The sequence below is a fragment of the Leptosomus discolor genome, chromosome 7 (assembly GCF_034619465.1).
Source record: "Leptosomus discolor isolate bLepDis1 chromosome 7, bLepDis1.hap2, whole genome shotgun sequence".
NCBI classification, from domain to species: Eukaryota; Metazoa; Chordata; class Aves; order Leptosomiformes; family Leptosomidae; genus Leptosomus; species Leptosomus discolor.
The window spans coordinates 36,482,547-36,733,500 of NC_141397.1; the positions used below are offsets into that span (position 1 = coordinate 36,482,547).

The following is a 250,954-nucleotide window of genomic DNA, read 5'->3' on the forward strand; positions in this document are numbered from 1 at the left end:
CTGTGGCCTGCGCTGCTGTAGGCTCCAGCAGTGCCACAGTCGTGCTTGAAAAGGCAACGGTGAGCACCAGCCACGCACACAGTGCAGAGGAGCACAGTCATGATGAGGGCAGCACAGGGAGAAAGCAGGACACCGGGACCCACTGGAGGGGGGCTCTGGAGCTGGTCGTTGTGCCACATCGGGCCCAGGTTACACGTAGGGTGTGAGGCCAGACCGAGCTGAGGGATGGATGGGGCTATCTGTACTGTCACCGCAGCTCTGGGACAGCCAGCCCAGAGTCAGCCCTGCACTGGGGGGCTGCAGCCAGCCCCCAGGACCGAACTGGTGGAGACCACAGCAATGAAGGGAGAGCAGAAGGGTTCTCCCTTCAGGCCTAGCTCGGTGCCACCATGTTAGCATGTGACAGCAGCCAGCAGGGCCCTGCCTGCCCTAGCCACCTGTAGCACCCCCAAGAGAGGGTCCCTGTGCAGCTCACACCAACCAGAGGCTCCCAGATACCTGCCAGCACCCAGCCGAGAGCTGGGGGCCAGGAAGGGACCACAGCCTCCAGTCTGGTGCTTCGAGCTCATTAAACAGAGAGACCCCAAGTCAGATTCCCCCAACAGCACCCTGCAGTCAGCTTTTTAAGTACAACCAAACCTCTGGTTCAGCATCCAGACTTTGCAGCAGCCAGAAATTCTCTACAGCAAAACCCAGAGAAGCTCTAACTCCAGAAGTCTTTAAAATTACCTGAGAAATCACCACATCCCAGATCCTCCAGCTTTGCAGCACAGCGGCCAGCCCAGGCACTACAGCTGCACAAGCCCACCTGGGATATTTCCCATGGCACAGAAATCCTCCCTCGCCCATCAGAAACAGCTCCTTGGCTAGTGGAGGGGCTGACCCAGGTTCCCCAGTGCCAGGACACCAGCTCCTTGCTGCATATTTAAGGGAACAGACTAGAGGGAGGCAGAGAGGGGCCTAGGGCTGACGTGCACTGTCCCACAACCCACTGCCCAGCCGTAGGCTTGCCCCAGGCCCTCTTGCTCTGTTGTGACTTTTTAGGACTCCAGACCCTAGGCACAGGCTGTGCCATTTTCAGGCACCAAATGGCATCCAGTGTTATTTCCTCTGACCCAGCCCTGCACGCCTCTGTTTCAGTGGTCTCAAGTGTTGTACAGGGCTAGGCCTGGGGCCCACAAGCACCAGCTGGAGCCCCCCCAGCCCCCACCAGGCTGCCTCAGCAAACTGAGGGGGAACTTCTCGTTGTCTCGTTTTTCCGTGTGATGAAATATAGCTGAGCAAGCCAGCGCCAAAGCAACACGTGTGTGTTGTCTTCCTCCCCCACACCGACTGCTCACCTCCTGTCCCCTCCAGTGCAACTGGTGGGGTCAACTGGCCCAGATGCAGGGGGGTGGAGGTGGGGCTCAACATGAAGATGGGGTGAAGCCAGGGAAGTACCAGGGTGGTTTACACCAGCTGAACAACCCTTCCCAAGGAAAGCTGTGCAAGGTGATGCCTAACACCATTACTGCGACCCAGGCCAGACCAAAAGAGCTGATGCCAGCTCAAAGCCACTCACTACCACCCGTCCCCTCCTGTGAGGGTGACACTGGCCGCTGTGGTCAAGCCTCCAGGTCTGTGTGGGCCCACGAGAGCTGCATGCTAAGAGCAAAAAGCACATTGGGGTGAAGCTTTGCTGCCCAGTGCAGAGGCTGGAGTGCCCTTTGCCACCATCTGCAGCAGCATTTCTCGCCAGGCGGCCCGAGGTAGCCGGGGAGCAGGAGCAGCTGAGGGCAGGAGATGGACTGGGTGTTTTACAGAAAAATCTTTTATTGAGTTCAAGAGGCCGAGAACTTTCTCAGTGTGATGACGACCAAGGCCACAAGCACAGACGTACCCAGGAGGGAGGCGATGACAATGGCACCGATAGCTCCGGGCCCCAGTGAGCCTGCAGGGACAGAGAACAAGGTGGGGTGAGGTCAGCAGAGCCAGTGGGTCCCAGATAGACACGGCTACAGGGATCACACCCAGCACGTCCCCAGCCATCGGGCCACACTCCTGCCCCGGGGCTCTCTGCACTGGCCACAGTAACCCCATTCCCACATCACCACTCAGCCGAGGTGTAGTTCAAGCCCTTGGGCAAGGGGCTGGAGCCAGCCACTGCCTCCTTTGCCAGCTCCCAGTGACAAGGACAGCTGCCACAAAGCAGGCAACACAGGTGCTCTTTCCCTCCCCGCCAGCAGTGTCTGGGACAGGCCACCTCTGGTAGCTCAAATACCTCCTGGGAGGTGACAGGTCCATCAAGAGCAAATCCACAGCAAGGATGTCCCGAGCTGCTGCATGAGCAACCCATGGGCAGTCCATTGCGCAGACACATACCGTCCCCAGCGTCCAGCCGGTGCAGGTGGGTGGTGTCCTCAGGCTCCAGCTCAGAGGTGTATGGGGGGAAGGTGGTGGCGTCCGAGAGCCGGGCTGTGGTGGTGGCGGTGTCAAAGGGGCCAGCTCCGGAAGGCAGTTCAGGTGGCTCATTCCAGAGGGTGGGGACCGGGCCCTGTGGGTACTCTGCTGGGAGACAAGCACCCATGGTCACTGATGGGCATGGGTTGCCCCGTCGAGGCTGCTGGTGACAGCAGCAGCTCAGGACTGCTGGAGCCCAGCAGGTCCCTGGGCTCAGCTGCCTGCCAAGAGCCCCGGGGTGGATGGAGGGTGACCTGAGGGCTGAGAAAGCTGGTAGGGCAGAGCCCTCCTCCAGGAGGGCACCACCTCTCCAGCACACTGACGCCCAGCACAGCTGAAGGCAATGCCCATGCCCTGAGGTGAAACCATGCTGCCACAGGCTTTGGTGGCAACCGGGTGTACATGCAGCATGCGTGGGACAACAGGGAGCTCCCCACAACTGTGCAACCTCTGCTCATGCACAAACAAGCCTGCATGAACATCCACAGCCAGTTTGCTCATGGATGCCACAGGACTGGGCTGGGAGGGGCTGTCTCATTCCTGCAGCAGGCAGACACCACCGGGCCATATCCACAGCATCTCAGGGCCTTTCTGTCCCGCACCACCAGCCCATGCAGTGTAGGATGCCAGAGGCACTGGCACTGTGCAGGACTGCTCCCCCAGGTAGGAGCCCCAGAGTCTCGACTTCCCTCTGCCCCACCTCCACGTTGGGCCAGGGAGATGAAAGCTGGGCCAGGCTTTGTTTGATGTTACCATTCACCTCCTGTTATTTCTTCCCCTGTGGGGTCAGGGACCAAACCAGAGAGCCCTCTTTGTCTGTGTGTGGCTGAGCCAAGCGCTCCCTGTCAATGCCCGGCTTGTTCAGGTGGGCCCCAGCAGGAGACATTCCACAGCTCCCTGCTGAAACCACTGGGAATGTTGCACTGGGATGGGGAAGGAGAGCAGGGGGAGGAAAACTAACAGCATCCAGTGCCAGTGCCCACCTCAACTGACACAATGGTAATCAGGGCTGGGAACAGGGGCATCAGAGGAGCTGTCACAAGCAGCCTGGGCTCCCTGAGGCAAGGCACAGAGGTACCCCCAGGCACTGCAGCTCTGGCACAGTGTCTCTCAGAGCACCAGGGGCACTCCCAAGACTCATCCCAGGCTCTCCCTGGCCCAGCAAGAGGGGTGGCAGCAGCAGCACATGTTAGCAGTGCCAGCCCCAGCTTTAAGTGCCTGGAGCCCTCCTTGCCTCCTGTGGGCAGCCGGCACTTTGTGGGAGGAGAACGAGCTGAAGAATCGGCGCTGATGGGCTCCAGCACTTTGTTCTCCCACAGGCACCCAGCATCAAAAGGAAGAGGAGGACCAACAGCAAAACACTCACCTTCGCTGCCTGTACAAACCCACTGACAGGGCTCACATCACAGAGAAGCTGCCACAGTCCCCAGAGCTATTTGAGGCTGCCTGCAGACTCAGGAACACAAGGTTCTAGACTAGTTTTGGAAATTCCTGTCTACAGACATAAAAGCTATGCAGGATTTTCAGCAAGACAGCTGCCAGGCTTAACCCTGGCTCAACGGGCAATGACAGAGACAAACAAGCCCCTAGTTTGAGGCCTGTGCCAGCTAAGCCAGGAAGCAACACTAGCTGGCCAACCCACCCTGGGGAGAGGCTGGGAGCAGCAGTGAATGCCACGTCCTCACACATCTGTGGCTGCTGCATCAGAGGTGGCACCTCAGGTCACCAGTATGAGAACACAAGAGGTTTGTGCTCCACAAGGGCTCTCAAACACCCGAGCCCTTTGCAGGGCCCTTCCCAACCTGTCCTGCAAAAGCAACCAGCAGAGCTGGAGACTCACATCCCATCCAGAGGCTCCTCCAGAAAGTGCCATTTCCAGTGGACCTCTCTTCTGTAAAACTAAAAGCTACCAGAGGACAGATCAGGAGGAAACAAGAGTTTAGCAGGTAACTGTAGTTAAAACAACAGGGGAAGGAGCTGAGCCGAGCTGAGGCTATTTGGCTAGCAATGGTGGCATCAGGAAGCTGTTGGTTTAGGCACAGACCAAACATACGTAATGCTTTTGAAGCCCTGGTTCCAGGCTGCTTTCACAAGTGGAGAAACTCCACACAGAAGAGCTACACTCCAGCTACAACCTTCCTGACTGTATCAACACCGCCAGGGCCAGCACCAACCCTGCAGCCATTCCCAGCTGGCAAGAGAACACCACGGTGCGAGGACACTGCTGTTGCATTTCCCAAGAATGTTTTCCTCTCCAAAGCCAAAGGAGCTGGGTGTACCCCTCACATCTGACCGGGGGAAAGGCATTAGCTCAGATGACCTCTAACAGACAGAGGCACTGTCCAGGGAGGCTGTAGGGCTGGGACAGAGTCTTCTCAACTCCCCGTTCTCAAAGGGACAAGGAGGGAGCACTACCCTTTCCAACCCCAGCACAAAGGCTCTTTTTCTAACCAGACCCACAGGTCCTGGAAAGTCTCTCCTGTACCCAGTGCATCAAATTCCTGAAAAATTTATTGCAGCTCTCCTTAAGCAGGGCACAGAGCTTATTTTTGATAGGCAAGTAAAGAAGAAACAGTCTAATTTGTTTACAATCTCAGTGATTTTTAAGACCTGGATAGAGTCCTGGATGGCTTCTGGACGTGCATTTTGCTAATCCTCCTCATCTCATTAAAACAAGCTTTCGGTTCACCCCCACAGAAAGGGCAGAGTGTGCTAAACATGCACTTTCTGTCCTGAATTCTTGTGGTTTTACCTTAACGGCACTTCAACCAAGGGAAACACAACTCTTTTCAATTGGGTCTAGCGCCTCACAAATGCTTGTCAGCCCAGAAGCAACAGCAGCCGTGCACACGCATAAAGTGAAATACCCGCATCCGAACATCATCAGGAGCCAGGGCTTACCACTGGGTCTCCTCTTCGGTTCCTGCACCTCAGTGCTGCTAGAGCAGATGCCGATAGCCCTGCGGCTGGCACACGGGGCAGGGGAACACAAAACAAAACAGAAGCACTGTCCCCAGGGAGAGCTGCCAGCAGGCAGGTCTCTCCAGAGCAGACCTTTTCTTTCCAAGACTCACCATTGATTTTTCCCTCCTAAACTAAGAGCTCATGTCCTCACATGCCAACATTCCTGCCCACTTGAGAAGCCCAACCACCCATCCAACTACCCCCCAAACATCCAGTCACTTTCTTTAACAATCAGAGAAGTCACCTGCTCCCCTCCGCAGTGCCCTAATGGTCCCAGTGAGCATCAGCCATGCTGCTGCTGACTGAGAGCAGCAGATCTCTAATAGAGCAACATTAAGTGCCACACTCTGGTAAAAGCAAGAAAGGCAAGGGGGAAGAATAGAGCTCGTGTTAGGTGCCAAAGCCCAACACACACAATTAATAAGGTGTAGTCTCAAGTGAGGGAGTACAATCGAGGGCTGGAAACCAACTATCAAAGGCAAGATAGCACATGATTCTCCTGTTCACCCAAAAACTTCATAGAAATAAAGAACCACCAAGAAACACCATCGAAACACATCATCCATTGCAAGACCAGATGTTTACAATCTGGCTGACAGACACACCTTAGCTGTGCTGGCATCAATCTGAGGACAGTCCTGCCTCTAGGAAAACAGACCTGGTGCATCTAGTTTGTAGGCCCCAGAGCCCCTCAGCAGGGGCAGCAGGTGGGCATGCAGAGGGGCTACCGGGCTGCTGGGGCACATGGGTAACCCCAGCACTGCCGAGGCTTCACGCCTCAGTGCTGGTTTCTCTGAAGGCAGAGAAACCCGGACCCCATGCCACAAACAAGCTCTCCCCCAGCATGAACCCTGTCTCAGCACTAGAAGGCAAACTAAGGGCAACTGTGGCTGCACAGACTACCAGCAAAATCCACTTGGTAAAAACAAAGCTTGGGAGCACTGAAGAGAAAGACACAGAATAATCTTATTGGGGTTTTACAGCACAAAGATGGAACCTGGAAAAAATGGACTAAAAGTATTTGTTTCGCAACAGGCCAGGTGGAGGATGGCACCTCTTCCTTCCCATGTGGTGGCACTACAAGTTGCCTTCTTTCAGCGAAATGGTTACACTGCAATGCGTGTTCTCCCTCTCTCCAGCACAGGTTTGTTATGACTGAGGCAAGGAAAAGGGAAGAAAGTATCAGAGTTGCTACACTATAAAGAAATACACCATGAGTTTTCTGAATGGTGCAGGACTTGAGCAAGATCTAGAAGGGAGGACACCAAAGGCAACTTTACGAAACCACTGTTTCCATGCTCAGTGAGGAGGTGGGACGAGCTGCCAGCACAGTGATGTGGTAGCCCATACCCCAGACACTCTGTGTCTGAGACTGGAAAGGTCTCCACAGGAAGCTAATCAAATCTGAAGGATCCTTCAAGATGCCCCCAAATAACCAGAACCACAGGCAGACTCTGCAAGACCTCAAAGCAGGCAGATGTAGATACCTAACACCTTCATCCCTGGAGATCAGCCACCAGTGACCAATACCCTTCCTCGCACAAGCTGGTTTCTGCATCTAATCAGCTTCACAGCCTGTCAATAGGAGATGACTACAAGACTTACCTCCTCCATTAGGTGACAAGTTAATGCTTACAGTGACAGAAATCAGCACCTTGATAGGACACAGATACTCAGTGATCCTGGGAAAGAGGTAAGGGCACCTGCTGTAACCTGAGCATTGCACACAGCTTCTTCAGACACAACAGTTCACAGGTCAACTTCATGGCATCCAACTCAACCGCTCACATCCTTTTCAGAACCTGGAGGCTTTTATTCCACATGTTTTTGTGCCTTCACATTCCATCCCTTACAAGGAGGGGGAAGAGGTTAAGGTTACCTGCTGCTTTCTGGAGCACACTCTCCACCTCCAACGCAGTAACCTTAGCTGGGAGCTGACACAAGCATCAGTCATTTATAAGGAGTATTGGTGTAGCGCAAGGCTGAGTAATGGTCTACAAGGACTTGCTCCAAGTCTGGACAGATCTGTTGGAACAACCGCATTTTTAAGAAATTTGCCTGACAAAACCTATTTACTACTTCATGCATTCTAGTACTTGAACTTTAAAAACTTCCTAATAATCTTCCATTCTCCCGTTATTGGGAATGAAGACACGAGTTGCTACAGAAAGATGTCCTTGTGCAAGGTCTTCTCCTGTATGTTTTCCTTTAGCACATCTCCTGCTCTGCTGCTTCATTCACCCCCCATATGCATTCTGATGTGCCACTGCAGTGTAACATATTTCCACATTAGCTCAAAACAAGGAAATTCATGATCCCACATCAGAGTTTAGATGCCAAATATACACGATTCAGAAGCCAAGGCCTTGGAAAAGCTTTTTACTAACTTCCACTTCACTTGGAGCTCTGAATCCATTATATAAATTGAAACTGGTGTTGCTGATAGAAAAAAAAATAAACCCCAACTCTTCACAATCCTCCTGTGCTTTAGGCCTACGTGCCACTTGGGTCTGGAGAAAGCAGAAGCAGACAAGACTGGGTGTGCAGGAAGTCCCTGAACTGGCTCTGTTTCCTGTTGCACCTAGATGACGTGGACAAAGAGGGTTAAATTCTCGGTCGGTTGTTTCCCCATCTTTGACAAATGGAATATTAGAAAGAGCTCAGTAACTTGGAGGGGAAATTCACGCTTTCTCCAGTCGCAGAGCCCTGACCTCGCCATCCAGGAAACCAGACTGGCTGGGCAAGAAGCCAGATCAAGGTACACCACCCATCAGTGCCCCAAAAGTGCTCTGACTGCTACACTCAGATGGGAACCTCAGCTGCCAGCAAGATCCTTCACGTCTTGCTGAACTCCTGAGCACTTACCTCAGGCTTTTGGTGCTAGGGAGCTCCGAGTCCCCACTGTGATAAAATTAAATCCAACAAGGAAGGGAAGACTTGTTCTGGACCCTGGGTCTGTGGGGCCAGCATCAGCTGCAGGCCTCTCCAAGGCAGACTCCGTTTCTGCCCACCGTGGAGGGCTTTGCTATGGGAAGTACGAGGTGTCAGGACGGGAGGGCAGGGGCTGGGTGAACTCTTGAGGCCAGCAATGGGCTGGACAGCCCCAGGTAGCCCCTGTGGGCACAGGGCCAGGGCAGGGATGAAAAGAGGCCTTCACAGGGAGCACAAAGGGCAGCCTGTGATGTGCAAGTGCCAGGAGCTCCAGCGTGGAGCGCTGCGGTTCTGCTGAATGTTAAGTAAACTTGTTTACTGAAAGGCAGGGCTACATGTGTACGCACAGAGACCAGAGGGCTGTGTGTGCCCTTCCCTTCTTTGTCCGCACAAGGCAGGAAATTTCCTTTTCTAATGGGGTGAAAAGCAGAAAAAAATTCCACTGTGCACTAAAAGCCCCTGTACTGGGGGTAGGTAACTTTCCGCTCCTAATGCAGCAGAACATCATTCTGCACCTGGGATGGCTTACCATACAGGCTGGTTCCCTCATGTCCTGCTTTCAGGTAGCAGAGAACAACAAACTTTGTGGAGGCATCCAGCCTCTGAAATGCCACAGGGAAAGCACCAACTCTTTCCTGCATCCCAGGATCCACATGTTGCATTCGCTAGTACAAAGCTCTTCAAAAGCTACTGGCCTCACTGCATGAGTGCGACTCACTCAGTAAAGGAATCAAGTGACCGTGGAGTATTTCACAGGAGCAAAGTCACACAGGAAGGCAGTGACAGGTACAGACTATAGCAACAATGCCAAGCTGAGAGCAAGTACACAGGAAAGCTGGCAAAGCAGGGGGCAGAGCAAACAGGCACCAAATATTGGAAACTAACAATAGTGTAAAAGAAATCCTAGCTCAGAGAGGAAGCAGATCTAATTTTTACTGGAAATTAATCCCTTTCTGCAGAGTGAAATACTGAAAAGACCTTACCTGTCTGGGGAAGGGCACTGCTACTGCTTCTGGAAGCACAAGCAAGCTACAAACTCAAACTGTGCTTAAGAAGTTAATGTGCCACTACACAAAAATCAAAGCTCGGGGTTTGAGAAGGAAAACATCCACTTCTTATTGCTCATTTCTTAGTTACTTTAAAGGTTTCCCAGCAAGAAAGTGTCCTACAAGGGGAGGATCTGTGGGGGAAATACCAGCTACAGTAATTCTGTTCTTGCACCCACAGATGTTCCAGCTAGGTACAGTGGTAAATTCCCCTACCTGCATGAAAGTTCCTTTAAAAAGAAATAATTCAATCTGCCAGATGGCTGGCCATGATCTCCCTGCTAGACAAGATGCTCAGAAGAAACTGGGAGGGACCGCGATCCAGCCTCGCTCCACGTCTTGGAAGGCAGGACAGGAATTCAGGAAAACAAGTGCTGTGCTCTTGCCTGTTATCTTGGCCTGAGCCATCCCTTCAGCCTCATCTCCGCTTAAGGAAGAGGCTTTGGGGGAAGCAGCTCCCCATAGCAGTTTCCACCCGTGTGCTCAGAGCCCGCCTATTGAGTTGGTTTGGAAGCTGTTTTCTGCCCTCGTTTGTAAGGCCCCCCTCAGGCCAGCCAGCCTTTGAAGCTGACTGCCCTCGGTTCCCCTCGGCCAGCATTGCTGTGCTGAAGGCAGGAGCAGGTAAGGCTGAAATTACTGACCATCTCCTTAAAAAACAACGCCTCACACAATAGGCATCTCCCCTGTTCCTATTCCCACCACCACCTCACTGAATTTGAGTCAGAACCTTCCCAGCACTGCCGCCTGCCTCTGTACACCCAGCTCTACACACTCAGTTGAGATGCGCACCTCAGCCTTTGGCAGACCCGGACATTTTCACACACAGTTTCAGATTTCTACTCACAGCAGCTGTTGTGCTCTGCTGTAGCACAAAACATATAGAAGTAATCGGAAATTGGCACACATGCTTTAGCCAAAGAAAAAAAATTATTTCTTTTCACAACTGTTTACTTCTTCCTGCCATTAAAAGCTGACAGATAGCCCAACAGTCCCATCAGCTGCTGAGAGCCCTCCATCTACTGTTAGCTGATCTGTCTACTGATCCGCTGCCACTAATGCTCATGTAGGTGCTACTGCTTTCTGCTTAGGAAACAGTACAAAGGATTTTCTCAATTTTCCCCAACAGAAACTTGGTCTCGGGATGGAGAATCTATTCTTACCACCAGCCACCAATTCCCAAGCTAGTTTCCATTAATCCATTATAACTCAATAAAACTTTGGGGTTTTCAAAAAACCCCTCAAAGGGAAGGGAGAAGAGGCATGCAAGGAAAGAACAGAGAGGCAGGTTAGTAAAAGATCTCCCGGGGCTTTTGGGGCTTAAATGCAAACAAAGCTCCTTACCTGCCAGCACAGCAGGGACCAGGATGCCACACAGCATTAGCAGGACGAGGCGAAAGACTCTGTGGTAAGGCATGGCTTCTCTCCGGAAAAGCATCAGCAGGAATTCTTAAAACTCTTCAAAGTACAAAAAACCTTGGAAATTTCACTGGTATAACATAAATTTTGTCCAGTCAGGTAAAAAAAAAATTCCTTCACAACAGCAAGTGGATAGAGAGAGTGCAAAGCCCAGTAGGGACTCCCTCTCTCTGAATTCTAGAGCACACCTCCTCCTGAAGGCAGCTCCACCCTCTAAAATTTGTGCCTAAAATCCCATAGGCAGTGAGCCGTTAGGCGTCCGTCACCCTGCCAGGCCAGCGCAGCTGTTGGCAAGCCCTTCCTAGAGGACTCCGGGCTGCTCCTGGAATCCTTCCCTCCGGCCGGCCATCCTGCAGCACAGATAACACAGGAGCCATTGGGGCAGCTAACCCCAAAAACCAAGCAGGCTGCTCAAGGGCTTTGCTCTCTCCTCAGTGCATAGGGCAGTGGTTGTCATTCTAGGGTGGGCACAGCAAAGAACAAGGGCCTCAATCTTTTGAGGCTAAAATGCTCTGAAACAGCCAGAGCAGCTGCGTGGCACCCTTGTGTTCTGGGTGCAATACTTACAGAGGTGGGCCAGAAGCTGCGTGTGGTCTCCGCTGGCAGAAGGGCCCATTAAAATCTGGTAAGTCTTCCAGAAGAGTCACCTTTGTCAGGCAAGGCCAGCATCCTCCTCGAATCTGAACTGCACAGACACCACCTCCTCCTGTAACCCTCTGCCACTCTGTCCCTTCCCTCCGAGGGGGCTCGTGAAAAGTTCACAGCAGAGAAAACTGAGATTTGTTTCAAATCACATTTGCATCCACAGAGACTTAGGAATGAACGAAGTGTATAAAAAGGGGAACACTCCAGCTTATTGTCAGAAGACAGAAGGATTTCATTAGGATTTAAGTTGATATGAGGATGAAATACTTCACTGCTTCTGTTCAGAAAACATAATAAAGTACATAAACACCCCCAATGTCAATTTTTTATGCTGTGAAAATATGACACAAGTAGTTTTGTCTAAGTTTCAGGTTTTTCTGCTAAGAGATCTCTTTGCTTTTTTGCTTTCTCTGACAGACAGCCAGGTTCAGTTCTGGTGTCCTTTTAAATCATTCTGCTTGCTGCAGTTCTTTGCAAAAGTGCCTGGCTCTGAGGGGAAGCAGGAAAAACAAAGAGGACTGAGCACAGTGCCTGCAGTGAAATGAGAAGTTCGGAAGTAACCTGGTGAAAGGTGCTCAAAAGAAACCTCAGACATCTCTAGCATCAAATTCAACATCATCTGTCAAACTTGGATCAAAGCCTCATCAGCTTTCCAGGTTCACATTCTGTCTGAAAAAGAGCTGGAATTGCACAAATACATACCCAGCGGCAGATACAAAGCTGTAGCTCCATTTTTCCCCATCCCTACTGATCCAAATGATCTCCACTACAGAAACAGGCCCTGCTTGTCAAAGAAGGCGACAGGGCAGTCACCTGAGCATATGACCTGAACATGCCAGCATCTTACCTTTGTACTAAATACTGAAGCCAGAACACTAAAATATTAAGAACAAGATCTTCCCCACTGGTCCATTAGCTACAGACTCTCAGAAGCTGAGCAAGGTCCTTGAGGTTCGACAAATTATTGCACATTTTCCCTGTCTGCATTTCTGCATTTTCATTTAGTAATCGACAGATAGTTCCTTTCCTGCTCCCCAGCTGAGCTGGAAATTAACAGGCTTTTGCTTATTTGTTATACAGTACAGAGTAGTCCAAAATTAGCTTGTAGAAATTAGATCATACCACTGAAAAAACAGAAAGTACTTCTGAACCAGACATCTTATAAACAAAAAAAAGATATTAACATAAAGTCAAATTATCAGCCTAAACATGTACTGATTTCTCCAAGACATCAGCTAAACATAATGCAAAGCTACTGTGTAAGGTAGGTCTTAGTACACCAACTTCATACTCTTTGTGGTCATGTGACTAGTAGAAGGACCTCGATCAATAACTTTTACTGGGATTTTCCACACAAAAACAAGCAACAAGTAGAAAAAAAGGCAAGTAAGATTTTGTCTAAAAAGGGAAGTCTACCAGGTGTTAGTGTGGAGTTTATGCTGAGGGGAGAAATAAATAGTCTCATTTAGGAAAGGGAATCGGAGTGGGTGGGGTGGTTACTGACTGGCAAAAAAAGGCTCCATGGCCGAATGTTTGTATTAACAGAAAACCAGCTGTGGCTTGGTCTCTCCTGCATAAACAACACGAGCATGAATGCACGTGTTTCTGTACAGAGAGAGAAGGAAAATTAAAGCTTTCTTGTCAGAATTTTCCAATCTCAACTGACTGGTGTTTATTTGAACTCTAAAATTATCAGGTAGAAAAAACCCACCGGTATTCCTCACCAGGGAAGAAATAAAGCAGCAGCTGTTGTTCCACATCCTGTGTATTTGCTTGTTGTTTCTTGATGAAAACTGATGTGAGTCGAGTTCTGGGTCAGTTTTAGCACCACGAATTATCTCAAAACTCAGCTTTGACAAAAGCAAGCAGAAAGTTTTCTCTCAGATATAATACAACCAGGTTTTATTTAAGTTCTCTCTTCCCCCCCCGCCCCACACTGGCAAAAGTTCAGAGGGAGTTTAAAGTTTTGTAAACATTTTAACTACCCCTCTTCCCCCTTTTATGAATTTACAAAGCAAAGGAGACAGGGAGACCAGATTTGCAACAGTTCCAAGTCTCTCCATGCTATTCGATCCAAAAACTATATACAAGTCTGCAGCAGTCTCTGTATAGTTACTGTACATGTTTGGGAGCAGGGGGAAGAGAGAGGAGGAGGGGGGGAAGGTGACCCCAAAAAATGAATAAACCGAACGAAATAAAATCCAAAGCCAAACTGCTCTTGAGCAACTCGATCTGTTTTCTTTAGGCAGTGATGACAGAACAACAGACACCTTTATACAACTCCACCAAAACTGTAGCGCATCTCCCTTCGCAGGTTATAGCCCTCTGGGAACAGGAGATGGGACCAGAGGGTTGAAACTAAGTGCATTTGGCAGTTTTCGTTTTCTTTCTTTTGTGGTGTGTGTATGTGGGTGGGTGGAGAAGGGAAGGTTGTGTTAATCTTTCAGTGAGAGAGGAAGGTTATGATTCCATAAATACTTCAGGATTATGGATCCCAGTGAAGGTCTGTGAAATAGTTTAAGGTGTAGAAGATAAGCAGAGCCATCATTGCACATCGCTTCGTCCTCCACAGTCTCTTTTCATGACAAAAGGGCGTCTCCACTCGTTAACCTAAGCGCTGCTTGAAATGACAGCTAGCTAAAACTGCTGGGGTACATATCAGAAAGCCAGTGTTCACCCTCACCAAAGACTAAAGATCCACATGTTAAAGATTCTACTGTCTCTTAAACGAGACAAATTTGCAGGAAAAGAGCTCAAAATAAACTGGTCCTAACCCTCCAAAGGTAGCATTAAGGAATAAATCCAACCTGAAAGAAGAGATGCCACCCCTCTTTTTTCCCCCCAGAGTACAAGTCCCCACTTGTCCAGGAAGGCTGCAGTATGCTGACAGGGAACTCCACCAGCTTCAGCATCACCACCTAATGAAGACAGACTCGAGCTTTCCCTCCAAAAATAATGTGCTGAGAAGGGCTGGCAGGGGGTGTGCAACTTCAAACCAACCCAAGCTAAACTGCGCCCGCCACCGCCCCTCTCCTGCTGTTGCCAGTTCTAAGGTTAGCTTATGAATGCAACTCCTGGCTTGGGAGAGCATCTCTTGCCCTGATGGAGCGCAGAAGTCAGTATCTGTGTGGCATTTTGGTTTTGACCCACATCTGTTAACCACAAACTCTCTCTCCATGACTGCATGTGGTGGATGTGTAAGAGTAACCAGGAGAGGGAAGCAATGATTTGCAGAATCCCAATTGTTTGTTTTCGTGTTTTTTTTTTTTTTTTTTTTTCCAGGTATGTCAGCAGAAGAAATCACAGCACAGTGAAAGCTCGCTGCCCAAATCAGCCTTGTTGTGAACGAATCCTATCTCCCACCCTCCCAGGACTCTGAACAATGTCCACTCGACTCTAGGCTGATGGTAGGAACAACGCCTGTGCAGTCCTGGGCAGAAACGGTTTGACAGGGCTAGAGGAAGCAGCCTGAGATGATTGATTCTGTGATTTACTGCGAGGCGAAGAAGAACACACGGTGGAGAGTACTGTGTCCAAAACAGAGAATCCATGGTTAACAGATGCAGGAAAAGCCAGCTGATTTGCACATGCTCAGTAGTCTTCCAAAGTCTCTATTTCTCCCATATTGAGCCGCTCTGATGAGGCATTCACTGAAAACCCTGTAAACCAAAAAGGTCTTGTGTTAAAAATCTGGATGTGGTATGTTGTATTTGATGCAATACATCTGCTACAAGCAGTAGCATGTGCAAGATAAAGCAAGTAATACATATCAAACAAAAACTCCAGGGGAAATTCAGTAAGAAACATAATTAACCAAACTGTCTGGTTTTTTTCCTTAAAAAAATAAAATCAAAGCTAATCTATGGTATATTTCTATAAGTATCACTTGGTCTTTAAAAACAGATCAGCAGAAGACTAGTTTCAGCTTTCATTTAAAAGAAGTAATCTGCAGACCTAGTATGAGAAACGTCTAGGCACAGGGGCAACTCGGCTCAGCAATGTCTTGGAAGGGAGCATGTTTGAGTCAACTGGTACTTGGAAGTGCCTGTAAACACTGTACTTACATGGTCCAAGAAGGAGAAAGAGACATTTTGTGAACTCAGAATCCAAGTGTGGAATCATGCTCAACATGACTCAGGGGGTGTGAGCAATTCTACCCCTTTCTTTCAAGTCTAAATACCTATGAAATCAGTGGCAATCACACATCTTTCCAATCTTCTGTATCTCAGGAGTACCACATGAAAATGTACAAAGTTATATAGGGCTATGCGGATGGCTCAAGATGCACCTAAACCTCTAGCCAACCTTTTAACCGCAAGTGCTGAGGATGTAACGCACATGAGTGGGAGAAAAACAGAAGCGTTCCCTAGAAGGAAAAAATCCAATATATCATATGCAATTTTCCTACTGCAATCCAATTTTAATGGTTCTACCAACCCCATACAGAGTATGAGAAAAAAAAGTTTTCCTGTGTAAGGCTGCTAAACACAAGCCTGACATTTCATTGTCTTGAGACTGCTATGTAGGCTTGCTCCCTGCTGGGAAAACAAACTGCTTATCACAGTCGTTATCTGCAACAGGTAAAAAGTGCTCTGAAGGTTTAAGAAAATTGTTCCGGCTCCCTCTCGTGGCAATATGTTACCTAAAAGGTTTTGGAATTATTTTCTAATAAAGTGTACCGATTTTTAAGGAGCTGCACGTGCTACTTCTCTTACAGTTGCAACTTCTTAATTGTATTTAGTGATTTCTCCCTCACATCCCATGAGCACGTTTTTAAACTATTCAACTGAAAACCCAGATCAGACTCACTGGATTGGCACCTAGGCGTGGCAAAGTCAAGATTCCACTGAAAAGTCCAGTGTACTTCAACGCTGAAATCATTGGGTTAATTGAAGAGTATTGGTTTTTGCTGAGAACAAAACCAGAATATAAAAACCTAAAGGCAGGGCTCTCCTGGAGCCTTAGAAGAGCAGTGACTCCCCAGGTGGTTAATACCAGGCTGCTGCTTTTCACGAGTACAAGCTAAGTAGCACCAGCACAACAAAGACTGGCGTACACACAGCACAAACGTGAACACATGCATGTAGAATACTACAGTGATGCATTACATCCCATAATGCTCACTACTCTTGTACTTACACAATGGCCTTATAGCTTAAAGGCCACTTCAAATAAACCTTTCCCTCAGTGCTACAGGGTCTGGTTAATTACCATCCTCACATGAAAATTAAGGTAGAAAACTTAAAAAATTTACAAAGGACTACTAATGATGTCGTCTCCACTGCCTCCAACTGAAAACTTGTGACCTCTTTTCAACTTTTTTCATAAGATCTTTGCCATCTTTTCTGACTACGGTTGTTAGCTCATGTAAAAAGGTAGGAAGGAATACAGGCAAGAAGCAGTTGTTAGTCACGAAGAAACAGAAAACGTGCTTTTCTTAAAGTAATGAAACAGCATTAATTCAATAAGATACCTATAGGTCAACCCAAAAGAAGAAAGGCATTTTAACTGACATCCCTGAGCGACTTACAAGGTTTCCAGGTAATATCCGAGGTATTGAAGAGGCTTTTTCATGAAGGAAAGTCTGATAACAGTTTTCCATGAAACTGATATAGAATTTTAAAAAGCATTAAATAATAATACCAAAACAAATTCTAAAGACACTTTAACTACCTTTTTGACTCTTATGCAATATTCCCATTTAAAGTTAACAAGAATTCTACACTCCACAAGGCTTTTCCTAAAGTAAACATTAATTTCTAAAAATTAAAACTGACCTAACAAGCTGGGATCTGCACGAACCATTTTCTGTTTCTTCTTTTTCTTCCCACTCTGCACAGCCTCAAAATTGGATTGCTGGTTGTTGCTCTGATTGGTCTGAAAGACTGAATGTAGTGAACTGTGGTTCATCCCCCACACTGAATCCTAGAAAACAAAGCAAGAACAAGATTATAAAGTGCAATTAAGTTTCGTTTATTTATACTGAAAACATTGATAGCCCAAAGCACTTCCTACAGCACATGTGGCAGCACTAGTCACTGATGCATCCATCCAACACATTGACCTCGTCTTTCTAAAGCATATCCTGGATCAGCATGCCAAGACACTATTTGATCTACAGTTGGCCTCAACTGTTAGTTAGAAAGGAAACTTGATTCTGCAGTAAGTATTTGAAATCTGCTTTATCCTCTGCATTTCACATGACCTGTGAAATCCTGCTCATCCTCCTATCAATCCAGCCGAAATGCAGACTCTTTAGACTCAAATGCAGTCTCTACACACTCCTAAGGATTTACCTGTTGCTGCTGCTGTTGCCGCTGCTGACTGGCTTTCTGTTTGGCACGGCGCTCAAGAAACTGCTTGGCAAACTCCTTGGCCTCAGGAGTATCTCCAAGATAGGCTCTGATGTAATCATGGACCTCATAGGGAGACTCCACTTCCTTCAGGAAAGAAACAAACGTGGGAACTGCAAGAAGAAGGCAGAGCATGAAGGAATGTGTGTTGACATGTGAACACATGCACGCTAAAAACACAAACTCTGGATTTCTGTTTCAAGTATTTGCTAATCTAGTAGCCATAGCAAACAGCTCACCCTTCCAAGTTCCTTACAGTAAAGTCATGCTTCTTTTATTCTGCTGTCAAAGCAAGGATATGAAAGCCAGCTAACATGTTCAGAAGGAAAAATAAACTGATGGTCCTAAGGGTATGTTAGCTCATCAGCTTTAGCCACTGCCAGCTTTAAAGCTCCTATTTAATACCAGGCTCAAACAGAAAATACTCTTCTCGGAGCTCAAGTGAGTACAATCTCTTTTTGGCTGAAGCACATTAGATCACGCTCCACAGTGGCTGACCTGACCTGCAAGCACCTGAAGTTCAGTCAACTCACTTGCAAGCCTTCTTTACCACCTTTTTTTTTCCTTAAACTAAATTTGTTGCACTGAGTTTTATTTTAACATGAAGGGCAAAGCAAATCACAAGTCAGGAAGACACCAGGACAACATGCTGCAATACCAAGTAGCCTTGGAAGCATGGAAGCTCACTGTGGGTGTATGACCCACGACGAGACTGCAGGGCCACAGCCTCTCCTCAGACACCAGATGCAACCAGTCAGTACATCACAGATGAGGCCAACAAGTCACTCCTAGTATCACTGCTCTAAGAGGAGGGAAGCTGTGTCACTGGAATTGCATGAGGTGTGATCCTGGCTCTTGGGGCAGCAGTAGTTCCCTGCTCAGGTTCAAGGGTCCCACAGAACCACAGCTTCACAGTGTGCAGATGCTGGAGCACAAGGGTTTGCACAGTTCCACACTGGAGGCAGCAGGATGCCTGCAGTGCTCCAGTACAAGAAGGTATCAGTCTGATCTCAGACTGGGCATTCCTCTATGCACCCTCCAGCAGAACTAGTAGAAAACTCAACCAGTTTCACATCGAACAATGCTTTTCACAGAGGCATATGAGATAATTCAGCCTGCACTTAGAAGTGAACTGGATCATCATTCATCTGCCTGATAACGCTTCCAGACCAGCAAAAATCCACAGCAGAGCTCTGGGTGGCAGGCTTTAAAACTGCTTCCAATCCCTGCTGATCTGCTATAGTTAGCCCAACAAAAACCATGCAGAAGACACAGCTGGTTCCTTGGACCACTATTTAATGATGCCATTTTGCTGACTGCATTAAAAACACTTTGATGTCATTACTCTCCCTCGGAAATATCTGGTCAGGAAACAAACCAGATATTATTTCTCACAGCAGATCATTTACATTCCTCCCCACCTCTTACCATCTAAGTTGTTGGCTGTGTTGAGTGCATGAAGCATCTGTTCACACCACTGAGTGAATCCATCCTGGGCTTTATTAACTCCCTGGAACAATTTCAACAGCTTCTCCTCTTCTTCCACCTTTTTGTTTTGTCTACTTGTAATACCTACAGATTTACTGAGATAAAGAAGACACAAAATAAATTATAAGTTACTAGACTTACCAACAGTACAGTATACAGTACAGTGTTACAAGACTCACTAGTTTACAATATCCAAACATTGTTTAAGAACCAACTATTTTTTTAAGAAAATGCAAAATAAATTGTGAATGGTCATCTATTAGTTATTTTTGTTGTCAAAACAGATCCTGAGTGACAGAGGAAAACAAAAGGAAAACATATAAAGATGTTCTAACTGCTAGGTGATCATCTCAGGACGGGTAGCCTTTCTGTGCAAAAGCTCCTTCCCCAGTTCCTACCTGAGGCTGGCATTGCTTTTGTTTTTATTGGTCGAGTTACGAGGTCCCACTTCCTTCACTGCATCATCCCAGAAACCCATGTTTGAGTTTTTGGTATCAGCATTACTCCAGATGCTACTGACTAGGTCAGATGCCCACTGGTTGCTGGGATTAGTGTTTAGGGAGCCCCACACTGAATTCCCAATGCTGGTGTGCAGGTTAGAGTGCTGTTGAAACATAACAAAGAGATCCTGGTTATTAGCACCAGACCTGGCAGAACAGTAATGAACAGACATGGAGAACTGTCATGTACTGTTTCTCTCCACATACTGATTAGATAAATACTGTACATACCGTAGTATTTCTGACTCTGTTTGGCTGCTGGTGCTGCTGTTGCTGTTGTTTCTGCATCTGCCTTGCCTCTTCCTGCTGTATCTCCAGCAGGGACTTGGTGGTGCCTGTTGGTTTGGTGACATTACCCCAGCCTGACAATTTCTGCTGCTGTTGCTGCTGCTGCTGCTGAAGGGCCTTCATTAGTTCACGCTGCTGACGCCTCTGCTGTTGCATGCAAGACAGAAGTGCTTGTCCATACTTTCAGAAGATCATTACTATTCAAAAGTCTGGCTGGGAAGCTGGTTTTAAATTGATTTCACTCCCTTCCTGGAGGAGTCTGGCTGACCTACTATTTTTTGCGCAATTACAGTTCCTCCAAGAAGGGAGACATCAGGTAATCAGTAAATACAAATTGTTTATTGGCCTAGGACAGAATAAATTTGTCAAATCATCACTGCAGCCTGCTAAGCTTTTGGGGTCTTGGAGGAATACCTTCTCTCCTACCATCACTTGTTCGGCTTTCTTTCCCCCTTAAAACGCCCTGGTCTTGTGCATATCTGCAGACACATCAAGAGTATAGATGCGAAATAATTTTATATTGGTTTGGGAACATTATATTCCTAGGATTAAAAGGGTACAGGTTTCCCTCCTTTCAAATACTTCTTTTAAGCAGCTATAAAATCTTCAAGCAAATACTTACTGAACCTATGGCTAAAAGATAGGATTTTACCTGAGTTATGCTATTTCAGAAAATATTCTTCATCCTCACCATTCCTTCTAATAACTTAACCGACAGTCAAGCAGTCACACAGTAGAGTCTGCTCTAACAAGTTACACTCTGTTACTGTTAGTACTTACCTCTTCTCGAAGCTGCCGTTCTCGTTCTTCTTCTAACTTTTGGATTTCTGCCAATGACAGTGTGGTCTGGGATTGGCAAGCTCCTGAATTTGATTGCTGACCCCATGTTGAAGATGAAGGGAGCTGGCCAAAAACCACATTGTTAGGAATTACAAAACAGTTTAGAGAATACTCATGAAGTATAACCGTGAAAAATCAGTATAAGCTCACAGTACAGTGGAAAAGAAAGGCCCCCTCTAAAGTTTAACAAAACACCGGAAAGTATATAAAATTATATAATTAAGTATCAAAAAAAGTACGAAGTATAAACTGTACATTTCTCTGAACTGCCCTCTGATCTATCATAGTGACAAAGACATAGTGTATTAAGAATAATGTAACACATCACTGCCTGAAAAATAACAATCAACTTTCATTTCAAAGACTTCAGGAACTCCAAGCTTCAGAAACTTTGCACTGGCCCTTGCTCATTGCAGCAGAATAAACATCTGTACTCATCTGCAAATCTTTCCAGTACCCTTCCATGGACTGAACCTTCTTATTTCGTTACTTATCTTCCTTGTTTCTCCCACTGCTTTCAGAGTCAACTATTTACTCTCTTCTCTCTCCAGAGAGTTCATCTGTCCCTGCTCTGTTCAAGCTGGTCTAGACAACCCTGAATCCAGCTGTGGTCTTATCTGCCACACTGAACTGAAGGAGGAAATTAAACTGTAGAAACACATTACCTTCATTTGTGCAAGTTGCTGCTGTTGCTGCTGCTGTTGCAGCCGTCGTAAAGCCTCCTGCTGCTGCTGCCTCTGTCTCATTATTTCTTTTTGGCGCTGGAGTTCCAGCTCCTTGCGCTTTCGCTCTTCTTCTTCGAGCCGCTGTCTGGCTGCCTCTTCTTCCATGCGCAGCCGACTTTCTTCAAGTCGCCGTTGAGCTTCCTCCTCTTCACGTGCCCACTTGGCGGCCTCCTCTTCCTTCCCAGGACATAAAGAGGAATAAATTCTAAGCAGACTTAGAAAATCCAAATGACCCTACTCTGTGGTATCAACCTTCTGACAGAACAGAGAGAAGCCTTTATATCTGCGCTGTTTAGATTGTCCATTTACCTTTACATTTCTCAGGCAAGAAAGCCAAATAATACAGTCTATATTCCCTAAAACTACCAGCTTCGCATTGCTCCACCAAGGAATTTGGAAAAGAATGACATCTCCCTAGTTCAAACTAGCTAATTTCATACCACTTTGCTTCTACAAGTTGTGCACCTTTCAGTCTGAGCTTCTGTCTGCTTATACTACTTACAGTCAAGTACTGCTACACTTCCACGGGAATAAAAGTTGATAGGAAAAAAGAGAAGAGGTTTTGACATGAAGAAGAAAACAGGTGACAAAGTGACATTTACTGTTGTTACTCAATGCTAGAGTTGTAAAGCAAAAGGTGCCTCTGCTAACAAAGGAGATGACTGCAGTGGGACAGAAATTGTGATGAAAGTCTTACAAGGGTGGGCGCTGAAAAGCAATTTTTAAATAACTGTCAGTTCTGAAATGGACCTGGAAGTTAATGTGAAGCCAATCACGTTTCAACATTAGTTTGATTTGTGAACTGTGACAGTTATCAGTTAGGGGCCTAGAAGCTCAAGTTCCCCAATACGGACTTCTAAAGCTGACCCCAAGTGAAAAAAATCTGTTAACAGTAAGACAAGAAAAGGGAAGAAAAAAGCTGAAGTTTTGATAGTGGGTATAGTCTTGGCATAGTACAGAAAGAGGCAAAACTAATCATCTCAGATGATACTAAAGATAACTCTACAGTAAAGGCTCAGAGATTAACAATTCAAAACAAATTATTATTCTGGTACTGTACTCTGCCTTTCTTTAAAGAAAGGAGTAGAAATACCACGCTGCAAAGCCATTCTTAAGGCCCAAACATGAAGGAAAAAACTCATTCAATACAAATCTCTTTTCTAACAAGCAGATCTGATTCTGATTATTTTGTTTGAAATCAGGATATATTTTCATTCACTTGATACGGTCTACAAGCTTTGCCTTCCTCCACCAAAACCGATGGTCTCTCAGGCACACATGCAAGTTTCAAAGCTTGTTCATTCTGGCAGCCTCCATAATTAAATATAACAACAAGTCCCTCGTGCCTTTTTTTTCACCTGTTTACGAATTAACTCCTCTCGCTGCCGTCTTTCCTCCTCTTCTCTTCTCCTCTCTTCCAATCTTCTAAGTGCTTCCTCCTGTTGTTGCCGCTCCTCTTCCTCCCGCTGCCGCCTTAGTGCAATTTCCTGCTCTCGTTGTCGCCTCAGGGCTTCCTCCTGGAGTTAGGAACAAAATGTCAATCTATAAATGTCATTTTAATGATGAACTGCATCAGAATACAGATTATAACCTGGTCTGGCCAGATAAATGGCCTCAAGAAAAGCTCCTTAGCTCCAAGCTAAGCACTACCAAAACAACTATTTTAAACACTACAGACCCACATGTTAACAAGTTTTTTGATGCAGTGTGCAACTCATACACAAATGAATTATTTTAATAAAAAAGAAAAGAAACACATGAAATCATTGCCTATCTTTGTTTTTAAAAGAATGGCTTTGAGAATGAGAACAAAGGGTGAGACTCCTCTTTCCAATACATACTAACTGTACTTGAACATATCTATCTTTTAATACGTGGCTATCATTAATTCCTTTTTTTTGGGTGTCAGCTATAAGTTGGACGCTTTTCCTACTTATAGGCGTTTCTAAACACTGACTAAAGTGCACTACAAAACTCAAACCACATCTCCAGACACCAGAAATGAGCTGAAGAAGCCCACTGTAACCTCTGGAAGTCTCAGAGTGTGGAACTTGATGAAAACGGCTTTGACCGGGCTACTCCTATACTGTTTAAATATTATGAGCAATGGAAGGTCTCAAGGGCTTTGATTTTGGGCTATCCCTAAATTTTTTAAATAGCTTCCAATAAATTATGTTTTGCTTTCCAAGCAGCAAAATTACTTACTCAAAAAACAAAACATCAGCACCCTTTCCCACTGCTCTGAAGATCAGAATAAAAAAGTTTTTCCATTCTGCTTCTTGCTTTTTGGAGGAATAGGGCACAACCAGCCTTCAGCTGGCTTTCCTGTATGTTGTTAAATGGAAGCGCATCCATGCAACTTTTTCCCCAGTTCTGACTTTCCCTTGCATAAAACAGCCTTGGGTTTTGCTGTCTTTTCTGATCTCTGAAGTCCAGCAACTGTGTTGAGGCCACCCTACTTTTCATCACTTCTGTTCTTCTCTCTGACTTATCCTACCAGCTCAACCTAAAGATCCTGCTTTTCGGACAACAACTTTTTTAAGCTTTCATCAATATGTTTTCCTTTTGAATGATCAGTACCGTGCAATTGTCCTCTTACAAGTTTTTTGTAAGCAATACATTATTCACAGGATGCAGGGAGACAAATTGTGCAGCGTGGCTATAAAATTTGAACTCTGGTAAATCAAGGACATTAATTCTGAAATCTAAGACCCTTCTACTAAATCTGATACCAAACCTTCATATATATACACACAGCATACATAAACTGCAATACAGTTCACTGAACAACTGGACCAGGTTTCTCTCTTGGCAATGGCTAACTTCAGGTGTCTACAATATAACTGTCAGTAGACAGAACATTTTTTATAAGCAATCCTATGGCACTGAAGAGCTGCTCGCTGCAAGTCAAGAAGTAATTCATATTCCTGTATATCACTTAAGTAGTTCAGTGGTAAATATAAGTGCAGTAAGTTTAAGTTTTTCTTCCACTAGCTGGACATAGAACAGTAGCCTACGAATCATTTTCTCATTAATCAAGTCCTTGATTTGTCATATTCACAAAAGCTTCAAGCACAACACACAACACCTAGACCATTTTTGTAACTTGGGCCTGTAACTGTATTAATTGGACACATGCAGTCAAGTCACAGTAATCAAGCGTCCCCAATACAAGTGCTGAAAAATTTCTGATTATTGTGTCTTTTACTGAAAAGTCTACTGAGGAGGCTGACGGTGTGCCAGTTTGCTTGCTTTGACTAGAGACCACACACCAGGATCTCAGCTCAGGATGCCTGGCCACCAGCCAGGCTGGGGGCAGGGTGGTGCTCAGCACTAGTCATTGACATAGCACGTAGTACCTGAGAGAGATGAACAAATTCACCAAGTCCTCCTGTACAACAGCAGTTCATTGACATCTCTGCCCTACTTTCCCTTTGGGAAATGAGGCTAGAATTGTCATTAATAAAGCTGTAGGGATCTCTTTCTTGCTCAGGCATGTCAGGAGAGACACTGTTGAATGACAGCAATTAAAAAACTACTTCTCTCCTCCAGAGAACTGAAGATGAACAATGTTGTACCAACATGAGGAAAAAAAAAAAATCTGCAAGATCATGAAAGGCTAGGAACTATGTGGCTGATGTAATTCTTTTTTCCTACTTTTCACAGCTATAGAAAAGGCTGCCTTAGTATTTACTTCTGTATCTTATTATTCAATGTTTTTGTTTGAGCATGTGACCAAAAACATTCAAAGCTCTCCAGCTTTGTGCCACTGACTTGTATGGGGAACACACTTATTCCTTTGACTCTTACTGCTCTCATATTCATGGCTTCCTGCTCCAAGAGAATCCCAGTATTCTTTAGCATCTTTTCTAATAATTGTTTTCAAGCACACATATCTTGCCATACAGACAAGTTATTTCATATCTTTTAAAATATCTATAATATTATAGAAAATTCTTAAGTAGCAATCTCCATTTCAATAGACTGTGGATTCTTAAATATTACAGAATTTTTTGCAGTTAGTAACACCTGCAATTCTGCTTGTCTAGGTTACAATGTTACTAGGGCTTACAAATCTTTTCATTTTGTGGATCTCATCTTTGAAGCATGTACTTTAAAGGAAACACTAAAGATATAATTCAAAGAAAACAATTATTAGCTAATTATTAAACCTCAAATTTTGTTCCTGAAAGTGACCAATCATTACAGAACAGACGATATCAGACCAGAAACAAAAAGAAATACAGGAGCTAAACAAGCTGGGCATTACTGTTTGCAATTCTACAGTGCAAGTAATTGATGAAAACTATGAACAGAACTCGATTCAACATTTCGTATGACATTTCATCCTACAGAATTGAATTTCTATTAGTTATTTTTTTTATTTAGAATTCACCATCAACAGCATATTTACTAACCTTATATACTAGTCTTTTATGCAGTATTACATCAAAAGCCTTCCTGAAGTCCAGGCAGATTAAGTCTACTGCTTCACCCCTCTCAGCTCTCACTGTCATCTCCTCAAAAGAAGTTAATCAAATTTGTTAAGCATCATCTCCTCTGTATAAATCCATGCTAATAAATCAGTTCAACCCTGATTCTACAATGCCTTCCAGTACAGAAGTCAGATTCAAATATTAGACCAGTTTCTTTTTCTTTTTTTAAAATACAGAATACAATATTATTTTCTCTTTCCAGAGAAGTGCTTAAACTCTTTGTTACCTTTTCAAGACATTACTGCTCAGAATGAAGCATTGTGGCAATTATTCCATTGGTAATGAACTAAGATAAGCTGTTACTGCTTTTCAACCCCATTCTGCTTCCTCCTTGTAAGTAAATGCTTCCCATAACATCTCAGAAAGGGAGAGTCAGAATGTTTACAGTACAAATCTGAAGTGGACAAAAAACTTTGGAATTTAATGGACATTTCTAAGTAGTTATACATAGTAGCAACACTGTTAGTCTGAAAAGAAACAACCCAAGACTATTTGAAGCCACCATGGACAACACACATTGAGTTACAGGTGATCAGCTGAAAAATTAGTTATTATTAAAACAGATCTAAAGCAACTTATATTACTGCTTGAATGCTACAGTAAAGCTTGAACACGAGCAAAGGATGTTTTTCCACTGTATATCATAATGACTTGTACACAAAACAGACATATTAAAGCAAGAAGCCATTTATTTAGACTTGATTCTTAAAAGGTATCATGAAAGCTAACTATATATACTGCAGTCTATTAAAACAGATCTTCAGTGACAAAACCCAAACACTGAGTGAACTGAGGTCTATGACTAACTTACAAATAAAACTAAAGATTCTAGAGGCTTCCTCAGAAGTGTCTGATCCTTAAACCAGGAAACAAACTTTACAACTGCCTACCTAAGCACATAGAAAATATTACAAAGGACAAAATTGTATATTACATTTTCCTATTATTCATATGCTACCTTACAGGGCATTTATTGACTAACTCCTTAGTGAATAAGCTCAACAATGTGCTTGCCCTTATCCTTCATATGCAACACGTAAACTTTAACTTTCATTGTCTTTCCCTCCTATGACACTTAAGGAACAATTAATCTTTCTTCCACACAAAATTCAGAAGTAAATGCTAGAAACGTCAAGCTAACAATGTCTCCATTTCATATTCTTGTAAGATAAAGAACATACTACAACTCCTACATTCATTCTCCTATGGCAATACAGACCACGTAATTCATTTTAACAACTCTGCTTGTCCAAACTTCATCCCTTCTTTTCCCAAATATTAACCCAAAAAATAAAACTGACAGACTCTGACACAAACCAAACAACCATTTATTCAAAAGTTATTTACTAAGTTAAAAACACAGGGGAAAATAGGCTAAATGTTACATCCACTATAGCTCTCTACATTTTATTCACTTGAAACAGCTGCTCAAGCTCCAGGCTACTCCAGAACATACCCTTATCAAAACACTAGACTGTATAAATGGTGAATAAGGATTGAACATAGAATAACTGGGCAACTAACTGAAGTCTAGTATTAACACTAAGAAGTTGGGAGGGTACACTCCACATGGAATAAAGCCTCTCAGCTCACAAACAGGAACCTATCTTGAAGTGAACCATCAAAGCCCATTTCTCAGATTGCAATTTGGGCTCTTAAAATCAACAGAAGAGTAATTTCATATACTCACATGAAAAATATTAGAACTGTCTTCATACACACCTACCAAAGATTAATTAGACCCCACAGGATTCTTAAAGTGAGTTTTAGAAAGTATTAAAATTAGAGATTAACTACATTGAGGAAACTCACTTGCTTCCTGCGGGCCAGTTCTTCTTCTTCCCGTCGTTTTCTCTCATCTTCCTGCTGCCTCCTAAGTAGCTCTTCTTGTTGCCTCCGAAGCTCCTCCTGCCTTTTCCTCTCCTCTTCCTCTCGTTTGGCCCTCATTTCCACTTCTCTCCTCTCTTGCTCTAGCTACAATTCACATAAAACTATACTCAGATGCAGGTAACGTATTCCTACACCATTTCTTAGGGCAACTTTGCTGAGATTCTAGTAGCAACATAACAGATGAAGCCTCTGACAGATCCTCTCCCTTAATTGTAATTTTATCTATCACTGGCTACCTACTGGGGTCAGATTCCTTAAACAGTCTAGAACAATTTCTGACAATTTCTGTTCTGTAATGAACATCAGTTCTCTAGTCTGTCTTCCTACATCAGCTCCTTAAAATAACCTCTGACTTCAGAAGCTAGTAGCGAGTTGCTTCATAGTCATCATAAAATAATCAGTTTCAGGAAATGTTCAGAATCATACAGGTTCAAACTTACAAAAATAATTTAATATTACAATAAGTGTGAAACAACCCTGACAAACAGGACTCTCGCAATTCCCCTAACCAATTCTGGTGAAAAGATGCAAGGATTAAGAGAACAACTACCTACTCCTACTCAGGGTTTGGCATGACAGCCCATGATGATCCCATTTTAAAACAGAGGTGGCTAGTAAAGAGATTTTAATATCACAAGTGCAAAAAACATAACTACAACTTTAGAGGTCAGTAGTACCTCCACAGCAATGCTTTCCAAACAGCAGTCCACAAGGATTTCATAACTGGTTTCTGTAACCCCTATTCTCTTTATGGTGTTTTCCACAAAAATCTAATCAATATCATACAAAGTGGCTGGAGGATTGACGAGCTAGGAGTCTTCCATTAGCTCAAGAAACACGGTTATACTGCAGAACAGGAATCCCAACTTCTTACAGTACAAAACAGTTTCTGACCTTTGCAGCTTTGGCCTTCTCAAGATGCTGAAGTTGTTCTAGAGCTGGTCCCTGAGCCGCAGTATCAATGGGGAGATCCCAGACACTGCTTCCTTCCCAGACTAGATAGTGAAGAAAAACATTGACAGGAAAAAATAAGCACATCAGCAAAAAAAACAACTAAAAGGGGAAAATCTTGCGTATGCTGTCACTACGTTTTATGAACTAAGTCATGGTAACACATCAGTCTTTGTCAGTAGAGGGCCACTTTATCTCCCTGTAGAACAAGGTTGGGTTTCCTACAAAATTCTATGCAAGAACCAGCTATTCAAACTCCTCCCACCAGAGCAGAACACTTCTATAATGTAACACTCAATCCCTCTGAACTTTTCTCCACAGATCTGGCACATGCTACGCATCTTACCTGTGGGTTGTGAAGCTGACTGAAGCTCCCATATTGAGCCAGTGTCCGGCACTGACACAGACCTTGTAACAGGTGGCATCATGTTCTGTTCAGATATTCTGCAATACCAACAGGAAGAGTCAACATGCCACTTTCCAGGGACAGGATTGCTCTGAACACCCATGAGATTCAGTAACTTGTAACATACTCCTTTCCTTCCACACCTCTATTTAAAACAAAAATACGATGCGGACAATGCTAGTTGCTTGCAGAATTCTCGCTCATCTCATCACTGCTGCCAACTCAAGGGCTAAGCCAGCTACTGCTACAGTTTTGCATTTGCTGCTTAAAGGCTAGTTCGAGGAATAAGCACCCAGTATCGCAGAATTGGCAAAGCCATTCTGTTACCAGCACAAAAAGCCTGTCAAAAATTTCCACTGTAAGATTTTTCCTCCTCACTTCCATAAACATCCTCCAAGGTAAAGGCTACATATACAAAGAAGTATTTGACACCCTGCTACTGTTTCATACTCACACGACCTTTAAAATATGTAATGCTCAAATATGAGCAAACTCAAATAGGACAGACCACTGACAAGATTATCATTATATACAAGTCAGAGTATAGGAAGTATTCCATTCAAGTCTGGGCTAACTCACCTCATCTTCAGGGCCTGGAACTGTTGCAAGAGAATAGCAAGCTGCTGCTGCTGCTGTGATGAGAGGGCTGCCTTTTGCTGCTGAGCCAGCACCTGTGCATATTGTTGCCTTCAAAAGAGAAGCAGAGAATCACTGGGATTTGTTCACTTGCTTATTTATATAATGCCCAAGTTGCAGGGGCTGCACATGGATTAATTCTCCAGGACTAATACCCACTAACCTATATAATGTACATGCTAAATACTAGAGGAAACCACAGAATAGGGCCTTGGAAAGAATAAAAATACAAGAATACAAGAAATTGGCCCACATGAGAGGAATCAAATTTCTCTTCACCCTCCACTATGTCAACTGGTTATTGCTGTCCAATGTTTCTCTTGTAAGCTGTGCAACTACTTCCCTTTTTCTATAAATTACATACAGATTGCTCAAATCAATCTGGCTTTGACGACTGCCCACCTACACAAGTCCATCTCTTCCCCAGTATGTCAAGGCATCCCCTAGCACAGGGGCAGGCTCTTGCCTTATCAAATCATAAGCTGACAATCAGCATTCAAAAATCATGATCATGGCACATGCCTTCACAACCCCTTGAATGAGTAGTCTGATTGCTTTCTTTCCTCCAAGCTCCTACAAAAGAAATTGTCAGGAACTGGCCAGAACTAAACAACTGACAACTGTGTCAAAACAGATGATAAAATGCTTTCTCCAGCAGTTATCTTTCACTGATCTTCAAAAGGCTGAGCAAGCAGACCAAAAATAAGTTCTGCCTTCTCCAACTCCAGTTCAAAAGACACGTAGCCTGCCCCTAACTCCAAAATACCTGAACTGCATTACAAGGATAGCCTGGATTCAGTTTGACCGCAATAGTTGACCAAAGCAGCTATGCATGACACCAACAAACGACTCTGAAAAGTATGCCCGAGGTAGCCATGCTCTGTCCTATCCTGTAGACTATCAAGCCTCTGGTCTTTGTGAAAGCAGGCTATTGCTGTTGGAGGTGAAGCACTCCCAGCCCCACTGCCCAAGGAAACAATGACAAGAAGCTCAACCCAGATGATTAAAAACACAGAGCAGAAAGATCTCTGGGACTGGCGGTCTTACTGTATTAAAAGATGCTGATACTGGAGGTGCTGCATTTGGATCAGGGCCAATTCTTGTTGTCTAGTCAGCCGTTCTTGGTCCAGCTCACCCTATGTTTAAGAATAAAACATTTTATTTTAATGAAGTATATAACAACAGTAGGATATTGTAAATGCAAGCAATGTAAAAGTTGCATTCTGAACTAAAAAGGCAAAGAAAATAGAAAAATACCTAGACAGAGACCAACATTTATAAAGCCTGTAGTACGGTGACTGTGAAATACACAGTACTCTTATGTATCACAGGACCAAGCCTTCCAGCCACAGACATGGTAAAACAAACATTTTTAAATTAAGTGTCTTTTCTCTTCAAAAGGTAATTTAACACAGAGCTCAACTTTGGTACTTGGAACTCCTGCAATTCCAACACAGAGCAGTTGACACGTAAATAATTCAATTTCCATTTGTTACAAGACTATTTGAATACTGTAACTCTCACATAATTACCAGATGTGGAAGTGGTGCTGGACCTGGAGTGAAGGGAACCCTGCCCCACATTTTCATGATGTCTCCAAGCGGCTGGAAAGTCTCATCACAGGCTCTCTTAACCAACAGTGACATAGTGAAGTATCCAGCCTGGAACCACTCCGCCATCTCCTGATTACTGAAAGGACCTGAAATAACCAACACACATGGGGGGAAGGGGAAGTAAGGCCAAGTTGAGCATGCTGGACACAAAGAGCATGGTGCTTGTTAAAGTAACACAGTACCTAGCATTAGGAGCTTCTTTCCGTCTCATCCACTTCTCTGGACAGACAGTACATTCAAGGCTGGAGCATCAATGCACCGATGCAGATCTTAACCATGGCTACAGCATCCCCCCAGATAGTCTTTAATGAAAAGTGCATGACTGCTTTTACCATGCACTGGAGGGAGACGAGCCAGCTCTGAGATGAAAGGCAAGCAGCCACAGCGGTGTGGAGCTTGGTGCAGCTAATAGACATCATGCCTTCCCAGAAAGCTCACTGCTTCAGGCTCAGCATCAGGTTGACAACAGTTACAATCTCCAGTTGGGAACGCAGCAGTATCCACTAGCTGGCAGTACTAAAAAGCACAAGCACTACTTTCCCCACACATACTACACAGATAATTAAACAATTTTAGCCTGTTTCATCTTTTGCCTTCAAGTTAGAGGAATTCATGTTTTCTAGAAGTTTTGCTTCTGGAACTTAGATGAGCAGATCCATCTTCAAGTGGACAATTACATTTTTTAAGATAACATGGAAACCAGTTTCTCTTTGCTTTCTCAAAAAGCTACACTTTTCCTTCTCTTCCTCTTTTTCCTGAGAAAGATTTCAGCCACTCTCTTCAAAGGAGGAGTCCTATAATAATTTTACATATCCAAATGGACACAAAGCCAGTACAAAAAAAATAATTATTTAGCAGAGTAAGAACCACATAAATACAGATTTTGCAAAATTACCTTCTGAAAAAGCAAGAATGTTCAGTAATTCTTGCCTTCTCTGTAAGAATTATCTTCAGAAGGTAATTCCTCCCAGAGAATATGAAACCACAAGAGGTATCCTAAGAAAAAATTATGTGGGAGTGTTTACTTCTGGAGGCCACATTCAAGGAAGTACTTACTCCAAAAAAAAAATCTTACTTCATCACTGAGCAGTAAACACCCAGCAGCAATTAACTTACAGATTAAAGCACACTGAGCAAGTAAAACCACTTTATGGTTAACATCCTTTAAACTTGGGGTGAGAAGAAAACCCTAAAGATGTGTAACACTTGCAGACAAGAGATTGGCACAGATCCCACAAATATTCCCTAGAGTTCATAGTTGAAGAACTCATTCACACTAAACAGCGTTGATAACTACGACTTAGTGAAGTACAGCAAGCAAAGAACTTGCTGCGTACTTGCATTTTTAGGAGGCAACTAAGCAGCTGCTAAAATAGAGCTCCAAGACCCCCAAAAGAAAAGTACCTTCTGAAAGCAAAGATGCAAGTATCTATATAAAAGGCCCATTCCAACTTTCATTGCAAAAAAATTGAGATTTCCTAAGCAAAAACTGCAAGCATGAAACAGTTGGTATTATATGAACAATGCACTGGCTGCAAGTACAATTTAAATTGAGATTATGCATGACCACTGGCTTGTGAAAACTTGTTGTTTCTTTGCTCTAGATTCTAAAAAAACCAACCTTCCCCGATTACTCAGTGTCTTCGGGCTGAGACTAGAAAACTGATTTCAATGTTTCCCATAGATTCTTCAACAAGCTACTTAATGGTCACGTTCCTCTTTTGTTTGCACTACCACCTGGAATTCTGAGTAACTATTCTTGTGAAAACCAGGTTTTAGTCTAACTTCAATTTACAGAAACATGAAGTGATGGCAAACCTTAGCCATCATAAAGTATAATTCTGGACATTAGGCATGCCGAGCTGATGAGGGCAGGGATGGGTAGAAGATCTACTTTCAAAACCTAGTTCTAGAGTGGTAAATTCCCTGTGCTGCTGTTGTAAAAACAGGCATCAGTATCTGTTGGTGGTAACTTTGTGAAGAACTCTAAAGGTTCTGTGAAACAAAAGAGGAAGTGTAAAGGGCACAGACCTACCCTGAATTTCTCCTTGTGGATCTTTGTAGTACCACTTCTGCATGGCTTCATGGAACAATGGCATAGAGGAACCCTTTGCTCTGTGCTCTTGAATTTTTGCTGCTAGTCTTTCATCATCAAGGGCACTGTCCTGCAGGTATGCCACCATTTTTTCCGCTTGCTGCAGGAGACATCAAAACCAGCAAGGAATAAAAGAGTTAGACATATGCTTACAGATTTGAAAATGAGTGCACCAAATACAACCACCTTGTACTACCCTGTGCTCAAGAGTGTTCCAGGAATTACAGGCAACTCAAGGACTGGTGTAGCTGCACCACCAAACCTGAGCTCAGTCTACTGCCTTGCCTGAATCCTCAATAAGCACAGTTCACCTGCTTAAGCAAAGCTTTAAAACAGCTTGCCAAGAAGGTCCCACACAGTATCACAGTGAAAAATAAAACTGGTATGGGAGCACTAGAATAAAAAATACTCTACATCCCAGTCACTAAACTTGCATAAACATAGTCTGTGTTTGTTTTCTGGGGGTTTTTTTGAGGGGTTTGGGAGGGATTTTTTGTGGTTATTTTTTTCGCCCCCAAACATATTGGGAATACTGTTTTATGATTTCTCAAGGCAAATGGTAAAGCTATTTAACAGTGGTTGTTAAGCTCTATGATCTCTAGCACTAACACTGGGTATAGTAACCTTATGCAGAAAAATACTACATAGGCTTGAATTATTCTCCAAAAAAAATGGAAGGAAGAAAAGTAGCTTTCAGTATACATTACTGAGTGTAAAGTTTCAGCTACATTTTTGGTTTTATGGGCTTCAAATATTTTTTCGCATTCCACATTCCTCCAGTCTCTCAATTGTCCACAACAACAGAATTTGAGAAATTTCACCTGCTCTAGGTGTTTGAGGCCTTCTTCATCATCTGGGTCAGTGGGAATGCTGCCCATGCCTGGAGCAGCTGTGACAGGTGTCTGAACTGGCCGCAGAGCAGGATTTGAATTGGAAACAGGAGGAGAAAGATGAGCAGGAGAAGCTGTGTCTGCAGAAATCTGTGGCAAAGGTTGAGCAGCAGAAGCCGAATCTAAAGAAAAACATTAAAATTATTTTTTTTTATCTTTCAACATAAATGAAAATTACTTTTAAGAACTTACTGTAGAAAACACTCAACAGCTCAAAATAAGCAAAGCAAGAATATTTTCAGATCTTCCTATAACTGCACAGTGATACTGTTTACAGTACAGGCACCCAACCTAACTTCAAGCAACAAACAGTTCAGTTCCAACAGTGCAGAACTCAGCACATTTCAGCATAGCCTGTTCCCTGTCCACACACACTTCTCCAGACGAATCTGCTCTACCACAATGAGGTGCATCCACAACTAGCTCATGTTTCTCTAGACCGTGTTGCAATATGAAGTGTACTGCAAGCATCTGAGATGGTATATCCAACAAACCCTATATTTATAGACCAGTTGGTGAATTCTGGCTTTTCATCACCATAATCCAGTCCCTGCCTCTTAAAATAGACCAAGACTAATCACAGCAAGTAATGGAAACTTAATAAATTTATCAAGTTTATTACCTTCCCCTCTGTTGGACATTTTAGCTGGTGGTGTATTCTCCATTCGATTCTCTTTATCTTCCATTTTTTCTGTTCTTTCCGGCACAGACTCTTCCTTCCTTTCAAAAAGGCTCGTCTGCAGTGGGTCTGGAGGCTGGGATTTTGGTGGGGTATCTGACCTGGCAGCTGGTGAAGGTGTTTGTACTGCTTCTTCCACCACTTCTGTAACATTGCATGGTTTACGTAACTGAATTCACAAAAATTCTACACTGCAGCATCAAACAGACACATGAGAAGTTCCCCTTACCTGCCACTACTCTATCTGTTTTCTCCCCTTCTTTCTTGGTGGTCTTTTCATGATCTTTGGCATCTTCATTGTGGCTCCCTTCAGAGTCAGATCTTTCTTCCCCTTCCTCCACAGGTCGGAAGTCCATCTCCTGTTCCTCAGGAATTGGCTCCTTCTGCACCTTCTACAAAGTCAACATAATCATCCATAATCCACCTGACTTAACAGCACATTTTCTTAAAGTGCACAAAGTGCCCAAGACAGCTTTTCACCTTTAAAGAGAGAAATGCTCCAGAGGAGTCAAAAGTTCCCATTTCTTCTTCTGCATCTTCTAAACACCACTCAGGGAGACTGTCCCTGTCGTCATCCATGCTGCCACTCCCACACCGTACTCGTCGATAACCCCGTTCATCATCTCGTTCCCGGAAATCGAATTCAAACCTCCGCCGTCGCTCCATGTGTTCTCGCCAGCCTGCAGAACGAGGGCCGTCTAAGGTGGGGGGAAAGTAACTTTACAAGACAGTCCCGGCGGTAGTAGCTTACTTGGAAGGGTGAAGGGGTGGGTGAAGTGATGACAAACAGCAACAGAAATTCAGAAAGCCCCTACAGGGCACAATCCACCTATAAATGGGCATCTTAAATGACAAAGAAAAGGAGGATCTTACCATTAGCAGGAGACTTTCAAATACTGTCCACTGTATATCCCCACATTATAAATTGTATTATGAGCATTAAAAAACACATGTAAGGCTAAGAAAGCTGGGCTACATAATCTAAAACATCCTGGAGACGAAAATAAGACAAGTAACACTAGATGCTGATTGATTTACTAGCCATTGCTGATTTAAATATTTTTGCCATCTTTATACGTATAAGATTTTATATTTTCTTTTAGGCAATCTGCAGAAGTGACATCCTGAACAAACCACCCTTTTTTTTTTCCTCCTGCCCTCAGAGACACTTTTGTGCACACATGTGCAAAATGGACTGACAACTGCTCAAACGCCTTTGAAAGGACCTTAAGCCTCTTAAACAGTACTTTTCACCATGGAATACTGAAACTCAGAATGTCAATAAGGAAAGGGGGAAAATTTTCCAAATTCAAGTATAAATTTTATTTCACTATTCTTTCTAATCTATTCAGAAGATATCTTCATTCAGCCAAGCTTAAAATCCTCTGACTGCAGTATTTAAACTGTAAAGAACTTGCTGCTAAGGAAAACAAACTGGGAGTGTAATGATTGTAAACAGCTTTCCATACAACAGAAGCTGTCTTTACCAGAAAGGTGCAAAGCAAAAATGAAAGCACCTTAGTTTTTAGTGGTGGCTGTGTTCTTTTCTGGAGAAAAAATTCTTTTTTTTCGTGTCAGAATTTGTGCAATGTAGTCTCTCACTTTTTGGGTACATCACAGTAAGTAGGAGCAACTGTTCCATTTGCTTCATATGAATGAGGAATGTCTCCACATTAACCCTAATATCCTAAGTATTAATGTTAACCATGTGAAAAATCCACCTGTCTCACAAATACAGGAAACTTAAACCAAACTCCTTCTAGAAACACTGTAAACTTTAAGATTACATTTTAACAAGGAAACACAAAAGGTTAGACTTTAACAAGGCCTTCACTACACCATACATGCTTATTTGCAAATAATTTCACTGTATAACTTAATCTATGCTTCCAGTTATGCCCTGGAAACAAATAAATAACATTGTTGGAGTGCAAAACTGTCAAATCAATGCTCTGAGACAATTTTTTTAATGCCATTAAGGAAATAAGGCACAGTATGCTTGCACTTATCCCACCTTTTTTGCCTGCTTTAAAGTAGTTCTTAATATCTTAGGCCTATTATGTCAACCTCTTGTTCAACTGATAACTTCTCAAAAAAACATGTAAGCAAAGATAAAGGCTCACTGAAGATGCACTAATAGAGTAAACACTCTAGAGAGCTCAAGTAATAACCATTTCATGCACCCTCTTCAGAAGAGGGTGCCTGAATCATACCCCATGCCCCTCTGCCCACAGCGCCCTGGCCTCCAACTCAGTGCAAACTCCGAAAGTGCAGGCTTCTAATCATAGGACAGAATCACAGAATGGTTTGGGTTGGAAGGCACCTTAAGATCATTAGTTCCAACCCCCTGCCATGGGCAGGGACACCTCCCACTAGACCAGGTTCCTCAAAGCCCCATCCAACCTGGCCTTGAACACTTCCAGGGAGGGGGCAGCCACAGCTTCTCTGGGCAACCTGTTCCCATTTCTCACCACCCTTGTAGTGAAGAACTTCCTAATAGCTAATCTAAATCTTCCCTCTTTCAGTTTGAAACCACTACCCCTCATCCTATCACCACATTCCCTGATCAAGAGTCCCTCCCCACATTTCCTGCAGGCCCCCTTTAAGTACTGGAAGGCTTCTTAAAGGTCTCCCCGGAGCCTTCTCTTCTCCAGGCTGAACACCCCCAACTCTCTCAGCCTGTCCTCATATGGGAGGTGCTCCAGCCCCCTGATCATCTTTGGTGCCTCCTCTGGACCCACTCAAGCAGGTCCATGTCTGTCTTGTGCTGGGGCCCCAGAGCCAGACACAGCCCTGCAGGTGGGGTCTCACCAGAGCAGAGTAGAGGAAGAGAATCCCCTCCCCTCAACCTGCTGGCCACACTGCTCTTGATGCAGCTCAGGATTCTATTTGCTTTCTGGCTCATATTCAGGTTTTCATCCACCAGCACCCTCAAGTCCTTCTCCACAAGGCTGCTCTCAATCCACTCATCTCCCAGACTGTATCTGGGGATTGCCCCGACTCAGAGGCAGGACCTTGCACTTGGCCTTGTTGAACTTCATGAGGTTCGCATGGGCCTATCTCTCCAACCTGTCAAGGTCCCTCTGGACAGCCTCCTTTCCCTCCAGCATGTCGACCACACCACACAGCTTGGTGTCACTGGCAAACCTACCGAGGGATTTCTTTTCAAGAAAGTCATACACATGAACATCTCATTAAACTGCTGTACAATTTTATAGGAACAAAAGCATCTCTGGAAGCAACCAGCAACTAAGCAGGGCTACACAGTATACCTGAAAGAAAAGGCCTGACACTGAAATTCCACTGACATGGCATCAGAAACAGTGTTAAGTTTACTTCCCCTCTCCCCATCAGAAATATCTATGCATCAAAACCAGGACTTCCTTTGGAATTGGGGGGCTTTTTCCAAGCTTTAAGTGCAAGAGGTTGCTGACAACCAGACTGCATTTCTGATTAAAACCACAGGCAGACATCTCCTTACAGTAGAGCCGGCAACGTCCATGCCAAGTTTCCCCATATGTGGAAAAACAGAGCTATGGCCTAAACCTGGCAATATCACATCCTACAAATTGATTAATATCTCTGCCTGTTTGCTAACCTGAGCTCGCAGATAGCTGAGCATGTCTTCAGCTCTCTTTAGTACAGCAGAGGAAAATTCAGTATTAAGAACTTTCCGTGCAGCCATAAATGGGCTATCTTGAGGGCATGCATTGAAAAGAGCCTCGATTATTTTCACACCGTTCATATCCCTATACCAGGAGCACAGGTTCTTCATAGTGGGATCCAGAAACATGGGTTTTGAAGGTAAATTCTAAGCATTTTGTTAATTCCAGGTATCTTCATAGATCAAATTAAGAATTTAAAAGATACTTTGTTTACCCATATGTCTGCTCACAAAGATTTAGTCACACAACCTTCTTTTATAGCCCACACGTTTTCAGAGATAGGTGGACAGGCAAAAAGAAGAGATAAGGGAGCAGACACGTGACCTTGTTTCTTTAAGAACGAAAGTTTATAAAAGCCTAGTTAGAATATAGTAACTTGGTTGTGAAGTACAGGGCTGCCAATCTTTAAAGCAAGCCAAAAAAACCCACAGATCTTCAACTCTTACCTAAAATTTTTTAGCCAACAGTTAGGACACAAACATACCTTTAAATTCAGTCCTGTGGTATCATTAGGCATCAGCTGATGAAGATTCCAAGTTAAAAGAAATAACTTTAAGCTAAATTTATCCCTTGCAATTTATTGTGACTTCATATGTAAAGGAAAGGACTACTGGCTGCTTCAGGAAATACAAATACACTTTAGTCTCAATTATTAATAGCTACTTATCTCTTAAAAGTTATAGTCTCTAATTCAGAAAAGAAATTTCCAATGTATACTAAAACAATACTAAATACTAAACTAAACAATATTAAACAAGAGACAGTATATATTCATTTTTTTGGCATATATTGTATATGAACCTAATTTTTTATTTTGCTCAATTTTAGGGCAAAAGCCTCAAACATACTTTAGGTGCTTTAAGACACTCAAGAAGCACAATGCCCAAAAGATAAGAAGTCGACTTGGAAGAACAGCAGTTGATTCTGAAAATGGAGTGAACCAAGATGAATTTGAAAAGCCTTTCCAAAAAAAGCAGCAATCTAAAAAATCTTTATATGAGGTTACAGACTAAGGCCTCTCTAAAATGCTTTTCAGGAAAAAAGATCTTAATAGAGCTGCTTAAGCAAAGACACAAAATCATACCAGAGAAAAATTTTAGGCCACAACAGGCGATTCCTATTTTTTAAGGGTGACTTGGTAACAAAAAACAACCAGAAGCACCTATATATCATCCATTAATTTTGAGACCAAAAAAGGTTTGTATATGTATCTGATAAAATGGACTTGCTCTGCAAATTTAAAGGGCAATGTCCTGGGTTACAGTGTAAAATGTGCCAAAAGAAAAAAATATATTCTATTACCATCTTCAGGAGCTGTTGAGACCAGGTGGGGCGGTGCTCCCTGCCTCCCCCCCCCCCCCCCCTCTGGACTATCTCCTGTTACTGGGCACAACAATGCCTTATCGCCTGACCCATCGGTAACTCGCTCCTGGGCTATCTCCTGTTAATGGCCCATCAAGGAACTGCCTCACGACTCCCCATCCCATTGTGAGATGCTCCGCCCGGGGAGGGGGGGGAAGGAGCCAAGCAGTCCATGCCAAATAAAAACGGAGATTTTGAACACCCTAGCAGCCTTTCTTCCACTGGATTCCCAGAGGAGCTTTTCCCCCCACCTGAGTTCCAGAGGACGAGAGCTACCTGCCGACCACTGGACCTTCGGAGGAAGACCAGACTCTTTTACCTGATTGCTGCTTCCACAGAACTACACCCATCACTTCAGGAGGACTGCAGCCAGCATCTTATCGGACTGCTACTGCCACCCTAACAGGGTGTCAGGTTGTATTCCTGACTCTGTCAGTGTAAACCAGTGGGTTGTTTGTTTTTTCCCTGCCTTGTGATATATATATATATATATATTAGTAAAGAACTGTTATTCCTATTCCCCATATCTTTGCCTGAAGGCCCGTTAATTTCAAAATTATAATAGTTTGGAGGGAAGGGGGTTGCACTCTCCATTTCAAGGGAGGCTCCTGCCTTCCTCCACAGACACCTGTCTTTTTCAAACCAAGACAGGCAATCATTGTACGAATGCAAGAACAGGAACAATACAAAGAACGGGCTTTTTAGGTAAGTAGTGATCAAATCATTACAAAATATGGCTAAAAAAAAATTTTAAAAAATTAGAAATCTAGAGAACTTTGAAGCAGCCAGTGAATTTAAAGCTATGGTCACATTCTTCTTACAGACAGTTAACCCAGTCTAAAGATCTTATTTCACACCCACAATAGCAGTGGTACCACATTTACCCAGAACAACCAGCAAAACAACTTTTCCATTATATAAGCCAAGGAAAGAAGTCTTATCAGACTTCTAGTCCTAGTGCACAGACTGTAGTAGAAAGTAGAAAAACCCATAAACTCTGACTGGAAAAGCCTGGTAATGCAATCCAGACCGTTTTCATGATGCAAAACCAGACAAGTTTACATTCTTCTGAATTAACAGTAGAAGGAAAAAAGCATTAGGCCTCTCTATTTCAAAGAGAAGTCTGACTGATTTGCTTCTTCACTTTACTACCACTACTCAGCAGATCCCTTCTCATATGAGGGATCCCATTCCACTTCATATGAGGCACAGCCATGTTTAAACAGTTTAAACACAGCATGGACACATGACAGACCCTTCAACTATGTCAAGGGAGTTAACTTTAGCTACAATAAATCAGACCACAGAATCTGGGAAACTATACTTAAAGGCACAAGACTGCTTTAACAGAAGTGCTCCATCCTCTCGATCCTTTGTGCCTATTAAAAAAAGCACAAAATGAGCAGATTTAGGTCAGCCATCCTGCAGTAAACACAGCTGACAGAGCAACAGAAATTTAAAAGCTGGAAAAACAATGGGCTGTGGGAATCAAAGTATTCTTTGCTCAACAACAGAATAAGATAAACTCAAGACTGACAACTGCTACGTTCTTCTAAACAGTTCTCATCCAAAAGAAAACAAAAAACAAGCAGCATACAATCTAGTAGAGTGTATGCAGAGCCAAGTCAAAGGAAGGTCCTGCTAAACAAATGACGACAGTACTCTGAAGACATTTCTCTATTTTTAGCAGGACACATGATTAGTACTATTAGCTAACAGCAGAATAAGTACAAAGAAGCAGTTTAAGCCATGCCAATTTGAGTTAATCTCATTGTTTAAAGCAAGAATATGATTAAAACCATTTTGATGGTCCTGCAGTTACTACTAACAGGAGAATTCAAATACAGCTCTGACCAAAGCTGAGACTAGCACAACACACCTGTCAACTCAGTCTGTCTCAGAACTAGCAAGTTCTCTGCAGATTCACAGAATTATTAGAACAAGCTTTTTACGATACCTGCTAAAACTAACTTGCAAGTGAAGTTATTTGTCTACTACAGTAAAAGTTTAAATAAGCAGTCATATTGCCCATGATGGAAGCAAGACGAATTTTCAAAACCTTTCTCAGAACATCTTCCAAAAAAGTTAAAGACATGAAAGAACTTCTGAACTTTGAGGTCTATGCTTCCTTTTAAGCTAAAGCATGCAGGCTTCTACTTGCAAAACACCCCCCTCCCGAGTATCATGCTGCATCTGATCATCATGAGGTACAGTCACAGCCTGTCTGATGTCATCTGAACTATATAAAAAAGAAGGAGTGTCTTACAAACAATCATGACCAAACATTGGGGAAAAGAAACTTTCTTTAAAATTTGTCCCCTCCGCCCTGTTCTAAATAGAAAACATCTGATAATAACCTTAGCCTTGGCCTCACTGCTAAATTTTACTACAAGCTAATAGTTGTTTGAGGGTAGAGTAATATATAGCTGTGGAAAGGGTTAGGAACAGAGGTAATAGTTGCTCACAACCATTACAGTACTGAAAGTCCTTTGGGATGTTGAAAAGACATCCTTTACAGACCCGCTGTAAGAGCAAGTGTGACTTCTTTTCTTCAATTAAAAAAGTTGTCCACCTCAGCCCCAAAAGTGTCCTGTGCTTCCTTTGCTTCCCTATGAAGATGAACAGTAGAAGAGCCACAAACCTCCCTTTGTTCCCAGGAAGCCTTCTGCACCAAAAGATACCCAAAACCAAGATCCCACAACAGGTATGACTAGCCATTAGGACCTTTTCAAGTATAAGGAAAAAAAAAAAAAGTATGTTTCAGCCTTACTACCCCAAATACCAAGCTCTGCTTTGTATTTCTCCTGCAACTCTAGCACTGCAATGCTGGGAAAAGCGAACCAGACTGACTTTGTCAGGCCAGGGAAGGGGAGAGTGACACCAAAGAGATACCTGGAATTTATCAAGACAAGACATCCTCTAACTACAAGATGCATAGAGCACCACATTTTGAGGTTTTGCAAGGATGCCTCCTGACATTGCAAACGCATTTGGAAAAACAGGAAGAGGCCAACAACCTGAATGGTTTAGTGTCAGCATCACTCCACAGCCTTAGATATGCTACCTAATGTGGATAACTTCTCTCCCCTCAGCATCACCAACAGAGAGAAACAGTACTATTAAAAAAACATACACAGCTACATATACACACCTGGAGCACAACAGACAAATGCACACCTGAAAAATATTGTTCCCTTTAATATGTTGGGGTATCGAAGACATTAAAAAGAAAACAAAAGGCACTCAATTTTACACCAATTGTTTCGTGACCAAGAGCCCCATGTATGCCAAACAGTATTCAGTGACCAAAACCACATGTACCTTACCTATTTTTGTCCCAAACTTTATGCCACCTCCCTTTCCTCTGTGTTCCCCACGCCCTGATTCACCCACTGTCCTTCCCCTATAACCATGGCTGCATTTTTCTCCAGATCTCCTCTCACCTGGGCTGTGAGGGCGCCACCTCTCACCATCCCTCCGTGACCCAGCCAGTCGCCAGCCTCCATCGTCGTCTTCCCCATTTTGTTCCTCCCTGAAGATGCGCCAGTTCTCACTCTCAGAGCGTATAAACTCATGCTTCCTCCCTGTTGCTGCTGTCCCACCTTCCTCAAAGTTTGGTCTCACTGCAATGAAAATACATGCCAGTGAACATGCGTCCTGTCTTTAGAAACCTAGAAACAAAACAGTTGAAGTCTTGTTCCCTTAGAGGCAAAAATGCACCAGAAGTAAGTGGTGATAGGAACCTAAGAGATGAATGGAAGTTCATGGAAGGAAACATGTGACAGACAGATTGAAGAAATCCCTCCATGTCCCTATGCACCTTGGGATAGAAAGACTGAAGAAAAAAACAGAAGCGAAGCATACAAGACACTATGATATGGATAGGAAAGACAGAGGAGGAAAAGACAACAGTTTAAGAGAGACAGGGAAGTACAAAAGGAAAGAAGCCCAAGTGTGTAGAGGTAAAAAACTGCTGTATCATGAGCAGTCTCATGCTAAAGGAAAATGGGAATACAGTAAACTATTACACACATTTATATAAACCAAATTTATTTGCTACTTCTGTAATAAAAAGAATGAGATCTATATATTTAATCCAATATGATGTACAGCGCTCTTGTAATGTGTTAGGACAGACTGAAAATTTCAAGTAAGATTAAGCATTAAACAAGAAAAACATAGTAGTGTTAATGTTATCCTGTGAACTCATCTTCTGGAGAGCCAAGGTCAGCATATTACGAGTCAGAAACAAATATGCTCAAGCTCCAGGATGAGTCTACCAGAACTTTAGGAGATACAATAGTCTTTTAGTTCCCAATTTACATTACATTTTAAAAATACATATAAAATCCTCGAGTACTTAATGAAGAGCAACACTGTCACAAAACGATGATGTACATATCTTTATAAAAAGAATCCACATTAGACACCAGTAGCTCCGGCTAGGCATACATGCTGCTTTCATTGTGGACTCATGCTCACAAGGATACATGAGCATCGAAATAACTGGTAGTGCTAGCTTCAGGACTTCTGGATTTTGTATTTCTTTAAATATGTTTAGCTGTGTAGCACCAGAATTCTCACAGGAATGATGGTGAGGCCACTTCTTCACCGATACTACTAACCAGTGTTAACCTGAAGTTGTGTGGCTATGTATCAAAAAAAAAAAAAGCAGCACTCAAGTACTAGAGAAAGCCATACCTAATTCTCCCTCTTAGAGTGTTAAAATCCAAAGATGTAAGACTACCTTTGGTGAAGATCGTATAGTACCCCTGCTTGCTTAGACAGGAAAAACAGAAGCGAGCATAGCTATGCACTAAGATTCCTGGGGTGGGAAAGGACATTAAGAATTTAATTTAGGAAGGATAGGAGATTGCATTCCCCTTTCTTCACATCATGCAGTTTTTTCAGTCAATGAAAAAAAAAAAAAAAAGAGGAAATAGAGTACCTGAAATTCTATGCCACATCAAACCTCCGTTTAGAACTCAGATATTCTTCCTACATAGAGATACTCCACTCTGAAGACAGGAAACACACAGTCTTTGGACTTTGCATTAATGTTGGAGAAAAACCAACATCCCTTCTCCACCATCTCAAAATACTGGAGGAAAAAAACCCACCTTTTCTTTCTCCAGCTCAAAATTTTCCATAGTATATTGTTTTAGGGGAGGACTATAGTGAGAGAGTCCAGCTGCAATTCAATCCAGAGTACAAAATCCAAGACGTTTCAAGTTTCCCCGTGCTCCAGGTTCACACAAAATCCTTTTACCACTGTCAAAAAAACAACTTTCTGCAAGAAATTTCAAGATGGCAGGGCTCTTGACCTATCAAGAAGACAGAAGAGGGAGGAAACGCCCCAATAGTTCTTACACCCCAATGACTACTTGAGTGTTCTTACACCGCAATGACTACTTGAGTGACCACAAGTGATTAGAGGCCCTCACCAAGGTAACTGGAATACCTTCCTCTTCTGTTGTTTCTATATAAAGAGCACATTGGCTAACTCAAAGCACACCACCAATATCAACACGCAATCTCAGCTGTGAAGCCTAAGATAACCCAGATACACATCTATTTCATTCAAGGGGACATCGGGCTAAAGACCACTTCTGTACTTGCTGGGCTTTGAGAACAAAAATTTTAAAACAGTATATTTTGGGGAGTCTCTGATGATACTGGCTCCGAATTGCTGGAGCAACAAAATTGCTGGAGACACTCAACTCCCCTCGTTTGATAGGTGCAATGCTGGTAAATTTACTTATCTGGAATAATCTTTGCAGATGAAGGTCAACCACATGCTGTTTTCCCATGCTTCACAGAAAAAAGAAGGCAACAAGCTATACAAAAATCTAAGTCTGGGAAATACAGGGGGTTTTCCATTTTAGATCTCTGAAAAATGTCACTTAGAAGAATGTTAACAGGAAGTGTAGGGAAGCCTCTCAATACTGCTCCTGGGATGGACTTCACATAGTAGAAAACTAGGAGACAGAGATACCAAGCCAAGCCAGCTGAAAGTAAAACACAGAGATAGCGGCCCACAAGAGAGCTGCAATTCAACAGACCAGATGAGCCCACATTCAAGACAATAAGGAATATGCCTCATTCTTTCTGAGCTTATTTTTAAAATACTACAAGAAAGAAGAAAAAAAGTAAATTTTTTTCTTTCGCACAAGACACTCCTTTTCCTCACTAAAACAGTTACCAACAGAAAAAAGTTACTCAATTTGCTATTTTGAGACTAGAAAATACTGGTTTTAGAGATGCATCTATTCTTTTCATCAAAATTCGCAGCTATTACCTGATACTTATTCAGTAACATCAATTTGAGAGATTTTAGACTTTACCGATTACGAAAAAAAGATGTCATTTCTTTCCGTTGTTGTTCAAGGAAGATTCTGGAGACTGGTCTTTAACGCTGGCAGGCTATCAGCTCGTAGGCTCTGTTCTGTTCTTCCAAAAACATTTGTAGCACAAAGTTACCTAAGGAATATTGTGAAGTCCACTTTGCCACTGAATATCCGTGTATTCTTAGCCCCTCTGCAGATATATATATATGCTATAGGCATACCCGAGGCAACTTGGGTTTTCTTAGTCCTTAAGACAGCTGGTTTTGCTCCCGAGAACTGAACTATCAAAGTGAGGTTTTGTATTCTGCGTGAACTTGCAGAAAATGGCATCCCCATTTGCTGCTGCGGAGTTTGAAACACACATCCCTACAGAGGTGACAAAACATCAAATGCTGTTTGCCAACATTAGACACAAGTGGGATCCTGCCCCTCCTCCAATTTTAAATTCTACAGCATTAGCAATCGAAGAAACAAGAAAAGCAGCAGTAAGGGGTCCGTATTATATTCATCTGAGGATAGTATTACCTGTGATTCCGAAAACTTTTGAAACAACAGCCCTCCTGTGTGTCACATCAGATGACTGTTCTGATGCCAACTTCGGTGGAATTAAAAGAGAAAATGCAGTATATCATGATACACTTAAGTTTTCTGGTACTAAGACAACATAGTAAGCAATATTTGAAGACAACAAGGTATGTGTCAAAACAGATCTTGCATTAGACGATCTTGAACATTAGATAGACCAGACAAGAAATTAGTTCTTTACAAATACAAACTGGTCCTACAGCTTACATTAAATTCCTAACTTCCAAAGTCTAGCATACTGCTCTTACAACTTGAGAACAGTCGTTTCAGCTGAAATTACTTAGGTCAGGGAGTCAGTATTTGGCAATGTTTTAAGGATGAAAAAAACCCATGAAAATGTAATCTATGGTTTTGCCTTGGACTAATTGACCGGACTTCCTGAAGAGAAGGAACAGTAAAAGGGCACCTCTGTTCAAGTCTGTCACAAAGCCAGAAATGGTGTTTACAGAAAACTTCAGATAGAACCTAGTGATATCCAGCCAGAAATGCCTACAGCTGTGCAACACTGACTTGAAGGGAGACTAACAGCAAAGAACAAGACTGGGATTCTGGGACATAGCCCCGTGGCAACACATTTATGAAGAGGACTTTGTAATAGAATGGCAAGTAACTTCTGTTCTCCATGCTGTCAGACCATGTTTTATGATATGCTCACTGTTTGGAGAGAATAAACAGAAAAGTGATGATTGACAGCAATACTGTTTCCTCTGAAGAGGGGAAAAAACTAGCACAGTCTAAGTGCTTTGACTCACTCTCTTCTTTCTGCTGCATGCGACACTTCAAGAAGAAGATAAAAAGGAAAACCTCTGCAGCTAGTTTTTTTAAAGGAATTCAAATAACTTTGCCGAGTTGTGCAATTTTGTAGGTCATTTTACAGACAAAAAAAACGTGGCCTTAAGACATTTCTAAAGGAGGACTACCCTCTCTCATTAGGACAGTTATTTGACACGCTAGGGACACTATAGCAACATACACATCGTGAAGTGACTCACTTGTAACCGAAATCTGTGACAGATCAGAAGTTCTGATGCTCATTTCTAGCCTCATGTTTTCTCTCTCCCTGTTAAAACCTCAATCTCAACAGCAGGTCTCAAAGACATACTACACAAGTATCACTCTGTATTTTTTCACTAAATTGACCATTATCCACTGTCATGAGTATGGGTGAAGCAGTAAATTCAAAGGAATTAACAAGAGTTTAATTCCATAACACACACTTGGAAATCACATACTATAGCTACTTCCTCTGCTGTATGATCACGTTATATTTTCAATCCATTCAGTTGAATCAGATTAGAAAACCTATGACTGGCTACCATACACTTTCTACAGTACAAAGTATGTTTGTAAGAAAATACTGCTTGTAAAAAAAAATTCTACTTGTGAATAAAAGAGGCTGTCTGTAGTGGAAGTTCAACTCTGCTGGAGAATAGAGGTAAGGGTGAAGGGGAAGTCACATTGTCCTACAGCCACAGTGGTGGGAGTCCCCTTACACTACACGACTTGCCCTCATTCTGAAGGTCACACTATGCCCATTATAATTTTCAGTGCTGTGCCTGAACATGTATTAAACTGTTCCATACTAATGAAGCAAAGAATTAATTTTTTGCAATTTAGGGTTGGGGGGAAAGTTAAATAAATAAAAAAAAAAACAACTTGAGGGAGGATTTTGTTTCCTAAGCAGGAAAGTCTACATTAATAATTTTCCCAGCAGGCCTTCAGTAGTTTTACTGCAAACAACAACGGCCTTTGTTTCTCAGATCCTCTTATATGTGACGTTCGATCAAAGCCCTCACATCAGCAGCTCACCAAGGGGAAAAAAAATACAAAATACTACTGCATTGTAAAGCTGTCCTCAGTTATGGTTTGGTTCAGTAGTGCAGCACACTGACCAGTCTGTACAGTCATTCAGCTAAAACACCTTCCCTAAATCACTCCTCGCATTTGATAAGTGAGATATAAAATAGCTTAAGTGAAAGTGGTTTCATTTACTGCGTGGAATCAGCAACCCACCTAAACTGCATTGTTTCATTCCTAGGATTTAGCAAAATCCTGTGATTAATTCCATGCTTTCACAAAGGAGCAATGTGGAGATGGAAGAGAAGTGGCCAGATCTACATCTTCTGACCAGCATTAAGCTACAGTGCAGCAACACCCTCCAGAGACCATTAGCTGCAGCCCACCTTTCTCAACACTAGCACTCAGGACCTTGGGATCTAATGAGAAAAGGAAGAAGTGGCACTAGACAAGCAGTGGTGAGACACAAGAGTTTCTCTCTTCACCTAAAGCAAAGCAGTTGACACTGGTTAGTGAGAAAGTATCGGGAAACAGTGTGTGGTTTTCAGCAGCAATATGGGAACTTTTTCCATTCAGCTTTTCCAAGAGAATTTTGGCCTTTGCAACTTTTACATAAAACGAAGATTATACAAACGTAAAAAATTATCTTGATTAAGGAGGTGAGGGGGAAGGCACCCCTATTCCAAGTAAGTGTTGGAGGATTTCTCCTTGGCTGCTAGGGGTTTGTGTTGAGTAAAGAAACGCTCCTAACAAACCAGCATTCTTTTCCACATGATCAGAGCTAACCGGCCCCCCTGCAGGCAAAATGACCAATCAAATCAGCTTCAGATGAAAACCAACCCCCCCAGCACTATAAACACAGGAATGAGACATACAAACCCATTTTTACTTTTTTTTTTTAAAAAAAAAAACATCTCTACCAGCTACTTGGGGGAAGTTTCTTGCCAGCGCTGGGACCAATACAGAAGATCAGCCCAGTCCCTCTCCTGGAACCCAAGTATTCCCCTTCTTCTGCACACAAACCCTTCAAAGGCTGGTAAGTACACAAAACAATCTTCTTATTTTTTTCTTATTGTACCATTAGAAATTGTTCTGACATTCTTTAATCAAAGAAATTAAAGTTGCTTTCAGGGCACAGAGTTTTATTTTCAAAGCTTTCTAAATTAAGTATCACCTTAAAAAAAAAAAAAAGGTTTCTGACTTCCTTCCCTCTAAAAAGAAGAAAATGCTGTCTCAGTGACCATAGTCCTAACATACAGAGCAAAACCAAAGTCATCATGCAGTATTTTTTTAGCATGTTTTCAAGATAAACTGTGCTGGAAAGATGCTGCAACACTCTGCAAACAGAAAAGCGTTTGCAAGCCTCCAGCTAAGGCAGCCAGGTGTTACCTGGCCAAGTGTTACGGAAAAAGTCATCTGCACCTTCTTGCGGCATTCATCATAACTCAGCACCTCACTTCCATCACAAAAAGAAATGAGCTTCACCTCTTCGAGTCTGCTTTTTCCATCTCTAATTACACCTCATGCCTTCAATAATTTTTAAGCAATGTACTCTCTGCGCTTACGGACACATTGTGAGCTTAGCACCGCTGCCCAAGAAACCACACATGGGCATCGAATTTGTACCCCAGTGTCCCAGAAAACTCAATCCTTCTAGGCAAGCCTCTGGGAAGTTCGCATCACATAGGGCAGGACTGCTCTTTAAAAACAGCAAGTTCCACAAAAAATGGATGGCAGCAGACTTCTATTACTACAGCCTTAGATCAAATAAAAACCTCCCTCTTAACTGTAAGTTTACTCCCCCCATTAACAATACTTAATTTTGCACTTCAGTTTATAAGGACTTAATATATACTAGCAGACTTTAAAGACTTAACATTTAAGCAAAGTCTTGGTGAAGTTCTGGCCAGATTAGTTAGTCCACTCAGATGCTACTTCATAACCAAGAACTAGGGTTCATATGCATCCTCACTATTTTCAGCATGCTCTACTACGTGAAAATACATCATACACATAACGGAGCATTACAGATGTCCCCAAAAAACAAGTATATAAACAGCCTTGCATTCTGTTCTATAAAGAGATACTCCCTCAGTTTACCAAAATTTTTTGGGGGTTGCTCTGTTTTGTTTTTAAAGTGCATTATCTAGTAAACTGTCACAGAAGGTCAAAACACAAGCTCTCACATCCTGCACTATGTGGCACTTGCTTTGAAAAATATGACTTGGACTCAACAAATTAAAGCTCCCATTTTTACAAGATTTACTTATATATGTAATAAGTCCTAGAACTGTTATCTTAATTCAGCAGACTGCTCAGAAAACTGTTTTAGTCCCAAACTACTCCCATTTATCTCAATAGGGCATTAGCTCCAAACCTAATGTCTGAAACTAACCATCCTACTACCAACTGTAGCATAAATTTTGAACCAAAGCAGTTATTCTAACTGAATTACTTCGTACATTTCTAAGATTGCCCCCTAATATGTTATATGATCCAGTCACATCATCAATACCAAAAAAATCCTTCATTCCCTAATATTAATGTCAGAGCATCTCAAGTTTGCCATTCAATCTAAAAATAACAACACTGAGATTTTAATAGTATTAAAGTGCCTTTTTGTTGCAACATGCAGAGGCAGCAACACATCTGAACAAACACAGCTCAAGAGTACAGAGATGATGTTTAAATCTGAACCCAGTACAAGATTATGTGGACCCAGGTCAAGTAAACAGGGAATGTACCCATTCCAGAGGGGCATGCCAGCACCACCTGGGTTCTAATAAATCTTCAAATTATGCTACAGTCGTAAGCAGTTTTTGCAGTTACTCCCAGCAAACAGCAGGTCCTCTGGACTACTTTGCTGTCGTAATGAAGCAGTGCACTATAAACTGCCTTATTAAGAGTAGGGCAGGTAGGACAGCACTGCAGAAGTCTCCCCTGAACACAACTCCACATAAAGAAATTCAGGCTTCTAAAAATGCTGCAGATGCATTACTGTATTGAGCTGAACACAGGCTGGAAGTGTCACCTTAAATGCCTTCAATTGAGAAGACCAACAAAAAGAAAATCAAGGCACTGCTGCAAATGAGTCCCCCTGCAAGCCTGCCAGAGTCTTAACAGCTGAGCTTCTGCTGTCAAGAGAAAGGCTAAGCAAAAGGCAAGAAGAGGAAAGCAACATGGTGGCATTAAGCAGCAATATAACAAAGAGCTGTTTTAACCCAAGGAAGATTATCTCAGTCAGAAAGTCAAAGCATGGGAGATCAGTGGGCTGGACCACAAATTTCAGAAATCCAAGCAATATCCTAGAGCGGTAAGGCAAGGTTTTATTACATATAAACCACTAGCAAGCCAGGTCAGTTTACAACCTGTCCAACTACTAAGAAAATGGAAACTTTGACTTTGATTTTAGAAGTTAGTACTCACACTACCTTGACTTGTCTTAGAAGACTGTATAGAAGCCGCCAGAATGAGGGACACAAAAAAAAAGCTAAGAACTGACAACACACGGGACTTGGTGATAACCATTTAATTTTCAATAGACTGGAAACAGGAAGGATTAGGCACACTGAATGCATGATAAAAGACTGGTCAACATGCCAAAGGAGATTCAGAAAAGTCATTTTTGACAGTTCCTGTCTTTCCAGTCAAGGGCTATCAGCTGGGAGATGGAGGGAGGATGAACACCCCAAAGCTACCAGTTTCACAAGTCAGGAACCAGGGAAAGCAAAACCAGACAAACACAAATATAAAGGCTAAGAGACTACGTTAGACAAACCTGAATTAGAAACATAGTATGCATTTAGCAACAGAGACAAGCATTCTCCAACAAAAGAGGCAGAATTTTTCTTTTCAATTCAAAGTTGAATGTCTTTCCTAAAACATACACTGTTTGAAGCTGATTAATGCCTGAACATCAAGGACCATGCCGAGCAGGGGATCAGTTCAGATGGTCCGAACTGTACTTTACAACTTCATTAATTTATCTCTAGCAAGGAAAGAAGGTATTTGTATTTTTTACCACAGTAGGCAAGGAAAGGAGTAGACAAAAGACAATAATTCTTTTTAAATTCAAAGTCACATCTACTCTTAAGTTGACTCTGCTTTTTGAGAATACAGATGACTGATCCTCCAGCCCAAGTAAACTGTTTCTCACAGGGCAGCTGTTCTTTCCCCTCTTATTCTAAATCAACTGCATGGCTCTTGGAGCATATTTGCAGTTTCTTACCCATTTTTCCCACTCCAGGAAGTTGAGACTTGTGGCTCTTAAAGCCATCAATAGCTTTTGCAAAAAAAACAGGTTTTGAACTCAAGCTTACACACTTCCAATGCTATCACTGACACCGAATTGGATACCTAATATTTTAAACTGTCCTAGGCAAGAAAAATCAGAAGCCTCTCTCAAATGAGACCAGAGCAGTAATCTGGTTAACCTCAGAGGGCAAATTCCCCTGCTGGAAGCCTCAAGGAGCAGGACTTGTGAAATGTGCTGCTGGGGGCTAACGGAGGTTCTCTTTCTCAAGTACCTTCAAAAATCTGTCAGTAATGGATCCTCTCCCATAGAAAAGATCCCAAACAACCTGACAATGAACACTGACTACATTTTTTCAGAGCTGTAAGTCAGCGTTAATAATCACTACCCTAGAAAGCTCCTTAACCAACAAAATTGAGACCCTGCAATGCCGATAACATTTTGCTCCAAGTAAAGTCTGTGGTGCTCAAGCACACTACCTTAGCATTCACATGTGGAAGATCTGAAGTGTAGCCAGGAAAAACACACCACATGAAGAATGGTTTTGGTTTTTTTTTTCTCTTAATGTACGTAACACTATAGAAAAGGCTTCTGTCACCCATCAGTCAGGATTAGATTCATTCTCACAGTATATGTTTGTTTCGCAAACCCCAATTACTTGGAGGCTAGGAAGCAGATGTTGCCCTCAAAGTACCACGAGAATGTACACAAACACATCAGTTGTTTTTTGATTGTGTTTTGTTGAGAATACATGATGTTTACACTCAGACATTTTGCTCTGTAAGTATTCTCATCTATTCAAACAAGACAGGGCTTCTTTTGAGTACTGCTTTTTCTAAGATGATAAAACCAAGGCATCGTCCACAGCTCATTTTCAGCGTGGTCCCCATCATCCTTCCCAGAGATGCTCATTTTCCAGCTCCTTCAAGGCATCCAGAAGGGCTCTTCTAAGTTTTAGCACAAAGACTCTGTTCTACAGACAAGTCACTAACCATCTGGTTCCTGGAGCATTTAAAGTTGTATTCACGTTATTGTAAATTCCAGAACAGTGCAGCAAGACTGAAAACAGCGATTTAGAGAGCTATATAGTAGACCAAAGATCAAACTCAGATGAAGGTGTGGAGTCATGTTATAAACTGAATGGACTATGATCAGAATCCCCCAAGAAAAGTAGCCTGGTACTAGTGACCAGGAGACTCTCAGTAAGCCCACCGTATTCTTTGGCACAGAGAGTGCTTTCAAAATACTCCTTTTAGGAGATGTGAATTGGAAAATAAAAATGAGGGGGAAAGCACTGAATTCCACTCAGGCCATCATCTATTCTACCTCTACAGCATGGATAGAAGAAATAGCTGACGGTTTTGAAAATCGATAGAAGAAAAATGAAAGTTTAGCTAAATATTCACTGTGATGTCAATTCTCACACTTCAGTGTGCATTACGCCCAAGTAAAAGCAAAAGAGTATGTTCTGAAATTTATATCAAGATCAAGTAAAGAGTCATGAAAACTGCTGATTTATAGGAGCAAAGATCGCAAGAAAGATTTTTACTTTCCATAAATTCATTCTGAAGTTCAGGATCCTTGGATCTAATGCATTTCAAGATAAAACTGACATGGCCCTCTTGGGAGAGGGGGAATCCAATTCCTCTAGCCTGTGTGTACACTTGTATTATACACTGACACAGTCATAACCCAGAGAAAGGTCAAAATTGATAGGAAACCAAGTTGACTGAATACATCATGTATAATTATCATTTGCAGAATTTAGATACATTTTTTAAGTCCTCTGTTCTACAAACAAGCTTCCTCACAACCTTCAAGTAGGTTGTACACATTATGAAGCCTCTATTTTACATGAGCTCATATTTAATTTTAATTTGTCACAGGTAAACTTCAAACATTCAGTTTATAAAATGTATGGATTTCATTGGCCCACGTCTTTTCAAAAGACACTCAATCTCTGACAAGTTTGGCAAGTTTTGAGGTTTAAAAGTAAACAAAGGAGCCTAACATCAAATACCTACAAGTATACATTTTGCTTCCTACATTTGCAATTCCACCTTCACCCCCTGAAACCCACACACTTGCTGTCCTATTTTCTTATTTGGTCACTAATAAAAAAAACCCACACCGCTTAGACTAGACTCCAAATTACGTCACAGTGTATTTTCAGTATTGGTCTCCTGTCCTCTCTTTATTCAATCCTTACATAAACAGCCTCAGACTCCTAGAAGCAACTCTGCCCTGAATACTGCAACTCTGCTTAATGGGACATGGTGGGTGCAGACAGCAGTCATTTCCTGAGCTAGGAAAGTCTGAAAGGGCTACTAGGTAAGCTACAGCATTCCCCTAAAACACACAAACATGTTAGAAAAATAAACATTATTTTCATAGTATTGTTAATCGTATTCATAGCAGTATCTGTAAACAATTATACTCTGCTAAAAAGGCATGCAAAACCTGATATACTCAGACAAAATTCAGTTTCTTTTCAGATACAGTTTGCCTAATCCCATCTCACCCCCAAGGAATTAAAGCACGTGAACAAATGTAAATTTAGGAAGGTAAAGTATGAATGTTATATTTAAACAACTAAGCAGGGAAAATTTGAGAAGTAGTCAGATTTTTAAGCTTAATCTTTTTTAGCAAAGTATTACCACAAACAGTGGTAAATTCCTCTCCAGGCTCCTGACTTAATCTTCTCTGGATTGCAATGTATAAGCCCTCCTTTGTTGGCTGCAGTATTTCAACCCCTGCTGATGTGTCAAAAACTGTGAATGTTAGGCAAAATACAAATATGCTGCACTGTATCACATTTTTTCCTTTCTTCCCTTCTCTAGAAGATGACAACAGATATGATAGAGAGCAATAACACCAAATCCAGTGCACCCCTCCTGACCCAAAGATACCTGAGGATGGTGACCAAGGATGGGCACAGCACATTTCAGATGGATGGTGCCCAAGGAAAAGGTCTGGCATACCTCCGAGATGCATGGGGAATATTAATGGACATGCGCTGGAGATGGATGATGCTTGTCTTTTCTGCTTCTTTTGTCATTCACTGGCTAGTCTTTGCAGTGCTTTGGTATTTGCTGGCTGAGATGAATGGGGACCTGGAGCTGGACCATGATGCTCCACCTGACAACCATACTATATGTGTCAAGTACATCACCAGTTTTACAGCTGCTTTCTCTTTCTCACTGGAGACACAACTCACAATTGGTTACGGCACTATGTTCCCAAGCGGGGACTGTCCCAGTGCTATTGCACTGCTTGCAATACAGATGGTCCTGGGGCTCATGCTGGAAGCCTTCATCACAGGTAACCCTTCCTACTCAATCTTTAAATAGAATAGGTGTAACAATTAGATTTAAGAAATGGAGCTAGAAATAAATAGTAATTATATTGATATATGAAAGAACAGTTAAGTCAGTCACTACAAGGACACTGAGATGTCAGCTATGTAAGTATTAAAAGTTAAACACCTTCCATTAACAAGAGACATAAATTAGGTAATACCAATATTTGGACTTGAGAATTCCACTATTCCTTGGCGGATAGTTGTAGCAGACCCTCACTTATCACACTCAATCATTGATTTCTTATAGCACTATCTCTCCAAGTTTTTTCCCATGGAATTACAATATTTAAGGTCAATTTATTTTCATTTCAAGGTTTACTTTGGTCTAGTTGAAGTATTTTTGTTCATCTTTAACTCAGCATTTAAGCATTCCTCAGTAACCAATGTAATGAAAATTTTCACAATGTCACAGCTATTTTGATGTATTTTAAGTGATTTAAAATAATTTTCAGGTTTAAAGTATTTCAAAAGACTTTAGTTAGGTTAGTTTACTGTGAAGAAAGATCTTCTCCAGTGGTAGCACACCAAGATCAGGTACTATTACCAATTACAGTAAATCAGGGCAAGCTAACAGCTCTCCTTCCTACAGCTACAGTTCACTCTCCAAATATTAATAAGTGAACATAGTGTAGAAAAAGAAGCATTTTAGAAAAACTATACTTTTTAAACAAAAATGGGTTAGTGTGATGCCAGCCTAGCAGTTTTCAAACATGCAGGCTGAGGCTAGAAAGATCACATCCACTCAAGCCTGCTTCTGTTCCTTGGGACTGTTTCACAGAGCTCAGGCAGCAGGGAACCAACCCAGGCACGGCGCTCGTATTCAGTTTGTTCTTTTCTGTGACGCAGGTGCTTTTGTGGCAAAGATCGCCCGACCAAAGAATCGCGCATTCTCCATCCGCTTCACCCGCTCTGCTGTAGTGACACACATCGAGGGGAAGCCATATCTTATGTTCCAGGTGGCCAACACACGTTCCAGCCCCCTGACTAGCGTCCAGATTTCTGCTATACTTTACCAAGAACAAGAGAATGGGCAGCTGCACCAAACTAGCGTTGACTTCCACCTAGACAGTGTTACTTCAGAGGAGTGTCCTTTTTTCATCTTTCCACTGATCTACTACCATTTAATCACTCCATCCAGCCCACTGGCTGCTCTCCTCCAAAGAGAAGCTGCTCACCATTTTGAGCTGGTTGTCTTTCTGTCAGCTGTACAGGAGGGCACAGGAGAAACGTGTCAGAGGAGAACATCCTACCTCCCCTCAGAGATCATGCTGTATCATCGCTTCATCTCCGTGCTAGCCCGCAATGCCAAAGGTGAATATCAGATCAAGATGGAGAATTTTGACACAACTATTCCTGAGCTCCCAGCTGCAGCTGACTCAAAGAGTCCAAAAAGGACTGACAAGGAGATCCGCATCAATGGACAGCACACCGACAGCTTCCAGCTCTCTGAGACTGGCTTCACAGAATAGAGAGAATAGATTTGAACTTTGTGCTTTTTTAATTATTATGACATTAAACTTTCAGGTTTTTCATAACCTACCTTCCTTGCCTGTCCTGCTGTCTTCTAGTGATCTTTCTCTTGTACTCCCACCCTTTTGATTATAACATCATATGCAGAGTAAAGATAACTGGTGTGCCCGTGTAAACTGAGGAGAGGCTGGATTAACCACCTAGGACAAAGTCAGGTGCAAGAATCACAGTACTAATTCTCGGAAATTAAACAAGCTACCTGCTGAATTCACCAGACTACGATTAAAGCTGCACTGACCCTCAAATGAGAAACCTTCAAAACTCCCAGAGCTGACCAAAATCATAATTAACTGGATTGTGACAAAATGAACAATATAAAAGAAAAATCTCAGTCAAAACCAATATGGGGTCATTCAGTAAATATATTCGTTCTGGGATAAGCAACTCTGTGCATCCAATATCCTAATTTTTCTGTTCTCTTAACTCTTTGGGGATACAGAGTTATACCCATTTTCAGATGGCTGAATTCACTCTTAGAAAGTACTGCCAATCTCTCATGGCAGTGAAAAGCACTCCTGCTGTGCTTATTAAGCAAAATTGTAAATACTAACTGTAGTTCTTCACTCTGCCAAGTAAGAGAACATCTCATTTCAAGACAGGTCTATGAAGACATTATCAAAAAATCTTGATGTATATGACAAATGCTGCAGTGGAAATTTTTTTGTATTTGGAAACACTAAGTTATTTAGCAGTGGAAAACAGACTATTCTAAATTAACATACTCTTAAAAGGACCGTACATTCCACATGTTCTCACCTTTGTGCTCCTTGTCTCAAGTAGATCTGACCCAGAAGGATGCACTATATATACACAAGTAGAACTGCATCCATTTATATTTTATGCTTTTTAACTTTAATATTTGCCTGTACACACAGCACAAAAATATTTAGACGCTTGAATCAATTTTAAAATAAAAAATTAAAATAAACTATACATGGGACTTCCGTATTTAAGCGCCTCAAACCTATTCCAATCAAGACACTGTTCTGAAGCTCCTAAATAATTTAAAAAGTTGATGGATAATCATTTCCAAGCTCTCAACAAAAGCAGTGCCTATTACGTGTTCATACTTGGAACAGTCAAGCACCAAAATAAAGCAAAAGTTATCTTTCAAAGGTAAAAGACTTCTCCCCAGAAACCAAGATGGCATAAATTGCAACTTCACTGACAACAGCGTAATAAGCCACTAAATACGCTTCCTTTTAACTTCACTGAAGTGGTCAGCAGCAGAAAAAATGGCCTCAAGCTATCTGATGAGATACTGCTTAACTGAATCCTTATCAAGCCCCAAACCTCTTAAGTGAAGTGTGTTCACAACCTGAGAGAAGCCAGCAAAAAGCAACTTTGTTTTAGGGTCTGGGGCAAAGGGAAGCAGCCCCAGAGAAGCATGTCACACAAGGAAGGGGAAAGAAACAGAAAGCCCACATTTTCATTGTAATTCAGCTCTCGTTCCAAAATCGTTCAAGTATTGCCTCCTCACATTCCAGACTTCAGCGTTAGTTTTATCACAGATCCTCTCAAAATCTCTTTTTAAAAATTTAATTTTATGTAAAAGCATTCATGAATGTTGCGGAGCTTGTAGAGCCACACACTCCGAAGTTACACTGCCTTCATTCCCCCCTCTTCTTAGCTGTTAACCCATATGCAGTCTAAAGATCCCTTCTCCACACCCATATCAGTACCAATATTTAAGTATTTCTTGCAAGTGTTATTTCCACATTCTCTACCAATATAAAACACTGAGAAGAGTCCTACAAATTAGGAACCAGTGCAAGAGCAGTAGAATAGATTCCTGCATCAAGTCCAAAACAACCACTTAGGAAAAAAAAAAAGCAGCATTGTGAGAGGTATTGTTTTTCCCCATACATCTCATACTCCAGTCTCAGACAAACCAATTCTTCTAAAATTCAGATGCATAATCCCAACTTGATGGTACTATGTCACCATTTAGAGCCAAAGCTACAAAAAGCTATTTCTAATTTCAATCAATATCTAATCAAAGTGTTGGCTGCTTCGTTTGGTTCTAAATGACTTGATGCTTTAAACTTGTCCTGATTTTCTGTTTGGTTTAGAAGGGGGGGTACAACAGTAAGTATAAGGAAAAATAACGTTTATAGTGTACACTAAATGCAATCTTCAAACACCACATTTTGAATGTCAAGTTGAAGAATATTACAGAAGCAAATTAGACAAACAACTGTGTAGTTATTTCAGAACAGCTGCAGAACAAGGGGTAGACAAAACACCCCTACTGCCTTTATAGTTCCAGAGAACTGGTGAACCACGGATATCTGCTAAAGCATTGGAAATATGCCATGGCCCAAATCGGAATACAAGTCTAGAAAAAAATGCTGATGGGCTCTGATGCAACAGAACTGCACCATACGCTTTGACTAACATTGCAAGTGCAAGCTGGTGATGAACCTTCTTCAGATGCACTCCTTGCTAGCGATGTAGGGAAGAACAACAAGCCAGGCAGAGTAAGGGAAAACGTGATTCAAAATAATTCAACATTCTTTTTATACTCAATTGAACACCCTGTTTATGTTCAAGTCATCTTAACCCAACCAAAAAATACACATTAAACAGAACTCAATCACGCTCCACAACTGACTTCTTAAATGTCTTGTTTGATCTACATTACAGTTATTTACTACTAGTGTGTAATTGCTGGTAACTAATCAAATCCCCTCAGCTACTAAGCTGGTATTAGGCAAAAGGCTGCACAAAAAAATTAAGCAGCTTTTGTGTAGTTCTAAAAGACAGCTGTGATCAAGAAAACTTGCTTATTTTCTTTGCTAATGGCCTCAGCCTTACAGAAGCGATTTGGGTTTTCAATGAAGTCTGTCAGAACTGTGACAATCTGCAAGAGAAACTCACAAATACTTTGTGCATCTTCAATTTGCATACTGAAACTAGGAACAGATATTGTTTATGTTGAGAATCAGTCAAATGTGAACTTGCAAACTGTTGTGAGCACTGCAAAAGCAATCAATCTTTAAGAACAACATATTGATCATATTTCAGAAGTAATTCTTTGTTGAAGGTCTATTACTTTTTTAATCTCATGATTTTTAATTGAGGGGTTCTTGCACTGTCACCATTACGAATGCCCAGAAGAGTTTAATATTTGATCTCTTATTAATTCTGTAATGTGATCACCCTGAACAAAGAGTACAAAAAAGCTGGCAACTCAGTAAATTACGTAATTTGATGGTAATCCAAGGCTCTATGAAAGAGCAATGAAAAACTGAAGCCAAATGAAGTTAAATAAAATCCTAAACTAAGGAGTTTATCCAGGGTAACAGAAACCAATATATGCATCTGTTGAAGCATGTCAGCCTGAATTATAAACTGCATGTCAATTCACATGATCTTTCTGCTTCCACTGCTTTGTGCTACCACTAGTGCTTGGTGTTAACACGGGACTTCTTTTGGCACATCTGTATCCCTATCTCACATCCAAAATACTTTGTCATTGGAAAGCCTTTACGTAACAGTAACTATTTGTTCATTAACCAAGGCTTGAGTCAAAACAGACCCACCAACACCTTCTGTTAACATTTTTGTGCTCTCTACCTTATTTCTCTTTGAAGGTAAAGAGGAGAGAAATGGTCCTCCCACCTATTGGGACATTAATCTCTAACACCGCAAAATGCAAACAAACTACTAATGTTAAAAAAATTTTATATTAAAACTTCAGAAAGATTGCAGGTCTCTTGCCTTTATCATACTGTACTACAGAGCTTTTATCCAAATAAGATCAAACTACAAGAGAAATAGAATAAGAGACTTAAGAGGAGCAACCAGGTACTACAGAAAGCTTCATGATTTGAGAACAAACACAATGAACCAAGACTTCCACCAAAGCACACTGTGACACCATCTTGTCTGTAAAATGGTTCACAGAAGATGCATTCCAAAGTCCTGATCACTAGTAGCTGCTACTAACAAGACACTAACCCTCACATTCAGGCAGAAGTCAGCTTCAGTAAGGACATCTTGCATACTGTAAATTCATCTCGATTTCAACCAAGAGATACATCTCATCTAAACTGACATGCAGTATTTTAATCACAGTCTTAATCAGAAGTGTGATACATTCTATAGTCTGGAACTGGAAGTGTTGTAATTTTATCAGAACAGGAAGGGGCTAAATAAATAAAATGGAATCAACTGTGGTAGATATTATTTTTACATCCATTTGTCTTCCATAAAAAAAACTGTCCTGAAATTTCAGTAGTACTTATTTTTTTCCATTTTCACTTTTTTCCAAAAGGTCTCTGAATTTAAATACAAACTCAAAAGTCCAAAGTTTCACTACTGGCATTTAAAGATGGACAATCTCAGACCAATCTCAAGTTATTTTTAGAAGTAATCTCTTTTTAACAAAAACAATGAGAAAAAAAAAAAATCTTAGTTTTACGTTAACTTTCAACTTAAAGAGCACTCTTTAAAATATATGCAAATCAATTCCCACACAGAGAGGACTGGGAGGGCTTGGAAAGCAAACATGCTAATTTAAGACTCCTAAGACATGTGACGCCATAGTACTCTGGAAGATTATTAAAATGGCAACTCACACTAGTATCACTAAAATACTGACAACTAAGCAGGGATTAAAATACAATACATTCCTGCCAATTTTTAATTGCAACTGAATCTTTGGTTTTGTTTGTCTTGAAATTCAACCTGCAATTGTCTTTTCTGATCTACGCTTTATCAATATATTCACTAAGGAGGATATCTAGCCAAGACTCCTTCAACAAAGGCCAGAAGATCCTCTGGGTCCTAAAAAGACAAGACTCACTGTCAGCAAGCTTTTACTAGTACAAAACCTCTCACTAAGCACAGCTATGGTACATACATGTGGAAAGGTGCTACAGAGAAACAGCAAGGTCATACCAGAGAACAATCAATGCATGATTCCACAAAGCAGAAAATCACTACAGTTACCATACAACCAGTTGACAGAGAACTTCATTCAATGTTCTTACCACTCTCAGAGAGCGGATTTTACCTAAATGGATGTGTTCCATCTCCAAGATGATAACCCACTCCAACTCAAGTCCAGCTGAACGTTCAGACATACTGGATCACAGTTAAGGATCCAATATTCTGCCTGAATATGGCCAGTGTGAAGCATTTAAGAAATAGAATAGGAGAGGAATGGCAGAGAAAGGGACCAGATGATAACCTGAAGGAACAGAAGATCTGCATGACGACAAACTAGTTTAACAGTCAGTAAACCTATCAGCATAGGAATCTCAGAACATTGCTGCTGGGGTATACCTCATACTAGCAAGCATTCAAAAAAACTAATAGTTCACATGGTCCAGAGGTCCTAGGTACCAAAACAGCACACGCCAAGAACATTTAAAAGCTGCATTGAAACAGCATATTGCCACAGCACACCTGTTCATCAGTACAGACTCCTTTCACAGAGGGACAGGAAATGAGTCCCAGCTGTAGACATCACATCTTAATTGAATAAACAGAGCCTACTTACTGCAGATTTTTCTTATCTAAAAGATTTAAGTGTCTAATAGTGAAAACAACACAAAAGAAAAAACAACACTTTGAGAACACATTTAGGTAACCTGGCACAGTATCATGAATCTTGTATCAACAATATACTTGGAGCAGTAAGAAAAGTTTATGTACATATAGGTTCCTTCCCCAAAACACACCCTGCTCCTCCCTCCCATTTTCTGCCCACACAGGAACAAAACCATACCTGGATCTTTTCGCCCTGGTTTTTCAAAGCGTCTGTCTCCCCTAGAAAGGCAGAATAGAAGTTTCAAATAAGGTTTTGGAACGACTCCACTCATTTTAGGTATGGTTTTGGGTTTTTTGTTTTGTCGGTGTTGGTTTTGTTTGGTCGGTTTTGTGGGTTGGTTTTGGTTGTTTTTGGTTTTTTACATGGTAGGGGCTTTTTAAAATCAGAGCTTGACAGACAGTATTTTTAAAGGTCCAAGTGACAACTTAAATTTTCAGGAACACTGATACGCACACAGCCTTTGGCAACTACTACGTTTTGAAATGTGACCCTAAGTACCTCAACAATGTTGAGACTAAAACTGAAGCAAATCCTTTAGCAATCCATATTTTCACCCACAATTTCCACTGCAACTCTCATAATTTATACTCTTTTAAAGTCGTTCCCTCCTCCCAGGAACTCAGCAGAAAAATTCTTTCCAAAAATGCTCTTTTACTTGCTCCTGAGTTTCCAGAAATATTAATGTGTTGACTCCATCTTAGAAATTCAGACACTCCTCTCAGATACACCTAATCACCTTTCCTAAAGTGTTTTTATGAAGTCAAAAGGCACAAATGGAAGCTGAGCAGATACACGTAAAAAACTTTAAGGGCTAGAGTTCTGTTACCTTTCCTCCCAACTCTGTGATCTGTGCATTTCCCTGCCCCCTCCTCGCCCAAATCCACCCTCCACTTCATCAAAACTTCTTTGGTAGAAACCGCTTTCTCCTCGGCCTCTGCCTGAAAAGACAAAAAACACAAAGTGTTTGTACAAATAATATTAGAAGTTGAAAGAATCAGGTATGTTTCCCCTTCCTGGTGTCCCTGTGAACTAATCTTGCAGTTGTAAGCCCAGTGAAATTATCTGGGGCAAATGGAAAAAGGAACAAAGCCTGAAGAAAGAGTCTTATGCAAAAATTCTCATCAAGAAGCACAAGATCAGACAGAACAGGTAAACAATTCTGAAATACTATGCACAAAAAAAAAACCCAACAAAAGAAAACAGAAACCAGATACTTACCCAACAGAAATTACCAAACAAGGATGCATTGCTCACACAACATCCACACAGTACATGTGTACTTTACACTCATAAAAATCAAATTGCTTTTAACAGCAGAATCCAGTATAACAGTACTGTACTGCAGAGGTACTCGTAATTACTACTGTCAAGGTTAAGAAGAGAGAAGGAAGCTTCACTGCTATTAAGTTCTAGTGATTCCCAGCAGAAATCTCCCCCAGGCGCAGTGGGGAGAAAAGAAGGCTGACAGGATGGGTATAGGCAGGACAGCATAAAGAACCCCAATAGCTTTAGAATAAAGATTATCCTCCTCATTTTTTCAATAAATTATTTGACACAGGCAGCTACCAAGTATCAAGCCTCAAGCCAAAAAGTCACAGATGTAACCTCAAGTACAGCATCTTGAAAGCAAGCATATCTTTACTGTTTGGGTAGGCATGAGGCATTTGGTTAAAAAAAGGAAAAAATAAAACAGAAAAACAACACCCACACACATCCCCAGACCTTCAAGATAGCTTCCAGCACTAGTTAGATTAATGGATGGGGTGAAGTTTCCAGATGTACAAGAGATAAACACTGCTTCATGAAGTGCTACAGCAGAAGAAATGTGAGGGGTTTTTTATGAGCTAACTTACCATTTCAAGGATCTCATGGAAAGAGCATGAAGAAGTGAAACACATCGATCAGCTGGCTGTCAGCATAATGCCTTTGCTACATACACATGCAGCCTCTACAGTAAAGCCCAAGAACCTAAAAAGCACCTGATAAAGGAAATTCTTGGCTGTGAAACTATCAAACACCTCAATCCTTTCATATTTATCACTTCCAAGCTTCAAGAAAACAAGCACTTCAAAGGAAGAGGTGCAAACCTGGCCAGAGATCCAGAGGAATAAGGCAGAATGACCAAACGAAACAGGAAATAAACAGCTTGACAATGGACTCCAGTATCTGCAGTCTTCCAAAGAAATAACAGTAACATGCCTCTACATCTAAAATCCAATGACTGCTGGGTGAATCAAGGAGTTGTACCATATTTCAGTGTCTTATGAAAAGAGGGTCTAAAAAACCTGAAATAATCAAGGCAGTTGCAACAGTTTCTCTACTATTCTATACCAAATCTCTTGCAAAAAAACCCCAAAAAGTCACTTTCCAGGTAAAGAAAAAGAAGGGTGATCCTCAGATAATCCAGTCAGGCTCCTCAAATACATACTGATTTCATATCAGGCAGTATAGGTTGCAGAGTGTACAAGGAAGCCACAAAGTTAACATCTGTACGATTTCCCCTTCTGCTTCAGAAACAGGATTCAAACATCCTCTTTAGACAAAACTATCCTGTTCCTAGCACCAGCAAAGCAGTTCAGTGCAGACCACCTTACCACAGAGTTTTGGGGATGCTTAAGTTCAGATAGAGACTGGACAAACTCATAAAAGATAAGTAACACTGAGATTTACTAAACACAAGGACCACATCCGGTTCAGGAAATACACCGAGCTGTAAGTGTCTGGAAGGTGAGCATACATGTGATGCTTCTTCACCTCTGTTTTTACACAGCCCTTATTCTCTTGCGAAAGTGTCTTCTTTTGGCTGTTGCTAGAGACAGACTACTGAGACAAGCTCTGGCCTAATTCAGCACAGCTGTTCTTACACAAACTCAGGTGGAGACAGAGGAGTTGACTGAGCACTCAAGGCAAGAGAAGAGATGAGTATCAGACCTATACCCATACTAGAAACACAAACACCTTCACTGTGACAAGTCTGATGCTACAAGGTTGACCATAGTTACGAGTGCAAAACAAGATGCAAAAGCAAGAAACAGTAAAGATGTGATACAAGACCACAAGTAGCACAATGTTTATCCAGTTAATGCATTATGGGTCCCCCAAGATCCTGGAGAAGGACTCCAAGCTGTTATTCTCCACAAATAAAGCCCAGGAAAGTTTAAGCATCTCATGCAATGGCAATCTTTGCCTAGTTTCTTCACTACAGGAAAGCTCTCTTCCTTCCTCTCACAGGAGATAACAAAGCAAAAGCAGTTCACAAGAGAAAGCAAGAGAAAGCTACAGGCAGGCAGAGTCAAAACAACACAAAGGCACTGACTCATCTCATGTCTCTGAGGCAGTGGAGGTGGAAAGTTGCATACACTTTTCCAACAGAAACAAAACCAGTTGTCCTCTTTGCTTTTTTACAGCCACTGACAGCAACATTTCTAGTGCTCCCCTTGCAGTGTGAGCAAGCATGAATGCACACTGATAACTGATAGCAGACAGCCAGCTACCAGAGCCAGAAGGCTGGTGATATGGGAGATTTCATCAGCAAATAAAGGAAACATCCTGCATAAGGGGAAGAACAGAATCAGAGTTGTTTTAACAGCAGCATGGCTTATGGCAGCTTTAAAACTATGTGAAACAAGAGCCTGAGAAATCTCTCTCCACTTACCCCCCTCTGTGTCACAGTTCATCAGTATTTCAGTGGTGCTCAGCCACCGAAATGGTTTGAATTACAAGATAAACTTGCAAAAGGTCCAACAAATCATCTCAGCAATTCAGTTTAAGGCTGCCTGTGGGGCCATGGTACCCAGATCCCACCTGTACTGATAACCCATAGTACCAGACAGGACCTATTTAAGCCACTTTTGCCCTGGCTGTGTTGCCACCCTCCTCCACCACACTCTCCAAGGTACACCGCCCAGGTGCCCTAACAAGATGTGCCCATACAGCCCATATGCAACTCCAGCAAAAACCAAGTAGACCACTGCATGAGAAGCATACCACATTAAAACAGATCCTACCAAGCTACAGAAGGTAAGCAGCTAGTTAAGGAAAGCTGTGGTGTACAAAGTCAGTTATTCAGCAAGTATTACACAGCTGAGTCTGACCTGAAAGTGCACACTAGGACGCAGCTAATACGGATAACAGAACATACGAAAAATGCTGGTGGAGAGGACAAAACTGCACATACAAGCACACTGTTCACCATTCTGTTTCTGCACTTCCTGGCTTTTTTGTGGCTAATAAATCTAGAACGACATGCTTACTTTAAATAGAACACCACTTCTGAAAAAATGCCTGGCACATGAGCAGCAGACTTCCTAAGTATAGATGTTGCACAAAGCACTGAATGCAAAGTCAACAGATGTCAATAAACCCTTCCGTTGAAGAACTGAATGGAGCAGCTGTGTCATTTGTATTTCAGTAACGCCTTAAAAAACTCAGAATGAGGACCTCAATCCACTGGATATTGTAATAATAACAGCCGAAAGTCTCTAATCTGAAAAACAGACAAGTCTGAATTTAAGTAAAAAATACAAGACACAAGCAAGAGGGCAAGAAGCAGCACACACTGTCATTCTAATTGTCATTACAAAAAAAAAAAAAACAAACAAACAACACAATACAAGCAGCAAATTCTTGAAATTACAACATGTTTTAGGAAATTACATGGAGTTTAGGATCTACAATCATAGCCATACTACTGTGCGGGAAGAACAGGATAACTGTAGTTCAACTGCTTTTTAGGTATGAGAACTTTCCACCTGCACACCATTTACACACTTTCCAACAGCAGCAAAGGCAAATTACAAAGGGGAAAGAGGGTGGGAAGGGAAAGAGCTCTAGTGGGAAGCAAAGTACCCTTCATAAGGGTCTTAACCAAAAAGGAGAACAGCTACAAAACAAGGTGTCTGGAAGCTTACAGCCCATGCCAGGGACTGTTTAAATCTCTCCTCATCTGAGACTCTTATTCATGAATGTTGACATTCCAGTCCTGCCAGCACAAAGCACAGGGCTTAGCTGCACACCACAGGGAGCTCCCAGGAAAACAAGTCAATTAGAAAAAAGGTCACGTGCAAGTACTTGGTTTCTTTAGAGACTATAACTTTAGAACTAAAAATGTTTTGGATTTATGTCTCCACACAAGACACACGGTGTTACTGACAGCAGTTGCGCACTGCAAATGGTTTTAAATGGTAACACCAAGTTGCATTTCAGCACACAATCATAAAGATTTTAAACAAAAAACAAAGCAACTTCCACATAGTACTACTTTTCACATCAGCTAAACAATTACTGTCGGTAAGACTTGGGGTGACTATTGAGAAAATATTTACTGAGTGTTATGGTGTAGTTTTAAATACTGATACGGGAAGTCACATTTAGTGTTCTAACAATAACCTTCCTTTACCAGCAGTTCATCTCTTCTTCCCTTTAACAATCTGTCATAAATTCCCTCTCACACTCCCAAATGCTGGAACACAATTCTGTGATTTGTGCCTCAGTGATGGAACTTAATTAAGAAATCTAATCGTACATGCAAATTCTCCCCTGAAGTTACTGTTGTGCAAGTCACTTCAAGACAGTAATCTTGTTTTGGTAAGGCTGAAGCCCGCATTTGATCATCAGCAGCTTTGTTGCATACAATGACATAAAGTTCACGAAAAACACCAGATAACCTTTTGAACTCAGGCGATTTCGCAATGCAATAAAGAAAAAGGTTTTCCAACTATTAAGTGAAGCAGTTCATTTAGTGAACAAACTCCAAAGAAATTTCAGGTCCTTTTCACTGTAACTTGAAAAAAACAGAACCGCATTGAAAGCTTCCTACTTGCAAGCAGCATGTTAGTTTTTTAAGTTAGACATTAACAGTCCTACACTGAGCTTATCATAAATACCTATCAGAAACAAAGTTCTTAATTACAAGATCATAATGTGTATCATTTTGAAAAAATGTACAAATTTGTCCTGGCAGAAGCCATAATTTGTTTGCTGAGATACAGAAACTTTGGGAAGACTCATCATGCCTAAAGCCCAAGACTAATTGCTCAAGAAAAGAAAAGGGGAAGAGTGGAAGAAAGAAGTAGCAACCAGGATCAACGAGAGATGGAATGCTCAGTAATTTACTGGAGAAATGTGTCATTTACAGCTTAGCAGAAGACAAAAGTGACAGAGCAGCCTAACAAGCACAGTATATGATTCATACAAATTAAGACAAACAGATCAAATGAGGATGAAAACAAAAGTGGAAAAAGATGAATTCTGCAACAAAGTTCTTGAGCTAAGATTTCTAACATATCTTAAAAATTAAGTATGAAAAAACCAGGAATACATGCAGCAGAAACTTTCAAAACCTTAATAATAGCACATTAAGTTCTGTACACTGAAGTGCACGAATCAAACTTCATTGCCATACAAAATTTTCATGCATACATTTCTATGCAATTCAATAATAGAATCACTGTATTAGAAGCCATGTTCTGCCACGTTTAACCCTATAACCTCATTGAAACTAGTGGGGGCAATTGAAAAGCAACCCACTGCTCTCTGCATAAAGACGACATTCATTGTTAATGGTACAGCAAAAACAGAAAGGAAAACTTGACAAAAGAAAAAAATAAAGGGTTTGGCAAATTGAAATGGTCACGGTATCTTGATACCGAAACTAGAGAGCACACTAGTGGTCATACGATATCAAGTCATCAAATCTTAAGCAGCATTCATTTCCATTGCAGAATTAAGCCTTAATAAATCTAAAAAAATAAAATAGGTAATAGATGTATTCCTAGGAAGAGTGAAACACGGGTGGTAGCAATGCAATACACATTAAAAGCACACAGCAAAAATGCAAGTTTCCAAATGTACAACAGAAATAACAAGGTACATATGAGTGTCACCCCACATCTATGTACATGCACATACTTATATTTTTCAATTAAACCCTGACCATTTGAGCAAAGACAATGATAAATAAAGACAGGAAAGTGCAGGGAAAACCAGGGATAGCTTTGTAAAAGTTTAAATGTATATGCCTTAGCTGGAAAGCAACCACAAGAAGACAGACAACAATTTACAAATATCTGAAAGATTAAGCCAAGAGGAAAGCAGGATTAAGGAATGAGAACAGAAAAGAAAGAACAAATTCAGTCAGGAAAATTCTGGTCAAGCATTTAATTATGTATGGAAGTGATTTCTGAAGATGTTGTTGAAAACATCACCAGTTAAGGACATTTAGAATTAAATTAGAAACAAGCCCGAGAGAAACCTCATCTAAGCACCTGCAAAGACAGAGGTTATATGATTAATTACTCCTGATATTTCTAAGTTACAAGCTTCTTAGTATTGTAAATGTAACCCATCATATTTGTATATAAAACCCCCAAAACAGTGTTCACAACAGTATGCACATTGAAAGGCAACTGCCAAAATAAATTCTGGATTTAATTTGTTTTGACTCCAGTGATACAGCTTGAGGACATTTTCTCAATTCATTTGCAAATGTCTGAAGTGATCGAGGATGAGATATCGACTATAGTTGACAAAATTGGCAAGACTCAAATTCAATTATGTCTTTCCATTAACCTTCTCCTGTTTATTCTCAGGATGTTAATAAATGACTTTTCAGAAACATCTACTACAATGTTAAGTTTTAAATACATTTGAGGATTCTTCTCCCTTTTCTCTAAAAATTGGTTTTACACCTTTAATAAAGTTATTTCTAACAGTTCTGAACCAAATAATTTCCTATTCCAACTCAAAACTACCTTTCCCTTTTGCTTTCCACACCCACCAATCTGACAAAGGCACATAACCCAGGCACCAGATGTGCACTAAGATGTGCAGAATCGCCACTAAACATAGTATTCATTCCCTAACATCACCTTATTGAGAGGTTTCAAAGCTTTAAGAGGTAAGAAACCGGGCTTGAGAAAAATCTGGCTATAACCAAGCTCCATCTAACATCTTTCAGAAGCTTTAACGTGGATCACTCGCATACATTGCGGCACTTCCCACTGACAGCTCACCTCGACCTCTAGAGGAACTTCGACCTCGAGGAGCCCCTACCACCGTTCCTCCTCCACGTCCCGTCAACCGCAGGACAGCAGCACTGTTTACGGACATTGAGAAATTTCTCTGCCAAGAAGAAGAAAGAGCCAAGGTGAGATTCTGTTAAAAAAACCAAAATTAGAAACACTTACCGTTATCCTAAATGTAGCTTAACGCCAGCTTTGCTTTCCTTATGTTCACTACAAATTCCCTACCACTGACTAACACTAACAAGGCAAAGGATTCCTTGGAGACATGAGTAGCTGAAGCAGTCTATAAATGCATTTTGGTCAATATTAGTGCTTCCAAGCTACTTACCTGAATTTCCCATGCTTTAAAGGTAGCAAGTGAGCACCTACTCGCTTACCAGATGATTCCAGCACAGAAGTCATTAGAACATCAGCAGCCTTCAACACAGCCGTTCAGTTGCAAAAACTGACTGGCACCTACCTATACCTGACAATTAATACCAATTCTAAACATCCTTCTTAAGTAAAACAGGAACATGTAAAGAGTAACAGAACCTGAACAAAATTTCATTTGCCAATCTCCTTTGCAGAAATAATTTTTTTTGCTTTAAGTATATCACAGGAGTAACATGCTTTGGGGAAAACTAAGTGTGTTTAAGACTTCTGAAATTCAAGTCATAGTCATTAAAAATCAACTTTATTTTAATACGAAGTAATCACTAAAGAAAAAGCAATTTCAGTAAAGAACGGATAATTGTAACCAACTCTGGCCCCATTCTCTGAGCACAAATAGTTGGGAAACTGGGCCAAAGAATTCAGGAGCCCATTCAGAAACATTAACAAGCAAACCTGAATTCACACACTTTTTGAATGCAAGTTTTAAATAATTAGTTCTTCCTACAAAGTAGATCTTCCTTCAGGAGAGAACTAGTAACTACATAGACTTGAGGGAAAAAAGAAATCCAGTCATGCATGGCAGAATAGCAAGGTCAGCCTCCAGTAAATCTGATTGTATTTTCCCAGCTAGCTCTTAAAGTTTAAGTCAATCATTTCAACAGCAAGTCAAAATGACCACCTCCATTTGCCTCTAAGCAAATCATCACCTTTCCTGCTGTTGATACTTCTGCTTTTTTTGTGAACTGCTGAAGTATTTCACTACAGGAAAAACTTTAAGCTATTGATCAGATACACTGTCTTGCATAGGAGATTCCTTAATTTTTGATGCCTTATTTTTCCAATAAGAACAAAACAATAATCTCACTTCCTTTTTCAGTTTTGTTTGTGATTGAATCTCTCTGCCTAAACCCTGAACAAATTCTCCCTCCCCTCTGCATAGCTTGCTGTGGTGAAGATGCAATCCTTGTAACATACATAATGATAATAATCCACATGGTAAAATCCCCCTAGAAGCTACACTAAGGCACATGGAGGACATGGAGGTGATTCAAGGCAGGCAGTATGGCTTCACCAAGGGCAAGTCCTGCCTGACCAACCTAGTGACCTTCTATCATAGAGTAGCCACTTCAATGGACAAGGGAAGAGCTACAGATGATGTCCATCTGGACTTCTGTAAGGCCTTTGACACAGTCCCCTACAACATCCTTCTCTCCAAATTGGACAAATATGAATTTCATGCGTGGAGTATCTGGTTGTGGAGGAGGTTGTACAGTCACATTCACCTTGAATACTGTGTGTGCTTTTGGGCCCATCGCTACAAGGACATTGAGGTGCTGGAGCATGTTCACAGGAGGGCAACAAAGCTGGTCTAAAGAAGCAACTGAAGGGTCTAAAGAACAGGTCTTATGAGGAGCAGCTGAGGGAACTGGGGTTGTTCAGTCTGGAAAAGAGAAGGCTGAGGGGAGACCTTATCACTCTCTACAACTACCTGAAAGGAGGATGTAGCAAGGTGGGTATCGGTCTCTTCTCCCAAGTAAGAAGTGATAGAGAAAGAGGAAACAGCCTCAAGTTGTGCAAGAGGAGGTTTAGACTGGACATTAGGAAAAATTTCTTTATTGAATGAGTGGTCAAACGTTGGAACAGGCTGCCCAGGGAAGGGGTGGAGTCACCATCTCTGAAGGTGTTCAAAAAACATGTTGATATAGCACTTCTGGGAACAGTTTAGTGGGCATGGTAGTGTTAGGTTGACGGTTGGACTTGATGACCCTAGAGGTCTCTTCCAACCTAATAATTCCATGATTCTAACTCAATTCTTTCCTAATGCAAATAGGAATAAGGGAGGCAGAGGGGAAAGGCAAAGGAACATACGCTGCATATCGTCAGTGGTGGAAAACTCTGTTAAAGTTATCTGCAGAAACCTCTTCCTCAAAAGACAGTTCCCTGGAAACAGATCTTCGATGAGTCTATGATGTCATTTAATAAAACTTAAAGGTGAAGGCATTGAGCTCTAGGTTAGCTCAACATCCTCATCACCAGATAAGTGACATTCTACAGAAAAATGATAATAAGGACCAGCAATTCTATCCAAACTATATCCGTGTCCTGTAATAGGGAATACTGTAGTCCTAAGTAACTGAATAGTTAAAACCCCACAATACTAAACAAATTTAAGCTTAAATTCATATAGCTGACATTATCCATCATCCACCTCTAGGTAACACACCTTTAAATCAGCTTGAGACAAGTTCTTCCCAGACATACTACACATACAACTACAATGCTATCAGGTCCGTAATTCTCAGGTTGCAAGCAAGAACTGTGCTGAATCCAAGACTAGAGTAAGCCTGACTGGTTCACCTTCAACTGAACACTACCCCAAAGTACATGTGTTCTCATCAGCCTATCCTCTACAGGATTCCAAATCTGTCCCTCAGCTTCTGAGAGGATAATACCACCTGCAGTGCTCATGGAGGGGGCATAAAGGCATTTTAAACTCTTATCAACCTTTGGTGAAGGAGATTTCCTGCACCACAGCTAGCAGCAAAGCCATTAACATTAACCTCAAGATCACTTCTGAACATGATTCTTGATAATGACCAATGTTTAATATGTCATGGGGAACAAACACCAGGAATTTCTGGTAGCTTAAATAATGCCATTCCCTTGCTATCTCACATCAGAAAGCGGAGAAAAAGATCTTCAGACAAGAAAAACCAGATTGTTCACATCCTGTGGGTCCCCAAAAAGCACTAAAGGAAAGACTTTCTTGAAAAGGGAATATGGACCTCTTCTTTCAGATTAAGATTTTTGCAGAGCTTGCAGAGAACTGCTAAGATGATCATGAAGACTCCTTTGTAACTACACATGAAAGAGCAGTAAAAAAAAAGTGACATAGTGCACATCAACTCCTCAGAAGTTTTCAAGACTGATCAAAACACTGGGCACAGCAGTAGAGGACCACATATCCCTGAAGCTCAGCAGCACTTACCATCTCATCTGTACCAAGAGGCTACTCGGCACACTTTCAACACTATAGCCTGAAACCCGTATTACTCCTCTTGGAGAGTATCTTGGCAATCACCAGAAGTCAACATCCCCTTTAACCATAAAAGGCTTGTAGTTTACTCTCTGAAGGACTCCGCTACGTATCAGAAAAAAGTACGTCCAAAGGTATTTAACACCAAGGTTCAATATTCTGGTGTGCTACTGTACATCTGGTTGACACTTCCTCGGCTTGCTGCCTGAATCCCTCCTGCTCACACTGGAGAATGGGAGCTGGGCTAAGATTTTGCATGAAAGTATAGTCTTAAAAGGCAACTTAGACTGAGAATAACTATGACATGAAGTGCCTACAGTGTATTCATGTGAACTTAAATAAGACTGCTGATTAAAAGCTAAACTATTAGCATCTTAAGGATAGCATTCTACAAAGACACAAAAAAGTATGAATCAACTCTGAAGAGGAAGCAATTCCAAAAGAGAAGAGGATATGCCAGAATATCCAGGCACAAAGAGATGATGAAAAATTGAAGAAAACAATAGCATGAAGCAAAGGAAGGAGGATGCTCTGAAATCTTAAGAAACTAACACTTCCCACCTCTTTTTTTAGGAATTGCATTCAAGTCAGTAAAAATACTTAGCTTTCGAGCAGAAAAGAAACAAAAAAAAACCCAAAACAGTGTTCTGAAGTAAGAAAAGTGCTGAGAAACATGACAAACCACAGAGCAACTGCAAACTCAGACGTTCTGACAGCCATAAAGAGGGAATCAATTCAGAGTCAAAAGTCAGAGGCATTTATCTGGAGGGGGCAGTTTTCTCTGCTAGGATTCAAATTTAAAGCAAGAGCTTTCAAACTACTCTGATCAGTGACCCCTGAAACAGAATCTTTGCGGACTACCTGTTCTCACTCTTACCTTGTTCCCCAATTAGTTATATACCTATAGAGACCAAACAAGGAAATAATCAAGCAGCTGCTTACATACAAAACAGCTGAGCACTGCCCCTTCCTAAGAAATGTTAACAGTCAAAAAACCTCAACACTTCTCCAAAGACCACAAAACTGAAGTCACACACCTTAGACTTCTATCGCAACAGAGAAGGTGGTCCAAAAACTGTATAAAGTTCCACTGATCTAAAAATGCCGTGTACTTAAGAAATAGGTAATACTTCCCAGATGATCCTAAATTTAATTAGTTGACTGTCTGCCATCAACAGAACACCGAACAAAAGGTATTTGTTCAAACTTCAGAAAACTGAGATGGAGTATGAACTTTATGATAATAGAGTATGCATTCATAATTTCTTTCCCTGAAATCTAACGGAGGTGTACTGTTCTGCCACTACACTAATGACAATCTAAACATTTTTTTTTTTTAAAAAAAAGTGACATTTAAAAAAAAAAAGGATACAAACCTGTTCTTCTTCTGTAAAAGGTACAAGTGCCAGTGGTGGCAGGGGCTCTTCTTGTAAAATAGGCAGAAACTCCTTATCCAGAAGGTCTGAAGGTATCTGTATGAAAGGAAAACAGCATACAAATACACCCAAGTATTTCCACTTCAGAGATGATGCCACACACTTTGATTCACAAAAATATTTTTTTATCCTGCCAACTCTACCTCCATCTACCCAGTACCCCAGTACTTCAAATAACATTTATTTCGGGTGGGTGTAACTCCACTGCAAATTTACTTCCCCCAGAAAAAAAAAAAATATAGACAAAACATCCAAGCATCCACCACCCACACCTGTAATACGTCAAGTATCAATATCATACACATCAGAACTCAAGCTTCCACACCACTGCAGCTCAAATGTGAACTGAAATTTCATCTGGTAAACTAAAAAAGTATTGCTTTAACCTCAAAGCACTTTTATAGCCAGACTTTTATTTATAGACCAAAACTACCCTATATAGCACAGAAGTTGTTTTTGAACTAAAGTCAGGATTTACAACTTAAAACGAACAAGGAGAGTAAAACAAAACAGAAGTAGTAAAGTGAGAATATAGGTATGGATTTATTAAGTAGAGAACACTGATGATTTAAATCAAAATAAAAATATTTCAATCCGTCCATCATCAGATGGACGCTCCATCAGCAGATGTGACCTTGAGCATGTGGACAAGAAGCTGCAATTACAGCCAAGTAAGTTCTAATTATGCCAGCAGAGAACTGTTTCAAAAATACCTAGTTCACAATACTAGAGATAAAAACTTCTCCCAATTTTAACTGAAGCAAAGCAACCTAGGATTTTATTTTTTCATTTCAGTATACACTAGCAGAAATCTTCCTGCTTCCAGTGAGAGTATCTCTCAGAAATGCAACTTTGCCTAATCTTCAGCCAGCAAAGACTGAAGATGTCACAGTGAGAAAGGACTAGGGTACAAGATACAGCTTAAAAGCACTGCATCTAGTAATTGACTAGAAACAGTGTCAAGAGTCCTCTCAGTCTCAATAACCAGAATTACTCGGCACCATGGAAACGCATACATCAAAAGCAAAACATACTCTAATAATAATGCCCTTCTGGCCAACACACAGGGAGAAAAATATGCTTTTGGATGATTTGTAACCACCTGAGAGCTTCCGGTAACACAGGGTATTAATAAGTTGCTCTGAATCAGTCACAACTGTAGAGGTCGCAGCATCGTCTGATACAACATACCAAATTGTGAAAAAACAATGGTGTCTGACAGGCTGACTTATTCAAGCATAACCTCAAGTTTTAAATCACAGCTTCTCAAAGCAGAGCAGGATAATTCTGCATGTTAAAGCATGGCTTTAAGCTACAACACACTTAAAAGCTTTAGAAAAAATCTTTGACATTCAATGCCCTTGAATCCACATAGAAGCAATGCAGGGCTCCCAGCACTGTATGAAAATGTCAGCACGGTCATGGTAGGGTAAGAACATGGAGGTATGTGTGCACATCTATACGCAAAGCTAAAGGCACAACCTCACATAATTCCTTGCAGTCCCTCCCTGACTCGAGGCTAAGGCTCTCCAAGAGATTCAGACTTCCAAGTCACTGTGGGCCTGCTCCAACAATAAACCAACCTCTGTCACCACCTACAGAAAAACCTGATGTTTACAAATGCAGAATGTATGAATCATTTGCCTGGAACACTCTCCAAAATGTGACTTTTGTATCACTGAGAACCCTTGTCTGAATTTAAATAAGAAGGAAGTTCTTGACTTTCTACACTGCTCTTTTGTATTACACGTGCTAGACTGTATTTGTGTCCTGTGTCCCAGAGAAATAAACTACTTGAGGACCGCTTTCATTGGGCTGGGTACCTGCTAAAGTGAGCTGCCTTAAGCCAGGGTAAATGGGGAGCTCTTGCCTTTTTTAGATCTGCTAATATGACTTATTGCCTGACTTTCAGGCTGAATCAAGTAACTGTTTTACACTATATTAAATAAAATCCTACTGAGGCAAGCAAATCTGCACAGCTGCAAGGAGACTTAAACCCTCAGTCACCTGTGGCAGCAGGACCGAATACGGCAATCAGGTTTTTTTTGTTCTCAGGGCATACAGGAAGTTGCTCCTAAGTGGCAAAAAGAATCAAACATAACGAATGGAGCAAGAGCAAGGTCAAATAAGCACATACACAAAAAACCCCACAATCAGATCTCTTCAGTTCTTTGCCAAGGGATAAACAATTCCTCTGTCCACAATCACAAAATACAAGTAACTATTCCTAATCACAAGACCATCATTAGGAATACACACATCAGGCCTTCTTCTTCTTCCTGCTCACCTTATTATCCTTTAGAAAAAGTGCCAACATTTCTTCTCTCCCATAGCGATAGTCTGCTAGTTTGTACTTTGGCAAAGCCGGAGACAGAGGAGGGGATGTCACGCTCCCGCCACTAGACAAAGCTCGCAGCCTAAAATAAAGCAGAAAAGCAATGAAAAAAGAATTGAGGAGAATGTGTCTTCAACTCTTGCTATCATCCCTCTGCACATTTACAGGCTTGACACAAGTGAAATAAATGCAGTACTGAAAGCAAAGGAAAGACATTAACAGTTTAACTTCAAAACTCTAAAACTTGGTGCTTCAACCAGGAGAGCAAAAGAGCTTCCCTCATTTTCCCCATAGCCAGGAAAGAGAAAGAAAAAATTCCCACAAGCACATCAATGAATTCAACTCATTCCATGGAGAACTCTTATGTTGACTATAAAGCAAGCTAGCTACTCCCCTAAAGCCTTGACTAAGCTATTTACACTGCCTGCACAAAATTCAGTTGTAAATCTTCCATAGATATTAATGACGACAGCTTCTTTTTGACAAGAAAAATTCTTACCACTCTAGGGACAGTGTGGCAAACATCAATCTAAAGAAAAAGTTTATTCAGATGTTTTGCAAAGTTTAACAAACAGTATAGGACAGTAAATTTTGCAATGAAGTTTCTTCTTGTGTCTCCGGAATCCTAGTCTAGTACAAATTCCTCTTCCAGAACTTAAAGTTAACGTCATTTTTTCAGAAAGTGCATATATTATTTCGCTTAGTGCCTCAAAAAAAAAAGTAGAAAATAGGGCCACACTTCAGAGACATTTCAAGCAGTAATCTAACTGACGGTTACAGATAAATACGCTATTAAATTTGGTCCCATCCCACACAGGTAATCTACTCAACTTCTTGCAGGTAACATCTTCCAGTTGTATGATATTACTCCCACTCCCCAGGTGGATTAGTCTTGTTCTATGCAATCATTTCCTCAGCTACCCAAATACCCTGTATTTTTAAGTTTGAGGACTGTTTTACAAAAGGATGCATGACAAGAAAGAAAACCCAGACCATTTTCCTACATTCTCCTTGATGAGCGTCTTCGACAAGTAAAGAATGAAAACTCTTCCCAACAATTGCAAAATCCTTGGGAAGAAAGGTGCTCTAAAGTAAAACATTGATTCAGAGGCTACCTTTCACCTAATTATTGAAGCATGCCTTGATTTGTTTATTGTTCTTTAAACAGAAAAGAAAAAGTAATTTGCAAGTCAAATACTTATCTTATTTTTTTAGTTTGGTGCCACCCAGTGGCAGTTTCCTCACGTACCACTCCCAAACAAAAAGTGCCTGGGAAGGCGGTATTTCAAAGGATTACATGTTCAACCCCAAACCAGATCCAATGTGACCAAGAGTTTCATTATTAAATGATACCACAGCTTACATGACAGACATGACTATACTGCGACCCAAAATAATAATTATAGATCTTATAATTTTATCCCATTATTCTTGCAAAAATCTAGTAACTCACTGAAGTACAATATATACTTTCACAAACTAATCTGGTTTTTAAACTAAATGGAGACTGAAGTCCCTTCACAATGATACAGCAATCAAGTTGCTGTTAAAATAAGTGGTTTTTTTAGAGTTGCCTTCCCCCTTCTCTTCTTTAATGTAACTTTGGCTTCAATCCATCAATGAATCTAATCATGTCTGTGTCTTACACTGAAGAACACTCCAGCATAAGATATCTGCCTGGCTGGTGTATTTATAGATAGTGATAAAGTCAGTCTTTAACCTTCTTTCAATCTAACAAAATAGACTGAGCTTTCTCATTGTTTTCCAGGCTACAAATCATGTCTTCTTTGTTGACTGCTCTCCAATTTTAGTATATGGTGTATAAAAATGTGTCAGCGAAAGTGAATGTTATTCCAGCAACGTTCCTACCACATGCTATGTGGTGATTATATTCCCTATAACCTCTCCACACTCCCATTTACACACTTAAGGATCACATCACTCTTCAGAAACCACACCATCCACAATTCTTGTTTGTAACCGCAGTCACCAGCACTTTAACAAGTAATTGGAACAAATACTGAACAATAATCATACCTGTGCAACTACTCTTTAGCAAAATTCAGGACAACACACGTCAGACAAGCTGGAAAACTAATAGCTGACACAAGGTTACACAACATCATGGACTCCCTTTAACACAAAAGTTATTGTTCCTGACATTTTTCAGTGCGCACATGCAGGAGACTATGACATGAAATACACACTTTCACCATATTCCATATAGATAGGGGTTTTTTAATGCTGGAAAAAAAAAAAGCTTGCTTAGTTATAGACTGAAGCCCAGTGAGGAGCGTGTAAGAACTTCCTTATTAATATCTATCACATGGAAAGACCAAGCAAGTAAGTGTTCTTCACTTGCTTTGCATACACCTCCAAGATCATAAACATTATTCCTCCCTCAGATACTCAGTAGCAATGTCAATGTCTCACATAAAGATGAAACTCAATTCATTTCATACACAATGCCAATTTACCAAGTGAAGACTAATCTTACAACGTTACTTTCAGTCACAGGCCAGGGACTGAGGTGAAGCAGTATGGAACAACAAAGACATTATATCCCATTCAGTCTTATAATCAATTTAGCCCCAACCCCAAAGGATAGAAATTCATTATTTTTGTGGGTGTGTTTGTTTTGTTTGGTTTTTTTTTTTTTTAAGTTTTAGACAAGGTTTCAGAGTCTCACAAAAGAGAAAAAACTCACCATTCAGGCCCAAAGTTAAGTGTCTGAGTTTCTGCTGCCATTTTTTCCTGTTCTATTCCTTTTTTAAAAAGTGTGAACCTAAAAAATAAGAATGTTTACTATGAAAACAACTGGATTAATACAGTCCTTCATAAATTTCTTCACAATACAAAAGCACACTTGGTCATGCAAGAAAGTGAAAAAATGGACTACATTTATTTTTTTTTTTAAGGAATCCACTTCAGCTCTCCAACACAGATTGATTTACTTATATAGAACTAACTGCATCAAGATCTCTTCCCTAAATTCCTCTTTTAACAGCTCAAACAGGACACTGGATCAGGGTGTCTGAAGAAACAATTTGTACAAACACTCCCTTTTCAAGTCAGTGATTACTGCAAGACAGCCAAACACAGAATTTGATGCATAATCCTCTTCTGTAAGAGCAGTAATGCTTAATTAACAGAACTGCAGCTTCCTGACAATTACATGAGGATAAAAAAGCCCAGTAGAATTACAGCAAGAAAGATTTGCCAGTTGAGTGGCAGAGTATTCAAGAAATTTCCACTGCTCATTCTTGAAAAATAAGCCTTCTAGAGATTGAGTACACCCAATGCTGGGATAGCCTCCTAAATCTGAGGGCAGATGACAGTATTTCTCTCATTCTTGGTTTTATAAAGCAAAAAACCACGCAACTTAAGACTTGAGCTACTTTCATTCCTATTAGCCAAGGACCTGCAGACACTACTGAAGGTCAGGCCAAGCTCCTACACATCAAGAGGGAAGGGACAACAGCAGATGAAGCCATACTGGAGGGAAAGAACAAGACTAAGGGAAGGCTATCAAGTTTTCTCTATCAGAGCCAAGTCCAGCCCAGGCAGTCCCGGGGAAGCGTCTTTTGCAGTAGGAAAACACAACTCCTCTTTCCTTCCAGGAACGGCAAAATCCAAATCTGCAGAGGAAGGGGTTTTGGTTTGGTTTTTTGGGGTTTTTTTTTTGTTTGCTTGGTTGGTGTTTTTTTTAAAAATCAAACACACTGTAACCAAAGCCCAAAAAAAACAGGATTTGAAGCATCACCTACAGAAACCAGTGGATTAGACTTCAAGAACCCATGAAGACAGACAGTAGGGAGAGAGCTCTGTCATATCAGAACTCTGTTTCTTAATAGACCCAAGGACTAAATAAAGAGCTTTTCCATCACCTTTTTTACATGAAAAGGTGATGGAAAAGAAAAACAAAACGTGGGGAGATAGAAGTAGAAAGGGCATTAAGTTACTGAAGAAAAAGACAAAACCAAACAAAGGAAACACTTTTTTCTTACATATATGCTAGTGAAATAATGATACTGAAGAAAAAAAAATCAACAGCCTGAAAGCTAAAAAATGCACCGAAAAACCCACAGTAAAACTCCTTGAGTAGATTTTACCCAAATCTTTTGGGCATAAGATTACAAATAGTTGCAAAACTCCATAGAGCCTAAACCTATCAACCAACATTTGGCTCACGCATTGTTACTACATGCCATATTAACTTTTTCCCATACACAGTAACTTATATGCAAAGTGTAGTATTTTTATTTTCACAATAACCTTATATAACGAAATGGGACTACCCCCACTACACACACCAGAAGCTAATACAGTAATATCTAGCTATGCTCACAGGCCTAGTTTGAGATGATTTTGGTCTGATTTGGGTTGCCTTTTTGAAGTAGCTGACAGCTCATTAGAACATTCCCGGTATATCCATTCAGCATTCTGTAAATCGAAATAGAAGCTCAGGTACCTAAAAGAGACATAACAGCAGCCACATGTGAACATACTGTGGGACAATTCAAGCAAGCCATCGTCCACACTTTGGCAGAGACAAGCCTCTAACACAGTTCCTAGCAGCCTTAATTCGACAGATGTCCCTTTGCTTCCTGCAATGCCTGTAATCCTTCTGCGGGGGGGCGGGAGGAAGAAAGAGCTTTCAGATCAACCCATGTGGATCACCAGGGAACCTGGGATCTTTAGCTCCTAACAAAGCTAGCTTAGTGTCAGTAATATCAAAAACGATGGCACTGAATGTTAAACTGCAATGAAAACACAGCTGAAAAGCATCAGATGCAAGGATAAAGCACTAACAACAGTTAGGATTCAGTGGTTTACTAGATTTGGACCCACCAGGCCCCACCCTCTTCAGCCTCTGGGTCGTCTCCTTCCCAAAAACTGCAGATACTGTGTCATCTTTCTCTACTAGACTCCTAAGCACTTTAGTACCCTACAAGCATACTCAAAGACTGCTAATCTCATGCCACTGAGCTGAAAAATGGCTTTCCTTGTCTCTTATTTTGGACACCACACTTTATTTTGGGAACTCTTTGCTAGCTTCCTCTGTGTTGCATTCGGATCAGTTACTCACTCCCTAGAAGTTCTGACTTGAAAACAAGACACCTGTAAGTAGATGAAACTGTGGCTGAACAAGAAAAAAAAAAAAAAAAAACCAGAATGAAAAACAGACCTGCAGATGATCTGAGTAGGTTTAACTGGTGAATTTACTCCAACAGGCAACGCTACCCAGGAAAAAAAAAAATACATGAAAGACATTACAGGCAAAGCTGAGAGCAAACCCTTGGAAAGGAGGCACTCTAGAAAGAGGTGATGATTTGGGAGGAGGGGGGCAGAGGAACAGGAAAAAAAATTACTCAAGAAAGCTAAGGCAGCAAGTGCACGAGAGAAATACACTTAGCCACATTAGAGCAGACAAGATAGGGAAAGGAAAAAACATGCACTGCTTCTGCTAGTTTACAAAGCAGCGGCCAAAAGGCAAGAGCATGGAAGTCAAACTGGAGAGGAACCTCTGACAGAGACTGCACAACACACTGTCGGTGCGCAAAGGAGAAGCTGTACTAACTGGAAAGGCAAGTCGGGGTGGACTACGCGGCACTCACTTCATGAGAGGAAAGAGTCAAGGTGAAGCAAGAAAAAGTGTGACGAATTAAGAAAAGGAAATGAATGATCAGGTCATAAATTTAAGGATTTTGGCCAAGGAAACGGCATTAATTTATCAGATCTTTGTTATCTAGATAACTTTCTTAGGCTCTAAACTTCAGTATTAATAATTAAAATGTTAATTTTGGTCTTTTTTATCTATGCTGCCTCCTTATTAATCAAGGATAAGTATACGTTATTTTTGTGATTTGCTAACATTTCCTCCTTGACAGAATTTGATGAGGGAAAAGTCCCTTTCTGAACTGCTACAGTTCTATAAATCAAGATTTTCTACAAATTAATGGCTATTGATTGAGGAATCTGCACAGCCACAAGTTTTGTATGGGCAAAGAGCACACAGGGACAGCCTCAAGTCGAAGCAAGAAACTGAGGCCATATTTTGTTAGCATCCAGTCAGCACCACTGCTTAGGCAAGAATGCTACCTCAGGACTTCCCACCACTCCTTCAAAAGGGAGCCTTTTGACCTTTTCTTCAAATCAGGTTAACACTTGATCAAGGTGCCAGTGCAACCCTACAAACAGTTGCAGTTTTCCTGCATATTTGGGGAAAAATGGAATTGCTTCATATACAGGAACCAGGACCCCCTTTTCCTGGGGTGGTACTGCAGCCACCAACCCGCTATTAGCATGCAGGACTGAAAAGAGAATAAATACTGTCAACCCCACCATTAACCTGTGGACCTATTTTGCCAGCAGCTTAGTACTTTGGAAGTCAGAAGTCCATCCTCTGGGAAGACACAAAATGTAATCCAATAACATTAAGCCTTTAAGTGGCTTTCACTCACAAATAACAGGTAATATAGGTATAGAAGTTGCTATCAGCAACACTCATTTCATTGGTTTGCTTTAGGCACAACAGTTGTTTTACCAAGCTCACAGTTTTTTACATTATTTTTCAAGCTCACTATTTAGTTTGAGAGTTTTAATAGGTTTGTCAGGTACATCTGCTTCAGACACAAGCTGGAACTTGACTCTACCAGTTAGATTTGTGTGGTAAAATGCACAAGATGTTTCAGTTAAAAAAAAATCTAAGAAAGGTCTATAATTATTGCAGCACATTCTGGCCACAAGCTCTGGTCTTTTAAAACGCACAGCTACCTAATAAATGTCTAGGCAAAAAGCTGTTTTCCAGAGACTCTGAAAGATCTAAACCAGCATGTTTTCCAGACTTTCGCAGGCACTTGAGTTAAGATTTTCAGGCAATGTTAAATTCCTACAACTCCATTACAGAACTCTGTTGGCTTGTACCACATGGCAATCTGTCTCACCAAGAGGTTTTGCTGTTCAGGATAGAGATAAACTGATTCTTAGCATCTCAAGTTGAGTCTAGGCAATGACTGCATTCAGGTCTGCCTATCTAATCTTTCCTACAGACAAAAAAAATTAAAGATTTGGACTGTCACTGCAATTTATAGTTTTGGGTCTGCTGCTTGCTTAGGTTTTTCATTAACTTTGGAAACCTAAACATCAGAAGAAATACACACCACTGATCCTTCCTATACACAGCTATTCTAATTTGAAAATGTCTACTGTTTGATCAGAGATGTTTAGGAAGAAAAGTATCCTTCCTTTTCAAGGTAGTTCTGTTGCTACTGTAGGTTTGAAACAGCCTTTTTAACCTAGAAATTGGCTGAAAATTTTGAGAAGCGAAGAAAACAATGGAAATCTAACACAAGCAGATTTCAGTGCAAGGAATTTGGTTCTCCTTAAATAAACTTGGAACAGGAATTTAACAGCAGTGCTTCAACATGCAACGGCAACGTTACATCAAGATGGTAAAACTTCACCTTCCACAAGCAAGAAATTCCACAGGCAGCTACTACAGCTAGCTAATTTCAGTGCCTGTAACTGTGTTTTTAAAAAAATTAACAGGTTGACTGAATAATTAATGCTGATTTTGTCTAATTCCTGAAATATTAAAGAAGATCCAGAACAGTATGCAAGCTACCTTTTAAATACAGCAGTAAACAGGATGACTTGGGTGGTTATACTACCAGTCTGTTTGACATTAATCATTGGCTAAAGGAGAGAACATTGATTAAAGGACAATGACATAATTAAGGCCAGCCAATGTGGACTTATGGAAGACATTCAATCAAAATATACTTTTGTAATAGCAGAAATTTCATTGCTCAAGCAAGTATGCGAAATAAATTTTAACTTCAGCACATTTCAATCATGTAGAATGCTAAGGAGGCCAAAATAATTCAGAATCACATGAAAAGTTTCAAATCATCATAACCTATTTTTTCTTTTAACCTTCTCTTCTAAAGAATCTACAAAGACCCATCTCAGAAGGCAAAATACTCTTGAAACAGTAAAAGTTAAGAAGCTATCCTCTACTTCTATAGAATCTGTAACACTGGCCCACATAACTTCTAAAACCTGAGGATGACAAACATGGACATTGTAAATAATGGAAATGACACATCAATAAAACCATTATGAATTATTCAATTACTCATTCCAGTCTATCAGGTCATATTTAATAAGGCCAAGCATACAATCAAAAGACTGATAAGCAGAAAACATAGGTGATATACAAACACAAGACTATTCTGGAAAAACATAGTCCTGAAACCAGTCTGAGATTTGATATTAATCAGCTAAAAAGGAACATATGATACAACATCGACTAGAAGAGCTAACAGAAAACACTGAATGCAGAAATAAGGAAATAGAGTAAATAGAGTGGATTTTTATCAGTGCAGGGATACTGTATCCTGTTCTGTTGTCAGTAAGGCAAGAAAGCTGATAAATCAGGTGTTCAAAAATTGACAGAACATAACAGAAATGCCTTACAGTGGGGGAAAAAAAAAAAACCACAACAACACCACACCAAAGCTCTATTTATCAAGCTTTGAGAAAAATTTAAGTATCTTGCTCAGTCCATAAATGATCATGCAGGTAAAAAAGACTGAAGACCCAAGTTTATTCAGTGAAGGGACTGCAGCAAGACATTCAGAGATAAACAACAGAGTAAGTTGTTTTCAGGTCAACACTAAATGATTTTCTAAAAAATATGTTCTAGTTGAAACAGAAAACTGATCAGTAAAAAAGAAATCCATTAGTCACCTTACACAAGATGCCAGGCGAATCCCAGCAGTCCCTTCTGGCTTACCAAGTCTTTATCCTGATAAAGGCAGTGAATTTTTGAAGGTCTATCTACCCACATGCCAAAGAGTAGCTTTTCCTAAGGGAATGATGTCTAAACCATCCACTTCTCCAGAAACTACACCTCTATTATTACAGTTACATTTTCAGATCTCCTGAAGTCTTATAACCTTCCTGTCTCAAATCACTGCAGAAGTGTTTCAATCTCTCAATAGTTTCTGGTCAAAAATTGTCTCATGTTCTCAAGCAGCAGGACCAAACTGACTGCCCTCTTCTCACTTCATACAGATCCATCTAAACCTTCATGGAGTGCTGCAGCTTGCAACATGTTGCACAGCAGTCAAGAATGACAAACACAACAAGTAAGCACTGAAGCTCTTCTGGGATAGGGTGACAAGAGACACTAAGCAGACCTGCACACCTAACAAAATTCAAGAAAAATAAAGGAACATTAAATAACACAATTCTAGACATTCTCCTCCTTTCCTACCTACTATTGTGCACTTGGTGGTTAGAGGTAGGTTAGAGAGCTATCCACGTCTTGCTTCACCTGAACATGAACAACCACGAAAGCTTCTCCCAGTTTGTCCACCAGAAAGCAGCGTGATCTCCACCTTTATTACAACACTTCCAGCCAAAGGCATACACGAGCAATTAAGCTCCAAGCAGAGTCAGGGGACCACACCCTTAGCCCTGCCACTGGCTGGAACACCACCCACTTCTCATTCCAAATCCTGTCAGCACTCTAGTTTTCCAGCTGAAAAATCACTTCCACATCTGTCTACTTCGTACATCAAAACTTCCTAGTAGGTAAGTACTTAATCTGTGCCATTCCACAAGATGTTTCGGATCAGCATGCTGAGTCTGTCCGCCCGCTCTTCAACAAGGCCAGCAGCCAGACTACATGAATGCAACCAAAGCCACACTGCAGCACCTCTCTCCCTCTCATCATAAACACTGTGGAGCCCATACATATATTCAAAGTAGCAGCACAAAGCTTCAGACTACATTCACTGAAAACATTAATTGAATTAACAGATCTTTGTTTTTAAATGTCATTTACATAAGCAGCTTCTTTGGGCTTTGTAGAAATTCTCTCCCCCTGTCCCTTAAGGTTTCTGACTCACACAGTTCTGAGACATCCTACACTTCAGGAAACAAACATTCAACAGTGAGGAACTGTTTAATAAGAAGTCCTAACAGAAGGAATTACTATGTGCATCAAATTGCAAATGTTCATTAACCAAGAAGTCAGAAGGTAACTTGTTACTACATATGAACAACACCTCAATAGCTTATCACTTTTCTTCTCTTTATGTTAATATTTCTAAAGATATTCACTTGTTTTGATCTAAGAACTGTTGTAAACTGACTTGTGATGTCATCCTGATGCTGCCCTAGTACTCCTAAAGCATAGTATAACATAAATATAGAAAATTACATACACAGATGATCCAGCATTAACTAAGCCTAATGTAAAAGCTTCCACGGGTTTTAGTGGTAGTTCAACTGGGCCTCTGATTTATTAAATCAAGTTATTAGAGGCTTTTACTTAAAAAAACCTTGCCATATGCTACTTCCACAACCAGCCTCACTCACTTTCTATCACACACATTATTCAGTCTAACACTGACGTCAGCCCTGTTTTGAGCAGGAGGCCGGAGCAGGCAACCACCAAAGGCTGGTCTCTTCCAACCTAAGCCATCCTCAGATTCTACCACACATGGCTCAAAAAAAAAATCCCAACAGTTTACACATCCATTACTTGCCAGTCATAGCAACTCCTTGCCACATGACAGGCTGACTCTAAATCTCAATTTACATAAACCCAGCTATCCAGTAATGATCATAAAACTTCACCCAAAGCAATCTTCACAGGGTACAAAGCACATCTTTTCCTCCTTCTTCTCATCTGACACGCTACCACACACAGACCACAAATCTGCTTTTAACCAATATAATCTACACACGGACATCTATAGCCCCTGAACCTCCCAGTCACACAAACCAGTATCTTTATCATAAAATACTATCAACAGAAGGCAAAGCATTTCAATTTGTGGTCAGTGACAGGAGGAAAAAAGTATTTCATAGTAACCACAACTTGAAACAAGTATTTCTCTACTGAACAAAAAGGATCAAATACCCAGTAACAAAGCATTACCTTCACGAAGTGCAAAGCATCACTTACTTTCACTGTAGTAACAGCTATTTAACATACAAAAATATTTTTCTAACCAGTTTGTTTTCCTAACATGTTATATGTAAGCTTATTTATCTGCTTATAATGACAAATTACATACACAAGAGCCACTGTTGAAGGCATCAACTAATCACTCGTTATATTTGCCTAGATTTTTTAAAACATGTGGCCAAAGAGACATAAAATAACCACGCACAGGCTTAATTAGCTGAAGGAATCAAAAAACACTAATGATTCAAAAGGTATTGTCAACAACGCACTACTTAAAGACAAATTCTCTAAATGTCCAAAACTTCCCATGACCTATAGACTCTACTACCTCTACAGAACTCCCTTTTGCTTTTCCCCACAGTCCTGAGGTCTAGATATCTAGCTTCTATATATTATAAGCTTTAAGGATTACAGGAGAGGGTCACTCCTGAAAAACACACTTTTATTTCACACTTCTCAAAAAACTGCGATGCATCAAAATAATTCTTTGCACCCTTTCCATAAAAAAAAAAAAAAGGCAAGAGGGACATAAACATTTCAATGGCAGCCTAGTTTCCCACACAGATGTGAAGCCATCACTACAGGTTCTATATTTAAGGATTGTTTAACCACCTTTAGAGAAAATGGACTGACAGCCCTCCCTCTGCAAAAAAGAGAAGTGGACACATTTTGTAATCAACAGACTGTGGCAATCTCAGCGACTAACAAAGCAATGTAGACCTCAGTCTGCTACACTCCACCACTACCATCTGAGCTAAAGATGAAAAAATAATGGTAACAATGGTAATAACATCACTATGATAAACTACATGAGATATATACACATACACATATATACTACCACCAACCACAAGAGGGCCAATGTTGTATAGACCTTACAATTTAAAGCACATAATTCTTCCTAGTTCCATCCATAACTTACATACACTTTGAGCAAACTTGCTAAGTTTTCCTCACTTCTGACAATTTTTAAGCCAGATCATTTGCACAACAAAATACGTTCAGGACTGAGTGCAAGACAGTAAAGAAAAGGCTGAGCTGGGCTGAAAATTGGCTTTGTTCCCATAAAAGCAAATACCATCCCCCCTGCAGCAGTTCACACACCTAGGTTTTCAAATGTCACCCAATTAATTAAAATAAATTGATGAGAAAACAACACAAAGAAACTGAGTCCCTTTCAACACAAATTTTCTTCAGTAATGAAAAGATGCGATTCTTCCTACCGAAGCATCCAACGGATCTCTAGCAAGCTATGCAGGAAGGGGAAAGCGAATCAGGCCTACGCTTTTACACTTGTGAGCAGAAATTTTATTGCTCTGCCCCTTAGCTCTGTCTATAATCATGAATTAAACAGTGTATCTCCACCCATCTTTGAGCAGAAGCACTGAGAAAGGGGGGGGGGGGGGGGGAACACACAGAAAAATTAGGAAAAAATGCTAGGAAAAAGATTTTTTTTCTAAATCGGACTATGAGAAGATTTAATATCATACCTCCAAAAGCCCCAAGAAGGAATTTTAAGACATCAATGAAAGAATAAGAAACATACATTTGACAGCTATTTGAACTTACAAGATCAGACAAAAGTAGGAAGAATCAAATTTCATATTCTTAGTATTTCAAACAAAAAGAAAAATCTAAAGAGCTGGAGACCTGAACTACTTTTAAGGAGGGAGCAGAAAGAAAGGAGAAGACCATGGTCCAGGTGCCCACCTCATCTTCATCAATTACTGTGAACCAGTTTCCCTTGTATGTTTAAACAGAAAGGTCTTTCAGCAGAGGCATGTAGTAGCAAACCACCTCTTCAGTCAGTCAGCTGCCCACATGAGACGTTCCATATGACTTTGACATCTAGGTTGTCAGTTGTTTGGGTTTTTGTTTGTTTGTTTTTTTTAAACAAAGTATCTATAGATCTTAAAAGAACTGACAACTTTTTTCTTAAATTCAGGTACAAGAAACTCCAGTTTATGATAGAACTCCATTTGGACATCTGGCCTTAGGAAACAGCAAGTGTAAGAGAAGAGATGCAATGGTACTTAGCCCAAATTCCTTAAAAAGCTCAAAACGTTCTTCACACTCCCCTTTTACACACAAAGTCTTTTCCTCAATCAAGGAGTAAAACAGTTGGAAAAATTAAGTTGTAAAGTCCTCAACTCTCTATTTACAAGCATTTTTTTTTCCCACTTCCATCAACATAAAGATCATATTTTTCATTTACTGTATGTTTTAGGAAGGCAAGAAAAAAACGACTGACACAAGCATCTGAGGATATTTTACAGCCCTCTTCAGAGCAACATCTGTAATGAAAAGAGGATCTGCAAGAGTCCAAGTTTTTACTGTGGTATTGAATAATTTTTGTAAGCACCCTGTGAAACAAATCATCATTGCAACATAAGTACTCTGCATTTCAGTTCTATGCTCTTGCTTTAAAAGACAGGCTCAAGAAATCATTCAGAAAAGGTCCTAAAAGAAACACAGTTACCAGCTACCCCCATTCATATTCATGTATCCAGGGACTGGAAGAGCCTGAGCAGCTCTTAAAATCACTAAGAAAACCTATTTATATACAACATTGTCAGATATTGAAAGGTGCTATCACAGTTTCAACACAAGAAGCAGGTCTGGCCAAAAGTGGCATTCAACTTAGATGGATAAATCTCTACCTTCTTTTTAATATAACTGACCATTAGACAGAATGTTTTTGTTTGGTTTTTTTTTTTTTGGAAAAAACCACATTCAGTCAGAAATTAACACTGACAGATATGACCACTGACATCAGCTAACTGTTGAACTATATGTGCCTAGAGAGCAAAAGGGGTGCAGAAGGGGCAATGGACACTCCAGTACTTCTGTTGATATCTCCAGGACTGATCAGGGCACACATTTTTACCTCAGCACCAGCTAACTGTTCAAGTCAATGACAAGAATACCAATACCTCATAATACTAAAGCTCTTATTACCTGTTGGAGCCAACACCCAATAAGAGAGCTCAAAAATACCAGGACAAAGCTTTTGTTGGTGACAACTGCAACCCATTTTGTTTACAAAGGTTCCAAATTATCACTGTGCATCTACCAAATATTCTATTCACAAAGCAGCAAATTAATTTCTGTTTATTATTTAAGAACAAAAGAGGCCAGCAGAGTTATAGGAAAAAGAAAAAAAAAAAAAAAAAAAAAATCACACGTACTTTCCAGGAACTTGCCCAAGTCAGCTCCTGAAGCAAGAAAATAGAATGAGCAGCAAGAAGTTACAGAACATAATCGGAATTCCAAAGTTCCTTCCCCTCCCACCCAAGAAACAGACATTTAAGAATTACAGTAAGATGTAAACCATTACAGCAGCAAACCAAGAACACCGAGATGAAGGTTATCGGGGAAAATGTAGGTTTATTCCAGAAGTACTACTTGGTAACACCTCCTTTTGGCCTACAACTTGTCCCACTTCAAAGTGCAATTATACAGAGCTGAAAGAGCAGAGACTGCTTTGTTGACACTGAAACTACTTGTCTTGGATCAATACCAAACGTACACAATCCTGATCGATGTTGTCTTGCCAAGACCTCTCCAGTCAAACACTGCTGGTCATTGCTGCTGCTACCAACACCCTGCTGCCTGGGGGAGGAAGGCTCGAGTACCCGACGAGCTCCCTCCTTCCTCAGCCTATGTAACCTTACGGGGCTGGGCGTGCTCGGAGCAGGGTACACACGGGCTTCAATGAGGGCGCACCTGCCCGCGGCGCTGCAGGAACACAGGCCCGCTCCCACTGGGCTAGGAGAGGACGAGGGAGTTCACAAGCGTCAGCGCGAGAGGAGACAGCGCCGGGGACGTAGCTGCCAGCCCCAGAGGGCGTGAGGAGCCTCAGTCACCCCGCCGCTGCCTGACAGGCACCGTCTCCCCCTGTCAGGACCTGCTGCCCAGGAGCCGCATGGAGAAAGCAAGGCCCGCACCACCGAACGGGGCCAGGCCCAACGAGCCATGTGAAAGCCCATGGCCAGGAGCGCAAGGGAACCCCTCCGGGCGCGCCCCTCCCCGCCGGGCCGGGGCGGCCTCTCCTCCCGGTAGGCCGCAGGGCGCCTCGGGGCTGCGGCACCCGCGGCGGACAGGAGCCGCCGGCAAGGCCGGTGCTTGGCGCGCGGCCTAGGCCCGCTCCCGCAGGCGGGGAGCGCGGCGGCGGGAAGGCGGCGGGGGTGGCCAAGGCGGTGGCGAGGGCAAGGAGCCAGCGGGACGGCGTTACCTGCGCTCCCGGACGGAGAGTCCCTCACAGCCACAGCGACTCCTCAGCCCCAACAACACAAGATGGCGGTTGCGCCGCCACGCAACGTCACGTGAGGCAAGGCCCCGCCCCCTGCCTCTGCCGTGGGACCCGGATGGGAGACGATAGATCCCCTCCCCTCCGCCCTCGCGCAAGTAGCACCCGCGTGACGACACCGCGCCGCGCGTAACGGCGCCGGCGGGGGAGAGAGGGGGCGGTCCCCCAGGAGCTGCGCGCGCGTGTCCCGCTACCTCCCACGGGAGCGCGGGCGCCCCCTGCCGGAGGCACGCGCCTACTGCAGCCCTCCCCGCCGAGCCCTGTGGGGAGGTGGGGGTGCCGGGGGCGGGGGCCCGCGGGCGGGCGGCCGCCGGGCAGCCTCCTCTCCCGGGGCGGCGGGTTTCCCCTCAGCCTGAGCGCCCCGCGCCGCCAGTTAAGCGCCTGCGTCACCCCCTGCCGCTGTCCCCCGCCTGGGTAGGCCCCGCCGAGGTGGGTCACCGCCGGCCAGCAGCAGGCGTGGCCCCCCGCGGCCTTACCGTATGCCTCCGGGGCGTTAAGTTCTGTTGGCGGCACGAAAGGCCGCGAGGAACTGCCTGACGCCGAGGGGCGACCATGTTTGCAGCACAGGGGTGCCCGGGGCAGAGCGGGGGTCAGGCCCGCTCCGCGGGGAGGCCTGCGGGGGGAGGCGGCAGCGGCAGGTGCTGCTGCTGCTGCCGCAGGGGAAAGGGTGCTCGGTGCTATGTATTTTGGCTCCAGATTTCCTGATGGAGAAATCAGGAGCTCAAGGCAAACTTTTTTCAGCTAAAAATACTTTTTATTTTTAGTCCTCAAACCCGTATTAGTACATGATGTGGAATAGCCCCGTGTGGTTCCTTTAGCCTAAAAAACTGTTCATGGTTGTTAGGCACTATTGAAGGTATAACTGTTTTCAGCTGAAACAATTTTACCGCAGTCATGATTTCAGCCACAATCCATGTAGCCTTCTCTGTCCTCTTCTAGGTGAATAAATGCTTGTCATTTGGCACTGAACACTGGCCAAAAATGATGCAACAGTGAACACAAGTGCTTCTTCTGAGCTAATGATTTGAAAGCCTGTAATTTTTGGGGTTTATTTTAAGCTGAGAGCAACATAGGAATACTTCACCCACAAATCTTAGAATGAATTTTCTCCTTTAAGAGGCTGGTATGTAAAAGCAAAGCTCCCTAGCAAAGGGCTGGCCTCTGATAAGCTGTATTTCATCCTCCTGGTTGTAGCCACACAGCTTGAGCCAATACTAATAACAGTATGGGGTGGGAGAGAGGCATGCTGCATTTCAGGCTGGCAGTGAGAACTTCCAATTTCACTGTGGAAGTGGCTGTGTCTTGTTATTCTACTTACCGAATGTGAGTTTGAGCACTCAAAAATATTTTCACATGCTCTAGGGCAAGCTTTATCTGAGATGGGAGTAGTTTAGCACTTGCATAATTTTTTTAATCCCAATTAGCACAAACATTATGCTACTGAGACAAAAAAAAATCAAGGAGAGTATCTGAAACATGCCTTATCTACAGAACTTGGCATTTTTGTAAAATACCTCAAGGCAACTCAGATGACCAGTTTTTGGTAACAGCAGATGCATCTTAAATCCTCCACAACACTCATTCAAGCAAAACAGGGAGACTGTCATGAAAATTCAAGACTGTACCTGTGTGGTTAAATTCCTGCATGGTTCAATTACAGGACTTCAGCTGATATGTGTAGGTGTGAAATCACCCCAGAGCTAGGCTGGTTACCGAGTGGATGATGTACTTCAGAGCCCTGGATTACTGTGCTGATTCATCCTCACTATTAAAAACGCAAGTGCAGGGAAGTGGCATCCCTAACAAAATAAGAACCTTCCTTATTGACCCATTGTTTTCACCCATCCTAGCTTGGAAGCAAGAGCCTGCCTCCCTCCGTACAGTAATGGAGTTACAAACGGAGCACAGCTTTGAAACAGAAAATAGCAGTCATAAAGCAGCCCAGCAGGTGCAGCAGAGTCTGTTGTGTTTCCCCTCACCGTCCCCACTTTTCTTTATCTGGAAAAATGGCTCCCCTGTTTGTCAAAATACCAGGGATTTTGTCTGAGAAGAGCCAAGATCTTGTTAGCAGCCTCCATTTTCCACGTCCTCATTCGTCACATCCCTAAAAATAATAAAACCAACGGGCAAGGCAGGCAGGCGAACATCCAACTGTAGGTTTTAAAGGCAGTCACTTCAATGCATGTGTCACCTCAGATGGCTTATGCTGAAAGACACACTACCACAAATACACTGCTACTTCTGCAGCACCCCATTATTTTAAGATGTCCTTCCCATATGTAGCAAGCTGAGTTTGAGAGGCAAAAATAAAGCACTCCAGTTACTCCAATCCATCTTGCAAGGGATTTATTTGGACACTCTTGTGAGGTTAAAATTTGATTTGGTCACCTTAATCCTCATATATAAAACCTGAACCCTAAGCCAGGAAGAGCCCCATCATACTGTGCCCTTCCTCTCTTAGACTGTGTTTACGCTGAGCATTTTAGGTAAGACTTCCTGGCATCACACACTGTCCCCTGTGGCCAACGACAATGGCTGTGACAGAAGCATCATTGAGAAACATGCTGGGATCTGAGTATCCAGATGGGCTGAACACATCCTCACTGCTGACTGAAGTGCCAGTGACTCCTCTACTGTACATCTATCTACTCTGGGAGACTTTAAACAAAAACCCTCCAGGGATCAAGGACTACCTGGAGTTCCCATTCTAGGAGATGAGTGACTTGAAGCAAGTCTTCGTCCCTTCTGGGAAAGGCCCATAAGCACAATAGGCTCTTCATCAAACTTCTCCATTTGCCATCACAAACGGACTTAAGAGTCACTTGCAGCATGTCAGGAGTGCCAGATGGGTATTAATGCACTGGCAGGTACCAGTAAAGAGAGCTGGGATTGCCAGGACCTTTCAGAGCCACCTGTGGTGACATCAGGCATAAAAGGAGCATCAAGGATTGCAATATATTAATTATAGGTAAATGCAATTAAGTATTGTCAGCCAGTAAGTATTAGATGGGAGACTTTGCTAGACGATTTCTGTTTAGTACTTCTGCATAACCTAATGATGTTTTTATCCAATCCAATAGTTGCCAGCAAAACAGAACAATTTAGGAAGCAATTAATTTCCCAATGTCAGTTTTTGCAAAGCTAATTTCAAAACGCACATTGCTGCAGCTTGAAAGCCTGAATAACAAAATAAATGTACATCCAAAAGCACTTACTGCTCACTGCACTGAATAGAGGTCCCAAGTAACAGCACCTATTTGAACTGAACAAAACTACTACAGATACGCTGCTCATTTCCTTATTGAAACTTGTCAGCTGGAGTTGACTCATATCTATTAAAATAAAACCACTGCAAACCCTTTTGTCACCCTCTCCTCCTGCTGCCCCAGGCTCCTCATCCAGCTGCACGTGCAAAGCAGCACAAGTCAGCAGTGCTTGCTATGCTCAGGAGAAAAAACAAAAAACCAAAAAAAAAACCCAAACAACACAAACCAAACCAAAATCAAGAGCTGCAGTGTTGCAATTCGCCTGTAGAATTAGAGACTGAGGAACCTTCACCCTGATTTTACCCGACCTCCAAGACCAAGGGCTCATGGACAGTGAATGCATCAACTGCCGACACTGCACAAAGCAGGGCTGCACTGGATAAGATATTTAAGTCTTCTGTTTCATCACTGGACCATACCTAAACAATGCATGGTTAAACCTCCTCCTGAGCCCACCCTGCAAACAAAGCTTAGAAGATCAACAACAGTAGAAACAAGATGCTTGGACACGTTTTCAGATGTCCAGGTATTTTTTCCCCCCCCTCCCTTCTACAAAAGCAGAAAGAGGAAATGCAAAGGGAAATCTAGCTGAAGCAACCTGCCTGGCTCCCAGCTAAGGCACTGCAGGGGCTGAGACACAGTGGCTATTTTAAGATAAGGGAAGGCTGACAACATTCAGATGTCAGTATTTCAAACATTTATACAGCCATGGCCCTTTCTGAGGAATTGCAAACATTAGGGCTTTTTACACCAGAACTGCTGTACAAAAGGGGAAGTGCTATCAAGAAGGGGCTGTACGCTTCTCTCACTCATCCAAGTCAGGATGCCAAGCTTTGGGGATCACTATGTAATTTGTGACAAAATGGTATATTCAGGGACCTAAAATAAACCACGGACAAGACTGGAGATAATACTTTATTTGTACATTTCAGCAACAGGAGAAATTATTGAAGATGAAATTATCTGCTTTGTTGTAAAGTATAAAAACATTTAATTATAAATATTTAGCTAAAAAAGCGTGATTTATAAAATATAATCTGTGAAGATATATATACACAGTTTAATTGTTTAGCAATTCTGTCACCTGACATTAAAGAGTAGAGGTTTTTCTATTTATTATTCCATGCTCACAGTTTAGTGCTCACAGTTTAAGAAGCAAAACAGACAAGTGAAAAGACAACAGGTGAGTTTTGTTCTGGAAAGAAAAAAAAAAACGAAATGCACAAACTGGGGCAATAGTAGAAGCAGAATTTGAGCAAATCTACATTTCGAGAGACATCTCTGAGGGAACACAGCTCCCCTGCCATGACCTACAGTGTATCTATCCAGACAAGCAGTGGGCATTTTAACATTTGTGGGCAAGTTTCCTGTGTTTGCAGAAGAAAATGGCTAATAATATAGTGCAAGCCCTCTAAATTCAGTTCAGCTAAACATGCTCACCTCACTGCTCTTCCCTTCTTGAGCAGGAATTGCTCAGTATGCTGGGCTGGTGTTATCTGTCATGACTCTAATGAAATCAGTGTCACCTTCATGATTCAGGAGATGAGCAAATTTCCAAATAGAAAACCCCAGTGTGCCATCCAAATCTGTTGTCCAGCTGGCAATATCCCTTAAAAACAGATACAGCTGCCTAAGGCTGGAAAAATACAGTGAAGCTGTACAGTACACTAAACGTGATGGAATGTGAAAGATACATGGTCAGGCAACTCAGTTTTCTATTCCTCATTTAAAGAGAGAGCCAGCTTCCTCCCTTTGAAGTCCTGGGAAATCTTGTCTCTTATTGAAAGGTTTGTTACTATGGCACTTCAGAGAAGAAAAAAATGGAAGACTCTCCAACATGCTGGGTGGAGAAAATGCTACAGGAAATGTTAATTTGATCCATGTCCCTAGTAACTATCTTTCTCTCTTCACAGTGTCTTTACAGTGCCTGTGGCATGGGGCTTTGAGGAAGAAAAAAAGGGATAGCAAAGGATGCATGACAACACCCAACAGCAGTACAAACGTACAGGAAGTCAAGCTGTACTTTGTACACCCTGATTTACAGAAGACCTGACTACTTGCCTGTAAGCAAGGAATTAATTAATAATAAGGGGTTAAGGGAAAAAGGAGGTATAGAAAAGAAGGAAAGAATGAAGCAGGCAAATATGACACTTGTCAGTGCTCACCCATGTTTTGCTACCTGCTGCTTCTGCTTCAGGGTGACATGCTCCTGGCAGTTCAGAGCAAAGAGCACGTACACAGCTCTTACGATTCATGTCATCATGAATGCATAATAACTGCAAGAGTTGTGCCCTTAGAAACTCAGGAGGATCTTCAGAAGAGGAAGGCTAGCGAAGCTGTAATGAGTTTTAGGCAGGATTCAGGCAGTTCTCTCCAGGTAGAGCCCTGATCTGGGAAAAGTACCAAGTCATGTGCAATCTCAGAGTGCATATTGGCTGGCCGGTTACTGAGTAAATGCAGATTTTAACTCCCTGAAAGCTGCTCGGCGGTGTTTCCTTTCCTCCTCTTCCCGCTTTCGCTCATCCTGCTCAGCTTTTATCTCTGCTTCAAACTTACTGGCTGAAGAGAGGGCTTGAACCTTTGAGAGAGAAAATAAAAAAGTGTCAAGCCTTGCATCAGAGGGAGAGCCAGAACTACTCCCAGATGAGCAATGCAGAACTGTTTGCTGCAACTCCCAGTGCTTGCTGGGAAGCTCTGTCATGATGGGTGAAGTATTAATTACACTGCGGTGTTTGGCCATTTACACCCCATACCTGTTAGCTTGCTTGATATTAACATCAACAAAAGAAAGGTCATTTACTAATAAGTCACTAACTAACAAGTCCCCAAAACAATGCCATCAGTACTGGGTCACATACATTCCTTCTGTAAGCAGGCAGCACAGCGTAAGTTGTGAGTATACAGTGGGAGAAAGTACTGCAGAAAACAGTTCTGAATCACAGCCGAATCCGAGAACATCGTACTACACCAGGGATAATCTGCAGATCAAAGAGACATTGTTTATTTGCTGGCTATTTTTCCAGCTTTCATCTCAGTACATCTGCTGTGCAATAGCTGTGTTATGCTCTTGGGAAAAAAAACTTATATAAACAAGCAGGATTATTTTCTCTCCAAAAGAGCTTTCAAAAAGGGTGCTCTGTCAGCTTTGAATGGTGCAAAGCTCTTTCTGCCAACCCCTGCCAGGACCCTGCAAAATAGTTTTGATTCCAAATGTTAATAGAGAGCTGCTCGAGAAAGATGTCTGAAATCCTATACTCCGAAATACTCCATTCACCACTGAACTCAAGAGTGTTCTTGTTGAGGGAGCTTTTGCAAAATGGGAAACTCTGTCCTTATTGCATTAGTTTTCAGGATGCTTTTGTCTCTAAAAGCAGTCAGCCAGCTGGTCCCATAGAGCTCCTAGCCACAGGGGGACACATCAGCCAGTTAGCTCTACCAGGGACAGAGATGGTGAATTAAGCTGTTGTAGTGTTGACTCATCTGCAGAGGAAGGCTGCGGCTAGAGTCCAACAAAGTTCGAAGGGAAAAACTATGGCTGAGCTTGGTGGGGGCAGAGAGGGGCATGAAATACGCATCATTTTAGTTAGGGAGAAATCCTCTGTTGAAAACCAAGCAGTGTCAGTGTCTCAGTGGCAATTAAAGCCTGCATGCAGAGATTTTTTGTGTTCTGCTGTGCCACACCATACCTTGGCTTCAAAGAAGTTCTTGGCTCCTTTGACACCCTCAATGGAGACATCTATCTCCGAGAGCTTCGCAAGAGTCAACAGGCCGCTGTCCTCCTCGAGTTCCCCAGCTGCAGCTTTATGGAAAATCAGCAGGAACTAGCAAGACAGAAAAGAACATTCAAGTTCTTCCCTGAGGCTCAAACAACTTAAAATGCAAACAGCACAGACATTCACCTGGGGCTGGAATTTACATTTCTAAGCAAAGGAAACCAGCTCTATATAAACCAAGTGGCACCACTAACTTGTGCTCCAGTGCCCTGGCTCCTAAGAGGTAGAAGTCTCACAGGAAAAGAGGGTTTCCTGGGGAGCAGAACCCTGGTGAAATACAGCTCCTACCAAGCCTGGGCTGCTACATGGCCAGAGGAAGGAGGCCACTGTTCCACCTGCCTAGTACAACCTTATGGTGGGCTCAGATACACCTTTTTATGTCCCCACACCCTAACGGTGTATGCACAAGCCCCTCCCCCCCCCCCAGCTTCCTCAGTGTTCCAAGGGCTCAGATCACATCCCATGACAATGAAAGCAGGGCAAAGAGAGCCCTGGCTCACACTTGAACCCCAGGCTCCCTGAACCAAGGCACCAGTGCATTCCTGTTAAGAGAGAACAGCAGCCCAAGTGTGTGCATGCCCTTTTAATAGAGTGGCTTGAACAAGCATCCACAGAGCAACTTGTTTTAAAACCTTTGTCCTCCACTGGACCATAGACATTTAACAAATCCAGGTCACTAAACTAGAGTGCATATTGGCAAGTGAATGGCAAAGGGAAACAAACAACAACAACAAAAAAGAACTGTATTATGGTCCATGAAATCACACCTTTTTTTTCAGTCCAGGCCAGAGGGCTGCAAATAGCATGTAGGGTTGCCCTGAAATCCACTTGCACAGGGACATCAAATATCTCCAGTGCTGTGCTTTTCAGCCTGCCAGGCTTGGGACTTTGCTTATTCCTACAGAGAGCCCGAGCTGTCCCGGAGGAGGGCAGCAGAGTCCCAGCATCCACACCGAGCCAGCTCCTAAAGCACTTGCCTGCTTCAAGTTGCTCGTGGGAGCTGGTAGAGATGGGAGAGTTTGGGAAGGCCTCCCATGGGGAAGGGTGTGGAGATGACAGCAGCGCTAGCTGCCCTCTCGCAGAGGCAGCATCACCAGGCATTGCTTCATGTGACAGCCTTGTAACCCACGTGTGCTCAGCACGGAGAAGCCAGAAAGCAGGCTGCACTTGGACAAGGAACTTTTCCCCCTCCAAACACATACAAGAAATTAAATGATGCTCTGATGAATGGGCAGAACATCCTGCTCAGAAAGAAACCAAATCCTCCCCAAGACACCCTCTCCCTCCACTTTGATTTGCTGGGGTCAGGCTAGTTCCTCTCCTCCTACACCACCAGGCACAGGGACACAAGGCTGGCAGCCAGGCTGGTATTAGTCATGGTTCCTCTTCACAGTTTCTGCTCCACCCTGTCAGTCCCTCTTCCGGGCATTGGAAAAGGGCAGTGGAGGCAGCACAATCCTGAGGTCTGGTACAGCTGTCGCTGGGGGAGGGACTGGAAACACCCAGTCATGACTACAAGTGTGCATGAATCATCCTGAAACTAGGGGATGGGGCAGCAATCCTCTGGTGGAATACAGGCTGCCACAGCCAGGAAGGGCAGGCTGAACTAAGGAAACCAGGGACTGAGCCACCGAGCCACCGGTTGGGGTGGACACAGCCTAACGTCAGCCTCAAGGACCCAGACAGGTGGACCATGGAGCATCGCACTGGCACACACAGGCAGCTCATAGAGCTGCTGCTCTGTCTCTCTGTGCTGGCACATCATAGCATCTCTCCCTGTTTTCATCCCCCAAAGGTCCTGTTGCATTTCTTTTGCTGCAAGAGGGCAGCAGTAGAGGACAAAGGCCAAAGACTGCTGGGTTACAGGGCCCAGCCCTTAGAGAGATGGAAGAAAAGACATGCAAATCTGGGAAGTGAGAGCCTGTCTGTTCATACCAGCAAAGCCCAAAGCCGCGAAGCCCTAAGCCATCTACTTCTCTGGGCGAGGAAGGGGACCTTCCAGGTCAAGGTGAACTGGGGGTAGCAAAGAATCCAGCAGAGCAGGAAGAGCACCATGCCCATGGTCCCAGGTCAGACTGTGATTGCCAGACTGATGTCTTCAAGCAGGTATGTCAGTACTCTTTATTCTCTGGAGAGGCAGACAGGAGCCCTCCAGTACTTGAGTTACACCCTGCTGAGTTCGGATACTCATTTAAACCAGGGTTTTTCCTTGTGTTGACAGAGCATCCCAAGTCCACTTGGTCACCCTCCACATGCTTGCTCATCACACCAACAGGACCATGGAGCATCACACTGAACACACAGTTCAGGAGCAATCCTTCCTCACGTCAGCACCCTACCTGCAGCTCACCTCACCAGTTATTTGCTCAAGGCACTGTTCCTTACGAACTGGAGAACACCAGCAGTCTTTGTCAGCTCCCATTCCTAGCCTGTCTCACACCCTCACTGGGCCCAGGGCACACCACATGCAGCTAAGCTTCAGAGAAATGTCCATAGAGAAGCAAAAGTCAATACTGTTGGTACCTTTAAAAGCTGTGCTCTCAAGGAGGACATAACGCACACTTTCTACAACACTAACCTCACAAGAGATAAGAGATGTATCTGCTCTCACATCCTTTGTGATCCAAGACCTACCCCACAGTGCCAGTTCTCAGATCAATGCTGCAGTTATGCAGCCCCACTGGGCACCATGCTGGCCTCAGGGATGCGAGGGAAGGTACAAGATTGACAGGTGGCAGCAGCAGCCTGCCAGAAAAGCAGTGCCACCCGAAGCTGTGGTTTGCACCAACCCTGCTAGCAAACACATGATGTGGGTCAGCATTTAAGCTGGTACAGGCGTCTGGGAGAGTGGACGGATTTTTTGTGGGTTTCAGATAGCAGCTACAATTAGACATTACTATTATAGCAATTAACTCTGGCTTCCTGTGGTAAGGACAGAACCAGATAGTCACATGTTTTCTCCCCCACACTGTACCTAATCTTTTTAAGCCTAAATTTCTTTGCTTGAGTCACAGAGGGAGTCTTGTGCAGTTAATTGTTGATGTATTGATGTATGCTCAAAGGTCAGTGGCAGAAAGTAGCTTTCATAACAGGGCCAGTGGTTTATCAGCAGTAAGTCAGAGCCATACAAGCCTGCTTTCCAGGCAACAGCTTACCTTGGATAAGCAGACACGACACTACTCAAAGAAGCAACAAAAGATGACCTATTGCAAGTGAAAGAGGGCCTTATCAATTCTCTGGCCAGGCCACAAGAAGCATGTCTTCAAGCAGGTATGTCAGTACTCTTCATTCTCTGGAGAGGCAGACAGGAGCCCTCTAGTACTTGAGTTACACCCTGCTGAGTTTGGATACTCATTTAAACCAGGGTTTTTCCTTGTGTTGACAGAAGATCCCAAGTCCACTTGGTCACCCTCCACATGCTTGCTCATCACACCAACAGGAAGCAGAGCTGGGCAGGGCTACGGGCTGGTTCAGGCCTCCTCACCCACCAGGAAACCTGCCGCCCTGCCAGTTCTCTGCCTGAACACAGCAGCTGGACATGGCATATCTGAACACAGCAAGAAGCATCCTGCTCCTCTCTACCATGGGAAGCTTTGGGTACATGCCAAAGCTGCCATGTAATTTGTCCCCAGAGTTCTGCCAGTGACGCTCCTTCATTCCAACTGATGTGTCACTCAAGCTTGTGTTTGCTTGACCATCATTTTCCATCTGGCAAGAAGCTACAACAGCACCAGCTGCTGTGTGCCACGTGCCAAGAGCTGGCAGCACAGGCAGCCTACGCTGGCTGACAGGCGGCCATGCAGGGGGATGTGCTCCAAACAGGTGGCAGCAGAAGAGGAGCTGCTCTGCCACTTGTGCCACCCCACTGGTGTCAGGACACCATGGCATCTTCCAGAGCCTTGAGGATAAAGACACTTCTCTTTCACAGGAGAGGCCCTGCAGCAAGCCCAGAGGCTGTCCCCAGCTCTTCACCGGGGTGAAGGGTGGCCCAGGAGGCACAGAGAGACACAGGGCTCCTCCAGCCCACTCAGTCTGGCAATCACAGTCTGACCTGGGACCATGGGCATGGTGCTCTTCCTGCTCTGCTGGATTCTTTGCTACCCCCAGTTCACCTTGACCTGGAAGGTCCCCTTCCTCACCCAGAGAAGTAGATGGCTTAGGGCTTCGCGGCTTTGGGCTTTGCTGGTATGAACAGACAGGCTCTCACTTCCCAGATTTGCATGTCTTTTCTTCCATCTCTCTAAGGGCTGGGCCCTGTAACCCAGCAGTCTTTGGCCTTTGTCCTCTACTGCTGCCCTCTTGCAGCAAAAGAAATGCAACAGGACCCTTGGGGGATGAAAACAGGGAGAGATGCTACGATGTGCCAGCACAGAGAGACAGAGCAGCAGCTCTATGAGCTGCCAGTCACCCCTCGCACCCTGACCAGTCGAGCCAGTCACAGGCCCTGGCTGCTCAACCTCCCAGGCACTGCCAAAGGTCTCAGAACTTCCAAAATGAAGAACTCTGTCCTGAGCTGTGGAGAGCTCTGCACCTCATCTCCACAACCAAACCCCTGCCCTGGAGGAGGCATGGTGAGAGCACAGCCCCTGCAGAAACAAGAGAGCCCAACTGCTCAGGGCCAATCGAAGCCATCCTCTGGGGCAGGAGGAAGCAGGACAGCAGCACAGCTCCCACAACTGGTGCAGGACACAAGCAGGCTGGCGCTCCTGCTGCCTAAGGGGCTGTCAGTTAATTCAGAAAGCCAGTGTGATGTACATTTCTGATTGAGACAGTACTCCAAGCCTGAGAGGAGATGATGCAACAGAAGGTTTTGGTATCTGGGCTCCTCTTTCCTGCTGAGTTGGGTACCCTTGACTGAATGCAGGTCACTACTCAAATTCCTTCTCCTCCACCCAGCAGCAGTTTCTGGCCTATCCACACTGCTCCCAGCAGTCTCAGCACAGCAGTGATGACAGACCCGTTTGCTCTGTGTCCATGCTGAGCCAGCATACAGTACCAAACTGCTGCATCACCATGTTTATACCTGCTACAGGGAGGCTACCTTGTGAAGCTTGCCATGGCTGGTCACGGTGTGATGCAGAGAGGGACCCAATATAAACTGGAAAAGGAAGCCTCCTGCACCCCATGAGATCAGCTGCTCTGAGCAGAGCCCTTGCCCTGCACCTGAAATGAGGTCCAAGCTGCTGTACTGCAGGAGCCCAGCAATGAGACCTTGGGACTGGAGGGACATGCCGCCTCCAGCTACAGCAGGGAGCTCTGTCAACACTCCCAAGTAGCTACAGCAGGGCTCAAGTGTGCTCCCAAAGCAAGCAGGGAGGTTGGAGAGCTTTGGTATCAGGTATCATTATGGCAACATGGAGATGGATGTTGACAGTGCTCTGCACCTTGAGCTCCGCATGGCATGGGGAAACTCACCTGCTTCACTGCACACCACAGCTGGAGAAACACAGAGGGGACAGGGCTACATACAGCTGTAGTGCAAGGCCTGGCTGTCGCCTCCTTCCACCCCACAGCCACATCCTGGTCTGCTTCTGCAGCCACCCTCACCTCACGGAAGCATAGCTTTCCATCAAAGTCTTCATCCACCTCCTTGATCATGTTCTTCAGCCCCAGGTGGGTCTGTGGGGCTCCCAGCTTTTCCATCATCAGCTTCAGCTCCATCAGGTCGATGTACCCATCCCGTCCTGAGTCATACCTGCAGGGTGCAAAGAGGAGTGGGTCAGCTCTCATCTTCCATATCCACCTTCCCAGAAGAGGAACTGTGCAAATGGATGAAGTCATGGGGTGGTTCAAAGCTTGGGGGAGAGGGGAAGCTGCATGATATGGCCAGTGCTGAGATATATTAAGCTCAGGGAAGTAGCTGGCAGCTTTTACAGCTGTCTTATCAGAGAGAGTAGTGCTCAGTGGAGCTCAGACCAAACCACCCACACAGAAGGAACATGGAGGAACTCAGCTTATCTCAGCGGGATCTCCATCTCGCCCACTTGTGTGTCCAGCATGAAGGTTTCTTGCATGGAGCTTACACCATGCACCAGCGCAGTGAGGCAAAGGCATGCCAGAGCCAGCTGCTGCCAGGTCTCCTGCTCATTTCAAGGAGAAACAGGGAGCAGAGACCAACCAGAACCTCCCAGCAGAAAGCAGCTATCTTCCTTTGTAAGCAAAACACACCCCCTCTAGCTGTTAAGATCTTTCCTCTCCAAAATGGCTTTGTACTACACAAGCACCATGCTTCAGGGCAGCTGTTTATTCACTGTCCCTGGGCAGAGCAGAAATCCTGGGGGAGCACAGCAATCCTAGCTGGTGCTGCAGGCTGCATCACAGGGCCAGGCTGACAGAAGAAAACAGTGCCCACCTCCAGAGCAAGACTGAAGTGGGACCATGCTCCCAATAGAGTGCAAAGGACTGCAAGGACTCTGAAGGAAAAGAGAGCACCTGTGCAAAGGGGCAGAGTGCTTGAGGGACCAGGAGGCAGCGACCTGCCATGCTCAGCCTGGGGCCGTGCACCAATTCCTCCCCTGACATCCACTGCAGGTGCAAGCAAAGCATCCGGCCCACCCTGCAACCAGCGCTTCACACTCATCAGGGCCATCACTGAGTCTAAAACCAGTCACAAAGTCTAAAGGCTGAAGGAATGGGTGCTCTACTATCAGACAGCCCATCGACAGCCCTCCCTCATTCTGGTCCTGCCATCGGGGTCCAGCACAGAGCTGGGGGCTCACATGGGAGGATGGGACAGGGCCTGGCAGGCTGGGCTCAGCCCCAGTGCACAGCCTGCTACTGCCCCCTCACAAACATCTCAACCCTGCCAGAATTAAATCCTTTCAGCCATTTGGAAAGGAAACGCTAGGCATGGCGCTGAACCTTTCCCATTGGCAGGAGCCAGTCAAATCCTCCCACCTATCATCTTTCATTGTCTGTTAGCTCTCTTCCAAAGAAATCGGGGCTGTAGCCATCCCAGACTGAGACCTGCACAGTTATGGTTACCCTGGAAAAAAGCCCTTTCCAGCTGAGAAACCTCACAGCCACAGAGGAAACTGTGGCAGAGGAAAGCATGAACAAAGCCACCAACCCCAAGCTGCTTGCAGGCTGCAGCCAAGAGCTCTGCCCCTGCCCTCATGAGCACAGGCACACAGTGCTTTTTCCCCAAACTGGCATGGCCTCCATGGCTTTCCAGAGTCCCACTGCCTCCATAATCACCTTTCATACCCTGTGTCTCTTTGTTTCCAAGGGTGACAGACCCAAGAGACCCCAAATAACAGGGATGTCACCACCAGGCTGGCGCACGGCCTCTGCTACCAATCTGCCTGCATGCTCTGCACCCAGCAAACCCGAGAGCCCACCAAGCTGGACAGCTTTCTGGAAAAACTAGGAAAGAAACCTCCATCAGAGCAGAAACCAGGTCACAGACCTGAGACATCATGGGGAGGAAAGGCAGTGGGTTCATCACAGCAAAGAAGGCGTCAGTTAATTAAGGTACACATTCACAGCATTAACCAGCCCAGCTCCGAGATGCACTTTCAAGACCTCACAGAAGTGTAGTAAGTGAAATATTTAATTGTTGATTTGCTTTGCTCTAAGTTTGGGAGAAAGGGTGTGGAGCCATTCCTCTGGAGTAAGGCAGCTGGAGAGGCGGTGCCTGTTATCAGACAAAGTAGCAAAGCACACAGGGGCACAGAGGCACTTGGGATTGGTGTGGGGATTTTTTTGGCCCCAGCAATCTCACACTGCCCTTTGGGTGTGGACACAGGACTACACCGAGGCCCCCATCAAGGGCTGCCCATCCAGGGTGGGGACACTGCCCAGTCCCTCTCGGAGGTATTGGATATGGAGATGAAGGCAGAAGGAGGGCATATGCCCAGCTAGCATCCACCTGCTCCTGACCCTAGGCAGCAAACACCGTCCCTTTGTGCCTGCCCCGGCACGAAGCCCGGGGGCAAACGCGCCGCCCCGAAGGGGTTAAGCGTGGGGCACAGCTTCAGGGCTGGCCATCCCTGCAGAGGCAGCACAAAGCCAGGATTGTGAGAAACGGGGTCTTGCCAGCAGCGGCCGTAGCAGCAGAGCAGCACGCTGCGCCGCCCGCACAATGGGGGCGGGCGTGCCGGGCCAGGGTGCAGCTGACGCCGAGATTCACCCTGAAACCGGGTTACCAGTCCCGTGCAGAGGGGACAGCCGGACAGGAGGGAAGATGAAGCCCCCGGACTCTCGGTGCCAGCCCCGCAGCGCAACAACAGCACCCTACAAACCGCTGCATTCCCTCCCCACCCCGCTCACCTCTTAAAACAGCTCGAATATTTTAGGACCTGGGTACAGCCACTCGGCTGCCACTGAGCCGCGCAGCCAGACTATTTAGGGAGAGGCGTATTTATGGGGCATGAGAGACAGTGCAATTCATTCCCCGCCACCTCCCCGCAGACACTCAATGGGGCACAGGCTGCACCTTGTTGGTCGGCTGACGTTCCCGGCACAGCTCAGCCCTACCAAAACCCCTGGTGTCTGCCTTTTGGAAGCTCCTAAAACCCCACTGTCTGCTTTTTTTCAGGGCCCAGGGCTCCAGCCAGCCCCTGACACCACTCATACCCCTTTCACTGCCTGCACAGCAGCCCTTTACTGGTGATGGACACTGGTCAGCCCAAACAGACAACATAGGCAGAGCTGAAGGAGGGCACCAGGGCAAGTTTGGTCCCTAAACACATCCCAGAATCCTGGGCAGCCATCCTGTTCTGTAGTCCAGGAGTGGCACAGCAAGAGTACACAGCACTCGGGTGCCTTGCCAGCTCTGCCATCACCCACTGTTCCACCGTGACACCAGAGACTTGCTCTCTTTGGGCTCAGAGCTCCCCAGGCCACAAGCCAAGCCTCACCCCAGTGACGCACAGGCCTTAGAGACAGAGGGGCTCTCACGCCAACAGGCAAAGACATCTCATATCACAGACAGGCAACTCCAGCAGCACGTCAGTGCCATGGTGGGTCTCCACCTGCGATGGCTGGGACACTGCAGGCAGCTACAAGCACCACAGCCAGCACGATAAGGCTTCGCAGCGCCGCCGCAGTGGCATTCCTGGCAGCAGATGAGACACAGGCAGCAACTGCCAAAATCTGCTGCAACAAGGATGAGCCCAGATTCCCACGCTAGCTCGCTTCCACCCAGGCTACAGAGCATGCCTGCCTGCTGAAGCACTGGGGGAGCAAAGCAGGAGCAGAAATGCAGGGCAGGGGGGAGGGAAGAGAAGGCTTGCTTAAGAGCAAGAAGTCTGTTATACACAATTACTGCCCAAGTACAATCATTGTACTGGTGTTATGCAGCATAGCTGGGGGGTTACACTGCAGAAGAAAGATGGATCAGGAAGTAAGGAAAAATGAGATGCTGAGGACTGCATCACCTGTACTGACTCTGCAGTCACCTCCCAGCTGCCTGAAAAAACCCAAGGAAAAAAAAAAGGATAGTTGAATGAGAAATCCCAAATCCTGAAGGATCAAAGAGCAGTTGCTAAACGTTGACACTTCTTGAGAAAGGCTGGAAAGAAAACCTGCCCTCCCTGTACACATTAGCTGTACCTAAACTTGCTCCACATGCTATGGGCACTTGTACTTTGATGTGTAGTTCCTGCATGCTGCAATGGCCTAATACGGGTTTTGAAATAAAGCTGTTTGAGTAATGGCATTGAAGTAGTAATAATCTCCTCTTAAATATTTCAAAATCCTTTCTAAGTAGTACTTTATTCCCTCTGAGTGTTGCGTTTCACCTTACATGGAGAAGGAGGTGCTAATCTTTTCACCCTGGTATCCAGTGATAGGATGTGTGGGAAACCATTCAAAGCTGCCTCAGGGGAGGATCAGACTGGACATGAGGAAGCATTTCCTTACCAAGAGGGTGGTCAAACCCTGGAACAGGCTTCCTAGAGAGGTGGTCAATACCCCAAGCCTGTCAGTGTTCAAGAGGCATTTGGACAATGCCCTTGTGTAATGTGCTTTAACTTTTGGTCAGCCCTGAAGTGGTCAGGAAGTTGGACACGATCATTGTAGGTCCCTTCCAACCGAAATATTCTATTCTCTTGCCAAGAGCTTTGGAAACAATTCCTCCATATTGGGGTGGGAACATGAACAGGCTCCTTGGCTGTGCACAGCTCCATCCTCCCCAGCCCAGGCAGCAGGAGCTTTCCTGCTCTTGGAGGGACACGAGGGCGAGATCCAGCAAGATCTCCTCTGAGATGCTGTGCAAGACCCTGAGGCATCAAAGCCCACAGGGCCCAGGCTGAGTGGCCAAGTCCCCATGGGGATGACCTCCCTGACCACTGGGACTCCAGAGACAGCTGGTCACAGACCAGAGACAGCCAGTCACACCAGGAGCATGACAGTCCTGAAACAAGCAGGACTGCTGCAGCACATCAGACATGTCTCTTGGTACGGGGGCACCCAGCGAGGGGCTCCCAAGTGGCTTCAGGAGGGCAAGGGGACATCACAGCCTCTCACTCCAGCCAGGCACAAGGTATTTGCGAAAGGTGTGGGCAATAAATAAAATTCCCTCAATACAAAAGCACTAGCAAGGCTGGAATTTCTCCACTTGCTCACACCCCACAGCTGAAGCCAGTGGCTGTTTTCCTCCCCCCTATACCCCTCGGAAAGGTCACTCATACAGCCTCACAGCCTGGCTTTCACACCCCTTCTGCCATTGCCCCAGACAAGATGGCACCAAGGGGAGCTGTGAGACTCCAGAAATCCTGAGGGTCACTCACAAGACTTGGGGAAGGGAGATTATCATGGTTACCACAGTCCTCACACATTATCAGAATAGGCAGCTAATTAGGTCACATTATAATTAGCCTAAGCTACAGAGTTCCTGGTCCTTCTGCCAAAAAAAATACCCACCCCAAGAGCTGCTTGCACCCAGCAGCCCCTGCATGCTCCCACACAGCCCCAGCACCCACAGCAGACACCTGCACCCCAGCTCCAAGAGAACAGGGCCGAAACAGGGGGATGCTGCCAAAGGGAGGCTTGGACAAGAGGAGGAAAAGTGAGCCCAACCATGGCAGCAGGAGCAAGGAGCATCATTTCTGCTCTGGAAGGATGCTCCCAGCATGGCCAGCAGCACACAGCACCTGGATGGAGCACTGGATTTCAGGAAGTCCCATGTTCAGATGGGCACTTTGCTTCCACCCTGGCACAGGGCAGTCACAAATACCAACCATATGGTGGGACACCCTGACAGATGCCAGAGCAGCTGCTATCACCAGCAACTCTTGTCTTCTCAGCTGGAGCGCCTTGACCCAGCCCACATTGCACCCGGGTCCCACAGGCTCAAGTTTAGCCCAAATTACAGATTTACAAGTCCCACTAAACCAAAAAACACTTTTGGATGTCAAGCCTGATAGCAGAAAACCTGGCATCCCATGGCAGTGAGAAGATACATCTCTGTCTGTCAAAGCCTTATTTGTAAGAAAGACCCTGGGTTGTGGTGGCCAGGGCCAATAAGCCCTACAGAGAATAAAGGCCTTAATCACATTAACTCAAGCACTGACTGGCAGGAATTAAGAGAAACATTTCCTCTCCTCACAGAGCACGTGGTAGGGGCCAATACTTGAACCAGGTTGCTGGGAGCAGATGGAGCAAAGACCAGATCCTCCACCATCATTAACACCAGGTGTCTTTAACAGAGTTAAAACCAGGACAAGGTTTTCCGTCCACCTGTCCGGAGGGCACAGGGGACCATGCAGCTCAGCTTCTTCCTCTTTTGGCACAGCTGGCCAGTGCTTAGCTACAATAGTCCTCACAGGGCATGCAATGTTTTCCAGCTACATTGACCAGCTGATTAGCATTCAACTGCAAAACCTAGGTTTCCCCGCTTACAAGGCCAGCGTTTAATGAGCTCATTGTTGAAAAATTCGGCTGCAATTCAGCTCTTCCACTTTTTATTTCCCAAACCACCACGGTTCCTTTCCTTATCCCTATTGAGGCAGTGCCACTGCCCGCTCAAGGTTCTCACCCACAGCTTTTGGGCACTGCAGCTGCCAGCATCATTTGTCTTCCTTCCCTCACAGTGCTATGTCTCAGCCCTCCACAGAGTGGGATCCCCTTTAACCGTTGTCAAACAGGGCACAGGAGAGAGGGGAGCAGGTCTTACCCAGACCACCTCCCTTCCTGCACCCAGCTGCTGATGTGACACTGCCCATACAACAAAGAGCTCTGGGGAGCTCACAAAAGCCCGTTGCCTGGGTTCCTGCAGCAACAGCCCCAGCTGAGGCCGGCAACACCCCACAGCATCAGGAGCTGGGAGCATTCAGCCAGGCTCTTGGTCTCCTCACAATGACCCCAGCCTCCGGGATGCCCAAGGCAGCTTTCAGATATGAGGACAAGGACCTAACATGTTACAAACCCTGCTGCAGTCACCTCCGTCAGCTGAAGTAGGTCTTTGCACCTTGCTGTGACAGCCCACATAGCACCTCTGTGTCCCTGCCTCTTTGTGCCTGGTAGCAGCTCAACCCTGGTCTGGCAGCCCTGCCTGCAGCTGGCTGGCACACGTGGCTGCCTGCCTGACCCACTCCTTGGGGCTGGGAGGCATCAGTGCCCAGGAGCACAGCGTTTTGTGGTGCTGGAGGGAAACCTGAGCATGAACAACCAAAGCTACCTAGGCACAGCCCAACTGCAGAAGCCAGTATAGGGCTTCATGAGGGAGAAACACAGGCAGGATCATAGCCCAGGGTAAGGACCAAGCCTTTCTGCTTACTGAAGCGGCTCTCCGCATTGCCACCAGCACCTTGACTTTAATACAAACCTTCCTGCTGGGAGGGGATCTCCATTCCAGCCCCCAGGAAGGGGGAAGCAAGAGAAAGCCCTGTGGTGTGCATGGGAGGGAGCACCAAACCTGAGAAACGGAACCGTGGATGGGGCTACAGCACTTCGGCAGCGCCAAAGCTGCTGGGGATTTTCAGGGTCGCAGTTGCTGAAGACAAGTGTCCAGTGTCACTGCAAGGCGCCGGGACACAAACCCACCAGGTGCCCAGGGTGTGGGGCAGCAACGCCCTGTGCTCTCCCAGCCTGCTATCCCACCCAGAGCGCCCCCCCAAAAGCCACAGCCCGGAGGTGCCACCGCCAACGGCCATCGTCCTGAACCCAGGTAGAGCAAAGGCAAGCCCAGGCCGTGAGCTAAGCGTGGGGGTCAGAGCCTACGAACCCCTCCCCCGCAAAGGCACAGGAACAATATGGGGATCAGATGGCGCTGGTAACCCGCCGCAGCTTCTTTCAGCCCGACCGCAAAACCGCGGAGCAATGCAAACATCTCGCCAAGAGCAGGCAGCCTCTCTCCAGATGTCCCCCCGGGGAAAAGCGCTGGGAGAGTCTGCGGAGGAAAAGAAGAGGCCCAAACCCGACGGGTCTGGCCAGGCGATGCCCCCCCCCCCGCTCCCGCCCCACTCACAGGCGGAACATGCGCTCCATGTCCTTGATCTGCCGGCGGCTGAACTCCTTGAACTCAGTGTAGGGATTGAAGACGGCGGCCCGCCGGGGCTGCGCCGCCCCCTCGTTGATGTCCTGCCGCCGACACAGCTTGGCGCTCAACTCCGCGCCCGCGCTGGCCGTCAAGCAGCTCCGCTCCGCCTCGTCCCCCGCCGCCTCCTCGCCCTTGCCCGCTACCGCCACCTCATCCTCCACCGCCGCTCCGCTCTCCTCCAGCTGCAGCCGCCGCTGCAGCTTCTGCGCCAGCTCCTCTGAAGCCATGGCCCAGCGCTGCCCCACAGCAGCTACCTCCCACTTCGTTTGACTCCACTCTGCGCTGGCCGGACCCGCCTGCCCCGGCCCGCAACTTTATTCCCTCACTTGGAGGGAGCGGGGCGGAACGGGGCGGGACGGGGCGGGGGGAGGCCGGGACGAGGCGGGCGCTTAAGGAAGCGCGGAGGTGGTGGCGGTTGTGAGGGACGTTTGGGTGTGAGGCGGCCGCGCTGCATCCGGGGTACCCCCTCGTGCGCACCCACAGTCGGGCGCGGCCCCACAGGCTGACGGGTACGGTTTCCCGCGCAGGAGTCATCCCGCTCAGGTGCACCCGCACAGGCTATCTCCCCACGGGCACCCAACTTCCCCCGACAGGGAACCTCCTCACTCAGGTACAACCCCATGGTCACTCTCCCACGCACCCCCCTCATGGTCAGAGTCACACCCCCCCCCCCCCCCCCCGCCCAAGGAGCCCCCTGCGCCCGACGCTGGGGTGCCAGTCTGAGCCCGGGGCGCATAGGCCCGGTCCATCCCACGGCCCTGCGCTGCCCCGCTCTGTGGGGTGAAATGAGCCCATAGCTCGGCCAGGGAAAGCAGCCGAGCCCCGCCGGCTCTCCAGGCTCCCTACAGCCCACCCCGCGCCCGCGGAGACGGCGGAGGCCAGGCCTGCCCCGCGCTGGAGCAGAGGGACCCCTTAAGCCCAGCCATGCGCCTCCCTTCTCTTATCTCCTTGGGCTAAAATTAACCCAGGACAAAGCTCAGCTCAGCTATAGGCTCCCCCTCCTTCCCCAGAGAGCACGAAAGACAGACAGCCCCTTTCCACCACCCTGCTCCCCTTCTGGACCGGTGCCGAGTGCCATCCATGCTGTCTACCCGGGCTCTGTGGGGGACAGGGGTGTCCCTCTCTGAACTGTCCGTCTCTGGCCTAGCTGATAGGAGGCTGATGGCGTCACTCAAGATGGGATTAGGGTTGTCATGGGGCGGTTCAGGGTGGCTGCTGATGGGATTTATCGCCCAGGAAGGAGGGGGAGAGAAAAGCACCGTCTTGGACACAACACCCTCTTATGGCTCCTGTGTGCTCGAGCCTGCACGTCATGGGGAACCTGTCCCAGCAGCTGTTGTGATACTTCACACCTCCAGGTGGGTGTTAAGCAGCTCTTTGACCCTACCATGGTGTGGTGACCTACAGCTGATCCTCTTGGGCAAACTCATTCCCACTGAACCTCCTCAGAGAAAGACTGCTGAGGCTGTTTGCAGCAACCCAGGCCTGCTCCCTGCTGCCTGGGCAGCTCAAAGCTGCCGCAGTGAGGGTTGGGATGGCTGCAAGGTGAACACAGTGTGTGGCAGGGGAAGGCCGCTGCAGGTGTATCACACCAGGACTGCCTGAAAACACGGCTGCTGAGCAGAAGGGATGGCATGTGCTGTGACCACACTGCTTTGCCCTCAGAGTGACAAGTCCATGGTGGGGAGCAGCTCCTTTCACACGAAGGGCACAGGGAGGAGAACTGGGAGCTGCTGCCGAGCCACTGGCCACGGTGGAGGCTTATGAGCATAGAGGTGCTTACTCGGCTGTAGGGTATCCGGGGACCTGAGTAGAAAGAGCATGAAATCAGCAACAACACAGCCAGGTTGCCATCTGCTGGACATAAATTTGTGGGGTATGAGGAGCCTGGCAAATGAACGACCCAAGCAGGTCATCTGCAGGTTGAAACCGGTAAAGAGGGAGGAGGCATAAGAACTGTGACTATGAGTGTAGTCTTTAAGGGGATAGTGGTGAGTTTATATGGTGACTGAGTACAAGCAGAGTAGTAAAGTGCTGGGGTATAATAAAGAAATAAAAGGCAGGTAAAAGTGATGGAAAACGTGGAACACATTCCATGCCAAAATATGCCCCACATTTCATATATATCATGTGTACAGCGTATCTACACAGGGGTCAAGTGTGCGTCTGAGGTACGTAGATAAGGGCCTGTGGGATGCGCAGGCATCCCCGTTTTGGTGTTGGGGTGACGTGGAGGGGCAGTTCTGGGTGGTCATGCGTGTAAGTGTTACTGTGGGCCGCGGCGGCGGGGGTCCGGGGGCGGGTTGACGTGGCCCGTTGACCCACTGAGTATGTTGGTGGGGCCGTGTGTCGGGGTGGGAGGGCGTTGTCGGTGAGAGAAGAGGGGTGTTCCGGGGGTAGGGGAGTGTTGGGTGCGCGGAGATGGTGCAGGTACAAGTGATAGTGTTGGTATTCTCGCGGGCAAGAGAAGTGGCCCGCCTGGAGCTATACATTGGGGTGGGGTGGCGGTGACGCGAGAGGGCTGTTGGCAGGACAGGGGCTCCCTACAGCCATACCACCCTGAGAACGCCCAATCTCGTATGATCTCGGAAGCTAAGGTTAGTACTTGGATGGGAGACCGCCTGGGAATACCGGGTGCTGTAGGCTTTTGGTGCTGGCTGGGGGGTCCTTTGGGCGCGCGGGGGTCCCCGTTTTGCTGTTGAGGTGACGCGGCGGGGCAGTTGTGGGTGGTCGTGCGTGCGGGTGTTGCTGTGGGCGGTGGCGGCGGGGGTCCGGGGGCGGGTCGGCGTGGCCCGTTGCCCCGCTGCGTGTGTTGGTGGGACCGTACGTCAGGGTGGGAAGGCGTTGTCGGTGAGGCGAAAGAGGTGTTGCTGGGACAGGGTGGTGTTGGGCGTGCGGGATCAGTGCGGGTGCGAGTGCTGGAGGTTGTGGTGGCGGGGGCGTGGGCGAGGGAACTGGAAGCGGGCCCCTGTGATGTTGTAGGTCAGGGTGGGTTGTGGGTGGAGGTGTCCCGAGAGGGCTGTTGGCGGGACAGGGGCTGCCTACGGCCATACCACCCTGAGAACGCCCGATCTCGTCTGATCTCGGAAGCTGAGCAGGGTCGGGCCCGGTTAGTACTTGGATGGGAGACCGCCTGGGAATACTGGGTGCTGTAGGCTTTTGGTGCTGGCTGGGGGGTCCTTTGGGCGCGCGGGGGTCCCCGTTTTGCTGTTGAGGTGACGCGGCGGAGCAGTTGTGGGTGGTCGTGCGTGCGGGTGTTGCTGTGGGCGGTGGCGGCGGGGGTCCGGGGGCGGGTCGGCGTGGCCCGTTGCCCCGCTGCGTGTGTTGTTGGGGCCGTTCGTCAGGGTGGGATGGTGTTTTTGGTGAGGCGAGAGGGGTGTTGAGTGCGCGGGATCGATGCGGGCGCGAGTGCCGGTGGTGGTGGTGCCGCGGGCGAGGGCACGGGAAGAGGGCCCCTGTGATGTTGTAGGTCAGGGTGGGTTGTGGGTGGAGGTGTCCCGAGAGGGCTGTTGGCGGGACAGGGGCTGCCTACGGCCATACCACCCTGAGAACGCCCGATCTCGTCTGATCTCGGAAGCTAAGCAGGGTCGGGCGCGGTTAGTACTTGGATGGGAGACCGCCTGGGAATACCGGGTGCTGTAGGCTTTTGGTGCTGGCTGGGGGGTCCTTTGGGCGCGCGGGGGTCCCCGTTTTGCTGTTGAGGTGACGCGGCGGAGCAGTTGTGGGTGGTCGTGCGTGCGGGTGTTGCTGTGGGCGGTGGCGGCGGGGGTCCGGGGGCGGGTCGGCGTGGCCCGTTGCCCCGCTGCGTGTGTTGGTGGGACCGTACGTCAGGGTGGGAAGGCGTTGTCGGTGAGGCGAAAGAGGTGTTGCTGGGACAGGGTGGTGTTGGGCGTGCGGGATCAGTGCGGGTGCGAGTGCTGGAGGTTGTGGTGGCGGGGGCGCGGGCGAGGGAACTGGAAGCGGGCCCCTGTGATGTTGTAGGTCAGGGTGGGTTGTGGGTGGAGGTGTCCCGAGAGGGCTGTTGGCAGGACAGGGGCTCCCTACAACCATACCACCCTGAGAACGCCCAATCTCGTATGATCTCGGAAGCTAAGGTTAGTACTTGGATGGGAGACCGCCTGGGAATACCGGGTGCTGTAGGCTTTTGGTGCTGGCTGGGGGGTCCTTTGGGCGCGCGGGGGTCCCCGTTTTGCTGTTGAGGTGACGCGGCGGGGCAGTTGTGGGTGGTCGTGCGTGCGGGTGTTGCTGTGGGCGGTGGCGGCGGGGGTCCGGGGGCGGGTCGGCGTGGCCCGTTGCCCCGCTGCGTGTGTTGGTGGGACCGTACGTCAGGGTGGGAAGGCGTTGTCGGTGAGGCGAAAGAGGTGTTGCTGGGACAGGGTGGTGTTGGGCGTGCCGGATCGATGCGGGCGCGAGTGCTGGAGGTTGTGGTGGCGGGGGCGCGGGCGAGGGCACGGGAAGAGGGCCCCTGTGATGTTGTAGGTCAGGGTGGGTTGTGGGTGGAGGTGTCCCGAGAGGGCTGTTGGCGGGACAGGGGCTGCCTACGGCCATACCACCCTGAGAACGCCCGATCTCGTCTGATCTCGGAAGCTAAGCAGGGTCGGGCCCGGTTAGTACTTGGATGGGAGACCGCCTGGGAATACCGGGTGCTGTAGGCTTTTGGTGCTGGCTGGGGGGTCCTTTGGGCGCGCGGGGGTCCCCGTTTTGCTGTTGAGGTGACGCGGCGGAGCAGTTGTGGGTGGTCGTGCGTGCGGGTGTTGCTGTGGGCGGTGGCGGCGGGGGTCCGGGGGCGGGTCGGCGTGGCCCGTTGCCCCGCTGCGTGTGTTGTTGGGGCCGTTCGTCAGGGTGGGATGGTGTTTTTGGTGAGGCGAGAGGGGTGTTGAGTGCGCGGGATCGATGCGGGTGCGAGTGCTGGTGGTGGTGGTGCCGCGGGCGAGGGCAGGGGAAGAGGGCCCCTGTGATGTTGTAGGTCAGGGTGGGTTGTGGGTGGAGGTGTACCGAGAGGGCTGTTGGCGGGACAGGGGCTGCCTACGGCCATACCACCCTGAGAACGCCCGATCTCGTCTGATCTCGGAAGCTAAGCAGGGTCGGGTCCGGTTAGTACTTGGATGGGAGACCGCCTGGGAATACCGGGTGCTGTAGGCTTTTGGTGCTGGCTGGGGGGTCCTTTGGGCGCGCGGGGGTCCCCGTTTTGCTGTTGAGGTGACGCGGCGGGGCAGTTGTGGGTGGTCGTGCGTGCGGGTGTTGCTGTGGGCGGTGGTGGCGGGGGTCCGGGGGCGGGTCGGCGTGGCCCGTTGCCCCGCTGCGTGTGTTGGTGGGACCGTACGTCAGGGTGGGAAGGCGTTGTCGGTGAGGCGAAAGAGGTGTTGCTGGGACAGGGTGGTGTTGGGCGTGCCGGATTGGTGCGGGTGCGAGTGCTGGAGGTTGTGGTGGCGGGGGCGCGGGCACGGGAACTGGAAGCGGGCCCCTGTGATGTTGTAGGTCAGGGTGGGTTGTGGGTGGAGGTGTCCCGAGAGGGCTGTTGGCGGGACAGGGGCTGCCTACGGCCATACCACCCTGAGAACGCCTGATCTCGTCTGATCTCGGAAGCTAAGCAGGGTCGGGCCCGGTTAGTACTTGGATGGGAGACCGCCTGGGAATACCGGGTGCTGTAGGCTTTTGGTGCTGGCTGGGGGGTCCTTTGGGCGCGCGGGGGTCCCCGTTTTGCTGTTGAGGTGACGCGGCGGGGCAGTTGTGGGTGGTCGTGCGTGCGGGTGTTGCTGTGGGCGGTGGCGACGGGGGTCCGGGGGCGGGTCGGCGTGGCCCGTTGCCCCGCTGCGTGTGTTGTTGGGGCCGTTCGTCAGGGTGGGATGGTGTTTTTGGTGAGGCGAGAGGGGTGTTGAGTGCGCGGGATCGATGCGGGCGCGAGTGCTGGTGGTGGTGGTGCCGCGGGCGAGGGCACGGGAAGAGGGCCCCTGTGATGTTGTAGGTCAGGGTGGGTTGTGGGTGGAGGTGTCCCGAGAGGGCTGTTGGCGGGACAGGGGCTGCCTACGGCCATACCACCCTGAGAACGCCCGATCTCGTCTGATCTCGGAAGCTAAGCAGGGTCGGGCCCGGTTAGTACTTGGATGGGAGACCGCCTGGGAATACCGGGTGCTGTAGGCTTTTGGTGCTGGCTGGGGGGTCCTTTGGGCGCGCGGGGGTCCCCGTTTTGCTGTTGAGGTGACGCGGCGGGGCAGTTGTGGGTGGTCGTGCGTGCGGGTGTTGCTGTGGGCGGTGGCGGCGGGGGTCCGGGGGCGGGTCGGCGTGGCCCGTTGCCCCGCTGCGTGTGTTGTTGGGGCCGTTCGTCAGGGTGGGATGGTGTTTTTGGTGAGGCGAGAGGGGTGTTGAGTGCGCGGGATCGATGCGGGCGCGAGTGCTGGTGGTGGTGGTGCCGCGGGCGAGGGTACGGGAAGAGGGCCCCTGTGATGTTGTAGGTCAGGGTGGGTTGTGGGTGGAGGTGTCCCGAGAGGGCTGTTGGCGGGACAGGGGCTGCCTACGGCCATACCACCCTGAGAACGCCCGATCTCGTCTGATCTCGGAAGCTAAGCAGGGTCGGGCCCGGTTAGTACTTGGATGGGAGACCGCCTGGGAATACCGGGTACTGTAGGCTTTTGGTGCTGGCTGGGGGGTCCTTTGGGCGCGCGGGGGTCCCCGTTTTGCTGTTGAGGTGACGCGGCGGGGCAGTTGTGGGTGGTCGTGCGTGCGGGTGTTGCTGTGGGCGGTGGCGACGGGGGTCCGGGGGCGGGTCGGCGTGGCCCGTTGCCCCGCTGCGTGTGTTGTTGGGGCCGTTCGTCAGGGTGGGATGGTGTTTTTGGTGAGGCGAGAGGGGTGTTGAGTGCGCGGGATCGATGCGGGCGCGAGTGCTGGTGGTGGTGGTGCCGCGGGCGAGGGCACGGGAAGAGGGCCCCTGTGATGTTGTAGGTCAGGGTGGGTTGTGGGTGGAGGTGTCCCGAGAGGGCTGTTGGCGGGACAGGGGCTGCCTACGGCCATACCACCCTGAGAACGCCCGATCTCGTCTGATCTCGGAAGCTAAGCAGGGTCGGGCGCGGTTAGTACTTGGATGGGAGACCGCCTGGGAATACCGGGTGCTGTAGGCTTTTGGTGCTGGCTGGGGGGTCCTTTGGGCGCGCGGGGGTCCCCGTTTTGCTGTTGAGGTGACGCGGCGGGGCAGTTGTGGGTGGTCGTGCGTGCGGGTGTTGCTGTGGGCGGTGGCGGCGGGGGTCCGGGGGCGGGTCGGCGTGGCCCGTTGCCCCGCTGCGTGTGTTGTTGGGGCCGTTCGTCAGGGTGGGATGGTGTTTTTGGTGAGGCGAGAGGGGTGTTGAGTGCGCGGGATCGATGCGGGCGCGAGTGCTGGTGGTGGTGGTGCCGCGGGCGAGGGCACGGGAAGAGGGCCCCTGTGATGTTGTAGGTCAGGGTGGGTTGTGGGTGGAGGTGTCCCGAGAGGGCTGTTGGCGGGACAGGGGCTGCCTACGGCCATACCACCCTGAGAACGCCCGATCTCGTCTGATCTCGGAAGCTAAGCAGGGTCGGGCCCGGTTAGTACTTGGATGGGAGACCGCCTGGGAATACCGGGTGCTGTAGGCTTTTGGTGCTGGCTGGGGGGTCCTTTGGGCGCGCGGGGGTCCCCGTTTTGCTGTTGAGGTGACGCGGCGGGGCAGTTGTGGGTGGTCGTGCGTGCGGGTGTTGCTGTGGGCGGTGGCGACGGGGGTCCGGGGGCGGGTCGGCGTGGCCCGTTGCCCCGCTGCGTGTGTTGTTGGGGCCGTTCGTCAGGGTGGGATGGTGTTTTTGGTGAGGCGAGAGGGGTGTTGAGTGCGCGGGATCGATGCGGGCGCGAGTGCTGGTGGTGGTGGTGCCGCGGGCGAGGGCAGGGGAAGAGGGCCCCTGTGATGTTGTAGGTCAGGGTGGGTTGTGGGTGGAGGTGTCCCGAGAGGGCTGTTGGCGGGACAGGGGCTGCCTACGGCCATACCACCCTGAGAACGCCCGATCTCGTCTGATCTCGGAAGCTAAGCAGGGTCGGGCGCGGTTAGTACTTGGATGGGAGACCGCCTGGGAATACCGGGTGCTGTAGGCTTTTGGTGCTGGCTGGGGGGTCCTTTGGGCGCGCGGGGGTCCCCGTTTTGCTGTTGAGGTGACGCGGCGGGGCAGTTGTGGGTGGTCGTGCGTGCGGGTGTTGCTGTGGGCGGTGGCGACGGGGGTCCGGGGGCGGGTCGGCGTGGCCCGTTGCCCCGCTGCGTGTGTTGTTGGGGCCGTTCGTCAGGGTGGGATGGTGTTTTTGGTGAGGCGAGAGGGGTGTTGAGTGCGCGGGATCGATGCGGGCGCGAGTGCTGGTGGTGGTGGTGCCGCGGGCGAGGGCACGGGAAGAGGGCCCCTGTGATGTTGTAGGTCAGGGTGGGTTGTGGGTGGAGGTGTCCCGAGAGGGCTGTTGGCGGGACAGGGGCTGCCTACGGCCATACCACCCTGAGAACGCCCGATCTCGTCTGATCTCGGAAGCTAAGCAGGGTCGGGCCCGGTTAGTACTTGGATGGGAGACCGCCTGGGAATACCGGGTGCTGTAGGCTTTTGGTGCTGGCTGGGGGGTCCTTTGGGCGCGCGGGGGTCCCCGTTTTGCTGTTGAGGTGACGCGGCGGAGCAGTTGTGGGTGGTCGTGCGTGCGGGTGTTGCTGTGGGCGGTGGCGGCGGGGGTCCGGGGGCGGGTCGGCGTGGCCCGTTGCCCCGCTGCGTGTGTTGTTGGGGCCGTTCGTCAGGGTGGGATGGTGTTTTTGGTGAGGCGAGAGGGGTGTTGAGTGCGCGGGATCGATGCGGGCGCGAGTGCTGGTGGTGGTGGTGCCGCGGGCGAGGGCAGGGGAAGAGGGCCCCTGTGATGTTGTAGGTCAGGGTGGGTTGTGGGTGGAGGTGTCCCGAGAGGGCTGTTGGCGGGACAGGGGCTGCCTACGGCCATACCACCCTGAGAACGCCCGATCTCGTCTGATCTCGGAAGCTAAGCAGGGTCGGGCCCGGTTAGTACTTGGATGGGAGACCGCCTGGGAATACCGGGTGCTGTAGGCTTTTGGTGCTGGCTGGGGGGTCCTTTGGGCGCGCGGGGGTCCCCGTTTTGCTGTTGAGGTGACGCGGCGGGGCAGTTGTGGGTGGTCGTGCGTGCGGGTGTTGCTGTGGGCGGTGGTGGCGGGGGTCCGGGGGCAGGTCGGCGTGGCCCGTTGCCCCGCTGCGTGTGTTGGTGGGACCGTACGTCAGGGTGGGAAGGCGTTGTCGGTGAGGCGAAAGAGGTGTTGCTGGGACAGGGTGGTGTTGGGCGTGCCGGATTGGTGCGGGTGCGAGTGCTGGAGGTTGTGGTGGCGGGGGCGCGGGCACGGGAACTGGAAGCGGGCCCCTGTGATGTTGTAGGTCAGGGTGGGTTGTGGGTGGAGGTGTCCCGAGAGGGCTGTTGGCGGGACAGGGGCTGCCTACGGCCATACCACCCTGAGAACGCCCGATCTCGTCTGATCTCGGAAGCTAAGCAGGGTCGGGCCCGGTTAGTACTTGGATGGGAGACCGCCTGGGAATACCGGGTGCTGTAGGCTTTTGGTGCTGGCTGGGGGGTCCTTTGGGCGCGCGGGGGTCCCCGTTTTGCTGTTGAGGTGACGCGGCGGAGCAGTTGTGGGTGGTCGTGCGTGCGGGTGTTGCTGTGGGCGGTGGCGGCGGGGGTCCGGGGGCGGGTCGGCGTGGCCCGTTGCCCCGCTGCGTGTGTTGTTGGGGCCGTTCGTCAGGGTGGGATGGTGTTTTTGGTGAGGCGAGGGGGGTGTTGAGTGCGCGGGATCGATGCGGGCGCGAGTGCTGGTGGTGGTGGTGCCGCGGGCGAGGACACAGGAAGAGGGCCCCTGTGATGTTGTAGGTCAGGGTGGGTTGTGGGTGGAGGTGTCCCGAGAGGGCTGTTGGCGGGACAGGGGCTGCCTACGGCCATACCACCCTGAGAACGCCCGATCTCGTCTGATCTCGGAAGCTAAGCAGGGTCGGGCCCGGTTAGTACTTGGATGGGAGACCGCCTGGGAATACCGGGTGCTGTAGGCTTTTGGTGCTGGCTGGGGGGTCCTTTGGGCGCGCGGGGGTCCCCGTTTTGCTGTTGAGGTGACGCGGCGGGGCAGTTGTGGGTGGTCGTGCGTGCGGGTGTTGCTGTGGGCGGTGGCGGCGGGGGTCCGGGGGCGGGTCGGCGTGGCCCGTTGCCCCGCTGCGTGTGTTGTTGGGGCCGTTCGTCAGGGTGGGATGGTGTTTTTGGTGAGGCGAGAGGGGTGTTGAGTGCGCGGGATCGATGCGGGCGCGAGTGCTGGTGGTGGTGGTGCCGCGGGCGAGGGCAGGGGAAGAGGGCCCCTGTGATGTTGTAGGTCAGGGTGGGTTGTGGGTGGAGGTGTCCCGAGAGGGCTGTTGGCGGGACAGGGGCTGCCTACGGCCATACCACCCTGAGAACGCCCGATCTCGTCTGATCTCGGAAGCTAAGCAGGGTCGGGCCCGGTTAGTACTTGGATGGGAGACCGCCTGGGAATACCGGGTGCTGTAGGCTTTTGGTGCTGGCTGGGGGGTCCTTTGGGCGCGCGGGGGTCCCCGTTTTGCTGTTGAGGTGACGCGGCGGGGCAGTTGTGGGTGGTCGTGCGTGCGGGTGTTGCTGTGGGCGGTGGCGACGGGGGTCCGGGGGCGGGTCGGCGTGGCCCGTTGCCCCGCTGCGTGTGTTGTTGGGGCCGTTCGTCGGGGTGGGATGGTGTTTTTGGTGAGGCGAGAGGGGTGTTGAGTGCGCGGGATCGATGCGGGCGCGAGTGCTGGTGGTGGTGGTGCCGCGGGCGAGGGCAGGGGAAGAGGGCCCCTGTGATGTTGTAGGTCAGGGTGGGTTGTGGGTGGAGGTGTCCCGAGAGGGCTGTTGGCGGGACAGGGGCTGCCTACGGCCATACCACCCTGAGAACGCCCGATCTCGTCTGATCTCGGAAGCTAAGCAGGGTCGGGCGCGGTTAGTACTTGGATGGGAGACCGCCTGGGAATACCGGGTGCTGTAGGCTTTTGGTGCTGGCTGGGGGGTCCTTTGGGCGCGCGGGGGTCCCCGTTTTGCTGTTGAGGTGACGCGGCGGGGCAGTTGTGGGTGGTCGTGCGTGCGGGTGTTGCTGTGGGCGGTGGCGACGGGGGTCCGGGGGCGGGTCGGCGTGGCCCGTTGCCCCGCTGCGTGTGTTGTTGGGGCCGTTCGTCGGGGTGGGATGGTGTTTTTGGTGAGGCGAGAGGGGTGTTGAGTGCGCGGGATCGATGCGGGCGCGAGTGCTGGTGGTGGTGGTGCCGCGGGCGAGGGCACGGGAAGAGGGCCCCTGTGATGTTGTAGGTCAGGGTGGGTTGTGGGTGGAGGTGTCCCGAGAGGGCTGTTGGCGGGACAGGGGCTGCCTACGGCCATACCACCCTGAGAACGCCCGATCTCGTCTGATCTCGGAAGCTAAGCAGGGTCGGGCCCGGTTAGTACTTGGATGGGAGACCGCCTGGGAATACCGGGTGCTGTAGGCTTTTGGTGCTGGCTGGGGGGTCCTTTGGGCGCGCGGGGGTCCCCGTTTTGCTGTTGAGGTGACGCGGCGGGGCAGTTGTGGGTGGTCGTGCGTGCGGGTGTTGCTGTGGGCGGTGGTGGCGGGGGTCCGGGGGCGGGTCGGCGTGGCCCGTTGCCCCGCTGCGTGTGTTGGTGGGACCGTACGTCAGGGTGGGAAGGCGTTGTCGGTGAGGCGAAAGAGGTGTTGCTGGGACAGGGTGGTGTTGGGCGTGCCGGATTGGTGCGGGCGCGAGTGCTGGAGGTTGTGGTGGCGGGGGCGCGGGCGAGGGCACGGGAAGCGGGCCCCTGTGATGTTGTAGGTCAGGGTGGGTTGTGGGTGGAGGTGTCCCGAGAGGGCTGTTGGCGGGACAGGGGCTGCCTACGGCCATACCACCCTGAGAACGCCCGATCTCGTCTGATCTCGGAAGCTAAGCAGGGTCGGGCCCGGTTAGTACTTGGATGGGAGACCGCCTGGGAATACCGGGTGCTGTAGGCTTTTGGTGCTGGCTGGGGGGTCCTTTGGGCGCGCGGGGGTCCCCGTTTTGCTGTTGAGGTGACGCGGCGGGGCAGTTGTGGGTGGTCGTGCGTGCGGGTGTTGCTGTGGGCGGTGGCGGCGGGGGTCCGGGGGCGGGTCGGCGTGGCCCGTTGCCCCGCTGCGTGTGTTGTTGGGGCCGTTCGTCAGGGTGGGATGGTGTTTTTGGTGAGGCGAGAGGGGTGTTGAGTGCGCGGGATCGATGCGGGCGCGAGTGCTGGTGGTGGTGGTGCCGCGGGCGAGGGTACGGGAAGAGGGCCCCTGTGATGTTGTAGGTCAGGGTGGGTTGTGGGTGGAGGTGTCCCGAGAGGGCTGTTGGCGGGACAGGGGCTGCCTATGGCCATACCACCCTGAGAACGCCCGATCTCGTCTGATCTCGGAAGCTAAGCAGGGTCGGGCCCGGTTAGTACTTGGATGGGAGACCGCCTGGGAATACCGGGTGCTGTAGGCTTTTGGTGCTGGCTGGGGGGTCCTTTGGGCGCGCGGGGGTCCCCGTTTTGCTGTTGAGGTGACGCGGCGGGGCAGTTGTGGGTGGTCGTGCGTGCGGGTGTTGCTGTGGGCGGTGGCGACGGGGGTCCGGGGGCGGGTCGGCGTGGCCCGTTGCCCCGCTGCGTGTGTTGTTGGGGCCGTTCGTCAGGGTGGGATGGTGTTTTTGGTGAGGCGAGAGGGGTGTTGAGTGCGCGGGATCGATGCGGGCGCGAGTGCTGGTGGTGGTGGTGCCGCGGGCGAGGGCACGGGAAGAGGGCCCCTGTGATGTTGTAGGTCAGGGTGGGTTGTGGGTGGAGGTGTCCCGAGAGGGCTGTTGGCGGGACAGGGGCTGCCTACGGCCATACCACCCTGAGAACGCCCGATCTCGTCTGATCTCGGAAGCTAAGCAGGGTCGGGCCCGGTTAGTACTTGGATGGGAGACCGCCTGGGAATACCGGGTGCTGTAGGCTTTTGGTGCTGGCTGGGGGGTCCTTTGGGCGCGCGGGGGTCCCCGTTTTGCTGTTGAGGTGACGCGGCGGGGCAGTTGTGGGTGGTCGTGCGTGCGGGTGTTGCTGTGGGCGGTGGCGGCGGGGGTCCGGGGGCGGGTCGGCGTGGCCCGTTGCCCCGCTGCGTGTGTTGTTGGGGCCGTTCGTCAGGGTGGGATGGTGTTTTTGGTGAGGCGAGAGGGGTGTTGAGTGCGCGGGATCGATGCGGGCGCGAGTGCTGGTGGTGGTGGTGCCGCGGGCGAGGGCACGGGAAGAGGGCCCCTGTGATGTTGTAGGTCAGGGTGGGTTGTGGGTGGAGGTGTCCCGAGAGGGCTGTTGGCGGGACAGGGGCTGCCTACGGCCATACCACCCTGAGAACGCCCGATCTCGTCTGATCTCGGAAGCTAAGCAGGGTCGGGCCCGGTTAGTACTTGGATGGGAGACCGCCTGGGAATACCGGGTGCTGTAGGCTTTTGGTGCTGGCTGGGGGGTCCTTTGGGCGCGCGGGGGTCCCCGTTTTGCTGTTGAGGTGACGCGGCGGGGCAGTTGTGGGTGGTCGTGCGTGCGGGTGTTGCTGTGGGCGGTGGCGACGGGGGTCCGGGGGCGGGTCGGCGTGGCCCGTTGCCCCGCTGCGTGTGTTGTTGGGGCCGTTCGTCAGGGTGGGATGGTGTTTTTGGTGAGGCGAGAGGGGTGTTGAGTGCGCGGGATCGATGCGGGCGCGAGTGCTGGTGGTGGTGGTGCCGCGGGCGAGGGCACGGGAAGAGGGCCCCTGTGATGTTGTAGGTCAGGGTGGGTTGTGGGTGGAGGTGTCCCGAGAGGGCTGTTGGCGGGACAGGGGCTGCCTACGGCCATACCACCCTGAGAACGCCCGATCTCGTCTGATCTCGGAAGCTAAGCAGGGTCGGGCCCGGTTAGTACTTGGATGGGAGACCGCCTGGGAATACCGGGTGCTGTAGGCTTTTGGTGCTGGCTGGGGGGTCCTTTGGGCGCGCGGGGGTCCCCGTTTTGCTGTTGAGGTGACGCGGCGGGGCAGTTGTGGGTGGTCGTGCGTGCGGGTGTTGCTGTGGGCGGTGGCGACGGGGGTCCGGGGGCGGGTCGGCGTGGCCCGTTGCCCCGCTGCGTGTGTTGTTGGGGCCGTTCGTCAGGGTGGGATGGTGTTTTTGGTGAGGCGAGAGGGGTGTTGAGTGCGCGGGATCGATGCGGGCGCGAGTGCTGGTGGTGGTGGTGCCGCGGGCGAGGGCACGGGAAGAGGGCCCCTGTGATGTTGTAGGTCAGGGTGGGTTGTGGGTGGAGGTGTCCCGAGAGGGCTGTTGGCGGGACAGGGGCTGCCTACGGCCATACCACCCTGAGAACGCCCGATCTCGTCTGATCTCGGAAGCTAAGCAGGGTCGGGCCCGGTTAGTACTTGGATGGGAGACCGCCTGGGAATACCGGGTGCTGTAGGCTTTTGGTGCTGGCTGGGGGGTCCTTTGGGCGCGCGGGGGTCCCCGTTTTGCTGTTGAGGTGACGCGGCGGGGCAGTTGTGGGTGGTCGTGCGTGCGGGTGTTGCTGTGGGCGGTGGCGGCGGGGGTCCGGGGGCGGGTCGGCGTGGCCCGTTGCCCCGCTGCGTGTGTTGTTGGGGCCGTTCGTCAGGGTGGGATGGTGTTTTTGGTGAGGCGAGAGGGGTGTTGAGTGCGCGGGATCGATGCGGGCGCGAGTGCTGGTGGTGGTGGTGCCGCGGGCGAGGGTACGGGAAGAGGGCCCCTGTGATGTTGTAGGTCAGGGTGGGTTGTGGGTGGAGGTGTCCCGAGAGGGCTGTTGGCGGGACAGGGGCTGCCTACGGCCATACCACCCTGAGAACGCCCGATCTCGTCTGATCTCGGAAGCTAAGCAGGGTCGGGCCCGGTTAGTACTTGGATGGGAGACCGCCTGGGAATACCGGGTGCTGTAGGCTTTTGGTGCTGGCTGGGGGGTCCTTTGGGCGCGCGGGGGTCCCCGTTTTGCTGTTGAGGTGACGCGGCGGGGCAGTTGTGGGTGGTCGTGCGTGCGGGTGTTGCTGTGGGCGGTGGCGACGGGGGTCCGGGGGCGGGTCGGCGTGGCCCGTTGCCCCGCTGCGTGTGTTGTTGGGGCCGTTCGTCAGGGTGGGATGGTGTTTTTGGTGAGGCGAGAGGGGTGTTGAGTGCGCGGGATCGATGCGGGCGCGAGTGCTGGTGGTGGTGGTGCCGCGGGCGAGGGCACGGGAAGAGGGCCCCTGTGATGTTGTAGGTCAGGGTGGGTTGTGGGTGGAGGTGTCCCGAGAGGGCTGTTGGCGGGACAGGGGCTGCCTACGGCCATACCACCCTGAGAACGCCCGATCTCGTCTGATCTCGGAAGCTAAGCAGGGTCGGGCCCGGTTAGTACTTGGATGGGAGACCGCCTGGGAATACCGGGTGCTGTAGGCTTTTGGTGCTGGCTGGGGGGTCCTTTGGGCGCGCGGGGGTCCCCGTTTTGCTGTTGAGGTGACGCGGCGGAGCAGTTGTGGGTGGTCGTGCGTGCGGGTGTTGCTGTGGGCGGTGGTGGCGGGGGTCCGGGGGCGGGTCGGCGTGGCCCGTTGCCCCGCTGCGTGTGTTGGTGGGACCGTACGTCAGGGTGGGAAGGCGTTGTCGGTGAGGCGAAAGAGGTGTTGCTGGGACAGGGTGGTGTTGGGCGTGCCGGATTGGTGCGGGTGCGAGTGCTGGAGGTTGTGGTGGCGGGGGCGAGGGCACGGGAAGAGGGCCCCTGTGATGTTGTAGGTCAGGGTGGGTTGTGGGTGGAGGTGTCCCGAGAGGGCTGTTGGCGGGACAGGGGCTGCCTACGGCCATACCACCCTGAGAACGCCCGATCTCGTCTGATCTCGGAAGCTAAGCAGGGTCGGGCCCGGTTAGTACTTGGATGGGAGACCGCCTGGGAATACCGGGTGCTGTAGGCTTTTGGTGCTGGCTGGGGGGTCCTTTGGGCGCGCCGGCGTCCCCGTTTTGCTGTTGAGGTGACGCGGCGGGGCAGTTGTGGGTGGTCATGCGTGCGGGTGTTGCTGTGGGCGGTGGCGGCGGGGGTCCGGGGGCGGGTGGGCGTGGCCCGTTGCCCCGCTGCGTGTGTTGTTGGGGCCGTTCGTCAGGGTGGGATGGTGTTTTTGGTGAGGCGAGAGGGGTGTTGAGTGCGCGGGATCGATGCGGGCGCGAGTGCTGGTGGTGGTGGTGCCGCGGGCGAGGGCACGGGAAGAGGGCCCCTGTGATGTTGTAGGTCAGGGTGGGTTGTGGGTGGAGGTGTCCCGAGAGGGCTGTTGGCGGGACAGGGGCTGCCTACGGCCATACCACCCTGAGAACGCCCGATCTCGTCTGATCTCGGAAGCTAAGCAGGGTCGGGCCCGGTTAGTACTTGGATGGGAGACCGCCTGGGAATACTGGGTGCTGTAGGCTTTTGGTGCTGGCTGGGGGGTCCTTTGGGCGCGCGGGGGTCCCCGTTTTGCTGTTGAGGTGACGCGGCGGAGCAGTTGTGGGTGGTCGTGCGTGCGGGTGTTGCTGTGGGCGGTGGCGACAGGGGTCCGGGGGCGGGTCGGCGTGGCCCGTTGCCCCGCTGCGTGTGTTGTTGGGGCCGTTCGTCGGGGTGGGATGGTGTTTTTGGTGAGGCGAGGGGGGTGTTGAGTGCGCGGGATCGATGCGGGCGCGAGTGCTGGTGGTGGTGGTGCCGCGGGCGAGGGCACGGGAAGAGGGCCCCTGTGATGTTGTAGGTCAGGGTGGGTTGTGGGTGGAGGTGTCCCGAGAGGGCTGTTGGCGGGACAGGGGCTGCCTACGGCCATACCACCCTGAGAACGCCCGATCTCGTCTGATCTCGGAAGCTAAGCAGGGTCGGGCCCGGTTAGTACTTGGATGGGAGACCGCCTGGGAATACCGGGTGCTGTAGGCTTTTGGTGCTGGCTGGGGGGTCCTTTGGGCGCGCGGGGGTCCCCGTTTTGCTGTTGAGGTGACGCGGCGGGGCAGTTGTGGGTGGTCGTGCGTGCGGGTGTTGCTGTGGGCGGTGGTGGCGGGGGTCCGGGGGCGGGTCGGCGTGGCCCGTTGCCCCGCTGCGTGTGTTGGTGGGACCGTACGTCAGGGTGGGAAGGCGTTGTCGGTGAGGCGAAAGAGGTGTTGCTGGGACAGGGTGGTGTTGGGCGTGCCGGATCGATGCGGGCGCGAGTGCTGGAGGTTGTGGTGGCGGGGGCGCGGGCGAGGGCACGGGAAGCGGGCCCCTGTGATGTTGTAGGTCAGGGTGGGTTGTGGGTGGAGGTGTCCCGAGAGGGCTGTTGGCGGGACAGGGGCTGCCTACGGCCATACCACCCTGAGAACGCCCGATCTCGTCTGATCTCGGAAGCTAAGCAGGGTCGGGCCCGGTTAGTACTTGGATGGGAGACCGCCTGGGAATACCGGGTGCTGTAGGCTTTTGGTGCTGGCTGGGGGGTCCTTTGGGCGCGCGGGGGTCCCCGTTTTGCTGTTGAGGTGACGCGGCGGGGCAGTTGTGGGTGGTCGTGCGTGCGGGTGTTGCTGTGGGCGGTGGCGACGGGGGTCCGGGGGCGGGTCGGCGTGGCCCGTTGCCCCGCTGCGTGTGTTGTTGGGGCCGTTCGTCAGGGTGGGATGGTGTTTTTGGTGAGGCGAGAGGGGTGTTGAGTGCGCGGGATCGATGCGGGCGCGAGTGCTGGTGGTGGTGGTGCCGCGGGCGAGGGCAGGGGAAGAGGGCCCCTGTGATGTTGTAGGTCAGGGTGGGTTGTGGGTGGAGGTGTCCCGAGAGGGCTGTTGGCGGGACAGGGGCTGCCTACGGCCATACCACCCTGAGAACGCCCGATCTCGTCTGATCTCGGAAGCTAAGCAGGGTCGGGCCCGGTTAGTACTTGGATGGGAGACCGCCTGGGAATACCGGGTGCTGTAGGCTTTTGGTGCTGGCTGGGGGGTCCTTTGGGCGCGCGGGGGTCCCCGTTTTGCTGTTGAGGTGACGCGGCGGGGCAGTTGTGGGTGGTCGTGCGTGCGGGTGTTGCTGTGGGCGGTGGCGACGGGGGTCCGGGGGCGGGTCGGCGTGGCCCGTTGCCCCGCTGCGTGTGTTGTTGGGGCCGTTCGTCGGGGTGGGATGGTGTTTTTGGTGAGGCGAGAGGGGTGTTGAGTGCGCGGGATCGATGCGGGCGCGAGTGCTGGTGGTGGTGGTGCCGCGGGCGAGGGCACGGGAAGAGGGCCCCTGTGATGTTGTAGGTCAGGGTGGGTTGTGGGTGGAGGTGTCCCGAGAGGGCTGTTGGCGGGACAGGGGCTGCCTACGGCCATACCACCCTGAGAACGCCCGATCTCGTCTGATCTCGGAAGCTAAGCAGGGTCGGGCCCGGTTAGTACTTGGATGGGAGACCGCCTGGGAATACCGGGTGCTGTAGGCTTTTGGTGCTGGCTGGGGGGTCCTTTGGGCGCGCGGGGGTCCCCGTTTTGCTGTTGAGGTGACGCGGCGGGGCAGTTGTGGGTGGTCGTGCGTGCGGGTGTTGCTGTGGGCGGTGGTGGCGGGGGTCCGGGGGCGGGTCGGCGTGGCCCGTTGCCCCGCTGCGTGTGTTGGTGGGACCGTACGTCAGGGTGGGAAGGCGTTGTCGGTGAGGCGAAAGAGGTGTTGCTGGGACAGGGTGGTGTTGGGCGTGCCGGATTGGTGCGGGTGCGAGTGCTGGAGGTTGTGGTGGCGGGGGCGCGGGCACGGGAACTGGAAGCGGGCCCCTGTGATGTTGTAGGTCAGGGTGGGTTGTGGGTGGAGGTGTCCCGAGAGGGCTGTTGGCGGGACAGGGGCTGCCTACGGCCATACCACCCTGAGAACGCCCGATCTCGTCTGATCTCGGAAGCTAAGCAGGGTCGGGCCCGGTTAGTACTTGGATGGGAGACCGCCTGGGAATACCGGGTGCTGTAGGCTTTTGGTGCTGGCTGGGGGGTCCTTTGGGCGCGCGGGGGTCCCCGTTTTGCTGTTGAGGTGACGCGGCGGGGCAGTTGTGGGTGGTCGTGCGTGCGGGTGTTGCTGTGGGCGGTGGCGACGGGGGTCCGGGGGCGGGTCGGCGTGGCCCGTTGCCCCGCTGCGTGTGTTGTTGGGGCCGTTCGTCAGGGTGGGATGGTGTTTTTGGTGAGGCGAGAGGGGTGTTGAGTGCGCGGGATCGATGCGGGCGCGAGTGCTGGTGGTGGTGGTGCCGCGGGCGAGGGCACGGGAAGAGGGCCCCTGTGATGTTGTAGGTCAGGGTGGGTTGTGGGTGGAGGTGTCCCGAGAGGGCTGTTGGCGGGACAGGGGCTGCCTACGGCCATACCACCCTGAGAACGCCCGATCTCGTCTGATCTCGGAAGCTAAGCAGGGTCGGGCCCGGTTAGTACTTGGATGGGAGACCGCCTGGGAATACCGGGTGCTGTAGGCTTTTGGTGCTGGCTGGGGGGTCCTTTGGGCGCGCGGGGGTCCCCGTTTTGCTGTTGAGGTGACGCGGCGGGGCAGTTGTGGGTGGTCGTGCGTGCGGGTGTTGCTGTGGGCGGTGGCGGCGGGGGTCCGGGGGCGGGTCGGCGTGGCCCGTTGCCCCGCTGCGTGTGTTGTTGGGGCCGTTCGTCAGGGTGGGATGGTGTTTTTGGTGAGGCGAGAGGGGTGTTGAGTGCGCGGGATCGATGCGGGCGCGAGTGCTGGTGGTGGTGGTGCCGCGGGCGAGGGCAGGGGAAGAGGGCCCCTGTGATGTTGTAGGTCAGGGTGGGTTGTGGGTGGAGGTGTCCCGAGAGGGCTGTTGGCGGGACAGGGGCTGCCTACGGCCATACCACCCTGAGAACGCCCGATCTCGTCTGATCTCGGAAGCTAAGCAGGGTCGGGCCCGGTTAGTACTTGGATGGGAGACCGCCTGGGAATACCGGGTGCTGTAGGCTTTTGGTGCTGGCTGGGGGGTCCTTTGGGCGCGCGGGGGTCCCCGTTTTGCTGTTGAGGTGACGCGGCGGGGCAGTTGTGGGTGGTCGTGCGTGCGGGTGTTGCTGTGGGCGGTGGCGACGGGGGTCCGGGGGCGGGTCGGCGTGGCCCGTTGCCCCGCTGCGTGTGTTGTTGGGGCCGTTCGTCGGGGTGGGATGGTGTTTTTGGTGAGGCGAGAGGGGTGTTGAGTGCGCGGGATCGATGCGGGCGCGAGTGCTGGTGGTGGTGGTGCCGCGGGCGAGGGCAGGGGAAGAGGGCCCCTGTGATGTTGTAGGTCAGGGTGGGTTGTGGGTGGAGGTGTCCCGAGAGGGCTGTTGGCGGGACAGGGGCTGCCTACGGCCATACCACCCTGAGAACGCCCGATCTCGTCTGATCTCGGAAGCTAAGCAGGGTCGGGCCCGGTTAGTACTTGGATGGGAGACCGCCTGGGAATACCGGGTGCTGTAGGCTTTTGGTGCTGGCTGGGGGGTCCTTTGGGCGCGCGGGGGTCCCCGTTTTGCTGTTGAGGTGACGCGGCGGAGCAGTTGTGGGTGGTCGTGCGTGCGGGTGTTGCTGTGGGCGGTGGCGACAGGGGTCCGGGGGCGGGTCGGCGTGGCCCGTTGCCCCGCTGCGTGTGTTGTTGGGGCCGTTCGTCGGGGTGGGATGGTGTTTTTGGTGAGGCGAGGGGGGTGTTGAGTGCGCGGGATCGATGCGGGCGCGAGTGCTGGTGGTGGTGGTGCCGCGGGCGAGGGCACGGGAAGAGGGCCCCTGTGATGTTGTAGGTCAGGGTGGGTTGTGGGTGGAGGTGTCCCGAGAGGGCTGTTGGCGGGACAGGGGCTGCCTACGGCCATACCACCCTGAGAACGCCCGATCTCGTCTGATCTCGGAAGCTAAGCAGGGTCGGGCCCGGTTAGTACTTGGATGGGAGACCGCCTGGGAATACCGGGTGCTGTAGGCTTTTGGTGCTGGCTGGGGGGTCCTTTGGGCGCGCGGGGGTCCCCGTTTTGCTGTTGAGGTGACGCGGCGGGGCAGTTGTGGGTGGTCGTGCGTGCGGGTGTTGCTGTGGGCGGTGGTGGCGGGGGTCCGGGGGCGGGTCGGCGTGGCCCGTTGCCCCGCTGCGTGTGTTGGTGGGACCGTACGTCAGGGTGGGAAGGCGTTGTCGGTGAGGCGAAAGAGGTGTTGCTGGGACAGGGTGGTGTTGGGCGTGCCGGATCGATGCGGGCGCGAGTGCTGGAGGTTGTGGTGGCGGGGGCGCGGGCGAGGGCACGGGAAGCGGGCCCCTGTGATGTTGTAGGTCAGGGTGGGTTGTGGGTGGAGGTGTCCCGAGAGGGCTGTTGGCGGGACAGGGGCTGCCTACGGCCATACCACCCTGAGAACGCCCGATCTCGTCTGATCTCGGAAGCTAAGCAGGGTCGGGCCCGGTTAGTACTTGGATGGGAGACCGCCTGGGAATACCGGGTGCTGTAGGCTTTTGGTGCTGGCTGGGGGGTCCTTTGGGCGCGCGGGGGTCCCCGTTTTGCTGTTGAGGTGACGCGGCGGGGCAGTTGTGGGTGGTCGTGCGTGCGGGTGTTGCTGTGGGCGGTGGCGACGGGGGTCCGGGGGCGGGTCGGCGTGGCCCGTTGCCCCGCTGCGTGTGTTGTTGGGGCCGTTCGTCAGGGTGGGATGGTGTTTTTGGTGAGGCGAGAGGGGTGTTGAGTGCGCGGGATCGATGCGGGCGCGAGTGCTGGTGGTGGTGGTGCCGCGGGCGAGGGCACGGGAAGAGGGCCCCTGTGATGTTGTAGGTCAGGGTGGGTTGTGGGTGGAGGTGTCCCGAGAGGGCTGTTGGCGGGACAGGGGCTGCCTACGGCCATACCACCCTGAGAACGCCCGATCTCGTCTGATCTCGGAAGCTAAGCAGGGTCGGGCCCGGTTAGTACTTGGATGGGAGACCGCCTGGGAATACCGGGTGCTGTAGGCTTTTGGTGCTGGCTGGGGGGTCCTTTGGGCGCGCGGGGGTCCCCGTTTTGCTGTTGAGGTGACGCGGCGGAGCAGTTGTGGGTGGTCGTGCGTGCGGGTGTTGCTGTGGGCGGTGGCGGCGGGGGTCCGGGGGCGGGTCGGCGTGGCCCGTTGCCCCGCTGCGTGTGTTGTTGGGGCCGTTCGTCAGGGTGGGATGGTGTTTTTGGTGAGGCGAGAGGGGTGTTGAGTGCGCGGGATCGATGCGGGCGCGAGTGCTGGTGGTGGTGGTGCCGCGGGCGAGGGCAGGGGAAGAGGGCCCCTGTGATGTTGTAGGTCAGGGTGGGTTGTGGGTGGAGGTGTCCCGAGAGGGCTGTTGGCGGGACAGGGGCTGCCTATGGCCATACCACCCTGAGAACGCCCGATCTCGTCTGATCTCGGAAGCTAAGCAGGGTCGGGCCCGGTTAGTACTTGGATGGGAGACCGCCTGGGAATACCGGGTGCTGTAGGCTTTTGGTGCTGGCTGGGGGGTCCTTTGGGCGCGCGGGGGTCCCCGTTTTGCTGTTGAGGTGACGCGGCGGGGCAGTTGTGGGTGGTCGTGCGTGCGGGTGTTGCTGTGGGCGGTGGCGACGGGGGTCCGGGGGCGGGTCGGCGTGGCCCGTTGCCCCGCTGCGTGTGTTGTTGGGGCCGTTCGTCAGGGTGGGATGGTGTTTTTGGTGAGGCGAGAGGGGTGTTGAGTGCGCGGGATCGATGCGGGCGCGAGTGCTGGTGGTGGTGGTGCCGCGGGCGAGGGCACGGGAAGAGGGCCCCTGTGATGTTGTAGGTCAGGGTGGGTTGTGGGTGGAGGTGTCCCGAGAGGGCTGTTGGCGGGACAGGGGCTGCCTACGGCCATACCACCCTGAGAACGCCCGATCTCGTCTGATCTCGGAAGCTAAGCAGGGTCGGGCCCGGTTAGTACTTGGATGGGAGACCGCCTGGGAATACCGGGTGCTGTAGGCTTTTGGTGCTGGCTGGGGGGTCCTTTGGGCGCGCGGGGGTCCCCGTTTTGCTGTTGAGGTGACGCGGCGGGGCAGTTGTGGGTGGTCGTGCGTGCGGGTGTTGCTGTGGGCGGTGGCGACGGGGGTCCGGGGGCGGGTCGGCGTGGCCCGTTGCCCCGCTGCGTGTGTTGTTGGGGCCGTTCGTCAGGGTGGGATGGTGTTTTTGGTGAGGCGAGAGGGGTGTTGAGTGCGCGGGATCGATGCGGGCGCGAGTGCTGGTGGTGGTGGTGCCGCGGGCGAGGGCACGGGAAGAGGGCCCCTGTGATGTTGTAGGTCAGGGTGGGTTGTGGGTGGAGGTGTCCCGAGAGGGCTGTTGGCGGGACAGGGGCTGCCTACGGCCATACCACCCTGAGAACGCCCGATCTCGTCTGATCTCGGAAGCTAAGCAGGGTCGGGCCCGGTTAGTACTTGGATGGGAGACCGCCTGGGAATACCGGGTGCTGTAGGCTTTTGGTGCTGGCTGGGGGGTCCTTTGGGCGCGCGGGGGTCCCCGTTTTGCTGTTGAGGTGACGCGGCGGGGCAGTTGTGGGTGGTCGTGCGTGCGGGTGTTGCTGTGGGCGGTGGCGACGGGGGTCCGGGGGCGGGTCGGCGTGGCCCGTTGCCCCGCTGCGTGTGTTGTTGGGGCCGTTCGTCAGGGTGGGATGGTGTTTTTGGTGAGGCGAGAGGGGTGTTGAGTGCGCGGGATCGATGCGGGCGCGAGTGCTGGTGGTGGTGGTGCCGCGGGCGAGGGCACGGGAAGAGGGCCCCTGTGATGTTGTAGGTCAGGGTGGGTTGTGGGTGGAGGTGTCCCGAGAGGGCTGTTGGCGGGACAGGGGCTGCCTACGGCCATACCACCCTGAGAACGCCCGATCTCGTCTGATCTCGGAAGCTAAGCAGGGTCGGGCCCGGTTAGTACTTGGATGGGAGACCGCCTGGGAATACCGGGTGCTGTAGGCTTTTGGTGCTGGCTGGGGGGTCCTTTGGGCGCGCGGGGGTCCCCGTTTTGCTGTTGAGGTGACGCGGCGGGGCAGTTGTGGGTGGTCGTGCGTGCGGGTGTTGCTGTGGGCGGTGGCGGCGGGGGTCCGGGGGCGGGTCGGCGTGGCCCGTTGCCCCGCTGCGTGTGTTGTTGGGGCCGTTCGTCAGGGTGGGATGGTGTTTTTGGTGAGGCGAGAGGGGTGTTGAGTGCGCGGGATCGATGCGGGCGCGAGTGCTGGTGGTGGTGGTGCCGCGGGCGAGGGCACGGGAAGAGGGCCCCTGTGATGTTGTAGGTCAGGGTGGGTTGTGGGTGGAGGTGTCCCGAGAGGGCTGTTGGCGGGACAGGGGCTGCCTACGGCCATACCACCCTGAGAACGCCCGATCTCGTCTGATCTCGGAAGCTAAGCAGGGTCGGGCCCGGTTAGTACTTGGATGGGAGACCGCCTGGGAATACCGGGTGCTGTAGGCTTTTGGTGCTGGCTGGGGGGTCCTTTGGGCGCGCGGGGGTCCCCGTTTTGCTGTTGAGGTGACGCGGCGGGGCAGTTGTGGGTGGTCGTGCGTGCGGGTGTTGCTGTGGGCGGTGGCGGCGGGGGTCCGGGGGCGGGTCGGCGTGGCCCGTTGCCCCGCTGCGTGTGTTGTTGGGGCCGTTCGTCAGGGTGGGATGGTGTTTTTGGTGAGGCGAGAGGGGTGTTGAGTGCGCGGGATCGATGCGGGCGCGAGTGCTGGTGGTGGTGGTGCCGCGGGCGAGGGTACGGGAAGAGGGCCCCTGTGATGTTGTAGGTCAGGGTGGGTTGTGGGTGGAGGTGTCCCGAGAGGGCTGTTGGCGGGACAGGGGCTGCCTACGGCCATACCACCCTGAGAACGCCCGATCTCGTCTGATCTCGGAAGCTAAGCAGGGTCGGGCCCGGTTAGTACTTGGATGGGAGACCGCCTGGGAATACCGGGTGCTGTAGGCTTTTGGTGCTGGCTGGGGGGTCCTTTGGGCGCGCGGGGGTCCCCGTTTTGCTGTTGAGGTGACGCGGCGGGGCAGTTGTGGGTGGTCGTGCGTGCGGGTGTTGCTGTGGGCGGTGGCGACGGGGGTCCGGGGGCGGGTCGGCGTGGCCCGTTGCCCCGCTGCGTGTGTTGTTGGGGCCGTTCGTCAGGGTGGGATGGTGTTTTTGGTGAGGCGAGAGGGGTGTTGAGTGCGCGGGATCGATGCGGGCGCGAGTGCTGGTGGTGGTGGTGCCGCGGGCGAGGGCACGGGAAGAGGGCCCCTGTGATGTTGTAGGTCAGGGTGGGTTGTGGGTGGAGGTGTCCCGAGAGGGCTGTTGGCGGGACAGGGGCTGCCTACGGCCATACCACCCTGAGAACGCCCGATCTCGTCTGATCTCGGAAGCTAAGCAGGGTCGGGCCCGGTTAGTACTTGGATGGGAGACCGCCTGGGAATACCGGGTGCTGTAGGCTTTTGGTGCTGGCTGGGGGGTCCTTTGGGCGCGCGGGGGTCCCCGTTTTGCTGTTGAGGTGACGCGGCGGGGCAGTTGTGGGTGGTCGTGCGTGCGGGTGTTGCTGTGGGCGGTGGTGGCGGGGGTCCGGGGGCGGGTCGGCGTGGCCCGTTGCCCCGCTGCGTGTGTTGGTGGGACCGTACGTCAGGGTGGGAAGGCGTTGTCGGTGAGGCGAAAGAGGTGTTGCTGGGACAGGGTGGTGTTGGGCGTGCCGGATCGATGCGGGCGCGAGTGCTGGAGGTTGTGGTGGCGGGGGCGCGGGCGAGGGCACGGGAAGAGGGCCCCTGTGATGTTGTAGGTCAGGGTGGGTTGTGGGTGGAGGTGTCCCGAGAGGGCTGTTGGCGGGACAGGGGCTGCCTACGGCCATACCACCCTGAGAACGCCCGATCTCGTCTGATCTCGGAAGCTAAGCAGGGTCGGGCCCGGTTAGTACTTGGATGGGAGACCGCCTGGGAATACCGGGTGCTGTAGGCTTTTGGTGCTGGCTGGGGGGTCCTTTGGGCGCGCGGGGGTCCCCGTTTTGCTGTTGAGGTGACGCGGCGGGGCAGTTGTGGGTGGTCGTGCGTGCGGGTGTTGCTGTGGGCGGTGGCGGCGGGGGTCCGGGGGCGGGTCGGCGTGGCCCGTTGCCCCGCTGCGTGTGTTGTTGGGGCCGTTCGTCAGGGTGGGATGGTGTTTTTGGTGAGGCGAGAGGGGTGTTGAGTGCGCGGGATCGATGCGGGCGCGAGTGCTGGTGGTGGTGGTGCCGCGGGCGAGGGCACGGGAAGAGGGCCCCTGTGATGTTGTAGGTCAGGGTGGGTTGTGGGTGGAGGTGTCCCGAGAGGGCTGTTGGCGGGACAGGGGCTGCCTACGGCCATACCACCCTGAGAACGCCCGATCTCGTCTGATCTCGGAAGCTAAGCAGGGTCGGGCCCGGTTAGTACTTGGATGGGAGACCGCCTGGGAATACCGGGTGCTGTAGGCTTTTGGTGCTGGCTGGGGGGTCCTTTGGGCGCGCGGGGGTCCCCGTTTTGCTGTTGAGGTGACGCGGCGGGGCAGTTGTGGGTGGTCGTGCGTGCGGGTGTTGCTGTGGGCGGTGGCGACGGGGGTCCGGGGGCGGGTCGGCGTGGCCCGTTGCCCCGCTGCGTGTGTTGTTGGGGCCGTTCGTCAGGGTGGGATGGTGTTTTTGGTGAGGCGAGAGGGGTGTTGAGTGCGCGGGATCGATGCGGGCGCGAGTGCTGGTGGTGGTGGTGCCGCGGGCGAGGGCACGGGAAGAGGGCCCCTGTGATGTTGTAGGTCAGGGTGGGTTGTGGGTGGAGGTGTCCCGAGAGGGCTGTTGGCGGGACAGGGGCTGCCTACGGCCATACCACCCTGAGAACGCCCGATCTCGTCTGATCTCGGAAGCTAAGCAGGGTCGGGCCCGGTTAGTACTTGGATGGGAGACCGCCTGGGAATACCGGGTGCTGTAGGCTTTTGGTGCTGGCTGGGGGGTCCTTTGGGCGCGCGGGGGTCCCCGTTTTGCTGTTGAGGTGACGCGGCGGGGCAGTTGTGGGTGGTCGTGCGTGCGGGTGTTGCTGTGGGCGGTGGCGACGGGGGTCCGGGGGCGGGTCGGCGTGGCCCGTTGCCCCGCTGCGTGTGTTGTTGGGGCCGTTCGTCAGGGTGGGATGGTGTTTTTGGTGAGGCGAGAGGGGTGTTGAGTGCGCGGGATCGATGCGGGCGCGAGTGCTGGTGGTGGTGGTGCCGCGGGCGAGGGCACGGGAAGAGGGCCCCTGTGATGTTGTAGGTCAGGGTGGGTTGTGGGTGGAGGTGTCCCGAGAGGGCTGTTGGCGGGACAGGGGCTGCCTACGGCCATACCACCCTGAGAACGCCCGATCTCGTCTGATCTCGGAAGCTAAGCAGGGTCGGGCCCGGTTAGTACTTGGATGGGAGACCGCCTGGGAATACCGGGTGCTGTAGGCTTTTGGTGCTGGCTGGGGGGTCCTTTGGGCGCGCGGGGGTCCCCGTTTTGCTGTTGAGGTGACGCGGCGGGGCAGTTGTGGGTGGTCGTGCGTGCGGGTGTTGCTGTGGGCGGTGGCGGCGGGGGTCCGGGGGCGGGTCGGCGTGGCCCGTTGCCCCGCTGCGTGTGTTGTTGGGGCCGTTCGTCAGGGTGGGATGGTGTTTTTGGTGAGGCGAGAGGGGTGTTGAGTGCGCGGGATCGATGCGGGCGCGAGTGCTGGTGGTGGTGGTGCCGCGGGCGAGGGTACGGGAAGATGGCCCCTGTGATGTTGTAGGTCAGGGTGGGTTGTGGGTGGAGGTGTCCCGAGAGGGCTGTTGGCGGGACAGGGGCTGCCTACGGCCATACCACCCTGAGAACGCCCGATCTCGTCTGATCTCGGAAGCTAAGCAGGGTCGGGCCCGGTTAGTACTTGGATGGGAGACCGCCTGGGAATACCGGGTGCTGTAGGCTTTTGGTGCTGGCTGGGGGGTCCTTTGGGCGCGCGGGGGTCCCCGTTTTGCTGTTGAGGTGACGCGGCGGGGCAGTTGTGGGTGGTCGTGCGTGCGGGTGTTGCTGTGGGCGGTGGCGGCGGGGGTCCGGGGGCGGGTCGGCGTGGCCCGTTGCCCCGCTGCGTGTGTTGTTGGGGCCGTTCGTCAGGGTGGGATGGTGTTTTTGGTGAGGCGAGAGGGGTGTTGAGTGCGCGGGATCGATGCGGGCGCGAGTGCTGGTGGTGGTGGTGCCGCGGGCGAGGGCACGGGAAGAGGGCCCCTGTGATGTTGTAGGTCAGGGTGGGTTGTGGGTGGAGGTGTCCCGAGAGGGCTGTTGGCGGGACAGGGGCTGCCTACGGCCATACCACCCTGAGAACGCCCGATCTCGTCTGATCTCGGAAGCTAAGCAGGGTCGGGCCCGGTTAGTACTTGGATGGGAGACCGCCTGGGAATACCGGGTGCTGTAGGCTTTTGGTGCTGGCTGGGGGGTCCTTTGGGCGCGCCGGCGTCCCCGTTTTGCTGTTGAGGTGACGCGGCGGGGCAGTTGTGGGTGGTCATGCGTGCGGGTGTTGCTGTGGGCGGTGGCGGCGGGGGTCCGGGGGCGGGTGGGCGTGGCCCGTTGCCCCGCTGCGTGTGTTGTTGGGGCCGTTCGTCAGGGTGGGATGGTGTTTTTGGTGAGGCGAGAGGGGTGTTGAGTGCGCGGGATCGATGCGGGCGCGAGTGCTGGTGGTGGTGGTGCCGCGGGCGAGGGCACGGGAAGAGGGCCCCTGTGATGTTGTAGGTCAGGGTGGGTTGTGGGTGGAGGTGTCCCGAGAGGGCTGTTGGCGGGACAGGGGCTGCCTACGGCCATACCACCCTGAGAACGCCCGATCTCGTCTGATCTCGGAAGCTAAGCAGGGTCGGGCCCGGTTAGTACTTGGATGGGAGACCGCCTGGGAATACTGGGTGCTGTAGGCTTTTGGTGCTGGCTGGGGGGTCCTTTGGGCGCGCGGGGGTCCCCGTTTTGCTGTTGAGGTGACGCGGCGGAGCAGTTGTGGGTGGTCGTGCGTGCGGGTGTTGCTGTGGGCGGTGGCGACAGGGGTCCGGGGGCGGGTCGGCGTGGCCCGTTGCCCCGCTGCGTGTGTTGTTGGGGCCGTTCGTCGGGGTGGGATGGTGTTTTTGGTGAGGCGAGGGGGGTGTTGAGTGCGCGGGATCGATGCGGGCGCGAGTGCTGGTGGTGGTGGTGCCGCGGGCGAGGGCACGGGAAGAGGGCCCCTGTGATGTTGTAGGTCAGGGTGGGTTGTGGGTGGAGGTGTCCCGAGAGGGCTGTTGGCGGGACAGGGGCTGCCTACGGCCATACCACCCTGAGAACGCCCGATCTCGTCTGATCTCGGAAGCTAAGCAGGGTCGGGCCCGGTTAGTACTTGGATGGGAGACCGCCTGGGAATACCGGGTGCTGTAGGCTTTTGGTGCTGGCTGGGGGGTCCTTTGGGCGCGCGGGGGTCCCCGTTTTGCTGTTGAGGTGACGCGGCGGGGCAGTTGTGGGTGGTCGTGCGTGCGGGTGTTGCTGTGGGCGGTGGTGGCGGGGGTCCGGGGGCGGGTCGGCGTGGCCCGTTGCCCCGCTGCGTGTGTTGGTGGGACCGTACGTCAGGGTGGGAAGGCGTTGTCGGTGAGGCGAAAGAGGTGTTGCTGGGACAGGGTGGTGTTGGGCGTGCCGGATCGATGCGGGCGCGAGTGCTGGAGGTTGTGGTGGCGGGGGCGCGGGCGAGGGCACGGGAAGCGGGCCCCTGTGATGTTGTAGGTCAGGGTGGGTTGTGGGTGGAGGTGTCCCGAGAGGGCTGTTGGCGGGACAGGGGCTGCCTACGGCCATACCACCCTGAGAACGCCCGATCTCGTCTGATCTCGGAAGCTAAGCAGGGTCGGGCCCGGTTAGTACTTGGATGGGAGACCGCCTGGGAATACCGGGTGCTGTAGGCTTTTGGTGCTGGCTGGGGGGTCCTTTGGGCGCGCGGGGGTCCCCGTTTTGCTGTTGAGGTGACGCGGCGGGGCAGTTGTGGGTGGTCGTGCGTGCGGGTGTTGCTGTGGGCGGTGGCGACGGGGGTCCGGGGGCGGGTCGGCGTGGCCCGTTGCCCCGCTGCGTGTGTTGTTGGGGCCGTTCGTCAGGGTGGGATGGTGTTTTTGGTGAGGCGAGAGGGGTGTTGAGTGCGCGGGATCGATGCGGGCGCGAGTGCTGGTGGTGGTGGTGCCGCGGGCGAGGGCACGGGAAGAGGGCCCCTGTGATGTTGTAGGTCAGGGTGGGTTGTGGGTGGAGGTGTCCCGAGAGGGCTGTTGGCGGGACAGGGGCTGCCTACGGCCATACCACCCTGAGAACGCCCGATCTCGTCTGATCTCGGAAGCTAAGCAGGGTCGGGCCCGGTTAGTACTTGGATGGGAGACCGCCTGGGAATACCGGGTGCTGTAGGCTTTTGGTGCTGGCTGGGGGGTCCTTTGGGCGCGCGGGGGTCCCCGTTTTGCTGTTGAGGTGACGCGGCGGGGCAGTTGTGGGTGGTCGTGCGTGCGGGTGTTGCTGTGGGCGGTGGTGGCGGGGGTCCGGGGGCGGGTCGGCGTGGCCCGTTGCCCCGCTGCGTGTGTTGGTGGGACCGTACGTCAGGGTGGGAAGGCGTTGTCGGTGAGGCGAAAGAGGTGTTGCTGGGACAGGGTGGTGTTGGGCGTGCCGGATCGATGCGGGCGCGAGTGCTGGAGGTTGTGGTGGCGGGGGCGCGGGCGAGGGCACGGGAAGAGGGCCCCTGTGATGTTGTAGGTCAGGGTGGGTTGTGGGTGGAGGTGTCCCGAGAGGGCTGTTGGCGGGACAGGGGCTGCCTACGGCCATACCACCCTGAGAACGCCCGATCTCGTCTGATCTCGGAAGCTAAGCAGGGTCGGGCCCGGTTAGTACTTGGATGGGAGACCGCCTGGGAATACCGGGTGCTGTAGGCTTTTGGTGCTGGCTGGGGGGTCCTTTGGGCGCGCGGGGGTCCCCGTTTTGCTGTTGAGGTGACGCGGCGGGGCAGTTGTGGGTGGTCGTGCGTGCGGGTGTTGCTGTGGGCGGTGGCGGCGGGGGTCCGGGGGCGGGTCGGCGTGGCCCGTTGCCCCGCTGCGTGTGTTGTTGGGGCCGTTCGTCAGGGTGGGATGGTGTTTTTGGTGAGGCGAGAGGGGTGTTGAGTGCGCGGGATCGATGCGGGCGCGAGTGCTGGTGGTGGTGGTGCCGCGGGCGAGGGCACGGGAAGAGGGCCCCTGTGATGTTGTAGGTCAGGGTGGGTTGTGGGTGGAGGTGTCCCGAGAGGGCTGTTGGCGGGACAGGGGCTGCCTACGGCCATACCACCCTGAGAACGCCCGATCTCGTCTGATCTCGGAAGCTAAGCAGGGTCGGGCCCGGTTAGTACTTGGATGGGAGACCGCCTGGGAATACCGGGTGCTGTAGGCTTTTGGTGCTGGCTGGGGGGTCCTTTGGGCGCGCGGGGGTCCCCGTTTTGCTGTTGAGGTGACGCGGCGGGGCAGTTGTGGGTGGTCGTGCGTGCGGGTGTTGCTGTGGGCGGTGGCGGCGGGGGTCCGGGGGCGGGTCGGCGTGGCCCGTTGCCCCGCTGCGTGTGTTGTTGGGGCCGTTCGTCAGGGTGGGATGGTGTTTTTGGTGAGGCGAGAGGGGTGTTGAGTGCGCGGGATCGATGCGGGCGCGAGTGCTGGTGGTGGTGGTGCCGCGGGCGAGGGTACGGGAAGAGGGCCCCTGTGATGTTGTAGGTCAGGGTGGGTTGTGGGTGGAGGTGTCCCGAGAGGGCTGTTGGCGGGACAGGGGCTGCCTACGGCCATACCACCCTGAGAACGCCCGATCTCGTCTGATCTCGGAAGCTAAGCAGGGTCGGGCCCGGTTAGTACTTGGATGGGAGACCGCCTGGGAATACCGGGTGCTGTAGGCTTTTGGTGCTGGCTGGGGGGTCCTTTGGGCGCGCGGGGGTCCCCGTTTTGCTGTTGAGGTGACGCGGCGGGGCAGTTGTGGGTGGTCGTGCGTGCGGGTGTTGCTGTGGGCGGTGGCGACGGGGGTCCGGGGGCGGGTCGGCGTGGCCCGTTGCCCCGCTGCGTGTGTTGTTGGGGCCGTTCGTCAGGGTGGGATGGTGTTTTTGGTGAGGCGAGAGGGGTGTTGAGTGCGCGGGATCGATGCGGGCGCGAGTGCTGGTGGTGGTGGTGCCGCGGGCGAGGGCACGGGAAGAGGGCCCCTGTGATGTTGTAGGTCAGGGTGGGTTGTGGGTGGAGGTGTCCCGAGAGGGCTGTTGGCGGGACAGGGGCTGCCTACGGCCATACCACCCTGAGAACGCCCGATCTCGTCTGATCTCGGAAGCTAAGCAGGGTCGGGCCCGGTTAGTACTTGGATGGGAGACCGCCTGGGAATACCGGGTGCTGTAGGCTTTTGGTGCTGGCTGGGGGGTCCTTTGGGCGCGCGGGGGTCCCCGTTTTGCTGTTGAGGTGACGCGGCGGAGCAGTTGTGGGTGGTCGTGCGTGCGGGTGTTGCTGTGGGCGGTGGTGGCGGGGGTCCGGGGGCGGGTCGGCGTGGCCCGTTGCCCCGCTGCGTGTGTTGGTGGGACCGTACGTCAGGGTGGGAAGGCGTTGTCGGTGAGGCGAAAGAGGTGTTGCTGGGACAGGGTGGTGTTGGGCGTGCCGGATTGGTGCGGGTGCGAGTGCTGGAGGTTGTGGTGGCGGGGGCGAGGGCACGGGAAGAGGGCCCCTGTGATGTTGTAGGTCAGGGTGGGTTGTGGGTGGAGGTGTCCCGAGAGGGCTGTTGGCGGGACAGGGGCTGCCTACGGCCATACCACCCTGAGAACGCCCGATCTCGTCTGATCTCGGAAGCTAAGCAGGGTCGGGCCCGGTTAGTACTTGGATGGGAGACCGCCTGGGAATACCGGGTGCTGTAGGCTTTTGGTGCTGGCTGGGGGGTCCTTTGGGCGCGCCGGCGTCCCCGTTTTGCTGTTGAGGTGACGCGGCGGGGCAGTTGTGGGTGGTCATGCGTGCGGGTGTTGCTGTGGGCGGTGGCGGCGGGGGTCCGGGGGCGGGTGGGCGTGGCCCGTTGCCCCGCTGCGTGTGTTGTTGGGGCCGTTCGTCAGGGTGGGATGGTGTTTTTGGTGAGGCGAGAGGGGTGTTGAGTGCGCGGGATCGATGCGGGCGCGAGTGCTGGTGGTGGTGGTGCCGCGGGCGAGGGCACGGGAAGAGGGCCCCTGTGATGTTGTAGGTCAGGGTGGGTTGTGGGTGGAGGTGTCCCGAGAGGGCTGTTGGCGGGACAGGGGCTGCCTACGGCCATACCACCCTGAGAACGCCCGATCTCGTCTGATCTCGGAAGCTAAGCAGGGTCGGGCCCGGTTAGTACTTGGATGGGAGACCGCCTGGGAATACTGGGTGCTGTAGGCTTTTGGTGCTGGCTGGGGGGTCCTTTGGGCGCGCGGGGGTCCCCGTTTTGCTGTTGAGGTGACGCGGCGGAGCAGTTGTGGGTGGTCGTGCGTGCGGGTGTTGCTGTGGGCGGTGGCGACAGGGGTCCGGGGGCGGGTCGGCGTGGCCCGTTGCCCCGCTGCGTGTGTTGTTGGGGCCGTTCGTCGGGGTGGGATGGTGTTTTTGGTGAGGCGAGGGGGGTGTTGAGTGCGCGGGATCGATGCGGGCGCGAGTGCTGGTGGTGGTGGTGCCGCGGGCGAGGGCACGGGAAGAGGGCCCCTGTGATGTTGTAGGTCAGGGTGGGTTGTGGGTGGAGGTGTCCCGAGAGGGCTGTTGGCGGGACAGGGGCTGCCTACGGCCATACCACCCTGAGAACGCCCGATCTCGTCTGATCTCGGAAGCTAAGCAGGGTCGGGCCCGGTTAGTACTTGGATGGGAGACCGCCTGGGAATACCGGGTGCTGTAGGCTTTTGGTGCTGGCTGGGGGGTCCTTTGGGCGCGCGGGGGTCCCCGTTTTGCTGTTGAGGTGACGCGGCGGGGCAGTTGTGGGTGGTCGTGCGTGCGGGTGTTGCTGTGGGCGGTGGTGGCGGGGGTCCGGGGGCGGGTCGGCGTGGCCCGTTGCCCCGCTGCGTGTGTTGGTGGGACCGTACGTCAGGGTGGGAAGGCGTTGTCGGTGAGGCGAAAGAGGTGTTGCTGGGACAGGGTGGTGTTGGGCGTGCCGGATCGATGCGGGCGCGAGTGCTGGAGGTTGTGGTGGCGGGGGCGCGGGCGAGGGCACGGGAAGCGGGCCCCTGTGATGTTGTAGGTCAGGGTGGGTTGTGGGTGGAGGTGTCCCGAGAGGGCTGTTGGCGGGACAGGGGCTGCCTACGGCCATACCACCCTGAGAACGCCCGATCTCGTCTGATCTCGGAAGCTAAGCAGGGTCGGGCCCGGTTAGTACTTGGATGGGAGACCGCCTGGGAATACCGGGTGCTGTAGGCTTTTGGTGCTGGCTGGGGGGTCCTTTGGGCGCGCGGGGGTCCCCGTTTTGCTGTTGAGGTGACGCGGCGGGGCAGTTGTGGGTGGTCGTGCGTGCGGGTGTTGCTGTGGGCGGTGGCGACGGGGGTCCGGGGGCGGGTCGGCGTGGCCCGTTGCCCCGCTGCGTGTGTTGTTGGGGCCGTTCGTCAGGGTGGGATGGTGTTTTTGGTGAGGCGAGAGGGGTGTTGAGTGCGCGGGATCGATGCGGGCGCGAGTGCTGGTGGTGGTGGTGCCGCGGGCGAGGGCAGGGGAAGAGGGCCCCTGTGATGTTGTAGGTCAGGGTGGGTTGTGGGTGGAGGTGTCCCGAGAGGGCTGTTGGCGGGACAGGGGCTGCCTACGGCCATACCACCCTGAGAACGCCCGATCTCGTCTGATCTCGGAAGCTAAGCAGGGTCGGGCCCGGTTAGTACTTGGATGGGAGACCGCCTGGGAATACCGGGTGCTGTAGGCTTTTGGTGCTGGCTGGGGGGTCCTTTGGGCGCGCGGGGGTCCCCGTTTTGCTGTTGAGGTGACGCGGCGGGGCAGTTGTGGGTGGTCGTGCGTGCGGGTGTTGCTGTGGGCGGTGGCGACGGGGGTCCGGGGGCGGGTCGGCGTGGCCCGTTGCCCCGCTGCGTGTGTTGTTGGGGCCGTTCGTCGGGGTGGGATGGTGTTTTTGGTGAGGCGAGAGGGGTGTTGAGTGCGCGGGATCGATGCGGGCGCGAGTGCTGGTGGTGGTGGTGCCGCGGGCGAGGGCACGGGAAGAGGGCCCCTGTGATGTTGTAGGTCAGGGTGGGTTGTGGGTGGAGGTGTCCCGAGAGGGCTGTTGGCGGGACAGGGGCTGCCTACGGCCATACCACCCTGAGAACGCCCGATCTCGTCTGATCTCGGAAGCTAAGCAGGGTCGGGCCCGGTTAGTACTTGGATGGGAGACCGCCTGGGAATACCGGGTGCTGTAGGCTTTTGGTGCTGGCTGGGGGGTCCTTTGGGCGCGCGGGGGTCCCCGTTTTGCTGTTGAGGTGACGCGGCGGGGCAGTTGTGGGTGGTCGTGCGTGCGGGTGTTGCTGTGGGCGGTGGTGGCGGGGGTCCGGGGGCGGGTCGGCGTGGCCCGTTGCCCCGCTGCGTGTGTTGGTGGGACCGTACGTCAGGGTGGGAAGGCGTTGTCGGTGAGGCGAAAGAGGTGTTGCTGGGACAGGGTGGTGTTGGGCGTGCCGGATTGGTGCGGGTGCGAGTGCTGGAGGTTGTGGTGGCGGGGGCGCGGGCACGGGAACTGGAAGCGGGCCCCTGTGATGTTGTAGGTCAGGGTGGGTTGTGGGTGGAGGTGTCCCGAGAGGGCTGTTGGCGGGACAGGGGCTGCCTACGGCCATACCACCCTGAGAACGCCCGATCTCGTCTGATCTCGGAAGCTAAGCAGGGTCGGGCCCGGTTAGTACTTGGATGGGAGACCGCCTGGGAATACCGGGTGCTGTAGGCTTTTGGTGCTGGCTGGGGGGTCCTTTGGGCGCGCGGGGGTCCCCGTTTTGCTGTTGAGGTGACGCGGCGGGGCAGTTGTGGGTGGTCGTGCGTGCGGGTGTTGCTGTGGGCGGTGGCGACGGGGGTCCGGGGGCGGGTCGGCGTGGCCCGTTGCCCCGCTGCGTGTGTTGTTGGGGCCGTTCGTCAGGGTGGGATGGTGTTTTTGGTGAGGCGAGAGGGGTGTTGAGTGCGCGGGATCGATGCGGGCGCGAGTGCTGGTGGTGGTGGTGCCGCGGGCGAGGGCACGGGAAGAGGGCCCCTGTGATGTTGTAGGTCAGGGTGGGTTGTGGGTGGAGGTGTCCCGAGAGGGCTGTTGGCGGGACAGGGGCTGCCTACGGCCATACCACCCTGAGAACGCCCGATCTCGTCTGATCTCGGAAGCTAAGCAGGGTCGGGCCCGGTTAGTACTTGGATGGGAGACCGCCTGGGAATACCGGGTGCTGTAGGCTTTTGGTGCTGGCTGGGGGGTCCTTTGGGCGCGCGGGGGTCCCCGTTTTGCTGTTGAGGTGACGCGGCGGGGCAGTTGTGGGTGGTCGTGCGTGCGGGTGTTGCTGTGGGCGGTGGCGGCGGGGGTCCGGGGGCGGGTCGGCGTGGCCCGTTGCCCCGCTGCGTGTGTTGTTGGGGCCGTTCGTCAGGGTGGGATGGTGTTTTTGGTGAGGCGAGAGGGGTGTTGAGTGCGCGGGATCGATGCGGGCGCGAGTGCTGGTGGTGGTGGTGCCGCGGGCGAGGGCAGGGGAAGAGGGCCCCTGTGATGTTGTAGGTCAGGGTGGGTTGTGGGTGGAGGTGTCCCGAGAGGGCTGTTGGCGGGACAGGGGCTGCCTACGGCCATACCACCCTGAGAACGCCCGATCTCGTCTGATCTCGGAAGCTAAGCAGGGTCGGGCCCGGTTAGTACTTGGATGGGAGACCGCCTGGGAATACCGGGTGCTGTAGGCTTTTGGTGCTGGCTGGGGGGTCCTTTGGGCGCGCGGGGGTCCCCGTTTTGCTGTTGAGGTGACGCGGCGGGGCAGTTGTGGGTGGTCGTGCGTGCGGGTGTTGCTGTGGGCGGTGGCGACGGGGGTCCGGGGGCGGGTCGGCGTGGCCCGTTGCCCCGCTGCGTGTGTTGTTGGGGCCGTTCGTCGGGGTGGGATGGTGTTTTTGGTGAGGCGAGAGGGGTGTTGAGTGCGCGGGATCGATGCGGGCGCGAGTGCTGGTGGTGGTGGTGCCGCGGGCGAGGGCAGGGGAAGAGGGCCCCTGTGATGTTGTAGGTCAGGGTGGGTTGTGGGTGGAGGTGTCCCGAGAGGGCTGTTGGCGGGACAGGGGCTGCCTACGGCCATACCACCCTGAGAACGCCCGATCTCGTCTGATCTCGGAAGCTAAGCAGGGTCGGGCCCGGTTAGTACTTGGATGGGAGACCGCCTGGGAATACCGGGTGCTGTAGGCTTTTGGTGCTGGCTGGGGGGTCCTTTGGGCGCGCGGGGGTCCCCGTTTTGCTGTTGAGGTGACGCGGCGGAGCAGTTGTGGGTGGTCGTGCGTGCGGGTGTTGCTGTGGGCGGTGGCGACAGGGGTCCGGGGGCGGGTCGGCGTGGCCCGTTGCCCCGCTGCGTGTGTTGTTGGGGCCGTTCGTCGGGGTGGGATGGTGTTTTTGGTGAGGCGAGGGGGGTGTTGAGTGCGCGGGATCGATGCGGGCGCGAGTGCTGGTGGTGGTGGTGCCGCGGGCGAGGGCACGGGAAGAGGGCCCCTGTGATGTTGTAGGTCAGGGTGGGTTGTGGGTGGAGGTGTCCCGAGAGGGCTGTTGGCGGGACAGGGGCTGCCTACGGCCATACCACCCTGAGAACGCCCGATCTCGTCTGATCTCGGAAGCTAAGCAGGGTCGGGCCCGGTTAGTACTTGGATGGGAGACCGCCTGGGAATACCGGGTGCTGTAGGCTTTTGGTGCTGGCTGGGGGGTCCTTTGGGCGCGCGGGGGTCCCCGTTTTGCTGTTGAGGTGACGCGGCGGGGCAGTTGTGGGTGGTCGTGCGTGCGGGTGTTGCTGTGGGCGGTGGTGGCGGGGGTCCGGGGGCGGGTCGGCGTGGCCCGTTGCCCCGCTGCGTGTGTTGGTGGGACCGTACGTCAGGGTGGGAAGGCGTTGTCGGTGAGGCGAAAGAGGTGTTGCTGGGACAGGGTGGTGTTGGGCGTGCCGGATCGATGCGGGCGCGAGTGCTGGAGGTTGTGGTGGCGGGGGCGCGGGCGAGGGCACGGGAAGCGGGCCCCTGTGATGTTGTAGGTCAGGGTGGGTTGTGGGTGGAGGTGTCCCGAGAGGGCTGTTGGCGGGACAGGGGCTGCCTACGGCCATACCACCCTGAGAACGCCCGATCTCGTCTGATCTCGGAAGCTAAGCAGGGTCGGGCCCGGTTAGTACTTGGATGGGAGACCGCCTGGGAATACCGGGTGCTGTAGGCTTTTGGTGCTGGCTGGGGGGTCCTTTGGGCGCGCGGGGGTCCCCGTTTTGCTGTTGAGGTGACGCGGCGGGGCAGTTGTGGGTGGTCGTGCGTGCGGGTGTTGCTGTGGGCGGTGGCGACGGGGGTCCGGGGGCGGGTCGGCGTGGCCCGTTGCCCCGCTGCGTGTGTTGTTGGGGCCGTTCGTCAGGGTGGGATGGTGTTTTTGGTGAGGCGAGAGGGGTGTTGAGTGCGCGGGATCGATGCGGGCGCGAGTGCTGGTGGTGGTGGTGCCGCGGGCGAGGGCACGGGAAGAGGGCCCCTGTGATGTTGTAGGTCAGGGTGGGTTGTGGGTGGAGGTGTCCCGAGAGGGCTGTTGGCGGGACAGGGGCTGCCTACGGCCATACCACCCTGAGAACGCCCGATCTCGTCTGATCTCGGAAGCTAAGCAGGGTCGGGCCCGGTTAGTACTTGGATGGGAGACCGCCTGGGAATACCGGGTGCTGTAGGCTTTTGGTGCTGGCTGGGGGGTCCTTTGGGCGCGCGGGGGTCCCCGTTTTGCTGTTGAGGTGACGCGGCGGAGCAGTTGTGGGTGGTCGTGCGTGCGGGTGTTGCTGTGGGCGGTGGCGGCGGGGGTCCGGGGGCGGGTCGGCGTGGCCCGTTGCCCCGCTGCGTGTGTTGTTGGGGCCGTTCGTCAGGGTGGGATGGTGTTTTTGGTGAGGCGAGAGGGGTGTTGAGTGCGCGGGATCGATGCGGGCGCGAGTGCTGGTGGTGGTGGTGCCGCGGGCGAGGGCAGGGGAAGAGGGCCCCTGTGATGTTGTAGGTCAGGGTGGGTTGTGGGTGGAGGTGTCCCGAGAGGGCTGTTGGCGGGACAGGGGCTGCCTATGGCCATACCACCCTGAGAACGCCCGATCTCGTCTGATCTCGGAAGCTAAGCAGGGTCGGGCCCGGTTAGTACTTGGATGGGAGACCGCCTGGGAATACCGGGTGCTGTAGGCTTTTGGTGCTGGCTGGGGGGTCCTTTGGGCGCGCGGGGGTCCCCGTTTTGCTGTTGAGGTGACGCGGCGGGGCAGTTGTGGGTGGTCGTGCGTGCGGGTGTTGCTGTGGGCGGTGGCGACGGGGGTCCGGGGGCGGGTCGGCGTGGCCCGTTGCCCCGCTGCGTGTGTTGTTGGGGCCGTTCGTCAGGGTGGGATGGTGTTTTTGGTGAGGCGAGAGGGGTGTTGAGTGCGCGGGATCGATGCGGGCGCGAGTGCTGGTGGTGGTGGTGCCGCGGGCGAGGGCACGGGAAGAGGGCCCCTGTGATGTTGTAGGTCAGGGTGGGTTGTGGGTGGAGGTGTCCCGAGAGGGCTGTTGGCGGGACAGGGGCTGCCTACGGCCATACCACCCTGAGAACGCCCGATCTCGTCTGATCTCGGAAGCTAAGCAGGGTCGGGCCCGGTTAGTACTTGGATGGGAGACCGCCTGGGAATACCGGGTGCTGTAGGCTTTTGGTGCTGGCTGGGGGGTCCTTTGGGCGCGCGGGGGTCCCCGTTTTGCTGTTGAGGTGACGCGGCGGGGCAGTTGTGGGTGGTCGTGCGTGCGGGTGTTGCTGTGGGCGGTGGCGACGGGGGTCCGGGGGCGGGTCGGCGTGGCCCGTTGCCCCGCTGCGTGTGTTGTTGGGGCCGTTCGTCAGGGTGGGATGGTGTTTTTGGTGAGGCGAGAGGGGTGTTGAGTGCGCGGGATCGATGCGGGCGCGAGTGCTGGTGGTGGTGGTGCCGCGGGCGAGGGCACGGGAAGAGGGCCCCTGTGATGTTGTAGGTCAGGGTGGGTTGTGGGTGGAGGTGTCCCGAGAGGGCTGTTGGCGGGACAGGGGCTGCCTACGGCCATACCACCCTGAGAACGCCCGATCTCGTCTGATCTCGGAAGCTAAGCAGGGTCGGGCCCGGTTAGTACTTGGATGGGAGACCGCCTGGGAATACCGGGTGCTGTAGGCTTTTGGTGCTGGCTGGGGGGTCCTTTGGGCGCGCGGGGGTCCCCGTTTTGCTGTTGAGGTGACGCGGCGGGGCAGTTGTGGGTGGTCGTGCGTGCGGGTGTTGCTGTGGGCGGTGGCGACGGGGGTCCGGGGGCGGGTCGGCGTGGCCCGTTGCCCCGCTGCGTGTGTTGTTGGGGCCGTTCGTCAGGGTGGGATGGTGTTTTTGGTGAGGCGAGAGGGGTGTTGAGTGCGCGGGATCGATGCGGGCGCGAGTGCTGGTGGTGGTGGTGCCGCGGGCGAGGGCACGGGAAGAGGGCCCCTGTGATGTTGTAGGTCAGGGTGGGTTGTGGGTGGAGGTGTCCCGAGAGGGCTGTTGGCGGGACAGGGGCTGCCTACGGCCATACCACCCTGAGAACGCCCGATCTCGTCTGATCTCGGAAGCTAAGCAGGGTCGGGCCCGGTTAGTACTTGGATGGGAGACCGCCTGGGAATACCGGGTGCTGTAGGCTTTTGGTGCTGGCTGGGGGGTCCTTTGGGCGCGCGGGGGTCCCCGTTTTGCTGTTGAGGTGACGCGGCGGGGCAGTTGTGGGTGGTCGTGCGTGCGGGTGTTGCTGTGGGCGGTGGCGGCGGGGGTCCGGGGGCGGGTCGGCGTGGCCCGTTGCCCCGCTGCGTGTGTTGTTGGGGCCGTTCGTCAGGGTGGGATGGTGTTTTTGGTGAGGCGAGAGGGGTGTTGAGTGCGCGGGATCGATGCGGGCGCGAGTGCTGGTGGTGGTGGTGCCGCGGGCGAGGGCACGGGAAGAGGGCCCCTGTGATGTTGTAGGTCAGGGTGGGTTGTGGGTGGAGGTGTCCCGAGAGGGCTGTTGGCGGGACAGGGGCTGCCTACGGCCATACCACCCTGAGAACGCCCGATCTCGTCTGATCTCGGAAGCTAAGCAGGGTCGGGCCCGGTTAGTACTTGGATGGGAGACCGCCTGGGAATACCGGGTGCTGTAGGCTTTTGGTGCTGGCTGGGGGGTCCTTTGGGCGCGCGGGGGTCCCCGTTTTGCTGTTGAGGTGACGCGGCGGGGCAGTTGTGGGTGGTCGTGCGTGCGGGTGTTGCTGTGGGCGGTGGCGGCGGGGGTCCGGGGGCGGGTCGGCGTGGCCCGTTGCCCCGCTGCGTGTGTTGTTGGGGCCGTTCGTCAGGGTGGGATGGTGTTTTTGGTGAGGCGAGAGGGGTGTTGAGTGCGCGGGATCGATGCGGGCGCGAGTGCTGGTGGTGGTGGTGCCGCGGGCGAGGGTACGGGAAGAGGGCCCCTGTGATGTTGTAGGTCAGGGTGGGTTGTGGGTGGAGGTGTCCCGAGAGGGCTGTTGGCGGGACAGGGGCTGCCTACGGCCATACCACCCTGAGAACGCCCGATCTCGTCTGATCTCGGAAGCTAAGCAGGGTCGGGCCCGGTTAGTACTTGGATGGGAGACCGCCTGGGAATACCGGGTGCTGTAGGCTTTTGGTGCTGGCTGGGGGGTCCTTTGGGCGCGCGGGGGTCCCCGTTTTGCTGTTGAGGTGACGCGGCGGGGCAGTTGTGGGTGGTCGTGCGTGCGGGTGTTGCTGTGGGCGGTGGCGACGGGGGTCCGGGGGCGGGTCGGCGTGGCCCGTTGCCCCGCTGCGTGTGTTGTTGGGGCCGTTCGTCAGGGTGGGATGGTGTTTTTGGTGAGGCGAGAGGGGTGTTGAGTGCGCGGGATCGATGCGGGCGCGAGTGCTGGTGGTGGTGGTGCCGCGGGCGAGGGCACGGGAAGAGGGCCCCTGTGATGTTGTAGGTCAGGGTGGGTTGTGGGTGGAGGTGTCCCGAGAGGGCTGTTGGCGGGACAGGGGCTGCCTACGGCCATACCACCCTGAGAACGCCCGATCTCGTCTGATCTCGGAAGCTAAGCAGGGTCGGGCCCGGTTAGTACTTGGATGGGAGACCGCCTGGGAATACCGGGTGCTGTAGGCTTTTGGTGCTGGCTGGGGGGTCCTTTGGGCGCGCGGGGGTCCCCGTTTTGCTGTTGAGGTGACGCGGCGGGGCAGTTGTGGGTGGTCGTGCGTGCGGGTGTTGCTGTGGGCGGTGGTGGCGGGGGTCCGGGGGCGGGTCGGCGTGGCCCGTTGCCCCGCTGCGTGTGTTGGTGGGACCGTACGTCAGGGTGGGAAGGCGTTGTCGGTGAGGCGAAAGAGGTGTTGCTGGGACAGGGTGGTGTTGGGCGTGCCGGATCGATGCGGGCGCGAGTGCTGGAGGTTGTGGTGGCGGGGGCGCGGGCGAGGGCACGGGAAGAGGGCCCCTGTGATGTTGTAGGTCAGGGTGGGTTGTGGGTGGAGGTGTCCCGAGAGGGCTGTTGGCGGGACAGGGGCTGCCTACGGCCATACCACCCTGAGAACGCCCGATCTCGTCTGATCTCGGAAGCTAAGCAGGGTCGGGCCCGGTTAGTACTTGGATGGGAGACCGCCTGGGAATACCGGGTGCTGTAGGCTTTTGGTGCTGGCTGGGGGGTCCTTTGGGCGCGCGGGGGTCCCCGTTTTGCTGTTGAGGTGACGCGGCGGGGCAGTTGTGGGTGGTCGTGCGTGCGGGTGTTGCTGTGGGCGGTGGCGGCGGGGGTCCGGGGGCGGGTCGGCGTGGCCCGTTGCCCCGCTGCGTGTGTTGTTGGGGCCGTTCGTCAGGGTGGGATGGTGTTTTTGGTGAGGCGAGAGGGGTGTTGAGTGCGCGGGATCGATGCGGGCGCGAGTGCTGGTGGTGGTGGTGCCGCGGGCGAGGGCACGGGAAGAGGGCCCCTGTGATGTTGTAGGTCAGGGTGGGTTGTGGGTGGAGGTGTCCCGAGAGGGCTGTTGGCGGGACAGGGGCTGCCTACGGCCATACCACCCTGAGAACGCCCGATCTCGTCTGATCTCGGAAGCTAAGCAGGGTCGGGCCCGGTTAGTACTTGGATGGGAGACCGCCTGGGAATACCGGGTGCTGTAGGCTTTTGGTGCTGGCTGGGGGGTCCTTTGGGCGCGCGGGGGTCCCCGTTTTGCTGTTGAGGTGACGCGGCGGGGCAGTTGTGGGTGGTCGTGCGTGCGGGTGTTGCTGTGGGCGGTGGCGACGGGGGTCCGGGGGCGGGTCGGCGTGGCCCGTTGCCCCGCTGCGTGTGTTGTTGGGGCCGTTCGTCAGGGTGGGATGGTGTTTTTGGTGAGGCGAGAGGGGTGTTGAGTGCGCGGGATCGATGCGGGCGCGAGTGCTGGTGGTGGTGGTGCCGCGGGCGAGGGCACGGGAAGAGGGCCCCTGTGATGTTGTAGGTCAGGGTGGGTTGTGGGTGGAGGTGTCCCGAGAGGGCTGTTGGCGGGACAGGGGCTGCCTACGGCCATACCACCCTGAGAACGCCCGATCTCGTCTGATCTCGGAAGCTAAGCAGGGTCGGGCCCGGTTAGTACTTGGATGGGAGACCGCCTGGGAATACCGGGTGCTGTAGGCTTTTGGTGCTGGCTGGGGGGTCCTTTGGGCGCGCGGGGGTCCCCGTTTTGCTGTTGAGGTGACGCGGCGGGGCAGTTGTGGGTGGTCGTGCGTGCGGGTGTTGCTGTGGGCGGTGGCGACGGGGGTCCGGGGGCGGGTCGGCGTGGCCCGTTGCCCCGCTGCGTGTGTTGTTGGGGCCGTTCGTCAGGGTGGGATGGTGTTTTTGGTGAGGCGAGAGGGGTGTTGAGTGCGCGGGATCGATGCGGGCGCGAGTGCTGGTGGTGGTGGTGCCGCGGGCGAGGGCACGGGAAGAGGGCCCCTGTGATGTTGTAGGTCAGGGTGGGTTGTGGGTGGAGGTGTCCCGAGAGGGCTGTTGGCGGGACAGGGGCTGCCTACGGCCATACCACCCTGAGAACGCCCGATCTCGTCTGATCTCGGAAGCTAAGCAGGGTCGGGCCCGGTTAGTACTTGGATGGGAGACCGCCTGGGAATACCGGGTGCTGTAGGCTTTTGGTGCTGGCTGGGGGGTCCTTTGGGCGCGCGGGGGTCCCCGTTTTGCTGTTGAGGTGACGCGGCGGGGCAGTTGTGGGTGGTCGTGCGTGCGGGTGTTGCTGTGGGCGGTGGCGGCGGGGGTCCGGGGGCGGGTCGGCGTGGCCCGTTGCCCCGCTGCGTGTGTTGTTGGGGCCGTTCGTCAGGGTGGGATGGTGTTTTTGGTGAGGCGAGAGGGGTGTTGAGTGCGCGGGATCGATGCGGGCGCGAGTGCTGGTGGTGGTGGTGCCGCGGGCGAGGGTACGGGAAGATGGCCCCTGTGATGTTGTAGGTCAGGGTGGGTTGTGGGTGGAGGTGTCCCGAGAGGGCTGTTGGCGGGACAGGGGCTGCCTACGGCCATACCACCCTGAGAACGCCCGATCTCGTCTGATCTCGGAAGCTAAGCAGGGTCGGGCCCGGTTAGTACTTGGATGGGAGACCGCCTGGGAATACCGGGTGCTGTAGGCTTTTGGTGCTGGCTGGGGGGTCCTTTGGGCGCGCGGGGGTCCCCGTTTTGCTGTTGAGGTGACGCGGCGGGGCAGTTGTGGGTGGTCGTGCGTGCGGGTGTTGCTGTGGGCGGTGGCGGCGGGGGTCCGGGGGCGGGTCGGCGTGGCCCGTTGCCCCGCTGCGTGTGTTGTTGGGGCCGTTCGTCAGGGTGGGATGGTGTTTTTGGTGAGGCGAGAGGGGTGTTGAGTGCGCGGGATCGATGCGGGCGCGAGTGCTGGTGGTGGTGGTGCCGCGGGCGAGGGCACGGGAAGAGGGCCCCTGTGATGTTGTAGGTCAGGGTGGGTTGTGGGTGGAGGTGTCCCGAGAGGGCTGTTGGCGGGACAGGGGCTGCCTACGGCCATACCACCCTGAGAACGCCCGATCTCGTCTGATCTCGGAAGCTAAGCAGGGTCGGGCCCGGTTAGTACTTGGATGGGAGACCGCCTGGGAATACCGGGTGCTGTAGGCTTTTGGTGCTGGCTGGGGGGTCCTTTGGGCGCGCCGGCGTCCCCGTTTTGCTGTTGAGGTGACGCGGCGGGGCAGTTGTGGGTGGTCATGCGTGCGGGTGTTGCTGTGGGCGGTGGCGGCGGGGGTCCGGGGGCGGGTGGGCGTGGCCCGTTGCCCCGCTGCGTGTGTTGTTGGGGCCGTTCGTCAGGGTGGGATGGTGTTTTTGGTGAGGCGAGAGGGGTGTTGAGTGCGCGGGATCGATGCGGGCGCGAGTGCTGGTGGTGGTGGTGCCGCGGGCGAGGGCACGGGAAGAGGGCCCCTGTGATGTTGTAGGTCAGGGTGGGTTGTGGGTGGAGGTGTCCCGAGAGGGCTGTTGGCGGGACAGGGGCTGCCTACGGCCATACCACCCTGAGAACGCCCGATCTCGTCTGATCTCGGAAGCTAAGCAGGGTCGGGCCCGGTTAGTACTTGGATGGGAGACCGCCTGGGAATACTGGGTGCTGTAGGCTTTTGGTGCTGGCTGGGGGGTCCTTTGGGCGCGCGGGGGTCCCCGTTTTGCTGTTGAGGTGACGCGGCGGAGCAGTTGTGGGTGGTCGTGCGTGCGGGTGTTGCTGTGGGCGGTGGCGACAGGGGTCCGGGGGCGGGTCGGCGTGGCCCGTTGCCCCGCTGCGTGTGTTGTTGGGGCCGTTCGTCGGGGTGGGATGGTGTTTTTGGTGAGGCGAGGGGGGTGTTGAGTGCGCGGGATCGATGCGGGCGCGAGTGCTGGTGGTGGTGGTGCCGCGGGCGAGGGCACGGGAAGAGGGCCCCTGTGATGTTGTAGGTCAGGGTGGGTTGTGGGTGGAGGTGTCCCGAGAGGGCTGTTGGCGGGACAGGGGCTGCCTACGGCCATACCACCCTGAGAACGCCCGATCTCGTCTGATCTCGGAAGCTAAGCAGGGTCGGGCCCGGTTAGTACTTGGATGGGAGACCGCCTGGGAATACCGGGTGCTGTAGGCTTTTGGTGCTGGCTGGGGGGTCCTTTGGGCGCGCGGGGGTCCCCGTTTTGCTGTTGAGGTGACGCGGCGGGGCAGTTGTGGGTGGTCGTGCGTGCGGGTGTTGCTGTGGGCGGTGGTGGCGGGGGTCCGGGGGCGGGTCGGCGTGGCCCGTTGCCCCGCTGCGTGTGTTGGTGGGACCGTACGTCAGGGTGGGAAGGCGTTGTCGGTGAGGCGAAAGAGGTGTTGCTGGGACAGGGTGGTGTTGGGCGTGCCGGATCGATGCGGGCGCGAGTGCTGGAGGTTGTGGTGGCGGGGGCGCGGGCGAGGGCACGGGAAGCGGGCCCCTGTGATGTTGTAGGTCAGGGTGGGTTGTGGGTGGAGGTGTCCCGAGAGGGCTGTTGGCGGGACAGGGGCTGCCTACGGCCATACCACCCTGAGAACGCCCGATCTCGTCTGATCTCGGAAGCTAAGCAGGGTCGGGCCCGGTTAGTACTTGGATGGGAGACCGCCTGGGAATACCGGGTGCTGTAGGCTTTTGGTGCTGGCTGGGGGGTCCTTTGGGCGCGCGGGGGTCCCCGTTTTGCTGTTGAGGTGACGCGGCGGGGCAGTTGTGGGTGGTCGTGCGTGCGGGTGTTGCTGTGGGCGGTGGCGACGGGGGTCCGGGGGCGGGTCGGCGTGGCCCGTTGCCCCGCTGCGTGTGTTGTTGGGGCCGTTCGTCAGGGTGGGATGGTGTTTTTGGTGAGGCGAGAGGGGTGTTGAGTGCGCGGGATCGATGCGGGCGCGAGTGCTGGTGGTGGTGGTGCCGCGGGCGAGGGCACGGGAAGAGGGCCCCTGTGATGTTGTAGGTCAGGGTGGGTTGTGGGTGGAGGTGTCCCGAGAGGGCTGTTGGCGGGACAGGGGCTGCCTACGGCCATACCACCCTGAGAACGCCCGATCTCGTCTGATCTCGGAAGCTAAGCAGGGTCGGGCCCGGTTAGTACTTGGATGGGAGACCGCCTGGGAATACCGGGTGCTGTAGGCTTTTGGTGCTGGCTGGGGGGTCCTTTGGGCGCGCGGGGGTCCCCGTTTTGCTGTTGAGGTGACGCGGCGGGGCAGTTGTGGGTGGTCGTGCGTGCGGGTGTTGCTGTGGGCGGTGGTGGCGGGGGTCCGGGGGCGGGTCGGCGTGGCCCGTTGCCCCGCTGCGTGTGTTGGTGGGACCGTACGTCAGGGTGGGAAGGCGTTGTCGGTGAGGCGAAAGAGGTGTTGCTGGGACAGGGTGGTGTTGGGCGTGCCGGATCGATGCGGGCGCGAGTGCTGGAGGTTGTGGTGGCGGGGGCGCGGGCGAGGGCACGGGAAGAGGGCCCCTGTGATGTTGTAGGTCAGGGTGGGTTGTGGGTGGAGGTGTCCCGAGAGGGCTGTTGGCGGGACAGGGGCTGCCTACGGCCATACCACCCTGAGAACGCCCGATCTCGTCTGATCTCGGAAGCTAAGCAGGGTCGGGCCCGGTTAGTACTTGGATGGGAGACCGCCTGGGAATACCGGGTGCTGTAGGCTTTTGGTGCTGGCTGGGGGGTCCTTTGGGCGCGCGGGGGTCCCCGTTTTGCTGTTGAGGTGACGCGGCGGGGCAGTTGTGGGTGGTCGTGCGTGCGGGTGTTGCTGTGGGCGGTGGCGGCGGGGGTCCGGGGGCGGGTCGGCGTGGCCCGTTGCCCCGCTGCGTGTGTTGTTGGGGCCGTTCGTCAGGGTGGGATGGTGTTTTTGGTGAGGCGAGAGGGGTGTTGAGTGCGCGGGATCGATGCGGGCGCGAGTGCTGGTGGTGGTGGTGCCGCGGGCGAGGGCACGGGAAGAGGGCCCCTGTGATGTTGTAGGTCAGGGTGGGTTGTGGGTGGAGGTGTCCCGAGAGGGCTGTTGGCGGGACAGGGGCTGCCTACGGCCATACCACCCTGAGAACGCCCGATCTCGTCTGATCTCGGAAGCTAAGCAGGGTCGGGCCCGGTTAGTACTTGGATGGGAGACCGCCTGGGAATACCGGGTGCTGTAGGCTTTTGGTGCTGGCTGGGGGGTCCTTTGGGCGCGCGGGGGTCCCCGTTTTGCTGTTGAGGTGACGCGGCGGGGCAGTTGTGGGTGGTCGTGCGTGCGGGTGTTGCTGTGGGCGGTGGCGACGGGGGTCCGGGGGCGGGTCGGCGTGGCCCGTTGCCCCGCTGCGTGTGTTGTTGGGGCCGTTCGTCAGGGTGGGATGGTGTTTTTGGTGAGGCGAGAGGGGTGTTGAGTGCGCGGGATCGATGCGGGCGCGAGTGCTGGTGGTGGTGGTGCCGCGGGCGAGGGCACGGGAAGAGGGCCCCTGTGATGTTGTAGGTCAGGGTGGGTTGTGGGTGGAGGTGTCCCGAGAGGGCTGTTGGCGGGACAGGGGCTGCCTACGGCCATACCACCCTGAGAACGCCCGATCTCGTCTGATCTCGGAAGCTAAGCAGGGTCGGGCCCGGTTAGTACTTGGATGGGAGACCGCCTGGGAATACCGGGTGCTGTAGGCTTTTGGTGCTGGCTGGGGGGTCCTTTGGGCGCGCGGGGGTCCCCGTTTTGCTGTTGAGGTGACGCGGCGGGGCAGTTGTGGGTGGTCGTGCGTGCGGGTGTTGCTGTGGGCGGTGGCGACGGGGGTCCGGGGGCGGGTCGGCGTGGCCCGTTGCCCCGCTGCGTGTGTTGTTGGGGCCGTTCGTCAGGGTGGGATGGTGTTTTTGGTGAGGCGAGAGGGGTGTTGAGTGCGCGGGATCGATGCGGGCGCGAGTGCTGGTGGTGGTGGTGCCGCGGGCGAGGGCACGGGAAGAGGGCCCCTGTGATGTTGTAGGTCAGGGTGGGTTGTGGGTGGAGGTGTCCCGAGAGGGCTGTTGGCGGGACAGGGGCTGCCTACGGCCATACCACCCTGAGAACGCCCGATCTCGTCTGATCTCGGAAGCTAAGCAGGGTCGGGCCCGGTTAGTACTTGGATGGGAGACCGCCTGGGAATACCGGGTGCTGTAGGCTTTTGGTGCTGGCTGGGGGGTCCTTTGGGCGCGCGGGGGTCCCCGTTTTGCTGTTGAGGTGACGCGGCGGGGCAGTTGTGGGTGGTCGTGCGTGCGGGTGTTGCTGTGGGCGGTGGCGGCGGGGGTCCGGGGGCGGGTCGGCGTGGCCCGTTGCCCCGCTGCGTGTGTTGTTGGGGCCGTTCGTCAGGGTGGGATGGTGTTTTTGGTGAGGCGAGAGGGGTGTTGAGTGCGCGGGATCGATGCGGGCGCGAGTGCTGGTGGTGGTGGTGCCGCGGGCGAGGGTACGGGAAGATGGCCCCTGTGATGTTGTAGGTCAGGGTGGGTTGTGGGTGGAGGTGTCCCGAGAGGGCTGTTGGCGGGACAGGGGCTGCCTACGGCCATACCACCCTGAGAACGCCCGATCTCGTCTGATCTCGGAAGCTAAGCAGGGTCGGGCCCGGTTAGTACTTGGATGGGAGACCGCCTGGGAATACCGGGTGCTGTAGGCTTTTGGTGCTGGCTGGGGGGTCCTTTGGGCGCGCGGGGGTCCCCGTTTTGCTGTTGAGGTGACGCGGCGGGGCAGTTGTGGGTGGTCGTGCGTGCGGGTGTTGCTGTGGGCGGTGGCGGCGGGGGTCCGGGGGCGGGTCGGCGTGGCCCGTTGCCCCGCTGCGTGTGTTGTTGGGGCCGTTCGTCAGGGTGGGATGGTGTTTTTGGTGAGGCGAGAGGGGTGTTGAGTGCGCGGGATCGATGCGGGCGCGAGTGCTGGTGGTGGTGGTGCCGCGGGCGAGGGCACGGGAAGAGGGCCCCTGTGATGTTGTAGGTCAGGGTGGGTTGTGGGTGGAGGTGTCCCGAGAGGGCTGTTGGCGGGACAGGGGCTGCCTACGGCCATACCACCCTGAGAACGCCCGATCTCGTCTGATCTCGGAAGCTAAGCAGGGTCGGGCCCGGTTAGTACTTGGATGGGAGACCGCCTGGGAATACCGGGTGCTGTAGGCTTTTGGTGCTGGCTGGGGGGTCCTTTGGGCGCGCCGGCGTCCCCGTTTTGCTGTTGAGGTGACGCGGCGGGGCAGTTGTGGGTGGTCATGCGTGCGGGTGTTGCTGTGGGCGGTGGCGGCGGGGGTCCGGGGGCGGGTGGGCGTGGCCCGTTGCCCCGCTGCGTGTGTTGTTGGGGCCGTTCGTCAGGGTGGGATGGTGTTTTTGGTGAGGCGAGAGGGGTGTTGAGTGCGCGGGATCGATGCGGGCGCGAGTGCTGGTGGTGGTGGTGCCGCGGGCGAGGGCACGGGAAGAGGGCCCCTGTGATGTTGTAGGTCAGGGTGGGTTGTGGGTGGAGGTGTCCCGAGAGGGCTGTTGGCGGGACAGGGGCTGCCTACGGCCATACCACCCTGAGAACGCCCGATCTCGTCTGATCTCGGAAGCTAAGCAGGGTCGGGCCCGGTTAGTACTTGGATGGGAGACCGCCTGGGAATACTGGGTGCTGTAGGCTTTTGGTGCTGGCTGGGGGGTCCTTTGGGCGCGCGGGGGTCCCCGTTTTGCTGTTGAGGTGACGCGGCGGAGCAGTTGTGGGTGGTCGTGCGTGCGGGTGTTGCTGTGGGCGGTGGCGACAGGGGTCCGGGGGCGGGTCGGCGTGGCCCGTTGCCCCGCTGCGTGTGTTGTTGGGGCCGTTCGTCGGGGTGGGATGGTGTTTTTGGTGAGGCGAGGGGGGTGTTGAGTGCGCGGGATCGATGCGGGCGCGAGTGCTGGTGGTGGTGGTGCCGCGGGCGAGGGCACGGGAAGAGGGCCCCTGTGATGTTGTAGGTCAGGGTGGGTTGTGGGTGGAGGTGTCCCGAGAGGGCTGTTGGCGGGACAGGGGCTGCCTACGGCCATACCACCCTGAGAACGCCCGATCTCGTCTGATCTCGGAAGCTAAGCAGGGTCGGGCCCGGTTAGTACTTGGATGGGAGACCGCCTGGGAATACCGGGTGCTGTAGGCTTTTGGTGCTGGCTGGGGGGTCCTTTGGGCGCGCGGGGGTCCCCGTTTTGCTGTTGAGGTGACGCGGCGGGGCAGTTGTGGGTGGTCGTGCGTGCGGGTGTTGCTGTGGGCGGTGGTGGCGGGGGTCCGGGGGCGGGTCGGCGTGGCCCGTTGCCCCGCTGCGTGTGTTGGTGGGACCGTACGTCAGGGTGGGAAGGCGTTGTCGGTGAGGCGAAAGAGGTGTTGCTGGGACAGGGTGGTGTTGGGCGTGCCGGATCGATGCGGGCGCGAGTGCTGGAGGTTGTGGTGGCGGGGGCGCGGGCGAGGGCACGGGAAGCGGGCCCCTGTGATGTTGTAGGTCAGGGTGGGTTGTGGGTGGAGGTGTCCCGAGAGGGCTGTTGGCGGGACAGGGGCTGCCTACGGCCATACCACCCTGAGAACGCCCGATCTCGTCTGATCTCGGAAGCTAAGCAGGGTCGGGCCCGGTTAGTACTTGGATGGGAGACCGCCTGGGAATACCGGGTGCTGTAGGCTTTTGGTGCTGGCTGGGGGGTCCTTTGGGCGCGCGGGGGTCCCCGTTTTGCTGTTGAGGTGACGCGGCGGGGCAGTTGTGGGTGGTCGTGCGTGCGGGTGTTGCTGTGGGCGGTGGCGACGGGGGTCCGGGGGCGGGTCGGCGTGGCCCGTTGCCCCGCTGCGTGTGTTGTTGGGGCCGTTCGTCAGGGTGGGATGGTGTTTTTGGTGAGGCGAGAGGGGTGTTGAGTGCGCGGGATCGATGCGGGCGCGAGTGCTGGTGGTGGTGGTGCCGCGGGCGAGGGCACGGGAAGAGGGCCCCTGTGATGTTGTAGGTCAGGGTGGGTTGTGGGTGGAGGTGTCCCGAGAGGGCTGTTGGCGGGACAGGGGCTGCCTACGGCCATACCACCCTGAGAACGCCCGATCTCGTCTGATCTCGGAAGCTAAGCAGGGTCGGGCCCGGTTAGTACTTGGATGGGAGACCGCCTGGGAATACCGGGTGCTGTAGGCTTTTGGTGCTGGCTGGGGGGTCCTTTGGGCGCGCGGGGGTCCCCGTTTTGCTGTTGAGGTGACGCGGCGGAGCAGTTGTGGGTGGTCGTGCGTGCGGGTGTTGCTGTGGGCGGTGGCGGCGGGGGTCCGGGGGCGGGTCGGCGTGGCCCGTTGCCCCGCTGCGTGTGTTGTTGGGGCCGTTCGTCAGGGTGGGATGGTGTTTTTGGTGAGGCGAGAGGGGTGTTGAGTGCGCGGGATCGATGCGGGCGCGAGTGCTGGTGGTGGTGGTGCCGCGGGCGAGGGCAGGGGAAGAGGGCCCCTGTGATGTTGTAGGTCAGGGTGGGTTGTGGGTGGAGGTGTCCCGAGAGGGCTGTTGGCAGGACAGGGGCTGCCTACGGCCATACCACCCTGAGAACGCCCGATCTCGTCTGATCTCGGAAGCTAAGCAGGGTCGGGCCCGGTTAGTACTTGGATGGGAGACCGCCTGGGAATACCGGGTGCTGTAGGCTTTTGGTGCTGGCTGGGGGGTCCTTTGGGCGCGCGGGGGTCCCCGTTTTGCTGTTGAGGTGACGCGGCGGGGCAGTTGTGGGTGGTCGTGCGTGCGGGTGTTGCTGTGGGCGGTGGCGACGGGGGTCCGGGGGCGGGTCGGCGTGGCCCGTTGCCCCGCTGCGTGTGTTGTTGGGGCCGTTCGTCAGGGTGGGATGGTGTTTTTGGTGAGGCGAGAGGGGTGTTGAGTGCGCGGGATCGATGCGGGCGCGAGTGCTGGTGGTGGTGGTGCCGCGGGCGAGGGCACGGGAAGAGGGCCCCTGTGATGTTGTAGGTCAGGGTGGGTTGTGGGTGGAGGTGTCCCGAGAGGGCTGTTGGCGGGACAGGGGCTGCCTACGGCCATACCACCCTGAGAACGCCCGATCTCGTCTGATCTCGGAAGCTAAGCAGGGTCGGGCCCGGTTAGTACTTGGATGGGAGACCGCCTGGGAATACCGGGTGCTGTAGGCTTTTGGTGCTGGCTGGGGGGTCCTTTGGGCGCGCGGGGGTCCCCGTTTTGCTGTTGAGGTGACGCGGCGGGGCAGTTGTGGGTGGTCGTGCGTGCGGGTGTTGCTGTGGGCGGTGGCGGCGGGGGTCCGGGGGCGGGTCGGCGTGGCCCGTTGCCCCGCTGCGTGTGTTGTTGGGGCCGTTCGTCAGGGTGGGATGGTGTTTTTGGTGAGGCGAGAGGGGTGTTGAGTGCGCGGGATCGATGCGGGCGCGAGTGCTGGTGGTGGTGGTGCCGCGGGCGAGGGCACGGGAAGAGGGCCCCTGTGATGTTGTAGGTCAGGGTGGGTTGTGGGTGGAGGTGTCCCGAGAGGGCTGTTGGCGGGACAGGGGCTGCCTACGGCCATACCACCCTGAGAACGCCCGATCTCGTCTGATCTCGGAAGCTAAGCAGGGTCGGGCCCGGTTAGTACTTGGATGGGAGACCGCCTGGGAATACCGGGTGCTGTAGGCTTTTGGTGCTGGCTGGGGGGTCCTTTGGGCGCGCGGGGGTCCCCGTTTTGCTGTTGAGGTGACGCGGCGGGGCAGTTGTGGGTGGTCGTGCGTGCGGGTGTTGCTGTGGGCGGTGGCGACGGGGGTCCGGGGGCGGGTCGGCGTGGCCCGTTGCCCCGCTGCGTGTGTTGTTGGGGCCGTTCGTCAGGGTGGGATGGTGTTTTTGGTGAGGCGAGAGGGGTGTTGAGTGCGCGGGATCGATGCGGGCGCGAGTGCTGGTGGTGGTGGTGCCGCGGGCGAGGGCACGGGAAGAGGGCCCCTGTGATGTTGTAGGTCAGGGTGGGTTGTGGGTGGAGGTGTCCCGAGAGGGCTGTTGGCGGGACAGGGGCTGCCTACGGCCATACCACCCTGAGAACGCCCGATCTCGTCTGATCTCGGAAGCTAAGCAGGGTCGGGCCCGGTTAGTACTTGGATGGGAGACCGCCTGGGAATACCGGGTGCTGTAGGCTTTTGGTGCTGGCTGGGGGGTCCTTTGGGCGCGCGGGGGTCCCCGTTTTGCTGTTGAGGTGACGCGGCGGGGCAGTTGTGGGTGGTCGTGCGTGCGGGTGTTGCTGTGGGCGGTGGCGACGGGGGTCCGGGGGCGGGTCGGCGTGGCCCGTTGCCCCGCTGCGTGTGTTGTTGGGGCCGTTCGTCAGGGTGGGATGGTGTTTTTGGTGAGGCGAGAGGGGTGTTGAGTGCGCGGGATCGATGCGGGCGCGAGTGCTGGTGGTGGTGGTGCCGCGGGCGAGGGCACGGGAAGAGGGCCCCTGTGATGTTGTAGGTCAGGGTGGGTTGTGGGTGGAGGTGTCCCGAGAGGGCTGTTGGCGGGACAGGGGCTGCCTACGGCCATACCACCCTGAGAACGCCCGATCTCGTCTGATCTCGGAAGCTAAGCAGGGTCGGGCCCGGTTAGTACTTGGATGGGAGACCGCCTGGGAATACCGGGTGCTGTAGGCTTTTGGTGCTGGCTGGGGGGTCCTTTGGGCGCGCGGGGGTCCCCGTTTTGCTGTTGAGGTGACGCGGCGGGGCAGTTGTGGGTGGTCGTGCGTGCGGGTGTTGCTGTGGGCGGTGGCGGCGGGGGTCCGGGGGCGGGTCGGCGTGGCCCGTTGCCCCGCTGCGTGTGTTGTTGGGGCCGTTCGTCAGGGTGGGATGGTGTTTTTGGTGAGGCGAGAGGGGTGTTGAGTGCGCGGGATCGATGCGGGCGCGAGTGCTGGTGGTGGTGGTGCCGCGGGCGAGGGTACGGGAAGAGGGCCCCTGTGATGTTGTAGGTCAGGGTGGGTTGTGGGTGGAGGTGTCCCGAGAGGGCTGTTGGCGGGACAGGGGCTGCCTACGGCCATACCACCCTGAGAACGCCCGATCTCGTCTGATCTCGGAAGCTAAGCAGGGTCGGGCCCGGTTAGTACTTGGATGGGAGACCGCCTGGGAATACCGGGTGCTGTAGGCTTTTGGTGCTGGCTGGGGGGTCCTTTGGGCGCGCGGGGGTCCCCGTTTTGCTGTTGAGGTGACGCGGCGGGGCAGTTGTGGGTGGTCGTGCGTGCGGGTGTTGCTGTGGGCGGTGGCGACGGGGGTCCGGGGGCGGGTCGGCGTGGCCCGTTGCCCCGCTGCGTGTGTTGTTGGGGCCGTTCGTCAGGGTGGGATGGTGTTTTTGGTGAGGCGAGAGGGGTGTTGAGTGCGCGGGATCGATGCGGGCGCGAGTGCTGGTGGTGGTGGTGCCGCGGGCGAGGGCACGGGAAGAGGGCCCCTGTGATGTTGTAGGTCAGGGTGGGTTGTGGGTGGAGGTGTCCCGAGAGGGCTGTTGGCGGGACAGGGGCTGCCTACGGCCATACCACCCTGAGAACGCCCGATCTCGTCTGATCTCGGAAGCTAAGCAGGGTCGGGCCCGGTTAGTACTTGGATGGGAGACCGCCTGGGAATACCGGGTGCTGTAGGCTTTTGGTGCTGGCTGGGGGGTCCTTTGGACGCGCCGGCGTCCCCGTTTTGCTGTTGAGGTGACGCGGCGGGGCAGTTGTGGGTGGTCATGCGTGCGGGTGTTGCTGTGGGCGGTGGCGGCGGGGGTCCGGGGGCGGGTGGGCGTGGCCCGTTGCCCCGCTGCGTGTGTTGTTGGGGCCGTTCGTCAGGGTGGGATGGTGTTTTTGGTGAGGCGAGAGGGGTGTTGAGTGCGCGGGATCGATGCGGGCGCGAGTGCTGGTGGTGGTGGTGCCGCGGGCGAGGGCACGGGAAGAGGGCCCCTGTGATGTTGTAGGTCAGGGTGGGTTGTGGGTGGAGGTGTCCCGAGAGGGCTGTTGGCGGGACAGGGGCTGCCTACGGCCATACCACCCTGAGAACGCCCGATCTCGTCTGATCTCGGAAGCTAAGCAGGGTCGGGCCCGGTTAGTACTTGGATGGGAGACCGCCTGGGAATACCGGGTGCTGTAGGCTTTTGGTGCTGGCTGGGGGGTCCTTTGGGCGCGCGGGGGTCCCCGTTTTGCTGTTGAGGTGACGCGGCGGGGCAGTTGTGGGTGGTCGTGCGTGCGGGTGTTGCTGTGGGCGGTGGTGGCGGGGGTCCGGGGGCGGGTCGGCGTGGCCCGTTGCCCCGCTGCGTGTGTTGGTGGGACCGTACGTCAGGGTGGGAAGGCGTTGTCGGTGAGGCGAAAGAGGTGTTGCTGGGACAGGGTGGTGTTGGGCGTGCCGGATCGATGCGGGCGCGAGTGCTGGAGGTTGTGGTGGCGGGGGCGCGGGCGAGGGCACGGGAAGCGGGCCCCTGTGATGTTGTAGGTCAGGGTGGGTTGTGGGTGGAGGTGTCCCGAGAGGGCTGTTGGCGGGACAGGGGCTGCCTACGGCCATACCACCCTGAGAACGCCCGATCTCGTCTGATCTCGGAAGCTAAGCAGGGTCGGGCCCGGTTAGTACTTGGATGGGAGACCGCCTGGGAATACCGGGTGCTGTAGGCTTTTGGTGCTGGCTGGGGGGTCCTTTGGGCGCGCGGGGGTCCCCGTTTTGCTGTTGAGGTGACGCGGCGGGGCAGTTGTGGGTGGTCGTGCGTGCGGGTGTTGCTGTGGGCGGTGGCGACGGGGGTCCGGGGGCGGGTCGGCGTGGCCCGTTGCCCCGCTGCGTGTGTTGTTGGGGCCGTTCGTCAGGGTGGGATGGTGTTTTTGGTGAGGCGAGAGGGGTGTTGAGTGCGCGGGATCGATGCGGGCGCGAGTGCTGGTGGTGGTGGTGCCGCGGGCGAGGGCACGGGAAGAGGGCCCCTGTGATGTTGTAGGTCAGGGTGGGTTGTGGGTGGAGGTGTCCCGAGAGGGCTGTTGGCGGGACAGGGGCTGCCTACGGCCATACCACCCTGAGAACGCCCGATCTCGTCTGATCTCGGAAGCTAAGCAGGGTCGGGCCCGGTTAGTACTTGGATGGGAGACCGCCTGGGAATACCGGGTGCTGTAGGCTTTTGGTGCTGGCTGGGGGGTCCTTTGGACGCGCCGGCGTCCCCGTTTTGCTGTTGAGGTGACGCGGCGGGGCAGTTGTGGGTGGTCATGCGTGCGGGTGTTGCTGTGGGCGGTGGCGGCGGGGGTCCGGGGGCGGGTGGGCGTGGCCCGTTGCCCCGCTGCGTGTGTTGTTGGGGCCGTTCGTCAGGGTGGGATGGTGTTTTTGGTGAGGCGAGAGGGGTGTTGAGTGCGCGGGATCGATGCGGGCGCGAGTGCTGGTGGTGGTGGTGCCGCGGGCGAGGGCACGGGAAGAGGGCCCCTGTGATGTTGTAGGTCAGGGTGGGTTGTGGGTGGAGGTGTCCCGAGAGGGCTGTTGGCGGGACAGGGGCTGCCTACGGCCATACCACCCTGAGAACGCCCGATCTCGTCTGATCTCGGAAGCTAAGCAGGGTCGGGCCCGGTTAGTACTTGGATGGGAGACCGCCTGGGAATACCGGGTGCTGTAGGCTTTTGGTGCTGGCTGGGGGGTCCTTTGGGCGCGCGGGGGTCCCCGTTTTGCTGTTGAGGTGACGCGGCGGGGCAGTTGTGGGTGGTCGTGCGTGCGGGTGTTGCTGTGGGCGGTGGTGGCGGGGGTCCGGGGGCGGGTCGGCGTGGCCCGTTGCCCCGCTGCGTGTGTTGGTGGGACCGTACGTCAGGGTGGGAAGGCGTTGTCGGTGAGGCGAAAGAGGTGTTGCTGGGACAGGGTGGTGTTGGGCGTGCCGGATCGATGCGGGCGCGAGTGCTGGAGGTTGTGGTGGCGGGGGCGCGGGCGAGGGCACGGGAAGCGGGCCCCTGTGATGTTGTAGGTCAGGGTGGGTTGTGGGTGGAGGTGTCCCGAGAGGGCTGTTGGCGGGACAGGGGCTGCCTACGGCCATACCACCCTGAGAACGCCCGATCTCGTCTGATCTCGGAAGCTAAGCAGGGTCGGGCCCGGTTAGTACTTGGATGGGAGACCGCCTGGGAATACCGGGTGCTGTAGGCTTTTGGTGCTGGCTGGGGGGTCCTTTGGGCGCGCGGGGGTCCCCGTTTTGCTGTTGAGGTGACGCGGCGGGGCAGTTGTGGGTGGTCGTGCGTGCGGGTGTTGCTGTGGGCGGTGGCGACGGGGGTCCGGGGGCGGGTCGGCGTGGCCCGTTGCCCCGCTGCGTGTGTTGTTGGGGCCGTTCGTCAGGGTGGGATGGTGTTTTTGGTGAGGCGAGAGGGGTGTTGAGTGCGCGGGATCGATGCGGGCGCGAGTGCTGGTGGTGGTGGTGCCGCGGGCGAGGGCACGGGAAGAGGGCCCCTGTGATGTTGTAGGTCAGGGTGGGTTGTGGGTGGAGGTGTCCCGAGAGGGCTGTTGGCGGGACAGGGGCTGCCTACGGCCATACCACCCTGAGAACGCCCGATCTCGTCTGATCTCGGAAGCTAAGCAGGGTCGGGCCCGGTTAGTACTTGGATGGGAGACCGCCTGGGAATACCGGGTGCTGTAGGCTTTTGGTGCTGGCTGGGGGGTCCTTTGGGCGCGCGGGGGTCCCCGTTTTGCTGTTGAGGTGACGCGGCGGAGCAGTTGTGGGTGGTCGTGCGTGCGGGTGTTGCTGTGGGCGGTGGCGGCGGGGGTCCGGGGGCGGGTCGGCGTGGCCCGTTGCCCCGCTGCGTGTGTTGTTGGGGCCGTTCGTCAGGGTGGGATGGTGTTTTTGGTGAGGCGAGAGGGGTGTTGAGTGCGCGGGATCGATGCGGGCGCGAGTGCTGGTGGTGGTGGTGCCGCGGGCGAGGGCAGGGGAAGAGGGCCCCTGTGATGTTGTAGGTCAGGGTGGGTTGTGGGTGGAGGTGTCCCGAGAGGGCTGTTGGCAGGACAGGGGCTGCCTACGGCCATACCACCCTGAGAACGCCCGATCTCGTCTGATCTCGGAAGCTAAGCAGGGTCGGGCCCGGTTAGTACTTGGATGGGAGACCGCCTGGGAATACCGGGTGCTGTAGGCTTTTGGTGCTGGCTGGGGGGTCCTTTGGGCGCGCGGGGGTCCCCGTTTTGCTGTTGAGGTGACGCGGCGGGGCAGTTGTGGGTGGTCGTGCGTGCGGGTGTTGCTGTGGGCGGTGGTGGCGGGGGTCCGGGGGCGGGTCGGCGTGGCCCGTTGCCCCGCTGCGTGTGTTGGTGGGACCGTACGTCAGGGTGGGAAGGCGTTGTCGGTGAGGCGAAAGAGGTGTTGCTGGGACAGGGTGGTGTTGGGCGTGCCGGATTGGTGCGGGTGCGAGTGCTGGAGGTTGTGGTGGCGGGGGCGCGGGCACGGGAACTGGAAGCGGGCCCCTGTGATGTTGTAGGTCAGGGTGGGTTGTGGGTGGAGGTGTCCCGAGAGGGCTGTTGGCGGGACAGGGGCTGCCTACGGCCATACCACCCTGAGAACGCCCGATCTCGTCTGATCTCGGAAGCTAAGCAGGGTCGGGCCCGGTTAGTACTTGGATGGGAGACCGCCTGGGAATACCGGGTGCTGTAGGCTTTTGGTGCTGGCTGGGGGGTCCTTTGGGCGCGCGGGGGTCCCCGTTTTGCTGTTGAGGTGACGCGGCGGAGCAGTTGTGGGTGGTCGTGCGTGCGGGTGTTGCTGTGGGCGGTGGCGGCGGGGGTCCGGGGGCGGGTCGGCGTGGCCCGTTGCCCCGCTGCGTGTGTTGTTGGGGCCGTTCGTCAGGGTGGGATGGTGTTTTTGGTGAGGCGAGGGGGGTGTTGAGTGCGCGGGATCGATGCGGGCGCGAGTGCTGGTGGTGGTGGTGCCGCGGGCGAGGACACGGGAAGAGGGCCCCTGTGATGTTGTAGGTCAGGGTGGGTTGTGGGTGGAGGTGTCCCGAGAGGGCTGTTGGCGGGACGGGGGCTGCCTACGGCCATACCACCCTGAGAACGCCCGATCTCGTCTGATCTCGGAAGCTAAGCAGGGTCGGGCCCGGTTAGTACTTGGATGGGAGACCGCCTGGGAATACCGGGTGCTGTAGGCTTTTGGTGCTGGCTGGGGGGTCCTTTGGGCGCGCGGGGGTCCCCGTTTTGCTGTTGAGGTGACGCGGCGGAGCAGTTGTGGGTGGTCGTGCGTGCGGGTGTTGCTGTGGGCGGTGGCGGCGGGGGTCCGGGGGCGGGTCGGCGTGGCCCGTTGCCCCGCTGCGTGTGTTGTTGGGGCCGTTCGTCAGGGTGGGATGGTGTTTTTGGTGAGGCGAGGGGGGTGTTGAGTGCGCGGGATCGATGCGGGCGCGAGTGCTGGTGGTGGTGGTGCCGCGGGCGAGGACACAGGAAGAGGGCCCCTGTGATGTTGTAGGTCAGGGTGGGTTGTGGGTGGAGGTGTCCCGAGAGGGCTGTTGGTGGGACAGGGGCTGCCTACGGCCATACCACCCTGAGAACGCCCGATCTCGTCTGATCTCGGAAGCTAAGCAGGGTCGGGCCCGGTTAGTACTTGGATGGGAGACCGCCTGGGAATACCGGGTGCTGTAGGCTTTTGGTGCTGGCTGGGGGGTCCTTTGGGCGCGCGGGGGTCCCCGTTTTGCTGTTGAGGTGACGCGGCGGAGCAGTTGTGGGTGGTCGTGCGTGCGGGTGTTGCTGTGGGCGGTGGCGGTGGGGGTCCGGGGGCGGGTCGGCGTGGCCCGTTGCCCCGCTGCGTGTGTTGTTGGGGCCGTTCGTCAGGGTGGGATGGTGTTTTTGGTGAGGCGAGGGGGGTGTTGAGTGCGCGGGATCGATGCGGGCGCGAGTGCTGGTGGTGGTGGTGCCGCGGGCGAGGACACGGGAAGAGGGCCCCTGTGATGTTGTAGGTCAGGGTGGGTTGTGGGTGGAGGTGTCCCGAGAGGGCTGTTGGCGGGACGGGGGCTGCCTACGGCCATACCACCCTGAGAACGCCCATTCTCGTCTGATCTCGGAAGCTAAGCAGGGTCGGGCCCGGTTAGTACTTGGATGGGAGACCGCCTGGGAATACCGGGTGCTGTAGGCTTTTGGTGCTGGCTGGGGGGTCCTTTGGGCGCGCGGGGGTCCCCGTTTTGCTGTTGAGGTGACGCGGCGGAGCAGTTGTGGGTGGTCGTGCGTGCGGGTGTTGCTGTGGGCGGTGGCGGCGGGGGTCCGGGGGCGGGTCGGCGTGGCCCGTTGCCCCGCTGCGTGTGTTGGTGGGACCGTACGTCAGGGTGGGAAGGCGTTGTCGGTGAGGCGAAAGAGGTGTTGCTGGGACAGGGTGGTGTTGGGCGTGCCGGATTGGTGCGGGTGCGAGTGCTGGAGGTTGTGGTGGCGGGGGCGCGGGCACGGGAACTGGAAGCGGGCCCCTGTGATGTTGTAGGTCAGGGTGGGTTGTGGGTGGAGGTGTCCCGAGAGGGCTGTTGGCGGGACAGGGGCTGCCTACGGCCATACCACCCTGAGAACGCCCGATCTCGTCTGATCTCGGAAGCTAAGCAGGGTCGGGCCCGGTTAGTACTTGGATGGGAGACCGCCTGGGAATACCGGGTGCTGTAGGCTTTTGGTGCTGGCTGGGGGGTCCTTTGGGCGCGCGGGGGTCCCCGTTTTGCTGTTGAGGTGACGCGGCGGAGCAGTTGTGGGTGGTCGTGCGTGCGGGTGTTGCTGTGGGCGGTGGCGGCGGGGGTCCGGGGGCGGGTCGGCGTGGCCCGTTGCCCCGCTGCGTGTGTTGTTGGGGCCGTTCGTCAGGGTGGGATGGTGTTTTTGGTGAGGCGAGGGGGGTGTTGAGTGCGCGGGATCGATGCGGGCGCGAGTGCTGGTGGTGGTGGTGCCGCGGGCGAGGACACGGGAAGAGGGCCCCTGTGATGTTGTAGGTCAGGGTGGGTTGTGGGTGGAGGTGTCCCAAGAGGGCTGTTGGCGGGACGGGGGCTGCCTACGGCCATACCACCCTGAGAACGCCCGATCTCGTCTGATCTCGGAAGCTAAGCAGGGTCGGGCCCGGTTAGTACTTGGATGGGAGACCGCCTGGGAATACCGGGTGCTGTAGGCTTTTGGTGCTGGCTGGGGGGTCCTTTGGGCGCGCGGGGGTCCCCGTTTTGCTGTTGAGGTGACGCGGCGGAGCAGTTGTGGGTGGTCGTGCGTGCGGGTGTTGCTGTGGGCGGTGGCGGCGGGGGTCCGGGGGCGGGTCGGCGTGGCCCGTTGCCCCGCTGCGTGTGTTGTTGGGGCCGTTCGTCAGGGTGGGATGGTGTTTTTGGTGAGGCGAGGGGGGTGTTGAGTGCGCGGGATCGATGCGGGCGCGAGTGCTGGTGGTGGTGGTGCCGCGGGCGAGGGCAGGGGAAGAGGGCCCCTGTGATGTTGTAGGTCAGGGTGGGTTGTGGGTGGAGGTGTCCCGAGAGGGCTGTTGGTGGGACAGGGGCTGCCTACGGCCATACCACCCTGAGAACGCCCGATCTCGTCTGATCTCGGAAGCTAAGCAGGGTCGGGCCCGGTTAGTACTTGGATGGGAGACCGCCTGGGAATACCGGGTGCTGTAGGCTTTTGGTGCTGGCTGGGGGGTCCTTTGGGCGCGCGGGGGTCCCCGTTTTGCTGTTGAGGTGACGCGGCGGAGCAGTTGTGGGTGGTCGTGCGTGCGGGTGTTGCTGTGGGCGGTGGCGGTGGGGGTCCGGGGGCGGGTCGGCGTGGCCCGTTGCCCCGCTGCGTGTGTTGTTGGGGCCGTTCGTCAGGGTGGGATGGTGTTTTTGGTGAGGCGAGGGGGGTGTTGAGTGCGCGGGATCGATGCGGGCGCGAGTGCTGGTGGTGGTGGTGCCGCGGGCGAGGACACGGGAAGAGGGCCCCTGTGATGTTGTAGGTCAGGGTGGGTTGTGGGTGGAGGTGTCCCGAGAGGGCTGTTGGCGGGATGGGGGCTGCCTACGGCCATACCACCCTGAGAACGCCCATTCTCGTCTGATCTCGGAAGCTAAGCAGGGTCGGGCCCGGTTAGTACTTGGATGGGAGACCGCCTGGGAATACCGGGTGCTGTAGGCTTTTGGTGCTGGCTGGGGGGTCCTTTGGGCGCGCGGGGGTCCCCGTTTTGCTGTTGAGGTGACGCGGCGGAGCAGTTGTGGGTGGTCGTGCGTGCGGGTGTTGCTGTGGGCGGTGGCGGCGGGGGTCCGGGGGCGGGTCGGCGTGGCCCGTTGCCCCGCTGCGTGTGTTGGTGGGACCGTACGTCAGGGTGGGAAGGCGTTGTCGGTGAGGCGAAAGAGGTGTTGCTGGGACAGGGTGGTGTTGGGCGTGCCGGATTGGTGCGGGTGCGAGTGCTGGAGGTTGTGGTGGCGGGGGCGCGGGCACGGGAACTGGAAGCGGGCCCCTGTGATGTTGTAGGTCAGGGTGGGTTGTGGGTGGAGGTGTCCCGAGAGGGCTGTTGGCGGGACAGGGGCTGCCTACGGCCATACCACCCTGAGAACGCCCGATCTCGTCTGATCTCGGAAGCTAAGCAGGGTCGGGCCCGGTTAGTACTTGGATGGGAGACCGCCTGGGAATACCGGGTGCTGTAGGCTTTTGGTGCTGGCTGGGGGGTCCTTTGGGCGCGCGGGGGTCCCCGTTTTGCTGTTGAGGTGACGCGGCGGAGCAGTTGTGGGTGGTCGTGCGTGCGGGTGTTGCTGTGGGCGGTGGCGGCGGGGGTCCGGGGGCGGGTCGGCGTGGCCCGTTGCCCCGCTGCGTGTGTTGTTGGGGCCGTTCGTCAGGGTGGGATGGTGTTTTTGGTGAGGCGAGGGGGGTGTTGAGTGCGCGGGATCGATGCGGGCGCGAGTGCTGGTGGTGGTGGTGCCGCGGGCGAGGACACAGGAAGAGGGCCCCTGTGATGTTGTAGGTCAGGGTGGGTTGTGGGTGGAGGTGTCCCGAGAGGGCTGTTGGCGGGACAGGGGCTGCCTACGGCCATACCACCCTGAGAACGCCCGATCTCGTCTGATCTCGGAAGCTAAGCAGGGTCGGGCCCGGTTAGTACTTGGATGGGAGACCGCCTGGGAATACCGGGTGCTGTAGGCTTTTGGTGCTGGCTGGGGGGTCCTTTGGGCGCGCGGGGGTCCCCGTTTTGCTGTTGAGGTGACGCGGCGGAGCAGTTGTGGGTGGTCGTGCGTGCGGGTGTTGCTGTGGGCGGTGGCGGTGGGGGTCCGGGGGCGGGTCGGCGTGGCCCGTTGCCCCGCTGCGTGTGTTGTTGGGGCCGTTCGTCAGGGTGGGATGGTGTTTTTGGTGAGGCGAGGGGGGTGTTGAGTGCGCGGGATCGATGCGGGCGCGAGTGCTGGTGGTGGTGGTGCCGCGGGCGAGGACACGGGAAGAGGGCCCCTGTGATGTTGTAGGTCAGGGTGGGTTGTGGGTGGAGGTGTCCCGAGAGGGCTGTTGGCGGGACGGGGGCTGCCTACGGCCATACCACCCTGAGAACGCCCGATCTCGTCTGATCTCGGAAGCTAAGCAGGGTCGGGCCCGGTTAGTACTTGGATGGGAGACCGCCTGGGAATACCGGGTGCTGTAGGCTTTTGGTGCTGGCTGGGGGGTCCTTTGGGCGCGCGGGGGTCCCCGTTTTGCTGTTGAGGTGACGCGGCGGAGCAGTTGTGGGTGGTCGTGCGTGCGGGTGTTGCTGTGGGCGGTGGCGGCGGGGGTCCGGGGGCGGGTCGGCGTGGCCCGTTGCCCCGCTGCGTGTGTTGTTGGGGCCGTTCGTCAGGGTGGGATGGTGTTTTTGGTGAGGCGAGGGGGGTGTTGAGTGCGCGGGATCGATGCGGGCGCGAGTGCTGGTGGTGGTGGTGCCGCGGGCGAGGGCAGGGGAAGAGGGCCCCTGTGATGTTGTAGGTCAGGGTGGGTTGTGGGTGGAGGTGTCCCGAGAGGGCTGTTGGCGGGACGGGGGCTGCCTACGGCCATACCACCCTGAGAACGCCCGATCTCGTCTGATCTCGGAAGCTAAGCAGGTTCGGGCCCGGTTAGTACTTGGATGGGAGACCGCCTGGGAATACCGGGTGCTGTAGGCTTTTGGTGCTGGCTGGGGGGTCCTTTGGGCGCGCGGGGGTCCCCGTTTTGCTGTTGAGGTGACGCGGCGGGGCAGTTGTGGGTGGTCGTGCGTGCGGGTGTTGCTGTGGGCGGTGGCGACGGGGGTCCGGGGGCGGGTCGGCGTGGCCCGTTGCCCCGCTGCGTGTGTTGTTGGGGCCGTTCGTCAGGGTGGGATGGTGTTTTTGGTGAGGCGAGAGGGGTGTTGAGTGCGCGGGATCGATGCGGGCGCGAGTGCTGGTGGTGGTGGTGCCGCGGGCGAGGACACAGGAAGAGGGCCCCTGTGATGTTGTAGGTCAGGGTGGGTTGTGGGTGGAGGTGTCCCGAGAGGGCTGTTGGCGGGACAGGGGCTGCCTACGGCCATACCACCCTGAGAACGCCCGATCTCGTCTGATCTCGGAAGCTAAGCAGGGTCGGGCCCGGTTAGTACTTGGATGGGAGACCGCCTGGGAATACCGGGTGCTGTAGGCTTTTGGTGCTGGCTGGGGGGTCCTTTGGGCGCGCGGGGGTCCCCGTTTTGCTGTTGAGGTGACACGGCGGAGCAGTTGTGGGTGGTCGTGCGTGCGGGTGTTGCTGTGGGCGGTGGCGGCGGGGGTCCGGGGGCGGGTCGGCGTGGCCCGTTGCCCCGCTGCGTGTGTTGTTGGGGCCGTTCGTCAGGGTGGGATGGTGTTTTTGGTGAGGCGAGGGGGGTGTTGAGTGCGCGGGATCGATGCGGGCGCGAGTGCTGGTGGTGGTGGTGCCGCGGGCGAGGGCAGGGGAAGAGGGCCCCTGTGATGTTGTAGGTCAGGGTGGGTTGTGGGTGGAGGTGTCCCGAGAGGGCTGTTGGCGGGACAGGGGCTGCCTACGGCCATACCACCCTGAGAACGCCCGATCTCGTCTGATCTCGGAAGCTAAGCAGGGTCGGGCCCGGTTAGTACTTGGATGGGAGACCGCCTGGGAATACCGGGTGCTGTAGGCTTTTGGTGCTGGCTGGGGGGTCCTTTGGGCGCGCGGGGGTCCCCGTTTTGCTGTTGAGGTGACGCGGCGGAGCAGTTGTGGGTGGTCGTGCGTGCGGGTGTTGCTGTGGGCGGTGGCGGTGGGGGTCCGGGGGCGGGTCGGCGTGGCCCGTTGCCCCGCTGCGTGTGTTGTTGGGGCCGTTCGTCAGGGTGGGATGGTGTTTTTGGTGAGGCGAGGGGGGTGTTGAGTGCGCGGGATCGATGCGGGCGCGAGTGCTGGTGGTGGTGGTGCCGCGGGCGAGGGCACGGGAAGAGGGCCCCTGTGATGTTGTAGGTCAGGGTGGGTTGTGGGTGGAGGTGTCCCGAGAGGGCTGTTGGCGGGACAGGGGCTGCCTACGGCCATACCACCCTGAGAACGCCCGATCTCGTCTGATCTCGGAAGCTAAGCAGGGTCGGGCCCGGTTAGTACTTGGATGGGAGACTGCCTGGGAATACCGGGTGCTGTAGGCTTTTGGTGCTGGCTGGGGGGTCCTTTGGGCGCGCGGGGGTCCCCGTTTTGCTGTTGAGGTGACGCGGCGGGGCAGTTGTGGGTGGTCGTGCGTGCGGGTGTTGCTGTGGGCGGTGGTGGCGGGGGTCCGGGGGCGGGTCAGCGTGGCCCGTTGCCCCGCTGCGTGTGTTGGTGGGACCGTACGTCAGGGTGGGAAGGCGTTGTCGGTGAGGCGAAAGAGGTGTTGCTGGGACAGGGTGGTGTTGGGCGTGCCGGATCGATGCGGGCGCGAGTGCTGGAGGTTGTGGTGGCGGGGGCGCGGGCGAGGGCACGGGAAGAGGGCCCCTGTGATGTTGTAGGTCAGGGTGGGTTGTGGGTGGAGGTGTCCCGAGAGGGCTGTTGGCGGGACAGGGGCTGCCTACGGCCATACCACCCTGAGAACGCCCGATCTCGTCTGATCTCGGAAGCTAAGCAGGGTCGGGCCCGGTTAGTACTTGGATGGGAGACCGCCTGGGAATACCGGGTGCTGTAGGCTTTTGGTGCTGGCTGGGGGGTCCTTTGGGCGCGCGGGGGTCCCCGTTTTGCTGTTGAGGTGACACGGCGGAGCAGTTGTGGGTGGTCGTGCGTGCGGGTGTTGCTGTGGGCGGTGGCGGCGGGGGTCCGGGGGCGGGTCGGCGTGGCCCGTTGCCCCGCTGCGTGTGTTGTTGGGGCCGTTCGTCAGGGTGGGATGGTGTTTTTGGTGAGGCGAGGGGGGTGTTGAGTGCGCGGGATCGATGCGGGCGCGAGTGCTGGTGGTGGTGGTGCCGCGGGCGAGGGCAGGGGAAGAGGGCCCCTGTGATGTTGTAGGTCAGGGTGGGTTGTGGGTGGAGGTGTCCCGAGAGGGCTGTTGGCGGGACGGGGGCTGCCTACGGCCATACCACCCTGAGAACGCCCGATCTCGTCTGATCTCGGAAGCTAAGCAGGGTCGGGCCCGGTTAGTACTTGGATGGGAGACCGCCTGGGAATACCGGGTGCTGTAGGCTTTTGGTGCTGGCTGGGGGGTCCTTTGGGCGCGCGGGGGTCCCCGTTTTGCTGTTGAGGTGACGCGGCGGAGCAGTTGTGGGTGGTCGTGCGTGCGGGTGTTGCTGTGGGCGGTGGCGGTGGGGGTCCGGGGGCGGGTCGGCGTGGCCCGTTGCCCCGCTGCGTGTGTTGTTGGGGCCGTTCGTCAGGGTGGGATGGTGTTTTTGGTGAGGCGAGGGGGGTGTTGAGTGCGCGGGATCGATGCGGGCGCGAGTGCTGGTGGTGGTGGTGCCGCGGGCGAGGGCACGGGAAGAGGGCCCCTGTGATGTTGTAGGTCAGGGTGGGTTGTGGGTGGAGGTGTCCCGAGAGGGCTGTTGGCGGGACAGGGGCTGCCTACGGCCATACCACCCTGAGAACGCCCGATCTCGTCTGATCTCGGAAGCTAAGCAGGGTCGGGCCCGGTTAGTACTTGGATGGGAGACCGCCTGGGAATACCGGGTGCTGTAGGCTTTTGGTGCTGGCTGGGGGGTCCTTTGGGCGCGCGGGGGTCCCCGTTTTGCTGTTGAGGTGACACGGCGGGGCAGTTGTTGGTGGTCGTGCGTGCGGGTGTTGCTGTGGGCGGTGGCGGCGGGGGTCCGGGGGCGGGTCGGCGTGGCCCGTTGCCCCGCTGCGTGTGTTGGTGGGACCGTACGTCAGGGTGGGAAGGCGTTGTCGGTGAGGCGAAAGAGGTGTTGCTGGGACAGGGTGGTGTTGGGCGTGCCGGATCGATGCGGGCGCGAGTGCTGGAGGTTGTGGTGGCGGGGGCGCGGGCGAGGGCACGGGAAGAGGGCCCCTGTGATGTTGTAGGTCAGGGTGGGTTGTGGGTGGAGGTGTCCCGAGAGGGCTGTTGGCGGGACAGGGGCTGCCTACGGCCATACCACCCTGAGAACGCCCGATCTCATCTGATCTCGGAAGCTAAGCAGGGTCGGGCCCGGTTAGTACTTGGATGGGAGACCGCCTGGGAATACCGGGTGCTGTAGGCTTTTGGTGCTGGCTGGGGGGTCCTTTGGGCGCGCGGGGGTCCCCGTTTTGCTGTTGAGGTGACGCGGCGGGGCAGTTGTGGGTGGTCGTGCGTGCGGGTGTTGCTGTGGGCGGTGGCGACGGGGGTCCGGGGGCGGGTCGGCGTGGCCCGTTGCCCCGCTGCGTGTGTTGTTGGGGCCGTTCGTCAGGGTGGGATGGTGTTTTTGGTGAGGCGAGAGGGGTGTTGAGTGCGCGGGATCGATGCGGGCGCGAGTGCTGGTGGTGGTGGTGCCGCGGGCGAGGGCACGGGAAGAGGGCCCCTGTGATGTTGTAGGTCAGGGTGGGTTGTGGGTGGAGGTGTCCCGAGAGGGCTGTTGGCGGGACAGGGGCTGCCTACGGCCATACCACCCTGAGAACGCCCGATCTCGTCTGATCTCGGAAGCTAAGCAGGGTCGGGCCCGGTTAGTACTTGGATGGGAGACCGCCTGGGAATACCGGGTGCTGTAGGCTTTTGGTGCTGGCTGGGGGGTCCTTTGGGCGCGCGGGGGTCCCCGTTTTGCTGTTGAGGTGACGCGGCGGGGCAGTTGTGGGTGGTCGTGCGTGCGGGTGTTGCTGTGGGCGGTGGTGGCGGGGGTCCGGGGGCGGGTCGGCGTGGCCCGTTGCCCCGCTGCGTGTGTTGGTGGGACCGTACGTCAGGGTGGGAAGGCGTTGTCGGTGAGGCGAAAGAGGTGTTGCTGGGACAGGGTGGTGTTGGGCGTGCCGGATTGGTGCGGGTGCGAGTGCTGGAGGTTGTGGTGGCGGGGGCGCGGGCACGGGAACTGGAAGCGGGCCCCTGTGATGTTGTAGGTCAGGGTGGGTTGTGGGTGGAGGTGTCCCGAGAGGGCTGTTGGCGGGACAGGGGCTGCCTACGGCCATACCACCCTGAGAACGCCCGATCTCGTCTGATCTCGGAAGCTAAGCAGGGTCGGGCCCGGTTAGTACTTGGATGGGAGACCGCCTGGGAATACCGGGTGCTGTAGGCTTTTGGTGCTGGCTGGGGGGTCCTTTGGGCGCGCGGGGGTCCCCGTTTTGCTGTTGAGGTGACGCGGCGGAGCAGTTGTGGGTGGTCGTGCGTGCGGGTGTTGCTGTGGGCGGTGGCGGCGGGGGTCCGGGGGCGGGTCGGCGTGGCCCGTTGCCCCGCTGCGTGTGTTGTTGGGGCCGTTCGTCAGGGTGGGATGGTGTTTTTGGTGAGGCGAGGGGGGTGTTGAGTGCGCGGGATCGATGCGGGCGCGAGTGCTGGTGGTGGTGGTGCCGCGGGCGAGGACACGGGAAGAGGGCCCCTGTGATGTTGTAGGTCAGGGTGGGTTGTGGGTGGAGGTGTCCCGAGAGGGCTGTTGGCGGGACGGGGGCTGCCTACGGCCATACCACCCTGAGAACGCCCGATCTCGTCTGATCTCGGAAGCTAAGCAGGGTCGGGCCCGGTTAGTACTTGGATGGGAGACCGCCTGGGAATACCGGGTGCTGTAGGCTTTTGGTGCTGGCTGGGGGGTCCTTTGGGCGCGCGGGGGTCCCCGTTTTGCTGTTGAGGTGACGCGGCGGAGCAGTTGTGGGTGGTCGTGCGTGCGGGTGTTGCTGTGGGCGGTGGCGGCGGGGGTCCGGGGGCGGGTCGGCGTGGCCCGTTGCCCCGCTGCGTGTGTTGTTGGGGCCGTTCGTCAGGGTGGGATGGTGTTTTTGGTGAGGCGAGGGGGGTGTTGAGTGCGCGGGATCGATGCGGGCGCGAGTGCTGGTGGTGGTGGTGCCGCGGGCGAGGACACGGGAAGAGGGCCCCTGTGATGTTGTAGGTCAGGGTGGGTTGTGGGTGGAGGTGTCCCGAGAGGGCTGTTGGCGGGACGGGGGCTGCCTACGGCCATACCACCCTGAGAACGCCCATTCTCGTCTGATCTCGGAAGCTAAGCAGGGTCGGGCCCGGTTAGTACTTGGATGGGAGACCGCCTGGGAATACCGGGTGCTGTAGGCTTTTGGTGCTGGCTGGGGGGTCCTTTGGGCGCGCGGGGGTCCCCGTTTTGCTGTTGAGGTGACGCGGCGGAGCAGTTGTGGGTGGTCGTGCGTGCGGGTGTTGCTGTGGGCGGTGGCGGCGGGGGTCCGGGGGCGGGTCGGCGTGGCCCGTTGCCCCGCTGCGTGTGTTGGTGGGACCGTACGTCAGGGTGGGAAGGCGTTGTCGGTGAGGCGAAAGAGGTGTTGCTGGGACAGGGTGGTGTTGGGCGTGCCGGATTGGTGCGGGTGCGAGTGCTGGAGGTTGTGGTGGCGGGGGCGCGGGCACGGGAACTGGAAGCGGGCCCCTGTGATGTTGTAGGTCAGGGTGGGTTGTGGGTGGAGGTGTCCCGAGAGGGCTGTTGGCGGGACAGGGGCTGCCTACGGCCATACCACCCTGAGAACGCCCATTCTCGTCTGATCTCGGAAGCTAAGCAGGGTCGGGCCCGGTTAGTACTTGGATGGGAGACCGCCTGGGAATACCGGGTGCTGTAGGCTTTTGGTGCTGGCTGGGGGGTCCTTTGGGCGCGCGGGGGTCCCCGTTTTGCTGTTGAGGTGACGCGGCGGAGCAGTTGTGGGTGGTCGTGCGTGCGGGTGTTGCTGTGGGCGGTGGCGGCGGGGGTCCGGGGGCGGGTCGGCGTGGCCCGTTGCCCCGCTGCGTGTGTTGGTGGGACCGTACGTCAGGGTGGGAAGGCGTTGTCGGTGAGGCGAAAGAGGTGTTGCTGGGACAGGGTGGTGTTGGGCGTGCCGGATCGATGCGGGCGCGAGTGCTGGAGGTTGTGGTGGCGGGGGCGCGGGCGAGGGCACGGGAAGAGGGCCCCTGTGATGTTGTAGGTCAGGGTGGGTTGTGGGTGGAGGTGTCCCGAGAGGGCTGTTGGCGGGACAGGGGCTGCCTACGGCCATACCACCCTGAGAACGCCCGATCTCATCTGATCTCGGAAGCTAAGCAGGGTCGGGCCCGGTTAGTACTTGGATGGGAGACCGCCTGGGAATACCGGGTGCTGTAGGCTTTTGGTGCTGGCTGGGGGGTCCTTTGGGCGCGCGGGGGTCCCCGTTTTGCTGTTGAGGTGACGCGGCGGGGCAGTTGTGGGTGGTCGTGCGTGCGGGTGTTGCTGTGGGCGGTGGCGACGGGGGTCCGGGGGCGGGTCGGCGTGGCCCGTTGCCCCGCTGCGTGTGTTGTTGGGGCCGTTCGTCAGGGTGGGATGGTGTTTTTGGTGAGGCGAGAGGGGTGTTGAGTGCGCGGGATCGATGCGGGCGCGAGTGCCGGTGGTTGTGGTGCCGCGGGCGAGGGCACGGGAAGAGGGCCCCTGTGATGTTGTAGGTCAGGGTGGGTTGTGGGTGGAGGTGTCCCGAGAGGGCTGTTGGCGGGACAGGGGCTGCCTATGGCCATACCACCCTGAGAACACCTGATCTCGTCTGATCTCGGAAGGTAAGCAGGGTCGGGCCCGGTTAGTACTTGGATGGGAGACCGCCTGGGAATACCGGGTGCTGTAGGCTTTTGGTGCTGGCTGGGGGGTCCTTTGGGCGCGCGGGGGTCCCCGTTTTGCTGTTGAGGTGACGCGGCGGAGCAGTTGTGGGTGGTCGTGCGTGCGGGTGTTGCTGTGGGCGGTGGCGGCGGGGGTCTGGGAGCGGGTCGGCGTGGCCCGTTGCCCCGCTGCGTGTGTTGTTGGGGCCGTTCGTCAGGGTGGGATGGTGTTTTTGGTGAGGCGAGAGGGGTGTTGAGTGCGCGGGATCGATGCGGGCGCGAGTGCTGGTGGTGGTGGTGCCGCGGGCGAGGGCACGGGAAGAGGGCCCCTGTGATGTTGTAGGTCAGGGTGGGTTGTGGGTGGAGGTGTCCCGAGAGGGCTGTTGGCGGGACAGGGGCTGCCTACGGCTAACCACCCTGAGAACGCCCGATCTCGTCTGATCTCGGAAGCTAAGCAGGGTCGGGCCCGGTTAGTACTTGGATGGGAGACCGCCTGGGAATACCGGGTGCTGTAGGCTTTTGGTGCTGGCTGGGGGGTCCTTTGGGCGCGCGGGGGTCCCCGTTTTGCTGTTGAGGTGACGCGGCGGGGCAGTTGTGGGTGGTCGTGCGTGCGGGTGTTGCTGTGGGCGGTGGTGGCGGGGATCCGGGGGCGGGTCGGCGTGGCCCGTTGCCCCGCTGCGTGTGTTGGTGGGGCGACTCGTCAGGGTGGGAGGGCGTTGTCGGTGAGGCAAGATGGATGTTGCGGGTACTAGGGTGTGTTGGGTGTGTGTGCTCAGTACGGGTGTAGGTGCGAGTCCTCGTTTTGGTGTTGCCAGAGGAAGTGGGCCCGTCTTTTGCTTTATGTCCAGTTCGAGTGGTGGTATCATGAGAGGGCTGTTGGCGGGACAGTGGCTTCCCATGGCCATGCCACCCTGAGAACACCTGATCTTGTCTTATCTCAGAAGCTAAGCAGGGTTCGGCCTCATTAGTACTTGAATGGGAGACTGCTGGAATACCGTGTGGTTTAGGGGTTTTTTAGTTCATTGTTTTCTCCATATATTGATTTTCCATATTTTTCGGGGCACGGGGTTTTTTTTTTCTTTTGTTGTTGATAGAGATCTAGTTTTTCATGTTTTTTCTAGAAGAGCTCTTTGATCTCTACAACAGTGTTTTTAATTAAATTCTGTATATATACTTTTTTCTTCATTATTATTAATAATTCTGCGTCCTTTCATCTTCCATTGTCTTTCCATTGTGCATGTGCAGCCAAAGCTGGGAGGCAGCATAACCAGAGCTGTCCATGGAATTTTCCATACCTTCTCTTTCTCTCCCCATTTTTCGTGACATAATGCTGATGCTGTAGCGGTTTTATCTCTACACTTTACTTTTTTATTTCACTGTTCACTAAAGTGTCTTTTTTTTTTCCATTTTCTGTTCTTTTTGCTCATTTATCTTGTGCATACACATTTTCATCATTCACCGGCAGGAACCCACATTTCGCAGGTGTCTCTCTTGTTTGGGTACCTGCTTGGGAGTTGCTTTGTTTGATGATACCACTTTTTTTCATGGTGCCACAATGTCCTTATAGTTCCTGTGGCACAACCACCCCAGAACCTGCTCTTAGCTCACCTGTTGCGTGCGGATGCCATCGGGGCACCATGCACTAGGCTGAAATCCTGTGGGTGTCTGCCAGGGGCCGCGCCATGCTCTGGAATGCCCACTGCAGTATCCCGTCCCAGGCACCCTGCGGGACATGCCTGGGGGGTCACTCTCCCTCTCCATCCTACTCCCTGCCCCCCGAGGTGTCCTGGCTCTCCTCACCTCGCCCACTGCCTGACGTCACCCTGTGGGTCGCACCAGAGAACTGGTCCTCTGTGGACAGACTCTGCCTGTTGGATTCCCCCCCAACCCCCTGCAAGTGCCATACCTCACCCAGGAGCGCATCGAGCTCATCCCTGCTTGGCACAGGGTCACTGCCAGGGAAAACATCCTCTGCCTGCGGGAGGAGACATGTCCTGCCATTTTTCCTGCCTGTCCTCTGCCTGCACCCCTTAGGGTCAGGGCTGGTGACCAGGTTCAGCCCCTCACTTGGTGCAGCCTCAGCTCGTGACCCCTCCAGCAGAGCTTCACCACCTCACCTCCAGCCGCAGTTGGCCCATGCCTCCCCCAGCCCATTTCCCTCACTCCCCCACCTCATCACGTGCTTCACACACACCACTGCCACCTACCCCGGCCCATTTCCGTCCACCAGGGCCAGGCACTGGTTGTACTAACCTTTGCTGCCTGTAGTGAGTGGTCACTGGCTGCTGCCGTGCTCTCCAGGCTGCCTGTGTCTGGGGTGTCTGCGCAGGATGTGCAGAGCAGCAGCCCCCTACAACCAACAGGGGGGATGCAGACCATCAGTGCAGCACTCCTCTGGGGGACGATTTAAGGCTGGGATGTGGGGGATGATGGGGGCTGTGGGAACTCACCCAGGGTCCCTGCCAGGCACGGGGCAGTGTTGGGGTGCAGGGATCCGGGTGAAGCAGCGGCCACAGATGCTCCCATCACCTCCGCCTCGCTGGGCACTGCACACCTCCTCCCCTGGGATCTCGGGGGGTTGCTCCGCAGCCATGTCCGCCTCCCGCGGCTGGCCCAGCTCTGCCACACTTGCCACACAGGAGCTGCAGCGCCATGTCCCGCTGCAAAGCCAGAGCAGGGTGTTGAGGGACAGCCGCGAGGGGGCACCAGGGGTCCCTGTGACACCCCAGGGCTCACCTGGGGACACAGGGCAGTGGAGGCACCAAGCAAGCAAGGTGGAAGGCCCTGGGGCAGCCGTCACAGCAGATGAGCTCCCCGCCGTCACTGCAGACTGCACACTCATCCTCGTTCTCCTGCCACGGGGCAGTGGGCAGGGGGTCACCCTCACCACTCCTCAGGGGGCACCAGCAGACAGCCTGCACCCATGGCTGTGGCAGGGCTCGCGCTGGCAGGGGCCCCCATCACCCACCGCCCCCTTGGCCTTTACCTTCATGTCACCCACACCAAACCCACCAACCCCTTTCCGTCTGTTCCAGGGCAGGGGGGGATGTAGCCCGGTGACCCCCGTCAGCAGAGCCCTGGATTGCCTGTGCTCAGCCAGGCCAAAGGGACATGCCAGGGATATCCTGATGGCCCCCAGCTCACCAGGTGCCTATCGGGGCCTTGATATGCTGGGACTCACCTGGTGGGGTACAGGGTCTTGGCTGTGCACGGTGGGCACGGGCAGCCGGCCCTGGGTGTATACTCGGGGCTCCCTGCTCTGTGGGCGAGACAGGAGAGATGTTTGGGGAAGCTGCTGGGATACCCTGGTGTGGGGGGACACCCCCAGGCCATGGCTATGCTGCCAGGCAGGGACAATCCCCCACCAGAGCCTCAGACAGCTGCAAAAGGCAGGGTGAAAGTGGGTGGCTGGGGGGTCTGTACACTGTGGGATGCCTTAGGTTGGGCAATGAGCTTCAGGCTGCGGCTCCTGCTCCTGGCCCCTGGCTCCTTGCAGGCAGACGGGGTGTATGCTTCATCCCTGGCTTTGTTGCCTGTCTTGGAGTTGCCTGCAAGAGAGGCTGAGAATGGCTCCAGCGGGGCCCCCTCCCTGCAACCCCCCTGCCTGGGGAGCTTCCGCTGGGTGTGGGGGGGCATGTCAGATTCTGAATTTGTGGGCAAAATTGCGTACAACACCAGCTGCACCTACCCGGCTCCAGCACGTGTTTGATGGGGATGCCCTCAATGGCTCCGTGGGTGACGGGCACCTCGCTGCCTGCCACAGCCACTGCTCTCTGCATTGAGGCGGCCACCGCCTGGAGGGCTGTGGGCAGGGGGGCGACTCAGCGGGACAGGCAGCCCTCCGCCCTCCCCTGCAGGCAAAGAGGGTGCACAGCAGATGCTGCCCTGGGGGGTTCAGCACTCACCTCCAGTACGAGAGGTGTGGGAGCCATCCGCACCCTCCAAGTTCTTCATCGTCTTTGCCTTCGCCAAGGGCCCTGCAGGTTTGTGAGGGTGGACATCAGGGGGCACAGCACCCTGCCGCACCTTGGTGTACCCTGCTGCACCTTGGTGTGTCCCCCCCCAGCACCCCACCCCATCCCACTCTCGATCTCCGTACTGGGGCTGGTGGTGTGCCGCAGGGAGGGCTGTGTGGCTTGGGCCCCATTCTGCTCCTCGGGGGCTTTCCTCTTGCTTGGGGGTCTGTGCGGGGCCGGCACCATGGGACTGGGAGAGAGGCGCCTGCTGCGACGTTGCTGCCCCAGTTCCACCTCTGCAAAGGAGACCGGGGGGGGGGGGGGGGGGGGGCGGGGGGGGAACGACAGGCACAGCCACCCTTCGGTGTCACCCCTGCCTGCCAGCAGACCCTGGGGGCACCGGTCCCCTGTCTGTCTGTCCCCCTCCTACCTCTGGGGAAGGTGCCATGGAGGGGCCGGAGCCGGGTGTACCGCTCCAAGTTGTAGTCCTTGAAGAGAACGGCCCAGAAGTTGCGGACGGCAGCAGCATCGCAACCCAGCAGCCAGGTCAGCAGTGCATGGAAGGCACGGTGGGAGCCCTCCCGCTCCGTCCGGCTCAGTGTCTCCTGTCAGTGCCACCGTGGCCCGTTGGCACACGTCCCAGTGTCACCAGCTGGCCCCAGTCCCTGCAGCACAGACATTCTCTCCTACCTGGCGGCCTCACCTTGAAGACATGCTCGGGGACGACATCATGGTCGGCCAGGCCGTGCAGCAGTGGGAAAACATCGTCCACTGCCATGGCAATCTCAGTGCGGTGCAGCTTCAGCAGGTGCCGCAGGTCCTCCTCACCCCCCAGCCCTGCCATGCTGCAGGGACACTGCTGGGGCCAAACAGCCCACCCCAACGCTCCCCTTTAATAAGCCCTGGCTGCCGACAGCAGGAACCTCGTCAGGATCCTGCAGCCCTACTCATTTTTGTACGAAGCCGTGTAACATGAGATCATCCCTCCCACCGCTGGCTGTCCCCGTGGCATGGCTGGGCTTGCCCCTGCAGTACCATTGCGTCCCCAGCCCTGGCTGGCGGTCAGGCTGCTCCCCAGTCCACAACATCGATGTGACGTTAGCTGCCGCTGCTGGTGAAGGACGCCCAACCCCGTGGCGACCACCCCAGCGTGGCTGGGGAGAGGGGGTTCAGCTGGGGTGCTGACGCAGGCACCCCCGCCTGTCTTGTCCCTGTGGTCAGCCAAGCATCACCCCAAAATTTCTGGACTTTCCACAGCACCTGCTTCTCTCATCCAGAAACTCGGCTCTGGGAGCATGTGGGAAGTAACGCCCCGACAGCAGTAGAAAACGGGAACATTTGCCCTGGCTCCCTGCAAACCCTCTGCGGGGCAGCTGGGAAGCACTGACACCAAAGAAGTCTACAAATGTGCGTTTGGGTACAATTAGTGATGCTGAACAAGCAAACAGCCCCCTTGAAGCATCGTGCTGCTGCCCACCAGCCTGCTGGAGCTGTGGCAGTGCCACACACCAGCCTGGGGATTACCTGGGCAGGTGCTGCCTGCAGCTCTGTCATCACCCACTCCAGGAAATTGTGCAATAAAGTGACTTCACTGGACATACGCAGCTGTAAAAAACTTGGAGCTGGAGGGGAACTTGCTCCCTGGGAGCATCTGGCACAGAAAAGTCTGGGCATCTGGCTGCTCTATACCATGTGGCCAGGAAAGAAAAAGGTCCAAAGTTCCTATTCCAATTCCTAAAGGTCTGGGATTTCCTCAGGATTAATTTCCAGGCTCTCTTCCTCTAGAGATGCAGCCCTGCTGCCCAGAAGGCTCAGCCGGGGGTGTCGTGGCTGTGCACAGCTGTCCCCACACTGTGGGACAGCACCCAGTCCCTGCTGTATAGCATAACCCAACCTGAGCAGGACTGGAAATGGTTGCAAGAGGGGATGCTCTGTTGCATGGAGCAAGGCGATATGGGTAGGAACATTCAGTAGTAAGTCCTAAAAGACTGGAGTGGTATCTGCTGGCTCCAAAGCTGTGCCAGAAGGAAGCAGCTGCTGTCCAGAAACACGGGAAGAATAACAAGACAACACTCTCTGCGAGAGCAGGAAATACCTTCATACACGTCTGGTTAATAAATTAATGTGTTTACCCATGGAAATGCTTGTCCTGAAGCTCCTTTCAGCATTTGGTGTGACTTTTCCCATGGAGGCACCGGGGAATGGGGGTCAGGCAGGCACAGTGCTGGGTTCCTGTGCCTGACACCAGGATTTCAGCACCCAGCTGGGCTGTGGCAGGAATGTCTTTGCCACTACCTGCCTGATGCACACACCCCCCCACCCCCCTAGGGGACAAAACACAGGTGTCAGATGCAACAGGAGGTTCATCTCCCCTCCTGGAGCTGCCCTACAGCCCAGCCACAAGCACTGAGCACAACCATATTCATGACACAGTCTCACAGTTCTGCTCCACCCTTCCCAGGAAAACCATTTTCCCCAGTGCCCCACCTGCAGTGCCACAATTTGTCACCATCACCCTGCATTAAGCTGTCTGGCACCTCCAGGACAAGGCTCCGGCACTTCTTGCAGGGGCAGCTGGTGGATGCCCCCTCCTTGTGCCCACATGCCTGCCTTTACAGGAGCTCCTTCACCAAACACAGCCGTGAGCCCACAGCGCTGGGCTCAGACTTGTTTTAAATTCCAACTTTGTGGCAGTTTCTATGTTCTGAATTATAGACAGATTGTTTTCCGCATCCAGGCCACTCAGTAGTGCAATAATTTGTATTTTGTGTGGTTTTTTTCATGTTCCTTCCCCTTTCTGAGATGCTTTGCAGGAGGCAGAGGAACAGCTGCCATGTGAAGAGGCACGTACATCCTGGGAGATCAGACGGGTATTTCTGTATGACCTCGCTTAGAGCAGACCTCGGCAACTGCAAGGTACTTGCAAGGGCCGTGAAAAGTAAGCTTTCGCTTGCAGAGGGGTGAAAAACCTTCCCTGGGGCTGCATGAGCCCTGCCTAAGTGGAAGGGCCCAAGGCTGGGGCGCAGAGGAGCCTGGCCACGCTCAGGTTTCAGGATGCTCTCTCTTATCTATTGCCCCCCTTGCAGAAATCAGAGTGAAAGGTTCAGGGTAGCCAAGCTCCATTTGAGCTCAAATCTGACTGCAAAGGCTGAACATGTTTCTCCACAAATATGCAGTTAAATCAGCAACTCTGCGTCCATCGAAAGTGTTTTTTGTAGCCCCTGGGACGCACCTTCTTTCTCTCCTCCTGCAAAAAGTAGTTGAAGCAAACATGCCCTTTCCAGCATTTCTTCCTTTCCCCTTTCCCTTCCTACACTGAAGTCCTGTGGTGCAAACCACGGCCCTGCGTGTCTCCTGGGCACCAGCCGCCCTGTGCTCACCTCGTACGACACGTCCCTGATCACAGTCAGGACTGAACAGGCAGAAGGGGGGATCCACCCACGGGATCACCCCAGCAAGGCAGGGTGTCCCCCTCCCCCACCTTGTCTCCAATACTGGCCTCCCCAAGCCTGAAGCACACTGAGAGCCCAAGTGAAACACTGCCACCACGCACAGAGGTTTCATCTCTCCCTCCTTACCTTCGGCCGCTGCAGGCTTCAGCGGTTTTGGCAAAAAGAAAGGCTTCAGACAGGGCCCCGATCCTAGACTCTCATTTCTAGCAGCTTCCCTACCGCTGCCCCACACAGTCCAGAGAGGGGTTCCACCCGCATGCTTCACCGCTGCTCCTGCAAGAGCCCGGGAGGGAGAGCTGAAGTAGAGAAGGTTTATTTTAGCTTCAGTTTCCTCTTTCCTCCCCCTTCAGAAAGAAGAAACAAAAGCCCAGAGGTATGTTATATTAATTTATTTGGGACACACCAAAAAAGGAAAGTCAACAACTGTTAACGTACAAAAGTACAGAATCCTGGGACAAGATTTACTGTCCTGATTAAAAAGGCACCATGGTCCCAAAGAAGAGTAATCAGAATACATTATTTAGAAATCTTTCCCCTGTTGCAGCAGAAACAGAGCCAGGCTTTGGCTCTATCCACAGTCAAACCCAGTTAAAAAAAAAAAAATAAATGCGATAAACACTGCTCAGCCTGTACAAGGTGTCATGAAAAGAATCACAGCCTAGAAGATGGGTCAGACTTTTTTTTTTTCTTTTTTAAAACAGCGAAGGTGACAAACCACTAAGTGTCTAACTGAGGAAGACAGCAGAGTTCTGACATCTTCAGCTCAGCTTTCTGTAAGATGCATCAGTTAAACTGAAACTAGTAGGCTGAGTGCGGGGCTCTGAATGAAATGCAATTCCCTGTGGTATACAGGAAGCCAGATTCGACAACCTTAAATACCCTGAATCCCTGAAAATCATAAAGCATTATACAGCTGTGTTCCATATTCTAGTCAACCCTAGTGGATTTGCTTTACACACGAGCATTTATACTGTCAGCTATATTTGTAATAGAAAGGGGGGTTTACAGCAGTTATTAAAAAACCTCTACTTCGGCGAGGTCTGAGCTTGGCTATATTCCCTGCTGAAACAGAGCTGCTGGTGTAAAAGCCCAGTGAGAGGCTCAAGTCCAGCACCTCAGGCCTGGAAGGCAAATAGTTTAAACGTGACATAATTTAGGGGAAGTCAGTGAAGCACGTCAGAGAGAGGAGGAGAGAGAGGGCTGCAACTCTCAAGCAGCGGAGCCTGAAGGGTACTGCAGGACTTGGGCACAAGCTATTAAACCTGTCACAACACTACGAGTGATGCGGAATACACGGAGTTCACTAAATATTTTGGAGCAACTTACCATGAAGAACTTCTCAGAGACACAGAGTAAAAATCTCGGTATGGACTAACGCGCAAGGTCACTGGGAAGCTGGTGCATCGCTCTGAGCCGGACGGATCTGTCCACAGGTGGAGGGACGGAGCGGAGGGATGCTGGAGCCTGCCTGAGCAGCGAGGCCGGAGCTGCCGCCACTGCTGCTTGTGCTTGCAAGCTCTGCTGGGTCCCACTCGGACCAGCAGCTCATTTGCGTTTCATTCCTCCTTTGGCATAGGACTTCAAAGCAGTCCAAGAACTGATTCGTCAAAAGCAAAGGAACTGTCAAAATTATTCGTACATGCATTTATTGTTAAAGGGAGCAAAAGCCAAAGAACGAAACAGCACAGGTTAATGTCAGTAAAATGATGTGCAGGATGGAGAGGAAAGAAACAGGGAAAAGCTGAGATACTGGAGTAGGGAAACCAACGTTCACACTGAAAGGTCAATTTGAAAACCAGGCAAGTTTGCGCTCTTTCTACCAGACAATGTCTGCAGACAAACAGAGACTTGGGGTTTTTAATTTTCAGTGTAGTCTGGCAAGGTTTGGGAATCTCACCAGCACTGAATTTCACTGAAAGTTCAAGTCTCTCATCTTTAAAAAACAGTAAAGCAACTCTAACTAAAACCAGCAGATATCCTCGTACTGCAGGTATCTAAAAATCACAGACATGTCACTGCTCAGGATGTACGTGGGCAAGAGGGTTACGCTTTGTTCAAACAAACTGCGAGTGGAAAACTACCACTGCCACCCTGCTGGTTTGCCCAGACTCAGGTGCCTCTTGCTGTAAATACCACAGCTACCCACACCTGGGAAGGCTTTTTCTTCTCTATATCTTAGGGAGGCAGGGTAACAGTTTGTAAAATTTTTCCTGTCTTAAAAAACTAAATAATGCAATTTGCATCCTTCCCCCGATCTCACCCTCCCAGAAGATAAAACATTACCACTTCATTTAGGATTCACACCTCAGATCCTAGATTAGGGACTTCATGTTAAAACTCACCCAATTATGGGAAGTTTATCCTGATAAAGGAAACGTTGTTAAAATAAAATCTAGAATAAAACATTCAGAATCACCAATGCTTTTAGAGCCAAAGCACTCAAATGTCTCCTGCTCTCTCTCTCTCTCCCCCTCCTTGAGCAAGAGAGCAATCCCTTCACAGAACTGCAGGGTGTCTCTCCGGGACTGGGCAACACAAGCTGAAAACCAGCTTCCTTCCTCGCAGAAATGCCAAATTCTGCTGAAAGGGGCAGAGCAGCTTTCACCTCCACCAAAACCAGCAGGAATTAGGGCTTTTCAGCACACAAATTTTCTATCAGCAACAAGTCCACGTTATTTCCCTGCAGTAAATCCAAGTCCTGTTTCATACTGTTAGGCCACTGCTGGCTCAGAAACGGTGAGAGACTTCCAAAAACCCACTGGTGTAGGCAGGACCTCAGAAGAAGAGGCTTGTATGCTATGTAACCTTAGATAATCTGATACGTTTGAGCCTCCGCATCATTAGCCACCAACTACTCCTTCTGAATTCACGTGTTTTAGTCCTTGCCGCTGTTGTCTCCGGAGGCAGGGTGTTCCTGAGCTCTGGCTTGGGGAGCTACAACAATCACTTCCAATTGATGGTGGGATTTCAAACTTGCCTAATGTGTGCATTGCCACCTCGTACTCCAGCAGCCCTGCCTGCCGACTGCAGCACGCACTAGCAGTTTTTGACCTTCTCCACAGTCTCGTAGAACCCAGGCCTAACTCTCCTGATGCTCATCCGTATATGCTGGCATTCCAGGGGCATAGCGGCACTTGCAGGGGTCGCCGTGCACCGGCGCTTCCTCCTGCCCCGCAGCGAGAAAGCTGGAGCCCCGCCATTCTCCTCCTCCGCGGGGTAGGATTCATCCACACTCGTGCCTTCGTCCGATTGCTCGTCACTTTTGTATTTCGTTTCCTTTGCTTTGTTTCCTTCCTTCTCCTCCTTGGCGAGTTTTCTGAAGTGCTCTAAATATTGTATCTTTTGTCTCCTTTCCATCATCTTCAATTCTTGCTTGTCTGTGAAGTCTTCATAGTACATTTTTCTTTCGCTTCTTTGATCTTCAAGAAATTTCCACTCGATGCTAGTCATTTTTATTCCACTGTATTCCTCCAGTTTATTTCTCATCTGTGTGTCTGCACAAAACACGTCAAAGAGCTTCTCTGAACTCTCGTTGAATTTGTCTGCTCGCTCGGTAAAAGCCTGGTTCTGTCTCTGCTTTCTGGTCTGATACAATCTGGTAAACTCCTCGTACATTTTGAGGATAAGTTTCTTTATATTTTGTGTTGCAATGGTGTGCAAGTTGCAAACCAACCAGTGCTCTTGCAGGTGCTCAGCAAGCAACTGGGCTGCGTCCTCTTTGGACCGCTGGGCTTGGCCAGCTCTTTTAGGCTGCAATAAATACAGCATATTCTGAACCACATCCTTCTTGGTTGGCAGGACTCCCTGGGTGAAACCCGAAGACTCTACATATTCAACAGTCCCCAGAGTCTTCCGTGCTCTCACCTCGGTATCCAGTGATTCCATCACTGCTTGTTTATCTTGTAGTTAGGACATAATCTGAAAGATGAGGGGGGAGGGAAAAAAAGAAAGGGGGGGGGGGGGGAAGAGTAGGTCAAATGAAACATTTTTTTTTCTGCAGCAAAAGTAGCAGATGAGAAAATATGCTCAGACCAAAAAAATGTGGGATTTTATGGTGCACTCCGTTGCTGTTGGACGGCTGCTGTTAACCCAGCCCATTTAAACATTTGCACGGCGAGACTATCTCGCTCGTCTATGCGGTTCTTAAAGCTTAATACGGTGTGTTTGTTCATGTCAATTAGTTTTTAATTGGGTTTTGGACTTCATATTGCAAATTACAGTAAATCAAGACTGCCTAAGGGTGCCGGGCTTGAAGGCTGGCACGCAAAGGCAGGCATGCCTCCGCACCGGCTGCACTGCAACACCGCGGTTCCTCCCGCCCCGGTACGGGGCTGCCTACGGCGGCCGGGCTCGTCTCCCCTGCGGCTCCTCTCGCCTTCCTCCCTGCCCCGGAGCGGCCCCGAAGCACCAGCTCGCCCTCCCGGCGTCCTCCCTGCCCCCCGCAGCACCGAGGTCTCGGCTGAGGATTACTCATCGCAGCCCGCCGCGGCCCTGCCTAGGCCCGGCCTGCCCCGCAGCATGACTGGCACTTTCCCCGGCCACGCAGGCGGCGCGGGGGACCAGGGCGAGCGGCATCGCACGGCGAGCGGCATCGCAGCCTGCAGCTCTTCGGCCGCGGCTCGACCCCTCCGCCTGCCGCCGCCCGGAACGAGGGGGGCGGCCGTGCAGCCATGAGGCCCGGGCCCGCCGAGGACACAAGGCCCGCTGCGGGACCCGGGCTGGCCCGTGGGCCTCCCGCCGCCTCGGCCCCCCTCGGCCGGCGGCTCCTGGAGCGGAGGCATGCCGGGGGCTGCGGGACTGCCGCCGGGGGCGCGGGGCCGGGGCCTGCCCCGCCCTGCTGCGGCCCGGGGCGCCCCGCAGCGCTGAGTCACGGCGCGGTGCCGGGAGGGTGCCGGGAGGGCCCCGGGCGCCGCCCGCCCGCCCCGCCTGAGGCCTCCTGCGGGCCGCGGGCCCCGGGCGGGGGTCGGCGGAGCCTTGCGCGCCCTGCCCCCGGCCCGGCCCGGGCCCCTCCCCTCCCCGGGGCTCACCGCCATCTTGGAGGGGGGTCTGCGGAGCCTGCGCAGGAAGAAGCGGGGGGAACAGGCCGAGGTTGCCGCCGCCATCTTGAAGAGGGGCAGCGCCGCGGCCGCTCCAGCCCGCCCTCTCCCGGAAGGGCCGCCCCCGCCACTCGTGCCTCAGTGGTGCGCGCCGGAAGCGCCGCCGCCTCGCGCCTACCCCTTCCGCCCGGCGCGGCGACACCAGCCGCGGGATTGGCCGCACGGGGAAGAGGGGGTAGCACGTGAGAGTGAGCGAGCGACGGCGCCGCGGCCCCGATACCCCCCTCCCCGCGCCTCTTGACGGGGGGGGGGGAGGAGAGGTCTCGCGCCGACCCGGGGCGGAGCCGATTGGACGCGCCGCGGAATCGGTGTCCCCTTGGCCATTGGGCGGGCGCAGTGCGGGCGCGAGCGTGACGGGAGCTGATTGGTCACTGCCTAGCCGGTGGGGAGCAGATTGGCGGGCGAGCGGGGCGTCATGGCGGCAGGGAAGGGAGGAAGGAGGGAACTGATTGGCGGATGCTATTATTGTGCGGCAGGGGAGAGGGAGCTAATTGGTGAGTGCTGTGATGGGGGGAAGGAAAGAGGGAGCTGATTGGTGGCGGTGGGGCAGGCAGGGCAGCTGCCTGGTCCCCGACGCAGGCGCCCACGTGCCTGTGCCCCGGGTGCCAGGGCGGCGGCGGCAGCAGGACGGTGATGTCAGTGATGGGCACTGGGACGGAGCCGGTGGAGGCACGGTGCGACTCGGTGGAGGGGTGAGGCCCTGCCCTGCCCTGTTCCCCTTTCCTGCCCCCTGGCACCCCCTCACCTGCCACCTGCCCCCACAGGAGGATCTACCTGGACCACAATGCCACCACCCCCCTGGCCCCCGAGGTGGCCCAGGCTGTGTGGGACGCCATGCACCAGGCCTGGGGCAACCCCAGCAGCTCTCACCCTGCAGGTAGGGACCAGTGCAGCTGCCATGTCAGCTCCCCTCTGTGGCTGAACTGAGCCCCGTGGCCACAGGAGCCCATGGCAGAGCTGCTGGGTCTTGTTCCACAGGCAGGAAAGCGAAAGAGGTTATTGTCAGCGCCCGGGAGAGCCTGGCCAGGATGGTGGGAGGCCGGCCGGAGGACATCGTCTTTACCTCGGGCGGCACGGAGGTGGGAATGGCCATGATCTCTGTGCCAGGCAGTGACCCCCCTTCCCAGGCACCCCTGCCCACCACCTCCTTTCAAGTCAGCAGTGCTGAGGAGGGTGGGGATGAAGGGCGCTGCGCTTCCTCTGGGCCTTCATTTTCTCCTCTGCCTTCTTCTCTTCAGGCAAACAACATGGTGATCCACACCGCCTGCAGGCATTTCCATGAAAGCCAGGCCAGGCCGGAGGACAGCTGGGGGACGCCACACATTATGACATCGAGCGTGGAGCACGACTCCATCCGCCTGCCGCTGGAGCAGCTGGTGAAGGAGAACCTGGCGGGTGAGCAGCAGGGGGACCAGAGGGCATCTGGCCACAGACTGGGGTTTGCAAGGGGAGCTTTTCTCTGCTGGCGTTTTTGTGGAGGACGATGGGAACCCTCTTGCTCCTTGATGTTCCCTTTTTCCCCCCAAAGGGCACTGACTCCCCACTTGATGCCCTCATTCCCTCAAGCTGGATTTGTCACCCCATTGGCATCCAGCGCCAGCCCCAAGACCCACTGTGCTCTGCCTGCACGCCAGGTGCCTGCACAGTGGGGTGCAGGCAGCCCTGGGCACTGTTGGGCTTCCCAGCAAATCTCAGGACTTGTTTTTTGGCTTGCAGAAGCCACCTTTGTGGCTGTGTCCCCACAAAGTGGGCAGGCTGAGGTGGACGATGTCCTTGCCGCCATCCGGCCAACCACCTGCCTGGTTTCCATCATGTTGGCCAATAACGAGACTGGGGTCATCATGGTGAGTCTGTGTGGCAGGGCAGGGGGTGGACAAGTGGGACAGGGTGGGGACATCCTTGCGAAAAGGTGCTTGGTGAGGGAGAGCTGAGGGTTGCTGGGACACAGACCCTCTTCCCTCCTGCCAGCCTGTTGCGGAGCTGAGCCAGCGCATCCGTGCCCTCAATCAGCGGAGAGCAGCGGAGGGGCTGCCCAGGATCCTGGTGCACACTGACGCAGCACAGATGATTGGCAAGGGGCACGTGGATGTGCAGGAGCTGGGGGTGGACTACCTCACCATTGTGGGACACAAGGTATGACCCTGTTGACATGGTTCAGCTGCTGTTCACCCTCTAAGACATCTCTGTTGGGGTGCCAGGGAGACTTTGGGTGCCGCAACAGCTTAATACCTCACCAGTGACCAAAGTTTTCCTGCTGGATGGTGCTCCGAAGACAGCCTTCAGCTGGGGGATAAGGCTCCTGTGACCCAGAAGGACCTGTTTGGAAGGGGGAGCAGGAGGAGGCCAAGGGCAGGGGGACAGCTCTGCAGCAGCCTGTGCCTGTGAGACAGGCAGGGGTCAGCACTGGAGGGCACTTGGATTTGGGCAGGAGTACAGGAAAGGGACACCTGGCAGTGTCCCCAGGGTCACTGCGGCTGTTTCTCCCCACAGTTCTACGGCCCGCGGATTGGCGCACTGTACGTGCGTGGCCCCGGCACCACCACCCCACTGCACCCCATGCTCTTCGGAGGGGGACAGGAGAGCAGTTTCCGGGCAGGGTAAGGTGGCTGGGTCGTGGCCTGGCGAGCTGGGCCTCGGGCTAGTGGCCAGACCATGTATGGCTACTTAGGCCAAGCTGAGCTGGCAGCAGTGTCACCTGCCAGCTCTGGGGCGGGCAGCACAGTGCAGGGAGATGGATCCATGTGGGGGAGCTGCAGGAGCCTGGTGCGTAGGCTTTGCCGCGGGAAGAACCACAGGGTGGAGCTGCCCCCTGCCCAACCACCTCAGAGAGGTGTCCGGAACCCCCTGCCAGTGCTGAGGGGTGCCGCACGGGGAATGTCTGTTCCTTGAGGTTGGGTTTCTGGTTTGGAGAAATAACTCGCTGCTCCCTGTTCCCTTCCAGCACTGAGAACACACCAATGATCGCTGGGCTCGGCCAGGTGAGTCAGTGGTGGTCACGAGTGAGCGGTTCCCTGGGGGTGCTGCCTGGCGGAGCCAGACGGAGCCAGCCACTTGTGCTCTCTGGTCATTAGAAGTGACAAACTCAGGGCGTGGGAGGGTGGGCAAATTGCTGGAAAAGGAGACGGAGCTTTCTGGTTCTAGTTAAAGGAGGTGCTTCGGAGCACTTGCTGCAGGCTTTGCAGTGCTGGCCGTGGGCAGCCACGCAGCTCATGTGGCGCAAGGCACTGAGCGGCTGTTGGGGGACACCGGGGACCTGACAATTGCAGAGGCTGTTCCTGTGTTGGATTCAGATGCCAGGGGGCTGCTCGCAGAGGGAGGTATCAGGGGTTTGCTGACAGAACCTGTCTGGGTTTTCTCTCATCAGGCTGCAGAGTTAGTGAGCAAGAACTGGGAGGCCTACGAGGCTCATATGCGGGATGTTCGAGATTACCTGGAGGCCAGGCTGGAGGTGAGCATAGTTCCTGTTTGTCTCTGCCCTCCCGGGGTCTCAGCCTGCAGAGCACGGGGCCTGGAGCCAGGGAGGTTATGGCCCCCTGGCCCTGCCGCCTCCTCATCAGGACAGGGATGCTTGTGAACCGTGAGTGGTTCACAGCCCTCTGATTTCTCCAGGCCTCCTTTGGGAAGCAGAGGATCCATCTCAATAGCCACTTTATGGGCTCCAAGCGACTGTGCAACACCTCTAACTTCTCCATCCTGGGCCCAGGCCTTCAAGGTAGCTCTTACCCCTCCGCTGCCCTGTGATGGTGCCCACAGAGCCAAGCACCTGCCCTGCATAGCACCCTGTGGCTAGAGACCGGCGGGCGCTCAGCCGTGGCTTGAGCAGGGAGATGAGGCAGGCGGTGGCCCTTGGAGAGAGCCTGGGTGCTGGGAGACCTGTGCTTGTGTGTGCTGCAGGGCGAAGGGTGCTGTCTCACTGCAAGACGCTTCTTGCCAGTGTTGGGGCTGCCTGCCACTCTGAGAAAGGGGATCGGTAAGCAGCTGGCTTTGCCAGGACCAGTGCATCTTCCCAGAGGAGAGTGGGTGGGAGGGAGGGAAATAGGACAGGGAAAGGGAGCGTGGGTGGCTATGGGCAGTGTCACCTGGAGCAAAGAGGTTGCAGAGCTTTCCAGAGGGGCTGAAGGGCTGCAAAGGAGGTTGTTGCAGGAGACACAGTGAAATGCTTGTCTGCTGCTTGTAAGGACTTTGTGCCTCCTGGCTTTGGTTTTCCAGCTGAGCTTGGAAGTACTCTTCAATGCCTGGCACTGCCAGAAGAGAGTCTGCCTTATGTCCACATGTGCCTGGCTCACCTGCTTAAGTGCAATTCGGGTCTCCAGTGGGTTCCTTTGGGTGCATGTGGGGACAGCAGGTGCTTTTGGCCTGTCTAGAGCAATGCTCTGTAGACATGGCAGAGTTGCCAACCCATGGGGACACAGGAGAGATTCCTCCTTGGAGGGGAAGAGCCAGATCTAGCATAGGGCAACAAGCCCCGTGGGACCTGGTGCCTTTGGAAAGCAAGCAGGTTTGCCTGGAGTGCATCTGCAGATGTGCTCCCCCTTGGTGAAGCTTTCTGGCGATGCATGTGCTTTCTCAGCCTTTGAGTTAAGCCCACTCACCCCTGTGTCTGTGTTTCAGGCCGTCCTCAATTCTGCTTAGCTGTGGGATCCCCTACGATGTGGCCCAGAACGCCTTGCGGCTGAGCATCGGGCGAGACACCACCCGGGCAGACGTGGACCTGGTTGTGCAGGACCTTGTGCAGGCTGTGGCACAGCTGGACCAGGACCAAGCCCCGTAGACCCCAGGAATTGCTCCCCGGTCATCAACCAGGTCCTTGGGATGGGGTTGTGCCCTGCTTGGCCCCTGGGTGCTGACTACCTATGCCACTTTGGGCTTAGCATTTGGCAGGATTAGTTTTGTGCCTGATGCCTAAGCCAAACTGACTCAGCCTGCAGCTTGTGTTTGTGGATCAGAGGTTGGTGAGGTGGCGGCTGGTGGTGGCAGGAGGAGGAAGTGGGATCATCTGTTTCATCAGCACTCTTAGGTCTGCTTAGCAGTGTATCAGCTTGTGCTTGCAGGGATCATGGCGGGGCTGGCACGGCTCTGTAGCATGTGCAGCTCAAGCAGAGAAGCTAGTGCTGCTGCTGGAGGCAGCAGGGAGCTGTGCTGAGGAGGGGGCTTTGCTGCTTTGGGTCTGGGGCAGCTCATCAAGAGGTCACTCAGGACTCCGTCATCCCCACTGCACGGTGCAGGCATTCGCGGAGTCTCGCTGTCGGGTGCTCCTCGCTTGCCAGCACCTACCCAGCTGGCTGCGTGCATGCACGCGTGTTGGCATGACAGAGTCTCAAAGCTTGACTCCCTCCAGAGCATAACAGGTGTGGAAGCCATAGGAGATGGAGCCTTTTGCTCTGGTTGCTTTCCACAAAGGAAGCTTTCCCGCTGTCTTACTACTCAGAGGGGGGAAGATCATCTGCCCCAGAGGGAAACGAGGCATTGACAGAAGCACAGCAAATGCTGGGCTGGGAAGTGCCCTGCCCCTGCCAGGGCGCCAAGCTGCCAAAGGGTTTTGGATGGGAAGGCGTCAGGCATGGCTTTTCCAGCACTGCGTTCCGTTACCTGCTCCCCTTCCTCCTGTCCTTACAGAGCTCCTGTTGCCAGCTCCACGTGCTCCTAAAGGAAAGAGAGTTGTCGGGGCAGCCATAACTGTGTGCCAACACCCGAGGAAACGTGTCTTCCCGGCATGGCCCAGGTGGTCGCTCTCATCATTGACATAGGAGGACACAAGTGTCACACGGCTTAGGAGCATTGCCAGCTGGGCTGACTGATGTCGGGGAACCTGGTCTCCCTGAGTATTCATAGGAATAAAAGTGATTGCTGCTGCTGTGGCTTTTTCCCAAGTAAAATGTGTTATTCCTGGGGGAAGCTGCACTGGTTGGGGTCATCTGAGTGACATCTTTTCCCTCAGAAAATGCTTGTGTCCCAGAACAGAGGCACAGTCTGCTGAAGCGGGGAGGTGCCTGCTGGTCCTGGTTGGCAGGGAGGCCATGGACACAGATTCTTAGATGCTGCTTTTCTCTTTACTAGCTGAACATTAGCACGGCCAGGAATGCTATTTGGAACCATAAAACCCCGGGGCTTTTTGTAAATCTAATTTCTAACTGAAGCGTTAGGACCCAAGCACAGACTGCCTGGCACTGGATGCCTGTCAGGCTGTTCAGTGTTACCGCCCCTGCTCACACCTCAATCTCAAATGCAATCTTTTCTGTCTCCTTTTTTTTTTTCCTGACTTGTGTAACAGTCAAAACCTCTTTTAGAAAAAGTGGTTCCATAGAAGAATACTGCTCTGCTTCAGGGGTAGATCTTTTATCTATCATGGACCTTATAGTTCTTGGCGACCTTTCTTTCACAGCTGTGGCACAACTGGAGATCCAATTTTTGGGGCGCTCTTTCCCCCACAGGAGGTCTGGGCTTCCCACAAGGATTCAGACAGAAATTTAACCACAAAGCACAAAAAGCTTTACTGACTTACTCTTTATAGACACAGGGAACACAAGTTTTAAACACAGAAATATTTGCATTACTTCACTTAGACTATTACAGCCAAAACGTAAGAAGTGTTACAGAAGGTACGAACACTTGGGTTGACCACTGTAATGGTTTTCTGTTCATTTTCCTACTACCACACTGCACAGGAATGAAAGTCACTAGTGAATCCCTCTGTCTCTGTACTGCCTTATTGAGGGAAGGCGAGGAGGAACATGCCTCTGACTTGGCCTGCATGTCTGTGGACCAGCCTGTGCTCCTGCTTACGCACCCAACATACTGAGACAAACAGCCTCTTCCCGTATGACAAAATGTCAGTGGTTGTATGCATAAAAACAAATTCACCTGTCATGGAAGTCTGGAAACACCAACATGCCTACATCAGCTGTGAATTTAAATGGTAGAGAGAGGTCCTGGCCACTATGCTAGAACACCACAGAGTTGAAATATGCTACTTTCACGTGGTCACACAGCCAGAATCAGATGGCAAAACCGCAATTCATTTAATGGAAGAATCCACAATCTCCTGATAGTCTTGCCTTCCTAAATTCTTCCAGGACAGTTTATAACACGCAAGGAAAAAAACACTAACCAAAATAACCGCTCCCCCAACAAGATCATAAGCACCTGGGAAGATGCGCAGCACGACGAGCTGCAGGACCATGGCGATGACTATCTCCAGGTGCTGTACGGTGCTAACCAAAGCGGGGTGGAACTTGCTCAGGGCGTAGTAGACCCCCAGGAAGGCTGCTGTGGAGCACAGACAGATGGCAAGGAGATAGCTCCAGGTTTCCCCATCCAGTGGGACGATTGGCTCTTGAAGTAAGAACATGGTGGATGCTCCCCACACCGTTCCTGTCCAACTAAAGGTGAATAGTGCCGTCCACATGCTGATGTTATCTTTGATTGACCTATAGACTATCATGGAGAGAGCAGTGGTCAAACCTGCCATAACTGTCATGGTGTAGCCAAAAGCTTCCTTCCAGGTGCTCAGCAAAGAGTTTTCCTCCTTAACAATGTTGGGGATCATGACCAGACAAACGCCAAACATACTGCCAACTACAGTAACTATGTCTATGTAAGCCATTCCTTCATCTATGAGTAAAAAAGCCAAAATGGCACTGAACACTGTAGTGGTAGCCCTCCACATAATGGTCCCATTGCTGGGGGGAACTATAGAGAAGGAGGTGTAAGCACAGGTAATAGAGATAACATTGCAGACCCCATAGAAGAAGAGCCGCAGTCTGTAGCCTTTGGGGCCAAAGGGAGGCTCATGGTAATAGCACACAACAGTAATGGACAGCACCTGTAAGACTGAACGGATGAAGATTAACTCTAGGGATGGCACTTTGGAACGATCAGAAACTAATCTTGTAATTAGAGCAACACAACCGTGAGCCACAGCAGATCCAAAAAGGACTACCCAGGTTTTCCTTGACGGCAGTATATTTCCTTCAGGAAAATGCTGGGATTGCCCCATCTCATCAGGTTTTGGCAGTTGTGCTGGCCGAAGCTTGGTGTCTGTTGTACCAAAAAAGGTCCTTTCTCTCTTTCTCCCATCAGTCAGTAGTCTTTTCTTAGGATTATCCTCCATAAATACTCCAATATCTTCATTAACATCCTCATATCCCTCTTCTCCTGGCTGGGGATAATGAGAAGTATATTTCACTGTTACTGTGTTGGGATGAATTTTCACTCGCTTTTTGACTGGGTATTTTTGGGAAGACGTATCCATTTCCTCAGAGAAATGTCCTGGTCTTAAGAAAAAAAAATGCACAAGCACTGTTATTTTTATTTAATGAATAGCAAGAGATTCATTAGTATGTAAATGCTGTTAGCATTTACAAGCTGTTTTTATTAACCAAGTCCAAGTACTTGGTTTTGCTTTAATTTTCTGGGGAGTTACTGCTAAATACCTTTGATAGTCAGGCCATTTGGATCTCCTTAAAAGCGAACTACGGAACTTCATTTTAGTCCCTAGTTTTTGAAAAATACATATGTTCTCATTATGCATAGTACATATAATGCATTCTAGTATATTCTTATTCTAATGAGAAAGTCCTCTTGCTAAGCTTTTTGGACGGTAAATACCCTGTAATTATGAATTATACTTACTGTTAATTGCTTGCTGATGTTACAAGATTACGGAAGAAAATTGGCTGGAGAGGACGATCACCTTGTTTCTAAACTGACAGAGCGCCACACAGGGAAATAGGGAGCATCCCTGAGTAGGTCAGCATAGTTAGCATGGGGATAAACGACACATTCTTGAACAATACTTTGACAGTGTTAAAAATTGCTTCTCCTTTCACATTCTTTTATTTCCAGTGGTTGATTTTGCAATAGATTCATTCTTCAGATCGCCTTTTTTTAATGGGGAAAATTTAGAAGGGCTGATCCAGACTACTACCCAGACCTTCCCATGGCAAGATATTTAAAAACCACAGCAACAGACCCACCACCCTTCTGTCTCCTATTGAAGGTCCATCTCGCACTACACAAGCAGTGTGAGCTCTCACCTCAGTGCCCCTGAGCTGTGCACACCACGCAGCCTCCCCAAACAAGCAAGCAATCCTTCTTGCAGCCGGCCTTCACCAGCACAAATGCTGCTTGGTCTCTGCTGTCGCAGGCGCATGCAGCCTGCCCACGGGGAGCCCACCTGTGGCCTTACTTCCCTCCAGCTCTCTGCTGGGAGTGCTGTCGCTGTCCGCAGGCCCACTGTGACACCACTGGGTCAGTTTAATTCAGGATGTCACCGAGATCACTTTGTTTCCGCAGTGCCCTCCACCATCTGCGCAAAGAGCCCTTCCAAATGAAGTGGCAGCGAGAGAAAGGCAACTTCCCTGCCTTCTGTTCGCCCCAGCAAATAAACACATGCAGACCTTACCTGCGCCTGAGAGATTTAATCCTAAACCAAAAGGGGAAAATACCTCTCGGTCATCTACATCTTTGTCCAGGTGTCTAAACAGAAACAGTAGATGCTCTCAGATATCAACTAGGAAAGGTTACAATCATCTCAGCACAGAAAGTAATACCCGAGGGAGGTGTGAAACATTCTGCTTGTTTTTCAAAGCTGAAAATTTGAGAAGCACTAGCATGCCTTTGAGGCCATGTTCCTTGGGAACTGGCAACCCTAGTGCATCATTATGAAAAAACCACCACCACAAACCCCAAAACAATTCAAATAGAGAGAAAGCAATCAGTGTCATCTTGCCAAAACCACTCCTCAGCCATCTCTCAGAATTATTGATGGAACTAATCCAAAGAACAAGTAGTGGTTTTGTGAGCATAAGGTTCCTACAGCTGATAACAAGAAAATTCACCATCCCATGCCTGATGTCCTGCCTCACCAGCGCTGCGGCGGAAAGGATGCCCAGGGGGACCCATCCTCTCAATCCGGCCATCCACGCCCAGGAGCCGAGCCCAGCCCTGCAGGCAGCAGCACTTTGGCCTCTGTGCTGTCCGCAGGGGACGGGTATGGACATTGTCTGCAGGGAGTACCGAAGCACCAGAGCAGGTGGGTCCTGAAGGCGCACGACTGCAGATGAATGGACAATCGGGCTGAACAGCACAACGGCGGTTTGTCGGGGAGACCACAGATCAAAAGGCAACATGAGAGTGGGTGCAATAGCTCTGCACAGAAATACTTCAAAAATATCACGGCCAGATTCAGCCTTTGCATCTTCCCCATCCACGTTCTGTGACAGCCAAGCACTGCCTTCGTCTCCTGGTAAAAATAATTTACATAAGAATGGGATATTCTTCCTTTCTCCTCACAGGCTGAGTGTTTATTGACCCCCCTGCTACACCCTGGCTGAGCTGCAGCCTACTACTTGCAGGCAGAACAAATCCTGGCAGGGATCATGATGAACGGGAGTGGAGAGAGGGGCAGGCACAAGACCCAGCTCTGGAGGAAGGCAGCAGCGCCACTTTGGACCTGCACAAGTAAGCGAGGTATCCTGGGGCACCACCTTACTCTTGCTTTAGCAGACTGCGCTCCCAGCCCCGAAGCACCTCACTGAAGCAGAGACTGGTAGACGTTAGAGGGCCTGAGGACAAGAAACACCCTTGTCTAGGCAGGAGGCCCTGTGTTATCACTCCTCCTGTTCCTGTTTCTGCTGCCAACCTGTTTTCAGCAGAACTCAGCTGAAAAAACAAAGAGTACTCGGTACGCTGCTAAATGGTGGAGGAGTACTCCAGAATGCTCGTCAATGTACAGTTCAAATACTGCAAGAAACTTGAAAAGAAACAGCTGAAATGTCATGGAGGAGAAATAAAGAGGGCAAGAGCTGGTATCAGCTGCACTGAGTGGGCAGTTCAAACAACCCACCAAACATTTAAAAACACCCTACCAGAAATCTACCCCAGTCTCACCTGCTATTTGCACATTTTCTTCAGATAAGTGGTTGATTTCAGATTCTTTTGATGCAAAATGCAAATGCAAAAGGCACTGAATGAGTCCAGGAAGGCAGTGATTTTCACAAGCACAGCTTTTCATGGCTAGCATTGTCATTGTGTTACAAATTCACAATGCTGTCTTGCTGTCCCCACATCTTAAAAAAATTAAGATCTTCTTTATTTAAGGCACAATATATGGATCGGGAATAAAATAAGTGGGAGGAAAAGAAGACAAAAGGTGCACAACAGGCATTATTATTAGAGTGACAGTGCATCTAGCCTGTACAAACTCGGTTATTTCACTAAGAAACAGCTGAGTACATGATGCAACTATTTGCTCATGGAAACAAAACAAAAAACCCCGAATTTTTTACCATTAGCATAGAACGGTAACTTTCTTGCTTCCTGATTTTAGATTACATTTTCTTCCAACAAATATAGAAAAGGGTATAGAAAAAGAAACAAAATGCAGTTGTAAATTTAGTACTGGACCTGTGTAATGTATTCAGAGATCTCTGGAGGAAAACAATAGATCATGAGCACGTAGCTCAAAATGGCTGTCCTATACAGATGCCGTATTCCCTCCAGTATTCTTCAACACTAAGAATGCTAATAGTTGGAAGGGCTGAAAAGTGGAAGGGCAAGCACATGAGAAATGAGAAAGGCAGGAGATGAGAAGTAACAAAGAACAAAAAAATAGCAGGAGTGCTTAAAACTAAATTTCATTTTCTCTACCAAATATTGAGTATATGACAAATGTTGTGTCAGCTCTCACACAGTACATTTATACAAACGTTCTCAACTCAAACAACAATGTGGGACACCCATTTAAATTAAGAGCTCATGGAAATCACTGACTGCCAAAGTGTGAACCCTGTTTTCCCATGGGGGAATAAACAGTCACAACGATTTATTAAATCTCACAAATTATTAACAGAATACACACCATAATTTCTTTCAAAAGACTCCAGTACGCCCCCCCACCCTTCCCCAGTCACTACACAGAGCTGGTTAGCAAGAGACAAATAGGTGATTATATGCCACTTGACTACTGGGGGTGGGAAGCTGAGCTCTCCTCCTTGTTGTGTCTGAAGGAATTACGGTTTTGAGGTCTCACTGGTGATTCTAACCACCAATTTTCAATAAACTCACAGAAAAATACTCTCATCTTCTGCCAGATTTGGTCAAAATCAGTTAGCAGACTGAAACGTTATTACACAAGATTTGCAGACATTGGTGACTGCAGTCTTTACGAAGTTGAAAATGAGGAGCCAGCTATCCCTGCGCTCCTAAAGGCAGGCCTTGCAGGGATGCTCCTTTGCCTCTTCTTTGGGAAATCCCCCCAGCGCTAACTGGGTTGGACTGAGGTTAGCAGAGGGCTGTAAGCAACAGAGCAACTTCTGCCACCTTCACTAAGCACTTTGTGCACAGAGCACAGACTTCTCACAACGCAGGGTTTTGATTTCTTATCAGGTGCAGGAAAATCTCCTACATTGCTGTTTCAGCAACCTCTCCATTAAACCACCTGAACCTTGCTGGAGAGCCTTTGGTGCTTGATAGTTCAGGCAACCGCACATGCCAAGGGATCTATATTCACATGATGTCTGACCAGTGTAACACAACATGAACCAAGGGGGAAGAAAAGGCAATGTAGTGTGCACAGCAGCCATTAAATGTTGGTATCGCTGAAACAGCGTACATTTCTGCTACGCTTTCAAACTGCTGGGTAAGGTGCACACTGGAACATCAGAGTACCTTTATCTTTTTAGCCAGATGGTGTGACAACATAAATCAATTTTATTAAAAATACATGCAAAGAAACTCAAGTGTTTCTTAAAATTTAATGAATAATAAAATATATTTAAGAAAATGAAAGAGCAATTATATGAAAGGAGGTTTTAGTACTTAAGCACAAGAGCAAACATTATACACAAACCAACAAACCAGTATCCCATGTCTTCAAATTAATCAAGTCACATCCAACAGCACTGCCTAAGGGAAGAGCCAGAATTCAAGTATAAACCCTACACTTAAGCCCCGTGAATTGTCAGTACATTCCTGACAATATTTTGCTACCCAAAAAACATCCTGTATTTGTGCTAGCTTGTTAAAGCTGCCACATGCGATTTCAACGGGATTATATGTGACACCTTTGAGTTCCCTTGCTGCCACTAGCCTATTCTCTGGCTGTGCAAGGGCTCCGAATGCGTCATCTTCCACAAAAAAAAATATTCTCTAATTTCTGCATTCATGTCTGTTGCCTGCTGTAACAATACTTGCATGGGGTGATCTTGGAAGAAGAACCACTCTCCCTGCAAACTTCCCATTTCAAAAGCCCTTATCTGAACAATTCCAGGTGTGTGTGGGGAAGAAGAGAGAACACATCGACACTTAAATACAGTCTCCCACAGCACACGAAAACAGGTTGGCTAGATACAAGAAAGGCCTTAAACGGCACATTACAGAGGGCTGAAATAGAGCACAAGAGGGCACGTTCAGGTGTACTAGAATAAACTACAGGTTAAGGTTTATTTAAAGCTTACTGCTTTCGATCTTCTCCCAAGAAATCGCAGAGCCCGGCCAGGCAGCGAGCTGGTGCGTGCGAGGTGTGTGCAGAGGGGAGTGCGGGGACAGCCAGGTGCAACACGGGACTCGGGAGTTTCACACGGAGGATTCCGCAAGTTGCGATGGCAACTACCGCGTCCGCAGCACCCCGCAGAGGCTGCCAGCGGAGGAAGCAGGGCGGCTCTGGCAGGGACACGGGGAGCGGGCCTGAAAAACCCCGAGGAGGGAGCAGCAGCCCCACGCAGTGGCCAACGCCGGTCTGGCGTCTCGGCCAGGACCGAATGAGGGAGGCGGCTGAGGGGCGGCTGCTGCTGCTGCTGCTGCTACGGGGGCTCCTTCCCCGCCAGGCCCTTCCTTCGCTACCAGCCCTGCAGACCCTGGCGCGGGGCTCTCCCGCTCCTCCTCCGAAACACTTACCGGTGCCGAAACACCCGCCCGGCGCCGTTGCCTCAGGCCGCCGCGCCCTCAGCGGCCGCTTCCCGCCTCTCCCATGCCGGGAGGTCCCGGCCCCCCTCAGCCCACGGGCCGCATCACTGCCACACCGGCCCAGGGAAGCCGCCGGGCAAAGGCCACCCCTCCGGCGCCCGGCCGGGCGCGCTCTCAGCGGGCACCCTGGGCCGCGCCCCCGCCGTCTCACGGGGCCCGGGACCGCCCCCCGGCCCGGCCCCTCCCACGCTCTGTCGCGACAGACGCCCGCCTCGGCGCGTGCCTCTCTCCTCGCCGGTTTCCTGTCACCCCGGTGATGCCCCGCCCCCCCAGCAGCGGCGCTAACGGCCGCCTTCCGCCCCGCGGCCGCGCGCGGGCAGCGGTGACGGGGCGCATGCGCGGCGTTTTCGCGCGAAAGACGTTTGTGGCGCCCGCGTGCCGCGCGGGGCTGACCGCGACCCACGGCGCCCTCCACCCCCCCCCGCCCCGCTCCCCGTCCCCGCCTTCCCCGCGCGGCGGCGTGCGGGCGCCAGGGGGCGCTGGGGGTCCGGCGCGCGGCGGCGGCTGCGCCATTGGCGGGTCGGAAATGCCGCCAGATGGCGGTTTAGGATTGCGGCTCCGGTGAGCGCGGCCCCCGCCAGCGCCGCCGCCCCGGCCCCGGCCCGCACCCGCCCGGACCCCGCGCGCCAGCCGCTCCGCAGGCTCTCGGGGTGCCGCCCGGCCCGGCGCGGCGCGGCCCGAGGTGAGCGGGGCGCGGGGGAGGGAGGGCGCTGAGGCGCCGATCCAAGATGGAGGCGCGAGGGGCGGGGGCAGCGGGCCGGGGCCGCTTGCTCGCTCGTTCGGTCTCCGCGGCGGCCGGGCCGGGAGCGGGCGCTGCCCGTGCGAGGAGAGAGGAGAAGGGGAGGGGAGGGAAGAGGAGGCGGCGCGGGGCGGGGCGGCTCCTGCCGGAGCAACGGGTCCCCCGGGCGCGGCGCTCTTCGCCGCCATCTCATTGTCCCCGCCGGGGCTGCCGGGGGCGCCGGGCCGAGCTCGGCGGCCTCTCCCGCTGCCGGGCCTGTGCCCCACTCCGGGCGGCGGCGGCGCTCCCGCTGCGCGGCCCAGGGCCGCGGGGATGGGGGCGGCGCGGGCGGCGACGGCGGGGGATGCTCGGGCGGAGCGGGGGTGGTGCTTCCGCCGCGCAGGGCACGGTGGCGGCGGCGGCCCCCTGGCCGGCCCAGGCGGCGGAGCTGCTGCCGGTGCCGTGGCCGCGGGGAGGGAAAGTTGCGGAAGCCGGTGGGCAGCCCGGTTCGGCCTAGCCCAGCCCGCCACCTGGGCCCGGCCTGGGAGAAGGCGGCGGGAGCGTCCGGGCCGCCCTGCCGCCGCCGGTGTCTGGCTGGCGTCCAGTGGGGGTCAGGCAGGGTTGGGAGGGCCACAAACTGGGGGGAGTGTGGCGCTGCAGCCCCGGGGCCGAGGACCCCCTGCTCCTGTTGCTTGTCCCCAAGTTGTTAAGTGTGGCGGCGGTGGGGCGAGGGGCCGGGCAGCCTGCCCGGCCCGGGGGCGAGAGGCCGCCCCTGGGCTTTCGCAGCGGGGAGACCCGTGCCGTGTAGCGGTGGTGTTTCCCTGACCTTTGGGGCCGGAGAAGTAGCATGCTGAGCCTGGGGTGGCTGGCGGGTAGGCTGGACTGTCTGGTGGTACTAGAGCTGGGAAGGGTGGCCCCGGGGAGAAGCCAGGCGTAGGCAATGCACTCTGACCGGTGCTGGGAGCTGGGAAGGGGCAGAAACACCGAACTGGGGTCCTGAGCTGTTGGGACAGCAAAAATAGCAAGGGTTTTTGCTTGGTGGGGCGGAAGGTTTCTGTGATGAGTGCTGGTGACTTGGTGACTGGCCTACGCTGGGAAGTGGTGGGCAGCCACACTTTGCTTTCTGTGTGTTCCTGGGTGGAGCAGGGAGCATAAGAGGTGGGTTGGGGTGAGGGGTGGCTTGGGAGGAAGAAGGTAGTAGTTAGTAGTAGCCGCAGAGCAACTTAAAGGGATGTGACTGCCAACATCAGTGTCAAAAACTTAAGTTTCTGGTAAGGCACTGTGAGTTTAATTAAAGTAAATTGAGCTGCTTTATAAGTATTGATTATTTCAGTTGTGTTCTGCACAATTTTTTGGTACTTGTAGCTCTGTAGAAAATAATCTAGTAATAACGTTTATTAAGTTGTTGAGGATCAAAAAGCCTTCTCCAGATCACACCACTAACACAACTGTTCTGGAACTGTGTTGTGTTTGGTGTGCTGGATGATATTAATGTCTGGATTCAGAGATCTTAAGACTTGCGTAACTTTTCCCTGTTATTACAATAGTGACAGGGGTGATGTGGGACAAGGATTAGTCCAGATTTTCTGGATCCAAAGCCTTGCCTAGCAAGGTTTTTTTTGTTCATGTGTGGGTAGCAAGGTCATTCAATGAGTGTTTCTACAGTATAATCCACCAATCCATGAAGAAATTGCTGGACTTCAACGCAGTATTTAGGTTGTCTGTTGAAAGGTGTCCTGACTATGGGAAGAAGTTCTTACTTTTATGGAACAAGAGGCCAGTTTGTTCTTCCTTTCTTTTGTGACTCAACTGTGATGAATTTCTGGTGAATAGCCTGAGAAAGTACACGTAGTGGGTGCAGACGTTTTTGAAATGGCAAGCCAAGCAGTGATGCAGCAGGATTTCCTGGTGAACAGGAGCAGAGGGGCTAACTCCAGGATTATGATTACTCTGAAAGGATGTAATTTTTGCTAGCTGCTCAACACAGAGTGCTCAGTTGAGATTCTTGGTTGGTGCTGCTGACGGACATGCTTGTGGATGTACAGCAGTTGGAGGGGGAAGTGGAAAATGGTGCTTTTCTGAAGCTGAACGAAGAGTTGGTGCCGGTTGTGGCAGTTGAAAGCACCTCTTCTACAACCCTGTTATTTAAGGACTGGAGCACATGGCAGTTGACAGCTCACAGTCTCTGGTGGTTCCTAACATTTTACAAACATGCTGAAATTTATATCTTCACTATGGGAGACAGCATTCATGGCCAACCGTCCACACACACAATATGCTGTGGACAGAAGTTGTGAGGGCAGCTGAAACCCTGATATCAGAGCTTTGTGACTGGGGTCTTCAAGCTTTTCAGCTACTGTTTCTGTCCAGAGCCTACCCTTCATATTGTGCAAATTTTTGACATCTACTGAAACTGTAGTGCACTGTTAGATAGTTGAGAAGGTTTATGAACATTAGATATTTGGATACATGGAGTTACTCGGGATGTTCAGAAACTCAACAAGTGATTATTTTTGATTTGAAAGAACCCTTTCCTAAAGAAGAACATGTACCTCAAGTTTGCACTGGTGACTTTGGATTCTCTCCTTTCTTTCCCTTTGGTGCAAAGACTTGCCCTGATGCAAGGTGGCTAAATATTGGTATTTTAAATATCAATTTAGTAGGCAAGTGAGCCCATAGTAGTGTAAGGATGCTGTGGGAGAGAAATGCTTAATTGTGATAACTTTCTAAGAACAGCCCTTTACTGGGGTGAGAACATATCTTTATCATAACATTTGTAAATTGTTTTCTGGTAAAATGCACAAAAGACTTGAACACCCTGATGAAAATTTGAAAGTACTAGTTCTGTAGTTAAAACATACTGAAAGCAGCAAACTCGTCCACCTAAGTTGTGCAGGAGCTAGATTTGGATGCAGTGCCATTAAATGGGTGGTCGGCCTCTTGGGGATCTGAATCTCCTCATTCTGCACCTTGAAGTGCGCAAGTGTTTGGATGAGGCTCTGGCTTCTGATGCTTAGAGTCAAAACCAGAAGGTAATGCTGAAGTCTGGTGCCAGGATAAGGGTGGGCTTTATCTAAATCTAGTGTACTGGCTTCAGGACTTAAAATCCCAACAGAAATCTGTAAGATGCCTCACGCTTTTTTAAAGTTTTGGGGGTTTACTTGGTATCACTCACATTTATCGCATGGAGCTCTGAAACTCTCCCATTGCAGATTGCCATCTCTGCTCGCTTGCAGTGCTGCTGTTTGCTCATTTGGCTAAAAATAGAAAGTAGAGTTGGTGTTTGTTCTTGGAGAGAATGAGAAATCCTACAAAGTTTGAGTTCACCAGCAGATAATTGGTTTGTGGTTTCTGTCTAGGACATCTGGAGATATGCTTTGTTCTTAGCAATATTTTGCTTTTCCAAACTGATTTAACTTTGTTGGCTTGGATGTGATCAGAATACAAAGACATATTTCTTTGTTCCTCTAGAAAATAAAAGGTTGAGAGAACATTATTATGACTCTCTTGCAACTTTTCCATCTGAAAATATGCTGCCAAAAATAACTGTTCTTTTGGGAATGTCCACACTAATTTTTTTTTTTAAGGTAGACACCACCTTCAGCTGGCTGAAAGAGCTAAAACAAAGGAGCTGAAGAGAGGGAACTTTCTCCTTAGTTCTGATTTTGTAGCTACTTTCTAATTTCTGCTAAAGTCTACTGAATGTCTGAATGTAGGGTAATGATTTCACCACTCATCATGTATCATGGGTGAGAGAATACCAAGTAACTCGGGTCCTTTTGCTAATGTTAGAAGGAACTGTGCTCCTGGTTTTGATAGTTTTGCAATGTTTCCTCATTTGCATCTCTACAGGCATTTTAGTATTTTGGAAAATGCTTTTTAATAATAACAGTATGCTTGAGATAGCAGGATGCCTTGGACAATAGATTCTTTGGGGTGTCTTTGCTGAGCCCAAACTGTATCAGGTGTATCCTGTTTTGAACTGTAGGTTCAATATAAACTCGATAAATTTGGTAACTCTGCTTTCATATTGCGCAGTCTCAAAGCCACCTTATTTTGGAAGAAAATGCCCATTTATAAATATGTGTAATTCCATATTTGGTCAAATGCTGCAAATACAAGGTTTTTGATCCCTTCAGGCATCTGACTTTGATATGTGCTGCTCACTGTGTGCTCAAAAGATGGAGAATGCTGGCTAGCCACAATCATGATTATGATGTGGTCCTGCCCAGGGTGGGTTTGTAGTCTCAGTCTTAAAACGTGCAAAAAGGCATTGGTTTCATGACACCATTTGGTGGGACAGGCCTCTCAGCCACAGGTGCCAGCACTGTTAGACGCAAGAGCTTGATGTGGGAGTATATTCTGAGTTCCAGTCACACAGTTATTAATTATTTATTGCAGAACTAAGAGCAAGAGGTTGAATTCTTAAGCCTGTCCTCCCTCAACTGAAAGGCAAGTTATTGAGGTGGTTCGCAGAAGTAGTTTTACTAGAAAGCAGCATGAGGCAACATCCAGCCAACTGCATTCCTTGCTGTGCAGGATTTCAGCAGAATACTTGCTATTTATTCTATATATAAATCTGGTGAGTCTATATTCTGTAACTCTGTATAGCAGACGTATTGTATTGGCAGGTTAGCTGAATGAAAACAGTGTTGACAGGTTGTTCAGCTCATAGGAAAAAAATATTTCCTTGTAGAGTTACATAGAAATAGACCTGTGTGTCAGAAATGTTTCTAAATGTCAAATATTTTTCTACAATAAAATAAAAATCAAAACAGTTAATATTGGATGCAATTTTTATATACTGGAGCATACCATGTGGTGGTATTTTTTTGAAACAAACAGCAAAGGACAAGCTGAGAATCTGTTCTCTCCCACGTGAGGGTTTCTCTCTCCTTTTTTAGGGTTAGAATCCCCAAGGACCAGGAAGATAGTAATGTGTGAGTGTTATAAGTGGAAAATAAAACTTAATTTGCAAATGGGTAGAAAATTCCATCTTAAGTGATAAATATGCCAGTTTTGCATTGTTATTTTCTTAGATCTGCTCACTAGGACCACAAGAGCTTGTTCCTGCCTGTGGAATTTCACAAGATGGTTGAGCTGATCTGCCAGCCTGCCACAACTGAGAGAGGAAGCTCCTTCTCCACAGCTGCACAGTTCTTTCCTTTCCTTTGTGCTAGTGCTGCTGCTGGCTTGACCTTTCCTTGAGCTAGTTGAATTCCCTACCTGGCAAAAAACACCTACTTGGGAGGGGTATTTTTCTGCTGTGTGGGTGAACTGAATCAGGCATCGGAGTTAATGTGTTAGTAGAGGTGATGCAAGGTCAGTGGCAAGAATATTTTTGAGGAAAAATGATTCTGGAGAGCAAGACCCTTGCTTCTTCAGGTGGGAGATTCAGATTGACTCAGCTGTGTGTGCTCGCCCCTGGGTGGCAACATTCAGTGTGGAGCCTGTCGCTGTGTGTGTAAAGATGAGATTCCTGTGGGTAACTTTCTTACCTTTGTTGAATTCCCTCTGCCAGCTTAGCTGACTACAGCCTGTATTCGTTCTTCCGTTGTTTGCAGCTGGTCCTGTCTGTCGTACCATGAATAATTTGGTGTTACCGGCAAAATGTTAGCGTTCACCTCCTTTTCCAGATGTAAGAATGATCAGACCATTTGGGCTCCAGCTCATATTCCTGTGGGACTTCACTGGTGGCCTTACTCTGTTGTCAGAAGTGACCATTTGTTTTGCTCTGTTTCCTCTCTTTTGAATAGATAGCCTACCCATGCAAGGCCTTTTATTGCCATGGCAGCTTAATTTCTTTAAGAGCCTTTTGTGAAGATTCTTGTTAAATGTCTCTTGGAAATTAAAGCAGGCTTTATCAAGTAGAGTCCATTGGTATGTGGATAAGGGAGATCTTCTAGAGGACTCGTGTAGGTTTGTGGAACTTGACTGTCCTGTACAGAAGTGGCGTTGATTTCCCTGTCTAAATGCTGTCGTCTGTTTAGTTGTCTACTGATCTGTCTTCTAGAATAGTGGCTACTAAGTTAGGCTCACTAGACTGTAGCACCACAGAGCGTTAGGTGAGACAGTAAACGAATTGTGCTCGAGAGTAAGCATTGCTTCAAGCAGTAGAATTTTTTGAGGGCTGTTTTCTTTTGAGTCACTCTTAACGTGGCTTCTTTGGTGTCTAAAAATTTTGGTTTTTCTGCAGCTTTGCTTTAATGGGACACTGCTTGGAGGAGTGGAATTAAGAATCTCTCTTCTAAAAAAATGAATATTTTTAAAAACGTGGAGGAACTTATCTACTTTGGGTTCTCTGTTTTTCTGATTTCAGTGGAAATTGGTCCAGGGACTGGCAACTATTAGTAGTGGAGAACTGGAGAAAAGGACAGAGAGAGAGAAGGCTATGCACACAGAATACAGTTGTGTAGGCTTGTTTCTGTTGGATACTGAGCTTAAAAAAGCCCCAAACAAAACAACATGGTTGCAGTGATACTGTAAAACAAATACTGCAAGTCACCACTGCAGAGATCATCTTTGCTTACAGAGCTGAAGTTTAAGGGTCTGCCTTCCTTTGACTACTTCCAGACTGCTCTCGGCCATCTGTAACATTTGTGTTCTGCCATACATAATGCTCTGAGAATGAAAGTGTGAGTGAAGATGGAGAATTAAAATGGTAAGGATAGCTACCAAGCCCTTGTGAAGGACTTCTCTGAAAGAGTGCGACATTTCAGGTGCTCTGCCCTTTTAATTACAGATCATGGTTTGTTTATTCTTCATCTCCTTTCTATTCCACAGTTCCAGTGTTTTTCTTCAGCTCTTTGAGGCTTTTTCTGTTTTAGCACCAGCTGATCTATTTGTATTTACAGAAATAAAATTTGCCTATAACGTGTCCTTTCTCATCCCTCTAAAAAGGATCGGTGTAGTGAGTCAGAAGACATGGCATCATTTCTGTGAGTTTGTGCATATTTCTTGCCTTCCCTAGTCACACTGGTGATTTTTTCTCTTTAATTTGTTTTGTTTCTGTAAGTTTTCTCTGCCAAAGTAATAAGATGGAGCTGAAATAAAATTCATGTTTCAAAATGTTTCCTGGAATTTTTGACTACTAATTATTATGCTATTCTACAAGATGCTGGGTGCATTCAGAACCTGAAGAGGAAGAGACATGTGGAATATCATACTATTTCATTAAAGATGGCCAATCTGAATTATGGCAGTGCTGTCCATTTGCTGAGGTGGAAGAGAGGACAATAGGTTGGATGGCAGTGAGAACTTGCGGTTGGGTCCTATCAAATATCCCAGTGTTGGAGGGTAGCAAGTAGAACAGAGGAGGGATACTGTTCTGCACAGCCCTTTCCACGGCCTGAAGATTTCCTCGCTCTATTGCGCTGTTGTGAGTGGGAGAATGCAGGCAATGGAGTTGGTCAAATTTCACGTATAACCTATGCTACTGGCACTGTCAGAAAAGGAATGGAAATGAAATGCCCCATTTCTCACATTTTTTGTGGTGTATTTCAATATTGAACTGTTATACTTGGTTTTCTCCCCAAAAGAAACCAGAGAAGCTGCTTGTCTTCTGCTTTGCAAAAGGAAGTTTTTACACACTTTTGTTTCTGTTGGTGCGCGTCACTATAGAGCACCGGTGTTATGGAGTGAAAGCGCTGGTGTATGGCTTTGTGTGTAAATCCTTATTGCCTGAAGTGGCTACTGAATTGTGAATTTCTTGTCTTTGAGTTGAAATGTTTGTTAATGTCATAGCCATTAAAGCTGGTAAACCAGACTTTTTCCATTGATAGGCCTTACCGTTCTGATTTGTCGTTACTGTTTATTCATTTATAGCATGTTGGTGTCCCGGTAGAAAGTTGAGAGGGAAAAGACAAGGGTGATGTTGGTGAGGAGTAAGACTCAAGGGAAGAAAAGTAACACATTTGGGGGGCAGAAGGAGGAGTTGTCAGTTGTAGCTGCCATTATTTCCTAGACATTTTGTTTTGCCTAGACGCATGCATTATTATGGAACTGCTAAAACTTGAGAGTGTATCCTTTTCAAAACCTTCAGAATATTTTTTAGGGATTTCTGCCAGGACTTCATCAGTGAGGAGCGCCAGGCCTTTTGCAAGAGTGTTGTCATTCACCAGCATCATCCATAGCATTTGTGCAGAACTTGGCATCTCTCTCCCTGTAATGCCAGGATAAACTGCCAGTATTTTCTGTAGTAAACTCTGAGGTAGTGCTAGGGTATGTCACTGATGGAGTTCCTTTTATTGTGAAATACACAGCTGAGAATAACCCTTTCACATCTTACTTGCCCATAAATTTTTGGCAGTCAGCTCCTTTGTTGCCTTTCCCTCAAACAACTTCCTTGACCTGAAGTCATGCTTTGATAACACCCACATCTAGAGTTTAACTATTGTATCTGCCTCTGTCCCAAAGGCAACGTGTTGCTCCTTTGTAAGTCATGTTTGCATTCAAGCTTAGGTCAAAAGAGAATGACTTTCTGTGACGGTAATCACAAAAAACATTCAACGCGTGGGACAGTCAGCACTGATTTGTAGTTCCCCAATTCTGGTCTCTTCACCTACAGGAGTGGTAAATGGCAAGTAGCACCACTGTGAAATCTGACCCAAGTGCCATTAGATTTATTTATGCTGTTTTGAGTCCTGAGTGTATGTGCAGGTTCACTATTACTGGCAGAGGCAAGTATGACACAGGGAAGAGCTGATTAAACTAAGCTGTGATGAAAGAAATACATCATTGAAGAACATGGGAATGTACAAAAACGTTAGCTTGCAGCTCGTTAGAACAAATAATTGCATGGTGAGCTCCCTTTGGACCAAAGGAGGTGACAGGAGTGAATGAACCAGACTGTTCCTGTCGCATACTGGTGGCAGCTGGCAGAGAAAGTATTATTCAAAGTAACTACAGCTGCTGCAGCTCCCAGCTTTTCTTTGAAGTAGCACGATATATAAAAAATAAATGCTAGACTTTTTAATATCTGGTCAAGCTATTGCTAATACTTTTGTTGCATGTCAGAGTCTTTCAGAGATGATTAAAAAGAAGACCGTGTATGTCCAGTTAGTTTAGGAACTGTTCTGTTCTTCCTGCAAGCTCCTGCATCTCATGTTACTGGCAGAGTTCCCTGAAATGGAGGCTTAAGTTGAGAAGACAGAAAGCTGTGGTGAAGAAAACATATTGGTGGAAGGTTAGAAGTTATCTGAATGTCATCTTATTTTCACCGGACTTTCCTTTTTCACTGCCACAAAGACAAAAACTTTAAGACATGTGGAACAACCTTGTTCATATTTTTTTCTTGGAAGCTCAGGCAGTTAAGGACTTCAGTTGCTGGGGATTTTTTTAATCCTAAAAGGGAACTTTGGTTATGTTGTTATAGATGGCTCAGATGAGAATGCCTGTGGTTGAAATGGGTATTGTTAGGCAGTTACTCAGATTGTTTCCAATAATATATGCCTCTGACAAACAAACCATTCAGACTGGAAATTCCTGTATTACATTTTTAGCTCTAAACTGACTGTTTTTGTTGTGTCCCAACAAAAGTTATTCAAATTAATTTTTGAATATGAGATTAAGGAAATATTTTTGTCCGTGGTAAATACACTTCATTTCTAAGGATTTTAGTGGGAAACTCCCACTGAGTTTTCCCACTTCAGGGAAAAGACCTGCAGTTGACCTGTTCTGTGGCTTTAATGTGATAGCTGTAAGTTGTTACTCAAAAAATCCCAAGAAAAATCCATGTAGCTTGACTAGTTTATAAGTGTCTGTAAAATAGTAAATGGTAGCTCAGTAGGGATTACCAGATATGTGTTTTGGAGTGGATCTGCGCTTAGCAGGTTTCATTATTGTGCAGATTTTGGATATGGACGAGATGGCATGTGCCGCACTGAGAGTAACCTACACTGTATCCTTCCGACGTTGTCAGGAAGGGCAGGAGTTTGACAGACATCAGCCTGTTACTGTGTAAACACAAGCCATCCCCTGAACACCAAACTGTCTTAAGCATAACTTCCAGGCTTCGAAGTCTTCGTTGTCATTCAGTTGCATGAAGACAGATCTTGCCGATTGGTGTCTTTTGTGCTGTGTTCAAGTTTCCTCCAAAGCTTGCAAGTTACTGAGAGCTCAAATAATGAACAAATGTTTTTCCTAACTTTGTTTCTGAGAGAACATTTGTTTTGGCCGAAATCTTCCAGAGCAACTTACACTGACACTGGCATGGGAAAATTAGTCAAACTAGCGAGATTTTTTGTGCTTGGGCAGTTTAAAATGTCACAGTGGCATATGAAACAAAAGAACAATGTAAACTGCTTTTAACCTTGCTGAAAGCTAACTGATGATGTTGATACCAGAATTGTTAGTGCTTCAAGGTGCGCTATAAAGGTGAGCGAAAGTGTGTATGTAGAGAATGTCTCAATTTTGCTACGCTACCCAAGTGGAATGTCATGCTGTTGGGGAGCTGTTAGGTGACTTCATTTGTTGCATGGGTATTGGTGCTCTCACTGTGGAACCCAGTGGCTCTAATACCATTTTTTCCCCTTAATTCTAAATATCCTGTTAATGTGTGATGAGAAAAATTGAGACCATCCTGCCTTGTCCATATTCTGTTCCTTACAATCTTTTTTCCTTACTCTCTATCTCGTAAGAATTTTCCTGTATTACCAACACAGATTTAACCTTGCAGTATGTTTTCTTGAAGACCACTACCCAGAACATTCAAGTGGTTAGTAGTTTCATGTAATACCTGCTTTGCAGTCTTCTAGCACCTGGCTTTCAAGTAAAAATATGCTATTATTTTGTCCTGTAACTCTTTTCCTTTAGAAACAGTAGTTTATTTTTGAAAAATTGCAAGTCCTTATCACTTAGACATCTTCATCCTCTATCTGGGACATGCTGTGTTGTGAGAATATACACTATGAAGATTTTTACCTTTGAAGTTTTATTTAGTGAAAGAACTAGTATTGGGGAGACTACTAAAGTGTGTTTAGATCTAATTATTTTATTTGTATTTTTTCACTGACTTTTTTGGTGTGTGTGCATTGCTGGAATCCCTAGCGAGATAACTCTAAATCAAAATTCATGTTGCTTTTACAGCCACTAAGAAGTATTAAAACTGTAGTGTTCTGAGATCTTTATCCAGGATAATCTTGTATTTTACTGTAACAATGGACTTCTACTAGAATGGTTATTTATTTACTTTTACTTCTGTGGTTCTGCCTGGGCTTTCTTTGATCCTGGAAGAGTACTGAACAAAAAAAGAATGGAGACCTTGAGTTAATCCCATTCTCTGTCTTGAGGGAAGATCATTTACAATATTCTTGACAGATGCTTGTCTAATCTCTTAATTGCTGGAAATACCACTGCATTTCTTAAGCAGCTTATTCCAGTGCTTTATATTCTTACAGCTTGTTTTTTTTCCTAATGTTTAACTGAACATTTTGCAGTAAACATTGATTTTTATTTGGTCATGTCCAGCTGTTGCTGATGTGCCTGAATGTATGTGAGCTACCATTTTTTTCCCCTTGATCTCTTCTCTAACCCAAACTGTGCTCTGTATATTTGAGTTTCCCAGTGTTTCCTTGTAGATCTTGTTTTCTTGTCTTCTGATCCTGCTCACTACTTTGTAGACTTTCTCCTATCAGTTCATATCTTGAAGCCTGGAACTCCAAACTGGGCACCCTGCTTTAATGCTGAAGGTCCACCTAGCGCTGGGTGGATTGTTAGCCGTTTGGAAGAGCTCTTCACAAGACTCCATTGCTCTACTGTTATCCTTTTGTTTGTAGTTCATGTAAGGCTTTGCAAGCAATCCCAGTGTTTGAGGTTCTGCGTTAGCCTGTAGCTGATTGCTTGTCTGGATTCACAGAGATAGAGGAATGAAAAATGGGATGGGAACCAGCATGGAAAACAATTGTCACTGGTGAAACAATTTTGTGTTTGCCCATTAGTAAAAACAGCTTCCCCTGCGTGCTTAGCAAGATGTACAACACAAACATTTTATTGTTTTCTTGGCTGATGTGATTTGATCAAATGGGAGCTGTGGCTTTCTTACTGCTCTCGTCTAGGAGAATCAGGACTTTCCTTTTTGATGTTGCCTGATGCAGTTGTCTGTGTTGTCATTTGATTAGCTGCAGTCTTCAATATTCATGAAGAGTAGTGAAGAAAGAGGCTGCCTTGTTTGTTCAGCGTCAAGCTGTTGAAAGCGTATGTGGAACATGGGTTTCTCTCCATCCTTTGATTTCAAATGCTGGTTTGTTTTTGTTACTATAAAACAGTACAAATCTTCATGACTGCTTCTGACAATACAGAAAAAGGATTTGCTTTTTTGTCATAAAACTATAATAGCAGCTTTAAGAGAAAAGAAAAAAGATGTGAAAAATTAAAAATGTATGCTAAAAAAGTAAAACAAGGGATACAGTTAATGTACAGTCTTCCTCTAATATTTGCCTAAGAAACAGCTGTCTTCTAGCATGGGCAGTAGTTGGAGCTTTTGTTTCTGTCAGACTGTAGGTACATTTTTGTAGGGATGTTTTGAGCCTTGAAACCAATTTATGACTTAATTAGCAACATTTATTTATTAACCATTTGGATCCTGGCTTCTTCGAATACCTATTTGTTTTCCTATCAATGTATACTCTTCAGTGAATAACTTCAGATGTAGATCTGAATTGGTACTATGCTATTTTAAGTGCATGATGATTTGAAACTTGGATTTCATTCCTTATTTGCTTATTTTGAAACTCTGGCTCTTTCTATGCTCTACAAGCTAGTTTATCTTGAGACTATTGGTAGAGGTAGGATGCAGATTTAGAGTTGCAGTGGAACTAGCTCATGTTTTCTAGGCTTTACTGAATTTTGTTCATTTTGTAGCTTTATATTGCTAAACATACCTAATAAGTTTTTTAGTGCATTATTGTTCTCCATTAGTGTTTTCCCACCTCTTTTTTTTTTTTTTCTTTTCTTTTTTTTCCCTTGGGTGACAATCACTGCTGTCACTTTTGCTGCCCTCCTGTCAGGCCCAAGTGTCTGCTTTTGACTGATTAGCCTCTGTTCCCTTCACCCTTGTCGCTGCTTCCTCTATGAGCAGTTTGGCTCCTGCTTGGAGCACAAGGTCATCTTTCTGACAGGGCTTAGGGGATTGTTCCAGGCCATGCTTCCGGTAGGGAACAAGTGCTCTATACAGCTCTCAGAATAAAATAGGGGATGCTGTATGTTTTACTTAGCAGTTGCAATGCTCTCTGCATTTCCTAAATGATCAATAGTTGCTAAGTTTGTACTGTTTTTTCAGAAACACATTGAATGAATTTGAAATTTGTTGGCAGTTGGTTTGTCAGCGGATAAGCAAGTCTTTCAATAGTGAAAAAACTGAAGAGGACGGTGATTGAACAACCTTCCTTTCCTTCTGTGTGTGTCTCCTCTCTTTGTTAAGCTGCACTTCCCCAGCAGTGTTAGCTGTGTTTTGCTGTGCTCTTTCTTTGGTGGTGGTTGTTAGTTAAGGCATGTTGGAAGACCGGTATCTCTGCAGGTTAGAGAGTGGTTTGTGGTCTAATGTATAATAATTGTGATACTGAGGTTTGTTTGGGGGTAGAGAAGTAGTTCGTGTTTTGAATCTATACTTCTGTGGCAACTACGTTTCTTGCTGTGGCTCTCAACCTGATTGAGCATTTTACTAGGTGTAACAGCATATAGTCCAGGAGTAAAGGATTTATCAAGCAACTTGGCTAGTTCTCTGAGAATATGGCTTTCTTCTCTATCATTGCAATTGGGAGACTGCCAGTACTTTATTCTTCAAATATACCACCCAGGGGAACTCGTATCATCCATGATTATATCACTTACCTTACCAATATATAGCCCTTTTTTAATAGGCTAGGAAGAACCTAAGCATCAATCTCTTACTTTCCCTTCTAAGAGCTCTCAAAATATGCAGGGCAAAAAAAAATCAACTGTGCTCTGATTTCTGGAGAGTTTTAGCACTGTGTGTGTATAAAGTGCTTGAGTTTCATGTGTTTGCATCAAAATCCTTTCCAACTTACAGTATGTTTCGCTCTGATTTCATGTAATTCCACTGCTATTTATCTTCTGCTCTGTTCTCTTTAGACTTTGCAATATTTTGAAGACTCCTTTCCTTGTTCAAACGTCAAAACTGTTTTCCTGCCCCTCCATAGTAGTCTAGAGAGGTTTTTCACAGTGGCTGCATGTGAGTTCTCAGTTAAAATTCAGGTAAAATTCAGTTTAATTTTAAAGCAAAAAAAAGTTTACGCTTTTGCGTCACAAACCTGTAGCTCTTTCATAGCTGAAATTAAAGTAAGAAATTTAAGAAGAAGCAACACTGTGATAGAGCAGGAAAACAGCCAGTTGTAAGAGGAAGCTAAAAGGCTAAATACAGGGTATAACAGCTCAAATCAGGATTTCTTGCTTCTGACAGCAAAGAAACGAGGTGGCTAGGCTGACGAAGTGATTTGTTTTTAAAATCATCCACTGTGGTTAGGAATTGTCTTTTTGACCTTAAGGATTCATTTTCTCCTGTAACCTGAGGGCTCTGCTCAGAAAAGAGATTGCAGGCTTTAAATGTTCATTTCAGTCTTACCTTGGGCTTGTAATGACAGTTGTTTGTTGATTTCGGGAAACCATTGTATATTTGCAAGTCAAATTTAACTACCATAGTCATTGTTTTCTCGTCCATTTCCCTGTAATGCAGCTTAATTTTATCCAAGTCTTCATCAGTCTGGGAGTTTGCAAGCAGATTAGAAATTAAATTGTACATTAGAGAACAATCAATAATAAACATCCTTTTAAATGTTCACATTTAAATAAAAAGAACTGTCAAAACCCCTCCTATTAAAAATGATACTGTAAAATGTGTTCAGTTTTCCATTTTTATAGTGAATTAAAATCTCATTCTGTTTTCTTTTTTCCTCCTTTGGCAATTGACCTGGTATCTCGTTCTTCCAGATCATTCTCGTGGTGTTTGAGTAAGGTCAACAGCTACTCAAAACAACAGCCTTTTTTCAAGTGTGGCTGCCAAATTGCGTTTTCATGTTCAAGAAATATCTTCTGTCTTCAAAGAGAACATGGACACTTCTATTACAGAAACATTAACTGTTCAATTTATGCTCACTGGTGTTAATGAATCAGTGGTCCCTCTTTAGAGGAGTAATTGAAAACTCATGGAAGAGGCTTTTGTACACATTGGTAAGGAACTCCTGAAACTTTTCTTAGCTTAAAATACAGGATTTTCTCAGCATTGCTCTCCGAAGGCTGGTGAGAGGTTTTAGCTTCAGTGTGCGAAATTTTGCCAAATCTAATAACTGGCTGATTCTGCATTCTCTTAATCTGTCCTGTATATCTGAAACTGGATGATGGCTGTATTGATTGCAACTAATATCTGAATAAAACATGGGTGCACAAGTGTTGGGTGTTCACTGAATACTGACTGCAACAGAAGGTTCAAGTTTTGGGAGTGCTCAGTGTTTGGCTTTGCTAGGATTGTTCATTCAGAGGGCTGGCATTGAAACAGGCCTTTCTTTAAAGGCTGCAGCATCCACAAATTCTAACAGACAGAAACAAGTCTTTGAAAATAGTAATCTTTGATCACACTATTCTGTGGTGTCTGCCTGTACCTTCTGCAGGCAAAGAAATTATTTCAGTCTTAATACAGTAGAGTGGCAACTTAATAGCGTCAGTTTAATGTGCACTAATCAATGTGATAGAAGAGCGTGTGGAGCATGTACTGTTAGGAGCCTTTTTCTTGATTGAGTATCTAGTTGTTAGATTTATAGTTGTGTTACTGTGAGGGGCTTGGGTGTTTCTGTGATCAAACACGGAAGACTTCAATGGCAGCACTGTAGGAGAGAGAAAACTGAATCTATTTTATATCAGTACCGTGTGCTAGATACCTTGTAGCATAAAGTCTATGAGAAAACTGTCATTCTGTGTATTAATGAAATGAACGCAACCACATGTAAATTTTTTGTTCTACCACTGAAGAAGGCAGATATTGTATTACAGTTGCATGTCATGTCAGATCTGCTCATGATACTCCTGTCTACAGGTTTAAGTCATTCTTACAATGCTGTGTTTGAGTGGTACCTGTGGAAATACAAAGTTTTAGACAGAAATCAACTTCCTGCTTTTTTTACTGAAAAGGTATAAAGAAGAGAAAAAAACCCCACGCAGGCATAGGAAGCTCAAATGCAGTAAATCCTACCAGGCAGGGGTGGTGTTTTTACTAATATATTGAATTAGGAATTAACTGTAAATTTTCTGGAGCTCTGTATTCAGGAGGTTAGGTACTTATGAAGGACATGTGATTTTCAACGTATATATTTTAAAACATTGAACACCTGTTTTAAGCGTAGAGTGAAATCCAAGTTTTGCCCTGCAGGTAAGACAAGTGCCTTCCATAGGATACACACAAGTAATTTCCAGTGTCCTGGAAAAGAGTAGTAAACCTAAAGGGATTAGTTTTAAAAGGTAGGCCATTCAATTTTCTCTCCTTGGCAGTATTAAGACCAGATCTATCAACTCTTTTGATAAAGAAACTTAAAAATCCGTGATGGAAATTGCTCTGGAATTGCTTTTGAAGGACACATTGCTCTTTTGTTGCCTCTTCCAACCTGGTATGGGAAGGCCAGTTGACAATTCTAGCATGCATGTTCTGCTTTGGAAGTGTCTGCAGGCTTTGGTTAGGCTGATAACCTGTTTTGCTAGAGATTTTGCAAACGCATGTTAGAGCGATGTATCCTATTGAAAAACATTTAGAAGGCAAGGTGTGACAGAAACAGGAGAATATGGTAATAACAGTAGAACAGGCCAGGCTGAGTTAAAGAATAAGAGGTGAGATTGCTGTTGTCTTTCCAGCTTATTGTGGGCCGAGAATTGATTAGTGTTGGACTTCAAATATGTAATTAATGATGAAAAGAGCTAATATCAATTTAGACTGTATTGAACATGAACTGTATGATGAAGTAGAGAGGTGAGGTCAACCATATTAAATGGGAGAACCTGTCACATCTATAACATTGAAAAGCTGTCTTAGTATTAGAAAACTGCATAGGTAGAGTACTCAGTAATTTAGTGTATTTAGCATAAAAAATCTGAATGAGCTAATTAAGGGTATTAAAATGGTTGCAATAAAATTTGAATATTGAAAATTTATAAAAGCTCTAAGCAGTAATTAAGGATGCTATTTTAATACGTAAAATTTATTAAAGTTGAGCAAAGGAAAACCCTGCCACAGCTCACAAGGGAAAGTGTAAAAGGAAAATCTGTTTTTCAATTCTTGTTACCGTCTCTCTATTGGATTTAGTTAAATAACTAAGAAAAATGAAACTGGACTATCCTCTTCTCATACATAGTGTAATTTGGGATATTCCCATGTCCTTCCCAAAATTGCGTAAGATAGCCCTTTGCATGTTTATCTAATTTTATACTTCAGTTGATAGGGGATTAGGAACTACATTGTGAATTTTTTGTCTGCTCTGTATTTTCTGAGATTTTTCCATTTAATAGCTTCTGAGATCATGTTTGAAATAAAAGCTATACTTTTCTACCTAATCAAGCAGCTTCCTCATTTTTAGCTGGCGAAAGATTTTTGGCACCCTGTTCTCAAGCTATCCTTGCTACAGCTGTCAGGCTGCTACTGCTTAGATAATGGCAGCTCCCTGAAGAAAATGAAGAGAAGCTCTGTTTATAGCAGCTGGCTCTGGATGACCCTTTTAGTGCTGGAACTGCCTAATCAAACAGTAAGAGAAGATCCAAGCTAACTCCCCATCAACCTGCAGACCTTGGGACAAGCTCAAACAGCAGCCAAAAAGCTACTGGGAAATGGGAGAAAGCTCTTTGCAAGAAGTTCTCTAGTCTCTCAGGTTTCCTCAAAAGCTCATCAGAACCTGTACTGGGTTATTCTGAATATTAAGTTACACCTTGTCACCTGGAAAGGTACTTTTCAAAAAATGTTTACGTACTTGTGTTTTTGAGCCATCCACCCTCTCTCCTTCCAGTAACGTAATTGTTTGTCTTTTGTGTGACAGTTGGATGAAGTAAATAGAATGAGGCCTTTCAGTTTGCCACCAACTTCTCTTCTTAACTGCTTTCCACTGGTGATAATCAGGATTTTTCCTTCTTACTACCATGTGCCCCATTCTGCTAAGATACCCATCACTGCAGTAAAGCCTTACCTGGGTGAGCCTGCATGCAGGTTTGAAGGTTAAGGCCAAGGCCATTTGAGGCAGGGGAACATGCAGAGGTTTACTTACAGACTGTGTTTATTGATGCGTAATCTTTGATTAGCATTGACTGCTAATGACCACCATTACCTTTTTCCAAGAATGACAAATACATGAAGATTTGTATTGAATTCTGAGTTTTAGCTCACTGTTAAAGTGCCTTCCCTAAGTGGAGTTTGGGCATGTCCATGCACTCTTTCTGAAACTCAGAGTAGGAGAATTAATGTCTGGTGTGTCACTGAATGAGTAATACTGGAAATGCTTTAATTTGCTCTGTTACTCCTAAGTTTTGTACTCGCTGCATCTTCCTTGAGAAGTATTTCTGAAAAATAAAGCTATTGGCTTTTCCTCAAATTAAAGGGAAAGAAGTTTTTCTTGTTAAGTATAGCTGTATAAGTGAATGGGTATTTCCTTGGCCACTCAACTAAATTCTCCATAAAATAGTGCCTGTCCTCCTAGAGCATTCCTTTTTAGCACTACATTCATGTGCTCTTCAGCATTTCTCTTAGCAGGACCATGATCAATACAGTACTTTATAATTTCTTGGATTTAGATAGAATGTGAGTATTAATGTGTAGAAATTATTCTCTGGAAGTGATTATGCCGTTAGTTCATTGAGGAGACAAAACCAACTTGTCCCGGGTCAGGAAGCTGCCTCTCATCCTAAACCCTTGCAGTCATTTATTAAGCGATCTGCATTCATTGATGTCCATTCATACCGTTGCTTTTCATATTATCAGAGAAATCATTAATAGCTTCCTCTTCTCTGAGATTGTTGTGGTTTCTTAAAAGCCACTTACCAATCAAAGTTTATTTAAACAGCAAAATAATTCTAAATGTCCTGTTTACAGATGATCAGCTTGGAAGATGACATAAACTCAAAATACGATTGTTAGTGTGGATGAAGTATAACAGATATAGGTGTTCTCTGCATATGCAGCTTTTCGATGTCAACCTGCAAGGTTGAGCTGTGCTTTTCCTGTCCAGGCATTTACGTGTAAAGGAAGGGGTCTCACAGGTACTGAAAAATGAATTGAGTTGGGTTAAGCTCTGTCCTTGGGAGAGAAGACTGGATTTATCAGACTGTAATTTATTATTTATTCCTTTATTAGAAGGTGATCCTTCACATGGTGATGTTTCCTTTACTGTTTTATCATTGAGAGTTTTATTGTAACTTCTGAACTGTTTCACATTCATAGGGTGTAGTTTTGTGGGGCTAGACATTTCCTAGGAAGTTTGCATTTTGGGGGGGGATCTCTCCAAACATTTTCATGGGTATTAGGTATATTTTCAGTAGGTTTCGTCAAATACACTTGGAATTTTTATCAACTGAGATAGTGAAATGTTTGTTAGATTTAAACCTATAAGCTAATAACGTAATGTAACTACTCTGGAGGTTATAAGATGTTGTGCTTACAAGCAAAAAAAATGTTTGTCAAATAGAAACAATTGCTATATCACCTTCTTTGCTAATTTTTGAGCCCTTCTTCCCCCCACTAAAAAAAAAAATAAATAAAAGGCTAACAACTCAGAAGGTCAAAATGATGAGCATTAAATCCTGTGCTACTAAGGCTCTGGTTTGAATTTTTTATTTTTTTAAAACTGTATTAAGTTCTGGAAGATTTTCAAAACGAGACTTTGAAGTAAGGAACATGTATTAGTTTTGAAACAGAGAAATCAATCCTTGAAAATAGTTCTTTAGTATACATTTAATTATCTGTGTGTATTCCAAATGCTTTTAAGGTAGGAAAGGACTCTAAAGATTTTTGGCAAATATATGCTGTTTGGATGGAAACGCAAGAATTTTAACAACTCTTTTCTGGGGAATATTTTGGCTTTTCTTGGTCTACATAATTTATATCCATGTGAACAGTTTGATGTCACCTTTTGAAAATTCATGATTTTAGTTTGGTTTTCTAAGGTGGTGTGGGTTTGCAAGTGTTTCAGTTGCTCCTGTCCCTGCCAGGACAGAAGGGTGGGCAGTGAGGGGCAGGGGAGGGGCTGGGAATCCTGATACAGGAGGGGACAAGGAACAGCAGTTTGGGGTGATTTTGTACTGTTAATTTTTGGCCTTGTTTTTAAGTAGGGTAGGGTATGACATGACGCGTTACTTAAATGCATTAAAAAGATTATTGACTTGCTGCATGTGTCCTTTGAACACAGTGACTAATTTCAATCAAATTTAGAAGGGGTGGAGGGTGTCCAAAAGACAAATTTCTGCACGTTTTGTGAAGGTAGATAACTGGCTAAAGTTACTGTGTTAATATCATGTCCCTTTCCCATCCCTCTCCTACATACACATCCTCTTCTAAATAAAAGCAACATCAGGATTTAAATTGTTACATACTAGAGAATCCACACAGTTACAGTACAGTAATTCACTGAGAACCAAACTTCATTTCTTCCATAGCTCATGAAACTGCTGGAATAGACAAACACGAGGAAAGCGTAAGTATACAGCCATCTCAGCTGGACAAATACTGAAGTGAGAGCTCAGTGAGAGCTCTTTTATCAGTGTATCAGGATGGCAGCAAAGACTTTTGAGCTTGTGAATCCTGAAAACAGAAATAATGTTCTTATGCTAGAAGAAAATCTTCAATATGGTTTAAAGAACGGCAATTACATTCTCAGGAAAGACATCAGAAGGACCAGAAAATTGCATTAATACCTTCTCAAAATCCCTACGAACTAGGTGATCAGATTGAGGATCTCACTTGATGGCAAATTCATTTTTTTTTAAAATGAGATTGTGCTTGACTCTTCCGAAGCCACATAATCCACTTACTGCATTGACAGAGAGAAATCTGTGTACAAGAGCAAATTACTGTTAGATGAGATTTTCTTGTTGTCTGGGAAAAGGGGTTGATGCACTCAACCTGTCACGCTTGGGTAGCAAGTGGTTGCAGGATGGGAATACACGTTGATCATTGTAACAGAGAATAAGGTTTTACTCTACTTTATGCGTATTGTGTAAAATTTTAAAGATTAATATTTTAATTGAAGAAGCACTTTGTTCTAAGAATTACTTTTTGAAATAATGGCAATTTGTTGGGAGCAATGATCCATTTACTGGGGAAAAATTCAGCTTGTTTGAGGTTTCAGGTAAAATTTGACACGTGTCCTCTTCAGTGCAAACTGAGTTTTATGCAGTGCCAATGATAAACGGGGAATTATTGCTAGATTGCTAATAAATATAACCTTATACAGTTTAATGGTAAAAAAAAAAAACCAAACAGAAGAAAACCCAAACAGAAGAAAACCCAACCCTCAAATAGTACAAAAGCCTGGTGAGTCCCACAGCCTTATACTAGTGTCTTTTGTGAATGTGTTAGAATTAACTACATGACAAATAGGTTATTGGAAAAAAGCCACGTAGGTTTCATTTAAACAATCAATTTTTTGTGTTAGTGCTCATGTATTAATTTAGTAAGAAAGGATTATGTTTGTGGGATCCATCTGAAGAAAAACAGGAGCCAAAAGACCACATGAACTTTCAATGATAAGCATTACAGTTCAAATGTTTAATTATAATGGCAAATTTCTGTAGAAAGGAAACAGTGGGATTTTGTAAAACATATCTAGCTAGCACTGTATCTCCTCTGAATAGTAAGAAAGAACCAGAATACAGGATAAAATGTAGAGACTCATTTTGGAGTAAAAAGAACCCAGGAAGTGCTTGGATTTAAATATTTAGGGTCAACAAATTAATTCTGGAATGTTTTATGGAAGATGAGCAAGAATACAGTTAAACACTATACTTACTCAAAACTGGCTGCAGGGTGTATCCAGTTTCTCCTCCATCCTTCTTTCCTCATTTTCTGAACTTCGTGCTCTTGCCAGCATAGTCTGCATCATAGCAACAGTTAACTTTTCAGAGGAATATATTTTAAAATTGTGAATGTATCATTTTTCTACTGGAAGTATTTCCTATTTAGAAGGGGAGGCCTGGGGAGATGTATGAAGTATTGGAGGCCGAGGTAGAGAAGCAGGCATGCAAAGGTGGTTTTGGTGGTAGACCTGAATTTGGTGGCAGGAATGTAAATGGGGGCACAGGGTCAAGAAGGAGGGAGGGGATGGGACAGGACAGGATGGGACCTTCATTTGGGTCAGTGGAAGAAAAGGGATAGTGAGGGAAGCTGGTTGCTGGCAGGGAGGTGTTACTCTTCTGGCTGAAGCTGCGATCCTTATGTCACTGTCGTTGAAAGTGAAGGAGAGGAAACAGCACCAGGCGAGATCTATGTGATCATGGGGACTGTGGGGAGAAATTAGCCTTCCTGAAGATGCGAAGAAGCAGAAAAACTGGATATGGTAGGGCTGGCTGTGCAGGTGGGGAGCTGGGGATGGTCGTGGCCTTCGGTCTGCTAGGGGTGTCACTGCTCTGTGAACTTCACCTGATGCCTGGAGATCACAGGGTGGATGTCAAGAAGACAAGTGGGGATTTTGTACTGAATGAAGGAATAGGTCCAGAGGGGAGAGGTATGTTTGGATAGCACATGAGAGCAACTGTAGTGTTGAATGTAGATGGTAGTGAAAGATGACTTGGTTTGTTTATTCTCAGAGGGGTTTGTTGGTGTTGGGTATAACTACATTTTTGAATAAGAAAAAAACTCCTAACCATACAAGATAGATATTAGGGAATTAAAAGTATGAAGTTCAAGGATAATATTGATACAAAATCTAATGTATGTAAATAAATGAAATCGGGGAAAATCTGGATTTTGAGAGTGTTCTGGGGGAGTATGGCTACACACATGCACTTGTCGTGTGCCCCGCTCTGGGCTTTTGGCCACAGTCAAAATACTGGTCTTCACAGGTCTTTCCTCTGCCCAGTGTGGTATTTTTATTATTGTAGATGTATTTATACTGGTGTTTTAAAAAAAATAAAAAGAATTTAACCTGGAGTGGGTATCACATTTTAAATAACTTTCAAGGTTAAGACATCTTGCCTCTTTCTCAATTGTTTAAAGGTTTGATTCAGGAAACTGTGGTCAGCTAAATTCTGGATTTAGAAAAAGTTAATTACAGTTTAAAATTCTTGTTACAGAACTTTGAGAGTTGTGGTTACTGGTATCTCACTGAAAATGTTAGAGGAAACTTGATTGTCATATTTAAACAATATTGTTTAATTAGTCCTGTGCCTCATGACTGCTGCCAGCTGTCCACAGGGAAGAATTTTCTCCCACGTTGATGTGAAAAGTGACTTTTTAAGGCAACACTTTTCTTGCTGTTTCTCAGAGTGTTAGATTAACTATTTGTGCTCTTGCCTGCTTTGCTTGTATGAACTGAGTGACAGATGGCTGTGAGAAAGAAATACCCTTGTACCCCTGTCTCTGGTGTTGCTACCTGGGTGAGCCTGGATATATATCTCTTTCTCACAGCTGTCTTATATTTTATATGTATGTATAAGGATCAAACTTTCAAGTTGGTCCTTTTTATCCAAGCTAAAAGGATTGGTTGTAATTTGGTTTTTAGAAGATCCTTCCTGTTGAATCTGGGGCAAGTGGAAAGCCCTTATAGAAATTGTTGCACACATGTAACCAGCCCAAGGTATTTGGTGTAGAGCTCACTGGGGCTGAGCTGCTTACTCAAGTTATGCAGAAGTTTAGGCAGTATATGTTACTCTGTATTCTGATATCCACAGTGTCTTCCAGAAGGATTTCAGCATCAATACTGGTATATTGTCAAAGACTGGGTACTGTGAGAGCTTGATGTTTATCCCAAAGCAGAAAATATAACAGGAAAGCATTTTTTATCTTTGTCATGTGAGAAAATTATTTGAACTGGATTTAGGGAATGTGAGAAAGGATGTTGAAACACTTTTCAAGGTCACGTTGGAGCTGAGAAACCACTGCAGTGTTTCTTTCTGTATCATTTACACAGGTGGCACTTGATGATCCAGAGTCTCCGCTTTATAATGCACTTACCTTTTAAAGGTCATACAGAACAGTCTGTGAGCAGGACATGTGTCAGAGCTGAGATAGGCAAAAAATTGGCATTTACTACATTCACTTTCATGAAAATAACCTGCTAGTATAAAGCAGGCTTTTGAGAGGAAACAATGCTAAATAAGCTCCTGTTGCTAGTACTACAGTACTGTCAAGTTTTTAAATTGTGCTAGCTGAATTTTCCTGAAGTTTTCTTATGGAGAATAACTGGTTGGCATTTTAGATGTGTACTCCTTTACTGTGGTTAATGCTTATGCTTTGTGTATAGTAGTTATCACCGAGTACGCCCACGAAAAATTGGTAGATACCTAGGTCTGGAGAAAGAGACAGCGTGATTCACTTAGTCTGATTGCTAATTAGAAAAAACTTGACCAGGTGATTTCATGAAGTCTAGTGAGGTTGAAACTGTATACTCAGTTTTTGATTTTCTCAAGGCATTTTAAAATACAGCGGTGTTTCTTGTTACAGGGATTTTACCCAAAAACAGATAACAGAAACCTAAATCAAATAGTGTTTTCTCTATGCTCCTAGAGATGATTTTACAAGTAGCTTGGACTTGCTTAAAATAGAGATTTAATGATACATGAGTGATTTCCCCCTTCAAGATTGCAGTGAAGTTTTTTCGTAATTCATTAGTTTTCTGCACTTAAATAGAAATACAAGAGTTACAACTTGGTGCTAAATATGTGGTTTTGTTTGGGTTTTTTTGGTTGGTAGTGAGCCTAAGCCTGCAATGGGTTTCCAGATAATTCCTTTTGTGGATATAAAGCCACGTTGTTTATTTAAATTTTTTTTTTTTGGTGTATGTGATGTGTTACTCTGAGCCGTGGTTATTAATTGACAGATGAGTTACACTGTGATGGCACTTAAAATGCACAACATGTATTTCTGAAAGCAGTCGTTGCTATAGCAACTTTCTAGTAGGTCACTGGCAGTGTTGTGTGTGAGTGTGTGTTTGATTTGGCTGTTAATGCAGACTAATACTGATAGAAAAATGAGAAATGTGAGAGTCAGAAAGAAGGTAGCCCTTCCCCCCCTCTCTGTCCTCTCCCGTCAAAACCAGGGTAAGATAATTTTTCAGAGAAAATGCTTACTTAGGATATTGCCTGTATTGGCAAGAAACTGGCTAGCGTCTGCTATAATTAGATGTTTTCTTTCTATTTATGCAAAGATTATTAAAAACCCAAATGGCCTTCATCTCATTTTCCTTTTTCTTTGACATCTGTAGAGTTTGGTTAGGAAAGGAATACATATTTAGTTGATCTGAAAGCAATGTGTTGTATTTATTGAGCATGAAGATCTATTGTTAAAGACAAAGTACATCTGTATTATATGCTGGAAGTGAAAATTTTGAGAAATTGCTTCTTTTTCCTCATTTGTAAGGTCTTTCAGCAAGGTACAATGCATTTCCATGGCAATTTACGCCAATATAAATCTCATGGTCCCATTCTCCCCTGGCTGCTCCCGTCTCTTCCCTAGCACTAGTCATGCACTCATGCAAACAAGGGCTGAGCCAGTTCAGGGAGCTGAGCCAGATACGAACAATTTGAAAACAATTTTTAAAATAGCTAGATGTTTTCCTGAATTGTGTAAATGGGCAGAAAGCCACACGCCAGTGCAGCCACAGGAGGGAGGAACCATGGTAGCTGCCGTACAGGCCAGTGTACACCAATGGTGGTGACAGGGATTTTCAGAGTGGCTGAAGGTGCTATTTCCCACTGACTTCTGGTTTTAGTTTGCTCTCAAACTTAACTACAAGTGCTGTGCAGAGGACTCTCTCCCAAATTCTTTGCACTTGTATTGTTCTCTGAAACCGTTCTCCAATAGTCTCTTCTGGTTTTTTTAATAGCATTATACTGCTGTAATTAGGGAGCATTCTTATATCTCTTTTAGAGTGATCAACCTATAGCCAGGCCATTATTTTCAGTCTTGAATTAACATGGCCTGAAGATATTAGAAAATGAATGATTTAAGGTAACACATTCTACATTATGATAAATGAAAATTATGTCAAGTGTAGCAAGTGTTTTATGATACTGTAATCAGCTAGGTTTTTCTCAAATTACAGTATTGCTTTAAAAAAAAAGTGTAAGAATGTTTTGTGTGGACTCCTGTTCTCCAAAAGAAATGAACAAGCTGTGCTGCGTTTGCAGTTGCATCAATATGATGGCATTGTTCTGCTGTCTGCATGGGAGCGGTGAGAGATCGTGGTGAGGAGTGGAGGGAGAGCAGTAGGACTTGAGCTGCTTGCCGCCTTCTCTTCTTTTCCGACGTCTCCTGTCTCTCCATTCACTGACTTGCTGAGGGTCAGACCAGTATCGGAGCTGCTGTAAAGGAAGGAGCAGGAACATGTGGCCAGGAGTGGGAGGAAAGAGCAGGGACTGCATTTTTGACAACAGCAACCCATCAGATTGGTTCAGCCTTTGTATGAAACCTCATCCCAAGGCTCTGCTGGAGAAGAAAGTCTCTATTGCATGTTGTTGGGTTTTTTACCTGATATATAGTTATATTCTCTGTGTTTTGAGAACTTGATTTGTGAAAGTGCTGTGTTCATTTAACCCCTGGAAAAAACAACTTCCTTGACATTTTTAGTACTTAAATGATTGTTGAATGCTTTATCTAATGTACGCATATATACTGTTTACTCTGGGAAAGCTTACTCTAACTTTGCTTCAAGGGTGAAGGCAATGTTTATGGATTAATGTTTAAATTTATTTGAATAATTTGTAGGGACATGGAGGTAGGACCAGGTACAAGAAAAATCAAGCTTGTATCTTCCTTGTATTTTCTGTAAGGATTGTTGCTGGAGGAAATGTTCCCTTATTTAACTCCCAGGGTTACAGTTTTCAGTTAGAACTTGTTATCTCATGGGAGTTGAGAATCGGTTTAAGGAAATGCTGCAGAATATTCCCACTCCTGCTCTTACAGCCTGACAATTTCAAGTATCAGTTACCGTATTTTCATTTTATGTAGCAGTGTAAAAGATACTGAAAATCCTCTTCCTACCTTTCTGAAGCGCAGAAGAAAGTGTCTGCAAATTCTGCAGCATTTAAAACTGTACAGTCTGATCCCTTCTCTGCACAAACAAAAGCCAAGAAGTCTTACAGGGGAAAATAACCTCTTGTGTGAATCAGCTGCTGGAATTTCTCCTCTCACTGGAGAGCCTCAGCTTCTGGTGATGGCAGTTTCTCTCTTCTGGAGCTTCTGTTAAGTTTCACTTAGTTTTATCAGCAGTGCTTACAGAACTGTGCTTTTATTATTTTCAGTGTCTTATATTTGATGGTAGAATAAGACAATTCTTTTCTAGGCCAGAGGTGTTTTTTCTTCTCTCGTCTGTTAATTTTTCCTTTTTTCTTAGTCTCTTATTCACCAGGAAGAGATTTGTAAGGCTGTGCATATCTAAGCAGAAGGTTGTTATTAGCAGGCCTGTTACAGACCATCAGTGTACTAAGCAGAGAATTCTGCCAGTAGCCAGTGTTTTTCTGTTCTGTAGTTGATGATAGTGTGATACATGCTTTGAACACTGACCTTAATTTTGCCATTCTTCTTTTCCCCTGAACAGAGCTGTGACCTTGTGCAGACTCTGAAACCAGCCAGGTACCCCGAAACCCCCAGCACCTTTTTAAACAAGTTTTGGTTGTATCAGGATGGCCTCATGATTCCAAGTTGTTCCTGTTGCTTTGTGCAGCACAGCTTCTGTAGATACATTCCTGATGTCATCTGTTAGCCTGTTTTCTGTGAGGCATCTCACTACAGCTACTCTGTATTCCTAGTCTATTGGTAGTTAATCCTCAATTTCCTTTCTTGGTGCACAGTCGAGGTTAAGTATATTTAGGGATTGGAGTGGGGAGGAGGTTTGATTGCTTCTCCCCCACCCCCCCTTCCCCCGACCCTGGTGGGAGGGGAAAGGGTTACTGTTTGTATTGCTGGGAAAGCCCATCTTCTAGCTTTCTAGTACCACAAGGTTTCCTCTCCGGGTATCTTTAGAAAAATAAAGCACACTGCCAGTTCATGCTAGAACTCTTGATGGCTTCGTTACCAACACCATGGAGCAGCTTTCATCTGATGGAAACCTTTCCAAGTGGGGCAAGATCTCTTCTTTCTTCTGTGGCTTGTTAAGTGGTCCATGTTGGCTAAGCATTATCTGAGCTATTTTGTTAAGCTTGACAACTGCATTGTTAGTCCAGTGAACTCTTTTGGTAAATATCTCCCAGATCAAAAAATCTTCTTTGTCTAGGAGGAAGGACTGCTGTCAGTGTTCCTGGGAGAAGACACTTCTGACTAGGCTCTAAAGCTCATGGAACAGTAGCATAAAAATGAATGATGCTTCTTAGACACAGTCACACTATTTCCAGTTTTTGAAATTTGATTGTGTAACTGTTCAGAAATAAAAAAGGTGTTCCCATATTTCTGTAAGCAATGCAAAATGCAGTAAAAAAAAAAAAAGAGGTCATCAGTGTTTGCACTTACAGTCTGGGTATCCACGTAAATTGGTGATAGCTTTACAATTTGATTCATCATTGTGTCTTCAAATAATGTGTTTGTATTGGGACAAGAGGAAAAACAATCTTAAAGAGTCAGAAGTGAGAAGTAAGTTGTGGTATGGTCAGTGGAGTAAGTGAAGCCTGTTTTGGTAATCCTGTTAGGTTCATTACTGCAGTAAATCCACTAGCTTACTGGGGTCCTCGCAGGCTCCCCACGCTGTGTGTTGCACCTCTATTGCAGTGTGGTGCATCTCGGTGCCTTCCTGGGGCTGGACAGAGCTGGACATGTGGATGACGGGCTCTGAGCTATGTGCCTGAGAAACAGGACAAATAGTAGCTCTGCTGATCCTGGCCTCTGCCTCCACCCTCATGGGGGCACTAGGCTTTTGAGGTACCTGTCCGTCTGTCAAATCTGTTTACATTTGGCAACACATTCAAAAATTGTCAAGAGATGGAGGGCAAATGGCCTGGTTGGGTATGAAGTCCTCGAGAAATTAAGCTGGATCAGCTTCTTGTCCAGCTTGCGTGTTGGCTTCTCTGTTCTTGCCTTTTCTCCTTGTATTTCAGATAACGCTTGTCTGGTTTTTCAGTTTGTCCAGTTTGGAATTGGGCTCTGAACTGGTTTCACACAGTGCAATTATCATCTTCCATCTGTACAGTTGTTTTTCCTGTATCTGGAGCAATGAACAAGCAATGAAAGAGATACTGATTTTTTTCAAGCATTTTTTTTCCAAGAAAGTTTTTCCTTTTAATGGATTTATTGTGGTGTGCAAGACGTTTTTCAACAGCAAAGAACAGTTTCACCCCCTCCTGATTCTTCCTAGGGTTGTTGACTAACCAAATTAATTTCAGCTCTGAATGACAAAAGCTTATTTTAGGATTATTTACTGAGCTAAAAACAATCTTGTTCCCAGGTGCTAATTTGTCTTTTCCCTAGTGATATTTGCATTTTGGACTATTGCAGAAATACGTCTAATTTTATGTGGTACTTGATAATAACATCTCTCCTATTTCTTCTTATAATTTCATTCATTTCTTGTGACTGGTGTGTTGTGGAGGTCATTAGGGAACAGTGGTGGATAGCCAACCCTGTTTAGCTTATCTTTAATATCTTGAATCCTTAGATTCCTTTTTTTCCCCTTGTGTCAGAATCCACATCAGGAAGGGCTTGTAGGTACAGGTAATGTATTTTTTTTAGGTTAATTGACATTGCTGTAAGAAAGTAGACAAGCTTTGAGATCAAACATCTTTAGTCAGAAATAAATCTTCAATCTCAGTACAGGTAGAAAGCAATTCTTTATTGTGAGCTCTGCTGCAATGGGGGGGAGGATATAGAAATCGGTGTTGCCTGTGGGGCAGAGATTAGTTATAGGGATGGAGGAAAGTAATGTTTAAGAAAACCACTTTCCCGTTTGAGTCAATTATTTTAAATTATTTTGAGTTTTTAATTTCCAGCTGTGTGCTTTCCTAAGTCTTTAGGATCAGTAGCGAGAACTTAAAGTGGAATGGTTTTGTTCTGTGAAGTGTTCTGCTGGTAAATCATTATTTCAGTGTCTGCTGCTAGTTCTGCTGTTGTTCTTCACCTGTGTAGTTTTGGGGAAGTGATCTTGGGGCTTTGGTGAATGATGTTAGTCTGGGATCTGTGGATTTGGATTTGAATTTTGATTGCAGTGTGAGGCATTTATGATCACTGGGGAAACATTTGCAAGGCTTTTTATTTGTACATCCAACATGTTTACCTGTGTCCATTGGAAGAATGTGCTTCTCCTCACAAGTTTACTGTGGTGGTTGGGTTGTTTTAAGATTGAAGGATGAAAGGAAAGTATTTTAAGATATGCTTTCCCAGTAGTGGTTTTAACTGTATAGCTGATGTAAGTCTTAAGCTGTGCCATTTGTAATAGTTGAGGAAGTACAATCACCAGCAGTGGCTACTGGAGTACATTTCAGTGATGTTTGTTCAGCTCATTCAAACTGTTGATATATTTTTCTATAGCTGTGTCTTTGGCGAAAGTTCTCTTTAGGTCAGCGAAGGAGTGCTATGATGTGCACCCTCAGAGCACACACTGTGGTTGTTGATGTGCTGCCTTTCACATCATCGTTGGCTTTGTGACAGTAGGTATGTTGGTCTGGTGGACAGGAAACAGATATCAGTGTAGGCTCCATGAAGTTTGATAGAAAAGTGTTTTCTTGGTATCACACATTGGGGGCCTTTGAAAGAATATGAGTTTTCAGCCTAAAAAAATACATGTCATCTGTATGCTTTAGGAAAAGAGTAGTCTTAGTTCTGTCTTCAGGATCTCTTTCCTTAAGTAAGCCCTTGAGGATTTCAGCATATTTATGGGTCTGTTCCAGTGCCTTTAGACTGAGGCAGTGTCAGGTTAGGATGGATTGAAGGTATTTAGCAGCATACGTTTTCTGGAGTTACTGTTTTTATAAGCTCTTAAGGCAAAATATGGTATCATAGAATGAGATATTGGTGATCTGACTAATATGTTTGTGGTAGCCTTGATGGCTTTGAGGAGGGATGATTTAAATTGTGTGGTTTGTAGATGCAGTTTAGTTTGTCTTGAAGGGAACTGGCTCACTGAGTAGTAAAGAGAAATTGTTTATTGTGTTCTGATCGTTTTTGTTCCATCTGTTGTACTTGAATTAAAGACCTGCCATGTTTCTTGGTCTTGGGGAGCATATAAAAAAGTTCCTAGAGCAGGAGAATAGGGTTGCTTAGTCTACTGGGAAGAGAACTTGAAACAAGTTTTAAGGTGAAGAGGAATCAGGTCAGAGTTGCCAGCTTGTTTGGCTGATTGTCAGGGTTTGGGATTACTTATAGCTCACTCTTTGGTATCTAGGACATGGTGGGATTTAAGGCTTGGGTAGTTTTCCCCTGAAAGGCTGCAGTTGTGAATTGATTCAGAAGAGGAATTGTAGTGGTGCAAAATGTAGGTGAAGGGTGCCTGGTTTGATATAGGGTTGGGTTTTCTCAAGAAGTTGTTGGGGTTTGGAGGTGGGGTTTGATTCTGTAAGGAATACAGAGAGAGATACATACATATTTCTATTTAAAGACATTATTGGCTAACTTTTATCTTTTCTAGTCTATCTTTGCTACTTTTTTTTGGCTCTCGTTCAGTTTTTTTCACAGCTTTTCTTAGGAACTTAGCAGGTATTTGTAATTTAGATACTCTGGCTAATGTATAGAGGGAGGATATGGAAATTGCTCCCTCTCCATGGTACATCACTATTCTGTCAGTACTCCAGCAGAGTGTCAAGAACCAAGAGTCAAAAGATCTGTGCTACTATGAGCTCTTTTGAAAAGTCCCTTTTATGCTATGGCAAATGTGTTGTTGCTTTTTTGTTTTGCTTTGTGTTTGGTGTTTTGTTTTTTTTTTTTAAATGATTTACAGAGTTATTTAGGCTAAAAGTAGTTAACAATGGAAGGAAAACAACTTGCTTATAATTCTTGGTTGTTTTTTTTTTTTTTAATATATCCCTGCTTAAATGAAAAGCATGGAACCCCTGTCCACTTAATGATAGTACAAGTTAAAAATAGTTAATAAAATCAAGGCTATTTAGACTGCCTCACTGCAGAAAGATAGCGTTATGCTACTTACAGTAATGCCTATTGGATATTTGCTAATCCCTCTATTAATTGCAACGTCTCTTCTAAGGACCTCAAAACGCGAGGGATTTAATAATAAAAAAAAAAATCCACATACCTTTGTGCACACAAAAATACTGTATTTGAGTGGAAAAAGAACCTTAGTAAAACAGATGCCAGTTAACTACATCGGGCTGAGCTGAATCTCCGGCCTCTTCATAGAGAGGTAGTAGTACAGGAATCCATAGGTTTTTGTCATATAAGCATTGCTGAAGTCCTTGAACTGGGAAAAACTGGTACTCCAGGATCTTCAGGTTCTTGGATTGATAGCATTGAAAGACTGTCTTGGCCTAAAACTCTGGAATAAGTATAAATACCGAGTAGATGCTTTCAATGTAGTCACATCTATATAATGTCCAGAAATCTTTGCTGTTTGAGGGACTTGGTTCGTGACATCTTTGTAAGGACATGGATTGTGACAGGTCTAGCAACTAGGAAAATGATGGAGCTGCTTCTTGAAGCTTGGAGTGCAAGACGCGGTTTTCTGAATGGACAATGTTCCATGGCAGGAATGCTTTAACATAGTCCTTCAACACTACCACCTTCTTTTGAAGAAGCGTTATGCCTTCATGTTCTTTTGAGGGTAGAGTGATAAAGGTGCCTATAGGAAATTTAGACCACTTTAGAGTGGTCCTACTTTTACTTCTACTTGATACATGCAAAAGTCTCTCTCATGAAATACTCTGTGTGAACTTAGAGAAGTTATTATTTTGGTGACCTTATTTTCCTCAAGCCTTTATGCATGTCCCCCTAAAGTTCATATGAGTACCATAATTAGTCACTTCCCAGAGTTTTTAATTTATATGCGATTTCAAAATGCCTTTTTTCTTTGATAATTTGTACAAAATTGCAGTTCCTCTTGGCTTTTCTCATCAGAGTCCCATATGAGTAAAAAATAAAAGACAAAACAAAGAAACAAATGCCCAAAGAACAAAAACCTGAATCATTCTGAGAGGTTTTTTCCTTTATTCCAGCGTTCTGCATGTCAGACTTTGCTTCTTTTTGTGCAAATGGGTTTCATTGTTGGCAATTTTCCAGATGCAATGAATAATAGAACACCAGATGTCCACTGCTGAGAAGAATTACAGATGAGTAAACACTTTTCTGAGGTAGCATAAAAATCTATTAGCACTGCTTCTAGTGTGCCTGTAGACTGTACGCTCTTGGCCCGTTGCGCTTTGTGCTTTACAAAGATGAAAATCCAAAGCCTGTCTGAATGTGTTTGACTACACCAGGGATTCCTGCCGCCTTCTAGATGTGAATTATTTTGCAGAAATAAGCAGTCACTTATGGAACTGCTCGAGTGTGAATTTAATCACTGGATTTAATTGTAATTATTGTCACTCATGGATTTGATTGAGGGTAAAGTCACAGGAACATTAGAAGAAATGGGGGACATAAGAAAGGGATATCAAGAGTTCATCTAGTTCTCATCCTTTGCTCCCCAGCAGGTACAGTTACAGTTAGGCCATGTTTTCAGACCCAAAACAGGCTGTGTGCCCAAAGCCTTGTCTGGTTTTCCCCAGCTGTTTCAATCTCTAGGAATAAGCTTTTACCACAAACTTTGCTATGTTTGTAGTACCTGACAAGTGTGACCCGTCTACTAGGGAAAAGAAAAAAAACTTGGTGGACAATTCACGTTTGCTTGAGCAAACTACTGAAGTGCTTCACTAGTCATTATCAAGTTTTTCCTGGTGTCCTACCTTGCAGTTTAAACCCCGTTGTCCTGGTCTCACTGTGAAAGAGTTTATTATTCCTCTCCATTGCCTTTGCAGCAGTTTTTACATATTGAAAAAGAAGTCATCCTCCTCCCCTCTTGTCTGTGTCCAGCTGTAGTGTGCTGTACTTTTCCTGTGCACCCATGTTTCTGAGCTTCCTGCAACCCTGGCCTGGCCCATGAAAATTAACTATGAGAAACATTGAAAAGTTTTATGCCACTTTAGTGAGCTGAGTTGGCTTACTAAGAAAGTAAGGGGGGTAACGGGGGGAAGCATTTAATTGTCTTGATAACTACCTTTTAAAACTTTATGCTGAGGTACGGTGAACACTTACACTATCCATATCATTATTCAATCCGTTGCAAGTTTTCATTGATTGCTCAGTCTTTTGTTTGGAGGATGACTCCACACTTTGTGACAGGCAAGATCTCTCTTGACTTTAAATTTGTCTCATGGGCTTTTTTGTGACTCAGTGCTTTTGCATCATCTTAAAAAGATGAACGAGTTTATCTTCTCAAGACTACTTTGAGTCTTGGAAATACAAGTGCAGAGAAGCAGAAGACTTCAAAGATCCATATACTGAGGGTAGTAGAACCTAACTTTCTAGAGAGGCCTCTTTATTATGTGTATTTTGTGTTCAGAGCAGGTAGGAAGGAGGCTGGTAGATAGCTGATGTTATCCTAATGGACAGATGGCAAGGAGCAGGTTGTTAATTTTGACCTTAATCATCCAGACATTGGACTAGCATTAGAACTAAGTACCTTAACTTTTGGTTTTGTGCAATCAGACTGTAATTATTTGCGTTATGAGTGACAGAGTGCCCATAGCCCTGAGTGGTCTCAGTCACAGTTGTGAATGCTCAGTGCTGCAGAAAATCAGGTCAAGTGTCTCACTGGATGTCCACAGAGTGAGGAGCAGTAATGTCTGAAGAGTCTGTAAGAATAACAAAGGGAAAGTAAGCTTGTTTTCATGTGCTCAGTCCATCAAATTTATTTTTATTTTTTTTAAAAAAATTGGAAATTGAAAAGGATAAAATTTCTGTTCTTGAGCAAGCCACACCTACAGGCAATAGTTTGCACAATGTGTTTGATTAATGTCTTTAGAGACATCCAAGATCTTAATATCTTTAGGCATCTGAGGCATTATAAGGAAGAGTCTATGATAATATAGTTAAAAACTGTTGAAGTAAACACTGGAGAGGATCAAACAAAATTGTCCGAGTGATGTGTGACATTTGAATCAACTATGCTATTATAACCATGGTGAAAAGATTGTATCAGCTTTCTGTGTAATCTTAGTGCCAGTGCCTCTGCTCAGACAGGCACAGTAAAGAATTAGCTGCTACCTTCTGGAAATACTAGCAGAAGACACAGAAAAACTGATCGGTTTTGGCAGCTCGCACATTTTTGGAGGCAGAAAACTATGTATAAAAATTGGAGGTTTTTGTCATTTAGGAGTTTTATTCCCAGCTCTGCAAGAAGTGATTTGCGTAACCTTTCAGTGTGAGGTCTTGTGTTCATAATTGTGACGAGCACAGAATAATATTGCACACTAGAAAGTGAGACTTCAGATTATTTTTGTAGCTGACTGGGTAGGACCTTTCTAGGCTAAAAGTGTTTGGTGAGAGGAAGCAGCAACAGCTGTTTTGCCTGTAGAGTCAGTTCTACATGTTGGTGCAACTAAGGAGACAACTGACATTTAAGGCAATGTTAAATGGACAGCTAGGGATTGCCATGAGATAATTCTTGTTCCCACATATATACGTAACACATCTGGAAATACCTTTTACAAATGGAGAAAAAAGAAGGAACTTTAGTCAATGATGATGGAAATCTACTGAATGCCTTAATTTTGTATGCAGTCTTGCATTGTTGTTCTTGGCCTCATGTTTTTATTGTATTACACACATTACCTCTGGGAGCTTGCTTCTCTTTTTTTATATGAGAAATATCAATAACTTCTTATTGATATTTTCTGAGGAAAAAACAATATTCCATCCTCAGCCTGCTGTTCTGGTAAGTCCATCCTTCTGAAAGACCCCTAGCCAAACTGTATGCCATGCTGTTCAAAATTGTCCCTCTACTCCAAAACAAAATATGTCCGTGTCTCTCTTCTGCTGGGGAGTCCAGCGCTGGACACAGCGCTCCAAATACATCTCATCAGGTCTGAGTAGCGGGGAAGGGTCACCTCCCTTGATGTGCTGGCAGGGCTCTGCATGAAGCAGCCCAGGAGAGGCTGCTGGCCTTTGCAGCAAGGGCACATTACTGGCTCAAGTTCAAATTGTTGTCCACTACTCTTTTGGAAAAGCGGCCTTCCAGATGGTTGATCCCAAACCTGTGCAGGGGTCGTTCCTCCCCAGGTGCAGGACTGTGTGATTCCGTTTACTGAACTTCATGTGATTCCTGTTTGTCTGTTGCTCCAGCCTGTCCAGGTCCTTCTGAATGGCAGCACAAGCATCTGATGTATCAAACAGCCCTCTCATTTTTTTGCTTTTGTTGTTGATGTGCCTTTGCAGGTTGGGAACTGCAAGTCCTACTGGTTATTAAATGGATAACAGCAACAGCAGGGACACATATTTGGGAGAGGGATATGGAATAATAATAATAGTAAGTCCAATATGCTTTTGAAGGATGTGTGAAACAGAGCATTACTGTGCTGTGCTAGGCTAGTTGTTCCTAAAAACACCACCTCCTATCATGGTTAGACTGGATTAAGAATATTGTAGACCACATGTTGGAAGAGCTTGCTATGTATTTTAAGTATTGAAGGAACTTACTAGTGCTTAGCATTAGTTTTTCTATCACTTGGACTTCCAGTCTTGGTTTAAATACTTACTCAAATGTGATAATGTGAAATTTAGTTTTTGTGTAGAACTTCAACAAAATTATCTCGAAGATAGGCTAAATAAGCATTGTGTCCTGTTTGGCCTTAAATGATGCTATGCATTTTCAAAATCAGAGCTGGAAGAGGTGATTTAGTTTGGCTTTCAGATCTAGTGGCTGCAGGGTCAACATGAATTAATTTGTTTCAAGTTCCAAACCTGTAGTAGAAATAAAGCTTATGCTTATAGAAATACGTAATCCAAAGCAAACAAAACCTCCTGAGTGATGAACACATCCCAGCATTTGGTAAATTCATTATAAGGTTAGTTCCTTTTCTAGTTCTGCAGGATTTAGAATTTACACTTTCAATTTCTAAATATTATTTTCACTTTGTAGATGGGATAGCTGGGTAGGAAGGATTTAAGTGGTGTGCCAAAGGCCATGCGTGGGGTTGGATAAAGCAGTAAAAGGCTAGAATTTATCTGCCTGCATGTAAGATCCTCTTGTCACTCTCACCTTGTTGACTGAATGTTTTGGAGCTTTGCCTCGGCATGCAATGCGCTGCCTTCTAACAGGGTTGCTTTTTGCTGCTGATGCAGGCCTTTTCCTG

At 50.9% G+C, this 250,954-nt stretch overlaps 8 protein-coding genes and 140 non-coding genes across 156 annotated transcripts; 142 read left to right on the forward strand and 6 right to left on the reverse strand.

The window, feature by feature from the left end:
* Nucleotides 1-1,820: 1,820 nt before the first annotated feature.
* On the reverse strand, nucleotides 1,821-10,815 carry SNORC (secondary ossification center associated regulator of chondrocyte maturation). Its single transcript, XM_009947229.2, has 3 exons — nucleotides 10,722-10,815; nucleotides 2,362-2,547; nucleotides 1,821-1,930 (listed from the first exon to the last, which is right to left on the reverse strand). Exons 1-3 carry the CDS (start codon nucleotides 10,813-10,815, stop codon nucleotides 1,821-1,823), a joined length of 390 nt encoding a protein of 129 aa, XP_009945531.2.
* A 2,663-nt stretch (nucleotides 10,816-13,478) lies between these two features.
* Nucleotides 13,479-94,212, reverse strand: GIGYF2 (GRB10 interacting GYF protein 2). 9 transcript variants are annotated; one of them, XM_086468472.1, is made up of 29 exons: nucleotides 94,179-94,212; nucleotides 81,665-81,742; nucleotides 78,910-79,039; nucleotides 76,563-76,658; nucleotides 71,763-71,871; nucleotides 64,577-64,688; nucleotides 63,928-63,968; nucleotides 43,762-43,941; nucleotides 35,772-35,971; nucleotides 35,521-35,683; nucleotides 35,235-35,435; nucleotides 34,544-34,734; nucleotides 33,663-33,822; nucleotides 31,547-31,713; nucleotides 31,062-31,150; nucleotides 29,958-30,065; nucleotides 29,319-29,416; nucleotides 28,916-29,016; nucleotides 27,944-28,105; nucleotides 26,054-26,155; nucleotides 22,994-23,152; nucleotides 21,576-21,812; nucleotides 20,851-20,973; nucleotides 20,014-20,217; nucleotides 19,681-19,886; nucleotides 19,223-19,377; nucleotides 17,738-17,907; nucleotides 17,219-17,366; nucleotides 13,479-15,100 (listed from the first exon to the last, which is right to left on the reverse strand). In XM_086468472.1, exons 2-29 carry the CDS (start codon nucleotides 81,703-81,705, stop codon nucleotides 15,033-15,035), a joined length of 3,921 nt encoding a protein of 1,306 aa, XP_086324598.1. In that variant the 5' UTR covers nucleotides 81,706-81,742; nucleotides 94,179-94,212; the 3' UTR covers nucleotides 13,479-15,032. The 9 variants fall into 9 exon arrangements, with proteins under 9 accessions (XP_086324598.1, XP_086324596.1, XP_086324597.1 ...); XM_086468470.1 differs by having other exon boundaries at nucleotides 26,054-26,152; nucleotides 35,772-35,989; XM_086468471.1 differs by having other exon boundaries at nucleotides 20,014-20,214; nucleotides 35,772-35,989.
* Nucleotides 56,143-58,129, forward strand: KCNJ13 (potassium inwardly rectifying channel subfamily J member 13). Its single transcript, XM_009955897.1, has 2 exons — nucleotides 56,143-56,620; nucleotides 57,507-58,129. The coding sequence occupies exons 1-2, from the start codon at nucleotides 56,143-56,145 to the stop codon at nucleotides 58,127-58,129; spliced, it is 1,101 nt and encodes a 366-aa protein (XP_009954199.1).
* Nucleotides 94,213-99,812: 5,600 nt separating the features above from the next.
* EFHD1 (EF-hand domain family member D1) lies at nucleotides 99,813-115,002 on the reverse strand. The gene is made up of 4 exons (XM_086468209.1): nucleotides 114,704-115,002; nucleotides 106,840-106,987; nucleotides 101,206-101,340; nucleotides 99,813-100,097 (listed from the first exon to the last, which is right to left on the reverse strand). The coding sequence occupies exons 1-4, from the start codon at nucleotides 115,000-115,002 to the stop codon at nucleotides 99,963-99,965; spliced, it is 717 nt and encodes a 238-aa protein (XP_086324335.1). The 3' UTR covers nucleotides 99,813-99,962.
* Nucleotides 115,003-117,814: 2,812 nt separating this feature from the next.
* LOC147415106 (5S ribosomal RNA) lies at nucleotides 117,815-117,933 on the forward strand. Its single transcript, XR_015183668.1, has one exon. It is a non-coding gene; the product is annotated as a 5S ribosomal RNA (ribosomal RNA).
* Nucleotides 117,934-118,301: 368 nt separating this feature from the next.
* LOC147415107 (5S ribosomal RNA) lies at nucleotides 118,302-118,420 on the forward strand. Its single transcript, XR_015183663.1, has one exon. It is a non-coding gene; the product is annotated as a 5S ribosomal RNA (ribosomal RNA).
* Nucleotides 118,421-119,311: 891 nt separating this feature from the next.
* On the forward strand, nucleotides 119,312-119,430 carry LOC147415108 (5S ribosomal RNA). The gene has a single exon (XR_015183710.1). It is a non-coding gene; the product is annotated as a 5S ribosomal RNA (ribosomal RNA).
* A 368-nt stretch (nucleotides 119,431-119,798) lies between these two features.
* Nucleotides 119,799-119,917, forward strand: LOC147415109 (5S ribosomal RNA). Its single transcript, XR_015183660.1, has one exon. It is a non-coding gene; the product is annotated as a 5S ribosomal RNA (ribosomal RNA).
* Nucleotides 119,918-120,310: 393 nt separating this feature from the next.
* LOC147415110 (5S ribosomal RNA) lies at nucleotides 120,311-120,429 on the forward strand. The gene has a single exon (XR_015183658.1). It is a non-coding gene; the product is annotated as a 5S ribosomal RNA (ribosomal RNA).
* A 368-nt stretch (nucleotides 120,430-120,797) lies between these two features.
* LOC147415111 (5S ribosomal RNA) lies at nucleotides 120,798-120,916 on the forward strand. The gene has a single exon (XR_015183721.1). It is a non-coding gene; the product is annotated as a 5S ribosomal RNA (ribosomal RNA).
* A 368-nt stretch (nucleotides 120,917-121,284) lies between these two features.
* LOC147415112 (5S ribosomal RNA) lies at nucleotides 121,285-121,403 on the forward strand. The gene has a single exon (XR_015183651.1). It is a non-coding gene; the product is annotated as a 5S ribosomal RNA (ribosomal RNA).
* A 368-nt stretch (nucleotides 121,404-121,771) lies between these two features.
* LOC147415113 (5S ribosomal RNA) lies at nucleotides 121,772-121,890 on the forward strand. Its single transcript, XR_015183664.1, has one exon. It is a non-coding gene; the product is annotated as a 5S ribosomal RNA (ribosomal RNA).
* Nucleotides 121,891-122,258: 368 nt separating this feature from the next.
* On the forward strand, nucleotides 122,259-122,377 carry LOC147415114 (5S ribosomal RNA). Its single transcript, XR_015183579.1, has one exon. It is a non-coding gene; the product is annotated as a 5S ribosomal RNA (ribosomal RNA).
* A 368-nt stretch (nucleotides 122,378-122,745) lies between these two features.
* On the forward strand, nucleotides 122,746-122,864 carry LOC147415115 (5S ribosomal RNA). The gene has a single exon (XR_015183665.1). It is a non-coding gene; the product is annotated as a 5S ribosomal RNA (ribosomal RNA).
* Nucleotides 122,865-123,232: 368 nt separating this feature from the next.
* LOC147415116 (5S ribosomal RNA) lies at nucleotides 123,233-123,351 on the forward strand. Its single transcript, XR_015183590.1, has one exon. It is a non-coding gene; the product is annotated as a 5S ribosomal RNA (ribosomal RNA).
* Nucleotides 123,352-123,719: 368 nt separating this feature from the next.
* Nucleotides 123,720-123,838, forward strand: LOC147415117 (5S ribosomal RNA). Its single transcript, XR_015183601.1, has one exon. It is a non-coding gene; the product is annotated as a 5S ribosomal RNA (ribosomal RNA).
* Nucleotides 123,839-124,231: 393 nt separating this feature from the next.
* On the forward strand, nucleotides 124,232-124,350 carry LOC147415118 (5S ribosomal RNA). Its single transcript, XR_015183612.1, has one exon. It is a non-coding gene; the product is annotated as a 5S ribosomal RNA (ribosomal RNA).
* A 368-nt stretch (nucleotides 124,351-124,718) lies between these two features.
* Nucleotides 124,719-124,837, forward strand: LOC147415119 (5S ribosomal RNA). Its single transcript, XR_015183623.1, has one exon. It is a non-coding gene; the product is annotated as a 5S ribosomal RNA (ribosomal RNA).
* A 368-nt stretch (nucleotides 124,838-125,205) lies between these two features.
* On the forward strand, nucleotides 125,206-125,324 carry LOC147415120 (5S ribosomal RNA). The gene has a single exon (XR_015183634.1). It is a non-coding gene; the product is annotated as a 5S ribosomal RNA (ribosomal RNA).
* Nucleotides 125,325-125,692: 368 nt separating this feature from the next.
* LOC147415121 (5S ribosomal RNA) lies at nucleotides 125,693-125,811 on the forward strand. The gene has a single exon (XR_015183666.1). It is a non-coding gene; the product is annotated as a 5S ribosomal RNA (ribosomal RNA).
* A 368-nt stretch (nucleotides 125,812-126,179) lies between these two features.
* On the forward strand, nucleotides 126,180-126,298 carry LOC147415122 (5S ribosomal RNA). Its single transcript, XR_015183645.1, has one exon. It is a non-coding gene; the product is annotated as a 5S ribosomal RNA (ribosomal RNA).
* Nucleotides 126,299-126,691: 393 nt separating this feature from the next.
* LOC147415123 (5S ribosomal RNA) lies at nucleotides 126,692-126,810 on the forward strand. The gene has a single exon (XR_015183656.1). It is a non-coding gene; the product is annotated as a 5S ribosomal RNA (ribosomal RNA).
* A 368-nt stretch (nucleotides 126,811-127,178) lies between these two features.
* Nucleotides 127,179-127,297, forward strand: LOC147415124 (5S ribosomal RNA). The gene has a single exon (XR_015183648.1). It is a non-coding gene; the product is annotated as a 5S ribosomal RNA (ribosomal RNA).
* Nucleotides 127,298-127,665: 368 nt separating this feature from the next.
* Nucleotides 127,666-127,784, forward strand: LOC147415125 (5S ribosomal RNA). The gene has a single exon (XR_015183667.1). It is a non-coding gene; the product is annotated as a 5S ribosomal RNA (ribosomal RNA).
* A 368-nt stretch (nucleotides 127,785-128,152) lies between these two features.
* LOC147415126 (5S ribosomal RNA) lies at nucleotides 128,153-128,271 on the forward strand. The gene has a single exon (XR_015183675.1). It is a non-coding gene; the product is annotated as a 5S ribosomal RNA (ribosomal RNA).
* Nucleotides 128,272-128,639: 368 nt separating this feature from the next.
* On the forward strand, nucleotides 128,640-128,758 carry LOC147415127 (5S ribosomal RNA). The gene has a single exon (XR_015183685.1). It is a non-coding gene; the product is annotated as a 5S ribosomal RNA (ribosomal RNA).
* A 368-nt stretch (nucleotides 128,759-129,126) lies between these two features.
* LOC147415128 (5S ribosomal RNA) lies at nucleotides 129,127-129,245 on the forward strand. The gene has a single exon (XR_015183690.1). It is a non-coding gene; the product is annotated as a 5S ribosomal RNA (ribosomal RNA).
* Nucleotides 129,246-129,613: 368 nt separating this feature from the next.
* Nucleotides 129,614-129,732, forward strand: LOC147415129 (5S ribosomal RNA). The gene has a single exon (XR_015183691.1). It is a non-coding gene; the product is annotated as a 5S ribosomal RNA (ribosomal RNA).
* A 368-nt stretch (nucleotides 129,733-130,100) lies between these two features.
* On the forward strand, nucleotides 130,101-130,219 carry LOC147415130 (5S ribosomal RNA). Its single transcript, XR_015183692.1, has one exon. It is a non-coding gene; the product is annotated as a 5S ribosomal RNA (ribosomal RNA).
* A 387-nt stretch (nucleotides 130,220-130,606) lies between these two features.
* Nucleotides 130,607-130,725, forward strand: LOC147415131 (5S ribosomal RNA). The gene has a single exon (XR_015183693.1). It is a non-coding gene; the product is annotated as a 5S ribosomal RNA (ribosomal RNA).
* A 368-nt stretch (nucleotides 130,726-131,093) lies between these two features.
* On the forward strand, nucleotides 131,094-131,212 carry LOC147415132 (5S ribosomal RNA). Its single transcript, XR_015183652.1, has one exon. It is a non-coding gene; the product is annotated as a 5S ribosomal RNA (ribosomal RNA).
* Nucleotides 131,213-131,580: 368 nt separating this feature from the next.
* Nucleotides 131,581-131,699, forward strand: LOC147415133 (5S ribosomal RNA). Its single transcript, XR_015183694.1, has one exon. It is a non-coding gene; the product is annotated as a 5S ribosomal RNA (ribosomal RNA).
* A 393-nt stretch (nucleotides 131,700-132,092) lies between these two features.
* On the forward strand, nucleotides 132,093-132,211 carry LOC147415134 (5S ribosomal RNA). Its single transcript, XR_015183695.1, has one exon. It is a non-coding gene; the product is annotated as a 5S ribosomal RNA (ribosomal RNA).
* A 368-nt stretch (nucleotides 132,212-132,579) lies between these two features.
* Nucleotides 132,580-132,698, forward strand: LOC147415135 (5S ribosomal RNA). The gene has a single exon (XR_015183696.1). It is a non-coding gene; the product is annotated as a 5S ribosomal RNA (ribosomal RNA).
* A 368-nt stretch (nucleotides 132,699-133,066) lies between these two features.
* On the forward strand, nucleotides 133,067-133,185 carry LOC147415136 (5S ribosomal RNA). The gene has a single exon (XR_015183697.1). It is a non-coding gene; the product is annotated as a 5S ribosomal RNA (ribosomal RNA).
* Nucleotides 133,186-133,578: 393 nt separating this feature from the next.
* On the forward strand, nucleotides 133,579-133,697 carry LOC147415137 (5S ribosomal RNA). The gene has a single exon (XR_015183698.1). It is a non-coding gene; the product is annotated as a 5S ribosomal RNA (ribosomal RNA).
* A 368-nt stretch (nucleotides 133,698-134,065) lies between these two features.
* LOC147415138 (5S ribosomal RNA) lies at nucleotides 134,066-134,184 on the forward strand. The gene has a single exon (XR_015183700.1). It is a non-coding gene; the product is annotated as a 5S ribosomal RNA (ribosomal RNA).
* Nucleotides 134,185-134,552: 368 nt separating this feature from the next.
* On the forward strand, nucleotides 134,553-134,671 carry LOC147415139 (5S ribosomal RNA). Its single transcript, XR_015183701.1, has one exon. It is a non-coding gene; the product is annotated as a 5S ribosomal RNA (ribosomal RNA).
* Nucleotides 134,672-135,039: 368 nt separating this feature from the next.
* LOC147415140 (5S ribosomal RNA) lies at nucleotides 135,040-135,158 on the forward strand. Its single transcript, XR_015183702.1, has one exon. It is a non-coding gene; the product is annotated as a 5S ribosomal RNA (ribosomal RNA).
* A 368-nt stretch (nucleotides 135,159-135,526) lies between these two features.
* LOC147415141 (5S ribosomal RNA) lies at nucleotides 135,527-135,645 on the forward strand. Its single transcript, XR_015183703.1, has one exon. It is a non-coding gene; the product is annotated as a 5S ribosomal RNA (ribosomal RNA).
* A 393-nt stretch (nucleotides 135,646-136,038) lies between these two features.
* On the forward strand, nucleotides 136,039-136,157 carry LOC147415142 (5S ribosomal RNA). The gene has a single exon (XR_015183704.1). It is a non-coding gene; the product is annotated as a 5S ribosomal RNA (ribosomal RNA).
* Nucleotides 136,158-136,525: 368 nt separating this feature from the next.
* On the forward strand, nucleotides 136,526-136,644 carry LOC147415143 (5S ribosomal RNA). The gene has a single exon (XR_015183705.1). It is a non-coding gene; the product is annotated as a 5S ribosomal RNA (ribosomal RNA).
* A 368-nt stretch (nucleotides 136,645-137,012) lies between these two features.
* On the forward strand, nucleotides 137,013-137,131 carry LOC147415144 (5S ribosomal RNA). The gene has a single exon (XR_015183649.1). It is a non-coding gene; the product is annotated as a 5S ribosomal RNA (ribosomal RNA).
* A 368-nt stretch (nucleotides 137,132-137,499) lies between these two features.
* LOC147415145 (5S ribosomal RNA) lies at nucleotides 137,500-137,618 on the forward strand. Its single transcript, XR_015183706.1, has one exon. It is a non-coding gene; the product is annotated as a 5S ribosomal RNA (ribosomal RNA).
* A 368-nt stretch (nucleotides 137,619-137,986) lies between these two features.
* On the forward strand, nucleotides 137,987-138,105 carry LOC147415146 (5S ribosomal RNA). The gene has a single exon (XR_015183707.1). It is a non-coding gene; the product is annotated as a 5S ribosomal RNA (ribosomal RNA).
* A 368-nt stretch (nucleotides 138,106-138,473) lies between these two features.
* On the forward strand, nucleotides 138,474-138,592 carry LOC147415147 (5S ribosomal RNA). Its single transcript, XR_015183708.1, has one exon. It is a non-coding gene; the product is annotated as a 5S ribosomal RNA (ribosomal RNA).
* A 368-nt stretch (nucleotides 138,593-138,960) lies between these two features.
* Nucleotides 138,961-139,079, forward strand: LOC147415148 (5S ribosomal RNA). Its single transcript, XR_015183709.1, has one exon. It is a non-coding gene; the product is annotated as a 5S ribosomal RNA (ribosomal RNA).
* A 368-nt stretch (nucleotides 139,080-139,447) lies between these two features.
* LOC147415149 (5S ribosomal RNA) lies at nucleotides 139,448-139,566 on the forward strand. Its single transcript, XR_015183711.1, has one exon. It is a non-coding gene; the product is annotated as a 5S ribosomal RNA (ribosomal RNA).
* Nucleotides 139,567-139,934: 368 nt separating this feature from the next.
* On the forward strand, nucleotides 139,935-140,053 carry LOC147415150 (5S ribosomal RNA). Its single transcript, XR_015183712.1, has one exon. It is a non-coding gene; the product is annotated as a 5S ribosomal RNA (ribosomal RNA).
* A 393-nt stretch (nucleotides 140,054-140,446) lies between these two features.
* Nucleotides 140,447-140,565, forward strand: LOC147415151 (5S ribosomal RNA). Its single transcript, XR_015183713.1, has one exon. It is a non-coding gene; the product is annotated as a 5S ribosomal RNA (ribosomal RNA).
* A 368-nt stretch (nucleotides 140,566-140,933) lies between these two features.
* Nucleotides 140,934-141,052, forward strand: LOC147415152 (5S ribosomal RNA). Its single transcript, XR_015183714.1, has one exon. It is a non-coding gene; the product is annotated as a 5S ribosomal RNA (ribosomal RNA).
* A 368-nt stretch (nucleotides 141,053-141,420) lies between these two features.
* Nucleotides 141,421-141,539, forward strand: LOC147415153 (5S ribosomal RNA). Its single transcript, XR_015183715.1, has one exon. It is a non-coding gene; the product is annotated as a 5S ribosomal RNA (ribosomal RNA).
* A 368-nt stretch (nucleotides 141,540-141,907) lies between these two features.
* LOC147415154 (5S ribosomal RNA) lies at nucleotides 141,908-142,026 on the forward strand. Its single transcript, XR_015183716.1, has one exon. It is a non-coding gene; the product is annotated as a 5S ribosomal RNA (ribosomal RNA).
* A 368-nt stretch (nucleotides 142,027-142,394) lies between these two features.
* On the forward strand, nucleotides 142,395-142,513 carry LOC147415155 (5S ribosomal RNA). Its single transcript, XR_015183717.1, has one exon. It is a non-coding gene; the product is annotated as a 5S ribosomal RNA (ribosomal RNA).
* A 368-nt stretch (nucleotides 142,514-142,881) lies between these two features.
* LOC147415156 (5S ribosomal RNA) lies at nucleotides 142,882-143,000 on the forward strand. The gene has a single exon (XR_015183718.1). It is a non-coding gene; the product is annotated as a 5S ribosomal RNA (ribosomal RNA).
* A 368-nt stretch (nucleotides 143,001-143,368) lies between these two features.
* Nucleotides 143,369-143,487, forward strand: LOC147415157 (5S ribosomal RNA). The gene has a single exon (XR_015183653.1). It is a non-coding gene; the product is annotated as a 5S ribosomal RNA (ribosomal RNA).
* A 368-nt stretch (nucleotides 143,488-143,855) lies between these two features.
* On the forward strand, nucleotides 143,856-143,974 carry LOC147415158 (5S ribosomal RNA). The gene has a single exon (XR_015183719.1). It is a non-coding gene; the product is annotated as a 5S ribosomal RNA (ribosomal RNA).
* A 393-nt stretch (nucleotides 143,975-144,367) lies between these two features.
* LOC147415159 (5S ribosomal RNA) lies at nucleotides 144,368-144,486 on the forward strand. Its single transcript, XR_015183720.1, has one exon. It is a non-coding gene; the product is annotated as a 5S ribosomal RNA (ribosomal RNA).
* A 368-nt stretch (nucleotides 144,487-144,854) lies between these two features.
* On the forward strand, nucleotides 144,855-144,973 carry LOC147415160 (5S ribosomal RNA). The gene has a single exon (XR_015183722.1). It is a non-coding gene; the product is annotated as a 5S ribosomal RNA (ribosomal RNA).
* A 393-nt stretch (nucleotides 144,974-145,366) lies between these two features.
* LOC147415161 (5S ribosomal RNA) lies at nucleotides 145,367-145,485 on the forward strand. Its single transcript, XR_015183723.1, has one exon. It is a non-coding gene; the product is annotated as a 5S ribosomal RNA (ribosomal RNA).
* Nucleotides 145,486-145,853: 368 nt separating this feature from the next.
* LOC147415162 (5S ribosomal RNA) lies at nucleotides 145,854-145,972 on the forward strand. The gene has a single exon (XR_015183724.1). It is a non-coding gene; the product is annotated as a 5S ribosomal RNA (ribosomal RNA).
* A 368-nt stretch (nucleotides 145,973-146,340) lies between these two features.
* On the forward strand, nucleotides 146,341-146,459 carry LOC147415163 (5S ribosomal RNA). The gene has a single exon (XR_015183725.1). It is a non-coding gene; the product is annotated as a 5S ribosomal RNA (ribosomal RNA).
* Nucleotides 146,460-146,827: 368 nt separating this feature from the next.
* Nucleotides 146,828-146,946, forward strand: LOC147415164 (5S ribosomal RNA). Its single transcript, XR_015183726.1, has one exon. It is a non-coding gene; the product is annotated as a 5S ribosomal RNA (ribosomal RNA).
* Nucleotides 146,947-147,333: 387 nt separating this feature from the next.
* Nucleotides 147,334-147,452, forward strand: LOC147415165 (5S ribosomal RNA). Its single transcript, XR_015183574.1, has one exon. It is a non-coding gene; the product is annotated as a 5S ribosomal RNA (ribosomal RNA).
* Nucleotides 147,453-147,820: 368 nt separating this feature from the next.
* LOC147415166 (5S ribosomal RNA) lies at nucleotides 147,821-147,939 on the forward strand. Its single transcript, XR_015183654.1, has one exon. It is a non-coding gene; the product is annotated as a 5S ribosomal RNA (ribosomal RNA).
* Nucleotides 147,940-148,307: 368 nt separating this feature from the next.
* Nucleotides 148,308-148,426, forward strand: LOC147415167 (5S ribosomal RNA). Its single transcript, XR_015183575.1, has one exon. It is a non-coding gene; the product is annotated as a 5S ribosomal RNA (ribosomal RNA).
* A 393-nt stretch (nucleotides 148,427-148,819) lies between these two features.
* Nucleotides 148,820-148,938, forward strand: LOC147415168 (5S ribosomal RNA). Its single transcript, XR_015183576.1, has one exon. It is a non-coding gene; the product is annotated as a 5S ribosomal RNA (ribosomal RNA).
* A 368-nt stretch (nucleotides 148,939-149,306) lies between these two features.
* Nucleotides 149,307-149,425, forward strand: LOC147415169 (5S ribosomal RNA). The gene has a single exon (XR_015183577.1). It is a non-coding gene; the product is annotated as a 5S ribosomal RNA (ribosomal RNA).
* Nucleotides 149,426-149,793: 368 nt separating this feature from the next.
* On the forward strand, nucleotides 149,794-149,912 carry LOC147415170 (5S ribosomal RNA). The gene has a single exon (XR_015183578.1). It is a non-coding gene; the product is annotated as a 5S ribosomal RNA (ribosomal RNA).
* Nucleotides 149,913-150,305: 393 nt separating this feature from the next.
* Nucleotides 150,306-150,424, forward strand: LOC147415171 (5S ribosomal RNA). Its single transcript, XR_015183580.1, has one exon. It is a non-coding gene; the product is annotated as a 5S ribosomal RNA (ribosomal RNA).
* Nucleotides 150,425-150,792: 368 nt separating this feature from the next.
* On the forward strand, nucleotides 150,793-150,911 carry LOC147415172 (5S ribosomal RNA). The gene has a single exon (XR_015183581.1). It is a non-coding gene; the product is annotated as a 5S ribosomal RNA (ribosomal RNA).
* Nucleotides 150,912-151,279: 368 nt separating this feature from the next.
* LOC147415173 (5S ribosomal RNA) lies at nucleotides 151,280-151,398 on the forward strand. The gene has a single exon (XR_015183582.1). It is a non-coding gene; the product is annotated as a 5S ribosomal RNA (ribosomal RNA).
* A 368-nt stretch (nucleotides 151,399-151,766) lies between these two features.
* Nucleotides 151,767-151,885, forward strand: LOC147415174 (5S ribosomal RNA). Its single transcript, XR_015183583.1, has one exon. It is a non-coding gene; the product is annotated as a 5S ribosomal RNA (ribosomal RNA).
* Nucleotides 151,886-152,253: 368 nt separating this feature from the next.
* On the forward strand, nucleotides 152,254-152,372 carry LOC147415175 (5S ribosomal RNA). Its single transcript, XR_015183584.1, has one exon. It is a non-coding gene; the product is annotated as a 5S ribosomal RNA (ribosomal RNA).
* Nucleotides 152,373-152,765: 393 nt separating this feature from the next.
* On the forward strand, nucleotides 152,766-152,884 carry LOC147415176 (5S ribosomal RNA). Its single transcript, XR_015183585.1, has one exon. It is a non-coding gene; the product is annotated as a 5S ribosomal RNA (ribosomal RNA).
* A 368-nt stretch (nucleotides 152,885-153,252) lies between these two features.
* LOC147415177 (5S ribosomal RNA) lies at nucleotides 153,253-153,371 on the forward strand. The gene has a single exon (XR_015183586.1). It is a non-coding gene; the product is annotated as a 5S ribosomal RNA (ribosomal RNA).
* A 368-nt stretch (nucleotides 153,372-153,739) lies between these two features.
* Nucleotides 153,740-153,858, forward strand: LOC147415178 (5S ribosomal RNA). Its single transcript, XR_015183650.1, has one exon. It is a non-coding gene; the product is annotated as a 5S ribosomal RNA (ribosomal RNA).
* Nucleotides 153,859-154,226: 368 nt separating this feature from the next.
* On the forward strand, nucleotides 154,227-154,345 carry LOC147415179 (5S ribosomal RNA). The gene has a single exon (XR_015183587.1). It is a non-coding gene; the product is annotated as a 5S ribosomal RNA (ribosomal RNA).
* A 368-nt stretch (nucleotides 154,346-154,713) lies between these two features.
* LOC147415180 (5S ribosomal RNA) lies at nucleotides 154,714-154,832 on the forward strand. Its single transcript, XR_015183588.1, has one exon. It is a non-coding gene; the product is annotated as a 5S ribosomal RNA (ribosomal RNA).
* Nucleotides 154,833-155,200: 368 nt separating this feature from the next.
* LOC147415181 (5S ribosomal RNA) lies at nucleotides 155,201-155,319 on the forward strand. Its single transcript, XR_015183589.1, has one exon. It is a non-coding gene; the product is annotated as a 5S ribosomal RNA (ribosomal RNA).
* Nucleotides 155,320-155,687: 368 nt separating this feature from the next.
* On the forward strand, nucleotides 155,688-155,806 carry LOC147415182 (5S ribosomal RNA). Its single transcript, XR_015183591.1, has one exon. It is a non-coding gene; the product is annotated as a 5S ribosomal RNA (ribosomal RNA).
* A 368-nt stretch (nucleotides 155,807-156,174) lies between these two features.
* On the forward strand, nucleotides 156,175-156,293 carry LOC147415183 (5S ribosomal RNA). Its single transcript, XR_015183592.1, has one exon. It is a non-coding gene; the product is annotated as a 5S ribosomal RNA (ribosomal RNA).
* Nucleotides 156,294-156,661: 368 nt separating this feature from the next.
* Nucleotides 156,662-156,780, forward strand: LOC147415184 (5S ribosomal RNA). Its single transcript, XR_015183593.1, has one exon. It is a non-coding gene; the product is annotated as a 5S ribosomal RNA (ribosomal RNA).
* Nucleotides 156,781-157,173: 393 nt separating this feature from the next.
* Nucleotides 157,174-157,292, forward strand: LOC147415185 (5S ribosomal RNA). Its single transcript, XR_015183594.1, has one exon. It is a non-coding gene; the product is annotated as a 5S ribosomal RNA (ribosomal RNA).
* Nucleotides 157,293-157,660: 368 nt separating this feature from the next.
* LOC147415186 (5S ribosomal RNA) lies at nucleotides 157,661-157,779 on the forward strand. Its single transcript, XR_015183595.1, has one exon. It is a non-coding gene; the product is annotated as a 5S ribosomal RNA (ribosomal RNA).
* Nucleotides 157,780-158,147: 368 nt separating this feature from the next.
* On the forward strand, nucleotides 158,148-158,266 carry LOC147415187 (5S ribosomal RNA). The gene has a single exon (XR_015183596.1). It is a non-coding gene; the product is annotated as a 5S ribosomal RNA (ribosomal RNA).
* Nucleotides 158,267-158,634: 368 nt separating this feature from the next.
* On the forward strand, nucleotides 158,635-158,753 carry LOC147415188 (5S ribosomal RNA). Its single transcript, XR_015183597.1, has one exon. It is a non-coding gene; the product is annotated as a 5S ribosomal RNA (ribosomal RNA).
* A 368-nt stretch (nucleotides 158,754-159,121) lies between these two features.
* On the forward strand, nucleotides 159,122-159,240 carry LOC147415189 (5S ribosomal RNA). The gene has a single exon (XR_015183598.1). It is a non-coding gene; the product is annotated as a 5S ribosomal RNA (ribosomal RNA).
* A 368-nt stretch (nucleotides 159,241-159,608) lies between these two features.
* On the forward strand, nucleotides 159,609-159,727 carry LOC147415190 (5S ribosomal RNA). The gene has a single exon (XR_015183599.1). It is a non-coding gene; the product is annotated as a 5S ribosomal RNA (ribosomal RNA).
* Nucleotides 159,728-160,095: 368 nt separating this feature from the next.
* Nucleotides 160,096-160,214, forward strand: LOC147415191 (5S ribosomal RNA). The gene has a single exon (XR_015183655.1). It is a non-coding gene; the product is annotated as a 5S ribosomal RNA (ribosomal RNA).
* A 368-nt stretch (nucleotides 160,215-160,582) lies between these two features.
* On the forward strand, nucleotides 160,583-160,701 carry LOC147415192 (5S ribosomal RNA). Its single transcript, XR_015183600.1, has one exon. It is a non-coding gene; the product is annotated as a 5S ribosomal RNA (ribosomal RNA).
* Nucleotides 160,702-161,094: 393 nt separating this feature from the next.
* On the forward strand, nucleotides 161,095-161,213 carry LOC147415193 (5S ribosomal RNA). The gene has a single exon (XR_015183602.1). It is a non-coding gene; the product is annotated as a 5S ribosomal RNA (ribosomal RNA).
* Nucleotides 161,214-161,581: 368 nt separating this feature from the next.
* LOC147415194 (5S ribosomal RNA) lies at nucleotides 161,582-161,700 on the forward strand. The gene has a single exon (XR_015183603.1). It is a non-coding gene; the product is annotated as a 5S ribosomal RNA (ribosomal RNA).
* Nucleotides 161,701-162,093: 393 nt separating this feature from the next.
* Nucleotides 162,094-162,212, forward strand: LOC147415195 (5S ribosomal RNA). Its single transcript, XR_015183604.1, has one exon. It is a non-coding gene; the product is annotated as a 5S ribosomal RNA (ribosomal RNA).
* A 368-nt stretch (nucleotides 162,213-162,580) lies between these two features.
* On the forward strand, nucleotides 162,581-162,699 carry LOC147415196 (5S ribosomal RNA). The gene has a single exon (XR_015183605.1). It is a non-coding gene; the product is annotated as a 5S ribosomal RNA (ribosomal RNA).
* A 368-nt stretch (nucleotides 162,700-163,067) lies between these two features.
* LOC147415197 (5S ribosomal RNA) lies at nucleotides 163,068-163,186 on the forward strand. The gene has a single exon (XR_015183606.1). It is a non-coding gene; the product is annotated as a 5S ribosomal RNA (ribosomal RNA).
* Nucleotides 163,187-163,554: 368 nt separating this feature from the next.
* Nucleotides 163,555-163,673, forward strand: LOC147415198 (5S ribosomal RNA). Its single transcript, XR_015183607.1, has one exon. It is a non-coding gene; the product is annotated as a 5S ribosomal RNA (ribosomal RNA).
* A 368-nt stretch (nucleotides 163,674-164,041) lies between these two features.
* LOC147415199 (5S ribosomal RNA) lies at nucleotides 164,042-164,160 on the forward strand. The gene has a single exon (XR_015183608.1). It is a non-coding gene; the product is annotated as a 5S ribosomal RNA (ribosomal RNA).
* A 368-nt stretch (nucleotides 164,161-164,528) lies between these two features.
* On the forward strand, nucleotides 164,529-164,647 carry LOC147415200 (5S ribosomal RNA). Its single transcript, XR_015183609.1, has one exon. It is a non-coding gene; the product is annotated as a 5S ribosomal RNA (ribosomal RNA).
* Nucleotides 164,648-165,015: 368 nt separating this feature from the next.
* Nucleotides 165,016-165,134, forward strand: LOC147415201 (5S ribosomal RNA). The gene has a single exon (XR_015183657.1). It is a non-coding gene; the product is annotated as a 5S ribosomal RNA (ribosomal RNA).
* A 368-nt stretch (nucleotides 165,135-165,502) lies between these two features.
* LOC147415202 (5S ribosomal RNA) lies at nucleotides 165,503-165,621 on the forward strand. The gene has a single exon (XR_015183610.1). It is a non-coding gene; the product is annotated as a 5S ribosomal RNA (ribosomal RNA).
* A 393-nt stretch (nucleotides 165,622-166,014) lies between these two features.
* On the forward strand, nucleotides 166,015-166,133 carry LOC147415203 (5S ribosomal RNA). The gene has a single exon (XR_015183611.1). It is a non-coding gene; the product is annotated as a 5S ribosomal RNA (ribosomal RNA).
* A 368-nt stretch (nucleotides 166,134-166,501) lies between these two features.
* On the forward strand, nucleotides 166,502-166,620 carry LOC147415204 (5S ribosomal RNA). The gene has a single exon (XR_015183613.1). It is a non-coding gene; the product is annotated as a 5S ribosomal RNA (ribosomal RNA).
* Nucleotides 166,621-166,988: 368 nt separating this feature from the next.
* LOC147415205 (5S ribosomal RNA) lies at nucleotides 166,989-167,107 on the forward strand. The gene has a single exon (XR_015183614.1). It is a non-coding gene; the product is annotated as a 5S ribosomal RNA (ribosomal RNA).
* Nucleotides 167,108-167,475: 368 nt separating this feature from the next.
* LOC147415206 (5S ribosomal RNA) lies at nucleotides 167,476-167,594 on the forward strand. The gene has a single exon (XR_015183615.1). It is a non-coding gene; the product is annotated as a 5S ribosomal RNA (ribosomal RNA).
* A 368-nt stretch (nucleotides 167,595-167,962) lies between these two features.
* On the forward strand, nucleotides 167,963-168,081 carry LOC147415207 (5S ribosomal RNA). The gene has a single exon (XR_015183616.1). It is a non-coding gene; the product is annotated as a 5S ribosomal RNA (ribosomal RNA).
* Nucleotides 168,082-168,449: 368 nt separating this feature from the next.
* Nucleotides 168,450-168,568, forward strand: LOC147415208 (5S ribosomal RNA). The gene has a single exon (XR_015183617.1). It is a non-coding gene; the product is annotated as a 5S ribosomal RNA (ribosomal RNA).
* Nucleotides 168,569-168,936: 368 nt separating this feature from the next.
* LOC147415209 (5S ribosomal RNA) lies at nucleotides 168,937-169,055 on the forward strand. Its single transcript, XR_015183618.1, has one exon. It is a non-coding gene; the product is annotated as a 5S ribosomal RNA (ribosomal RNA).
* A 368-nt stretch (nucleotides 169,056-169,423) lies between these two features.
* LOC147415210 (5S ribosomal RNA) lies at nucleotides 169,424-169,542 on the forward strand. The gene has a single exon (XR_015183619.1). It is a non-coding gene; the product is annotated as a 5S ribosomal RNA (ribosomal RNA).
* A 368-nt stretch (nucleotides 169,543-169,910) lies between these two features.
* LOC147415211 (5S ribosomal RNA) lies at nucleotides 169,911-170,029 on the forward strand. Its single transcript, XR_015183620.1, has one exon. It is a non-coding gene; the product is annotated as a 5S ribosomal RNA (ribosomal RNA).
* Nucleotides 170,030-170,397: 368 nt separating this feature from the next.
* Nucleotides 170,398-170,516, forward strand: LOC147415212 (5S ribosomal RNA). The gene has a single exon (XR_015183621.1). It is a non-coding gene; the product is annotated as a 5S ribosomal RNA (ribosomal RNA).
* A 393-nt stretch (nucleotides 170,517-170,909) lies between these two features.
* LOC147415213 (5S ribosomal RNA) lies at nucleotides 170,910-171,028 on the forward strand. The gene has a single exon (XR_015183622.1). It is a non-coding gene; the product is annotated as a 5S ribosomal RNA (ribosomal RNA).
* Nucleotides 171,029-171,396: 368 nt separating this feature from the next.
* Nucleotides 171,397-171,515, forward strand: LOC147415214 (5S ribosomal RNA). Its single transcript, XR_015183624.1, has one exon. It is a non-coding gene; the product is annotated as a 5S ribosomal RNA (ribosomal RNA).
* A 368-nt stretch (nucleotides 171,516-171,883) lies between these two features.
* LOC147415215 (5S ribosomal RNA) lies at nucleotides 171,884-172,002 on the forward strand. The gene has a single exon (XR_015183625.1). It is a non-coding gene; the product is annotated as a 5S ribosomal RNA (ribosomal RNA).
* A 393-nt stretch (nucleotides 172,003-172,395) lies between these two features.
* On the forward strand, nucleotides 172,396-172,514 carry LOC147415216 (5S ribosomal RNA). Its single transcript, XR_015183626.1, has one exon. It is a non-coding gene; the product is annotated as a 5S ribosomal RNA (ribosomal RNA).
* Nucleotides 172,515-172,882: 368 nt separating this feature from the next.
* LOC147415217 (5S ribosomal RNA) lies at nucleotides 172,883-173,001 on the forward strand. Its single transcript, XR_015183627.1, has one exon. It is a non-coding gene; the product is annotated as a 5S ribosomal RNA (ribosomal RNA).
* Nucleotides 173,002-173,369: 368 nt separating this feature from the next.
* On the forward strand, nucleotides 173,370-173,488 carry LOC147415218 (5S ribosomal RNA). Its single transcript, XR_015183628.1, has one exon. It is a non-coding gene; the product is annotated as a 5S ribosomal RNA (ribosomal RNA).
* A 393-nt stretch (nucleotides 173,489-173,881) lies between these two features.
* On the forward strand, nucleotides 173,882-174,000 carry LOC147415219 (5S ribosomal RNA). Its single transcript, XR_015183629.1, has one exon. It is a non-coding gene; the product is annotated as a 5S ribosomal RNA (ribosomal RNA).
* Nucleotides 174,001-174,368: 368 nt separating this feature from the next.
* LOC147415220 (5S ribosomal RNA) lies at nucleotides 174,369-174,487 on the forward strand. Its single transcript, XR_015183630.1, has one exon. It is a non-coding gene; the product is annotated as a 5S ribosomal RNA (ribosomal RNA).
* A 368-nt stretch (nucleotides 174,488-174,855) lies between these two features.
* On the forward strand, nucleotides 174,856-174,974 carry LOC147415221 (5S ribosomal RNA). The gene has a single exon (XR_015183631.1). It is a non-coding gene; the product is annotated as a 5S ribosomal RNA (ribosomal RNA).
* Nucleotides 174,975-175,342: 368 nt separating this feature from the next.
* On the forward strand, nucleotides 175,343-175,461 carry LOC147415222 (5S ribosomal RNA). Its single transcript, XR_015183669.1, has one exon. It is a non-coding gene; the product is annotated as a 5S ribosomal RNA (ribosomal RNA).
* Nucleotides 175,462-175,854: 393 nt separating this feature from the next.
* LOC147415223 (5S ribosomal RNA) lies at nucleotides 175,855-175,973 on the forward strand. Its single transcript, XR_015183632.1, has one exon. It is a non-coding gene; the product is annotated as a 5S ribosomal RNA (ribosomal RNA).
* Nucleotides 175,974-176,341: 368 nt separating this feature from the next.
* On the forward strand, nucleotides 176,342-176,460 carry LOC147415224 (5S ribosomal RNA). The gene has a single exon (XR_015183633.1). It is a non-coding gene; the product is annotated as a 5S ribosomal RNA (ribosomal RNA).
* Nucleotides 176,461-176,828: 368 nt separating this feature from the next.
* On the forward strand, nucleotides 176,829-176,947 carry LOC147415225 (5S ribosomal RNA). The gene has a single exon (XR_015183635.1). It is a non-coding gene; the product is annotated as a 5S ribosomal RNA (ribosomal RNA).
* A 368-nt stretch (nucleotides 176,948-177,315) lies between these two features.
* Nucleotides 177,316-177,434, forward strand: LOC147415226 (5S ribosomal RNA). The gene has a single exon (XR_015183670.1). It is a non-coding gene; the product is annotated as a 5S ribosomal RNA (ribosomal RNA).
* A 393-nt stretch (nucleotides 177,435-177,827) lies between these two features.
* LOC147415227 (5S ribosomal RNA) lies at nucleotides 177,828-177,946 on the forward strand. Its single transcript, XR_015183636.1, has one exon. It is a non-coding gene; the product is annotated as a 5S ribosomal RNA (ribosomal RNA).
* Nucleotides 177,947-178,314: 368 nt separating this feature from the next.
* LOC147415228 (5S ribosomal RNA) lies at nucleotides 178,315-178,433 on the forward strand. The gene has a single exon (XR_015183637.1). It is a non-coding gene; the product is annotated as a 5S ribosomal RNA (ribosomal RNA).
* Nucleotides 178,434-178,801: 368 nt separating this feature from the next.
* Nucleotides 178,802-178,920, forward strand: LOC147415229 (5S ribosomal RNA). The gene has a single exon (XR_015183638.1). It is a non-coding gene; the product is annotated as a 5S ribosomal RNA (ribosomal RNA).
* Nucleotides 178,921-179,288: 368 nt separating this feature from the next.
* LOC147415230 (5S ribosomal RNA) lies at nucleotides 179,289-179,407 on the forward strand. Its single transcript, XR_015183662.1, has one exon. It is a non-coding gene; the product is annotated as a 5S ribosomal RNA (ribosomal RNA).
* Nucleotides 179,408-179,775: 368 nt separating this feature from the next.
* On the forward strand, nucleotides 179,776-179,894 carry LOC147415231 (5S ribosomal RNA). Its single transcript, XR_015183639.1, has one exon. It is a non-coding gene; the product is annotated as a 5S ribosomal RNA (ribosomal RNA).
* A 368-nt stretch (nucleotides 179,895-180,262) lies between these two features.
* Nucleotides 180,263-180,381, forward strand: LOC147415232 (5S ribosomal RNA). The gene has a single exon (XR_015183640.1). It is a non-coding gene; the product is annotated as a 5S ribosomal RNA (ribosomal RNA).
* A 368-nt stretch (nucleotides 180,382-180,749) lies between these two features.
* On the forward strand, nucleotides 180,750-180,868 carry LOC147415233 (5S ribosomal RNA). The gene has a single exon (XR_015183659.1). It is a non-coding gene; the product is annotated as a 5S ribosomal RNA (ribosomal RNA).
* A 393-nt stretch (nucleotides 180,869-181,261) lies between these two features.
* On the forward strand, nucleotides 181,262-181,380 carry LOC147415234 (5S ribosomal RNA). Its single transcript, XR_015183641.1, has one exon. It is a non-coding gene; the product is annotated as a 5S ribosomal RNA (ribosomal RNA).
* A 368-nt stretch (nucleotides 181,381-181,748) lies between these two features.
* Nucleotides 181,749-181,867, forward strand: LOC147415235 (5S ribosomal RNA). Its single transcript, XR_015183642.1, has one exon. It is a non-coding gene; the product is annotated as a 5S ribosomal RNA (ribosomal RNA).
* A 368-nt stretch (nucleotides 181,868-182,235) lies between these two features.
* On the forward strand, nucleotides 182,236-182,354 carry LOC147415236 (5S ribosomal RNA). The gene has a single exon (XR_015183643.1). It is a non-coding gene; the product is annotated as a 5S ribosomal RNA (ribosomal RNA).
* A 393-nt stretch (nucleotides 182,355-182,747) lies between these two features.
* LOC147415237 (5S ribosomal RNA) lies at nucleotides 182,748-182,866 on the forward strand. Its single transcript, XR_015183680.1, has one exon. It is a non-coding gene; the product is annotated as a 5S ribosomal RNA (ribosomal RNA).
* Nucleotides 182,867-183,234: 368 nt separating this feature from the next.
* LOC147415238 (5S ribosomal RNA) lies at nucleotides 183,235-183,353 on the forward strand. Its single transcript, XR_015183644.1, has one exon. It is a non-coding gene; the product is annotated as a 5S ribosomal RNA (ribosomal RNA).
* Nucleotides 183,354-183,746: 393 nt separating this feature from the next.
* LOC147415239 (5S ribosomal RNA) lies at nucleotides 183,747-183,865 on the forward strand. Its single transcript, XR_015183646.1, has one exon. It is a non-coding gene; the product is annotated as a 5S ribosomal RNA (ribosomal RNA).
* Nucleotides 183,866-184,233: 368 nt separating this feature from the next.
* LOC147415240 (5S ribosomal RNA) lies at nucleotides 184,234-184,352 on the forward strand. The gene has a single exon (XR_015183647.1). It is a non-coding gene; the product is annotated as a 5S ribosomal RNA (ribosomal RNA).
* Nucleotides 184,353-184,720: 368 nt separating this feature from the next.
* On the forward strand, nucleotides 184,721-184,839 carry LOC147415241 (5S ribosomal RNA). The gene has a single exon (XR_015183671.1). It is a non-coding gene; the product is annotated as a 5S ribosomal RNA (ribosomal RNA).
* A 393-nt stretch (nucleotides 184,840-185,232) lies between these two features.
* LOC147415242 (5S ribosomal RNA) lies at nucleotides 185,233-185,351 on the forward strand. Its single transcript, XR_015183672.1, has one exon. It is a non-coding gene; the product is annotated as a 5S ribosomal RNA (ribosomal RNA).
* Nucleotides 185,352-185,744: 393 nt separating this feature from the next.
* LOC147415243 (5S ribosomal RNA) lies at nucleotides 185,745-185,863 on the forward strand. Its single transcript, XR_015183699.1, has one exon. It is a non-coding gene; the product is annotated as a 5S ribosomal RNA (ribosomal RNA).
* Nucleotides 185,864-186,231: 368 nt separating this feature from the next.
* Nucleotides 186,232-186,350, forward strand: LOC147415244 (5S ribosomal RNA). The gene has a single exon (XR_015183661.1). It is a non-coding gene; the product is annotated as a 5S ribosomal RNA (ribosomal RNA).
* A 368-nt stretch (nucleotides 186,351-186,718) lies between these two features.
* Nucleotides 186,719-186,836, forward strand: LOC147415245 (5S ribosomal RNA). The gene has a single exon (XR_015183673.1). It is a non-coding gene; the product is annotated as a 5S ribosomal RNA (ribosomal RNA).
* A 1,124-nt stretch (nucleotides 186,837-187,960) lies between these two features.
* On the reverse strand, nucleotides 187,961-191,118 carry AIRE (autoimmune regulator). The gene is made up of 12 exons (XM_086468410.1): nucleotides 190,978-191,118; nucleotides 190,705-190,879; nucleotides 190,418-190,570; nucleotides 190,224-190,295; nucleotides 190,007-190,120; nucleotides 189,742-189,866; nucleotides 189,500-189,577; nucleotides 189,055-189,170; nucleotides 188,769-188,978; nucleotides 188,572-188,668; nucleotides 188,225-188,293; nucleotides 187,961-188,041 (listed from the first exon to the last, which is right to left on the reverse strand). The coding sequence occupies exons 1-12, from the start codon at nucleotides 191,116-191,118 to the stop codon at nucleotides 187,961-187,963; spliced, it is 1,431 nt and encodes a 476-aa protein (XP_086324536.1).
* Nucleotides 191,119-194,100: 2,982 nt separating this feature from the next.
* On the reverse strand, nucleotides 194,101-198,844 carry LOC104349584 (uncharacterized). Its single transcript, XM_086467976.1, has 2 exons — nucleotides 198,754-198,844; nucleotides 194,101-197,644 (listed from the first exon to the last, which is right to left on the reverse strand). The coding sequence occupies exon 2, from the start codon at nucleotides 197,609-197,611 to the stop codon at nucleotides 196,763-196,765; it is 849 nt and encodes a 282-aa protein (XP_086324102.1). The 5' UTR covers nucleotides 197,612-197,644; nucleotides 198,754-198,844; the 3' UTR covers nucleotides 194,101-196,762.
* Nucleotides 198,845-199,464: 620 nt separating this feature from the next.
* Nucleotides 199,465-204,681, forward strand: SCLY (selenocysteine lyase). The gene is made up of 13 exons (XM_009955812.2): nucleotides 199,465-199,514; nucleotides 199,587-199,699; nucleotides 199,801-199,901; nucleotides 200,061-200,217; nucleotides 200,539-200,666; nucleotides 200,791-200,955; nucleotides 201,313-201,419; nucleotides 201,764-201,800; nucleotides 202,187-202,270; nucleotides 202,432-202,534; nucleotides 202,717-202,792; nucleotides 203,434-203,625; nucleotides 204,439-204,681. Exons 1-12 carry the CDS (start codon nucleotides 199,465-199,467, stop codon nucleotides 203,591-203,593), a joined length of 1,281 nt encoding a protein of 426 aa, XP_009954114.2. The 3' UTR covers nucleotides 203,594-203,625; nucleotides 204,439-204,681.
* An 809-nt stretch (nucleotides 204,682-205,490) lies between these two features.
* Nucleotides 205,491-207,105, reverse strand: SLC35G2 (solute carrier family 35 member G2). The gene has a single exon (XM_009955824.2). It carries the CDS (start codon nucleotides 207,071-207,073, stop codon nucleotides 205,838-205,840), a length of 1,236 nt encoding a protein of 411 aa, XP_009954126.1. The 5' UTR covers nucleotides 207,074-207,105; the 3' UTR covers nucleotides 205,491-205,837.
* Between the last annotated feature and the right edge of the window lie 43,849 nt (nucleotides 207,106-250,954).

Excerpts from the sequence above, each read along its gene's own strand:
- SCLY (XM_009955812.2), top strand. The coding sequence starts at position 199,465 with ATGGGCACTGGGACGGAGCCGGTGGAGGCACGGTGCGACTCGGTGGAG. Across the intron at positions 202,271-202,431 it reads ACCTGGAGGCCAGGCTGGAG|GCCTCCTTTGGGAAGCAGAG; the intron begins GTGAGCATAGTT and ends TGATTTCTCCAG. Across the intron at positions 202,793-203,433 it reads CACTCTGAGAAAGGGGATCG|GCCGTCCTCAATTCTGCTTA; the intron begins GTAAGCAGCTGG and ends TCTGTGTTTCAG.
- SLC35G2 (XM_009955824.2), bottom strand. The coding sequence starts at position 207,073 with ATGGATACGTCTTCCCAAAAATACCCAGTCAAAAAGCGAGTGAAAATT.
- KCNJ13 (XM_009955897.1), top strand. The coding sequence starts at position 56,143 with ATGACAACAGATATGATAGAGAGCAATAACACCAAATCCAGTGCACCC. Across the intron at positions 56,621-57,506 it reads GCTGGAAGCCTTCATCACAG|GTGCTTTTGTGGCAAAGATC; the intron begins GTAACCCTTCCT and ends TCTGTGACGCAG.
- GIGYF2 (XM_086468469.1), bottom strand. The coding sequence starts at position 81,705 with ATGGCAGCAGAAACTCAGACACTTAACTTTGGGCCTGAATG. Across the intron at positions 63,969-64,576 it reads TCACAGAGTTGGGAGGAAAG|GGGAGACAGACGCTTTGAAA; the intron begins GTAACAGAACTC and ends CTGCCTTTCTAG. Across the intron at positions 33,823-34,543 it reads GCCTCAAACACCTAGAGCAG|CAAGCGGAAAAAATGGTGGC; the intron begins GTGAAATTTCTC and ends TGTCTCCTGCAG.
- EFHD1 (XM_086468209.1), bottom strand. The coding sequence starts at position 115,002 with ATGGCTTCAGAGGAGCTGGCGCAGAAGCTGCAGCGGCGGCTGCAGCTG. Across the intron at positions 101,341-106,839 it reads GAAAGCTATGCTTCCGTGAG|TTCCTGCTGATTTTCCATAA; the intron begins GTGAGGGTGGCT and ends CTGTCTTGCTAG. Across the intron at positions 100,098-101,205 it reads AGAACTTCTTTGAAGCCAAG|GTTCAAGCCCTCTCTTCAGC; the intron begins GTATGGTGTGGC and ends TCTCTCTCAAAG.
- LOC104349584 (XM_086467976.1), bottom strand. The coding sequence starts at position 197,611 with ATGGAATCACTGGATACCGAGGTGAGAGCACGGAAGACTCTGGGGACT.
- SNORC (XM_009947229.2), bottom strand. The coding sequence starts at position 10,815 with ATGCTTTTCCGGAGAGAAGCCATGCCTTACCACAGAGTCTTTCGCCTC. Across the intron at positions 2,548-10,721 it reads GGTCCCTGCTGTGCTGGCAG|CAGAGTACCCACAGGGCCCG; the intron begins GTAAGGAGCTTT and ends CTTGTCTCCCAG. Across the intron at positions 1,931-2,361 it reads CCGGCTGGACGCTGGGGACG|GCTCACTGGGGCCCGGAGCT; the intron begins GTATGTGTCTGC and ends CTGTCCCTGCAG.
- AIRE (XM_086468410.1), bottom strand. The coding sequence starts at position 191,118 with ATGGCAGGGCTGGGGGGTGAGGAGGACCTGCGGCACCTGCTGAAGCTG. Across the intron at positions 190,880-190,977 it reads TCCCCGAGCATGTCTTCAAG|GAGACACTGAGCCGGACGGA; the intron begins GTGAGGCCGCCA and ends TGGCACTGACAG. Across the intron at positions 188,669-188,768 it reads GTGCCTGGCAGGGACCCTGG|GGGGCTGCTGCTCTGCACAT; the intron begins GTGAGTTCCCAC and ends TGTTGGTTGTAG.